The sequence below is a fragment of the Equus quagga genome, chromosome 7 (genome assembly GCF_021613505.1).
Source record: "Equus quagga isolate Etosha38 chromosome 7, UCLA_HA_Equagga_1.0, whole genome shotgun sequence".
In the NCBI taxonomy this organism is placed as follows: Eukaryota; Metazoa; Chordata; class Mammalia; order Perissodactyla; family Equidae; genus Equus; species Equus quagga.
This window is the reverse complement of record NC_060273.1, coordinates 126,719,499-126,986,471: the sequence shown is the minus strand read 5'-3', so window position 1 is coordinate 126,986,471 and position 266,973 is coordinate 126,719,499. Positions and strand designations below refer to the sequence as shown.

The following is a 266,973-nucleotide window of genomic DNA, read 5'->3' as shown; positions in this document are numbered from 1 at the left end:
GCGAGGCGCGCACCTCGCCAGACGCCGGCGGCGCCGCGCTGCGGCCGCGAGTGACGCGCGGGCTCGGGCTCGGGCTCGGGCTGCGCGGCGGGGGCGGCGGGGCCGAGGTCTGCCCTCGAGGCTCGGCCTCCCGTCCCTGCACGTGCGCCCCCGCCCCAGCCCGGCCGCTGCGCTCGGCCCGGGCGGCTCGGCCCGGAGCAGGGGCCGCAGGGTCTTCCAGCTGCGGGGCGCCGACCGCTGCTGCATCTCGGGCCCCGGTTCCCCCGTCCGTCTCTGCGTCCCTCCCCCGGTTCACATCCTCCCGGCTGCTCCCTGTCTGTCCCCCGCGGGTCCCTCTTTCCCTTTCGGGTCCCTGAACCTACTTTAGGAACGGCCGGAGTTTCACTTCAGCTTGGGGGGGGGTGGGGGGTGGGAGCAACCCTTCTTGTTTTTGTTGTTATGAGTTTATAACTTTATTACAGTATTATTACAACATCAGTGTAACACCTTAACAAAACGCCTCATAATGTATCGTATGTGTTAAACTCCAGTGCGGGATAAAGGGAGACGAAATTAAGAAGCAGCAATGATCTTAACTCTTCATTTATGGTCAAGTGGAGAAAAGACCATGACCATTTGTTGTTGTTCAGATAAGGTCAACGAAAACCACTCTGTAGTTTTGGGTCCCCAAAGGGGGAAAGTAGACTTACCTCTGGGCAGGCTTCCTTTATTTAGGGAAATAATCCGCTGAAATGGGCCCTTAGTGGATCTATGAAAGCAAGTTCACAGGACATGTTAACCCAGAGTTGGGCTCTAGGGACCTGGAACCCTGAATCTGGGTTGCCCTGTGCCCAGGCCACTTGTTGGGGGAGACTGGAGGTGCCCAGGGAGGGACTGGGCAAATTTGCATGAAGGCACAGATCCTGTTTCCCCCATTCAAAAAAAAAAGTTTTATTAACCTATAGTACATATTAAAAGGTGCACATTTCACAAGTTCAATGAGTTCACAGAAACTGAAGCATCGTTAAGATCAAGGGACAGAAGGGGCCGGCCTGGTGGCCTAGCGGTCGTTTGTGGGCTCTGCTTCATAGACCATGGTTCGGGCCCACAGCATGGGGGCCACCACTTATGAAGCCATGCTGTGGTGGTGTCCCACATACAAAACAGAGGAAGATTGGCACAGAAGTTAGCTCAGGGCCAATCTTCCTCACCAAAAAAAAAAAAGAGAGAGAGAGGGAGTGAGAGACAGACAGAAGACTGACAGCTCCCCAGAAGACTCCCTCATATCTCCCTTTGCGCTGACAGGGTAGTGGCTTCAACCAGCACAGATTACTTCTCTTGTGTTTGTACTTTATAGCAATCGAACCATACAGGATATGCTCTGTTGTCTGGCTTCTTTCACTCGACATTATGTTTAAGAGATGCTACTGTCTGTGGTCATAGTTTGTCCATTGTTTTTGCTGTGTAGTATTCCACTGTGTGAATGCACCTCAATTTATTCATTTTACTACTGGTAGACATCTGGGTAATTCTCAGCTTTGGGACATTATGAATAATAGCATGGCTGTAGTAACATCAGAGTAGACGTCTTTGGTGAACACGTACACACATTTCCAGTGGGGACAGACCTGGGAGTGGAAGTGTGAGTCATTAACAGGCATATGCTCAGCTCCTGGAGATATTGCCAAACAGTTTCTCAAAGTAGATGATCTAATTTTCACTTCTATTCTTTAGTTCCCTATTGCTGCTTATAACAAATTACCACAAACTTGGTGATTTAAAACAACACAAATTTATTCTCTTATGGTTCTGGAAGTCAGATGTCCAAATGGGGTTTCACACACCTAAGTTAGGTAAGGGCAGGGCCGCGCTCTTTCTGGAGGCTCCAGGGAGAATCCGTTTTCTTGCCTTTTCCAGCTTCTCGAGGCTGCTGCATTCCTTGGCTGGTGGCCCCTTCCTCTGTCTTTGAATCTCAATTTCTCACACTCTCAACTCTGCTTCTGTTGTCACACGTCTTTCTCTCCTGCTCCCTTCTCTCCCTCTGGGGGAGATTGTGATTATTCTGGGCCCACTCTGATAATGCAGAATAATTTCCCGTCTCAAGATCCTTAATTTATTACATCTGTAAAGTTCCTTTTGTCATGTAAGGTGACGTATTCATAGATTCCCAGGATTAGGACGTGAACCTCTTTGGGGTCCCATTATTCAGCCTGCTACAGCCTACTACCACAGCGGAGTACGGGAACATGCAGATGGAGAGAGATGGAAAAAAAACCGACAATGAAGCCGTAAGGTACAATTCAGCTGGAGAACTGGCACTGTTGACCTGGGTGCCGTGCCAGGGCTGGTAGGCAGGAGAAAAAGGCTGTTGCTAGAACATCACCTCTGGCCACCATCCCCCTGGCACCACCACCATGTCTAGGGCAAGGGGCTTTCATACAGAGAATGAGTGTCCAGGTCCCTGTGTACCTGGGCACCCTGCTGAGTGAAACGTTAGGGAAGGCATACCCTCCTTTGTCTGAGTTGGTAACAGCAAGAAAACAATGGGAACACATCACATTTTGCGCGGCAGGCACGGCCCTGTGTCAGTGGACAGTGCCTCCACCCGGTGTCATGTCCCTGTCCACTCATCCCCCAGGCTCTGGAGACTCATCTGTTTCAGGGTTGATGTGGAACTGTTGATGGTGGTAAGTGAGGGTGGGGTGGGGTGGCAGAGCCTGCTAACCTGGGCAGGTGTGCCCGGGCCTTCATTGTAACTTGAATGCTGAAGGGAGATGACTTAACATTCAAGGCTTGAGGATGAGGACACAGTTTCTACCTACTTCTGGTCTCATTTCAGTGCAGCAACCACACCCTTGAAGACGACAGGACTGGTATTATTATCCCCTTCTTACCAGTGAGATGCCAGGGCTCCAAGAGGCTTTCTGGTTTACACAAGGAGCCTCAGGAATGCAACCAAGAACAGAATGAGGCCTGCAGCTCTTCCTGCTGTCCTGGGTGCTGCTCTGCTGCCTAGTGTGTGAGAGTCACTGAGACCCGAGGTGATGGGAGCTGAGAGGCAGAAGCGACCCAAGGTGTGTAAGCCAGATGGACACATCGTACTCTGTGGGTGATAAAGTGGGATTACCTGGAATATGAGACTTCCTGTCCTCTTGCTTTTATGCCATTAAAAATATGTCTTGGTGGGGGTTTAGGAACAAGTTAAAGTAGATGCCTGTGTTTGATAAACGTTTGATCAGAAATCCCTACATCTACTTTCTGCCTTCCAGAAAGAAGCTGAACACTTGCGTCTACTGACGGAACCTCTCCAGTTCTCTTCAACATTGTGGTTTATACCACAATTTATTCGCTATCTTTTTAACTCGGATCTCAGGACAGAGAGGAGATGTGTGGTTAGTCTGCAGGTTTGAATTAACAATCTCATTGTCATCATCATCATTAATAACTTCTTTCCTTTCTTGAACAGATTTTTTTCCCCATGGACTTTTGGTCTTCCCTTCCACTACCCCCCACTTAAGTTTCTCTGCCTTGATTGCTTGCTTAGATTGTTCCAAATTCCCAGGAATAGTGTCAGACCTTTGGAATCTCCTTTCACCTCCTCTAGTTCAAGTTTTGATTGACTGCTTCCTGGGAACGCTGCTGTGCCGTCCCCCTGAGACCTTGCTCTGTGCTTCTCCTGGATGGACCCTGATCTATGGATCCTCTGTCTGCCTCTTTCTTAATTCACTTCCTCACTTTGTTGGTACATATCTCCAGTGACTTCCTAGAAAGGGTACATGGAAGGTAAATTTTTGAGTCCTTGCATATCTGAAAAAGTCTGACCCTAACGCTTCTTTGATCATTTTCCCGGGTTTAAAGTTCTAAGTTGAAAATAATTGTCCTTCAGAAATCTGAAGGCATTCGTCCCCTGTCTTCTAGTTCCCAGAGGTATTGAGGGAAAATCTGAAGCCATTCTGATTCCTGATCTGTTATGTGGGACATGTACTCCCTCTCTTCTTTGGAAACATGTAGGATTTACTCTTTTTCTACAGCGGTCTAAAATTTCACTATATTTGCCTTGATCTGGGTCTATTCTTATGTAATATTTTAGGCACTTGGGAAGCCCGTTACATCGGAAGCTCATGGTGTTCAGTTCCGGGGATCTTGTTGGAAAGCGGTCTTCCAACAGTGCAGCGAACAATGCACAGACGCTCAGAGCGGTAGAAAAACTTACTTGATTTTTAACTTTGAAGACCGAGTGCAGAAGACAATTATAATTGCAGGAGAGAATAACCTTTTATCAACCTCAGTGATATAAAAATAAAAGTACAGATGACAGAGCAGGGAGTTAGGAGAAAGGAAGGGAGGGAGTGGAAGGTGGGGTCTCTGAGAGCCTCGCTTACCAAGCAGGCGTGGGGGTGCAGAGACCCTGTCTACATGGGACCGAATAAGAAATGGCGGCTATGAGGGCTGGAGACGCTGGAGACGCTGGAGCAGTGATACGGCTCTCGTGCCACGCCGAGGGCTGGTGACGCTTTAACACTAGAGCGAATCAGGTTTTGGGGAGGGGGAGTATTCTGTGCCTGGGATGGGTGGGGGAGTCAGTCTTTAAACAGGCAACCCTCCTGGACAACTTTCGCTGCCTTTCTTTCACATGCTTTTCCTAATATCTTTTTTTATTTATTTATTCGTTTTGGTGAGGAAGATGATTGTCTCTGAGCTAACATCAGTGCCAATCCTCCTCTATTTTGTATGTGGGGCGTCGCCACAGCATGGCCAGACAAGCACTGTGTAGGTCCACGCCTGGGATCTGAACCTCCAAACCCCGAGCCCTGGAAGCAGAGTGTGCAAACACAACCACTGTGCCACCAAGCAGGCCCCCTAATATCTTTCTTCAAGAAGTTTCCTTATTGAGGTAAAATTTCCAGAACACAAAATTAACCATTTTAAAGCGAACAATTCAGAAGTTTCAGAGACAGTTTTTGAAAGTTTTAAGTGGTGTGTCCCAGAGCAGCCATGGCACACAAGGGATGGCAGGCGACACCGTGTGGCCAGTTGGGGAGATGCTGGCGTGAGGGGGTCTGCGGGGCCTGGCCGGCAGCACCGAGTTCTCCCCTCCTTGCCTGACATCCATGCCCCTGAGCTTCCCATCAGTACAGGAAAATATTTAGTTTCAGCTCTTGAGATGCAAAAGAATTTCTCTTGGCCTTTTTCATTTAAGAAAATATTCAAATACAGTGACTATCTTCTTTTGGGGGCAGGTTCTCTGTAGGACAGGAAAGGCTGTGGGAGAACGTTGAACACTGGCTGCTGGTCACACTGAGCCACACCGAGTGCCTTCTGCCCCTGAATTCATCATTTTCTTTACCTGGCTCCTGTCTTCATTTCTCCCTCTTTCTCAGCACTGTCCTCATAGGGGGCCCCCCTGGCTGAGCCTGTTCCCAACATTTTCTAAACCTTCACAGCTCAGAGTGGGGTGGGCTGCTATTTCCAAGCCACCAGCAATTTTCTGATTCATCTTTGGGAGAAGATTGCTTTCCTGTTCTGAGGAGGAAAAAAAAAATGCTTCTGATGTGCTAGAAAGATCAGAAGAGGGGGCTGACACCTCCAACTGCAAGTCCCTGCTTAAAATCCGTGAGCCTCAGACTGAGGTGTGCCAGCCTCCCCAAACCCAGGCTGTCCACAGACAGGTCCCACACACCACGCCCTTCCTGACAGGAGGAGAGAAAAGTTGCCAGGAAAGAACAGCTTCATAACAACCTTTGAAGGTTACAGATCGCAAGAAAATATGTTTTATGCCCAATCTTTGGTCTGTAGGCCACAATCCTCAGGCCAGGCCATCTCTTCTTAGGGTGGGAGCTGGGCCTCTGTACCTGTTCTGTATCTGAGCAGATGAATATCTAATATGGCTTTTTTGGATTGAAGACTGAGTCCTTTAGAGTCGAGAGGCCCATTTTTTGGCTTCTGTGATATTATGAAAAGGCTGGGATCTTCCAAAATTTAGAAGATGTCTATGATTCTTTCCTTGGACTTTGTAAATGGCTTAGCAAGTATAACTGCATGGGACAGCAGTGAAAAGGGGTTGCCCAGTTTCGGGATTGCTTCCTCAGAATCTAAGTAGGTAGATCTAAAATCCTAGTCTGGAATTCAGAAGTTCAAGACCACGAGGAGCTAGACTGCTGTGCACTGTGACTGGAAAGGTTGACTTCACTGGGGGTAAAGTTGTCGTTAGGGGCTGATGCAGAGAGAGTGCATATTGGACTCAGAAGAGGACACAGGGCAAGCCTAATCAAGGAGAGGCCAGTAGGGGCACCCCTACAAAGGGATAATTGATTTACGGACTTTGGAGCAGTCAGGACCAGGATTTAGATATAAATATCAGCAAAGATAGCTTTGGGCCCAATTCTAGTGTCTTAACCAAATGGGACTACATATATATATATATATATATATATATTTCACATAAGAAAGAAGTCCAGGGCTGATGTAGCCAGTTCCTTCTGTGTTTCTAGTCAACCATCCTCAGTTTTCATCTCACGGTCACAAAATGGCTGCTTAACTTCCAGGCATCATGTCCACATTCCAGACCAGAAGAAGGGTAAGGGTCAAAAGGCAAAAGATGTATGCCATCTGTATCTCTCCTGTTATTTTTCAGTAGAACAATAGTTTTCCTTGGTGCCTGACCCAGTGATTTCCATTTACATTCATTGTCCTGAACTGGGTCACATGGCTACCTCTATCTTTTAAGAGAAGCAAGAATTTTTTTACTGAGTTCGCTGAAATTAAAATAAAATCAGGGTTCTGTTGGCTAAAAAGAAAAAAAAGGCAGACTAGCATAGATTTCTAGCTGTGACCATGGACAATTACTTGACCTTTCTGTTTCCAGTTTCCTCATCTGTGAACTGGGCACTGGACCATGACTGTGCCTCTCTCAGAGGGTTGTTATGAGGACTAAATGAGATAATTTGTATAAAGCACATAGCAGTAGAAAAGTGTTTGTTAAATACGTCAATAAAGGGCAGCGTATGTACTGGTGGGTGGTTAGGTGGGCCTACCATTAAGCATGGCCATTCTGCACAGCAGTTCTCTTTTGCATAACAGTCTGTTGAACATTACAACCTATGTCAGCTGTACTTCAGGTGATTAAGGGAAGGGCTGCTGCCCTCACTTGGCAGCAGCCTGGAAAAGTCTTGTAAGGTGAGGGTGGGCCAGGGGCTCAGCTCCACAAAGTAACAAGGCACAGCCACAGGAGCTGTAGCTGAGCTGTAGCTGCATATAGCAGCATTTCCCAGCTTCCCTTGCAGCTAGTGAGGCCATGTGACTAAGCTTTTGCCAATGGAGAGAGAGCAGAGGAGAAGTGTGCATGAGGGAAACCCCTGGCCGGTTGCCTGTGGCTCCTTCCCCCAGCCAGTGGCAGGAGTGGCAGTGACTGGAGCTGCTTTGTGCAGATGGAAAGTTACCAGGAAGTCTGGATCCCTGAGTGAGTGTGTGGAACAGAGCCACCCGCTGGCCTGGGACAGCTACCCTGGACTGTATATGGGAAAAAGGAAATTTCTGTTTTGTCTGAGCCATTACATTTTTGGACATCTTCATTCTATCCTTTTACCTCAACAAATACAATTACTTTCATAATTTAAAGTAGCATCTTTGAAAAAACATTTGCTTATCATATGCATAAAATACTTCTGGAAGGATCTCTAGGAAATGATATAATAACATAGGCTCCCTGTAGAAAGGGGAACTAAGAGGTTAGGGAGGGTGGTGGAAGGGAGTTCTGTTTTGCTTTGTTTTGACTCCATGTCTATTTGTAATTGTTGAAATTTGAACCATATAAATGTAACACTTATTCAATTAAATTAAAATAAAAATTAATTAATTAGACGTGTTGCTATTGCACCACTGTAGTTTGTGCAAATTCCTCGCTGATTGGCATTCAACCTGCACTTGAGTCCATTATCCGCTAATCCTATGACCCAGGAAAGGAGGAAGGTGATGGATAAAGCTGGCAGAGAGGAGCAGCCAGGTGAGCGGCTGGATGGGAGGCAGAGCTCAGCCGTCTCCCTGAGCCTCCGCCCAGGACAGCTCCTCCGCACGCCAGCAATCGGACTCCTCATCTCCCACGAGGCTGTGCGTCAGCATGCAGGAGGTGATCCATGCCTGCAGATTAACATCACTTCCATTTCCTGAGCAGCCTCTGTCCCAAGATGGTATCTTTTAATAGGAGGCCTTCCAAGAAACACATCCTGAATTTTTGATTGGATGAGCAACGTGACATGTTAAACCAATTGAAGGAGAGTTCAGTTTCCCTCCTTGTAACTTGAGTAGATTTTTCCTGCCTCCCATATTTTATGTTGGCGTGAAAGGGTGATTTATTATTTCCCTATTGATGGTTTCCAACAAGACTCCCATGTCAAAGCCAAAAGAAAAGGGGCAGTACAATATTGAGTAATTTTCTCCTCAGGGACAAAACGAGGGTTTCCTATTTAACATGGAGCAAGGGAGGGCGTTGTGTGAGTGATTGTTCAGAGTTTTCCCAAAACTGAATGAATATTTGAAATCATCATTTTCTTCTTGCTTTGTGTTTTCTTTTACCATACGATGGCTCCTCTCATCAACGCTGGCCCTTGGGAATCGCTGGCCCTCTTTGCTGGAGTGTACAGGTGGCATTTTCCCCTCCTAGGCTTCCTTGAACTCAGTGCATTCTTCCCAGGAGAATTTGTCAGGTGAAATAGTTAGCAAGTTAGTAACAGAAAAAGGATTCAAACAGCTTCAGAAACCACTTTTTTAATAGCTTGAAAGTTAGAACATTAAAAAACTGATACAGTATTGGTACTAGTTTAATCATCCACATTGGGTCTTTGTTGCCCAGCAGGCTAAGCTTGTTACTGGCCCCCACCGTCCCCCGCACAGCCCTACTACCCGGGGTTCCCTCTGGGATTCATCCGGGGCCCCAGGCAGATTCAGTGCTGCTGGGTCCTGGGGGCACCTGGCCCAAGACTCACCTCTCTGATGCCACCTCATCGTGAAGTCCTTCCCTTCTCAACCAAAGGCCACAGCCGCACTTTGTGTATTCTCTAGGACACTCACTACTGCCAGGCTCATATGACATTAATTTGGGTCCATGTCGCATGGCCTTGGTGGCAGAGAACAGGTCTTAACCATCTTGCCTCTCAGCAGCCTCTGGCCCAGTGCTGGGCGCCTACCACGTGAATAGCACTGAACATGTAGAGGGGCTAAAGAGATGAGCCAAAGTTGGAGATTCTTCTCAGTCAAAAATATCTCTCTGACGGGTTGGCAAACCACAGCTTGTTGGCCAGTCCCGCCGCTTCCTGTTTTGCAAGCTCGTGAGCTAAGAATGCTTTCATAGTTTTAAATGGTTGAAAACAATCAAAACAAGCAGACTATTTCATGACCTGAAAAGGATATGAAATTCAAATTTCAGTGTTCATAAATAAAGTTTTATTGGAACCCAGCCACGCCCACTGGTTTCTGTATTATCTGTCACTTCTTTCCCGCTCCCACCGCAGAGCTGGGTAGGCACAGCGGTGATCACGTGGCCCGCGAAGCCTATGATATTTCTGCCACTTTTCAGGAAAAGTTTGCTGACCCCAGCTCTGTAAGTTAAGGTCTTTCAAATGGAAATATTTGCTCTCGCTGTCTTCCAAATCTGCAGTTGTGCTGGGGGCATAAATGGTGACTGTCTCACTGTTTTGATTTTTACTCCATTTACTGTTTTGAAATCTTCTGAGCAGCAGTCCTGTGTGTGATAAACCAGCAGTATTCAATTCCTGCCACCCTCGAGAACATTCGACAAAGGTGCATTCGGTACGTCAACTAAGCACGTATGGTGTGCAGGTGGGAGGGAGCTCTGCGGAGAGGCGGTGATGAGCAAGGTAAACACAGCCCCCACCCTTGTGTTGCTAATTCTAATGTGGGGAAAAAAGTAAACGACCCAGAACGCCAAGTAGGATGGTTTTGCTAGACAAGTTAGAAGGTGCTCAGAGAACAGAGAGAGAGAATACCTTAGCTTGTGTAGGTGGCATCAGGGAAAGCTTCTCAGAGGAGGGGACATTTCCAGTGAGACCTGAGGGACAAGTAGGATCATATCAGTGAAGAGTAGGGGGACTTTTACGTGGAGAGATACAACTTCTAACTTACTTAAGCAGTTGTTATTTGAGGGCCTCTGTTACAAGCATCCAAACCTATCTCATCACGAATACATTCTTTGTACCAGAGGAGATGCATCCTCAAGCAGCTGGCTGCACCTGCTTCTCCTGTGGGACTGGGAGTCAGAGCCACTGGGTGCGCGGGTGCAGGGAGAAGCTCTGGGTTCCAGGACAGAGGACTGTGGGTTTCTGGTTGCTTATTTCTCTTTGGGGAACTTTTCATGGTTGGCTCCTGAATGTCTTAAAAATGTAACAAAAACAAAAGGCCTCTTACACGCCGAGACCCCCGCAGTTCCTCAGACGAGCTCTTCTCTGTGAGTTCACTGCGGATTCTGGAAGGCGTCTCAGTCTTTGAGCTCCTTGACAAAACTCCCTTCTATTACCTTTGTCTTGGGAGGGGTCCCACCTAAAGGTGGCAATCCCATGGGAGCCTCTCTCCTTTGGTTTTCAGGGTGGAAGAATTGTTTCTAGGGCTTGGTGGATTTGTTCTGGAAAGAGGCTGAGAGGACTAGCTCTAGTTTCTTCTGACATTTGTCACCTAAATTCCAGGGAACTCAGACATCCCAAATGATCCATAAAACCAGGACAATGCAACATCTAAGGGAAGTTAACATTAGCTCTGTGAAGAACTTTGGACCAGGAGTAAACACCAGATATTGTTTTTACTTTAAAAATCAATGACAGTGTGTGCTCAGAATGAAGATGCATTTTTACTTCTGGTGATTCATTATTCATCCCAAATACTCATTTTGTCATGCAGAGGAGTCATGTAAATATGAAAAGCCAGCCCAATGAATTAGTCAGGATACTGATGAATATGTTTTCATTAACTGGACCAACTACTGATTCATGTAAATCAATGAAGAGAAGGAGTCCCTGTGGAATAACTGATTAGATGTGAACCTCTCCATAACATGATTAACCTCTCGCGTATGCCTCCAGGATGTGTTAAATTTGTAATTGTAAGTGAGAAAAGTGTGTAGTGAACACTTGTCATTTTTGGTTGTCCAGCATCCAAACATCCGTTCTATTTTGGCGAATGCAGCATAAGTGGAGACTAGGATCAGGCTTCCCGCTCTCGAAGCTGGAGAGAAGCGGATAAACCCTCTTTGGACTCCTTAGACCTGTGTGTGAACATTTGACCAGGGCTCAGCCAATCAGAGGCTCTTTCCCGAGACTTTGGATCCTCAGGGAGTAATAACAAGGCCAGAGACAGTCAGAGATCATCCAGAGTGGCTGGATGGAACTGAGACTTCAGTGGACAGGTCGAGTGTCCAGGGCCGATGATGCCAGGGCCGGCACGCTACACTGACTGAACCTCTGGGGGGATCTTGACTGTGCCATGCACCCCTGAGTTCCTGTTTCCAAGGCGAATTCTCTAGTCTTCCTGAAATTCTTTGAGACACTGGTATCTTTCCAATAAATTTCTTTTCTGTAGGAGCTAGCGGGTGTTGGTTTTATTATTTGCAAAAACACTGGCTGTTTCATGCTCCATGTGAGAATAAGACACATGGTATTATTCTGTACTTGGTCCAATTCTAGACCAGGAAGAATCGACTTTAAAAACTATAGTTACTTTAAGGGTCCAACTGACAGGAAAGCGTATATTTTACAAAGAATGTTGTGCTGTAACAGGTCTGTTCAGTGTACTTAATTGCTACCCAGCCTTTCAATGGACAAAGCACTGTCAGGGACAGGCCACAGTTGCCAAGAGGCTGACGGAGAAGCAGTGGTATTTTAGAATTCAAAGAGACCTTTGAAATGATCTCAGCCAAACCCTTCATTTTACACATAAGACAACTGAGGTTCAGGTTAGCTAAATGATTTACCCCAAACTGCATAGCCAATTAGTGGAAGAGCAGGGATTGTAATCAGACACCACTCCTGCAGAATTGTGTTATTTGGCAGGAAAGTCAGGCAGGGTGGGGGAGGAGTGGCAGAGACAGGTATCTAGTTTGCAGAACTGAGATCAAAAATTGTCTATTTGGTTCCAAGGCCAGGGCAGTCACAGAATCAGGTCAGGAGGTCAGAGCATCACCCCATGGAAAGGTGGCTAAGTGTTGACATGCTGCTGAAATGCACGGTTGGCTAAGAAGACCATAGTCTCAGAGCCAAACCTGAATTTCTCCTCTTGTCCCCCGCACGTGCAGACAAGGAGCTTTAGATTTAAACACTTTTTTTTAAACCCCGTAGGAACTTGTCACATTTCTAAAACTCTCGTGAATCCAGCTATAATTTTTGGAGCTTTAGTCCCTTCTTTCTTTGGTCTGGATATTGACATGCCTAGTGGATTCGCATTGCAAGTGGACTTGTCACCAGGTGGTGACACTATCCAATCGTTAGGTAGAATGATTCCTTCCGCTTGAGGTGTTTGCCCATACAACATGTTGGGCAGATATTAGTTATATGGGCACCCCCCAAAATAACTACTAAATCATTTGGAAGGATGGAATTTGACTCATTTAAGCTTGAAAGATAGATATTTAAAATAAAACTGCATCCTCGGTCATCACTACCATGCAGCGTGCTCTCATGTTACATGTTGACAGACGGGACGCGTGGAAAGCACTGACGTGCTTCAGGGTAACTCACCTCATCTGCACGCATTTGCCGTTTACAGTTGCTTTTGTTTATCATTTGATTTATGCCCAATATAGATCTTCTTAGTATTTTTAACGTATGATGCTGGATGAGCAAAGGATCTGCAGGGAAAACAAAACTGTCTCAAACGAGGCCGATAACCATGTAGGGAATAGGGTGTCCCAAGACAGAGAAGACTAGAGAATCCAGGCAGAACTGGGACAGACCTTAGTGGGAAAAGTCCAGTACATGTTACCAGGAAAAAGGAGCGTTCAAACAAGAACCATTCCTACAAGGCTGACGCTGTAGCTCCTACTTAACAAACACGTAGAAGGAAGAAAGAAGATGAAGATGTGATCACCTGGTTAAGATATGATATTAAAAACATATATTTTTAAAACATTGAAAATATTTGGTGAGTGTTTTTACATAGTAGTGTGATGAAAATAACTAATTGTGTATTAAAGTAATGTTTAGGTGATGATAACTAATCATTGTATAATAGGATAGTTTGATGGTTTATGGATGTAAGTTGAGGTGTTCTATTTATTAAAGAATGGGGAGGTTAAGAAATAGGAAATTAACCAAGAATTAATATCACTTCCAGTTTTGCTTCCAACTCAAAGGAAATCATTTTAAGCATGAAATATTAAAATGGATTATGAGGGCTTCATTAAATGTAATATAGTCCATGTCTCTAAGTTTTGGAATGCGATCCTGGAAATATATCTCTGTGTCAAGGCTTCTGGGAAAAGAAAACCACCTTTTTTTGGTTTAGAACCCTTTCTTTTGGCCAAATTTTAAGTGTTCCTTGATCTTGATTAAGACTGATTATGCTTGCGACCAGGTGAGAGAGGTCACCCAGGATATTACCAAAGCCATAATCTGTGCAGACAGCTTTCAAAATCTTATGCAAGGTAAGGCAACGCCTGAATTGTGGTTTGAACAGAACAGGAAGATGTTTCCAATATCCTATTAGACTCTGGTTTACCATCCTGACCAGTATTCAGTAGGGAGTTAATCAGTGTGGATGGTGTCATTGTCGCCACTCGTCATTTCTTGGAAATGGACTAGATATTTTCTATCTTCTGATCCTTTGCTTGCTCATTTTGTCCTTTCCTGCCCCATTCTCTCCTCTCTGCTTTTCTAAACCTCATACTTCCTTGGAAAGCCAGCTCACCTCCTCCATGGAGTCTTTGCTGTCCATCCCAACCACTGTGGCCTGTCCCTGTTGTGAACTGCCGCAATACTGACACGGGAACAGTCATCTGGTCCTTAGTTTGTATGTAGGCTATTCTTTATGTGCCTTGCTTTCTTAGCAAAATTCCAAGTTCTTTAAGGTCCAAGGTCATGCCTTTGATCTCTGGATTGCTGACAGTGCCACCTCCATACAGGCAATGAGCACTGGGGGACTGATCGACAGCCCCACTCAGCATGATGGCTCATTTTAAACTCTACAGAGAGCAGAAACCAGCAAGCAGAGAAGAGGGCCACCTTCAGATTTCCAAGTCCAGACTCAGCCTGAGATTCCTGAGATCTCCCCATAGCCTCATAATAAACACCCCTAAGCTTAAGCTAACATGAGATGCTTCTGTTACTTGCTACAAAGACCCATGGACCAGACAAAATGAAATGCGATCCTGGAATGAAGTTGTAAAAGGAAACATGTAACTTCTCAGATGATCTTTGACAACATCACCGACGGGAGCAGGAAGCAAGGAGTGCCACTGGAAGGGACAAAATGACTCAAAGCTTTTACTGAGAGTCTTCTGAGTTAGGGCACAATTCTAGGTGTGTGAGTAGAGCAGGTGCTTTCGGGGCCCCATGTCACATCCCTTTGGAGCACCTCTAATTTCAGCCAGGCTCCCATCACCTAACACTGACCCTGAGAACAGGGTCAGAATTCTTTAAAGACCTTTCCTGCTTTATTCTCTCATCTCTGCTTCCTAGGATCTCATCCCAAATAAACTATCTGTTCCTAGACCTTATCTAGGTTCTGCTTTGGGGGAAATTTGAAGTTAGACAGAGAGATATATACGATATGGTATTTGCCTGGAGGAGTCTTATACGTTTAGATGGAGTATTTGGACACACATCTTGGAAAACAATAAAATGGAAATAAAAGGCAAATTTCAATTAAGTGACACACAAATAGTATGGATTCTAGCCCATTATGGTTGATATAGATTTTATTAAATTTTAGTAATAATTCTTTCAGCTCTGATAGCTCTGACTAGGAAGATTTGGTTCTTCCAGAATTATTATTTCTTTTGATAATTTATTAATCTCATATCTCATGGAAGCACTCTGTTCTCAGCTAAGTATGAAGAGGTGGGATTGGGTACATTTTGTACCATATCCTTAGCGATCTGTAATTATAGCCTGTCATTCAAATGCTATTCTTTTCAACTTTACAGAGCTTAAACATCACTTAACATTTTACCTCTCCTAATGCTAAATGGAACACTTAGGGCTACACAAAACTGTCTTGGAACATGTCATGAAAGTAAACAAAATGAATTAAAGCTGTTATTTTGTACTTGGGGCCCATTATTTTAAAGGAAAAAGAAAAGGAACTTCATTTTTAAATTGCAAAACTAATATAATAATATTAAGAAAAATTTCGAGTGAATGAAAACATCATCAATAGAAACATACTATCAAAACATTTTAATTTTGTAGATTTTTATGACTGTCTATATTATAGATTTTTTTTACACAATTGTGGCATTGGTAAAATTTTGTAATCAGTCCTTAATAAAGTGAATTTTGGAGCTTTAAGAAGCATTTTGAGGACTTTGCTAGTCACGTGTAGTATTCTGGGATTATATGCCACTCACGGACGCGAGTTCTAGGGGAAGACGGTTTTCCTGGTTCCTTTTCTCTAGTCGCCCACTTTGTCTTCTAGACTCCTTTAGATCAGGGAATCTATAGAATTCCTTAAAATATCCAGCTTTTAAAACGTTATTATCTCTTTTAGCTTTGTTGAAGAGAAATGTGTGCACGTGGCCCTCCGTATCCGCTGCTCAGCATCCGTGGCTTCAACAAACCGCGGATGGAAAAGCCTACCATGGTTGTGCCTGTGCTGAACATGCGTAGACTTTTTCTCTTGTCATTATTCCCTAAACAATATAGTATAACAACTATTCACATGGCGTTTACATTGTATTCGTTAGTATAAGGAATCTAGAGATGATTTAAAGCATACGGGAGGATGTGCTGTAGGCTATATGCAAATACTACGCCATTTTATGTAAGAGACTTAAGCATCCTCGGATTTGGGTGTCCACAGGGGTCCTGGAACCAATCCTCTGTGGAAACCAAGGGATGACTGTGTTATAAAAGCAAGGCATTGTTGGGATTTGCATTTCAGAGTCTGGGCAAGACTCTTCTTTACTGCTAGATTTTGACTTCTACTTTCTTCTAAGCCCTCGGATAATAAGAATTATCTTCTGAGCCGGTGATGATGTGCCTTACTGTGGGTCTTTTCAGTTTATTTTGGCTGTGCTTTCAGTGGTAGGATCTGTTACTAGGAACAGTCCTGTTCTTCAATTCTAGGAGCTTTTCTTATTTCTTCGACAATTTATTTGTCTCCATTTTCTCTATTCTATTTTTATGGGTCTCTTATTTACAGCATGTTAATCCTCTTGGATTAGTTATATATATAATTTCTCCCCTATTATTCATCTCTTTGTCTTTTTGTTCTACTTTTGGTAAGATTTCCTCAAATTTATCCTGCAACTTCATAATTGATTTCTTCATTACTAACATCATATTTTAAATTTTTATTTATTTTTGACAACTGATATTTCTTAGTTGTCAGCAGAATCTAGGCAGCTCAGTAGTATAATAAAGGTGGTTTATTAAGCAGCCTATTGAATGGAGTGTGCTGCTCAGGATACTTGAGCATGGCCACTGTACATTGATCATTGATTTTTTTTGGTGAGAACCAACATTGTATTTTTTAATTTCCAAGAACTCAATCTTGGTATCTGAATATTCTTTTGCTATAGCATCATTCTCTCATTTCACAGATATATTATCTTTTTTACTCTCTCTAAGGCTATTAGTACAATCATTTTGAAATTTTCTTCTCTTCTTTTTATCATCTCTAAATTCATATTTTCCACATCACATTCTCATAATTTTAAATCTAGTGGAAGAGCGTCTTCAAAAATGTAAGCAAAAATCCCAGAGTTTAATCTCATTGGCTCTGATTGGGTTCTTGCTCATTCTTGAACCTGTCACTGTGTAGGGAGGTCACAGCTGTCCAGTTTGTTGGGAGTAGATCAATGTTCTTGCCCTAGAGCTAGACAGAGAGTCAGCTCCAGCAGAACTGAGAGTGGGAGAAAAGTGGGCCTTCAAAAAAACTAGGGAGCTGTTGCTAGGAAAAGAGCAAAGTGACATGGGACAGGCAAAAAATAACAAATATGCTTAATATAGCACCTGATACAGAAGTTTCCTCTGCAGCAAGCTGGCCTAGAGGCCGTCAAACCCATGTCTGAATTTCTGCAGAGACCAGGTACTCACAATTTTAAGGCAACCCAGTCTGTCCCCAGACAAAACTCCTTTTTAGGAAAGTCTTACATTATGCCAAAGCCTAGCTTCCTTTAGCTGTCCTTTGCCCTAATTCTGCCCTTGGGTGTGCCCTTGAATTACGGGAAGGCAGCTCTCACGTTCCCAGGTCTTTCTTTTCACACTCAAATCACCCGTTGCTGTAGGTGTTCCTAATCCGACAGCATTTTGAATCCTTTCTCCATCTTAGACTCTCTCTCTTTTCCTCTAGGTTTATGCATTTTGGTATAGCATGAGCAGCCTAGATTGTAGGGTGCCATCATATAGTGCTTTCAAGTTGATTCAAATTAGTTTCTGAATGTCATCTAAGAATATGTAAAGTTCGTTTAATCACTCAATATGTATTGAACTTCTAATACAATAATTCTTCAACCTTTGTTGCACATTAGAATCACTAGGGAAACTTACAAGTTCTGACGCCAGGCCATGCCTGGGCTTTCTGGGCTGGGGGATGGAAACTCAGGTGCTAGTAGATTTTCAAGCTCTGCAGGTGAGTCTAATGTGCAGCCAGAGCAAAGAACCACTGCTCTACTATGTGACAAACCTCCTTAAAAATATGATCTTGATGGTTATAGGTTTCCTTAAGGTATGTTTTTCAGAAAATGAATTTGGGGGGTGTCTCCATGGTTTGCCTCTGGCTAATGTCGACGAAAATAATCCATAACCAATCTATAAGTGAAAATTTGGGAGAGTTTATTCTGAGCTGAAATCTGAGGACCATGGCCCATGGCCTTTCTTCCCGAAGAAAGAAATGGCACCAAGGAAGTGAGGTATACAGAGTGGTTACATACCCCCATACAGGACCTTTCACATATGATTGAAATGTCCCTCCCACAATAGTCACAAGATTGCCCTGTCGGCACAGCACTTGATGGACACAGCAGGTAGTGGGTCTGCTTTCTTGGTGGGCGTAGCAGGAGGCAAGTCTATTGTCTCAGAGCTGGGTGGTCACAGGTGAGCGCAGCAATCAGTTTCTAGCCTAAGGAAAGATGTTTAATCCTTAAGGAGACGCCAACGTTGGGAGGGGGAGGGAAGTTGCACCTTTATCTCAAGGGCCTTTTGCTCTTGCCATAGGGAATCTCTAAAGCAGATATACAATGCATGCTCAACGGCCTCGGTCAGGCCCTTTTGAAAAGACAAGGTCAGGCCGAATTAGGTTTACACAAAATGGCTTCCTCATATTCTCCAATATATCCTACTGCTTGCCATTTTTATTTGTCACTAACCTAGTTCACTTTCCTATAGGATTATCCATCAAGTCACATCAGAGACAGCAGCCTGGGGCAAAACAGCTCTCTGGCCATGTGTAATTACTGAGGTTTCTGAAAAAAGTGGCTGTATTAATACTAGGTAAAACTTTGCTTTTATGTAATTTTCTCAGTTTGGTTGATAACTCCTGGAGGACAGTGTCTGAGTTTGTTTAACTGACCTCAGGCAGCATCAAGAGGAGCATTATGTTCTGCCGGGAACTTAAGAAGAGCTTTTGAAATTATTTTCAACCAAAAAAATGTAGTCTTGTCTTTTATGACCGTGAATTAGAGGCCATCTGTGAAGCTGCTGCGTTTTACAGAAAAGCGTTCATTCAGACTGACATTTATCTCATAATGTGGCAGTAGAAAAATTCTGAAACATTTGCAGAACAAAGGTTAAGGCCAAACTTTCTCAGTGTAATGTTTATAGAACATAAATCTGCACAAAAAAGGGGTAGGTTTATTATTTATGTTCAACTACAGTGCCTATTGTGTATTTTAAAATCTCATATTAAATAAAGTAGATTCACTGAGGAAAAAAGTGAATGGAGGGAGTTGAGAACAAGGGAGGGAGAAAGTCCAGTGAATCTGCATAAGAACCTTCTTTGAACTGTCTCCTGACACTTCCTGACTTCAGATCATTTTCCCCAATTTTAGTTTTGAATATGTTCAAACATGTAGAAAAGTTGAAAGAATAGTGTAATGACATCTCCATATGCTTATGTATTCTGAAGGCCTGAGAACCAGGAGAGAACCATGGTGTAGTTCTTGTTCAAAGGCTGACATGCTTGAGATCCAGGAGGAACTGATGCTTCAGTTGGAGTCTGAAGGCAGAAAAAGATTTGCTGTCCTAGTTCAAAGGCAGTCAGGCAGGAAGAATTTTCTCTCACTTGGGGAAAGGTCAGCCTTTTGTTCTATTCAGGCCTTCAACTGATTGGATGAGGCTCATCCTCGTCAGGGAGGGCAATCTGCTTTGCTCAGTCTACCTATTTAAATGTTAATCTCATTGTAAAGAAACCCCCACAGAAACATCCAGAATAATGTTTAACCAAATATCTGAGCACTCTGTGGCCCAGTTAAGTTGACACATAAAATTAACCATTGTACCTTGTGTTAGTTTTCTATTGCTGCACAAAAATATTATCACAAACTTAGAAGCTTGAAACCACACATATTTATAATCTCACTGTTTAGGTGAGTCAGGATCCTGAGGATGGCTTAGCTGGGTCCTATTCTTAGGGTCTCACAAAGCTGTACAAGGTGTTGGCCAGGGCTGCGATCTCATTTGAGGCTCGACTGGGAAAGGATCCACTTCTAAACTCACTTAGTGTTGCCAGAATTCAGTCCTTTGGGGGCTTCAGGTCCTTGCTGGCTGTCAGCTGGAAGCCATCCTTACCTCCTGGAGGCCACTATAGTTACTTGCCATGTTGGGTTCCCCAACGTTGTCACTTGCTTCCTCAAAGCTAGCAAGTGAGACAGAGACTCCAATAAGACAGAAGCTACAGTCTTATGTAGCTTGATCACATAATGTTGTACATATTGTCACCTTTGCCATATTTTATTGTCTAAAAGTAAGTCAGTCCTGCTCACACTGAGGGATAGGGGGTCGCATAAGAGCATGAACACTAGGAGGTGGGGATCATGGGAGCCGCTGTAAGCTTATACACAATTCTTTACTTAGATTCAAGAATTGTTAACATTTTGCCACATCAACTTTCTCTCTCTGCATACATACATACAAACACACATGCACACATTTTCGTTGAACTATTTAGAAGTACTTGTTGTGATTAACATTTCCCTCTAAATACACAAACATTCGTCTCCTAAGAATAGGACATTGCTATGAAACGGCAATACTATTATTAAGCTATTTTCAAGAAAAATAACAATTCCATTCGATCATTTAATATTCAGATCATGTTCAAATTTCCACCTGTAAAAACATGCCTTTTATAACTTTTTTAAAACCAAGATTCAATCAAGTTTCATGCATTCAATTTGGTTATGCCATTTTAGTCTCTTAGTCTAGCTCAGTTATGTCACTAAATTAAAAAAATTTTCAAACTATATTGTACATACAGAAAAGTACAAAAATCATTGGAGGCTGCAGCCAGCATTATAAGCAAGAAAAAGAAATAATAGGTCTAAAAATTTGAAAGGAAGAAAGAAAACTGTCTCTCTATTTACAAATGGCACAGTTGAAAACAAAGAAAACCCAAAAGAATTTATGAACTATTAGAATAAACAAATTCAGCAAGGTCTCTTGATATAAGGTCATTATGCAAAGATCATTTCTATATACTAGCAACAAAAAATGAAAATGAAAGGTAAAAAATATCAATTATAATATCATCAAAAGGTACCACATTCCCACAAACAACCCTAACAAGAGATTGTAAGACCTCTTCTCTCCACTGAAAATCATATAATGTGGATGAGAGAAATTAAAGAAGACTTAAATAAATGGAAAGATATTAACTCTCAAAAATTAATCTTTAGATTCATAATAATTCTAATCAAAATCCCAGCAGGTATTTTTGTGGAAATTGACAAGGTGATTCTAAAATTTATGTGGAACTGCAAAGCATCTAGAAGAGGCAAGGCAATGTAGAAGAAGAAAAACAAATTTGGAGGATTTATATAAGATTTACTATAAGATTTCAAGACATCATAAAGCTAGAATAATCAAGATAGTGTGGTATTAGCTCAAGAAAAGACAAATAGATCAATGGAATAAAACAGAGTCCAGAAATTTAGGCAAACATATGTTGTCACTTGATATATGATGGAAGTGCCACTGCAATCCAATGGGGGAAAGGATAGCCTCTTCAACAGATGGCCTTGGAGCAGGGACCCCCATCTCACACCATATGCAAAAATTATTGTTTCACTTCACACCTCTAGGGTTATGATCCACCTTAAATTAAAATTTCTAAAGGAGAACAGAGGAGGGCCGGCCCCGCGATGTAGTGGTTCAGTTCCATGCTCCACTGTGGCGGCCCAGGGTTCTCGGGTTCAGATCCCTGGCGCAAACCTGCACCATTCTTCAGCCTTGCTATGGCGGCAACCCACATACAAAGTAGAGGAAGGTTGGCACAGATGTTAGCTCAGGGCCAATCTTCTTGAACAACAACAACAACAATAAGACAGAGGAAAAATTCTTCCTGACCTTAGGGAGGCAAATATTTCAGAGTAAACGAAAAGCATTAACCATAAAAGAAAGAAAAAAAGTGATAAATCGGACTTCATTAAAATAAAGAATGTCTGTTCATCAGAAGACACAATTAAGAAAGTAAAAAGAAAACCACAGAATGAGAAGATAGTTTCAGTGCTTATGTTTGACAGAGTTCTCAGATATCCAGAACTACTACAAATCACTAAAAAAAAAAACCAAAAAACAACTCAAGCATCAAAAATATGAGCAAAAGAATTACCGAGTACTTTACAAAAAAAGATATTCAAATGACTAATGAAAATATGAAAAGGTGTTCAACATCATTAGTCATAAGAGAAATACAAATTAAAATCACAATGAAATACCATTACATACTCATTAAAATGGCTAAAATTAAAAAGAACAAATCCAAGAGTTGATGAAGTTATGGAAATATCAGAACTCTCAAATACCTCTGCTAAGAGTCAAGTGGGTACAGCCACTTGGAAAATCGTCTGGCCGTATCTATTACAGCTAAACATATGCCTGCCCAGTGACTCAGCAAGTTCATGCTTAGGTTTATAACCAGAGAGAAATGAGAGCCTGTGTCCACCAAGGACATGCACAGGAATTGTTCATAATTCAAAACTGGAAACAACCCAAATGTCCACCCACAGGAGAACAGATAAACATAATGTGCTATATTCGTACAATGGACTATAACAATTTTTTAAGAAAACTATTGATACCTGCAACAATAAGGATGAATCTCACAGGCATTATGCTGAGCAAAAAAAGTCATACACCAAAATAGACACAGAAGTTGGATAAAGTTCAGCACAGGAAAACCTAATCACATGTAATAGAAGTCAGAATAGTGGTTATATGTGTGGGGGGGTTGGGGGGGGTGTTAGAAACTGGGAAGAGGTATCATGGAACTTTCTGGGGTGCTGGAAATGTTTTATATCTTGCTCTGGATTTTGGTTACAAGGTGCATATAAATATGAAAATCCATCAAACTGTATACATTGATTATTGCACTTTATGCACTTCACTGTGTGCGTTACAGCACAATAAAGAAAAGTTTTTAAAGAAAGAAAAGAAATATGCACAAATCCTAAGTTTGTAATTCTGAATTTTCCCAATTTGAACAGCCCCTGCTCTCTTCTCCTCACTATCCCCCAAGGGTGACCATGACCTTGACTTACACCAGGATAGTTTGCCTGCTTATGAACTTTATGTGAATTGAACTGGAGAATGTGAATTCTCTCTTCTGTTTCTCTTACTTAATATTATTTGTCAAATTTATCTGTTCTGCTGTGTGTAGCTGAAGTCCATTCGTTCTTGCTGTATAGCATTTATTGTGTGACTGTACCAAAACTTATTTATCACGGCCACTGCTGATGGGCATTTGGGTCATTTCTAGTTTATGGCATTGACATTTTTTAGAGTCCAGTCTAGTTTCTTTAAAAATGTCCAATATTCTGGTTTTATGATGGTGCAATTTGACTTGTTCCTTTATCCCCTGTATTTCCAACAGACTGGAATTTGGGTCTAGAGACTTGATTCAATTCACATTAAATTTTTGGCAAAAAGACTACATAGGTACTTCATAGTTCTTCATAGTGTACTTCATCTTGCCAAATTTTCCTCCATACGGGTTGTACCAGAGTATGCTGTCAAGCTTTTCAGTTTTACGGTGCAGTTTTAATTGGTATTTCTCTTATGTATTAGAGATATTGAACAGCTTTTTATATGTTTAAAGGCCATTTTTATCTTTTCTGTCACCTTTCTTTTGATATCTTTTGCCCAATTTTCTATCAGCTTTTTGCTCTTTTTCATCTCTATTCTTTTCATGTCTATTCTAAAGAAACTTTTAAAAAAATGTACTTGCTTGCCCAAACGTCAAATCCCTGTGTTTTCTCTTAGTATTCTCTATAAATTATTCTGGATTTATCAAAGGAGAAATGATGACTTTCCCTGGATCCCTTTCTGCTGAAAAACTGGAATATATGAAATGCCCACTTTCATCCCCAGATAAACTTTGACAAAAACTATATACACTTTCCTGTAAACATGGATCAGCTTGTTCTTTATATATCTATGGTCTGGGCTATCTCTCAGTGCTGCCCATTCTGGAACCCACATTGCATGAGCACGCACTCCCTCTCCTCAGAAAGCCTTGCTCCGTCTCCCTGTATTCACAGCGATTTAAGCTCCGCGTGTGAACCATCTCCCCTTCCGCATGGGACTGCCTTTCCCCTCCCCCACCCAGTGAGCTGGGCCACCCTCCTGACTCCTTTCTCCTTCTTGCCTCCTCTCCAAGACCACCCCTTCACCTCTGCTCTGGAGCCATCAGGGGCATTCTCCATCTTCATCCCTTGCCTCTCTTGCTTCTGTCTATCTTCAATCTCTGCTTCATTAATCTCCTTAGTTTCAGCTAACCTGGAGGTACACGACTTCCTCATCTTAAATCTTTCTCTAGAACAAATGTTTCCCAGCGCAGTTTCTTGTGTCCACAACGGGGATAGCCAAGTGTATTACCAGGCAGGGCAGTGAGAGTTCTGGACTGGGCCAGAGCCTCATGGAGCACAAAAAAGACAGCCCCTTACTGAGCTGTCAGAGAGCATCTCCCCCTAAGGCCACACACACACACACACACACACACGCGCGCGCACGCACTGGTCTTCGTCAGGGAATAACGATTTCTTCCGTCTCTGTCCAGAGCATACTCCTAAGTGGCAGGGTGGGAGTGAGCAGCTGGTCTTAGGGAAGGCGGGCTTTTCTTCCCATGGCAGCGAGTCTCCCTTCACTGTCCTCGCTCCTGCAGCAGGTGTCCGCCCGTGGCCCCCCACGGGGCTTCTACCCCCACGCTGCACCTTCTCTTGACCCACAGTCTCAAACGCTCCCACGGTTTGACGCCTCCACATCCAGACCTGCATCCCAGCCTCCTGTGTTGAGCAGCAGGCCTGTAAACCCGGTTGCAGAGTCACTCAACATCTCTGCACGTTCCAGAGGCACTTTCAACCCCACCTGTCCACACGGCAGTTGGCCGCCTGCCTGCTTCCTTCCTGACCGGCCTCTCTGGGGTTCAGCACCTCTCTCCCCGCTCGTCTCTCAGGTCTGAGAGTCATCTTCTCATCCTTTCTCTTCCCCACTTCCAAAACAATCACCAAAGTCTGTGAATTCTACCTTCCAGAACTCTCTGGAGAAGCTCACCTCCTCTCCCACCCACTGTTGCCTCATCAGTTCAAGTCCCCATAATCTCTCCTTGAGACTCTTAGAGCTGTCTCTTTGCCGCCTCTCTGCCTCTCTTCCTGCCCCTCTCCAATCTGGCCTTGCTCTGTCCCCCAGGATGCTCACTGTAAAAGTAAACCTGAGATAATTCAGATTAATTACTGAGATTAATCCACTACTCTAAATTCTTTCATGACTCCCGATAGGGCATGGGATAAAATTTAAAATACTTAGCAAGGCATTCAAGGTTCAATTTGGCCTCTGCTACTTTTCTAGCTTCATTTTTTGCCACACTTCTTAAACTTCATGTTCCAGCAATCCTCGAGCATTTCTATTTCTTGGAAGTCTCCATAATCTCTACAACTTCTATGCTTTGCATGTTATTTTCTTTGCTTGGAATGTCCATAGCCCTTTCTCATTCCCCTTTCCCCCCACCCCCTCTGCTGCTTGAACACCTGACAGACTCCTCCTCATCCTTTAAATCTCAGATCAGGTGTCACCTCCTCTGGGAAGCTTCCTTTGACTTCCTCAGCCAAGCTGAAGTTTCCCTTTTCATATCTCATTCTCTACCTGCTAACTCATGCTTTTGCCTCATCACTATTTGCTTGTGTGTCTGTTTCTCAAATAGACCATGAGCTCCTTGAGATCAGAAACCATGTATTATTTATCTTTGCATCTAGTTTTTTTTTGCATTTACCTAGTGCCTATATGACTCACAGTAGGTGTTCAAGAAATCCTTGATGAATGAAAGAATGAATGCGGGTAGGCCTAGTGGTGTAGTGGTTGGGTTTGTCCACTCCACCTGGGAGGCCTGGGGTTCGCAGGTTTGGATCCCAGGCACAGACCTGGCACCACTCGTCAAGCCACACTGCGGCAGCATCCCACATAAAATAGAGGAAGCTTGACTGGGCCAATCTTCCTCACAAAGAAAGAAAGAGAGAAAGAAAGAAAGATAGAAGCTTAACGTTGGGTCTGCAGTGGGGCTGCAGGTGGGAGGGTGGGTCTGAGTTTTCATAGATAAGATCTTGTTCGATCTGGACTGTCAACTCCAAGGGTGGATATGCATCAGTTTTGTTCACCCCTGTATCCCCATTGCTGAGCACAGTGCCTGGGAACAGAGGCTCATAAATGCTTCTTGAGTGCATGAGTGATAGCTCTGTGGGCAGGGGTGGGGTGCTACCGTCGTAATATAGTTGAAGACGCCGGGTCTGGGGGTGGTTAAGGGGCCTGGCCGAGTGTTTTGGACATGCCGAGGCTGCGAACGCCACTGTAGAGAGGGAAGTAGGCTGCTCAAGGCTTCTCTGGACCAGGGGAAGGCCCTTGCCCCACAAACAGCCAGTCCTTACCGGGCTGTTACAAAGCCTGACTTTAAAAGACGAGCTGGCACAATCGTATTATCACTCGAGAATCTGAATTAAGAAAGAGAAAATGACTTAGTGGTGGGATCCTAACCAAAAGCCTTTGGGGGAGGTAGGCTGGAGTGACAACGGGGCACACAGAGGACGTGAGACCCAGCAGGAAAGAGACGCACGTGACAGCCAGCCATGCGCCCTTCACATTCGGATGGCCTTCGCATTCCCCTTTCAGTTGTGTGGGCGTCTTTAGGTCAACACCCTGTCACACCCAATCACAGGGGGTGACTGTAGTGAGGGCTCGTTCCTCGCAAGTGAGGATTTTAATGAACATTTCCAGGTGGACCCAGGATTGAAACCCAGCCTTCTCTCTCTGCGCCCCGGGCTCTTTGCATTATTTCAGGGCTAGCGACATCGTCTTTGCGCAGATTTTAGCAGAGGGCCATGCAAAAACGGTCCATAGTAAATGTATTTTAACGACAATGAACAAAGCTGTAATCGTGAATATGAGTGGGAAGAAACAGCCAGCGAGGCAAACCAAATCCCCTCTCAATTTAAGCTGGACCGGTAGGAGGGTCCCAAGAAACCGAAAATAGGCTCCGAGCGAGCGGAGGGCTGCTTTGCGCCAGGCGCCCGCCTGCTCAGCTTGCCTCCCACCCACACCCTGGGGGGGGCGGCCGCCCCCCACAGCCTCCGCCTGCGCCCCGGAGCGCCCGGGCACGTGGGCTCCGGCCCTGCGAGGCTCAAGGCTGCAGAGCGCAAGGAATGCCAAGAACACGGTTTCTATCCACGTGTGGCCTTTTCACACACAAGCCCTGGAATGAATATGTTCCAGGGACAAACCGTTCTGTCCCACGAGCCGTGTCTGCTGGTCTCCAGCGAGACAATTACCCGGTTCCACTTAGAGCGAGTCAAGGGCGTATCTGACGGCTGGCTCGCGTTGAAGCCTGCCTGTTTTCCTGCCCTCTTCTCCAGCTTTAGAATTTGCGTTGAAAAGTTAGAATACAGAACGCTGCAGCCCCCCAGGGCGCCCCCGCAGCCGCCCGCCCGTGCGGGCCACTGGCTCCACCGCCCCCCGCGGGCGCTCGGCGCTGCTTTGCGGGCGGTGACGAGCAGGTTCCCGACCCCGGCGGGCGGCGACAGTGGCGGCCCAGAGGGGTTCGCTCACCCCCTCGTTTCTCTGAAAAGATGCCTCTGCTTGAAACCGAATGAATAGAGCTTATCTTATAATCAACATTTCCCAGAAATCACTCTCAAGCCACAGGCTATGAAAAGAAACAGATTTTGACAAACTGCGTTCAGTGTACATTATTGTGAAAAGTTTGCAGAGCCGAAGGCCAGCCCTTTGAGTGTTTCCAGATTTGCTTTTCCAAAGGAATGCTTTTTGAAGCTGCAAATACCTGGAGTCACGGAGAAAATGTACAAATGAGGCGCCCTGTTGGAGCTGGATTTTCAGGGGGCATAGGGGAGTCAATCTTAAAAGTTGGACTTCCCTTTTCATTTTTAATCTAAGCTTGAAAAATCACTGAACTATGGAGAAGGAGGTGACAATTCAGATCCAATCGTAATTCAAAAACCTCCAGTGTGGTTGACATTCTGTTTAGACCGAACTACAAACCCTTTAAGAAAAACTATCCCAATAGACCAACAAATGTGACATTAGTGCTTAAGAGAGTGTTGTGTTTTTTCCCAAAAAGCTTTCTAATGTGAAAAGGAAATTAACTCCAAAACAGCATGTAGCATAATCACATTTTTTCTTACTCTGAGTACTGCATAGTTTTCTGTTAACTTGGCCAGGCTATAGTACTTGGTGATATAATTAAACATGAATCTGGGTGTTGCTATGAAGGTATTTTGCAGTTGTAGTTAACACTCAGAATCAATTGACCTTAAGTAAAGGAGATGACCTTCAACAACGTGGGTGGGCCTAAGCTAATCAGTTGAAGGCCTTAAGAGCAGCAAACAGGTTTTCTGGAGAAGAAATTCTATCTCAAGATTTCAACATCAACTCCTGGTTGAATTTCTAGCCTGTTGACCTGCTCTATAGATTTCAGACTTGCTAGCCTTCACAATTGCATAAGTCAATTCCTTAAAATAAGTCTCTTAATACATATATATCTTATTGGTTCTGTGTCTGTGGAAAACGCTGACTGATATGATCACATTTATGTCCCTGACTAATAGCTAAAGTTTTTAAGATGGAAACTCAGACCTGTTCAGTCTACTTGAGCCTGCTTTCTGCCCCGCTGTGAGTTTGTACTAAGTGAACTGACAACATTCTTAGTCTCATCCCAAGGGCCACAAGTGCTGTAGAGGTGGGAGAAAGATGTTGAGGTTGTCAGGCTGCCTGGGGAGGTCGGCAGGAGAGCTCTGGGTCGGGAGAGGACCAGCGAGGAGCAATTACCGACTGAGGGCCCACCGGGTTCAGACCTCCTTCCCACTCGCAATCTGGACCAAAGACCTTCCAGGAGTAAGTTTTGGTGACAGAATGTGGGAAAGTATATGCTACTAATGGGCTATTGGGGAAGGGCAGGCTTCCTAGTCCAGATGGAAAAGCCAAACAAGAATATATATGCCCTGACAGACGGGGACTTTTTACCAAATATAAAGACTTGGGCAATGAGAATACAGGTAATATAGAACTAACACCCAAGCCCAATGTGTAGTGTTAAAAAAAAAAAGCTCTATATGATAAAATTATTTCCACGTGCAAAGAAAGTTATTACTCCTTCCATTCTTTACAAGAGAAAATCCAACATCTAGTCTCTGTCCATGAATGAGTCACTTTCCTAAAATATGGAGTTCTTTTCCAAGAAGACCTGAACTCTGCTTATATTTCTCACAACCATCAAAGAACAGCTAGCATTAACTCCTTTTAGTCTTCTGATTTAAACATCTCAAGGACCCTCACTAGAAGCAGGATGCATTTCCAGTTCATCCACCCAAATCTCTTAATCCCAGAATAAAGATTCGAAACAACAGAAAAATGGGGGGAAGCAGAAGCCAAGTTGTAAGCCAGGTGTCTGTCTCTTTCCCTTTGCGGGTGTGGCAGAGCCTCATTCACCAAACCTCTCTCCTCTTGCTCCTGGTCTGTAGCCAGACTGTTTCCCAGCCTCTGTGCAGTTGGGTGTGGTTATGTGACAAAGTTTTGGCTGGTGGAATGTGGGGGAAAGTGGTGTGTGCCTCTTCCCAGCCGGCCCTACCCCCCAGATCTCCCACATGTGCTCTTCCATGTCCTTTCCTTTTTGACAACAACCTTGGAAATTCCTGGTTGAAGATAGAAGCCACAAGCCTGGATCCCTGAATCACTACCTGGAGAGCTGCCTGCTGATCAGAAACACCTGTGTTGGACTTCATTCGAGCAAGAAATAAACTTCCATTGTGTTCAGTCATTGAGATTTGGGGTTTATCTGCCAAGGCAGCTAGTGGATCTCTACCCAGCACAGTGGGTGAACAGCATTGCATTCCACTTTTATTGTACTGCAGGGAAAGTGCACATCAAGTTTGTTTTAATCTGTATATTGGAAATGTAATTTATAGCAATGTGGCTAATATAGTAAAGTGCCAAATCAACCCCCAGTGTGGATGCCACATAGAATTTATTACAATGAGATTGAATGTATGGTAGAAATTAAACATGACACTTCAGTCCTAGATTCCAGGATTCCCCTACCGCCGCCCCACAAGCATGGTGTTGGTATGTTATGAGCTTACACATGTCACATGGTCTGAAGATTTCTTATCAGCTGTAGAGAGTGGAGTCACTGGTAACCCAGCAGGAGAGTGGATGCAGGGGGCTGGGGACCATGGGAAGCTGGTTTTTCCTTCTAGGTCCTTCACCTACCTGGATTTTCACTTAGGACACGGAGCCACCAGAGACGCAGTGAGTGAGAGATAAGTTAGCATGGTTTTCTATTCAGTTCTCATTGAATAAAATCAACTAAAGAAAACTTCATTAAAGGACCTAAGTATTGATCGTCTCCAGCTAATGATTTTTTTTTTCAATAGTTCATTTGTAAATCGGATATTAAACGTGAAGCTTGTTTTCCTAAAGAATATTATACAGGTTAGGAGGTTCCACTGATGATGTGCAAAATTCTATTTAACTCATTTTGTTTATCTATCTACTATCTAGTTATCTGTCTATCTATCAATCAATCATCTCGGTGTTGGGAAGGGCAGTCTCAAATGTGCTTTTCAACCCAAACAGCTGTATGGCACATATCTTAACCCCCTTTTGGGCACACAAGAATGAGCCTTGGGCCTGGAACACTTCCTTACCAAGAGGTAAAGAGCCCACACAGCCTGGGCTGGGCTTATCACCTAGTGTGGGAATATCTTTTCTTGTTTCAAGCTCATGGTGTGCTCTTTTGTTCTGCTTCGGCGTGGGCATCAATGACCTCAGGAGCGCCCCCTACCTTCAGTATTTCAGCTCCACCGGGGAGGGGTCGGGGTCCTTCTACTGCAGCATAAGAGGGGTGCATGTAGGCCAATTGCCCTGCGTCGGCTAGCCATGTGGGACCACGCACCCTATTGGAGCTGATCTTGCTCTGTCTCTTCTCTATGTGAGTAGAAGTGTCCCATCCAGGGCTTGACTGTGTTGTGTTTTCCTTGGGGACTCTGATACCAAGATGCAGTGGGTAGAGTGTTTGTATTTCTATTCATTGTGACGATCTTTGCTATCGTCCATGTAGTTGGAGTCCTCCCAGGCATTGGCAACTGGGGCACTATGCTCTGCCTGCCTATCTATCTATCTATTTATCTATCTATCTATCTATCATCAACAGTTTTGAGATGCTAGACATCTTGAGGGGAGATAAAGGTGAGTAAGATATAGTTCCTACCTTGAAACAGCTGGCAGTCTGGCAGAGTTGATGTAGCAAAAACCGTTAATTGCATTCCCATATGCTTCCCCTTTCTCCCTTGCCAAGAGACCTGATTTTGGGGTGGAGGGAAGGGAGGCATATGCCAGCCCCAGATGACAGATCAAGATTAGTTGTAAGCCAGTGATCCTCAATTCTGATGTGCATTAATTAGAGTTAATCTCGAGTGCTAGGAGGATTCGGGACAAGTTTTGCTTTCCCGATAAAAGGGAAACCTGTGCCTGACACTCCTCTCTTTCTCTCTTCCTCCTGCTGTGAACATGGACTTGGTTTCTGACTCAGTAGTAGTCATCTTGCAACCTCGAAGTTTGAAAAACCGAGAGAATCACAGAGTCAGCAAATCCCAATTTGTTCAAGCCATTGTCAGTAGGATTTTCTGATACTTGCAGCTAAAGACATCCCTAAGTGATAAAGGACAGGAGGTGAGAAAACAGCTGGGAGGCCAACCACATTTAAGGGCTCTAGTAGAGACGGGTGGTGCCGGGTGATTGGAGGAAGGAGAGAAGGAAGGCTTCGTGAAACAGGTAACATTTTGGGTGTGTGCACGGCTCTGAGGAACAGGTAGGGTCCAGACTGGAGGATACAGGGAGGAGGAATTGTAGGCAGAGAGAACGGCATAAGGAAGGGCGTGCGTGTGGCAAGCTTGGGTCTATTTGGGGATTTGTGAGGAGCGGAGGGTGGCTTGTGTATACAACACGCAGGAGCGGAAGTGGTAGATACTGAGTCTGGAGAGGTTCATCAATGCCGTCTGTAGAGGACCTTAAATGCCCAGGTGGAGTTTGGCCTTAGCTGGGTGAGCACTGAGGTGAGACAGTAACATAATCAGAGTGCAGTGGGAAAAGTTTGTCTTGGGGGTCATGTTTATGGTAGAAAGTTGGGGAGGGAGATCAGAGACTGAAACACCACCAGTTTCAAGCGAGAGAAAATAAATAAAGACCTGAGCCAGATGTGGTTACGAAAAAGAGAGCAGACTGAGAGATGCCACAAAGGTGGAGTGGGCCCTGGCACCTGATGGAGATGGGGCTTGATAACACCTACCCTGCCTTGGCAAGGTCTTGTCCTGGGTCTTGTAATTAGGGAATGAAGTTTCTTCGTGGCTTTTCCTCTGCCTGGAGCGTATATCTGTCTTCCTCTTGACCCTCAGCCACCACCTCTCTAGATCCTTCAACAGTGGGCTCAAATCCCACTTTGCAAGAGCCCACATATCCATCAAAGAGGGACTGGATAAGGAAACTGTGGTACAGCCATACAACAGAATACTAATCAGTTATGACAAGGAAAAGCCGCTGATACATGTAACAACATGGGTGAATTTCAAATAAATTATGCTGAGTGAAATAAGCCAGTCCAAAAGAGTACATCCTGCATGATTCCATTCATATAAGTTCAGGAACAGGCAAAAATAATCTATACTGAGGAAAAAACCTGGAATAGCAACTGCCTTTATGGATGCAAGATTGACTGGGAAAGGGGATAAGGGAGTTCTCTGAGGTGACGGATAGAGGTTTGGGTCCCATGGGCACCTGCTTTTGTCAAAACCTATAGAATGCTACACTTAGGATTTGCATTTCACTTACAATTTGTAAATTCTACCAAAAAAAAGTAAACTATTGAACCATAGTTAATGATAAGCAAGCCGAGGAATCTAGGGATGAAGCATACTGATACCTACAATGTACTTGGAAATGCATCCAAATGTAAGATGGCTAGATGGATGGATGGCTAAACATGTGATAAAGCAGAGACAGCCAAGTGTTAACAGTGACACAATCTAGTTAATGGGTAAATGGGTGTTTAACGTTGAATTCTTTTAACTTTTCTGTGTGCCTGCAATAGTTCATAATAAAACGCTGGGGGGAAAATCCTGAGTTTAAGTTTTGCTAATTCACCTGTGGAAGGAGACTGGCAGTAGAAACCAACCCGCAGGCCAACTTTGGTCCTTTGAAGGGGCTACAACAGGGGCTGAAAAAGGGGGCATCTCATGCAGCGTCCCTTTCCCAAAAGACAGTGGTTGGTAGGCACAGTGGAAAATCTCTTCTCCCCTCCCTTTTCCTGAGTTCATCATCATCAAGTCTTCTTGCAGACTAACTGTTCCTTCGGGGTTTGTCTCGTGCGTCCTGTGGCCCTGGGGCAAAGAACTAGAGACCAACTGAAATTTGCCTTCCAATTAATAAATTTCACATTTACTTTGATTATGGACTGCAAAGTTATTTGAAATACCACACAACAATGTAATTTATTCTCTTTCTTTTTTGTTCCAAGAATACAGAAGCTTAACAGAAACGTCAGTGCACTGCCAGAAAACCTTCCTGGTCCACCTAAGGTCTCCTGAGGGACAGAAAGGGCAGAAGCAGATAATTAGAAATGGTCACTCATGCAGCTTCCCCTTAGTCACAGGACTAGCACAACTTCATGTGGATTGAAGGGGTCTTTCTGCTGTGTTTGGCTAGAGGCTCTATCCCCTTTGTGAGCAATGTCTTTTCATTATGGAGTCTCTAATTCTATGCCTGGTACTCAATTAATCATGGATTTCTTTTTTTTTCTCCCAGTCAGAACATCCTTGATCACAGGGTTCAATCTTTCAAAGGTAATTATTTTTCAGAACTCTTTCAGCAGCTGGCCAGCCAAACTGTCCCTCACAAAGACAAGGTGCTTCCTCGCTGACGGCTGTCTTCTCACAGTAACCTTGAATGAGGAAGGGGCAAGGGAGCTCCCTAGGGCCTCTCATAAAGACACTAAATCCTCTCCATGAGGGCTCCGTCCTCATGACCTAATCACCTACCAATGGCCACCTCCAATTACCATTACTTTGGGGGTTAGGATTTCAACATGTGAATTTGGGGGGGGGGGGGGCACACAAACAGTCAGACCATAGCAAGGGTTAAGCAGTCATCACATCTTTATGACTTTATGTACCCTATAACTCATTGTTGAGAAAAACAGCACATTATGCTTCTACTTCCTTTCTTGTACAACTTTTTTTTTCTTTTTCCTGGAATTAATGATTACCTAACCCACTGTCCTTTTTTTTCTTACATTTTCTCTAGCTTCAATGAACTTACCTCTTTCCAAATGCTCCAGATCTGTCAACAACCTATTTATATTTTTGTTTGCTTTGTAAGCCAGCTGCATAGCTGGAATATTACCTGTGTTGGATCCTATTTCCTGGATGCTATACATTCCTTTCTTGGTTTATTTGCTTCTTCATTTTGCTGGGGCATTTCGTCCAATAGCTTTACAGGAAAGGATACATGGAGATAACACTGAGTCTTTGTTTGTCTAAAAATGTCTTTATTTTACCCTCACCCCTGATTATTTGGCTGAGTATAATTATTTGAAAATAATGTCTCAGAATTTTGAAGGCATGGTTCTGTTGTTTTCAGTTTGTTTTTCTTTTACTCCCTTTCTTTCCTTCCTTCAAGGAATCTCAAATTCAGTGGGTCGTAAACCAAAATCAAACTCGATCAGAAAATCTTGTTACCTCCAACTTTAAAATATATCCTGAATTCACAATTTTTTCACTATGCCCAACCCTCTGGTCTAAATTACCATCATTCCTCACCTGAACTTCTAATTGGTCTTCCTGATTTTGTATATTTTTAAATTGTAAAATATTTCAAACAAACCATGCGTGGCTTTATACTTTTTACTACATAAAAAAGTATGAAGACCTCACATGCATAATCATAAACATATGGAATTGCTTTAAGTATTTAGCAGTCACTGTTCCTGTGCGTGCCAACAGCTTCTTTCTGCAAACACCTGGGACCCTCTACCCAGCGCTGGATTGTGTTCAGCCCACATACAGGGAACATCCCCCAACCAGAGTGAGGGATAAATACTCCAGCTTTCTTCTCCTCTGCTTCCTAGATATCTCAGCAATATTGAGCTTGTTACCCTACCCAATGAACTGACTTTCTTACCTTCCCTGTTTCAACTTTTCCACACACCAATTACTGGTTTCTGCCTATTACACATCACCTGCCAAATAAACTGCTTTCACTTAAATTTTAGTCTGGGGATCTGCTTTGGGGGAAACCTAGTCTAAGACAGTAATGGAGCTGTTTTCCTGTCAATGAGCTTCCAGGTTATTTTCAGTTTTTCACTACAAACAAGGCTGTAACATTCTACAAACCTCTGGATACAGACACGGGAGGTTTTCTCTCGGTAACTCATCCACGAATGGAACTGCTGGGTCCAAGATTACGTGCACCTTTATCCTTAATAAATATCACCAACATTTAACAAGTCTGACAAGGTCAGTATTGGCGGGAATGACACGTCTGATGCGTGTGGAATGGTTCGTCACCGCAGTTTAATTGGGGTTTCCCAGTTACTAGTGGGAATGTTTTATCTTTCCATGTATCTTTGGCTATTTGAGTCTCCTCTTCTCTAAATGCCTTGGTTCTTTTTCTTATCAATATCTGAGTTCTATGGATACTAATAGTTCTCCAGTTGTATTCCTTGCAGAGAGTCCAGTGTTTTCTCGTGATTTGTGAGTCTTACGCAGTGTCGTTTCCTATTCCTCTGTGTGATCTTTTTTCCCCCCTTTATGGAAGATTTTAGGAAATTCCTTTTGACTCCTCGCATTCACGAAAATAAGCACATAGTGTTTCAAAAAATCTAATCACAATAGACACACCCAATGCAGAAAATAACGCTCTCACCTCTGATATAACAGCAGTTTGCAGCATACTGTTTCTTACACATATGGATATTTATTAAAAACGCTGAGGCCCACGCCCAGGCCCGCGAGGTGGGGGCGGCCGGGAAGCCCCCTCGGGTCCGCGCAGCCCCGCGTGGAGCACCCGAGCGTCGGGGACCGAGGGCGGGGCGGGCAGCCACGGTTCGGTTCGGAGGGGTGAGGCGGGCCGGCGCGGGATGTGGGAACGGGGGCGATGGTCAAACGCGGCGCACCGCGTCCCGGGGATCGGGCAGAAGCCGGCCCGCCGGGGCACGGCCTCCAGTGGGGAGCGACTCAGGACCCGCTTCGTGCCCCCGCGCCGAACCCCGCAGCACGGCGCCCGCAGGGGCGCGGGGTCCCTTTGCGATTGTCATCCTGGGAGAAGACGCCTTGAGGCGAGGCAAATACCCTGCCGTTACTCAGACTTTCACCCGCTGGTTTTCGTTGGTGTTTCTTGCCTAAATGAATGATTACCGTACTGTTTTTCTCCATTTCCATCATCCCTTCTCCACGGACTAGCTGCGTAGCCTGGGGAGGACGGTGCGTTCGTTAGCGTGCGGATCCGTGGATCCTTATTTTACTGAGTTCCAGTCCATCACTGTTTACTTAGATGCTCAAACAGCGGCACGTTTAGCCAGTGGGAGCTCCTCCAGGCTGCCTCCGTGTCCTTTCAACAGGTCATAATTTTTTTAGCACTTCCTTACTTTCTAGCACCAGTTGCTCCCGGATCATCTAATACTCTGTATCCCAGACCTGGAATCAGCCATTTCTCCATGGAGCCCTGATTCCTTTTAGTGGTTTGGGTGTTTCATTTGCATGAAGGGAATGTCTCATAATTTTACTTGTGAAATTAAAAAATCATTCTTAAGGCGTTCAACCACAGTAGGAGTAGGATGCCCAACCAGCCTAGTTTGCCTGGGACTGTCCTGGTTTTAGCACTGAAAATCCCAAGTCCTGGGAAACCCTCAGGCCTGGGCACACCCTTCAGCCTAAGTGGGAGAGATTCCACTGACAAGAAGGGAGAAGGAACAATATTGGCTATTCAGGGTCCCTTGAGATTCCATATGAGTTTTAAGAGGGGTTTTTCTATTTCTGCAAAGAATGCTGTCGGGAGTTTGATAGGCATTGCATTGAATCTGTAGAATGTTTTAAGTAGTATTGTCATCTTCCAGTCCATTTACAGATTGTCTTTCCATATTTGTCTTTAATTTCCTTCAGCAGCGTTTTGCAATTTCCCTATACAAGTCTTTCGCCTTGAAGGTTAAGTTAATTCCTATTTTTTTCCAAGCTATTGTAAATGGAATTGTTTCCTTAATTTCCTTTTCAGATTCATCATTAGTGTATAGAAATGCAACTGATTTTTGTGTTGATTTTGTATCCTGTGACTTTGTGGGATAAAGTGTTTGTTAGCGCTAATATTGTTTTTTTGGTGTTAAATCTTTAGGGTTTTCTACATAAAAAATTATGTCATCTATGGACAAAGGTAATTTTACTTTCCAATTTGGATGACTTTTCTTTCTTTTTCTTGCCCAATTGCTCTGGCTAGGACTTTCAATACTGTGTTGAATAGAAGTGGCAAAAATGGGCATCCTTGTCTTGTTCCTGATCTTAGAGGAAAAGTTTTCAGTCTTTCACCATTGAGTATTGTGGGGGACTGGAATTGGTCACCCCAAGAAACGTCTCTTTGGCATGAGGATTATTTTGGGCTGGTTATTTTTAAAAACTGCATATAGAAAAGAAACTCTGAAAAGCAGAATTTACTTACCCTTTGTTAAGAGACATTTATATTTGTAAGGGAAATCTCCATCTGTAAAGGTGTCTCCCTCTCTATACCAGGAAGAAGGGGGGATGACCTTATCTCTAGAAACTCTTAATCACGCAGAAGGCAAGGACTTAAATCTGCATAATAATCTTACTCTTGTTTACTGTACTTGTCTGGTAACCTCTTGTAACTGACTCCCCCCACACCCAACATCCTCCTTTGTCTTTAGCTGAAGAGGATATTTAAAGTGGTGGCTTCAGCCATTTTGGCGAGTTGTTCAGTTTGCCTGAGCTTCTCCCATGTATACATGGTATAAAGCTTTGTTTAATTTTCTCCTGTTATTCTCTCTCATGTGAATTTAATTCATTCTCCAGCCAGAAGGACCCAGAGCAGGTAGAGGAAATGTCTTCCTCCCCTACAGAATGATGTTCACTGTGGAGTTTTCATGTATGGCCTTTATCATGTTGAGGAAGCTCCCTTCTATTCCTAGTTTGTTGAGTGTTTTTTTTTTTTTTTTTTTTTTTTTTTTTTAAGGAAGGGTTTTTAATTTTTTTCAAATTTTTTTTTTATTCATTTGGGATTTTTTTTTGTCTCCTCCCCCCCCCCCCCCCCCCCGACCACCCGCTGCTTCATTCTGTTAATGTGGTGTATTACATTGGTTGATTTACACATGTTGAACTGTTCTTGCATTCTGGGAATAAATCCTATTTGGTCATGATGTATAATCCTTTTAATGTGCAGCGGAATTTGGTTGGCTATTATTTTGTTGGATTTTTGCATCAATATTCATAAGGGGGTAAGTGGCCTATAAGGAAGATATTTTTAAAGGTATACGAAACTCATCCAACTCCCCTGGTTCAGATGATGGGGCTACTTAGAAATGAACATGACACAATGTTAAGAGGAGGAGGGAATAGAAGGGAGAGTCCCTGTGCTTGTGACTCTGGACAGGGCCTTGCACGCTGCTGCAGAACTGGGAGAGGAGGGTGCGATCACTGTGGTTTGAATGGTGGTGGGGGTGTGAGGAATTGTTCCTCCTTGAACGTTTTTTAATAAAGGAATTATTGTTAAAAATTTTTTTGAGTATTATATACAATTTGCTTCTTTCACTTAGCAATTTTAGGTATTTTTCTATAAGTACTTCATTCTTTTTAACTGCTGCAGAACATTAAATTTTATAGACATTGGTTAGTTATTTCTTCATTGACAGACATTTAGGCCGTTTCCAAGTTTTTAAAAAGTGGTTCAACAAATATTCTTGAGTCTATCTCTGTGTTCAGAATTAATTTCTACAAGTGGAAGTTCTGAGTCCAAACCCAGAAAATTTTGAATTGTAACTAATGCTAACTTAATGCTAACTTGCATCCTAAAAAGTTGTACCAATTTACAGGACAGAAAATGCTACTTCTTCGGATACCTAATAATCTAAACCTTTGCTAACATGATGGGTAAAATGTTTTAATTTTCATTTTTTAAAAGTCTGTTAAGTTTAGTTTCTCTAACTTACTAATTTTGGTTTCTAGCAGTATCCATTCTCAATTCATTATCTCTTTGAATTTTTTATTTTAGCCATATGCTTGTTATCAGATTACTTTTTTTGGGTAAAGAACAGCTTATTTTTATCATTCTAACATCCCAAGGAATCTCAATGAAGATCAGAAAAAGTTTTTAAAGGTCTCAGAACTTCTCTTTTAACCATCAGAAAGGTAATCTACCTGCCTCTTTACTATCCCTAAGGACTATACTAGAGTTCTCAACTGACTGATTCCCTGTGCAGGTGAAGAGAAGTTTTCCAGAAGTGTGATATGCATAGAGTAATTCATAGTCCCTATTTTGATCAAATTTTCTTTTACTATCTGAGTTCCAGCTCTTCTGTTTATAACCCACTTCTGGCTAATCTGTCTGGCTCCTATCTCTACAGGCCCCAGTTTCACTCATGCTACCAGGGGACTCTCCTGCTTTGGGTTGTCTTGGTAGACATGCCACCCCAGGCAGGTGCTGGGGACCTAGTCCTGTCCCGGACAGGCATTCAGACAGCTACAGCACAAAATATTTCACCAACGGTATCTGATACAGTCTAGTCAAGATTAACGGGGAATAAAAACACATTGCTTAGAAATAATTACCCACAGATCTAAAGTCAACAAAAGTATTTTTTTCTTTTTTTTTTCTGCTTTATCTCCCCCAAACCCCCCTGGTCCATAGTTGTATATCTTAGTTGCAAGTCCTTCTAGTTGTGGCGTGTGGGACGCCACCTCAGTGTGGCCTGATGAGCAGTGCCATGTCAGCACCCAGGATCTGAACCGGCGAAACCCTGGGCCACCGCAGCGGAGCATGCAAACTTAACCACTTGGCCACAGGGCCGGCCCCAAAATAATTTTTTTCTAATATTAACATACATAATTTTGGGGCCAACCCTGTGGCCGAGTGTTTAGTTCGAGTGCTCCACTTTGGCGGCCTGGGGTTTCGCCGGTTCAGATCCTGGGCGCAGACGTGGCTCGTCAGGCCACGTTGAGGCAGCGTCCCACATACCACAACTAGAAGGACACACAACTAAGGCATACAACTATGTACTGGGGGGCTTTGGGGAGAAAAAAAAAAGAAGATGGGCAACAGTTGTTAGCTCAGGTGCCAATCTTTCAAAAAAAAAAAGATACATAATTTTTTGGATGGGAGGAGGAACAACTTGAAATAATCAGAAAACATCTTCACATTAATCATTCTTTTCATATACTTCAAATTTGTACTTAATGCCTTTTTCCTCCTGGATATCAGAAAGAACACCTGGGTATCTGTAAAAGAAACATATATATAATTAAACAATGTATCAATTAAAAATACAGCTTCCCTGACTCTCAGTGAAAAGGCATCAAGAATGCACAAGGTGAATAAAAGTCTTCCTTCCTTCTTTCTTCACAATGGTAAGCCCCTGTTAAGTTGGGTGAATATTCTGCAAATACACTACATATGCAAATGCAAAGAAAAATTTCAAACTGTATAGAAAATTAGAAGACAAAAAGCATAATTTCTTCTCCTCTTTTCCTTCTGACTCCTAATTTTTCCCCAAACTAACCACTGTTAGCAGTTTCTCTTGTATCTTTCCACTCTATCACCCAGCTAATATGAAATTTCCTAAGAACTTTTTGCAAGTTTTACACTAGGTATCAAATTTCTTGTGTGAGCAAAAGAAAAAAATACAATCTTTAGCTGTTTAGAGCAGAACTGAAGTTATATGTGGTGCATGGTTAGAGACTCCTGATTTCTGCTTAATCAATGGATATCACAATGCTCCATTCCTAATGAGTGGCTTGTTGCAATTCCTTTCCTAGAATCACTGTTTATCTGATCTTCCTACTCCCTAACTCTCACTTTGGTCTGTGTTCCCTCCAGCTTCCAATTGAGCCCAGGGCCTCCTTTGGGTACACACCAGGAAGTGGGATTGCTGGATCACATGGTAATTCTATTTTAAATTTTTTGAGGAACCACCATATTGTTTTCCACAGTGGATGAACCCATTTACATTCTCACCAACAGTGCACAAGAGTTCAAATTTCTCCATATCCTCACCAACTCTTGTTATCTCTAGTTTCTCTCTCTTTTTTTGATAACTCATATTGGGATTTTGAAGAGATATCTGTACTCCCATGTTCACTGCAGCATTATTCACAGTAGCCAAGATGTGGAAACAACTTAAATATTCATTGACAGATGAATGGGTAAAGAAACTGATATGATGTCAATAAAATAATTTAAGGGGCTGGCCCCATGGCAGAGTGGTTAAGTTTGTGCACTCCACTTTGGCAGCCCAGGGTTTTCACTGGTTCGGATCCTAGGTGCAGACATGGCACCACTTGTTAGGCCACGCTGAGGTGGTGTCCCACAAGCCACAACTAGAAGGACCCACAACTAAAATATACAACTATGTACTGGGGGGATTTGGGGAGAAAAAAAGCAGGAAAAAAAGTTAAAAAAATAAAAAAAGTTTGAAAATGTGAAAAAAAACCAAATTGCTATATACAATGGAATATTAGTCAGCCTTAAAAAAGAAGGAAATCCTGCCATATGCCACAACATGGATGAACTTGGAGGACATGTTAAGTGAAATAAGCAAGTCACAGAAGGACAAATATTGCATGATTCTACTTATATGAGGGATCTAAAATAGTCAAACTCATAGAAACAGAGAGTAGAAGGGTGGTTGACAGGGGTTGGGGGAAAGGAAAAACAGGGAGTTGCTGTTCAAAGGGTATGAAGATTCAGTTGTGCAAGAGGATTAAGCTCTAGAGATCTGCCGTGCAACACTGTGCTTGGAGTTAACAATACTGTATTGTATATTTAAACATTTGTCGAGAGTAGATCTCATGCTGTGTTCTTGCCACAACAAAAACAACTTTTTCCTCTGAACCCACCACCAACAAAAAAAACAAACTCCAGTTCCTCCACTGTAGGCTGCTCTGACCGCTACAAACAACAACCCAAACCTTGGTGCATGTCCTCAGTATTGTGTGGGCAGCACCCCAGTGTGCTCCGGGGTGGGGGTCAGGAACACTTGCTTTAATCAGACTTGTGTTTCATTCTGATTCTGCTGTGCGACACTCGGCTATCAAAAAAAGAGCTCCTTCTCACACAGAATTTAGCCTTGTGAGTTCATGATATGAAGTGCTCTACAGATGTTACCCATTACTGTTATTAGTCTGTTTGTCCCCTTAACTATTTCCTAAACTCACTGTAGGGCAGGGATAATGCAGGAAAAAATTGAAATCTTTTATGATAGCCAGCACACTGATGAGTAATAATAGGTGTTAACATTTTGTTGACCAATTAGAGATTATGCCATTTTGATAAAAAATATAATTGGAGACATAAAGTAACAATAGCATAATAATGTGTAAGGAAAAGAATAATTTATATTTCAGGGGAAGAAACTATGCTTCTATTTACTAACCATTTTCTAAGCTGCTTCTATTCCACTGTTTTAGAAGCAGTATAGCTTTCTTCTTTTTTTAAAGAAATGATTTTACTAGGCCAACTATAAACCATAATTTTAGTTTCTTTGGAATGAGTCATCAAAACGCAACATTTACAGTTTTGTGTGTGTAAAATTCTCAAGAGTATCAAGATTGTCAGTTAATAAGATAAAAGCAAAGTATCAAAGTTATTTCTAAAACTATAAATAATAATAAGTTAGAAATAACTATGCTTATTGGCTGGTATGATCACTAGCCATAGTATTAGTGTTAATCTTCTCCGTGAAACTAAAATTTAATTCTGCTTAAGATTGATTTTACTTTCCACAATATTCACATAGTCAGTCTGTTTTAATAATGATTATAACTACCTCATAATCCTAATTCCAATTTTTCTGAAGAGAAAACTGTCTAAGAGCCACATTTGAACTCTGAGTTTAAGACTAACAGGATTTGGAAATACCACCTATTTTGTTATGAACCATCCAGAAAGAGACTCCCTTCTAGAACTTTCAAGTATTACGGAAGCCAATGAATATGAATAAACATGAGATCTAACTGACAAAGGATCAGGAGAATAATACAGAGATGATTTGATGGGAGGTCTAAGAAAGAGGTAAGCAGAATTCTTGAACACGTATCCATAAGGAGCAAACCACAACCAAAATAAAATGAAGACTACAGGAAGCACAGGCTCAGGAGGAGAGGGGTGTACAAGCAGTGTGGACCACTACGCCAGGATCCTGTCAGACGGATGCTAAACACAGACCTCACAGAGTGAACTAGGACTACCCTCCAGATTTCAGTAAATTCACTAAAACCTGAACATTCCCAAGTCTGTTAAAGCAGACTTCAAAAAGTTTCTATAGTGTTTATCTATAAAACACATTACTACCCTGAATTCAATCTGAAGAGACATATTCTTTTCTATAATTCCTAAGAAGGAAATCCAAAAGTGCTTCAGACTAATTAATAACATTTTACTTACTCTGGGAGAAGTTTATATTTTTCAAAATCAATTTCTGGAAAAAATGTGTCACTTTCAAATTCCTGCATGATCCTTGTCACAAACAGTCTAAGATGGCCTGGCTTGTTCATGGCTTCCTTTGAAATGAAACAAAAGGCATCAGTTTCCTTATTCATTGGTGTCAAAAGACATAGAAATTCTAAGATTTTTATTTGTTTTAATTACATAGCCAAGTTTGTACTAGGTATTAAAAACATGCTATATAACTCATTACCTCCAAAGTATGCTATTTAAACATCCTACTCTTCAGTTTGGGGCCCTGCAAAGCATGACTCAAGTTATGTTGAGAATGGCATTAATCATTATCAATAATTATGAGAGGAAGTTTAAACATATTCTGGTGCCTAGTATGCTTATGTGAACTCTTTTGTCATTTAAGCATTGTTTTGTCTTTTTTTCTTTGGTTACTGTTTTAAGAATTAAGAACTCCAAATTATCTAGTCACTCTCCATAAAAAAATTTACATATGTAGATATGGATAAGATAGTATCATTTCACAAGACCTTAACTACTGAAAATCCCAAGGGCATACTTAGTACATTTACATAAAATTTAATAATGCTTCCATTTCTCAGGAGATAGTTACCATGCTAGGAGGTAATTTACTCTGCCTTGTGTTGCTAATGATTGTATTTGGCCTTATACTGTTAATGACTTTTCTAACTACTGCCTCCAGCACTGTTGATGGTTTGTACAGAAAACACTGCCCTGGAACGAATATCTTAGATTCTAATACAAAGTCATGACTCTTAGTTGCAGCTCCAAGAAAGCAATAACTCTTGATCTTCAGATAGCATCTCTCTCTCTCTCTCCCCGTTATATATATTTATATTTACAAATGTAACTTAAGGTGTTTGTTATCCTTAAAATTCTAGATAAGGGCATAGAACAAATTTTACTTTTTATTTTCAATACTACAGCTTATATTAAATCATTTATTTTCTTGTCCCAACGAAATAAATATTCTACCAATTCTTACTGTACCAAAAATTAGAAAAATTGAATAGGACTAACCACAGCAACATCTGAAGGTCTGTATCAAAGTTAATGATATATGGCAAATCTTTTCTGTAAAGGGTTGGATGATAAATATTTTAGGCTTTGCGGGCCATATGGTTTCTTACCTTTCTAGGCAAATGCAGGCATAGACAATAAACCAACGGGCCTGGCTGTGTTCCAGTGCAACTTTATTTACAAAAGCAGACTGGCAGGCCCGATTTGGCTCGTGGGAAGATAAACGTAAATGTTCAACAAGCTATTGTGCTGTGAGGTAGATGGATAATGTAAAATTATCACCCGGAGTTTCTACTTCCTTATTATTTACATACCTATAGATACATCAAATGATATATATATTTAGTTTTAAGCCCTTATGTTGTTTAAAGAATACATTTTTAAGTGAATATGATATTGAATCATTCAAAATGAATACTAAACAAAATAAAGAAATGACTTGTTTTCTTAGAAATTCATACTTGGCTGAAAGATCAAAGGAAAATGTCCATCTTCCCCTACCAGACAAGGAGAAAATAAAAGGAACCTAAGAAATAGAGTTTTTATCATCCCATCTAGGATCCTTGTCTACCTCTTCTTTCTAAAATAATTCAGTGTACACATGTTACCACAAGCCACCAAAGGGTAGGGATGGATTATTTTCCTCCTCATAAATGTTAATCTTTCATTAGTGTTTTAAAAGAGTGAAAGAGTTCTATTTACTGTCCTCAAAATATTTTAAAGCTGGAAGTCATTTGGCATCAAGAAAAAGGAATAAGTTCTCTTTTATGTAGTATTTCCCCTTATGATGTGAAATCCTATAACACTTTTCCCATGCCCTCACATTCCATGAAAATTGTTGAGGGAGAGTTTTCTGCTCTTAACAAATTCAGATACAGCTAGTCAGTGTCTATCAACTGAGAGCTCAGACTCTTTCTCAGTAGGAGACACACTTCTCCTTGAAGGAAAGGGGATGACTCAGCACACCTCGGGCACAGCCAGCAAGTAAACAGTGCAGGCAAGGACAGCCTCACAGAAGGATTTAGAATGTTCTTAAAACTGGAAACATCAACTATTTTGAATTGAAAACAGACCTAAAAACTTACTTTTACATTTTCATTTAGTTTGTATGATAGTATCAAAAACCAAACAATTCAAATTGACAATATATCTAACTTACAGTAGGAATAATGAGCTTCTTCTGCTCAGGGCTTAATTTTTTAAAGTTCAGATGGCAGGGAAGCTGAAGGATAGTGGGGTGGATTATTTCTTTATATTTGCAGACAACTTTACTTACCTTATAAACAGAACTGCCTCCCACTATCCAAACCATGTCCACTTTATTTGCTAATTCTGGTTGCTCAAGAAGTGATAAGGCATCATCCAAACTTTTGGCAAGAAAATGAGCTCCTTGTGGAGGTTCCCTGAGGTTAAAAGAAAGGATTACACATAATTTCAATAAAACCCTAGTCAAAATACTAGTCAAATAATCTGAATAGGAAGCAGTAATTATAAAACTAAAATCATCATAAATATGAATCCTTTCAACAAAAAGCATGATCCATGGCCAATAATTCAACCCACATTTGTATGTGTGGTCTACAATGAATCAAAAGGCAGAAGCACCTGTGGTATCACCTATTTATGGTGGAAAAGGATCAGAACAGTAGTTGTCTCTGGAGGGATGGAGTAAAGTTTCACAGGAAAGGGCATGATGGAATTTTATGGGGGGGGTGGTGATGTTCTGTATCTTTGATATGGAGTTACATAGGTGCATACGTCTATCAAAACTTAGTAAATGTAGACTTGTTGGAGGTGACGTCAGCAACGTGGCTGCGTGAGCTCACCCAGGACTCTCTCCCCTCCAAATTACAACCAAAAAGAGCAACTGCTTTCCAACCAAAAAGAAAAAATCCTAATAACAGAAATCGTCAGAGACCCACAGCAGCCAAATGACGGTAGTCAGAGAGGCTGGAGCTGCCCTCAGAGGAGCTGGAACAGGGTAGGAGAGAACTTCGCTCCCTCCCCTACAGACTGGGATCACTGTCGCAGGTGAGGGGCCGTGCATCTGGGGATCATCCAGGACTCCCACCTACCATGCAGCAGAAACCCTCTAACAGGGGAAAGCTTTCACGTGGGGGAACCCCAGCAAGCCAGGGCCCCGGGAGACGAGAAAGCGAGAGCTGATCCAATCCAGGTCACCGTGAGTAAAAGTGCCCCTCCTCCCCCAACCCATGCTGGGCACTGCCATTGCAGCTGAAGGCAGAGGGCTTAGAATGCAAGGCTCTCAACCCCCATCTAGTGGCAACAGGCTGTAACTGCAACCCAATACTAGCATCATGTGCAAAAACCACTCCTCTACCATCCAGCAATTTATAAAAGTTCCAGTCCAAAAGGAAAACAATAAAAATACAGAAGTAGGTCCTGAGGGCTTGGAAATAGGTAAAGTAAGTGAAGAGGAGTTCAAAATAGCTATCATCAAAATATTCAATGAGGTAAAGAGAAATATAGAGAAACAAGTCAATGAGTTCTGGAGTTACTTCACAAAAAAGATGGAAATTATAAAGATCAATTAGAAATACTAGAGATGAAAAATACAATGGATCAGATAAAACAGAATACGGATTCCCTGAATGCCCATGTAGACACCATAGAGGAGCAAATTAGCATAATCGAAGATAGACAGGCTGAATGGCTCCAGACAGAGGAAGAAAGAGAACTAAGAATTAAAAAAACAGAAGAAAATCTCAGAGAAATAGCTGACTCAATGAGAAAATGCAACTTAAGAATCATCGGAATTCCTGAGGGTGTGGAAAAGGAAAATGGAGCAGAAACTTCCCAAATCTAGGGATTGATAGAGAAATGCGTGTGGAGGAAGCTTTCAGATCTCCTAGATTTGTCAATGTAAAAAGACCTAATGCAAGGCATATAGTAGTAAAAATGGCAATAATGAATGATGAAGAAAGAATACTCAGGGCAGCAAGGCAGAAGAAAATAACCTACAAAGGAACCCCCATCAGACTTTCAGCAGATTTCTCTACAGAAACCTTACAAGCTAGGAGAGATTGGAGTGACATATTCAAAACTTTAAAGGATAAAAATCTTCTGCCAAGAATACTCTATCCAGCAAAAATATCCTTCAGATATGAGGGAGAAATTAAATCTTTTCCAGACAAATAAAAGCTAAGGGACTTTGTAGTCACAAGACCTCCACTACAAGAAATCCTCAAGAAGGGTTTCATACCTGAAAAAAGAAAAAAGGGAGAAAGGGGTCACAAAACACAGAGCAGGGAGACTAGATAGAATCTGAATAGGATAGCAAATATTCAACTATAGCATTAGGATAAAAGGAAGGAAATCACCAAAGCAAAGACAATCTTATCACTCTAACCACAAACTCACAACACAAGTTGGAATAAGAGATGAAAATAATAATTCAGGAGGGGAGGAGGAAAGGGACTGAAACAGTCTAGGCTAAGGAATTAAGAGACCACCCGAAAATGGACTATGTTATACACGAGATTCTGAATACAAACTTCAGGGTAGCCACTAAACTAAAAAACAGAACAGAGACACAAAACATAAATAAGGAAAAACCTAAGAAACCCAGCATAAGAAATTGCAGAAGTCAATGGGTAGGCTAAAACACACAGGACGAGAAACAAAGGAAACGCAGGAAAACCAGAAAACGAGCAACAGAATGACAGCATTAAGCCCTCATGCACCAACAGAATGACAGCAGTAAGCTCTCATGCATCAATACTCACCCTCAATGTAAACGGATTGAACTCTCCAATAAAAAGACACTGAGTGGCAAAATGGATTAAAGAACAAGATCCAACAATTTGTTGCCTCCAGGAAGCACACCTCACCTCCAAGGACAAACACAGGCTCAGAGTGAAGGGGTGGAAAACAATACTCCAAGCTAATAGCAAACAAAAGAAAGCAGGTGTCACAATACTTATATCAGACAAAACAGACTTCAAGATAAGGCAGGTCAAGAGAGACATAGAGGGACAATATATAATGATCAAAGGGACACTTCATCAAGAAGAAATAATGCTTATAAATATCTATGCACCCAACACAGGAGCACCAAAGTTCATAAAGCAACTAGTAACAAACCTAAAAGAAGATGCCAAAAATAACACAATAATAGTAGGGGACCTCAACACCCCACTCACATCAAAGGACAGATTATCCAGACAGAAAATGAACAAAGAAACAGTGGAGCTAAATGAAAAGCTAAAACAGTTGGACTTAATAGACATATACAGAACACTCCATCCAAAAACAGCAGAATACACATTCTTCTCAAGCGTGCATGGAACCTTCTCAAGGATAGACCACATGTTGGGAAACAAGGCAAGCCTCTACAAATTTAAAAAAATGGAAATAGTAACAAGCAGCTTCTCTGATCATAATGCTATAAAGCTAGAAATTAATTACAAGAAAAAAGCTGAGAAAGGCACAAGGATTTGGAGACTAAACAATATGCTACTGAACAAGAAATAAATCATTGAAGAAATTAAAGAAGAAATAAAAAAATACCTGGAGACAAATGAAAATGATAACACGCCATACCAACTCATATGGGACGCAGCAAAAGCTGTATTAAGAAGAAAATTCATCGCAATTCAGGCACATTTTAACAAACAAGAAAAATCCCAAATCAGCAATCTTAAACTACACCTAACCGAATTAGAGAAAGAAGAACAAACAAAGCCCAAAGTCAGCAGAAGGAGAGAAATAATGAAAATCAGAGCAGAAATAAATGCTAATGAAACAAAAAAGGCAGTAGAAAGGATCAATGAAAAAAAGAGCTGGTTCTTTGAGAAGATAAATAAAATTGACAAACCCCAGCCAGACTTACAAAGAAAAAAAGAGAGAAAGCGCAAATAAACAAAATCAGAAATGAAAGAGGAGTAATAACAACAGACTCCGCAGAAATACAACGGGTTATAAGAGAATACTACCAAAAAGAATATGCCAACAAAATGGATAACCTAGAGGAAAGGGATAAATTCTTGGACGCCTACAATCTCCCAAAGCTCAGTCAAGACGAAGCAGACAATTTGAACAGACCAATCACAAGGAAAGAGATTGAAACAGCAATCAAAAGCATCCCAAAGACTAAAACCCCAGGACCAGATGGCTTTCCTGGGGAATTCTACCAAACTTTCACAGAGGATTTAATACTTATCCTTTTCAAGCTATTCCAAAAAATTGGGGAGGATGGAACACTTCCTAACACATTCTACAAGGCCAACATCACGCTGATACCAAAACCTGACAAGGACAGCACGAAAAAAGAGAACTACAGGCCAATATCACTGATGAACATACATGCAAAAATTCTCAACAAAATTTTAGCAACCCGAATTCAGCCATTCATCAAAAGGCTCATACATCATGATCAAGTGGGATTCATACCAGGGACACAGGGATGGTTCAACATCTGCAAATCAATGTGATACACCACATCAACAAACTGAGGAATAAAAACCACATGATCATCTCAATAGATGCAGAGAAAGCATTTGACAAGATCCAACAGCCATTTATGATAAAAACTCTGAACAAAATGGGGATAGAAGGGAACTCCCTCAACATAATAAAGGCCATACATGACAAACCCACAGCCAACATCACACTCAATGAGCAAAAACTGAGCGCCATCCCCCTGAAAACAGGAATGAGACAAGGATGCCATCTATCACCACTCTTATTCAACATAGTACTGGAGGTTTTTGCCAGAGCAATTAGACAAGAAAAAGGAATAAAAGGAATCCAAATAGGGAGGGAAGAAGTGAAACTCTTGCTGTTTGCAGACGACATGATCTTATATATAGAAAACCCCAAAGAATACATTGGAAAACTTTTAGAAGTAATCAACAACTACAGCAAAGTTGCAGGGTATAAAATCAATTTACATAAACCAGTAGCATTTCTATACTCTATTAATGAACTAACAGAAAAAGAGCTCAAGAACACAATACCATTCACAATCGCAACAAAAAGAATAAAATACCTCAGGGTGAATTTAACTAAGGAAGTGAAAGACCTATACAATGAAAATTACAAGGCTTTTCTGAAAGAAATGGATGACGACATAAAGACATGGAAAGACATTCCATGCACATAGATTGGAAGAATAAACATAGTCAAAATGTCCATTCTACCTAAAGCAATCTACAGATTCAACACCATCCCAATCAGAATCCCAATGACATTCTTTACAGAAATAGAACAAAGAATCCTAAAATTCATATGGGGCAACAAAAGATCCCAAATTGGTAAAGCAATCCTGAGAAAAAAGAACACAGCTGGAGGCATCACAATCCCTGAGTTCAAAACATACTACAAAGCTACAGTAATCAAAACAGCATGGTACTGGTACAAAAACAGGTGCACAGATCAATGGAACAGAATTGAAAGCCCAGAAATAAAACCACACATCTATGGAGAGCTAATCTTTGGCAAAGGAGCTGAGGGTCAACAATGGAGAAAAGAAAGTCTTTTCAACAAATGGTGCTGGAAAAACTAGAAAGCCACATGTAAAAGAATGAAAATTGACCATTCTTTCTCACCATTCACCAAAATAAACTCAAAATGGATCAAAGACCTAAAGCTGAGACCTGAAACCATAAGGCTTCATGAAGAAAATGTAGGCAGTACACTCTTTGACATCAGTTTTAAAAGGATCTTTTTGGACACCATGTCTTCTCAGAAAAGGGAAACAATAGAAAGAATAAACAAATGGGACTTCATCAGACTAAAGAGCTTCTGCAAGGCAAGGGAAAACAGGATTGAAACAAAAAAACAACCCACTAACTAGGAAAAAATATTTGCAAGTAATACATCTGACAAAGGCTTAATATCCATAATATATAAAGAACTCACACAACTCAACAACAAAAAATTAAACAACCCAATCAAAAAATGGGCAGGAGACATGAACAGACATCTCCAAAGAAGATATATGGATGGCCAATAGGCACATGAAAAGATGTTCATCATCACTGATCATCAAGGAAATGCAAATCAAAACTACACTAAGATATCACCTTACACCCATTAAAATGACAAAAATAACTAAAACAAATAGTAACAAATGTTGGAGAGGTTGTGGAGAAAGAGGAACCCTCATACACTGCTGATGGGAATGCAAACTGGTGCACCCACTGTGGAAAACAGTATGGAGATTCCTCAAAAAATTAAAAATAGAACTACCATACGATGCAGCTATCCCACTATTGCGTATCTATCCAAAGAGCTTGAAGTCAGTGATTCCAAAAGTCCCATGCACCCCAATGTTCACTGAAGCATTATTTACAATAGCCAAGACGTGGAAGCAACCTAAGTGCCCATCAACAGATGATTAGATAAAAAAGGTGTGGTACATATATACAATGGAATACTACTCAGCCGTAAAAAAGAACAAAATCATCCCATTTGCAACAACTTGGATGGACCTTGAGGGAATTATGTTAAGTGAAATAAGCCAGATAGAGAAGGACAATCTCTGTATGACTCCACACATATGAGGAATTTAAACATGTGGACAAAGAGAACAGACTAGTGGCTACCAGGGGAAAGGGGGCATGGGGGGTGGGCACAAAGGGTGAAGGGGTGCACCTACAACACACATGACAGACAATAATGTACAACTGAAATGTCACAAGATTGCAACCTATCATTAACTCAATAAAAAGTTTAAAAAAAAAACAGTAAATGTACACTTAAGACTTGTACATTTCATTGTACATAATATATATCTCAAAAGAAAAAACAGTAGCGTAATATTGAACTCTACTTAATGAGATGTATGCTGAAGTATTTAGGAAAAAATATACTAATGCCTGCAATTTACTTAGAAATGCATAAAAAGAACAAGACGGATGGGTGGATGGATGATAAAACAAGCATAGTAAAATGTTAATGGTAGAATCTACGTGGTGGGTATATGGGTGTTTACTGTAAGTTCTTTCTCTATGTTTGAACGTTTTCAGATAAAATGTTGGAAAAAAGGTGATATGTTTGAATGACTGTGGTTTGGAATAATATTCAAATTGTTAATATGTGGTTACCTTTGGGGAGTGGGAAAAGGACTTTCGTGTTTCAAACAATATAGAAATTGATGAAGTATTAAAAAATGAGCATGTTATTACTTTTGTAATTAAAAATCCCAAAGGGGAAAATTTAATTCATTTCAGCGTTTACATTGACTAGTTCTATCTCTCCCAACCTCTACAACTGTTTTTTTGCGGAAGAGGGTTTGCAATTCCCTTTATAAAGGAAGAAACACGCAGAATTAGACTTTCACAATAATTAGGAACAGAAATTACAATTCAGTGTCAAGCTCTTAGAAAAAAAAATTATGCAATTGCCTTTGAATGAGTAGTTATAACAGCGATTAATCAAGAACTAACGGAGACTGTTCATTCTCCTGGCTGCCTTCTCCCTCACCTCCTTGATATACATTTTACTTGTTTCGCTCTTTGTCATCTCTAAAGGAGTTAAGATAGCACAAAGAATATATGTTGACTAAAGGCTGGAAAAAGACACGGAGGCCAGGGTGAGGCTACAGGAGCCGAGGGATCCCCTAAGGCATGAGCACAGATGCAGCGACGAGGCTGGACTAGGCTGCTCAAGACGAGAACTGAATCTCGAAGAAACAGATCTAGAGCTGGGGGAGGAGACAGTCAGGTTAATAAACAGTCTAGAATGACTGAAGCAGAGTCAAGGTGGTTTTAGTGACCGAGGATGTTGAAGTCAGGACCAGACAGGAGATAGGGCAGAATGGAAATGGTGATTTAGGAACCGACATATGAAGAAAACTGAAGAGCTGTCCTGGAAGTTGGTGGATTACAGCAAATGATTCAGAAGGCGCTATAAATGGTTGGTGTGCACTTCAAAGAAAGGGAGCAGTGCTTTTGTGAAGATTGTGCACTGATGGCTTGAGAAAGATTCAAGGGATTAAGGTGAAGACTACTTCTTTGCCCTTTTGTAGTGAGTCTGGAAAAGGAAAACAAAGAATGGATTAAGGATTTGTTTCAGATTTTAGTTATAACAAAGACATGGAGGAAATGCTTCTGCAAAATGTGCTATTTGGCAGTTCAGAAGTAAGTTTCACAGGAAACACTGCACCCCTAGAAAAGAATAAGCAGAAAGATGAGCCAATTTTGTGTTCATCGTCCTCTTCAAACACAAATCCTGGAAACTAACTCAGTAAATAGCATATAGCAAGCACTCAATATCGTGACTTATTTTTGCTAAATTTCCTTCCTGTAAAATCTCAAACCAACCCAGATTGGATCTCCTCAGAAAGGAGAGTTGGTGTGTGGTAGTGTACATATTCTGCGTCAAGAAGCATCTGGCCACGCTTGATACCTTGTTTGTAAGTCAGAATCTTGAATTCCCTCAGAGGGCTGGCATGAGGATTAAGAGATCACACATACAGGAGGCACTCTGGTGATACTTCCACCCCTTTTCCTTAAAAGCCCCATTCAAGGGAGGCTGCTTTTTACCTGATGGACAGTTGTATTAGAAAGAAAGTATCTAACATTATCGAGTGCCGACTTGCTCTACCAAGTAGCAGAGTCAGGCAGTGCTTTATATGCATCATAGCAGCGGCCTTATGTAGGTACTATTATTCCTTGTCATAGGTGAGGAGATTGAGGCTGAGGGGTTGAGTGACCAGTGGGCACACGGCTGGGAACTGGTGACCCGGGATTGGAATTCCAGTGGCCTGACTCTGCAGCTTCAGTTGCAGCTTCTTACAGAGACAACAGCGAGAACTGGTGGCCATGGACGACAAAGGTGTCAGATTCTGATCCCCTCTGACATGGTGTGGCCAGGTTCAGGCAAAGCCTTCAAACCAGTGTCCCCTGGCCTTGAGCATCCTCCTCTGATCACCCCAGGGTGTGATATAAACATTGTCCTTTTCCAGGGTGTCTGATATGAAAGAGGATGACATGGCAGATGGAATTCTGGCCTAATTTCCCTGATGACTGTTGGGAAAACAAACCAAAAACCCTAGCCTAGAATCACAGCTTAACCAGAACTCAGAAATATGTTCAATTTAAGATCTCTCATACTCAGTCTTTAAAAATGTGATTTCCAACTACTAAAAATCAGTTCAACTATGCTCCAGCCTCATAAATGAATAAATGCAGCCACTAAAAATATTTAAAGAAATTCATCTTTTAATATATCAAATGAGGAAAAAAGGCAGGTTACAAAGTGATATTATGTGGGATGATCCCATTTTCATCAATCACCTATGGACTGTTCATTCCGTGAAAATTTCTGCATCTCTACTTTACTAGAGATATGCCAGATGCTGGGAATAGAGATTTAAAAAAAATACACTCCCTGTACCAAAAAGATGGTGATGGCAGGCAGAGGAATATGCAACAGTGGCTGTAAAGTGAAAAGGATCCCAGTGGGGATGTGTGGAGGGTGCCAGGTGGGCACAGCGGATGTGCACCGTCTGGGTGGGTGTGCGGGACAACACTCCTTGGAGCACAACGCCTTAGCTGAGTCTCAAAGGAGATAAAAACATGTGCAAAACACAAATGTGACAGACATTAGTAAGGCTTATGCTAAAGTTACGGAAGTTGTTTAATATAAGAAAGCTCCAAGAAAGTTGAGGATAGAGAAAAGTAATCTGTGGTGAGGTTTAAAATACTTAAGGGTAGGACAAGAGAGCACGGACTTGAGGACAGAAAAAAATGGAGTCGAGAATAAAGTGGTGGGGATTTTGATGGGAGGGGATTATTTGTCTCAGGACGGAGGGAAGGACGCACAAGGCAATATGTTAAGATGAAAAGGAGATCACAAGCCTGTTCTTTGCGATTTCGTTATTAATATTTTCTGTAAGCTCAAAGGTGAAGTGATTTTGCTAAAGTAGTAGGGATGGGGGAGCAGGACTTGATATCTGCAGGGTATCTTCCGTGTGCCAAAAATTTAACTTACAAAACCCCTGAAATTACCCTACGAAGTTGTTGTTATTAATCCCATTTACTAGGTAAGGAAATCGAGGTTCCGCAAGGCTTTCCTGTAACCAGTGTGAATCCACAAAGTTAACAGGGGCCAGGGCTGGCGTTAGGAGCCAGGTCGGTAAGTCTTCACTGTACTAAGCGTGTGAGCGGTGGGGAGAGAAGTGCCGCTCTAAGACGAGAACGTTTTAATCACCCTTGGAGAAAACGACCACGAGACCATAAAAAATTCTGATACCATGAAATGTTAGATAACTTTTACGGATTGAACACAATTTACAACATCTGATACCATGGAGGCAATTTTGGGTTTTCTAAAGATGCTGTCAAAGTTACAGCATTGCAGTAAAATTTCTGTGTTTAATTTTTGGTTCTGAAGACTTTAAAAAAATGCTTTATTTAGATATAAATCACATACCATACAAGCTACCCTTTTAACATGCAGAATACAGTAACTTTTTACTATATCCACAGAGTTGTGCAACTATCACCACCATCAACTTTTAGAAAATTTCCATCAACCCGAAAAGAAACTCTGTATCTATTATCAGTCATTCCCCACCAACCTCCCTCTCGCCGCAACTAATAATCTACTTTCTGGTTCTATGGATTAGCCTATTGTGGACATTTCACATAAATGGAATCATACGGTCTTTCGTGTCTGGCTTTTTTCACTCAGCATACTGTTTTCAAAGTTCATCCATATAGTAGCACATATCAGTGCTTCATCCCTTTTTATTATGAAATAATATTCCATTGTATGGATGTAACATTCTATCCATTCATCAGTTGATGGACATTTGGGATGTTTCCACTTTTTGGCTATTATGAACGATGCTGCTATGAACATTTGTGTACAAGTTTTCGTGTGGTCAAGTTTTCATTTCTCTCAGGTATATACCAAGGAGTGGAATTGCTGGGTCATATGATAACTCTATGTTTAACATTTTAGGAAAATGCCAATCTCTTTTCCAAATGTGGCTGCTTAACATTTCTTTTAAAGCTGCAACTTGATTGTCTAGAAAGCTTTGGAAAAGGACTTTTTCCCTTATACCTCATTAAGGAAATAGTTACCCCATAACTAGGATCTGGCACCAAATTTTGGGGTTACTTTGAGGATTCCGTTTCTTCCTCCATTCGGGGTGGTGGTGAAAAACTGAGCATCTCTAAAAGCTTGCATGAGCAATAGTGCTTTACATGTGCAAATTCTTCCCCTTTCATTCAGGACCTGGCAGTGCCTGACATACAGCAGGTGCTCAGGATCCCTGCGGAACTCACCAGCAAGTATGGAAGCCGAAGGAAGGACAAAAAAAAACAAAAACAAAAAAACACTAAAATTTTTTCCTAACTGGTATCCCTATTTCCTGGCATGCTTCATAATAAAGACTTTCAATTTTCTCTCTGACTTAAAAAAAAAGCAAAATACACCAACAAATGTTATGTATAAATGCATAAGAAACAACCAAACTCAATTACATACACCACAGGGGGGTCATAAAGAAGAAATTAGACTCATCATTTGAGGAGATTTGCTGGCTCAACTAAACATCTCCCCCACTGAGGTATCTGTTTGTTTTAGCTGAAGCTAGTCATAAATAAATGAGTCATATTCAAGAATATGTTATTAAACAGTCTCTGGGAATGGCAATACAGTCTGTGAATCTGGATTCTACCGAGTAAAGAGATAATCGGAATATCCCAGCAACGAGGAGAAAGAGAATAGGATGAAGATTGAGGCAGTCGGCAAGATGCACATCAACATGTTCCCCAACACCCAAAGGCACTCAGTGCAAATATTCTGGTCTACTTTCGCCCAGGTTTTTACCTATGCCATTCTTAGGAGGGACTTGGGAGAAAATCGACATAAACCTGAATCCCCTTAGCCTACAGTTGTGTAATGTTTTTTCCTTCCCTTGGTGTGATGGTCTTTGACGTGTTCACTTGGCTACGCTATAATCCTTGGTTATTCAGACACTAATCTAGGTGTTGCTGTGAAGGTATTTTGTAAATGAGATTAAAGGAGATGAATAGATGACATTAATCAGGGGGGGCCTGATGTAATAAGTTGAAAGACTTTAGGAGCAGATCTGAGGCCTCCCTGAAGAAGCAATTTCCCAAGGACAGTAGCTTCAGCCCCTGCTGGAGAGTTCCAGACTGTCCTTCCTGATGGCTTGCCCTACAGATTTTTGGACTTTCCTAGCCAGCCTCCACAATTGTGTAAATCTATATAAATGCTATTAAGAAAATATATAGGGGCTGGCCCCATGGCCAAGTGGTTAAGTTTGCACTACACTTCAGCGCCCAGGGTTTCCCTGGTTCAGATCCTGGGCGTGGACATGGCACAGCTCTTCAGGCCACGCTGAGGCAGCATCCCACATGCCACAACTAGAAGGACCCACAACTAAAATATACAACTATGTACTGGGGGATTTGGGGAGAAAAAGCAGAAAAAAAAAAAAAGAAGATTGGCAACAGTTGTTAGCTCAGGTGTCCATCTTTAAGAAAAAAAAAAGAAGAGGTATATATATATATCTTCTACTGGTGCTGCTTCCCTGGTTGAACCCTGAATAATACACATGGAAAAGGAATATGAGGACCATGGTTCTCAAATGAGTATTGCCGTAGGATGCTGCATTCTTTTTTTGTGATTACATTATTAGTTAGAGGAAACCAATCCCAAACTTTCTCTTAAAGTCTAATTCAGGTCACCCTCCCACCCCTCAAAAACCCCTGTGCTCAGTTAGTTATTTCAGTGGGTTCAGACCAATGTAAACAGTAACAACAAAAAGAAACAAGAGAAATCAGGATACATTACACGTGGAGTAAATGACATGCAAACTGTGGTGAAGGTCAAACCACTGGTGTTGTCTTTGAGGGCAGTCTTAATGCTATTAACTACACCCAGCCCCTCACCCCGCAGGGCCCCAGAGCATTTCCAGGCATCAGGAACTATCTACTCCAACGTTAGACTGGAGGACAGGAAAATTCCTAGCATAGGCCAACTGGAGACACTCCCTTCTCTCCAGGATCCCTAGGACCACTTCAATACTTTGAAATTTTTTATCTTCAGACGCTGGGTAAAGAATACAAGTACAAAATATCATTTGGGTGTTGAGGTTAACTAGGAATAACAGATCACAAGATTATGATTTTAAGATTAAGATTTTCAGCCCATCTTAAAATTTACATCATATTGTTTTTTTTTCTTGTTTTGGTGAGGAAGATTGGTCCTGAGCTAATATCTGTTGCCAATCTTCCTCTTTATTTTTCTTTCTCTCCCCAAAGCCCCAGTACATAGTTGTATATCCTACTTGTAGGTCCTTCTAGTTCTTCTGTGTGGGATGCTGCCATAGCTTGGCTTTTTTTTTTTTTCCTGCTTTTATCTCCCCAAATCCCCCCAGCACATAGTTGTATATCTTAGCTGCAGGTCCTTCTAGTTGTGGCATATGGGATGCCACCTCAATGTGGCCTGACAACTGGTCCCATGTCCGTGCCCAGGATCTGAACTGGTGAAACCCTGGGCCGCCGCAGCGGAGTGCACGAACTTAACCACTCGGCCACGGGGGCCAGCCCCTGCCATAACATGGCTTGATGAGTGGTGTGTAGATCTGCGCCTAGCATCTGAACCAGCAAACCCTGGGCCGCCAAAGTGGAGTGCAAGAATTTAACCATGACACCACCAGCTGCCCCTACATCTTATTGTTTTCAGGACAGGTATGTATGTTTTGGCAAGTCTCAAAACATACATTTTGATTTTATGTGAAACTAGAGAAAAGTTATTAATTATACTGTATAAATGAGATTTGAGCCTACTAAATAATGGTTCAAGGAAACTGGCAAATCTGTCAGCACAGTGAGATTTAATGTAACTTTTCATGGTGATGAAACTAATCACTTAAGGAGCAGAGTAAGTCATTGTCCTGTGACATAAACAACTGCTTATTCATTTTCTGTAATCATGCTTAGGATACTGAGCAGCTTTATCAGCAGACCTACATTCACACTATTGTATTTGTCATACACTGGCCTTCATCATAAGAAATATGACATGATTTTCTTGTGGTGAATTTATGTCATAGTACTTACTTGAGTTCTCTACTGAGAACTAAATTAATTCTGTCCTTTAACGGCCGATTCTTCTCAGGGATGGAGAACCAGGTCTTCCTACCCATAATCACCAAATTCTGCTTACCTATAAAATCACATAGAAAGAATAAGCATATTTTGGGAATATACATATATATTTCCACATATTCATATAAATATAGAGATCGTTGTCATAGTGACATCTAGTGGATATGCTTTAAAATAACTAAAATTTACAACAGCTTTACCCAAATTTACATATATCACCCATTATCCAAATAGAGTAACTATTTTCCCCTTTGGCTTTACCCAATATTTAGTTTTAATCAACTGCAATCATGTATACTATACAGTCATACGTCACTTAACGACGGGGATATTTTCTGAGTAATGTGTCGTTAGGTGACATCGTCGTCATGCAAACATCATAGAGTGCACTTACACAAACCTAGACGGTACAGCCTGCTGACTACCTAGGCTCTCTGGTACTAATCGTATGGGCCCACCATCATATATGCTGTCCATCCTTGACCAAATGTTGTTATGTGGGATATGACTGTAGTTGTTAAGAGCAAAGAGTCTGGGTCAAAGTTCTTGAGTTGAATGTATTCTGCCACCTACTGGGCAAGTCATGTTAACCTTCGGAGCCTTACTTTCCTCACCTATAAAATGGAGATAACCATAGTTCCTACTTACAGAGTTGCTGTGGGGATTGAAGACTTAGAATGACGTCCAGAATCTAACAAGCTCTGTTCTAACAGTGTGATACAACAGCATTCATATCTGTGTACTTTGCAGAGCTACACTAACAGTCAGACTTTTAAAGACAGCTGCTTAATATTCCATTCAGCTTGAAACCCTTTCCATTGTGCCTTTCTTCTTCTCTTTCAAGTATAATGCTTCTATAAAAATTTTATACATACACCTTCCATTTTTGGTTTAATAACTTAGGAGAAAAGACCTTGAGAGTCAGATATCTGGATCAAAGAAACATACACACTTTTATGATTCTTGATATATTCTGATAGACTAAAGGAGTGCATATGTCTATTTTCTTAAGGAATCATTATTAGTTTGATTTTCTTTAAACAAAAGCACTAGCATTTACAAACTATAAATAGTAAGACTAAGCATATTTCCATATTTTGCTTCACTACTCATAACCAAATATTACTCCAAATGTTGGTAAAAATTTTTTCCTCCAAGAATTAAAGAATTTACAGTACCCCTATACAATATTCACAGCACTTTCAAGGACAGACCTTTAGGTGAGCAATAAGGAGACGCAACTATTAAAAAGAATGTCAACAGGTGAGGAATTCTGATGAGAGAATGGTACAGACCTGGCCTAACAGCTAAGGTGGAGATTATGAGGGAAGAACATAGACAGACACTAAAAAAAAAAGCCAAGAATCCCTTGGTACCCTTTCATTCATTCACCCAAGAAATACTGTACAGTAGTCCCCCATTATCTGCGGTTTCAGTTACTGGAGGTCAAGTGTGGTACAAAAATATTAAATGGAAAATTCCAGAAATAAACAATTCAAAAATTCTAAATCATACCCCCTTCTGACTAGTGTATGAAATCTTGAGCACTCCTGCGCCATCCTGCAGGAGACATCAATCATCCTTTTGTCCACCGGATCCACACTGTGTCCACTACCCTCTGGTTAGTCACTTGGTAGCTGTCTGGGTTATTAGATTGAGTGTCGCAGTATCGCAGTGCTTGTGTTCAAGGAACCCTTGTTTTACTTAATTATGGCCCCAAAGCACAAGAGTAGTGAAGCTGGCAATTCACATATGCTGAAGAGAAGCTGTAAAAGTCTTCCTTTAAGTGAAAAGGTGACAGTTCTTGACTTAATGAGGAAAGAAAAGAAAATTATGCTGAGGTTGCTAAGATCTATGGTAACTTCTACTACAATAGATTGTTATAATTGTTCTATTTTATTATTAGTTATTGCTGTTAATCTCTTACTATACCTAATTTATAAATTAAACTTTATCACAGGTATGTATGTATAGGAAAAAACATAGTACATATAGGGTTCAGGTGTCCACTGGGGGTCTTAGAACATACACCCCATGGATAAGTGGAGACTATTGTAGTTACTGAAAACCAGCAAACGGGCCAAGCATCGGATGTTCTTCCTATTACCAGACCATATTTAGGATTCCTGAGAGTGGTTCACATCGATTCTTTAGCTTCAAGCTCTTGCCATCTTATCTTTGGCACCAGTGACCTAAGCACCAAATCCAAGGACCTGGCATCTGACCTGTTAAAGTTACGCAGCACCTGCTCCTTCCTGACTTATTATTTCCCTGTTCACTGGGCTATTCTTTCTCCTGTGATCAAACACATATGTCTCTTAGGTTTTAAATGGGGTACTCCCACCCCCATATTCTTTTCTTTGGTTATCCTCTTCTGTCCAGTGGATCAATTCACCTGGTTCCCTGTGTCTGAAATTATCCTGGATATCCTACAGGTACCTCAAAACTGTCATCATTACAACGGCACACTATTCTCCACATGTCACCCAGGCTCTCACACTGAAATCTGGGAGTTCATCCTTGATGCCTTCCTGCGTCTCCTTGAAACTCCTGGTCTCCAAACCCAGGATCACATAACCGTTTTTGGACTTGTATGCCCTCCTCACTTCCAGCAGCTACTCCTAAGGCCTCCTCCACGGAAGCCTCTCACTAGCTGCCAATTTTGCCCAATACCTAAATTGTACACGTACCCACATAAAATTTCAAAGGACTTAAAAAAAAAAAAAGAACATCAGCATCACGGCTGAGTGAACTTGCCTGGGATTCTCTCCCCTCCAACATACAATGAACAGGGACATCCATACTCCAACAGAGGACATCCAAACACAACACAGAAATGGAGAGACATGCAGCCATACGACAGAGGGTGGAGAGGCTGGAGCCCTGCTTGGAGGAGCTGGAATGGGGTAAGAGAGAACTTCACTCCTTCCCCTAAAGACTGTTATTGCTGCCATGGGAGGCTCCATAAGGGAAGGAACACGGGAGGGGACGGTCGTTTGCGGGAACTTCAAGGACCCATGAGGGCTCATGCAGCCTAAAGGGAAGATCTCTACTGGGGCAAGAGCTTTGTGGGGGGTGACCTCATCAAGCCAACACCTCAGGAGAGCACATAACGAGAGCAGAGGGGGAGAGCCTGGAGAGCATGCAGGAGAAAGTGCCCTTCCCCCACCCGCCCCATGAATGCTCCACTGTCTGTGGGCTCAGAATATGCAGCTCTTGACCCCCACCCAATGGCGATAGGTGATAACTGCAACCAAATAATATCAGGATGTGTAACATCTGAGCCACCTCCTCTAGCAATATCAAAAATTATATCAAATCTTCAGAACAGAGAGAAAATGACAAGTACCCAGAATTCAGTCCTGAGGACACAGAAATATGTAGTCTAAATGACAGTGAATTCAAAATAGCCATGATCAAAAAACTCAATGAGGTAAAAGAGAATGTAGAGAAACAATTCAACAAGTTCAGGAGCTACTTCACAAAAGAGATTGAAACTATAAAGAAGAATCAATCAGAAATACTAGACATGAAAAACACAATGGAAGAGATGAAACAAAATATGGATTCCCTGAACGCTCAAGTGGACATCATAGAGGAGTGTATCAGCATAATCGAATATAGACATGTTGAAGTGCTCCAGACAGAGGAGGAGAGAGAATTAAGACTAAAAAGAATGAAGAAGGTCTCTGAGAAATATCCTACTCAATTAGGAAATACAACATAAGAATTATAGGTATTCTAGAAGGAGAAAAGAAGAATGGAGCAGAAAGCATGTTCAAAGAAATAGCAGAGAACTTCCCAAACCTAGGGAAAGAGAGGGAAATCCGAGTGGAAGAAGCTTCCAGATCTCTTAGATATGTCAATGTAAAAAGACCTACTGCAAGGCATATAGTAGTAAAACTGGCAAAAATGAATGACAAAGGAAGAATACTAAGGGCGGCAAGTCAGAAGAAAATAACCCACAAAGAAACCCCTATCAGGCTTTCGGCAGATTTCTCTGCAGAAACATTGCAAGCTAGGAGAGAATGGAACGACATATTCAAATCTTTAAAAGACAAAAATTTTCAGCCAAGAAAACTATCCAGCAAAAATGTCCTTCAGATACGATGGAGAAATAAAAACTTTCCCACACAAACAAAAGCTAAGGGAGTTCACAGCCATGTGACACCTCCCCCCTCAAAGAAATCCTCAAGAAAGCCCTCATATCTGAAAAAAAAAAAGGGGGAGAAAGGGGTCACAAATCATGGAACAAGGAGATAAATAGGTAGACAGAATGAGAACAGCACAGCAAATACTCAAGTAAAGCATTAAAGATAAAGGGAAGAAAAACACCATAAACAGAGACAATCTTGTCATTTTAACCACAAACTCACACACAAGATGGAATAAGATGTGAGAAAAACAACTTAGGAGGGGAGGAGGCAGGGACTGAATTGGTTTAGACTAAGGAAATACAAGGCCACGAGAAAATGGACTCTCTTATACACAAGATTCTGAATACAAACCTCATGGTAAACACTAAACAAAAAAGTAGAACAGAGACACAAATAATAAATAAGGAGAGGGGGCCAGCCCAGTGGTGCAGCGGTTAAGTGTGCACGTTTCGTTTCTCGGCGGCCTGAGGTTTGCCGGTTCCGATCCTGGGTGTGGACATGGCACCGCTTGGCAAAAGCCATGCTGTGGTAGGCATCCCACATATAAGGTAGAGGAAGACGGGCATGAATGTTAGCTCAGGGCCAGTCTTCCTCAGCAAAAAGAGGAGGATTGGCAGTAGTTAGCTAAGGGCTAATCTTCCTCAAAAAAAAAAAAAAAAGATTAAACAAATAATAATAATAAATAAGGAGAAAACAAAGAAACACATCATAAAAAAACCACATAATTCAATGGGTAGATCAAAACACATAGGAAAAATAAAGGAAACGTAGGAGAACCAGAAAATGAGTGATAAAATGACAGTGTTACGCCCTCATACATCAATAATCACCCTAAACATAAATGGATTGAATTCTCCAATAAAGAGACACAGAGTGGTGAGATGGATTAAAGAACAAGACCCAACAATATGCTGCCTCCAGGAAACACACCTCACCTCCAATGACAAACACAGGCTCAGAGTGAAGGGATGGAAGACAACAATCCAAGCTAACGGTGAACAAAAGAAAGCAGGTGCTGGAACACTTATATCAGACAAAGTAGACTTCAAGATAAGACAGGTAAAGAGAGACAAAGACGGGCAGTATATAATGATCAAAGGGACACTCCATCAAGAAGACACACTTATAAATATCTATGCACCCAACACAGGAGCACCAAAGTTCATAAAGCAACTATTAACAAACCTAAAAGAATATATTAATAATAACACAATAATAGTAGGGGACCTCAACACTCCACTCACATCAATGGATAGATCATCCAGACAGAAAATCAACAAGGAACAGGGGAATTAAATGAAAAGCTAAACCAGTTGGACTTAATAGACATAACATACAACACTCCATCCAAAAACAGCAGAATACACATTCTTCTCAAGTGTGCATGGAACATTCTCAAGGATAGACCACATGTTGGGAAACGAGGCAAGCCTCAATAAATTTAAGAAAATTGAAATAATAACAAGCATCTTTTCTGATCACAATGCTATAAAGCTAGAAATTAATTACAAGAAAAAAACTGAGAAAGGGACAAAGATGTGGAGACTAAAGAACAAACTATTGAACAAGCCATGGATTACTGAAGAAAGCATGGGATGCAGCAAAAGCCGTATCACGAGGGAAATTTCATCACAATACAGGCACATCTTAACAAACAAGAAAAATCTCAAATAACCAATCTCAAATTACAACTAAGTGAATTAGAAAAAGAAGAACAAACAAAGCCCAAAGACAGCAGAAGGAGAGAAATAATAAAAATCAGAGCAGAAATAAATACTATTGAAACAAAAAAGGTAGTAGAAAGGATGAATGAAACAAAGAGCTGGTTCTTTGAGAAGATAAATAAAATTGACAAATCTCTATGCAGACTCACAAAGAAAAAAAGAGAGAAAGCTCAGATAAACAAAATCAGAAATGAAAGAGGAGAAACAACAGACACCACAGAAATACAATGGATTATAGGAGAATACTACCAAAAACTATATGCCAACTAAATGGATAATCTAGAGGAAATGGATAAATTCTTAGACTCTTACAACCTCCCAAAGCTGAATCAAGAAGAAACAGATAATCTGAATAGACCAATCACAAGGCAAGAGATTCAAACAGTAATCAAAAGCATTGCAAAGAATAAAAGCTCAGGACCAGATGGCTTCCCTGGGGAATTCTACCAAACTTTCAGACAGGTTTTAACACCTCTCCTTCTCAAGCTATTCCAAAATATTAGGGAATATGGAATACTACTTAACATATTCTAGGAGGCCAACATCACTCTGATACCAAAGCCTGATAAGGACAACACAAAAAAGGACAACTACAGGCCAATATTGCTGATAAACACAGAGGCAAAAATCCTCACCAAAATCTTGGCAACCCGAATTCAGCAATTCATCAAAAGGTTCATACATCATGATCAAGTGGGATTTATACCAGGACACAGGGATGGTTCACCATCTGCAAATCAATAAATGTGATACACCACATCAACAAATTGAGGAATAAAAACCACATGATCATCTCAATAGATGCAGTGAAAGCATTTGACAAGATCCAATAGCCATTTACGACAAAAACTCTTAACAACATGGGGATAGAAGGAAATTACCTCAACATAATAAAGGCCACATATGACAAACCCACAGCTAACATCATACTCAATGGGCAAAAACTGAACGCCACCCCCCTGAGAACAGGAAGAAGACAAGGATTTCCACTACCACCTCTCTTATTCAACATAGTACAGGAGGTTTTGGCCAGAGCAATTAGGCAAGAGAAAGGAATAAAAGGAATCCAAATTGGGAGTGAAGAAATAAAACTCTTGCTGTTTGCAGACGACATGATCTTATATACAGAAAACTGCAAAGAATCCATGGAAAAACTAACAGAAATAATTAACAACTACAGTAAAGTTGCAGGGTACAAAATCAACTTACAAAAATCAGTTGCTTTTCTATACTCCAATAACGAACTTACAGAAAGAGAACTGAAGAATACAATTCCATTTACAATCACAACAAAAAGAATAAAGTACCTAGGAATAAATTTAACCAAGGAGGTGAAGGACTTATACAATGAAAACTATAAGACATGACTGAATGAAATTGATAATGACATAAAGAGATGGAAAGAGATTCCATGCACATGGATTGGAAGAATAAACATAGTTAAAATGTCCATACTACCCAAAGCAATCTACAGATTCAGTGCAATTCCAATCAGAATCCCAATGACATTCTTCATGGCAATAGAACAAAGAATCCTAAAATTCATATGGGGTGACCAAAGACCTTGAATTGCTAAGGCAATCCTGAGAAAAACGAACAAAGCTGGAGGAATCACAATCCGTGACTTCAAAATGTACTACAAGGTCATAGTGATCAAAACAGCATGGTACTGGTACAAAAACAGGCACACAGATCAATGGAACAGAACTGAAAGTCTAGAAATAAAACCGCAGAACTACAGACAAATAATCTTCGACAAAGGTGCCAAGAACTTACAATGGAGAAAAGATAGTCTCTTCAATAAATGGTGTTGGGAAAACTGGACAGCCCACATGCAAAAGAATGAAAGTAGACTATTATCTCATGCCATACACAAAGATAAACTCAAAATGGATCAAAGACTTGAAGATAAGTCCTGAAACCATAAAACTCCTGGAAGATAATATAGGTACTACACTCTTTGACATTGAACTAAAAAGGATCTTTTCGAATACCATGTTTTCTCAGACAAGGGAAACAAAAGGAAAAATAAACAAGTGGGAGTTCATCAGACTACAGAGCATATGCAAGGAAAAGAAACTAGGATCAAAACAAAGAGACAACCCATCAACTGGGTGAAAATATTTGCAAATCATATTTCTGACAAGGGGTTAATCTCCATAATATGTAAGGAACTCACACAACTGAACAACAAAAAAACGAAGCCCGACCAAAAAATGGGCAGAGGATATGAACAGACATTTTTCCAAAGAACATATACAGATGGCCAGTAAATACACGAGAAGATGTTCAACCTCACTAATCATCAGGGAAATGCAAATCAAAACTCAACTAAAATACCACCTTACACCTGTTAAATGGCTATAATCACTAAGACAAAAATAGCAAATGTTGGAGAGGTTGTGGAGAAAAGGGAACTCTCATTCACTGCTGGTGGGAATGCAAACTGGTGCAGCCACTATGGAAAACAGTATGGAGATTTCTCAAAAAATTAAAAACAGAAATACTATATGATCCAGCTGTCCCACTACTTGGGTATTTATCCAAAGAACTTGAAATCAACAATCCAAAGAGTCCTGTGCACCCCTATGTTCATTGCAGCACTTTTCACATTAGCCAAGACATGGTAACAATCCAACTGCCCATCCACTGATGACTGGATAAAGAAGATGTGGCATATATACAACGGAATACCACTCAGACATAACAAAAGACAAAATCATCCCATTTACAACAACATGGAAGGACCTGGAGGGCATCATGCTAAGCAAAATAAGCCAGACTGAGAAAGACAAACACCATATGATTTTACTCATATGTGGAATATAAACAAACACATGGACAAAGAAAACAGTCAGTGGTTACCAGGGGAAGGAGGGTGGGGGGTGGGCATAGGGGTGAAGGGGAGCCCTTATGCGGTGACAGTCAAGAAATAATGTAAACTATTATGAACTCAATAAAGAAAAAGAAAGGAAGTGTTCAGGATAAGGTACTATTAGTAAAATTCAAAAACAACTAAAAACGTAGAGACTGAAAAAAAAAAAAAGATGTTTAATGAACCTTGGGAACTGCATACAGATCGATGGTAAGAGAAACGGTCCCAGATTAACAGGGAAGACTTTTGATTTAAGTAAAATTTGCACTGGTAAGCTTACTCCAGCAAGACTGTTGGCGAACCTCTATCACTTAAAAATCCCATATTACCTTCTACTGAAGAGGCTGTGGTCATTCTTTGGAAATACTTGAATTCATTCCTACAAGTTAGAGAAACACAGCGTTACTCAGAACGGTACCCACGCCGGACACATGGTGCCCGGGGTGGGGGTGGCTTCTCCAGGACCGGGACTTTGCTCTGGGGCGGGCGCGAGGGGAAAGGCCTCGCAGGGCAGCAGGAGCGGGACGGAAATCAGTAACTTGGCCTCTCGGTTCCTGACACAGAAGGAGGCCCAGGCCCGGTGAGTTCATGTCGCAAGCCCGGCCCCATCCTCCCGCTGCCAGTCGGCCCGGCGCGGCCCCGCCCGGGCACCCGGGTCAAGGGCATCTTGCGCCAGCTTCGAACCCCGCACACCCAACCCTCCCCGGCCCAGCAGGTACCTGAGTGGGGGCCACGGCAGGTCCCCATTCTTGCCGATGCCCATATTCTGCGACACGGCGACGATGCAATTTAGCGGACGAACCATGACAGCGGCAGCAAACACTTTCGAGCTCGCTCGCTACACCTGGATTCCCGGTCAAGTGTGGCGCCAAATAGCGGCCACCACGCCCCTCGGCCCGATTTGTGCAGGCGAGATCCCGCCCCCGCCCCGCCTCCTGCCCCGGCGCACCGCAGGGTCGCGACGTGCTCGCGCCCGCAGACGCCCGGGACCTGCGGCCGCGGGTTCGCGCTCCCGGCTCGGGCCTGCCCCTGGGCTGTCACTCCTGGCCCCGCGATGTCGCGCCGGAAGCCTGCCGCTGGCGGCGCCGCTGCTGCCGGCCCAGCCCCGGCAAGGCAGGCGGTTTTGAGCAGATTCTTCCAGTCTGCGGGAAGCCTGAAGTCCACCTCCTCTCCCCCGGGGGCTGCCGAGAAGGCGGACCCTGACTCCGATGCCGCAGCGCCCCTAGCGTCCTCTTTCCCGCCTCCGTTGCCGCCACAGTTGGTGAGTTTGGTCCAGGTCGGGGCGGGGCCATCGGGGCGAGGGGGCGGGGCTTGTGAGTGGAGCGGGAGGAGGCGGAGAGTGTTCGCGAGAATCGGCGAGAGGACGCGGCCAGATGAGAAAGGGGCGGGGCTCGGGAAGGAGAAGGAGGGAAAAGCCTGGGCGGCTGAATATTGTAATTCCAAGACTTTAGTTTCCATTTGGGGTAAAAGACTTGAGGCTAAGATCATACAGGTTCTTAATGGCAGACCTGAGACGGAAACTCAGGTCTCCTGACTCTCATTGTGATGAGGATAGGGGCTTGTGGGCAAAGGATGCGTCTTGTAACCTCTGTTCTCCCTCCTCTTTTTTTTTTTTCTGGATTGAGGGTTCAAGAGGAGCTTTACATGTGTTTGGTTGGGTGACTAGAAAACTGCCGTTAAATCTCTAGTCTTTAAGGCTGCAACAGCAGCTTGCTGAATATTCCAAGCGACTATGGGTAAAAGCAGTCATGTTGTGAGCTCCCCAGTGATTACACCCTCACACTTCAGATCATAAAGTCTAATACACAGTTTGGGTGGGTAAAGTTTCTTAAGATGGTACAGATGTGATGCTTGGTCATTGGATCCTTCCTGTTGCTTGCCACCCTTCAACTGAGTAAAATAAGTGGTTTTTTTTGTTTGTTTTCTTCTTACCAGAGACATTGCCACGGGGGAAAGTCTAAGGGTGCTCCCTCTCTGGACTCCGTGGTGCAGAATTTCTCAGAATGAGGCTGTGGAAGGGGCTGGCAGACTGGCTTTTAGCCACCCTGCCAAGTTTTAATGTGGCTCACAGCTTGGCTGCTTCAAAATCTTGTTCCCTTCGTTTACATTTCTTCCATGCAGTGATTGCTCCTCTCTTGTCTTTTTTTTTTTTGACGATAGTTTGCATTTTCATGAATTCACCAAGATTTTATTTTACACCCACCATTTAGAGGATATTTGCTGAAGGATTTTTGACAGATTTCCTGCCAACAGGTGGTTCATAATCTTGTGGCATCTTCAGTGGTGAACATAGAGATAAATTACAATTAACATTTGAGAAATGATTCTGTTCTTTTATTATCTAATTTTATCTTTTCTAAATAAATATTAGTTTTTTTCTTAAAGGTATTTTATTTAACATATGTAAGTAGGGTAATTCAAGTTCTATAGTATGAGACTTGGTGAAGGCTGATTTTTCTTTTTGTTGAGGAAGATTAGCCCTGAGCTAACATCTGACGCCAATTCTCCTCTTTTTGCCCAGAAAGACTGGCCCTGCGCTAACATCCGTGCCCATCTTTTTTTTTTTTTTTTTTTTAATTAATGTTATGATAGATTACAACCTTGTGAGATTTCAGTTGTACATTTTTGTTAGTTATGTTGTGGGTACACCACTTCCCCCTCCGTACCCTCCCCCCACCCCCCCTTTTCCCTGGTAACCACCGATCAGATCTCCTTCTCAATATACTAATTTCCACCTATGAGTGGAGTCATATAGAGTTCGTCTTTCTCTGACTGACTTATTTCGCTTAACATAATGCCCTCGAGGTCCATCCACGTTGTTGTGAATGGGCCAATTTCGTCTTTTTTTATGGCTGAGTAGTATTCCATTGTGTATATATACCACATCTTCTTTATCCACGTGCCCATCTTCCTCTACTTTATATGTGAGATGCCTGCCACAGCATGGCTTGATAAGCAGTGCATAGCTCCACACCCAGGCTCCGGACTGGCGAACCCCAGGCCACCAAAGTGGAATGTGTGAACTTAACCGCTGTGCACCTGGCCAGCCCCGTGAAGGCTGATTGGGTATAGAAAGGGAGGAGTGTTGGTTCTCGTTAATTCTAGCAGGGGTTGAGGTGCTGGGGCTAATGACCTGCCAGTCTCCACCTTGTCTTTAATGATGGTAAAAACAGTTCACCCATATGTCTTCCCAGAGCTCAATGTGGATGATTCTATGAAGGGTGCATAGCAAGGCCCTGGTTGTCATTCAGAAATAAGGTTTAAGTTATTTTGCATACATCAGGTTTTGAGATTAGAGATAACACATCATTTTCTAACCTTCCTGATATAGGTTGCAGAAACTGACAGAAGTAAAAAGAGACCACTGGAGAATGATGGGCCTGTTAAAAAGAAAGCAAAGAAAGTTCAAGAGAAGGAAGGAGAGAGTGATTTAGTCAAGTCTGGAAATCCTGGTGAGTTCTGTGGCCGCGGTTCTTCATTCTCACCAGTCAGGGCTCTGATATCCTTTCATTCTCCAGAAGCAGAGGAGGCTGTTGGAGAGTTGTGCCTCTTTTCCTTTGTAGAGAGAGGTCCCCATTGTGCTTGGGTAGAGGGCCTCTCCATAAGTGGTGGTGTGGGTAGGAGGTCGGGGGGGTGGAGGTAAGAGCTGGAGTTGTGCCAGTTTCTCTTTTAGTCTCTCTAGCTAATTTTTGTCCAGATTATAAAAGTAAAACATTCTTGTTAGAAAAATTTCAAGCAATACGGAAATGTAGAAGGTACACAGTGAAAGACCTCATAATCCCTCCCTTTCAGGCAAGCCTACTGCTGATTTTTGGGGCTATTGTATATTCTTCCGGGTTTTCTATTTATATACATATATATGTACGCAATAGACCCACGAATTAGTTAACTAAAAATAATATAAATTGCATTGTGTTACATTTACTGCTTTGCAGCTCTCCTTTCCCACTTAGCAGAGCATTTTGAACGATGTTCAGTGTTAGGCCATGCAGATCTTCCTGTCCTCTTTCGTCACGGAGCTGCTCTTTCTGCTAGAAGGCTTTGGCTAAGCCACCATTCCTGAGCCCTGGCCTGCTAGAGGTGGGTGGATGCGGATGGCTGAGCAGATTTTCTTCTAGTTTTTGGTCTCGGAGAATTTGTGATAAGGGAAGACAGAAAATGCTTCTTTCTTTATTAGCCCCGGGAAATTAGATAAAGAGAATGAGACAAAAACAAAAAACAAAAAAGCCAATCTGGTTCATTGGATCAAGTATGTAGAATATCTCTCCTTCCTCAAAACGTAAAATTTGGATTTAGGGTCAACAGGAAAGCCTTAGTATGAAATAACTATAGAAATGGAGATGCATGGCTAAAGAGAAAGATAAAGCTGAAAATACCCTTTCCCTCCTCCTTTCTGAAGGAGGCATGACTTGACAGAATTATTTACCGTGTATTAATGTTACATTTTCTGGGGCTGTTTAGCTTTTTAAATTCAGTACTCTACATAGACCTGATCTGTTCAGTTTTTCAGTCAATTCTCCAAGCAGTTATTGGGCACCCACTGTATGCCTGCCATTGTTCTTGAGGCTTTCGTAGCTCATTTATTCTCCCCAACAACCTTGTCCTCCTGTGGAGGAAGAGGTGGGTGATAGATGAGGAGAATTGAGGGTTACCACAGTTAAGTAACTTACCCGAGGCCACACAAGAGAGCTGAGGTGAGAGTTGTGGAAATATGGCAACAGACTTGGAATGTTTTGAAATAAAACCTTTGTTACTTGTTAAAAATGACACTCAGTAACAAGGGAGAGGAGCATCCATGAGTCAGGAGCTGGTGACTTGCTCCACCTCAGTTTTTTTTTTAATAGCAGAATTATTAAGATATAATTCACATACCATACAATTCACCCATTTAGCAGGTACAATTCAATGACTTTTAGTATGTTCACTGATTTGTGCAACCATTGTTATTAAAGTCAATTTCAGAACATTTTCATCATCCCAAAAATAAACCTTGTACCCATTCACAGTCACTTCCCCTATTTCCCCCGGCACGCCCCCAGCCCTAGGCAACCACAAACCTACTTCGTGTCTATAGATTTGCCTATTCTGAACATTTCATATAAATAGAATCACACAATATGTGGCCTTTTTTTCTGGTTTCTTTCACTTGGTGTAATGTTTCCAAGGTTCGTCCATGTTGCAGCATGTATCAGTACCTCCTTCCTTTTTTAAAAAAATTTGGGTTGATTTTTTTTTATTGTGGTAAAATACACATAATGTAAAATTTACCGTCTTAAGCATTTTTAAGGGTATGTTCTGTGGTATTAAGAACATTCATTTTGTTGTGCAGCCGTCACCACCATCCGTCTCTCGAGCTCTTTTCATCTTGCAAAGCTGAAGCTCTGCACTCATTACAATAACTCCCATTCCACCTCTTCAACCCCTGGCAGCCACCGTTCTACTTTCTGTCCGTGGTTTTGACTATTCTGAAGTACTTCATTCCTTTTTATTGCTGAATAGTATCCCATTGTATGGCTCCACCTCAGGTCTTGACTCTTCAATTTACAAGTTCTTTTTTATACCTGGGATCCACAGAGGAAGGAAGCTTTTATATTCACAAGGAAACTATGCATCTGAAAAGCGATTTAAGTATGTGTTTGAATATTAAAGGGAATGATAATAAACAAGGTAAAACATACATTTGAAAAGAGATTCAAAGATGCATTTCTAGAATAAGAGAAGTTGCAGTAACCTAGGTAAAGCACACGTTGGAAAAGTCATATATTTGAGGAGAAAGGGAGTCACAGTATTCCTTCAAATGTTCTTAATCTTTAGCATATGTGTCATCAGGTGTTTTTTTTTGTGTTTTTAAATTATAGGATGTTGATTTCCCTAATATATCTTTTTTGCCTTTGCTTTTAAGATTTTCTTTTTATCACTGGATTGCACACATTTGGTTTTGATGGGCCTTAGTCTAGTATTTTAAAAATTTTTTCTTTCTTTTTTAAAATTTTGTTCGGAGTTCATTTAAAGCTTCTTGGGTCCATGGGTTTATAATTTTCATCAAATCTGGAAAATTTTTGGGGGGTGTTATTTCCTCAAATATCTTTTCTGTCTCCTCCCTCCCTCTTCTGCTGGGAGTTTATTAACAGGGATCCCAGGTTACTTGACATTATGCCTCAAATCACTGAAGCTCTTTTCATTTGTTTTCCAGTCTTATTTCTCCTTGTACTTCATTTTCCATCCATTCTCCTGCTACGTTTTCAAGTTCAGTGATTTCTTTTTTTTCTGTAATGTCTAATTTGCCATAAATCTCATTCAGTGAAATATTCCTTTCAGATATTGTATTTTCATCTCTAGAGGTTGTATTTTGTTCTTTTTAAAAATCTCCAATTTCCCTATGTGAATTATATCTCAGTAAAGCTGTTACCGAAAAAAAAAAATCTTTGATTTTTCTCCTCTTTGTGTTCGTGTTCTCCTTTACATTCTTGATTTTGTGGAGCATATTTATAGTATCTGTTTTCTTGTCCTTATGTGATAATTCTGTCATCTCTGTCTTTTCTGGGTCTGTATCCCTTGACTCATTTTTCCTACTTTTTGCATGTGTAGTAGTTAACTTTTTGGATCATAGATATTTTGAATTCTGTGTTGTTGTTTGCTCAGTTTTGTGTATTTTTAAAGAATGTTGGACTTCATTCTGAAAAGCAATTAAAATCCTCGTGGATCGGTGTGATCTTTGTAAGGATTGTTTTTAAACTTTGGAAAAGAAGGTCTAGAGTAGCTCTAATCCTGAGGCTTGACTTTTCTAGAGTTGGGAAGGGCCGCATAATAGCAGTAGCTCCATTATATGGTATTTCCACCATATACAGACAATACACATTAATAACCTTTGGAACATAGATAATAGTAAAATGTGGGAAAAGTTTTAGGAAGTGATTAGGTTTGAGTATTTATTACCTTTATTTTTAGTATAATTAATTGTAAGTTTACATTAGCTAATTTTTAACAATGGCTGTTTTTGACAACTGGTTCACAAAATTCTCGAGGATTTAACAGTTGCCTCCCAAGAGCCAATATGAGTTGGCTCCAGCACACCACTGGTCTCTCTGTGTGGGCTAGTTTGAGCTTCCTCATGACATGGTGGCTGGGTGCCAAGGATGAGCACCCTGAGAGAGAGCCAGACAGATGCTGTGTTGCCTTTTATGATCTAGTTTTGGAAGTCACATAGTGTCTCCTCTGTCATACTCTGTTGGTCGGGTTAGTTACAAAGGCCTGCCTAGGCTCAAGAGCCACCTCTCCATACAGGAGTGTCAGCATCACATTGTAGAAAGAGCGTATCGGATGGGATGTATATAGGTTTGGCTGTCTTAGTTCACAAGGTCAAAAGTCAGACCTGACGTGTTATTAATATTCTTATTTTAATTACAAAGTAACATATTAGAACTCTATCTAGAAGCATTTTGATAAGTGCAGATATCCATTATCTTAATGCTGTATATATTCAGGCTTTCCAAAGTCAATAAGGATTTGTAAAATATAGCCAGAGTATATAAAAATAAAGCACAATTTTAAAAAAACCTGGGAAAATGTATTGCATATTGTACCTTTAAACCATACCCAAAAAGTTCACATGGAAATTTGCCTTAAATTCATATGGTTTCCAGTTTTTTGTCCTCCTAGGACCGTTTTATAGACAACACCAGTCAGTATTTATAATTAGTACACACTGCAGTTCATATCCTAAAGCTAAAGGCTCCTTCATTTTAGTGAAGAAATCAGATTCATTCATGGAATCAAATATGCCATTCTCCATATTCCCAATTTGTATTCTCCAATGACTGTGCTTATTAAACAGGGTGAAACACAAAATTTTATCCCATGAATTTTCCATTTTCATTTTATACTTTTAAGAAAAAAATTACCTTTTGCAGTTCAAAACAACATGCCCAAATTTGGAATGAATCTTTAAAAATAAGGACAATGAGATTAAAAAATAAGTCTCTTACTAAAGAAGAGGGAAGTTCTGTGCCTTCCTTGGGTTTCTGCAATTAGGCAAGATTTGAAACTGCCTCTTATATTTGTTTTTCATTTTAAGACCCTGACCTCTTTGGCTAGTATCTTATTCTTATCTGCCTAAGTTTAAATGTCTTCTTTTGAACTGAAACTCTCAAAAACATCTGCTGGAGGTTCTCTTTCCAAACAGGCAATTCTTGAGACTCTGAGATTGAGGAAAATTGATTTGTTGTTGTTGTTTTTAATTCTTTACTGATGTTTAACATATATAGAGAATCATAAGCTTGATAAATTTTCACAAACTGAATTCACCTGTGTAACCATCACTTCGATCAAGAAACCATGTTACTAGGACCCCCGAAACTTCTCTATCCCCCCTCCCACTCACAACCTCCCCCCGACCCCAGGGATTACCACTATCCTGACTTCTAACAACGGAGATTAGTTTTGCCTGAACAGTGTATTTAATGCAACAGACTTATCTTTGTAACGCTTCAAGGATTTTTCTTCTTTCGCTTTTTTAAGATGGCGAATTGTTGTAACTATAAAACACATTGCTTTACAAATTAAAATAAATCTGTTTATAGTGACACATATTTGCATTTTAGCATCTACTCCATGCCTCCTTCTAAAAGATTCTTGATTAAAAATATGATAATTCTTCTTCCTCATTGATCCTTCATACCCTAGGCTTATTCTGGAGAGAGAAAGTAGCTATGATGTATTTCCATTTACGGGACACAAAAAATGAAGGCTTAAACAGTGAGGGACTTAATTTTGGTGAAATATTCCTAGGGAGGAGTTTTGGGTCCATGTAATGTCATTGGGACAGCAACCAGTGGCCTTATTTCTATGGTGTGTCCTCCTAAGGGCTCAGAGACTTTAGTGATGATGCTGCCAAGGCATAACATCGTATTGTGGCAGTTTGATAGTCCATTTCACGGCACCTTCAGAGATGCAGATTTGAAGCTGGTACGTGGTACAAGTGAGGCTTTAAGCCCAGGAGCAGAAGATGGAGGTTTGTAAGGTGTGTTTGGGCGCTCAGTTTTCCGAGAGCCAGGTTTTCACAGTGGTTACAAGTTCCTTCTTAAGGCCCAATGGAGGGACTGGGGCCCATGCTTATATCTCTCCTCAGGTATAAGGGTTTTGTAGCTCTTGGGCTTTTTCACTTGAGTAGGCTTCCTCCCACCCCCCACCCCCCGGGCCTTTTGAGGTTTTAAAACCTCTCTTAGGTATCTGTGAGGGAAGAAATGAAAGATTTTGTCTTTGTGTTGTAAGCTTTGTCCTTCCCACAGATAACATGCTCATGTTTCCCCAATTTTCTTTTTGATTCAAAATATGATGGTCCTTGGAGCATTAAGAGAAAACTAATTTTGGGTCCTTTCCTGTGTACCAGTTAGTTCTTTCTCTTACTATGTTTTATAGTTCAGGAATCATAATGGCTTTAACATAAACGAACAAGGTGGGACACCTCCCTTCCTGACTCTTGAGCTGAGAAGCGCACATAGAAAGTCAGTCTATCCTAAGGATGAAAGTTGGGCACACAGAAAAAGGAAAACAAAATTTTAAGAAGTGTGGGAGGGTTGCAGGGAGGTTAGACAGACATGGGCTCCATCCAGGATCAGACCTGAACTGATGTAAGCCTTTCTGAATTGACAGCAGCTCCAGGATGGAGCTCTGTGGTAGAAACCTCCTTGGCTGTGGTGGGAGTGGGGAGGAGGTGGGGAAGGGTGGTAAGGAGGGCATGAAAGTAAGCTGTCAAGGGGCCTTACCACACACACTCTAAGTCTCGTCCCCAGATCCACAGTGCTCCAGATCTGGCCAAGTGAACCCCGAAGTTTGTGGAAATGAGGCCATAGACATGGAAGTTTTTGAAATACGAACTTTACTGCTTACTTAAAAGAATAGATGATGAGAAGAAAGGAGAGGAGTGTCCTCTAGGCAGAAGAGTCGCTGGCTGCTTCACCTCAGCTTTTAACACTTTGGTTTTAGATATTCTTTTTCAACATGAGTACAACCCCCAGGTTTGCACTCACCCCCATCCCGGGGAAGTGTTTTTAATATTCATAGGAGGGACATCTTCGTATAATATACAAACTTATACTTCTGAAGAGTGATTCAGGTATGCATTTGAAAAGGGGAGAGTAATATTAAATAAGGTGAATATATACATGTGAAAAGAGATTCAAATATACATTTTTCTAGCTATCAGTTTAACAGGAGAAAAGATAGAAGTATATATCTGAAAAGTTTTAAACTTTTAGAAATGAACAAAACACAACTCTTGCCCTGAGTGTTTTTGCTTGAAAACGGATGGTGAGGATGATAAAGGCAGTCCCAGTTTCCTTATGTTTACTACTAGCTAGTTAATGGTATTGCTTTAAAGGGTGAAATAATGTATTCTGGCATCCAGTAGATATCCAGTAAAGGATAGTTTTCCTTCTTTTATGGATTGATTGCTTATGAATAACTGCTAATTGGCAGGCTGTGATAAGTGCTATAGAGAGATATGATCTTGTTATAGGAACACAGAGAAAGAAAAGATGATTTTAAGCTGGAGGAATTAGCGGAGAATTTCATGAGAAAAATAGCTTTGAGATGGGTCTTGATGAGTGAGTACAATTTTGACGTGTCGAAATTGAAGTCCAGGACATTCCAGGGAGACAGCACAGCATCAGCAAAGTTGTGGAGGTAGGAAAGCAGGTGTGTCTGGGCTGGCCATCTGATTTCCTCGGTGAACCCCTGGTGTCAGTATCTTTAGGTCTTTCCCATTGAGCTGGTCAGTTTCCCCAATCTGGGGTCTTCCCAGCTCCTGCCTGGAAGGGAGAGCTTTGGCTGCCGGTGTTCTGAGCTTGTGACAAGAGGCTGGTTCTCAGCATACAGTAAGCCTGCATTCCCATTGTTCTGGCTTAGGCACGGTGCTGCATCTCAACTGTGCCTTTTTGCCTTTTCCAGAGAAATCTCCAGTCCTCTGCTGAGGTGGAGGAAGGACAGCTGCCCGGGAGCTTGGAGTGGGGTAGGGGTCTAGGAATTAAATCGCTTTGAACCAATCCTCTTTATTTTAGAACCTCCCTTTATTCCATTTCTACGGGGACCGGTGCCCTAATTTCTAAGCCTTTTAAGCATTTTGTGTTGTAAACAGATTGCTTCTTGGTTTTCTTAGGATTTAGCTTTCAGATTTGCTAAATTGGTTATTGCTCATTCTTTTTTCTTTCTAGCTTCAGCTATTTCATTTGCAGTTGTCATCTCTACTTTTCTCTCTGTCTTCGTGGGCTTGTACCAAAAGAAAAAAAAAGAAAAAGCAAAACCCTACTATAGTTTTAATGGGGTTTCAGGACCAAGTGAAATTAGATGTATGTTTCAGTGTGCCATCTTTACCCTGAAACCAATGTTCTTTATTTCCTTAGCACATTATAGTTAGATTCATTGCTTTTGTGAGAAGCTCCCTCTTTAACAGTCCTATGCTGGTTATGAATCGACATAATAAGACAAAATACTATTGTTATATTTTCTTCTGATTTGCTAACAAAGAGCCAAAGAAATGTCTGAGGACCAGGATTGTTTTAAAGTCTCTGGAGAAATTGAAAGAATTCTGCTGCGATTCTGCCCCTCCTCAAAACAGAGTCCAGACAGAGCCTCTTAAGGAGAGATTTGCAGTTCTGCCAAAATGTACTGATTTTGACGATATCGATCTTCTACGTGCAAAGAATGCAGTTTCTTCTGAAGATTACAAATCTCAAACTAGTCAAAAGGTATGTAACAGTCATATAGATGAATATCCAACTGCCCAGAATAGTAGGCTCTGGAGTGCCACTGGTTCTGTGGGTTCACTCAGGGCAGTGGTTCCCAAACTTGGCTGGTCATCTGAATTAGTTGAGAGAGCTTTTGCTTTCTATTTTATTTTATTTTCAGATCCCTAAAGATTGTGATTTACTGTGTCTTGAGGAGGGATGAATGGGTTTGTATTAAAACAAAACAAAGCAAAAGCCTCTCACATGATTCTCATGTTCAGCCCAGATTAGGAGCCGTTAACTTGGGGATATTCTTTATTGGTTATTATGACAAGCACAGTTTCTTATAGTCCTCCTTATAGTTTCCGTGATTAGTCTGGACGGTTGTGATGGACAACTTGTATGGATGTTTTGAGGTTTTCAGTTGAAAGCTTGGCTGACATAAAGTAAATTCAGAGGTAAACCAAGTGAATATGGCTCTTTACTTCTACTGTTTTGTGATTTGTTAATGTTTTTCATCATTGAAAAATCAGGGCATTTAACTCTTGCTCCATCATTGAAATCTACAATTCAGAATAGTGGTTCTCAGCCCAGCTTTAAATTAGAATCACCTGGAGAAGTTTAAAAGCCTACCCATAGCAAGAACCTTTGCTCTGAATCACATTTAATTGGTGTTCAGTAAGAACTGGGCATGGATATTATTTAAAAGCTCTCATTTTAGTGTGTAGTCATGATTGCGAACTGCTGAATTAGGGAAATAGTCTTAACACTTTTTTTGTCATTTAAATTTGATGAAAGCTGCAGACTCTTTCCTCAGAAAAATACTCAGACCAAGAACAATTTGTATCTAATTTTCAGAAGTTCATACTCCTTCTACAAAGTCCCGATCCATGAACAACTCCTCAGCTAGGCTCGGATACATTTACTTACCTTAGGGCATCAGGGGAAAAAAGTGTTTTTGTTCTTATTTTTAATCTCTTTTATTACTTAGAAGCAGTTCACCTGAGTATAGTGGTCATAAAGTACAGAGGTCAAAAAGTGTGTCTTATTGAAGCTCGCTTTATTATTCAGAGAATTTACCCCAGGGCCTCATGAGAGCTTATTTGCCATTGCTTTACACATAGAATGACCAAGTTGGCATTTCTGATTCACAGCAAATTAGAAGTAACTAGTTAGAAGGGACACCTAGAAGTAGTGCATGGGTATCACTACAAGTGATAGCTATGTGACGGCATGGAGGGAAAGATGAATGAACTTAAATGCCCAGTGGTCTGGGACCATTAGTGTGGGGGCTAAGAACTCCAAAAGTCTTGATTGGTCCTGAAATTCCAATTTTATTATTCTGATCACCCTGAATTTTGAATACAAAGTTATATTGAGTTCAGAATGCTGACTCTGGGAATATGCAAAAGAGTATACTATATCTGAGAAGTATTTCCACCCAAATGGTGGGGAAAAAAACTTGCTTACTACTCAAGTATTCAGATTGACTTATTTATTAGTATCCCATTTGGATAAACCTTTTTTCTGGATGCCTACTCTCATTCCATATGAGAAAAAAAGTACAAACTTTTTTTCCTCGGAAATATATTTTTTAAAATGTTAAGTTTCTCAATATGTAGTATTCAGGGATTTTACATAAAAGTTGTGGAAACAAAGTAGAAAATCTCCATCAAAATTAAAAGCAAATACATTTTCCACTCTGATATATTGACCCACTTTTCTTTCTACACCTCTCCACACCTCACTGTCTTGTTATTGTTGATCTTCGGAGGGTTGCTGGGTTACACCATTCAGATAAATTGCATCTCTACCTGCTGTCCTAGCTAGGCTGAATTTTTTAAACATTTGGCAACTGTAAAGTACATGTTTCTTGGCTTTCTCTAGGCCTGGGGTTCCCCTCTCTGGGCCATATAGGACTTTTCTTTTTTTCTCTTTTCTTCCCCTGTTGGTCACTAGTTTTTTAGACCATATTTTTAATTCCAGGAGTAGCTGGTAAATTTTTAGATGTTGGCAGTGACACAGTGACAATTAATTAGAAGTTGAATTTATCCTAAAAATCTGTCTCATTTTACTTTTCGTGTAAATAAGTCTCATAAGCAAGAAATTTGCTCTAAGCTGTGAATTGGAATTAATTATGGTTTCATACAGGAAAGTAAGGATAGCAGGAATACTAATGTTGAAAATGTAACTTTGTGCTTTATGCATTCCAGAAACTCTAATCATGGTTTTTTCTTGAAATAAAGATTTATGGACTATACTGTCTTTTAGACTGTGCTTGGAAATGTAAATAATTGCAGCTTTAGCTGCTAGCGTGATTGTTGGAAGTGATTCTGCCCTACTGCAGAGAGAGAGACAGATTGATGCCTGCTGACTTTGTGCCTTACATACCTGGAAGTAAATAATGAAAAGAAAAATGTTAATTACAATAGGTTTAAGGAAGTCAAATTTAAAAAGAAGCATAAAAAACATTAAAATGTTTATGCTTTCAAAATTTGCTTAAATAATTATATGCTAGTTTAGTTTGGTTCATAGTTTTTTTAGTCTTTTACTTTGAAAAAATTTCAAACCACATAAAAGTTTCTCTGAATATACTATGTACTCCTGTAAACCTTTCACTTAGATTCACCAATTGTTAGTTTTGTGCCAAATTTGCATTCTCTCTCTCTCTCTGGGAACTCTTATTATGGTTAGTACTTTTTTAAACTGTAAAAATATTTTGTTTGCCAGGATAAGACAGTTTTTGATGTCAGTTGTTCTGGATTATCATCACTTGGGGGTTGTGAAAACTTACAGAAAACTTGCGATTCTAAGCCGTCTAACAAACGGACCAAAAGCATCTACACACCATTAGAATTACAATACATTGAAATGAAGCAGCAGCAGAAAGATGCCATTTTGTGTGTGGAATGTGGATATAAGTATAGATTCTTCGGGGAAGATGCAGAGGTAAGTTGTTTTTTTTCAGACACTGTTTCATGTTTTTCTTGTCCAGGCCTAAATATTTTCCAGTATTTTTGTTTCATTTTCTGACCTTGTGAAAAGGCTACTGTGATCAATTACCCTTTAAAAATGATGTCATTTAAAGTGAAAACTAAAAATAAACACAAGCAAACTTGGTGGGTGCTGGACTTGTGGGGAAGGAGGTGAGAGGTCCCTATTGTAATGCCACTGGTTATTCTCCATGGTACCTTCATCCATTGACAGTTGACCGGATGAATCATTTAAAGAATAATCATGTAAATATCTATGTTTCCGAATGAAGACTTAAGCAAGAAAAAAATTTTGAGATGTATGGAAGTTCCTCCGTTTACTCTTAATTTATGAACTTTCATAGCCAGGAACATAGTTAAGTCTCAGTGGAAGAGCACATTAACTCTGCCAGCCACCAGCAGAAGGTGTTTGAAGTCTTACAGGTCTCTCTGTACATATCAGTCATCTCGCTGTCGTAGTCTGAGTTGGGTTTGTGTTTAATTTCGGGTACTTGCTGTAGACCCAAGGTAAGAAAGTTAGAAGTGATTTTGAGCATTTAAGGCAAGCTTAGGAAAGTATTACTGATGATACTTAGTTGGAGTCATGGATGATTGTGAAGATTCCATAGTTTTAGGCCTGGGTGGATCCTGCGTCATCAGAGAGTAATGAGGTGGCACGTGTGCTGCTGCATGGATGGGAAGTGAAGACTTGGTCAGCTTTTTTTCTTCCAGTTTCCTAAATGCTATTGTGGCAGGAGAGTGGCATTCTCTAGTTCAATGGCATCATGCTGTGTTCTGTGTTATGAAATTAGACTTTGAAACAGGGTGAGCGTATTTCCTGAGGACAGGGACACATAGGTAGTTGGCATCCTGTAGGAGAGGGCATGATAGCAAATGCTGTTGTCTGCGCTTCTCTCCAGGTCAAGTGATCAGCTCAGTCTTGACCACAGGAAAGGCTGATGTTTGCCTGCCTTGCAGTGATGAACTAACTCAGTTCAGAGATGGGTCGAGTAGGGGGAGGGGTGAAAGTGTTGGCATGAGGGTTCCATGGGTCCAATGGGCAGTATCTGAGCCATGGTGCCTTCTAGAAGAAGCAGCGAGTCTGGTGGTGCAGCCTGGTTCTGCACTCCTAGCACGCGTGCACCATTCATTAGCTAACCAAACCAGAGGGTTCTCTTCTCACAGCCTCAGAGATGCCCCCTGTCCAAGTAGGTTCGTACTATTAGAATTAGATATCAGTATCTATCAGTATTAGATAGTAATACTCTGAGGTATCTCCAAATTTTCATTTATTTGCATGTGCTATGTAGCAAATTATTTCATTACAGTCTCATGCTCTCTGTGTTGAATAGTCCTTGTGCAGGGAAGGCTCAGCTCTTTAAGGTTTGATAGATCTAAGGACATAGAAGAAGGCCTGTCTGTTTTTCCGAGTCGTTTATAGATACAGATGTTGGCCCTGAGGGTAGGCCATGGGAACTGCCAAAAGTAGATGAAACTGTAGGCTTCTACACTGGCAATGTCTTTTAAACTTTTTATTGGTATATACATAGATAGAGAAGTGTACAGATCTTTGATGGATTTTTAACAAAGTGAATAAGCACCATATAGGGAATCTTGAAACCGAAATTTATTGATAATCTCCTTTTTTTAATTTTTCAGATTGCAGCCCGGGAGCTCAATATTTATTGCCACTTAGATCACAACTTTATGACGGCAAGCATACCTACCCACAGACTGTTTGTTCACGTCCGCCGCCTTGTGGCAAAGGGGTATAAGGTCAGCTTTGGCTTCAGCTTGTGGGAGAAGGGAATTGGATTCTCCACAGAGTGAGAACATGTTTTCTAAGGTGGTGGGCTGTAATTAGTTTTGGAATTGGGCATTTTGAAGAATTGAAAGTGTCAATTATTAGCATTCTATCTTCATCAGTTTTTAACATATTAGGTAGTATCTAGGCTAAAATTTTTTTAACTCTGTGGTAGTGTTTCTTAGTGATTGATCCACACAGGCTCCTTCTGGTGTGCATCTTACTTAAGCCCTGCATCTGGACGTCGTGGCCTAATATGTCTGCTTTAAATGTTTCAAATTTAACTTTTTAAAATCTCATAAAATGTTTTCTTAAAAAAATTTCCATCATATTTAATAGTCAGTATTTCTTTTTTAAATTTTTTTATTTTTCCTTTTTCTCCCCAAAGCCCCCAGTACATAGTTGTATATTTTAGTTGTGGGGCCTTCTAGTTGTGGCACATGGGATGCTGCCTCAGCATGGCCTGCTGAGCGGTGCCATGTCTGCACCGAGGATTCGAACCGGCGAAACCCTGGGCCACTGAAGCGGAGCATGCGAACTTAACCACTTGGCCACAGGGCCGGCCCCTGCTCAATATTTCTTATTTCTGTTGAAGGTGGGAGTTGTGAAGCAAACTGAAACAGCAGCGTTAAAGGCCATCGGGGACAACAAAAGTTCTCTCTTTTCCCGGAAACTGACTGCTCTTTATACGAAATCTACGCTTATTGGAGAAGATATCCTTTTGAATAGGAATTTTTCTCTTAAATGTTACAAGGGTTTGGTTTTAAATAACAAAGTTTTATTTTAAAAAAACTATCCTCTAACAGGTATCTTTTTGGTGAGACGAGGCGGCATAGTTCCCTTGGCCTTTGGTCGATGCACTCCTGAAGAGGGAGGGGTTGGTGATGGCTGGAAACAAGCGTTTTTCAAATGCCATGGTGAAAGGGAAGCTCCTCATACTTTGAGAGCGAGAAGAAAGAGAGCCTGATGACAGGTGATGGCAGGCCAGCACTGGTCTGAAGTCGCGTTCTCCCTGGACTGTGCGGGCGGGGGTTAGGTACCTGGGGCCTGTGAGCTCCTCCAGACCTTCCTAAGACAAGACCTAAAAAATGACTTACTGAGTTCAAAATGAGAAAAGAAAACTCCAAAGTTAGCACACAGTGAACTGCTTATAAAAACTAATGATAGGCCATCTTCATTAATTGCTAGCTTCATAAAAATTTTAATCCTTTTGAAAATGGATTGTAAGCTTTCTCACTTTGCAGACACCCTCTGTTTACACAGTGATTGGCCCCAAATTTGTGGTCATTCATAAATTCAGTGAGTTCCTTGAAGCAAAATGATTTCCGTAGCAAAGTCATAAAATTCTGTCAATTTTTTAAAAACCAAATAATTATATAGAAAGTGAGATAAGCATGCATTTTAAAATATTTACCATGGGATAGGGTCAGGTCTCAGAATAAAAAATGTAGGGATAAGGTCTTAAATAATTCTGTGAAAGTAATATTTCTGTTATGGTTTAATACAAATCTGCTTATTTAGAGTCCTGCTCAGCTTCTACACACATTCTGGAGACTGTTTTGTTCCATTAATACCATGAATAGGGAATGGCCGTCACTCAGAGCGGACCTCAAACTGTAAACAGCTCTGTGTTGTTCTAAGATGCTCAGGCTGTAAGAACCTGGTAATTTTATTATTCTTTCTTTTGCCTGAACTCAAGTTTCTTGTTTGAAGGCTGCTTCTCAAATAGTACCCCTGCCTGCCTCTCTTTTGCTGATGCCATAGCTCGTATCTGCTGGTGCTCAAGTCGGATGTTCCCAGGCTGACTTCATCCAAAATCAGCTTTTGTCCCTGAGAATTTAATTAATGGGCTCACTACACACACACACACACACACGCACGCACGCACGCACACGCACGCGCTCTCGCGCTCTCTCTCTGTCTATCTCTCTGGCTCTCTCTCTCTCTCTCATGTTTCTTGTTTCTTTGGTTTTCGTTTCTCATGTCTTTTAAAAATTCTCTTCCTGTCTCTGGGAGCTCCTGGGCACTAGGAGGGAGGAAAGGAGTTTACAGTCCTTCTAGTGTATTCATGCTTTGATTTGTGGAATTAAAAACATTACGGGATTGTTAAGAATTCAAGTAACAGCACCATGCAAGTAAAGAAGAGGGTGAATGTTTGGGCTTCCACAGGCTCAGAGGTACCTCCTAGGCCCTTTGAAAGCGAGAAGATAAGAGTTGTCTGTTCTAATGAGCCTTATATCTTAGGGAAGATAAGACATGTCACTAAGATCAGAGTAAATCAGAAGAATGAGTGTTGTATGGAAGGTTTTTGCACAGAGCAAAAATGTCCTGGAAAACGAACCATTATTTCAAAGGAGAAAACAGTTAATATTAATGGAAATGTAGTATATGTTTTTCTTTAATAATTTTTACATGTGAATCCTTTAGTCAAGCTGGATGATGCTGTAAATGTCGATGAGATAATAACGGATACTTCTACGAGCTATCTTCTCTGTATTTGTGAGAATAAGGAAAACGTTAAAGACAAAAAAAAGGGGAACATTTTCATTGGACTCGTGGTAAGTACTTTGCAGGTGAAGAACGAATGATACATGTTTACAATCTCTCTAAATATGAGTAATCATGTGTGGTTTATAATGAAGATTTCATAAATTGTGCCCTCAAGTAATTGGACTAGAAAAACCTTTTCCTCATAATTTTATGTTAAATCTCTAGTTCTAATTTTGTTCTCATCTGGCTACTTGGCAGTCTGTGCTATGGAGAGATGCAGATCGTTTCTGTCCATGTGCTCTAGGAGTTTAGGGATGAAGATGGATACAGTGACAGGCGTGCATGTGGACACTGTACAGATGGCAGAAGAAAACAGGAAGCCAACATGTGCATGGATAGCAAAGGGTTTTCCCACTTTCCTCTAGGGATTTGAAATGAAGCACAAATGATTATGGGATTCTGATATGTAGATTTGGAGGAAAGCATAGATAAGGGAAAATGATAGTTGGCCAATCCTAAACTCCATGTTTAATTAATACTAGGGATATTTACGAGTCTTCCAGATAAATATAATTTGTGAATCACAGTTTTATTGATCTTCCCTTCTGTCAATTTGTGAGTAGATTTGCCCATTTACAGACCTGGACTGTGCTCAAAATCTTAGATTTTTCAGGGCCCTTCACTAGGACTCCTTGCCTAAGTAATAACTAATTCTCTTTGTTTTTTCTGACTTTTGCAATCAGCTACAGTATCGACAAAAATTCTTACTACTTAAATGTCTCTAAAGTACCTTTTTTTTTTTTTGCTGAGGAAGATTCACCCTGAGCTAACACCTGTGCCAGTCTTCCTCTATTTTGTCTGTGGGATGCTACCACAGCATGGCCACTGACAAGCAGTGTAGGTCCGTGCCCTGGAACTGAACCCAGGCTGCTGAAGTGGAGTGTGCTGAACTTAACCACCAGGCCATGGGGCTAGCCCCTCCAAAGTACCTTTTAATACCTTATTCTGGCTGCATAACTCTGTGCTAACTTGACATTTTCTTAAGCAGGAAGCTTTTCTCTCAGGGAGTTAACATTGCTGTTGGATGGCTCTAAGTAATTTTTTTGTCCTTGAGAAGCATGTTTTATCTAACCACAGGCAGTTGGGCCTACCTACAAATAGTAAGGGTATTTGCTTTTAATCTTTAACATGTGTCGTATGCTATTTTATATTTACCTGAAACTCAGTCCGAAGAACAGAGTTGACAGTACGTAACTCCTCCGTAGTGCTTTTAGGACCCTCTGCCCTACTGCCAAAGCTAACCAAAGTGTGTGAACTGGGATGCGAAAAAAGTGAGAAATGATAGTTTGCCTCTCCAGCATTTTCTTGGGACCTGTCCTTGACCTCAGCAACCACTTTTGGGCTGATGACATCCAGAACTCTGGGTCCAGGCTGTCCGTTTCTCCTGAGCTTGAGGCTCCTGCTTCCAACTCTGTATTGGACAGGGCACTCTGAATTTGACTCGACTTCTCAAACTCAGTGTGGCTGAAATGGACCTCATCTTTCTTTACCCTCAATGCTGTTCTTGCTGGGTTTTCCCTGTTGTGATGAGTGTCACACATTCCCTGGCTGCTTCCTAGGAGTCATCTTTTGGGCATTGGGAGGTAGTCTGAAATCAGAGGCTTTCTTGTTGTAGTACCATTGCCGTCAGGCCCTCCCTCCGGTCTTGGCAGCGTGCAGTTTTGTACAGACTGACTTTGGGTTTCTCAGTGTCACACATCACATGGAGTAATAGCTGTTGCAAGTATTACAATGTAGACCATTTCTCTCATTTAAAAAGTTCCAGGGGAATTTGACTGATAAATTTATTTGAACTTCTGTAAATGTTTGGTTTGTAGATTGGGAGATAAGCTTATATATGTATACTAATGTATTTATAGTCCAGCTATCCGAACATGAGGGAAGGCTTCTGGGCTAGAATTAAGGAAGTTCCTTGAGCCAAAAATGAGAGATTTAAAAAAATTATAAAATAGTCAAGAGAAAAAATGTGTCAAACAGAAATTTACAGTGTAATGCGAGAGAACCACCCAGGTCAGGAAATATAACACTGCTCAGAGAAGGGCCCTCCCGTCCAGGAGGAACCATAATCCAGACTTTTATGATGATGATTTCCTTGCTTTTAGTTCCAGTTTTACCACCTTAAACTATATACAAATGTATTGGATATTATATTATAATGTATATAATATCTACTATATAAGATATTAAATATATTATTATATGCATAGTGTATAGTTTGTATAAACTATGTACAAACATGTTGTATGTGTCCTTTTGGTCTTGCTGCCTTTGTTTGTGGATGTGTATGTGAGATTTATGTACATGTTACTGTAATAGTTCTTTCCTTATTATGGCTACATTGTATTTCATTTTATGTTCTACAGTTTATTCATTCTTCTGTTGATGGACCTGTGGGTTCTTTCCAGTTCTTGGTTGTACAAAGAATGCTGCTATAAACCTTTTTGTTCATGTCTTCTCATAAACATGTACCTGAGTTTCTCAAGAGTGCATACCTAGGGGAGGAATCGCTAAGTTATAGGGTATGGATGTTTTCAACTTTCTTAGAAAATACCAGGCTGTCTCCTGAAGAGACTGTGTCGTTTGACTTTCCATTAGCAGCATAGGAGTGTAGGGACTGGTGGTATTTCCTCCTGTCAGCTAATGCAGCCTGTAACTAGCCCCACGCGTTTCTTAAGCGTCGGTACTGGATCAGAGTGTGGCCTGTGGAGTTAGACTACGTGAATCTTGGCTCCGCTGCTTTATCATCTTGCAAGCTTGGGTAAATTACTTAACTTTTTTTTACCTCTTCCAAACATGATCTTTTCCACTTTATCTCTGCTATTATTGGCTTGGGGTAATGAAGGTGTCTTTTAGTTTCATGGTGGTTTCCCTGGATAGACTGTCTGCATGGGGTTCATTCAGGTTTGTTATATTTGATTTTTTTTTTTGGCAAAAGTTATAGTTTCTATTTATTAATTTTATGTAATGAAATAGTAATTCATTACTACTCTGGTGGCCAGGTTACTAGGAGCATATCACTTGTGACTTTTAGTGATGATGACTACTGTTTGTACAGTGCTTTATAGTTTACAAGTATTCACGTTTTTTTTTTAAGTAATTTATTAATTATGATAGATAAACTAGTTTGCAAGGACTGGCTTTTTTTTTTTTTTTTTTTGCAGGGAAGGATTCACCCTAAGCTAACATCTGTTCCCAGTCTTCCCCTTTTTTTTTCTCTCTGCAAAGCCCCCCAGTGCATGGTTGTATATCCTAGTTATCAGTCCTTCTCGTTCTTCTGTGTGAGCTGCCGCCACAGCATGGCAACTGACAGATGGGCGGTGTGGTTCCGCGACCGAGAAGTGAACCTGGGCTGCTGAAGCAGAGCTCCAGACTGACCCACTAGGCCATCAGGGCTGGCTCCACATTTGTTTTGATTTGACCCTTACCTTAACCCTGTGAGGGAAGTAGGCTGTTTTATTCCTACTTACAGAGGAAGAAAACGAGGCCCAGTAGGATTTGGTGACTTGTCACCGTCACTCTGTCAGGTGTGTTAGATCCAGGACCTGGGCTCAGGGTGCCTCTCTAAAATCCTATCTAGCCTCTGGTGACTCTGACTGACTTCTTCAGGAAGAGTCTTGGAAAGCTGACAGGTTTTCAGACGCTTTAGAAATGGAGTACATACAAGTGAGTGTGTCATCTTCACTATTTCCGTGTTTGTTCATGCTGTGTTGTAGCTTTAATTGGGAAGATATATATTTTCTGTGACATTCCATTTTTGTTTGTTTTTAGGGGGTGCAGCCCGCCACAGGTGAGGTTGTGTTTGATAGTTTCCAGGACTCTGCTTCCCGTTCCGAGCTGGAAACTCGGATATTGAGCCTGCAGCCCGTGGAGCTGCTGCTGCCGTCAACCTTGTCGGAGCAAACAGAGCTGCTCATCCGCAGAGCCACGGCTGTGAGGTGAGTCCGGAGCAAACAGAGCCGCTCATGCACAGAGCCATGGCTGTGAGGTGAGGCGGCGCGAAGAGAGCCACTCATCCGCAGAGCCATGGCCGTGAGGTGAGGTGAGGCGGCGCAGACAGAGCCACTCAGCTGCAGGGCCACGGCCGTGAGGTGAGGCGGCGCGTCGCTGGAGAGCAATGTTGATCCTGAAACTTGGATTTACTCCAGAACTGATGCTTATTAAAGTTGTTAAAAATAGTCTTTACTTATAAAAATATTTCAACAATAGTAGTAGAAATTTCAAAAAGGATAAACAACATTACCTGTGATATCACCTTCATGTAGGACTTAAGAAGTTGATCTTTTTAAAGGGATTTATGATATTATTTTATAATATTATTTTGTAATTAAAGAGTTTTTGATATTAATGATATTATTTGGTAATTAATCTCAAGAGGACTTATTTTGTCCCCAGTCCTCTTCTGACAGTGTTCAAACTTGAATAATTAAGTCAGACAGTAGACCTATAGGGGATGCTGCTCTTGGAGAGCTAAAAAATTAGTAAAATCTCTAAAAAATTTTAAGATGGTCTTCTAAAACTTTATTTCCAATATTTTGTCTTTAATTTTCTGAATTTTTCTTCATAACTGAGTGTATATTTGATTAATTTAGATGTAATTGAAACTAAAGTTGATCAAGTGAATCAACACTTTTTTTTTATTTCCACTGATTTTTATAAAACAATAAAGGCAAAATTCAGTAAATATCAAAACATTCCACAAAGACATTGCCGAAACTGAATTTTTGGCTGGCAGGCAGCATTGCCTTGGGATATTCCTAAATGTTTATTCATCAAATGAGAGTCAAAAGCCATTTGACATACCAAAGATAGTTTGGGTGCCATATGTGGATTTTACCAAATTTGATGACTGCCTTTGTCTTGTTTTAATTTATATTTCTCTGGTTGGCATTGGGAGTATGTAATTTTTCCTGTGTTTATTTTTTAAATTTTATTCACATAATAGACGGTGTCAAAAGTTAATCCACATTTCTGTGGAGTATCTAAAGCTAATTTATATCTAGTGACAGAATGGAGTAGGAGAGATTCGAAAGTCAAATGATCAGACAGTGTGACTCTTGTGACATAGGGTTTGGGTTGGAAAATTGGCTTTCCCCATAGTGACTTTGGGTAAATTGCTCAATTGTGTTGTCCTTCAGTTTCCTTTTTTTAGAAAATAGGAATAGTAAGAGTGCTTACCTCATAGGATTGTTGTGAGGATGAAATAAATTAGTGTAAAGGTAAAGCACTTGAAACAGTGCCCCGAGGCGTGGAAAGCTCTCTGTGGGTGGGAGCCCTTCTTCTTTTTATCATTCCTCTCAGCCTTCTCTCTTTTAATGCGGCCTCTCCCCACTCCTCTTCTGGAACTCCTGTCAGAAGTGTGCGGCTCTGCGTGGCCCTTGATGGTGTCGTCTCCCCCCTGTAGCTGTGTTTCTCATATTGCTCTTGGCCCTTGGGGGTTTCCTCTTTTTTTTGACTTTCTTGAGAAAGCATGTTTGATTATATTTTAATTCACTGTTGTGGTTGTTTTTAGTAGACTGCCTGGGCCAGTTAAGTCCCCCCTGCTTTTGTTGCATTCCATTATTTTTATAGTTAGAAAGATCTCTCCTCATTCTGAAAACACTTAAATAATCATCTGTATTTTATTTTAGTCAACTTATTTTTCTTTTTCAATTAATTTTTAGCTTTGAACTTTTTTTTTTTTTTTAAAGATTTTATTTTTTCCTTTTTCTCCCCAAAGCCCCCCAGTACATAGTTGTATATTCTTCGTTGTGGGTCCTTCTAGTTGTGGCATGTGGGACGCTGCCTCAGCGTGGTTTGATGAGCAGTGCCATGTCCGCGCCCAGGATTCGAACCAACGAAACACTGGGCCGCTTGCAGCGGAGCGCGCGAACTTAACCACTCGGCCACGGGGCCAGCCCCTAGCTTTGAACTTTTAATTCACTTTTTAAAAATTTTGCTTTACTGTGTGAGGTGTGGTCCTACCTTAATTTCCCCCCTAAATGCTAGTGGGTCCATTTTGACATCTATAAAACTTACCTTTATCAACCTGAGATGTAACTCCCAGCCATACTTTAAAAAAGAAAAGAAAAAGTTAGCAATGGGGATAGAGAATGCTTTTAATTAGGTGTGAAGAACATAGCTTGCCAATTCTGTTCCATGTTTACTACCAGTAAACAGCATAGCATTGAATTTTCAAAGAGAAAAGTTGTGTTGTCGTGTCTTTGGTGGTCTCCTCTTGTCGGTTTTAAGTAGTGATAGGTAGCTTCTTGTGTCTCAGACTCAGGATCCCTTCTTTTTCTTCCACTGTCAACCTGAAAGTAAAACAGCTGTTGTGTTGCCAGTTAGTGGTTGATATTTTATTAATAATGAAGAAATAAGAAAGCTGTGTGAGAAAAAGCGGAAGAATGGCTTAGAATTATAGAATATCCATTTTAAAGTACTAGGGTTTTTTTGTGTTCTTAACTTCAACCACAAGAGGTCTCCAAAGGATTTTATATTTTGTGAAGTACAATTTAAAGACTACTAAAATCTTCACATTTATTTTTATATCTCTAGGTACAGACTTATTTACTTTGTATCATAGGGCAATTTAGAATAACTATTAGTCAAAGATGGTACAAAGTTAAAATTATTATTTCTAAATAATGATAAACTATCAATTTTTCTTAGGTTAATTATCTCTATGTAAAATGTGTTTTTAAGATTTCAGTTTGCATCTTAGGAAATCAGTCTTACTATCTTAATTTTTACCTTTTCCATTTGTTGTAAGACTGTGGAGAGAAACAAAGGGAAAGCAGTGATTTTAAGCGCTGTATCAACTGCAGTTGAGATCTCTTTAGCTTAGAGATGTTATATGTTTGTAAAACTGGTCAAGTGGAAAGCCATAGAAAGCAATAAACAAATACTAGTTAATATTTACTAGTTCTCAAAGAAACTGATTTTTAAGGCAAGTCAGGTGAACAGAGCAGAGGATGCTCAATTTTGAGTTCAGAGGAGGACAGCTTCCTGGGTCCTGGCATAGCCAAGGAAGGCTTGGTGGAGGAGCTGGGCTGGGCTGGGGACCTTTGCAGGCTGGGAGGCTTTGACTTGGTAGTGAGGAGGAGGGAAGGGTGTATTGTGTATGGAACCGATATGAGCTCTGAGGCACATGATCTGGGGGTATTAGAGGAGGTGTGAAGACAAAGGGGACTCTTTTCTGATTAGAGGGGAGCTTTCATGTTGAGAGTTGGGAAAGAAAGGGTTGAGGACCAGAAAACTCAGCAAAGGGGTATAGGCTCCTCATGAAAGGCAGTAAGGTTTCTGGGCAAAGGAAAGGCATGACAGAAGAGAAAAGGTGAGTCTGCTGCCTAGAGGGGAGAGTCGAATTTAAGAAAGAAGAACAGTTTCCATAAGGGAAAAAAATATACAGAGAAAAGAATAAGACCAGGGAGTTTGGAGAATGTCAGTAATTGGGAGTAGGAGAAAGAATAGAAAGAAAAAGAAAGGACAGGGAGCTAGCTAGAGAACCGGATAAAGCAGGAATATGTGCTTATAATCTATCTGTTGCAAATGAGGTGGTCAATTGTATGTGTTAGTTTTTTGCAATATTGACTCTGTTAAAATTTTCTGAAGCTGCCTGACATTCAGAAAGATACTTGATTAGAAACTAAACCTAACTGGTTCATGTCACTGATGAGCAGGGAAGGCTAGGCTCCGCCCTCGGCCTTCCCTAGCCTGGGGGTGGGGGGTGGGCGATTGGACCCCAGTTCTTTCTGTGGCTTTGTGCTAGAGTAGAGTGGTTATTGTCTGAAAGGTTTCTGTCTTGCTTCGCTGTACCCTTCCTGGGGTTTGTCTAGGAGGAGCAGGCTTGTGGGGCCTTTTCTGCTCTTTTTCTGCTCCTGTCGGCCTTTCCTTATTGTCAGCGTCTTTAGCTCCCAGTCTGGGATATCTGTGGCAAAAAGTAAACCTAGTGAACTCAGCCTGTCGTTCCTCAGGTCTTGAGGTCCCTAGCCAGTCTGCTTTCTGTGCCCCTTTCAGAAAGTCTTATGTTTATTTTGTGTGTAATGTCCAGGGGTTTGTGCTCAGCAGGAGAAACGGAAACATACGGTTACTCCTCTGTCCCAGAAGCAGAAGTGCTTCTAGTCAAGATCCGATTTTCGGGATTGCTCTGAATATGAATGACTTTGCTTCCTTGATATGATTTTAATTTTGATTAAAATAAAATTTAAAAAGCCCTTGGATTATATTGATAATGCCAATGTACCTTTACTCTAGTAAAACTGAGTTTTGTACATGGGTGAATCTGATTAAGGGAAAAAGAAAACTCCCTTTTCACATTTTTTATAATTTAAATGGCTTTTTACTTTTGCAGTGTCACCTAAAGTTTAAGCATATTAGAATATTTTTAAGAGCACAGCCAACGGGGAAAGCCCTTCTTCCGTTCCTTGGTGAATTGACAATCTAAGCATACAGAAAATAACAGTGAAGTTTGACGAGTCCTCCGTCAGCATGCTGTCATGATGATGAAGTCTTATTACCTTTTTATAAAGCTCTCCGTTGTTGCTTATTACAAAAAAAATTAAGTATTTAAGTTAAAAATGAACAGTATAAAGGAAACTCAATGCCAGGTGAATTCACAGAGCCCAGAGAAGGGTGTAAATCGTGTGCAGAGTCCTGGGTGGGGAGAAGAGTGGCCCGGGGAGGAGGGTCAGGAGATGGGTAGGACAGCACGTGGGCCACCACGGGTAGCGTGGGGAGATGGGTAGGACAGCACGTGGGCCACCACGGGTAGCGTGGGGTGCACCTGGTGTACTCAACCTGGTAGAATTCTAAGTCATTCACAAATAAACATTCTTTACTTTCATAGTTAAATATTTACTTAAGGTCTATTAAAAACGTGTAATCAGTGAATCAAACCTGTCATTTCATAAATTTTTATGCTGCAGAAAGATTCTTAATTTGGTATTTTAAGTTTAAAAAATGTGGATTGACGGGCCAGCCCCATGGCCGAGTGGTTAAAGTTCTGCACGCTCTGGTTTGATGGCATGGGTTCTGGGTTTGAATCTTGGGTGTGGACCTACACCACTCATCAACTATGCTGTGACAGCATCCCACATACAAAATAGAGGAAGATTGGTAACAGATGTTAGCTCAGGGTGAATCTTCCTCAGCAAAAAAAGAAGAAGAAGAAGAAGAAGAGGGTTGATTTAAAAAAAAAACTCAAAAACTATTGGGCTGTAGTGGTGATGCGCTTGTAGATGTGATGGTGTTCCCAAAAGTGGAGGGGGAATGACAAGGTGGGGTAACGTGCTGGGGCACATTGTGGGGCAATACACGCCACATGCATCTGCTTCTTGTCATGTAGGTGCTGTATGCGTGTTTTAGCCAGATCCAGTGTAAGTGGAACCATTGCTTGATTGAGAAACAAATCCAAACCAGAGTTTTAGAGAAATACAGATGATGAATTTGAGGCCCCAAAAGGGCATTTAAGCTCCCTGAAGACAGGCTCCTTTCCGTTTTTCATGGTAGTTCACCTTTCTAATTGAGGCACTTTTTTCTGCCTTCAAGTTTATTTTATTAATGTAGATAGCAGTAAATGCTGATTGATTATTTTCTTATTCCTAAAAAATATCTGTATTGATAGATATTTCCAGTGGATTCTTACCTTACTGATATATTCTCTGAGTTGCACATTATTATGGATTCATTCATTTTTAAAATGTTTATTAGGTGCTTGCTGTCTGCCAAGTTCATTTCTAGATGGCAAAGATAGAGAATGAATAAGATCCCTGTCTTCCAGATTCTTATAGACCACAGAGTGGTAGTCATGGAAATGAACAATTGTAGTGAAAGTGGGGCTTGTTAAGGTCTGTAGAGTCATTGGTAGCATAAGAATATTGAGCTGTGCCTGAAGGAGTTAGGAGAGGCTTCCCAGAAGAATATACCAGAATTGAGACTTGAAGAGTGACAGCCAGGCAGGTGGAGGTGTGAGAGGCGTGGTTTTCTTGGGGAGCAGAAACTAGTTTGGTTGGCTGCCCTGCCAGGGTGAGGATGGCAGCCTGAAGCAGGACAGATGTGGGGTTTGGAGAGAAGGGTTGTGTCAAGTGAAAATGGAAGAGAATCGGGGTGAAGCAGTGGGGAGAAGGCAATATTGAGGAGGGGCTGGATAAAGAGTTTCCTGTGAAAGAGACTGAGAAGGGGTGGCTGGTGGCCGACACCGTATCGTAGTGATCTTCTGTGTCCCCAGCACCTATCATAGTAGCTCGCATATAGTAGGTACTTAATAAATGCTTTATGAATGAATGATTAAACACATGACTTTTGGAATAAGGAAAATAATGGATATTTTTTGTTTTTCTTAGGAAAAATGATATGGGTTTTATAAACATAGAGGGATTGTTGTAGTAGCTGGAAATTCATATATGTAACATGATGATAAACGTGTGTTTAAATGTCATGGATATAGCCAACTCATTTTGAGAAGACCATGTTAATTTCCTATCATTTTTTTTCCCCATCGTTTTTAATTTTCAGAAAATTTTAAAAAAATAGTATCACTTTAAATTAGTTTCTTTAAGCATCCTGACATTTCCATGGACATTCTCGTACAGTAAATATTAGTGGAATCTACCTGGCTAAGTTATCCTGGGCAAGGAGTTCAGTAACTATTTTAAAGATTGGTATTGATGATAAGATTCCAACCTCATCTCTGGCACTTGAAATCTTTTCTATTGTGGTGCCCATAGGAAATCTTCTTTTTTTTTTTTCCTCTTTCTATTGTCTTTCTCATCTTCCTCGTTCCTTTCTAGAGTAGAAGATAAATATAAACTTGACTCCTTTGTCATTGTTTCATTATGTTTATTATATAATAATTTCACTTTACTAGTGAGAAAATTCAGAATTAGAAAATTGATTATAGTACTAGAGATGGTGGATTAAGTAGCAGAAATAAATCTCCCACACAGTAAGAAAATGTCTCTAGGAAAATATTTAAAGAATAGGCCTTCTTAGTAATAAAAATCTGTTTTATACTGATTTCCTTTTAAAAATTATATTAATTTCTTGCCTAGTAGAAATGTCATTATATTTTTAGTAGCTTTCTTGGTACTGCTAGTTTTTACATATCTAGCTAGCGCTTTTAATGGGTGTGCTTAACTCATATATATGAGAGTCCAGATTTTAAAATGCGATAAATTAATGGGTGATCGTTAGTCTACAAGAGTGTGTGCTGTACGGTTTAAATAATGAGTTTCTTTGTGCATTTTCATTGGGTGTAACTCTTCAGGAATCTCTCCGCTTGAAAACAATGGGATGTATGCGCACTGGTTTTACTGCAGTAGTCGAATAGGAAGAAACAGCATGTGAGGAGTCTGGAGGAATGATCTTACTGGTCACATAGAGAACTCCCAAGGTGGGGCCAGACCTTGAGCACAAAGTTGCAAAGCAATTGTGCGAGAGGCGCAGAATCGTTTTACTACTTCTACTTGAGTTTGTAAATACACCTGTTAATTTGGGGTTAAAGATTTCATTGCATAACGTCCCCTAATTAACTAAAGCATTTTATTTGGAAGTTGCAAGATCACCAAGGTAGTAAGTGGCAAATAGGTTCCCCAGTCCTATTTGATGCTGGTAAGTTCACCTTCTACTGTCGTTAAAGTATAACCTGATAGCAACATAAAATACAAAAATCTCCTTAATTGAGCTCTTAATACAAGTAGCCATCAGTCCTTAGGATGTCTTCAATTATTTTTTCCTTCCCTTTCCCTCTTCATAGTTCAGAGAGAGTTTCCTTTCATTTTTCTTCCCTTCTAGAAAAGCTGCCTTTCACTCTCTGCCTTCAATCAGAAACTTGAGGCTGGCCTGGGTCGGAGCCCTCGGGCCTGCTCATCTCCGAGCCTGTGTGGACTTAGATTTACGCATCATCTTTTTAGTGACTGCCTCCTGTCAAACCTCCCTGCCGAAGGGAGATTTCTTAGTAATAGCCATTATTTTTCTTGATTACTCTGAGTTTATTCTCTTATCTCTTGTTTTCAGGCCAGGAATTTCTTCCCCCTCCCGTCCTCTTTTTGTGAGTTCATTTTAGCCACTAGCCCAAGTCTTGATCCCTAGAGCAATAAAAGTCTGTGAGGTCCTGGGATGTTCTTTCACCTCTACTATTTTTCCTCTCTACCTCCCTCCCTCTTTTGCCCCTCCTCCCCCCACCTTCTTTAAGAAAAATACCTGTCTGGTATTTGATTTAATATATAATTCGATTTAATATACATAATACTGAGGTTGATGACATTTCCCCAGGTTTTCTTGGGAGCTCCCCACACCTAGCAGTTCAGAAAACTCTGACAAGTTCCCAGGACTCTTTTCTTCAGTGCCATCCTGAACTCTGTCTTACTTTGTACTTTCGGCTGTGAGCAACTCTTCTTGGCCAGGCTGAGTTGGGCTCTGTATCTCATGGGAGCGGACATGGAACCTGAACACACCATGTGGGTGTATTAGATTGCCCCCAACATGAATAAACAGGCTGGTAGAGAGAAGAATGCATGATAAGTGGATCTGCATGCCTTCCCCGCTGGCCGTGTTGGACCATGACCACACCGCAGGGTCAGTCGTTACGTGGTGGGGCCATGGAGATCAGGGGAGTGCTAAGTATCACGTGACATCTTTAAGATGGTTTGTGTCGAGCCAGGAAGGGTCTGCACCTGACCCATCAAGGCAGTGCTTTTTGAACTGTGGTCACAAGTCATTAGTGGATTATGGAAAGAGTTTTATGGGTTGCAATTACCACTTAAAAATATGGGTAGAGTAGTATACAATTGAAGATAGATGAGTGCATTGTATGTAATAAGCTAAGTATTATTTTATGAAACTTTATTTTTCTATTTGCTGTACGTCCTAATCTTGTCTTTAACCCAAGAAAAAGTTGCCTTAAAGAGTGACAAATTGACTTCTGAGCGTTCCTGTTAACAGTAAATCAAATGATGTATAAAAATAACACATTAGCTGAATAATGTTTTCCTTTGCATTCAGCTTCACAGACATTTATTGTACAATTGCTGTGGATCTTACTGAGATTAAAAGATCCTTGGCCTTTGCCCATTAAGGGCTACCAGTCCACAGTCACAAATTGCTTAATGCCGGGGATATGTTCTGAGAAATGCATTGTGAAGTGATTTTATAATTGTGCAAACATCATGTGTGTACTTCACAAACCTAGATGGTATAGCCTACTACACACCTAGGCTATTTGGCACTAATCTTATGGGGCTACCGTCGTATATGTGGTCCGTCGTTGACTGAAATGTCATTATGTGGTGCAGGCCTATATTTGGAGAGCCAGCACATTTACACATTGCTCCAATACAAAGCAGACTGATAGAGTGTGTGATCGGAAGGCAAACTGAATACACAGAGAGTACCTGAGGGGGAGAGAATCATTCTGTCTAGAGCAGCACCACTTAGTGGAAATATAACAGGATCCGCAAACATGAGTCACATATGTAATTTTAAATATTCTGGTAGACACATTAAAAAGTCAAAAGAAACAGATGAAATTAATTTCAATAATACATCTTATTTCAAAATATCCAACATATCCAAATGCTATTCAACATATATCCAAAATATCATTTCAACGTGTAATTCTTTTGTATTCTTTTTTTATGTACTAATTCTTTGCATTCTTTTTTACATACTAAGTTTTCAAAATCCAGTGTGTATTTTACACTTACAGTGCAACTCAGTTCTGACTAGCCACATTTCAAGTGTCTGTTGCTCGTGTGGTTAGTAGCTACTGTATTAGACAATGCAGCTTCTTAGAACATAGGGAAGCTTCATGCAAGAGAGGCCGAGAAGGATAGGTAACACTTAACTAAACAGCTGTTGGGAAAACACATTCCATAATGAGAGAAAGTTTAAACAAAGATGAAATGAGAATTTGTAAAACATTTAATGAAGCTATTACTATAAACTAGGTATATTTCATGACCGTTACTCATATTAACCCATCTAGTCTTCACAACAACCCTTTGAAGTTGTTCTATTATTATATAGTAACTACTATACAGTATAGTAATCTAGTAACTACTATAGTATTTATGTTATTCCTTTTTATAAATGAGGAAACAGGCATAGGTGGTCAAGTAGCATGTATATGTGTGTGTGTGTATGTATCTGTATATGTCTATCTATCTGTGGTAGGCGGAATGGTGGCCCTCCAGATATATCCACGTCCCAGTCCCTGGAACCTGTGAACATGTTAGTTTAAATGGCAAAGGGGAATTAAGGTTGCAGGTAGAATTAAGATTGCTACTCAACTGACTTGAAGACAGGGAGATTACCCTGGATTATCCAGGTGGGCCCCATTAATCATGAAGGAGGAAGAAGAGGTCAGAGTGGTGTAATGTGAGTGTTTAACCCCCCGACACTGGCTTTGGAGATTGAGGAAGAGGCCATGAGCCCGGGGTTGTAGACTGCCCCGAGAAACTGGAAAAGGCAGGGACCTAGACTCTCCCCTGAGCCTCCAGGAAGGAGCACAGCCCTGCCAACCCCCGGGTCTCAGCCCAGTGAGACCAGTGTTGCAATCTGACCTCAGAACTGTGAGATAATAATTACGTGTTGTTTTAAGCCACTGTCTGTAGTAGTTTGTTACAGTAGCCGCAGTGCGTGTGGGTACTGGTAATGACGTAAAATGTTTTTCTTAATGTGGATTGCGGCTTTAAAGAACTTTTTGTGCATCGGTGGCTACTCTGGAGTCAAATCAGCCTACGGCCTCTCTTCCTTGGATGCCCAGTTTCTTCTGCCTCATTTTTCAAACTAGCTGAAAAATGTCAGGTGTTTAATACTAAGTAGCTATAACTTTTCTTGCAAATAGGAATGTAAGAACTAGTTGTGATTCTGACTGAAATATTGAGAGTTTGAAAGTACTTGATAAAGTGGTTACTGCCGTTTTTAAGCCTGAGCAATTTCTAGTTGCTAAGTCAGGGTATCACTTATGTATGAATTACCTTATAGGTAAGTATACTTTACAGCCTTTTATGTAACTCTTAACTGTCAACCCCCAGATCTCACAGAGTTTACTTGTGGGTGATTAAATTGAGTAAGACAAGAGATTGCCCACCCATACAGAATAAAATCCGGTCTCTCCTACCAGCCAGAGAACAGTGGGAACAGCCTGGCCTGCAGGTTGATTGTCATATTCTGCCTCCGTCCCACCTACCTTCTGCTACAGAGAGTCATGGAGCTTAGCCTCTCATCACATTCTGTCGTTTTCCTGGGGCTGCAGAGGAAAGGGCTTTCTTAGGTTAGTTCCCGGGCCCTATGCACACTGAATAGATGCTTCTAGAAAGAGAGAAGCTTACATCTTGCTTCCTGCTTGCATATTTCGTTCCACTTTATCTTTCCTTCTGTGCTAATGATGCAAAGATTTTACTTCAGGGATGTGTGTTTCCCTCACTCCTGCCATTATCCTATATGCTGAAACACTGCCTTTGTCAAAATGCTGATATATTACTCTGCAAACATGTAGATTTAAAAAAAAAAATACAATTCCAGTTAAATGCTGGCTGAATGTGGAAAACAGTGCTGGAATTCAGCAGTCCCTGGGGCCGTGGTGATGTGAAGTGTTTGTGGGGTTCTTTCTTCTGTCCTCAAAAGTGGGAAAATGCCTTTCCTGCTTAGTGCTGCCTGTGCTCCAGGTGCGTAGTGGGTGCAGCCTCATCTTCCAGAATTCTCTTTGTGGCCTGGGCTTCTGTGTGATTTTCCTGCTTTTGTTCTCAGAGGCTCTAGGCCATGCTGATTGCTCCTAAGTGATTACAGCTGCTTTTTGCCTGGTAAGCAGTCCTTGTATATAAAAATCAGGATTTAGAAACAAGGAGGAGGTGATTTTGTTTTACAGAGAGATTTTCACTTGCAGACTTTTAGATATTTTCAAATTCTAATTTGATTTGATGCATTAAATAACAACTTACGCAAAAAGGTTTAAAATGATTCATTTTACAAAAGTTTGATTTGCAAACCCATTGCTTGTGTAAAATAACATACATGGGGCCAGAAGTATGGTACACTTCCTCCCTCTTGGTCCCTTGTCCCTCAGACTGGGCCCTAGCTACACCAGGCTAATTGCCATGCTCTACACGTGTCCTGCACAGTGAGAGATGGCACAGAGCAGTGGTCTGAGTGCAGTATGGGGCCAGACAACCTGAGTTTGAATCGTAGTGTTCTCGCTGATTAGCTGTGGGTCTTAACCTCTCTGTGGCTCAGTGCCTTTATTCACAAGCAGGCCTGTAATAATCGAACTGTGTCCTAGAGTTGTAGTGAAGGCATGTCATGGCTTAGACCAGTGCCTGGAACATAGTAAGAGCTCAGTAGAGGTGAACTCTTTATCTTTCATTCATCATGTATTTTTCTACCCTTCTTGAGTCATTCCTACATTGTGCAGTGTGTTTTCTCCACATCCAAAATGTTCTATATCCTAACAGTCTTATTGCTTCAATGAAGCTGCCCTGCAGTTTTTGTGGTTCTAACCTCGGCTGTGCATTGGAATCACCTGTGGATGTTAGATACCGATGCCTGTGTTTTGGGTCTGTCCTAGAGCTGGCTTGTAGTGGTTTTTGAGAACAGATTGTTAAATTTCCAGGAATTTTCTACCAGATTGTTATAGCATTGGTAGTTTAAAATCTGCCATGATGGGAATGTTTACACTCTTGAAATGAGCAGATACTACCCCAGCATTCTTCTCAATTTACTTGGTGTACTAGTGATTTGTTTATAAGCATTTCTAAATAGATGTTGAGCCTTTTGGTATGGTGTATTAGTTTGCTAGGGCTGCGGTAACCCAGGACCACAGATGGAGTGGCTTAAAAAACAGAAATTTGTTGTTTCACAGTTCTGAACGCTGGAAGTCCAAAATTAAGGTCTCAGCAGAGTCGGTTCCTTCTAAGGGCTGTGAGGCAAGGATCTGTCCCGCGCCTCTCTCCTTGGCTTGCAGACAGCCGTCTTCTTCCATGTCTCTTTATGTTGTCTTCCTTCTATGGTGTCTGTGTCCAAATTTCACCTTTTGATAAGGACGCCAGTCTTATTGGACTAGGGTCCACCCTAATGACTTCGCTCTAACTTGATTACCTCTGGAATAACCCTTTCTCCAAATATGGTCACGTTTTGAGCTACTAGGGGTTAGGACTTCCGCTGTGAATTTTAATGGACACAATTCAATCCATTTCAACACAATTCAGCACAGGGTGAAGACCTTCTTTATTCTTTTTCTCTTTATCCCCGTAGTACTTGCACAGTGGAGATTTGTTGACCTGAGAAGGAAGCACCGTTTAGCTGGTGTGTCATTTGTGTGTAATTTTTTATTCATTGTACTGTGAATTCCAGATAATCAATTTGTTGATGTTTTTTTTTGAAGCAGCCCTTTCTTGGCATAATAGCAGAATTAGTAGTTATAGAGAAAAACATTAGGAAGATTAGTTTTTTTAGATTGTCTGAGGCAGACATGAGCTTGTTAATGAACTCAAAAGGCATACGATCTGAGTGAAATGGTCTTGATTTTCTGTCTCTTGCTGAGACAATGTCTTAATCATGCACGAAGAAAATGTTTTAGATGCGTTTCCACTGATCTGAGAGTGTTTTAATGCTGACTGTTCTCTTCGGGATTGCGTAAGACTATAGCGTTCTCAGAAAAGTAGGGTTTCTTTTGCTTTTTCTCAAAGGCAAATATGTCAGGTAATAATTTTGTGGTTTTGCGATTGAAAAATTTTTTTAACCACAGGAAGCATAATCGCCTAATCACCCCTTTCGCCCTGCTCCCTCTCCCCTTCCCCTCCGGCAATCACCAATCTAATCTCTGTATCTATGTGTTTATTTGTTGTTGTTTTTATCTTCTATTTATGAGTGAGATCATATGGTACTTGATTTTCTCCCTCTAACTTATTTCTGCTAGCATAATACCTTCAAGGTCCATCCATGTTATTGCAAATGGCAAGATTTCATCTTTTTTTTTATGGCTAAGTAGTATTCTACTGTGTATACATACCGCATCTTCCTCATCCATTTGTCCCTTGATGGGCACCTCGCTTGCTTCCAAGTCTTGGCTTTGTGACCAATGCGACAGTGAACATAGGGGTGCATATATCTTTATGCATTCGTGTTTTCATGTTCTTTGGATAAATACCCAGCAGTGGAATAGCTGGATCATATGATAGTTCTGTTCTTAATTTTTTGAGGAATCTCCATACTGTTTTCCTTTTTTTTTTTGGTTTTAAAGGTTATTTACCACGTTGGAAACATAGGGTGGGATGGGAGCTCTAGAAATCTACCATGCCAACTTCTCCCTATTAGACCCAGTTAGAGATGAATGTAAAATAGATGACTCTGTATGTGCGAGTGTGTGTGTGTGTGTCTGTGTACGTGAGAGAGAGAGAAAAATTAAGCCAAGGAATTTATGGAACATTTAGGAAAACAAATATTGCACAATTGGTATAATCTTAAATGATCAGTTTTAGGGTTCAGCTCCTTTTGTTGTTAACTTTTCTAATGTTTAACTTTAAAATAACCTTAGTATAGATAAGCTCTTCTATACTTTTTGTTTTCTTATCTTTGAAGACTGCTATTTAAGTGACCTTCAAGTAACTACTTTTGTTTCTGCTTGTGAAATGAAAATGCTTTGTGTCTATTTAAAGGCCTTTCAAGCAGCAGAGTTAGGTAAGGTGGTATTTGGGGGAAGGTCAGTGGTTTCTGAAATCACACGTTAGCTTTTTCTCGCCTTCGTCCTCTGTTACCCTGGAGTGAAAAAGTTTTCATTGGAGACAAATCTGGTAGCTACTGAGAATATTCCTTACTGCTGACGTGTTCTTTACTTTGTGCCTGTCCTGCGCAATTACATCCAGTCTAAAGCTCTCTGCCTTCTTCCCTTTTCCTTTGAGCACATGACTACTCCTGTCTCTCATTCTTAAGTAGCAGTAACATTATGAATAGTACGGTAGTCCTGACTCCTTAGCTCCAGTTCCACTTTCTGTGATTTCCGTCACCCATGGTCAACTGTGGTCTGGAAGCAGATGGTGCTCCTTCTAAAGTATTGTCAGAAGGTCAAGAGTAGCCTGACGATACAGCACCTACATCATTCACCTCATTTCATCACATCACGCAGGCATTTTATCATCTCACGTCATCACGAGAAGATGAGTACAGTGCAATAAGATATTTTGAGAGAGAGAGAGAGAGAGACCACGTTCACCTGACTTCTATTACAGTATATTATTGTGATTGTCCTATTTTATTATTATTGTTAATCTCTTACTGTGCCTAATGTATAAATTAAACTTAATCATAGATATGTATGAATAGGAAAAAGCACAGTATGTATAGGGTTCGGTGCTCTCCATGGTTTCAGGCATCCACTGGGGGTCTTGGAATGTATCCCCGTGGGTAAGGGGAGACCACTGTAATAGCAATAGTTAACACTGTGTATTATGCACTAGTCTAAGGGCTTTATATTTATTGACTGATTTCATCTCACAAACACCCTGTGAGGGATCTACTGTGCTTTTAATACAGATTTTATAGATGAGGAAACTGAGGCAGAGGGATGTGAAGTCTAGGGTTAGACAACTGGTGAGTGGCGGAACTCGGATTTGATCCAGACTCCTGGCTCTGAAGCATATGCTCTTAACCACCACGTTATTCGGCCTCGCAGGACAAACACACCAGGGAGCAAGCATTCCTTTCCTTCACCTCTGCTTCTGGACTTCAAAAGGGCTTATGTTTTATAGCGCAGTTGACATTCTTTTGGTTACTGTTTCATGAGATATTCATTCCTTTATAATGCATATTTCAGTTTGTATTTCTAGCTCTGCCAGTGAAGTTTCTGACAAAAAGCATGTGTGCTTAGAACAAAGTAGCTTTATTTCTAAAGGTATTACTTTACAAACCACAGTCCCATGTGTCCAGTAGAAAGCACAGGCTGTCCTAGCATGTGGTTATTCTTCTGGGAAAGCGTCTTAGAGGAGGTGAGTTTTGGCCCACTTGTTAAATAAGAATGTGCGCACAGGGCTGGAGGGTATGGTATGTGGAGATGGGTGGTAAAAAAAACCCCAGGATTGTGATGGGCTGAAATGTTAAGAAAGGTTTTAAAATCTTGTTACAAAGGACTTCGTCCTTAGAGAAGATTTCCAGGGTCAGGGAAGAAACTGGGATGTCACAACTCCATGCAGAGATGAGTGGCTTCTCTCTCTGAAACTGGGATGTCACAACTCCATGCAGAGATGAGTGACTCTCCCCTTGGGCTTCCTGCCTCCCTTCTCTCCCCTTCTCATTTCCCCTTCCCCTTGGTTCCCAAGTTCAAGCGCTCTGCTCTTAGTTTTTCTGAGCTCATTGCAGATAGAAGTACTTTCCTGTCAGGTTTACCAAGATAGATTAGAAATGTTTTGATGTTTTACTAAGAATCACTATAAAAGAAGGAAAAGTGAAAACAGAACTTTAGAAAAAGCCAGAGAAAGGTGTAGAAGGACATGAATTTACCTAGTACAGACTTCCTACCTTAACATAGTATCTCCCATCTCTCTTAGTCTTTTGAGCAGCCAGCTGCCGTGCATGCTGGCCTCGATTACTTCCTGGGCCTTAGGCCTCTGAGACCCCATGGAGGTTGCACCATGAGTGTAGAATTCTCCATCCTCCCTCTTGCTCCCCAACAGGCCTGTCCTCTGCCAGTTGGTCCTGGTGTGTTTCTTTATCTCAGCTCTTTCTAATCCTGCAGGGGCCCTGGCCGTGAACCTGCTTATAATTACTCTCCCTACTGGTAACTTGGCTAAGGTTCCTTCACCTCTGCTTGGTGGGGAGGCGTGGGTGAGGGGTCCTCCTGGTCTCCAGAATCTCTGACTTGTACTGTGTGCCTGTTGGTTTGATCTGAAGCAGACTCACCAGTTGAAATCAAACTTTGGGTCTTTCTCTGCTCGGTTCACTGTTGGCCGTGTCGTCTTCAGGAGAGGTTGCCATCTTTCTAAGAAGCTGTCGGTGTGATTATACCACTGCCTTCTCTGGACAACAAAAGACTCCTTTTTTTCTTTTTGAACACCTACACTTTCTAGTCACTTCTTACTGAATTTGTTTTAAAGTTGAAAATGAACATGTTGGCTCATGTAAGGGAAAAGCTGGAAGGTCGGCTAGAAGGCATGGCTGGATTTGGGGCTCTTTCTTTCTCTCTTCCCTCTGTTCACCTTCCTCTCATGTTCCACAAGGTGGCAGGGTGGCTCCAGTCGCTCTGTTCCCAGACTCGCAGCCTCCTAGGTTCAAGTCCAGGGAAGCAGACAAACGTCTGCATCTGGGAACTCCTGCATAAATCCTGTAATCCATTCTTTCCTTTTCTTTCTCTTGCTCTTTTTAAATTAATAAGTTAATTTATGAATAAGTGGTATATTCCAATGGTTCAAAAATCTAAAAATATTTTAAGGATATGGGGTGAAAAGTTTTTCTTCCATCCTGTCATTTTTATCATTATAAAGTAACTTTCTTTGTCTTATTTAATGCTTTTTGTCCTGAATTATATTTTGGCTGGTAATAAAATCTTGTCCCATGCTTTCTTTTTGTTTGCATTTGTCTAGTATATCCATCTAGGCAATTTTTTTCCAGCCATCCTTTTATTTTTTTGAGGAGGATTAGCTCTGAGCTAACATCTGCTGCCAATCCTCCTCTTTTTGCTGAGGAAGACTGGCTCTGAGCTAACATCCATGCCCATCTTCCTCTACTTTATATGTGGGACGCCTGCCACAGCATGGTTTGCCAAGCGGTGTGATGTCAGCACCCGGGATCCGAACCGGTGAACCCCAGCTGCCAAAACGGAACGTGCGCACTTAACCGCTGCACCACCGGGCTGGCCCCCATCCTTTTATTTTTAACCTTTCTGAACTACTTTGTTTTAAGTTTTGCTCTTGTTTGTGGCATAGAGGTTTTTTTTCCCTTTGTAATGCAATCTGAGATTAATTTTCCTTTAATAGCTGTTAATATGGCAGATACATTTGATATTTGTCCATATTACTCTATTTTCTGTTTTCATATCTTTTGAAGAATCTTTCGCTATGTAGTCTGTTTTCCTTGCTGTTTTTTATAGGGTTATCCTGATATTTTTCTAGTGGTTGTCTTGATAATTATAGTTTCACATAATGCCCTTAGTCTTCTAAGAAAGTAGTGATAGTTTCCTACTCTAAGCAGTGATAAAATTAATGCATTTGATACTAATTCTAATGCAGAGACACTGGAATATGTTACATGGTCTCTTTTATTTAGTCTAGCCCTCTATGGCCTTCTGTCCTCGAAGGGAATTCATCACTCAGCCAGGAAGCTGGAGGCTCGATCACTGTTACTGTTAGCAGTAAGTGCGCTGTCGGAGAGGCCTTGTGAGTTTTCCTAGAGGAGGTTGTCAGCCTTTAACAAGGCTCTTTTTGTCTATAAAAATTATAGTTTCTAACGTCAACCTAGATCATAAAATTGGTAATCTGACATTTGGTCACGATTGAACGTTAGTTCAAAATCTTTGTAGGTGTTCTGTTATTCGACACCAAAGAGTCACCAACTTTATGTCCAACTTGACATTGAAAGATATTACTGGGTCTGAGGTTCCCTGTGTTTTTAGTGTGGGCTCCACACTTGAGAGTTTTATCACCATTTAATTTTTCAAAAACAATAATGTTTGGCAACATTACATATGAAAAGGATTTTTTTTTAGAATTAGAAGTCTTAGTTTAAAACAGTCCAGCTTGTTGTACCCCATGAAGTGACTGAGCCTCATATTCTGACGGTGGTGGTCCCATCCAGCACAGAAGGGGACTCACCACCCTACGCCCAGGTAGGAGCACAGCCTCTGTTCTGCCTCCTCTCCCTTCAACCTCTGTAGAAGCTGGGAAAGAGAAGGTGTTTTTATAATTTTTAGACCCAGGTCAATTATATGATCATAGTTGACTGCCTTAATTTTTTTAGTGAAAAGGTGTTTACTGTCCTCCTCTAAATAGGACAGCTGAAATATAGACTATCGCGGGAGAAGATTTACGTTTCCACTTTGTACTCCAGTCCTATGATGGCGGCCGGTTTTGCTGGTGTAGACTAGTGTTTTTAGTCTACAGTTTGCCTACGAATCACCCCAAAAACCTTGTTGAAAATGAGAATACCCCCTCTCCCCTAACTTCCTGCTGAGTTCAGATTGAACACACTTGGGGTGTGGAATCTGTGCTTTTAATGTGTATTGCAGGTGATTCTAAGGTAGGTATTCCACAGACTACAGTTTGAGGAAATCAAGATTGACAGGTCTGTGTTTAATGCAAGATTTTACTAAAATCTATTTGACAAAATTCTGGTTGTGTTTACTCATTATGTATACAGTGTTTCAAGTAGACTTTATTTCAGAGATAAAGTGATTTGAATATATCAACTTTCTTCAATTAAGAAATCTAGGAAAACACAGATATGAGATTTTATATCTCCAATCAGGTTGTGAAAAAAATGTTTGCATGAGGATGTTTAATATACAAATTGCAGAATGATGAATTTGACACTCTTGTAGTGATGCCACGAAAGCCTCAAGGATAACTGACAGGTCCAGTTTTATCACATTTAATGGGTTTCTAAATCCTTATCTGCTTGTCAAACAAAACATTAATTAGAACAGTAATTGAGTAACCAGATGCCTCTTGTGTTCACTCTAGGAACTTGTATAGCAACATCGTGGAGCCCATGTAAGGTCATTCATTGCTTTTTGAGTTGCTAAATAATAACTTTGGTGCAGGCTTCTGAAAGTCCAGGTATTAAGGAAGTCTACAGGAAGATAAAAATTGATAAGAGATGTGCAATAGTTAGTCTGATATTCTCTCTCCAGTGGATTAAGGTGGAAAAATCTTTTTTCAGTGTCACAGATGGGAGAGAATCCTCCCTTGTAGGTTTCTTCCTGAATCAGCTTGTGCTTCCTAGTCTTGTAGCAGAACAGAAAGAGCCTTTGGAGCCAGGTATGCTGGCACAGATTTCCTGGAAGAAAAAATAAAACATTAAGAAATCAAGTTTATAACTTTATTTAAGCAACACAGAACATCACGACAGGAATGATATATCCCAGGAATGCAGGTGCCATTCAGCATCAGAAAATAGGAGTAAAATATTAAGAAATTAAGTGACAGAAACCATGTGATCATTTTTTACTTCTTTCTTTCTTTTTTTATTTTTTATTTTTTTTCCTTTTTCTCCCCAAAGCCCCCCGGTACATAGTTGCATATTCTTCATTGTGGGTCCTTCTCGTTGTGGCATGTGGGACACTGCCTCAGCGTGGTTTGTTGAGCAGTGCCATGTCCGCGCCCAGGATTCGAACCAACGAAACACTGGGCCGCCTGTAGCAGAGTGCGTGAACTTAACCACTCGGCCACGGGGCCAGCCCCCATGTGATCATTTTAATACACGTAGAAAGAGCATTAGGTGAGATTCAATAATTTTTATGACTAAAATAATTTTTTGCAAAAACTAGGGAAGTTACTAAACCTTAGGCTTATAAGTCATTTCTTCAAAAACCTACAGCAAACATCATACCTAAGAGTTGAAACTTTGGAAGCATCGCCATTAGTGTCAGTGAGAAGATAAAGATGTCTGTTAGCATTACCTTTGTTCAATACAGCCCTGAAGGTCTGTGCCAGTAGTATAATGAGAGAGGAAAAACAAATGAAGAATAGAAATTGTAAAGGAGAAAGAAAACCATAAATTTTTTTTTTTTTTACAGATGATAGTGCATGAATAGACAATACAAGAAAATCAATTGGGAGGGTGTTCGGCACAGTTGCTACATATAAAAATAGGTTCACGTACACCAGTGATAACCCTTTACTAAATGTAATAGAAGAAAAATTCCCTTCACAGTAGTATTAATCTATAATATATCTAAGAGGGAGCACAACCACAGATATGTAAAACATGGAGAAAATTACAGAAAGTTATTGTTAGATATAAAAGCCCTGAATAAATAAAGATATTATACCATCTTTAACAATGAGATATCTCGATTTGTTAAGATATCGTTTTCCTCTAAATTGTTGCATACCTAGTCAAAATCCCAATAGGATTTTTGTGAAATTTGACAAGATGAACCTAAAATTTATCAAGAAAAATCAAAGGCCCAGGAAGAGCTGATACAATCTGAAAGCAAGATAGGGCCTTGCCACAGATACAGATACCAAGCCATGGACATTAAGATACTGTGGTCCTGGGGCTGGCCGAGTAGTTAAGTTCACACGCTCCACTTCGGCGGCTCAGGGTTTCGCCAGTTTGGATCCTGGGCGTGGACATGGCACTGTTCATCAGGCCATGCTGAGGTGGTGTCCCATATAGCACAACCAGAGGCAGTCACAACTAGAATATATAACTATGTACTGGGGGGCTTTGGGGAGAATAATAATAATAATAAAAAAAAAGAAACTGTGGTCCTGATACAGAGGTAGACCAAAAGGATAGAGAAACCAGAAATAGGGCCACACATACGCAGAAGTGTGACGTGCGTTGGAGGTAGCATTATAAATCCAGGAGGGCTGGCCCTGTGGCCAGGTGGTTAAGTTAGTGCACTCTGCTGCAGGCGGCCCAGTGTTTCGTTGGTTCGAATCCTGGGTGTGGACATGGCACTGCTCATCAAACCACGCTGAGGCAGCGTCCCACATGCCACAACTAGAAGGACCCACAACGAAGAATATGCAACTATGTACCGGGGGGCTTTGGGGAGAAAAAGGAAAAAAATAAAATCTTTAAATCTGTAGGAAAAGATGGAATGTTCTATAAATGGTGCTTTGATCATTAATTGATAATTGTGTAGAAAATCAAATTGTATTTCTGACTTCACACCATCCCCAATATAAATTCAGGTGATTGAATTAAATTTGAAAAGCAAATTTTAAAAATTTACTAGAAAATATAAGAAATAATGGAATACTTAGCAGTTAAAAATTTAAAAAGAAGTACATCTGTCTTCATGTATAAATCTTAGGAATATAATACTTAGTACAAAAGCAAGTTGTAGGAGGATAGATATAATAAAGTACCACTTAGATAAAATTTAAGACATGAGATAATACAGTATATTGTGTGAAATGCTAAAATATATTGTAAAGTGTAAAAATACACATGGTAATAGTATATACCAAATTAAAGATAGTGTTTACTTCTGAAGACAGAGAGATGAATGGCTGAGGAGGCATGTGTGCAGGCTACAACTGTATCTGTAGTGGTTGATTACGTTTTAGATAAAAATGTTCTAAAGCTACATGTGACTACATGATGACACCAAGTGAATATCTAGTAATAAAGAAATGGTTGAATAAGTTATGGCTTTTACATACTATGAAATATTTTTCAGCCATTAAAAAGAATGAGTTGTAGCTAGGTCCCTTTATATGGAGAGATTTCCAAGAGTTACTGCTCAGTGAAGAAAACCAGATGCCCAAAAGTGTGTATAAAGTCATCCCACTTTTATAAAACAATGACGTGTATGAATGTGTGTGTATGTGTGTGATATAATCTTGTGTGATCATATGAACATGAAAAAAGTAAGGAAGGATTCCTCCTAGGCTGTTGACATGGGTTGGGGGAGAGGTGAGAGAAGGAAAGGAGAGGAGAAGGAGGGCGAATGGGGAGCCAAGCAAGAAAAAAGTGGAAAAGAAAGTGTGCTACCCAGCCTGGAGGATAGGATTTTGTGTATTGACATAATCATGTATAGAGAGAGAGACATACATATATATATATACACGTATTTTAAGAAGGCTATAGAGCCACTTTAAATAAAGAGTGAGAGCCGACGTAAGGGGAATTCGTTATATTTCACTGGAGGCTGTGGTAGAAGTGGACTTAGCAAAAAGCCAACCAGACAAAAATGCCACTTCAGAGGATTCGTTGATGGTGTGTTCTGTTGTTGAGTGTTTAAACAAAAGATGCCATTAAATTAAAATGACGCTTTTCCATTTTTCTCCCATTTGTATATCTTCAAATAATTGACCTTAATTTCAATGAGTTCTTGATAATAATATATATAAAGTACTTACACTGTGCTAGGTGATATAAAATACCAGTAGTAAAAGTAATAATCATGTTTCATGAAATGAGGTCTTTTGACAGGAAAACTTTAGATCTTTCTCTCTTTTTCTTCAACTTGGGAGAGAAGAGGAACGAGTCTTTATTTTTTTTGGCCAGGCCAAGTTCTGTATACAGATAGTTTAAGAATATGGATAATTATCTTTGAAATTTTCGGTTTTTTCTTTCAGTGTGCGGGATGACAGAATTCGAGTAGAAAGGATGGATAACATGTATTTTGAATACAGTCATGCTTTCCAGATGGTTACAGAGTTTTATGCAAAAGATGTAGTTGACGTCAAAGGTAAGTATTTTGTACATGTTAGCCATATGTCTTCAATGTAACTGAGTTGAGCTTTGGATAAAGGTGCAAGTTTGGCTTTCAATTTAATGGAAACTAAATAATTACCAATAAATGACTGGAAGAAGTAGAGAGAAGAGTTCACTGTTCTTGTGTTCATCAAAAATACCACTGCAGCTTCTTCTTTCTAGTTATGACCATTTAGTAACTGGATATTTTTGACATATTCATTGGAGTCTAAGGAGTTAGTTATTGAACAACCTTCCTTTTTGCTTCTCTTAAAAGATGGCTCATTATTTTCCTTGAAATTTTATAGACTGTTTGGATAAATTTCCTGATAAAGGCTGGCATTTCCAAAGTGATTGCCAGAATTAAAATACTAGAACATTAGTGACGGGATCTTAATATGTTAGGTAATCATTATTTATCTAATTCACATTTCCTCAGGCAGCTACCTGTGTTTGATTTGGTTGTATCCCTCATTTCTGCCAGTCCAGCTTATGTTAAGCCTCATTTTTATCCCTTATCACAAGCTGCAGAGCTTTCACCACTAGACCATAGGTAGATCAGCCTCCCCCAGCTCCCTCCCAGGCATCAGTGTCTTGTTAGCGTTTCTTTCTCCATCCCTTTTAATCTCATGGTGCCTTAGCCAAATTGAATTGAGTGGCAGAGAGTGTAACCCACTTACGACGCCAGTCTACGTTGTCACCAAGGGATCATCGGCTTATGCTCAACTAAAGATGAGACTGAGTCACAAGACTACCATAAGCCACTCTTGGAGTCAGATTTACTTAGAAGGATGTAGGACAGAAAACCTAGCTTACCGACAGGTTCCTCTTAGTGGGAGTACTCCTCAGCAGTTTTTACAGCAGCCCACAGAGCCATTGGGCACTTCTGTCTCATCCCATTGTCTGGTCACCCCCCTACCCCCAACCCGCCCCAAGATAGCTCAGGTGCAAAGAAAGGAGATTCGCATCAGATGGGTGCAGGATCTGCCCTGGCTTAGAAGCCCCATGCCCTACAGGAACCCATATCTCTTGCTGGAATTTCTACAAGAGACATGTCAGGTGCAAAGAGTCAGTGTACTCTGAGAAGGCCAAATCCTGGAATCAGGTATTTCTAATTCCTCCTAATCCAGTTGCAGTTTACTGATTTCAGGTCATTTTTATCATATACAAAGCTGCCAGATAACACATTAACACTTCATCTTTATGAGGTTTCTTGGGGAACAGAGCTAGAAAGTTAAAAGATGAAGTTCTCACTAGAAGGATTTTGTTAACTCTTTATTTACAACTTGGTATTATAAAAAGCTATAGTTGAAATTAATAAGATATTTTGTATTACTGATTTGTAGAGGATATTTTGTAATTTTTTTTATTTCTAAAAGTAATAAATGCCTATTGCAAAAAAAAAATCAAAACATAGTGTATAAAGAAAAAAGTAGAAGTCTCTTCTCTCAAATCCTTAAGAATTTTTTATGTACAAATCCACACATACATACATACATATATAAATTCTGTATTTGTTTAATATAACTTGGGTTTATTCTTACAACTAATTTTTATTGAATGCCTATTATGGGCATTGTGTGTACAGTAAGGAATAAAACAGACATAAATTCCTGCCCTTCTGGAGTTTACATTCTAATGGGGGAAATATACAATAAAATAAGTTAGTGTGTTTGAGGGTGATAAGTGCTATGAGGAAAATAAGGCAGGGAAGAGGGTGAACTTTGAAATAGGGTGGTGAAGGAAGGCCTCACTTGAATGAAGATTTGAACAAAGATTGAAAGATTAAGGGGAAGTCATATGGACACGTGAAAGAACAGTGTGTCAGACAGAGACAGCGTATCTTAAGTGCCTGGGATCTTTAAGGAATAGCAAGGAGCCTGGGTGCTGGAACAGAGTAACTCCTGGGGAGAAGATTAGGAGGTGAGCGCAGAGATAAAGAGGAGAGTGAAGGCAGGCAGTGCAGGGCCTTATACACCACTGTAAGGGCTTGAGCTGCTGCTCTCGGTGAGTTGAGGGATGTTGGAGGATTTTTAAGCAGAGTATTTTAATGATGTGGTGTACCTGTTTAAAAGGATTCCTTTAGGGACCAGCCCTGGGCCCGAGTGGTTAAGTTTGTGTGCTCCACTTCAGCGGCCCGGGGTTTGCAGGTTCAGATCCTGGGTGCGGACATACACACCACTCATGAAGTCACACTGTGGTGGCATCCCATATAGAACTAGAATGATTTACAACTAGGATTAAAAAGAAAAGGATTCCTTTGGCTGCTCTGTTAGGAATACCCTATAGGGCACAGTGGTGAAGGGGAGATCAGATGGGAAGCTGTTGCAGTATTCCTGCTGAGCGATGAGAATGGTCATACAACTTTTTCCCCTCACTCAGCAATATATTGTGAATGGTTTTCCCTATCCGTACAGGGAGCTGTAAGTCGTTCCTGTCAGTAGGTGCGTAGCAATCTGGACTGACCAAAAGATACTTCACTGTTACCCTGTTGATGTTCAGTGAGGTTGTCTCTAGTTTTACTATTACAGAGATTTTTCAACTCCCCTCCTTGTATACACATTTTTGACAAGCATTTTGGAGTATTCCTGGGTCAAAGGGGATGAGCATTTTACATTTTGAAAAACTTGGTGTATTGCTTTCCATAAAAGCTTCGTTCCTCCATCAGAAAATGCCCTTTTTTCCGTGCCCTAGGTATTCATAACCTTCTACATTGTTCCAAAGGGCAATTTTAGGAGGTATTGTCTGAATTATTATTTCAATAACCATAAACTACATTTTATTTAACTTAAGGTTTGTTTTTAATAATGGTGAATAATAATTTTAATGAAGGTGTATGTTCTCTTTTTTAGGTTCTCAAAGTTTCTCTGGCATCATTAACTTGGAGAAGCCTGTGATTTGCTCCTTGGCTGCCATAATAAGATACCTCAAAGATTTTAACTTGGAAAAGGTGCTTTCCAAACCCAAGTAAGTGATTTCTCAAAAAAAAAAAAAAAAAAGGTGTGGGGTTACATTAAAAACATTTCTTAAATTGAATTTGGTAAGTACTGTACTCAGAGAAGTTTACCTGCTGTTGAATACTGTATTTGGGGACAAGGATGAACTGTGTGGTGTTGCTGAAGAATACTAAAATTATTAATTGATATAAAAATATTGATAGAATCCTTAAGAATTCTGTTAATTTGTATTCATGATAGCTATTTAATGTATTATAGTTTTAACTACAAAACTGTGCTTTCTACTAAAGCACAGTTAACTGACAAGTAGTATTAAGAAGTGGGATTAAGTGGTATTAAAGAGCATTCATAAAACTTCACTGCCTTTCTTCTTCTTGGTTTCAGTTCTTATTTCATAGACCATAAATTTGGAGATAAAGAGGAAAGAGGACAGCTACTAATGTAGACAGCTTTTTAAAAGAGTGATTAACTTGGTAGATTTCAGAGATTTAAAAGCTGGTAATTGACATTCTAAGAAAATACTAGTTTAAAAACCAGTGGAATAAAAAAACGTGGTGGGATAATTTTCTTGCCTTTCTATATTCCACCTTCACCAGTCCCTTGTCTTTGGCTCTGTGAAGAATTACCCTTCATCATACTGATCCTGGATAAGTAAGCTACTTCGTGTTTTGCAGAGGTGGGTGGACAGATAGGAGCTAGCCAGTAAAATGGCCAAATATGAATTGGGAATCAGAGAGGTGGTGCTGGTTTGAGGTTGTTGGGGAGGGTGGAAGAAAGGCAGGTCCCTTGGGAATCTTTTCCTAATGTCTTTTTTGGTGTGTGTTTTCTGTGTGGTATTCAGGATAGAACAGAATGTTATTTCTCTGGAAGCAGGTTTGTCCTGTTTAAAAGCAATCTAAATGTCCATCAACAGGAGAGTAGATTCATGTGTTACATTCAAGCAATATAAATACAGCAATAAAAATGAATGGAATGGAGTTACATGTATCAATATTTAAAAAATTTCATTAACATTATCTTGAGCCAAAAATCAAATCGCTGAAGAACACACAGTATATACCGTTATATGAAGTTAGAAACATGTGAAACAATAGTGTTTGTTGCTCAGGAATATATGCATATATGGGGAAGGTATAAAGACATGTGTGGGAATGATGAACAAGTTCAGAAGAGTGGTTTCTTCCAGTGGGGAAGAAGGGCAAACCGTAAAGGTTGGTGGGGAAAATGGCACAGGGAAGTTCTAATTGATGTTTGTTTTTTAACCTGGGTACTATATTAATCTATATATGTTTAATATGGCTGAAACATTTTGTTAGAAAAAGTGGCAGCCTGGAGGCTGGCCTGGTGGAGTAGTGGTTGAGTTCGTGCCCACTGCTTTGGTGGCCCGAGATTGGCAGGTTTGGATCCTGGGTGTAGACCTGTACACTGCTCATCACGCCATGCTGTGGCGACATCCCGTATACAAAATACAGAAAGGTCAGTACTGGTGTTAGCTCAGGGCTAATCTTCTTCAGCAAAAAGAGGAAGATTGGCAATGGATGTTAGCTCAGGGCCAGTCTTACACACACACACACACACACACACACACACACGCACACATGTAGCAGCCTGGCCTGGTACCTCATTGAATTCCACTTTAAGCTCCAATAATGGGAGACTTACTTTAGAGATTGACCTATATGGCTGATTGTGTTGGATCCCCATAAGGAAAGGATGACAAGCTACCTACCCTTTGACTTGTTCATGATAGGAAGGCACTGACTAAGTGAGGTGGGATTAGTGACTAATAGCTTGCTCTTTAAGATTTGTTTTTTGTTCCTACATCACCAAGCAATGAAGTATTAATATTGGGATAAGCAAACTGACTTTTGTTTTTTTTAAATCAGGCTCTCATGTGTTTAGCAGTAGACGAATTTGTGTCTGAAAACATTGTTATGTTCTCCTCATATTTAATTCAAAGTAAAAATAATACTAAACAGTAAGACGTAAAATGTTTATTTGTACTAAAATTAAAATAGCTTATTTTTAAATTACCCCACCTGATAAATTGAATGAAGCTGAACTTTCCTCGTCTCACGTTTGGTGATGGTGTTGGAGGGGGGTCAGGGAACTGGACCTGCTTGTGGGTTAGTAAGTATCTATTCTGCCTTTTGGGTAAGCCTTCCTCTCATTTCCACAGAACCAAAGACGAAAAAGATATAAAGAGGTCCAAAGTGTTAGGCCCGCACATGGTGTATCACTTAGCATATGTAAGTACCTGGTAGGCAGTCAGTAAATATAGGATTAAGGAAAAAGAAGGAAGGAAGGAATTCTTCATCCTGTAAGTGGATTTGATTTTGGAAATTGCCAAAATGTCATTGGGAGCCAAGATTAATTAATAAAGATTGTGATCAAACTGGTACTATTGTTTTTGATTAAAAATGAAATGTGAGTGATGATGTTTTATAGGTGGCATGTGATTCAACTGGGAGGATAATTCCAAAGGAGTAATTCCATAGTTCTTATATTTTGGAAAAAGAATATTGCTTCTCAAGATGATTACTTTGGAAAACGTGAATGTTCTCCTTGTATATTTAAATTTCAGTTGTGTTACTTTAAAAATTCAGCAGTATAAGGTGTGGTTAAACTTACTTCAAGAGCTAGGATTTGGGGGAAAATTTAGTTGCCTTGTTTTACAAATGCTTTCACAAAAATTGCTGCATGTTTCATAAAAATCTTGATGTTCATTTATGTAAAGGTCTCTGTGCCTTTACAATAGAATTTGAGGTTGTTTGAGGAAAATATAGTATTTCAGGAATTGTTCTTAAAGATGGATTAGGTGAAGTTTTATTATTTATTAGGTAAGGCAAATTTTGAGGTTCCGAGTTTGAGAGTTTAAGTAGGTTTGTTTCAGAGCAAAGTAGTAGAATAAATAGAACGTGAAGAATATTAGATAGTTGTTATGACACAATTAGCCTGATTCCTAAATTTATGAAGTTTTAAAGGAATTAACTTTTTTTAATTTTTGGAAATGAGTGCTTTTGTCATTTCAGATGAGTTTTATTAAGATTGATGTGGTCAGAACGTCAAATAGGTTTTGGAAATTTAGGAAGGAATGAGAAAATCTACCCAAGGTGAACTGCAAATACTTTTTCTTAGAAAACTTCTTAAAACAGAATGATAACGTAGAGTCTTTACTTTCATTAGTAAAACTAATGACATCTGATGGGTAGAGATCAGAGATACTGCTAAATATCTTAAAATGTACAGGGCATCCCCCTACAAAAAATTATTGAGCTCTTGCTTTCCTCTGGACTTTACCTTATGTACTTTCTCCCTTTTCTGATTTTGCTGTGTATCCTTTCACTGTAATCAATCATAGCTGTGAGTACGACCATGTGCTGAGTCCTCCCAGTGAATCACTGAACCAGGCAGTGGTCTTGGGGACCTGTTATACACCTTTCTTAGTATTTTCTTCTCTAAGGTATTTATTGGCAGCATTTGTGAATGCAAAGATAGTTTTTTTGTTTAATTACAACTCAAGTAGAAGTGAACTACAATAAAACTGAAATTTTATAATATAATTTATAGTCATAAATAAAATTAACCACTGAAAGCTTAGGCAAATGGTGAAAGTATGAACTTTGGAAACTGCACGTAAAGAACTGTGTCCCACTATAGAGTTCATATGTAATGGGGTAGTTTTTTTTCTTTGTTTCCATTTTCAAATAATAATATTTAAATAAGATCTTTGTAAGGGGTTGATTTTTCATATAACATTTGTAGCTTTACTGCTTTTGTCTGAATCAGAAGATTGGTTTTCTTTTTTTTAAAGTTGTGTAGGAATGATATAGAGTCTTAAATTTCTCTGACAAGTTTTCAGCCAGAACATTTCTTCCCATTATAAAAGTTGAGGAAAAAGAAAGCATCCTTTGTATTTTTGTTGTCTGAAATATTAATGAAGTATTTTCCCATGTTACTTATGAGATTTCTATCCCGGTTCACACAGCATGAACTTTAGCCAGGCATTCTGTATGAGATTGATTTCAAAGCGCATAAAATTTGGCTTCTTCCAAAAGGATAAATAATTTAGGATTGAGTGTTTCAGATCAGTGATCGTATACCGTTGAATTGCTAAGGGTGCTGGCAGATAACAACTCTTAGTTCAAAAATGTATATAATTCCTAATGGAAATAGGCACTGACAGAAGGAAATTTCTTTTGTATTTGGAAGGAAGAGTCCCAACTCCAGAATACATTATCAGCCAAACATGTGGGAAACCCAAAAGCGTAGTTAGTTCTTCTTACAGTTGCTTGATAATTAGTGTTCCATAGGAATAAGTCTGATTTAATATTGCCTAGTGGTTGATCTCCTTTATTAAAATCAATGTAGATGTCAGTTTGTAGAAACTCTTTATTTCTCACTGCATCTACTTTGAGATTTAGATGACTTCTTCAGTAACAGCAAAAACAATAAAATAAAAAAACCATATGCACATCTCATCAATACTACTAATTAAGAAAAGAACCTATACTTTTTCTCTCTGAAGATCTGGTGTTGTGAGCTAACTTAAGCCTATTTGGTTGTTCATGGTTATTGGGTACTTTTTGATACTGTAGATATTGGGACTTCCGGTGATTATATGTAGGTAAGGGCTCCAAGCTTCCTCTCCAGCTGTCTCTCTGCCAAGCGTATGTGAGTCCAAACCAAAGGCTGCCACACGTAGACATTTTAGCAAGCAGGCACAAGAGCAGTCACATAAACTCTTCTGTAAGCTCCATGAAATTCCAGTTCTCCATCTTGATGTCCTGACAGTGCCTTGCTTCACAGGTTCACTTGAGGCATGATAGGAGCACTTTTAGTTGGAATTAGGTGATAAAACCCTCAGATAATTGGTGGAGTGGAGGATGCTTCCAGAATCTTAAACCTAAGACACCATTCCTTGGGGTATGGACTGTTGGGTATACAATTTCTTGTGAGGGTGAAGGCAGCTGAGCAGTATTTCCGGACAGCTTACACATCTTAAATGCCGCTTATTTATCTTGCACCTCTGGCGTTCATGGGAAATAAAGGCAGCTAGCTGAGATGTTTTTAGGAAAGGCTACTGGATTATGGGGTTTTGATGGTTCTTGATTATGGGTCTTTCTCACAAGCCAGCTAAGAATCCCCCCAGAGTTCATGTCTGATTAAGGTACTCAAGAATTAATTGTGTAGGTTAAACCTAACTGTGAGGAACAGGAGAATTAAATGACTTATATTTAAACGCATGACAGTTGGTTAGATTGCAACTTATAGTCCAGGCTATCGGCTCTTCCAGCTTGGATCTTTGGCCATGAAGCTGTTAAACACCTGTTACCTACACAACCAATCACTACCTGATTGTTTCTTCTTGAAAATAATGTCTTATATCTTATTACTGTCCCTGCGTGTTTCACAGATGTTTCTGAGCTTGGTGTCTCAAAGGAGACAAACAAACCCAAACTGGCTTTCCCATAGGAAGATGGCAGACATTTGCTGAGCATCTACCTTCTGTTAGGCTCTGCAGGTGCTGCAAAAGGTCTAAGACATAAATAACCCTTCCCTTCAAGGAGCTTCAGTCTATTAATGAGGGTAACAGAAGAGCATAAATTGCTGTAATGCAAGGCAAATTAACTGCTACAAGGAGACAAAGGGCCACATACACCTTCTATCAGTCAGTGTTGGAGTTGCTTCCCTTTGAAAATCATCGATAAGTTATCCTCCTTTGGAAGCTAGGTCAAACTTGTCACAGATAAATTACACTGCCACAGGACAGCATTCAGTTGCTAGGCAACATTCCGAGTATGCAGTAAGTTCTTTCTGTTTCAGGGCTCTGGAGCTTTAGATGCAGGAGTCATCTAGACGTGAAGGCATCTCTCAGTGAGCACTGGCTCTGATTTTAGGCTCTAGATTCTTGGATGAAGCTTGTTTCCATAACTGGCTAGGGAAACTGGATTGTATTTAAATCCCATTACAGCCGTAATAAGTGTGGTTAGATTTATAATGCAAGCATTCATGCTTTCTCTCCAAATGGTTTAGCGACTTGCGTTATTTTTCTTGCCTTTCAAAATAAGCCAGTAAGTCTGTAAGAGCTGTTGATAGAAATGTCAAGGGAATGGCTTCTAAAGGAAATTGAATTACTGTATTAGTAATGCATTGATGAATATATTTTTAACATGAAAGACTAATAAGGACAAAATTGGAATTGTGCATAAATTTATTAATCATATGGCAACTCAATACTCAAGTCTATTTGAAATTTATTGAACTTTTAATCTTGTTTGGGATAGTTACAAGGACACAAGGAAAATGTAAATTCCTTGAGCTTAAAGAAATAATTTCTGCCACTTTTCAGTTTCATACTCTATAAAACATTAGTAACACTAATGTGTGTTGTTAATTACAGGGTAAATAACGTTTGTTGTACAGATCAAACTTGATTAAAAGCTGTTAAAGAGTTTATCAAGATGATCACATGCTAAAGAATAAGGAGGAGAACTTTTTTAAGTGTCTTGACATATTTTTCTAGTTAATTTGCATAGCTTTTCCTAAAGATATTACCACTTGCTCCACCAATAATAAAAGATTATGTTTGGGTTTATTCCTGGAAATGTAAAGAAAAAACAGAAAAATGGTGGTACCATTGACTTCCCTTCCTTGTCCTTATTTTGGTGTGAGAGCAGCTGTCCTTCTTTTGCATCATTCTTTTTAACGGCACCAGCATCAATAGCTGACAATATTCAAAAGGTGAATATTCTTTTTACTCCTTTTGGTTTGATTTCCTATCAGAGCTAACTTTTCTCCTAAGGTTACCAGAATATTTTCAGTGCCTAAATTAGTTTTAAAAATTTCTTTACTTACATCATGGCTCATATTTCATTCTTTTATAGGAATTTTAAACAGTTCTCGGGTGAAATGGAATTTATGACAATTAATGGAACGACATTGAGGAATCTTGAAATTCTGCAGAATCAGGTTAGATAAACAAAAGACTCATTGGTTCAAAATGGTTTTGAAAAAAAATTGGAATAAGGTGTCCATCTGTTCATAGGAGTGCAGGTGAAAATAACAATATTGTCTTCAGCTGACTGTTCTGCCTGTCATCTGTTTATTAACTGATAACTGCAGTGCTCAATTTTTGGAGAATCAAATACATTAGGTACTTCCCTAGTTACTGTGGGAGCTGTGGAGCTTTTTTAATGATTGAAATGGCATGCTCATCCTGATAATTTCTGTATCAAATATTTCTTTAGAAGGACATCATCTTTGAAAATTAATATGAAGTGGATTGTTTTGGTCCGCTGGTTATATTTTTTCTACATACCTTTAACTTTTTATTGAAATGTCTGCAGTCTTATTTCATTATCCAGCATATAAAACAAGTTACTGTGATACTCAGACTGTAAGATGCATAGTATTTCGCTTCACAAACTTTCATCATTGTTTGCATTTTGATGAATTAGGAAGATAATGGAGACGTTAAAATTATTGCTTTCATTTATTATCAATTGGAAATGTGAGATATTACATTTTAAAACTAATGTTATTATAAGATAAAATCATAGAAGTAAAAGCAGTTCCAAGTCATTTGAGTAAGTAGTGGAGAAGCTGGACCATCTGACTCAAATGATTTAAAGCTCTTCAAAAATATTTATTAGTTCTGTGAATTAAAGTAAATGCTGAATTTATTCTCCTGACTCCTGGATTTATTACTAACTAGTTTCTTTCACTTAGTTTCTTCTTACTCCCAGCTATCTTTGTCTACTAGAGTCAGCCTTACTTTTATTCAATAACATTTTTATCTTGTCATTCCATTTATCCAGAAGTTGAGAGTCTTTCCTGCAAGTCTTGCTCATCAGCTGTACATTCATGCACTACACAACGACGTTTATCAGTGATGAACAGCATATATGATGATAGTCCCATAAGATTAGTACCATAGAGCCTAGGTGTGTAGTAGGCTATACCATCTAGGTTTGTATAACGCTATGATGTTTGCACAATGATGACATCACCTAACAACACATTTCTCAGAACGTATCCCTGTCGTTAATTGACACGACTGTATATACATCCGCATGATAGGAAACAAGTAGTAGGAATAAAAGGACATTTCTTGGCTGAAGAAGAGCTCACTGTCAAAGCCTGCAGACACAATGCTGGCATTTGAAGCTTTCCTTCCTTCTGCTACATCCTCCCTGTTCAAATCCTACTACAGTGGAATCAGTTCTGAAATCAAATTCCTAAGGCAAAAATCAACTGTAATCGAAATACCCTTTAAAATCTCTTTCATTATTGGGATGTGAGCCCTTGTAGAAACAGAAGCTGAGAATTAGCATCTTCTGCCTATCTTTGCACTTCAATTTTGGCCTCTGTACCATAAAGCAGTGGAAAAGGGTGATGGGCAGGGGGCTGGGTGTCAGGGAGAGCGAAGGTGTAACAAGACTTGTGTCTCTCCCATCTTCCCCTCTCTGGTCTGAGCCTGCTTCTCCAGGGATGCCAGGTAACTGGAGAATGATTCCCCTCCACCGTCCTCTTCAGGGGACGCTGTGCTGTGGTCAGGTCACTGGGGCTCCTGTGTCAGAGGGATGGTGCAGCTGCTGATCTGGACTGCCCTTGTAGGCCAGCTCTGCCTGCTTAGCTCATACTCCAGGGAGCCCTCCGTGACCACTGTAGCTTCTGTGTGTGCTCTGCTTTAAATTCCTAAGACCTGGGGAACTTACGTCGGGACTTTTCCAGTTGGTTTCTGCCAGGTGGCATTATGCCCTAATTATGTCTCCTTATAATTTTCTTTTATTCTTGGATGTAAGTGCCCTGAGGAAGGGCCATGTCTTACTATACCTTACCAGTCGTACTACTGAGCACATAGGAAGGGTTCTCTAAGTACCTGCTTGTTGATTTGAAGGAAAAGGAAAAGTTAAAAAAAAAACCATTCAATTGAAAACCACAATTTTATGTTCCAAATAAGATTCAAACCTATTAATAGACTTTTAGTAATATGATAAAAGCTTGGTTAAAATTAACTACCATCTCTAGTTAATCGTAATTTTTTTTATGGCTTCACTTTCAAGTGACAAAGCATAGATAGATAAACCTTTATAAGGATTTAATAAAACAGACTAAAATGAGGCCCTTCCAGGGTAAATTCCAAGAGTGCAGTGCAGGCTCCCTTCTTTCCCCAGCATTTGTTCAGTATTGTCTTGAGAGCATCGAGCGTTACAATGGTAAGACTTAGGAAACAGAATATACTGAATGGCCAAAGGAGAATTAAATTATTTTCACTCTCCTTCCCAAGACAGGAAAGTATACAGTTATATTTTTAAGATGCTGAGGACAAACATGTTTCATAAGAGGCTTCTCAGTAATTTATTCTTACTTAACTAAAAACTACACATAGCCTTTACCAAAAGCTACATGCTAACTATCCCTTTTCTGTACTAAATATCAATACTTTATATCTTGTGTGCGTATAGATATATATGTGTGTTTGTGCATGTATATAGTCATTCATCAAATATAGAATGAACACTTGTTATGAGCTGTACTTTGTGCTAGGTATGTGTATTTAAATGTGTATTAAGTATGGGCATTTAAAATTGGGGTTTATGGAATAATTATGGCACATGAACAACTAGCACAATTGTGTAATTAATAAAACTTGTTTTCTGGACTTTCTTAGACTGATATGAAAACCAAAGGAAGTTTACTTTGGGTTTTAGACCATACTAAAACTGCATTTGGGAGACGGAAGTTAAAGAAGTGGGTGACCCAGCCACTCCTTAAAATAAGGTAAAAGGAATTTTTTTGTGTGTTTAATCTGAAATTATATAAAATTGTGAAATTAAAGGTATGTTAGCCTCCCTAAAACCAAGGTTACCATGGTTTATAGGAACACTGTTTTATAATTGAGGAAGAAGCTATTTTGTATTTGGCAGTAGACCATGTAATATTGTGAGGATGCTTTTCTTTGTCCGTAAGAATGAGCCTGCTTGTGGATTGGAAGACAAGGGGTGTGTCTGGGGAAAGTGAGTTGTTTGGTTAGTTGGGGTCATCAGTAGCATAAGGGGTAGAGGGAGAGGGGCTGGAGGGATGGGGTGCTGCCTTTTGTAGGGGGCTCTGAAGGCTAGGCTGAGGAGTTGGTAGCCAGAGGAAGTTAATTTGGTGATCCTAAGCATGGGATGGATAGGATCAGAGCTAGGCTTGTGTGTAGGACCGACAAAGTGTTGGTGCTAGGGGGACAGACAAGTGAGCAAGTTCTTGGAGAGGCTCTGAGACCCGAGCTAAAGCAGTCACAGTGGGAATCCAAAAGAGAAGCCAAGTGTGAGATGTTTAGGAAAGCAGAATGAGTGCACCCGGAGCTCCTGCAGGAAAGGAGCTGAGTCTGGTCCCTGGAACACGGTGGTTTCTGAGCTTGTCTGCACTTTGGATCACCTGGCAGGCTTTACAGATACTCATGCCTGTGTCCAGACCCCAGGGGTTGTGATTTGATTGGTCTTCGGTGTGGCCTGGGAGTTGGAATTTTTAAAAGCTCCCCAGATGATTCCTGATATGTACATAAATTTGGGGACTCTGACTAGAACAGCGCCTGTCACTTAGTAGGAGCCTGGTAAATGTTTACTGAATGAATGAATGCATGCATGCTATTATGTATTGCCCTCTGACAGTGTACCAGCATTTAAGACTCAAAATCATCCTCTGAGGTAAGTCCTTGAGATGAGTAAACCAATTCAGAGAGCTTCAATACTTGCTGAATGTTTCATAGCTGGTAGAGTCCAGGTTTAAAACCAGCACTGACTCCCAGCCCGAGTGGGACTTCACCATCTTCCTGAACAGCTTCCCTTGTGGGTAGAGCAGCGTATGGTGTGGTAGTGAAGAGAGCTGCTGCGTGTGGGCTCTGTCAGCTGAATGAGTCAATCCCACTAAGCCCCCACCCACAGTGTCACCTTTGAAATGGTGAACTCCCTCCTCCCAGGGTTGCTGTAAGGAGTACAGTGAGACAGGAATCCCAACTACCATTTTTGAGCTCTTTGTTTCATGCCAAGCACTATGCCAGGGGCTTTATTTGCATTGTCTCTTTTAACCTGCACAGCGGCCCCGTGTTGTCTTCATATTCCTCTGTGCTTAGTAGTCATCTTCCATAAAGGACAGCAGATGTTGTTAGTGGTAGTAATGAACTTTAAGACGTTGTTTTGATGATGATGGTTATGAAATTGCTTTGGCTTTTAGTGGATCCCTCCAGTCGTTCTTCTTGACCATAATGACCTTTGGACAGGAGAAACTGACTAGATAAGGAAGAAATTCTTAAAGTGGGCTTATCTACTTTGGTTCAATATTCAAATGAGATTAGGATACCTCATGGAGCAAAAGCAGACGAGATGGCTTCCTGCAGGCAGTCTGTGTACAGCAATGTAAGAGATGTGGCATTCTGGCTGATGGAAAGACATCTACCTAAGCATCCACAGCAGGTCTTACTATTTTATTTGCTTGGTGAAAATATTCAGCAGAAACAAAGTCACTAGCAGAGTTTTTCATGTAAATTAAAATTTTTATTTCTATTGTTAACTTTGGTTTTTATAACCAGGATTAATTTGAGATAAGTTCAGTAAACCATGTTGTAGGTTTTTAAGGGCTGAAACTGTATCTCTTGGGATCCTACCTTCTCAGAAAGGCTGAGAAAATATGTCATGCATCGAACGCTGATTCTTTCTGAGTGTGAACTTTAGACCTGCCTAACACTTATATAGCTGGAAACAAACACACAAATCTTTTTAGTTTGCCCTTTTTATTTTAGGTCATAGTTTTCAAACTTTTATCTTCCTAATCCATTAAAATCCACTTCAAAAGAATTCCAGTTAAATCTTATTGGCACTTGCAACCTATTCCAAACCTTGAGAAAATCTTCAGCTGATTGGTCAGTGGTTCAACTGTATCTTTATTGTTGTTGTTTTTATGCTAATATAAGTGCCATGCTGATTACGTCAGTGGTTCATTTAGGCTAATAATTTGTCTCTGACATTGGCAGCCAATGATTAGTTTAGGGCCTAGTTTTCTTCTACAATGAGATAATAAAACAAATAACTGGTGACAAGGGAATTTTGCAAGATAAGGCAGATCTCCCAAGTTCTCTAAGAGCACATTATTTGTCAGTCATCCATGAGTTCCCTTAAATCCCTTAAGATCTTCTTTATATTTTTAGCCTATTTTAGCTCTCAGGGCAATCACACGGTTTGTAAATCCAGGACCAAGTGTTTCAAGTTTCAGAGGATTTTCTACCCCCACCACATTTTATTCTATAAAATGGCCTCTTTGGTGCAGAATTTTATTAGTAACTTTTACAGAGTATAAATGGCTTTTACCCTACACTTATTGACTGATTCAGAGAAGTTACTTAGATTATTGAGACTGGATTTTACTTTACTGAAACTACATTGGCTTGTGCTTAGGTTATGCTTTTTTATGTATTGTGGCCTGTACTTTTTATCAGTTCTGCTAATTTTAGGCAAGAAGATTCTTCAGTGTAGTTCTGTCTTCTCCTTGTCTATGAATGTCACATTGGCAAGCCGTTAGTCCTAAGACCTTTTAAAATTAAATTATATTGAATTCGTTTTCTTGAGGCTCCATCTTTGAATTTCTTGTGCTTGTTTGAGTTGATATTGTCAGTCTTTATACTATATACACCGTGTGTACTTTATTGGTTCTTGTCAAAAAGCCCAAAAATACAAATTCTGCTTGTAAATATTGATAGATGGGGGAAAAAGAAAACCTTGAAAAGTATGGGATGAGTCTCTAAATGATGTTTTAGTGAAATAATTTCCAAGGCATATTTGATCATCTTAGAAGAAATATTCAAGGTTCAGTAACTCACTCTCTGTTTAAAGATATTAAACAAAAATAACTTAGGAGTTTCTTGGTGGATGCCTCTTCTTCTACTTCCACCGTTGGCTCTGGGACCTCTTCTCACTTTCACCACTACTTAAGATCCTGTCTGTGGCCATGACTTCTCCTGTAACTCATATGCTCATGACTTGTCACCCTTCTCTCCAGCAGCTCCAGACCCGCATGTCTGCTAGGACGTCTCTGCCTCAGGAAATGTTCAATTTGAGTGCACATACAGATTGGAAACAAAGCATTTCCTTCAGTGAGATAGTGGTTTCTTGGAAACACAGCTGTATGTATGTGTGTGTGTGTGTGTGCGCACACGCACACATACAGCACAGCAGATTATTAACCACAAAGCAAAATCTGGGAAATCAGTTCCTCCCCGTCTCGTGGATGAATTGTTCTGATTAACAGTGAAAACGTTGACTCTCTGGCAAGAAGTAGTAGTATATCATCTTGCCTTTTTGTAAAATCACTTTTTATAAAAGGCAGTCAGATGAAAGCCTTTTCATGAAAGGCTTTTTGTTTATTATGGAAACTAAGCATCTCCGTGCCTCTGGTCTTGCCTTTCTCTATTTTTACTCTGCACTTCCATAGATTATTTTTTTTCACTGTATATCTGATTATGTTGCTCCCTACTATTCACAGTTCTCACCAGAAGCTGAGGTGTAATTTATTTCTCGACCTTTGTACAGTCTGTTCCCTTTTTATGAAGTGGAAACTTGTACTAATTTTTGTTTCCCTTCTAGTGTGCTGGCTGCTTCTTCAGTTTCCTTTGCTAGGTGTTCATCCTCTGTGTATCCTTTAAATGTTGGAGTTGCTCAGAACTGAACCTTAGGAGCTCAGCCTGCTTCCTTCCCTTACCCTCCCCTCCCCTCCTCTTCTCACCCTCTCCACCTGACCCCTGTGAACATATCTATTCTCATGACTGTAAATACCAAAATGTCAGTCATTCCCAAATTTGTATGTCTGATCCTGACTCTCTTCTATTCTCCAGGCTTATATATTCAACTTAGATTCATAAACACATAGGTGTATCACAGACATCTGAAACTTAATATGTTCAGCCGTGTTCTTCCTCCTGGTTTCCCCACTCTAGGAACCAGCACCTTCATCTAACGAGTTGGTTAGGCCGGAAACCTGGGAATCATTCTAGACATTTCCTTTTTAACAACCACATCCAGTCTAATACTAAATCCTGTTTTTTTACCTTGAAAATATGTCCAGAGTCTGTGCATGTCTTGCCATCACGACTGCCATCGCTCTGGTCTAAACTACCATCAGCTGTCGCTTGGACTGCTGCAGTGTCCTAACTAATGTCTTTTTCAAAATAAAGACTGAGTCTGGTCACCCTCCTGCCTTAGACTCTTCATTGGCTTCCCATTGGGCTTCAAATAAAAGACCAATTCTTTAACATGGCTCTTCTATCTGACTCTTCCCTGCATTCACGCTTTTATTGTCTTCTGGTCACTCCGGCCTTCCTTTGGTTCTCAAGCATCCCAAAGCTTTTTCTCATCTCATGGTCTCACATTGCTGGTCTCTCTACCTGGAATGTTCTTCCCTTTCTCTTCAATCCTTACATAGCCAACTCCTTATCCTTTAGGACTCACCTTAAAGTGTTACTTCTTCAGAGAGGTTTTCTCTGACCTCCTAATCTAAATTATGTTCCTTGTATCATTCTTTGATACCATATAGGACTTATCAGGATTGATATTTGTTTGTTTAATATCTATCTCTCACTAAACTATGTCTTTCATTTATAATAACTAACCTAACTCTGATAAATCCTCCTTTTTCTCCTTCCTCCCTCTGTAGAAAGTTAACTCCTCTCAATTTTGTCCAGCTTGTTTCCCCTCCACCCGCAACACACATACAGAATGCATCGCGGGCTCATAGTGCTTTGAATATAATAGATGATCAGAAAGTATGAACAAATGAATCCATTTGAAAATCTTAGGGTTCTAAGTAGGCTTTGAAAATAAAGGCACATGTATGGAAGGGAAATTTATTTTTCTAAGAAAAACTCCTTAATTTTAAAAGAACCTAAGAAGCAGTTTTCCTTTATGTGATTCCTTGTTTTAGTTTCTCAGAATTGGTTCTGAGAAATCATTTTTACCCTTTTATGGAATAATTGCTTGGTCAAGTCTGAAAACATTGTACTTAACACTGGAAGCAATGGTTTGGCAACATCTTGCATTCTTGTCAAACCCCTAGTGGAGTTAGAGTAGATAGAAGTTATTCAGAGCAATCGTGTGCCTGAGTGAGGAAGCCAGGCTGGGTGATAGAAAGGGGCTGTCTTCACCTCAGGCACAGCTAGTTTTAAGTATCATGTAAAAGGTCTGACTCTTAACTCTAAACACATCTGAGTCACAATTTATTTGCTTAGAAATATTTGGGCACACTCTGCTTTTCTATGGCTCCTTAAGGTCATACTTGTAGAATTTGAATTCCGTAATGAGTGATTTAAATAGTGTATTAGTTTGCCAGGGGTAACAAAGTACCACAGACTGGGTTGCTTAAGCAACATACATTTGTCTCACAGTTCCGGAGGCTGTAAGTCCGGGATCAAGCTGTCAGTAGGATTGTTTGTTCCTGAGGCTTGTGGGGGAGAATCTGGTCCACGCCTCTCTCCTAGCTTCTGGTGGTTTGTTGGCAATCTTTGGTGTTGCTTGACTTGTAGGTGCCTCTCTTTTATCCTTGCCTTCACATTCGCGTGGTGTTCTCCCTGTGTGCATATCTCTTCACATGGCGTTCTTTTAATAAGGATGTAGTCATACTGCATTAAGGGCCTACCTTATTCCAGTATGACCTCATTTTAACTAATTACGTCTATAATAACCCTATTTCCAAGTAAGTTCATGTTCTGAGGCACTGGGGGTTAGGTCTTCAACATGTATTTTTGGGGGACTCAATTCAACCCATAACAGATAGACTCAATTATTTCATATCTTTCCTCCTCTTGGCACAAGTAGATGGAATGTACTCATCTCTTGAATGGAAACAAGTGTTTTGATTATCATTTGCACTTACTGTACATTTATCTAACATCTGAAGTAACGTCGTAAAAAACCATTGAATTTCATAAATTGCAAACCTGCAATTTTATGCCCATAGTACAGTACTCTGAAAAATCATCCGTCTTTTCTTTGAAAAACATTCTGGACTGTATGCTGTCCAGGTGAAGGTGTTTATGCAAAATATTAGATTGATTTTAGGGATGAAAAAGAAACTTTTATGTTAAAAAGTAAAGTAAGGGAAATGTTGAGTAGAAAGGAGCAGAGGTCTATATCTAGGAGCTGAGGACAGAAAAGTAGCCAAGGGCGGGAGGGAGCTGGCTGAGGCTGAAGAGGCGAGATCTGTTACTATGTGAGTGCGTCTGTATGAGAGAAGCAGGGGACTAAAGCTCGAGGGATCAAGTGAATGGAAAGAAAATGGCAGGGTGGGGAGTCAGTGTCTAACTGTGCTGCTTTTTTTAAAAAATATGTATTATAAGTGTTAATTCTTTCAACCATTGCCAGAGATGGTGATTGCTTCATTTTATAGATAAGAAAAACTAAGACTCAGGTTAATTATCCATGATCATCTCACCAAGCACATAGGGGACCGTCTGAAAGCACAGTTTTGGAGTCACTGAGACTCCAGCTGGACTTCTGATTCCCTCACTCAGTGTGTCACTTTGGACAAGTCATGAACTTTTATGCACCTCAGTTTCTTCATCTGTAAAATGGAAATGACAATACCTACCTCCTAGTGTTGTGAGGACCAAATGAAACAGTATGTATAAAGGATTAGTGTGGTTCCTAGCATCAATTATGTGGTCAAGAAGATAGCTGTGTCCTTTATAGTACCAAAAAATTGGAAACAACCTAGTTATGAGGAGAGGAATGGAAAAATAAACTATGTAGTCATGCATTAGAGTATTACACAGCAGTTAAAATGAATGACCTGCGTCTGCATGTATCAATATGGGTAAGTCTCCAAAAAAACAGTGTTGTAAACGAATGCAGAGTGTGATACCATTTATTTAAATTTTATAACAATAACCTGTTTTGCTTGGAGATTCAGACATAAATGGTAGAAATACAAAAACGGGAAGTAAAAAGGATATTTACTAACATCAGGAAAATGATTTCTTCTGGGAGGAGGAAAGGGAAAGGAATACAGGTGGGGTAGTGTTTATGTGTGTTTGCAGTGTTTTATTTTTTAAAAAGTAAATAATTGTGTAGAAAATATGGTACATACACCCATCCATATGTGATTTTTTAATTTTAATTTTAATTTTTTTTTGAGGAAGATTAGCTCTGAGCTAACTGCTACCAATCCTCCTCTTTTTACTGAGGAAGACTGGCCCTGAGCTAACATCCGTGCCCATCTTCCTCTACTTTATATGTGGGACGCCTACTACAGCATGGCTTGCCAAGCGGTGCCATGTCCGCACCTGGGATCCAAACTGGCGAACCCTGGGCCACCAAAGTGGAATGTGCGCACTTAACCACTCTGCCACCAGGCCAGCCCCAATATGTGATTTTTTTAAATGGTGCTGCTACCACACCTTCACCACCATCGTAATCAGGTAAAAGTGAGACTCAAACCCGAGCCCATCCGTCCGGAAAGCCCATGTTAGACTCAAGAGCATGTTTCCCAGCACATCTTATTTTAGAAAGATGGGAAGATGGTCATCAGGTGACCTGGCTGGAGGCTTCCAGTGATGACAGGGAGGAAAGAAACCTCCGTTTCAGTTGTCCAGAATCTGTCCTGGCCAGTTCTTCTCTTCCACCTGACGCTTGTCTGTGTTTCCTCTTTCGCCTGCAGCTATAGTCGGGTTGCGAGGAGAGTTTGCAAGGACTGCCGCTATGAGTAGGCAGAGTCTTTGTGTGCCCTCCCAGAGTGGCACAGCCGTGAGTAACGGAACACTGTCATCTTATGTGGTGGGTTGGGGTCACAACCTTTCTCTTTTATTTAATGCTCTAAACTTGACTGAGTCCTGGGAACTTAGGAAGGTCAACTTCATGTTCTGATTGACTAACACACATTAACATATTTGTTAACACTAAAGATAGTGCATTGGTTGGGGAAAATTGCTAGCAAAAAGACTCCCAAAAGTTTAATGGCTCTAATAGAGTAGAAATTGATTTCCCCTTTTTCTTCTTTGCATGAACAATTCAGGACCTTTCCAGATGGAGAGTAGGCTGGGACTCTCATCACATAGCATTTAGGAACTCCAGAGACTCTTCAGTCTTAAACATGTGACTTCCAAGGTCATCCTGGGCCTTGACTCCCAGCCAATGCAGCACGGAGGATATATGTTTTTGGTTTTTATAAGTCTGATCTTGCAGTGGCAAATGCCACTTCTGCCCACATCTCATTGGCTAGAACTCATTCTGATGATCTCACCTAACTGCAAGGGAGGCTAACAAATGTTTGTCAAGGACAAAGAAGAAATATTTAGTGAATACCTAGCAATCTATTGCTGGAGATGGCTATTTTTTCTTTACTTTTGTGTTGTTGTTTCAACTCTGTTGTATTTTTTTTTTGAGCATTTGAAAAATTAACTTACTTAAATTTCTGAGCAGGCAATACGTTCATGTAGTTCCAGAGTTTAAAACTGAAAAGATGTACAGTGAAATGTTTGCCTCTCATCCCTGCCCCACATCTGCCCAGTTCCTACTGGATAATCATGGTTATCATTTTCTTGTGTATCCTCCCAGAGACTTTTTGTTTTAAAAAGCAAACAAGCAAATATGAATCTATCCTTTCCTCTCTTTTTACATAGACGGGGGCATAATATACACAGTGCTCCATACTTTGCTTCTTTCCCTTAGTAGTGTAAGATAGAGGGGACAAAGAAGTATTTCCATCTTGGCCTAGTCTTATCAGGGGGAAGAGTTTCCAAGAATTCTCAACCGCGGGCCCACTCTCACTCAGGTTTGTTAGTCCAATCTGTACTATCTGTGTGGTCTGGCAATTTCCAAGTTGTGAAGTTTATTAAAATGGTCCCATTGTGCCTCAGGGTCCCTAGCAGAAGCAAATGCGAATCCTCCCCAAAGCAGGACATTCTCTGTCTAGGCCTCCTGGGCATCTCAAAGAGAAAGCTCTGCCACAGGCTCACAAACCATGATTACAGAAGACATGGGGAAACAAGTAACCATGAGTGTGAGTCAGCAGAAACTATGCGCAGTAGAATTAGAATCCCAAGACCTTCAGATAATGGGTTATAAAGGTAAATGTCAAACCACCAAGTTAAAAGAAATACAAAGAGCACAGAACAAAAATACTATCAAAAGAGATCAGGTCGATTTTTAAAAAGAGCCACATACAACTTTTAGAAACAGTGGATGGGTTAAACAGGAATAGATGCAATAGCTGCAATGCAGGATCATCTGAAGAGATTACCTGGAGTGTAGCACCAGGAGACAATGTGACAAGTGACAAAATTGAGAATTAGGAAGTCTGACATAATCCTCATAAGATTTCCAGTAGAAGAAAATTAGACTACGGAGAGAGACAATATTCAAAGGGATAATAAAGGATGAGAATTTCTCATATTTCATGAAAGATGTGAATCTTTAGATTTAGAAAGCACTTGAATCCAAAGTGCAATTGAAAACAAACAAGAAATCCATATTTTGGTAAATCTTAGTGAAACTGTATGACACTAAATCAGAGATAAAAATCTGACAAAGAGCAAGAGAGCAAAGAAAGAGCACCTATAAAGCAATGAGAATTTACATGACTGATTTGATTTCTGATGCCCCCTCCTGTTCTGTGCTTCATATGCTTTCTTTTGGCAATTTCTAGTGGATGTATTGAGTATTTTTTTTATCATTTAGTACCCCTCCTCCCCTCCAAAGTTTGGTAGTTTGTGTGTCTATTCTTATTGTCTGTTGTTTCTATTCATTCTTACTCATCTGGTTTCTTTTTATGCTTATCTTTTGTGTGTACTGGTTACATAATCTGGAAATTTATTTTTAAGAATAATGTGAGAGCCAGGGTGAAGGTGCCTTCTCCCAGAGAGGATTTTTGTTTGCTTCTGCCAGATTCTTGGTGGCACTCGGACCATCTTAATTCCAGTTCAATGTCTGACTTGTTTTAGTCCATCCAACTGATGCTAACCTAGACTGCAAGTTCACCCTTATTATGAGGGCAGCTCATTTTTAGAGCAGATTCTTCTGGCGTATCTCTTCAGTGCAAAAGTGGCTTTGATTGCTGGGTTATTACTCTGGGTTCTTGCTTTCTTTTAGATTTTGGTGTAGTTATTCCTTACTATTTTGTCCTTTGATGCTTTCGTGAACATGATTTTTGTTTCGTTTGACTTTTTAAATTGTCCTCAGTAGGAGGGATGGTCTGAAAGTACCCACCCCACTATTACCAAAAGGAGAAGTCATATTCATGCTCTTTTCAAAAACTCCGGTTTGTGGCCTAAACTGATAATGGAAGGTAGCTGTCAGAAAATTGTTCTGTTTAATATTTTGAGTTGTTGTCTATTGGTAAAATGATGCTTCATTGGAACACAAGTAATAAAAATCCTTAAAAGCTTGTTGGGCGATTTACAATTTGCAGCAAGATAAATAGTCAGAGTAGCTCTTTAGAATGTAATTTCATAAATAAAATAAAGCCTTTCTTTTGTGACCTGTAAAGTTTTGAGCATGGTATTTGTGGATGGCCTCACAGTGGATCTCCCAAGTTCCTCCTCCTTCTCTCTCCTTCCCTCCTTTATCTAATCAATCACAGCTCCTGTTAATTTTACCTCCTTCATAGCTCTTGAAACTGTGTGCTCTTGCCATTTCTATATCGTCCACCCAAGCTCCCATCATCAGCGTCACCCCCTGGGTTACTGAAACAGTCTTCTCACCAGTCTTCCTGCCACTGTTCTTATGTACTTTCACCCGTTAGCCATTGGCCCCCATTGCGCTCAGGATAAAGTCAGAGCTCCCGTGTGGTCTGCATTACCCACACGACTGGGTCCCTGCTTACCTTTCTAGCTCCTGCTGTCACACTTTCACCCTCCATCTTCTACTGCTTCTACATTTGGTACTTTGTAAGCACTCAGTGATTGTTCATTGAATGGATGAATGAACGGTGTGTGTGAAAGGCAGAGCTGGGTAGATCCAAGTAATGATGCGTAGGCCCTAGGAGGAGGCCTAAGATTCATGTTTACACAAAGCTGTTTAGGTAGCTGGTTTAGACATATCACATGACCAATGCATTAATGTCTGAATTTAATACACTCATTTTACATCATCTGTCTTTAGAGGAAAGCTTTCAGTAACAAATCAGAACAAACAAAAAACAACCTCTTCCCAGCAGTTTGTATTTTAGCTTTTCCCTCACAGATAACCTTATGTTAGACTTATAGAGCCATCTCCACAAATAGCAACCAGCTGGTACAGACTTATCACATGTCCTTACAATGGCAGTGGCTGTAGGTCGCTCATTGTGTTTCTGAGTGACAGCCACAAGCAACAGATACTACCGTCATCATCCAATTCGTCTTGAAATGTGAAGGACTCCAGTGACACCCACATTTAGTCCTTGGGTCTTTGGTAAAGAAGAATCATTGTCATCCCGAGGACCTCAGGTCCATTGTTTTTTGTCATATGGAATGAAATGAGTCGGGTGTCATCTTTTCATTAGTTTAGAATGTATCATGTTGTAAGATCAACTGTAGGATACTATCGGGTATCTTGGAATAATAGCTTTATCATCATCTAATTGACAGTGCTACTTCCTGTTTTGATAACTGTCGCAATCACCAAATCTCTCTAATGGATTGCATCGAAATAATTGTTCTGTATTCTGGTGCTCTGACATATTATTTTATTACAGTTATTTGGAAAATCTTCTTACTCTTGCTAATTAAAGAACAGTTCTAAGGTACGCAAACTATTTTGTTTAAAGAACTTGACTAGAAGTCATTTTTATTAATTTCCCTGCCCTTGTCAGACATCTGTAATTGGTTTTGGCATTCTTTCTCAACCAGTCTCAACACAGTAGTTCGAGTCACCACTGCCGGTCCGAGTTAGCAGTTGAGATCCCAGGACTAGCTTTCCTTGTGTGATCCTTCCTTGTTCACTTTGTACAAAATACCTGTTTGCATTATCTATGCTTTAGGCTTTCTACACATAGTTAATTCCAAGCTTATATTTTGGGTACTGTTTCTTCCTCCCCGTGCTGTTCTTTGTGGTATCCACCAACCAAATTGCATAAGCAAATAAAGATCATCATAATAGCAACATGGTGACGCCTAACGTGTATTGGGTAGTTACTATGTATGAGGCACTGCGCTAAGTGCTTAACATGTCTTTTTTCATTGAATTCTCATAACAACTCTCTGAGTTAGGGACCATTATTATCCCCATTTTATAGATGGAGAGACTAGGGCAAGCCTAAATAACTGGTAAATGGTAGAGCCTGGATTTCAACTGGGGTCACCTGCCTTCTCAGCTCAAATTCTTTCCCTCTGAGCTGTTACCTCCCTGCCACGTGAAGGCTGGGTTCAAACCAAAATGATTCATAGGGAGCATGCTTTTGCCTGTGCTGTCACTAGGCTAAAATAAAACCCACTACCTTTGTATTTTCCCAGATTGCAAATCAATTTAGTACAACCTTTTCAGTCTGTTTTTAAAAAATCTTTTGGAAGACTTCGTAAATATGATTTAGGTTTTTATTAACCTCTTTTGCTTTTATCTTTCCATATCTCAGGCAACCTTTTTAATTTGGGGGAAAGTAGCTATCTTTGTAGGCTGTTTTATATGATCACAGATGGCATCATTTTATCTGTCCTCATACCATCTGTAGCATCAACTTAGTGTATTCCAATTGGTGTCATCTTTCATTTATGTGAGAGTGAGTTATTAAAATAAATCTTTATATTTGTATAGAATTTTGGGTAAACGTTAGGGTAAAACATTGATTTATTTTATCGCAACAGTAGTATGTAAAGAAAATTTATGTTTTTTCACCTCATCTTGATTTACTTTAGTCTTTGAAATTGAATTGAATTGAACTGAATGGCTACTTGTTGAGCGCGTATTGTGATCTTGGAACTGTGCGAATGAAGAGATGATCCCTGTTCTCACTGAGCTTACGATCTAGCAGAAAAGACTGTGAAGAAGTAAATGGAAAGAAAATAGAAGGTGGTATGGAAAAGGATGGTAAAGGATTAAATCCGGTCTAGTGAATCTAGAAAGCCCTTTTGGGGGAAGGGTGAGTAGGAGTTTGCCAGAGAAAGTGGAGCTGTTAGGCGGGAGGAAAGAAGAAAAGAGTCTTCTAGGCAGAGTGAACGGCAAATGAGAAAGCCCTGATGTCAGAGAACTTGGAGTGACCAAGATGCTGGAACACGTTCATTATGGCTGAAACTTAAAGTGAGAGGAAGAGAGTGACAGGTGATCTGGGGTAAGACTTGAGGAGTAAACAGGGATCAGTTGTCTTATAGATCTGTTAGGGATTCTGGATTTGAATCTAAGGTTAATGGCAAGTCAATGATGAGCTTAAAGCAGAGAGATGATATGAACAGATTTGTGTTCTAGGAAGACTGCTCAGGCTACAGTGTGGAGAATGGATTGAAAAAAGGGACAGAAGTGGGTGTGGGAGGAAAGTGAGGAGGCTGTTTTATTAGTCTTTGTGAGAAATGGTTTTTACTTAGACTAGTGTAATGGCGGGAGAGGTGGAGAGAAGTGGATGGCTTCCTCTGAGAATGGAGGAACCAGTCTGTGTGTCTTCAAAGCTCTGGCTTGTTTTACTGTGTCATGACAAACCAAATGCCTCTTCTACACAACAGAGCGTAAGCCAGAGAAAAATGGAACAAAAATGAGATTGAAGTTAGTATCCGTATCATGAATACGCATGACCTTACAGAGTAGTTTAAAGGGTAGCAAGGATAAAAGTACTCAATTAATTACAAAGTACTCAATTTAATAGTAATCTAGGCAGGATTCTGCTGTAAGGTTTGCCCTTCACCTCAGTGTGTGTGATATCAACAGAACTTTGATAGATAAATGTGTGCTCACTAGCTGATGTCTCCTCCCACCCCCCAATGTCAGTTCATTCATTCCTTTGCTTTGTTCATTCATTCATGCAAAAAAACAATTACTGAGGGCCCACATCCACTAGATATGTTTACTTATCTCAGTCTTTAGTGTCATGTATGGCCATTATACCTAGTGTAGGCCTTTGATGTTTATAGGTACTAGATAGGCCATGTCTCATTTAGGACACGTTTAGTCAGTCAGGTTTCCATTTTAAGTTGACAGTACCTCACCATTTTTTCCCAAGTGGCCCATCGCTTAGGGAATAGCCACTGATAAACTCCTGCAGCCCTGGTCTCCCATGTCTCTTGATGTTATGTCCTCTGTACTTTTTTGCTGCTCCCAGCCTTTGCTCAGGCTCAGTATGTCAAATCCCGTTTCAGTCAAATAGTTGATCACTTCAACCACCACTATCAAGTCTTCTATCAGATAGTTGGTTAACTGAATGAATTGGTTTTTGACCGAGATGATCAGTCATTTCAGTCAGAGTAGAAAATCAGTTGCCCATTGTAGACCTATTATCTTAGCCGAGGTAACGCAAGCAGGTGTAGCAAATAAATCCTCAATCTCAGTGGTTTAAATGCAATAAAAGTTTATTTCTTGCTAATGTAAAGTCCAGTTGGTAGCAATGAGGGAGTGGAAGGTTTTCTGCTCCACTTACAGACCAGGCTGATGAGTCAACGGGAGCCTCACAGGATTGCCCTGGGCTCAACATCTAGCTGGCAAAGGAGGAAAGACTGAATGTGAAGATCCACAGGAAATTTTTATGGGCCAGGACTGGAAGTGGCTTGATCATTCCTACCCACATTTCATTGGCTAGAACTTGGGTATGGGTCCATGACCATACCTAACTGCAGGGGAACCTGGGAAATGTAGTCTCTGCGTTTGCCGGGGGGGGGGGGGGGGGGGGGGGGGAAGAAAACCTAATGAGCCAGTCCTGCCCCACCTAGCTAATGACTTTCCTTGTATGGTATCTGCTCTTTGATTCAAATGATAAGGGGCAGGGAAGGTCCAGAGATATGGAGGAGCAGTCTCCTTTTTGCTGTTCTAAGTGACCACAGTTACAGTGCTGGGCATTAGAGAGGGAACTGTCTACAATGTGAATTCTTAACATATCTGAAAACTGCTATTACTCTCTTCTCACAGGGAAATAAATGCTCGACTTGATGCTGTATCTGAGGTTCTCTATTCAGAATCCAGTGTCTTTGGTCAGATAGAAAATCATCTACGTAAATTGCCCGATATAGAGAGAGGACTCTGTAGCATTTACCACAAAAAGGTAAGTGTGATAGAAATCAAATCTGTTAAACCTGATTATGTTCTTCAGCATGAGGATACCAGATATTAAAGGAAAATGTCTTGGAGCTTTATTGCTGTTTTATTTTGTAAAATCTTGCAGATAACATAAGAGAATCCTCAGAAGTTTTAATCGCACAAATTAAGGTTATTCCAATTTTTGCATTGTGAAAAGTAAAATTTCCTGCTTCTGTTAACTATAGAAACACATAGAGGCCCTTCTGCTGTAATACAGGATATCCTCATGTTTCATCTTCAAAGTGTGGACCACCATCAAAATAGGAAATTTACTTTAGACTAGTTACTTTTTAAAAGAGATGCCATATTTCTTTTGACCTCAGAACAGCTTTTTACTGGATTCAACCAAAGGAAAAATCTGCCAGTAGAATATTTATGGTGGTATTAATATGCAAACAAGTTTGGATATTGTAGGTAGGTAGAAAGCATTATTTTGTTTTTTGTCACTTAAGGTGTGCAGTGTAAGTCATAACAATCACAAGAGAAGTTTTCCACACTTAGGAAATAATTTACTTTATCTTCAAAATATGCCTAAAATTTAAAAAAATGATCAATTAGTTATATTTATAATTGTTAATAAACTTTTTATAGTGTTTTACCAATTACAGAAACCATTCACGTATATTAGACCCTTTGTTCCTTGTACAAACTTTATGAGTTGAGAAGATACTGTGTTCATCACCTTCTTACTGATGGGAAATTGTGTGAACTGCTTTCTGTATGGATGTAATGTTACAACAGCTTGCATTGTCTTGGCTAAAATGATGATGCTGGTTAGTAACTTGCTAGTAAGTAACAGAATTAGTATTTAAACAAAGATCCTTCACTGGGTTTTTAGTGGCTCCACTTTTGCACACTACCATTTTTGTGATAGTAGTTTTGATTACCATTGCATTTTTTTCCTGGTAGTCCCTACATAAGCACATTTTTTCCCCCAAATGTAAATCCTTGCCAATTTAATAATTCTATTATAGAACAATTTTTATTTGCTCAAATTCTGGTTGTGACCAATTTTTCATTTGTCTTAACTTTTTAAAGGCCTTTTCCCCCACAAAGTTTTACTAGAACGATAAGTACTGCTTCTGAGAATACTTGCAGTGCCCAAGAGGACTTACGTAACTGTTCCATATGCTTAGCTAAATTTGAAAACAAAGAACAAGCCAGAATTGGGAAACAGTGATCCCCAGGAAAAAAATGCATGAGTTGCTTATGGGGTCAGTGGAGTCTGTTGTACCATGATTTGATGCACTGTGTTGTTTTGCTGGCAATAGCAGAGGCTGTCCTGAGAGTTGGAAGTTTGATGGTTGACTTTTTTGAGGCTGCAGAGTGGATGTCAGACCATTTGTTACTTTGCATCCTTGGCCCACTGCCTAGCAATCAGTGCATCTGACCCTTCAGATCTCAACAACAGACCTCAAGCGCCTCGCCTTCTTCCCTTGAAAGGATTCCTTGACACAAAATAGAGATTTTTGTTTTTCTCAAGAGAAGATAGGAGCGAAGCTGAAAAAATTATCAATCGCTAATCAGAAGAGCTGAGTCACAACATCCAGGCGTCAAGATGGCAGCATCATTCCATGCTGCTGTGATTTGTATTTGGCCTTGCTGCCTCTCTTTAAACTTAACTTTGATGTTTGCATTTCATACAGTTTGTGTATTGTAAAAGTTTAAAAACTCTGGTAAAAGTCAGAATCTAATTTTTTTATTGAGATATAATTGACGTATGACATCATATTAGTTTCAGGCATACGACCTAATGATTTGATATGTATATATTGCAAAATGATCACCACAGTAAGTCTGGTTAGCATCCATCACTACACATAGTTGCAAAGTGTTTTTTTTTGTGATGAGAACTTTTAAGATCTACCTTAACAACTTTCAAATATACGATACAGCATTGCTAACTGTAGTCCCTATGCTCTGCATTACACCTGCAGGACTTATTTATTTTATACACAACTGGAAATTTGCACCTTTTGACCACCTTCACCCATTTCACCCACCCCTTCCCTGCCCCGCCTCTGGCGACCACCAGTCTGTTCTCTGTGTCTGTGAGTTTGGTTTTTGTTAGATTCCACATATAAGTGAGATCATACAGTATAGAATCTAAATTATTTTAACAGTGACCAATAAGCAGAGCAAGAATTACTTTTATTTTAGAGTTTCAAACTACACTAAAGGAACTTATGACTCACTCAGAAGCTGTTCCTTGTTGCTGTTTTAATGTTTACACAAGAATGTGCCTAAAGATTGATGTGAAAAGTGAAGATTAGAAATGATTTGGTAACAAACCAACTTTAGGAAGTCTAAATGCCTTAAACCAAGTTTTTATAGATTAGTTAGCTGGCTCTTGGAACACACCATCAAACACACGTCTGTTCTTTATTATTAGATTACTCTAAATAAGCTTCTGCTGTATGCACCAAATGGTGAGTGATATCCTGGGTGCAGGCTGTGCCAATTATGTGAAAGTCGTAAAATGGTAAGGAGCACTGTTGGGATATTGTGGAAGTGGTAAGCCTAGGCCATATGGCTGTGTGGAAAGTGCCATGGAATAGGCACAAATAGGTATTTTTATGATGATAATAATAGAGGATACCAAGTGGGCCAACTCTGAAATAAAATAAACACTTCTTTTGATAGTAAAACTTTAAATTTAAATCTTACAGGATAGTGCTAGGCATAGGACCTCGTATTAACTTTGCTCAAGAACTCTTTTGTAAGGAAGTGATACATAACTGCTGAGGTTGGTGAGTACATTTAAAGGATTATAGCACTTAGTAAATGTTGAAAGGAGAGTGTTTCCAGAATTTTGTAGGCAAGAGTAGTTTCTTAGCCAGACTGGTATAAGCCCAAAGCCACGTTTTCTGTATGGAGCTTAGGCTGGAGTTCTTCCAGTCCTGTGCTGGCCTGCCTCTGCACTTGTGGGTTTTGCTGCCCAAAATGGGGTTGAACATGAGTGACTCCAGGAGCAGCTCCCTTATCCTTATCCTCAGTTTTCCTGTGGCTCCGTTGAGTTGTTTAGCTGAGGAACTTGAGAACAACCTGCCTTGAGCACTTAGGACTGGATTGCCGTGCACTCCTGGTTTTCACTTAGCTGCTGTTGCTGACTTAAACTTTCTCATGTCTGAGTGTGAAAAATCAAACCCCTTCTTGCCTCTCAAATTACAGTAATCACAAGAGATTATTATTCAAAAATTATACTGAGAATGTTTATTTTTCCTTCTTCACTCTTGTTAGAATGTATCATTAAGTGACTCTTGGCCAAAAAGCTTCTAGGCTCCACATTTATCCAAACAGTCCAGCTTCCTATATGTCTCTTTCCCAGCAAACAGTGGCCTTTCTGGAGAAGAGGTGCTTTATGATGCACTTTGAACTCAGCTTTTGTTCAGTTGGACCTAATTTCTTATTTTTCTCATAATTTACTTCATTCCTTATAGTTAATAATTGTCTTTCTAAATGTGTTCTTAGCATTCGTCCATTTTATAAATACTGCTTATTATGTGTACTTATCGTTACATAACCATAAATTGCCCTCTCATCTCAAGATATTTATTTTCACCAAATATTCTGTTAATTTCATTTCCTTGAGCCTTCTGACCTGACTCAATCTGGACTGGTTGCCCCCATACCTGTTATATAGCTATGTTCTTAGATTCCCTTTATTTCCCTTGAATTGAATTTCCTGTTTTCTGTATTCCATGACTTCCTCTTGGTTTATTCCTTCATTTTGGTGGAGTGCATCCTGTAGAAGCATCCTGAGAAGGGATATTGGAAGTAAACGTTTTGAAACATGGATGTCTGAAAATGCCTTTTTTCTACTCTCACATTTGATTGGTAGTTTGACTGGGTATAAAATTCTAGGCTGTGAATTATTTTCCTTTAGAATTTTGTGTTACTCTGTTGTCTTCTAGCTTCTTGTATTATTGTTGAACAGTCTGGAATTATTCTAATTCCTGATTCTTTGTGTGGCTTTTTTTTCTCCCCTTCTAGAAGTTGGGAGACTTTCTCTTTGTCCCCAGTGTTCTAAAATTTCATAGTGATTTGCCATGATTTGGTTCTGTTTTCATCTATTGTATTGGGACCTTTCAATCTGGCAACAAAGTTCTTGGAAATTTCCCTGAATTGTTTTTTTGATGATTTCTTTCTTTCTGCAACTCTAGGATTTGAATTGATTGTCTAACTTTCTTCTATATTTTCTATCTCTTTATACTTTTGCTTTACCTTCTTGGAAATTTTATCACCTGGATCTGCTACCTCTTCTGTTGAATTTTTCATTTCTACCATCATAGTTTAATTTCCAAGAATTTTTGAATTTTTGGTTTTTTTTGTTTTCTGAATGTTCCTTTTTTTTTTTTAAATGGCATCCCATTCTTTCATGATTGCAATATTCTCTGTTTAACTGAGGATATTATTAATAGCATTCTTTTAGAAGTTTTATTTTACTTGTATAGGCTCTGTTCCCACTGGTATTTGTTGGTTAATTGATTGTTTTGGTTTTTGCATTTAATGTTAGGATTTTTTATCTCATGTCTGATCATTTTTAAAGAGTGGAGGACTAAAATGCTGACAGGAAGGTCTTGTAGTTGATGTGGCTTACAAAATATGAGGTGAGTTGTAGAGTGAACCAGCTGGTCCATTTCTTGGGAGAACTCCTGCTGTAAGAGCTTCAGGGTTTTCCTCTGGGGGTTGTGAGATTCCTCCAGGGACTCTGCCAGCCTCCTGACTGGCTAACAGTGTTCTGGGAGCTAGGTGGGGACAATTGGGAATCTCAGCATTCAGTTTGTGACCATTCCCTTACTCCCTTGCTTTTGGTGGTACTCTCATCCTTCACTGTGCCTGAAACTGGTTCAGACCCCATGTTTTATCTTCTCCAGAGGATAAAATTAGTCTCCTGCAGCGTAGGAGAATGGTGGTTGCAGAGGGACCTGGAGGGAAATAGAAGATCAAGGGATTGAATTGCTTCCTAATTCACTTTCAGCCAATCGTTTTCTCCCCCATCCTCAATGTCCACTTCCAAAGATAATTTGTGCCACCAGTTCTGAGTTTTTTAGGATTCTTGGTGTAACTTGAGTCCTAGTTTTCCTCACAACCAGCTTAACATTCAAATACCTTGAGTCTTCTAAGTCAGTTACCGCTTGTTCATTTACTTTATAGCTGCTAAGATGTTGTTGCTATTATCTTTTACTCCTAGTTGTTCTTGAGGTTTTATGCCTTTTTAAACAATCTTGGACTTTAGTTTCAAGACAGAGTGAAACTAGATGCACTGGTTCAGCCCACTCTCTTTATCAGAAACTCCAAAAGTAAAAATTATTTATGTTCATGTTAAAAAATTACAACAGTATCCAAAGGTATAAAATAAAGAATGAAAACTCTGCGTCTATCATCCCCCACATACCCACTACCCAGAGGTCACTAAAGTCAGTTACATGTATTCCTTTCCAGACATTTTTATTTATATTTTTATTTCTATAGGATAATGCATATAATTTAAAGAATCACAGATGAAATTTTACTGTGTAAATACATATATGGTATATAGTGTAAACATATACTATGTATATTTAATATATGTTGAAATTATGGAGTTCCATATTGATCTGTACACAGTATGTACAGATGTCTTAATTTTTTTTAACTATTTCGTACTATTACATTGTATGAATTTTTCCTCATAAGACCTTAGTTGCTGGATACTTGCTTCTTTATTCATCCATTTAATATTATTACCAACAGTGTTACTATAAATACTCAGATACACACGTATTTTTTTTTATTATTTGTTAAAATATATTTTTAGTTAAATTCTTAAAAAGTGGAATTGTTTAGTCAAAGGGTATATGTACTTTTTTATTATGAAGTTATGACAAATTGCTCTTCAAAAAGATTGTGCTTCTACTAAGAGTATATAAAAGTATCCGTTTTATACCCGCTGTGACTTAGCTGTTATCAAGCTTTTAAATCTTTGACATTCTGATAAGTGAGAAATTTTGTCATTTTAATTTGCATGCCCTAATTGTGTGTGAAGTTGATGTGCTTATTGGATATTCTTTTTCTATGAGCTGCATATTCCATTCGTTTAGCCATTATTCTTTGGATTGTTCATCTTTTCCATGTCGATTTGTAAGAGCTCATTATATCTGGAAGAATTTTGCCCTCTATCTCTCATACGTCCTGCAGATATTTCCCCAGAAATGTCTTTTTTATTTTTACCATTGTTTGCTGTATTTTTGCTATATGGTCAATATATTTTAAAATGAAAAAACACGGAACAAGTATTTGCTTTACTATCCCTGGCTCAAATAATTTTGTTTTCAACTTTAACATTATATTCTAAAGTGTTTAAACTACTAATTTAACATTTAGAAGGTATCAACAATACTTTATTCAGTTAACTAATTTAAACAATAAATTTAAATTTTCTTTTATTCTGATTCTGACTTTAAAAAGACCACTAATTAAGCTTCATTTTCGTGTATCTTATGCTATTTAGGTAAAAAATATTTCTGTTTTCAGTGTTCTACCCAAGAGTTCTTCTTGATTGTCAAAACCCTGCATCACCTGAAGTCGGAATTTCAAGCATTGGTACCTGCTGTGAATTCCCATGTTCAGTCAGACTTGCTCCGGACATTTATTTTAGAAATTCCTGAACTCCTCAGTCCAGTAGAGCGTTACTTAAAGATACTTAATGAACAAGCTGCCAAGTAAGTAGCAGACCCTTAGTTCTTGCTTTCCAGCAGTGAAATTAAAATAATGTGCTTGCCATTTGATGCGTCAATTCTTAAGCTTCTCTAGAAGTAATGATAGAAGTTGCATGTGAAATTAAAAATGTTTTTGGATGCTAACGGCTCTATATTACAGCTGGAAGTAACACTTTGCTGTCTAAAATTTAGACAGTTCATCATCTGGGGCAGATGTAATACTTCTCCAGGTATCAGATGATGAAAAGATAAAGTCCAGGCAGAGCGAGTAGCCGCAGTTTATTAATCCAGAAATGGATGTCAGATGGCTTCTGGTACTCATTTGCTAGATACCCAGGGATGGTCCGTCTCATATTTAGAAACTACAGAAGCAAAGTTATCCTTGAAGAGGTGGTCATTTTACAATTCATCCCACAAAGAACTCTATATAAAAGAAAAATGATTTTACGTTTGTCTTTATTTTATGAATAGTCAAACAACGAATATTTAATTTTATCTCTTGGTTTCACCATGGGAATCATGACCTTGCAAAATGAAAATGATGTTAGACTAATTTTGTTTGTCTTTAAAGAAATTAAGAAATCCATAAATATTTAGTGGCAGAGCTGGAATTAGAACGTTGTTTTCCTGACTTTCAACCTTTGGTCTTTTATTATTCTATGAAAAATAATTAATAATTGGTATAAGTAATATGCTTTAATATATGTATTTGCATTTTTTTGTTTTTTTAGAATTGGGGATAAAACTGAATTATTCAAAGACCTTTCTGATTTCCCTTTAATAAAAAAGAGGAAGGATGAAATTCAAGAAGTTACTCACAGGATCCAAATACATTTGCAAGAAATACGAAAAATAATAAAAAATCCTTCTGCACAATATGTGGCAGTATCAGGACAGGAGGTAACATCAAACGTACTTTTATTTTGCATTAGTTTTCCTCAAGTAGAAAAGCTATTTTAAAATATAAATAAAAATCTGAGCATAGGATGAAAGTATTCTTTTTTTTTCCAGATTTTCTGTTTTGTTCCTTGGAGATATGTTGTAATACCTTCTTTTGATAAGAATTATTTTAATAACAGTATTTTGTTTGTTTACTCTAGTGTCTTCATAAAATCATGCAACTTGATGTTACATGTATTTTAATATTATCTGTTGAAATTATATTTTAGAAAACCTTGACAATTGTAAATAATAGCTTACAGAATTCATTTACCCTAAGTCCGGGAGAGAGAAGTTAGTCTTTGCTCTCTGGCCTGCCGATGATAAAGTGATAACAAGTGAACCATCTACGTTGATTGGCTCACACAACGATTAAATGGCAGGGCTCCCCTCTGAAGTTCGGAGTATAGCTGCTGAAAAAACAAAAAGCAAAACTGCAGTGAAAACCTGCATTTAGTGAGTCTCCCATAACATTATGGTGCTGTTTAGAATGTGTTTTTTGGTATGTGTACTTCTGCTTAAAGTTTGCTGTTCATATCTGAATGAGAATTGGGAAGAGGTGTGCTTCTTAAATGCATTGTGCCTTTCAGTCCTGCTCGGAGTCTTGAGGCAAGCCACTTCTACATCCTGTGTCTAATAAAATATGAAGATCCCAGCCGAGGGAGTTTGAGAAGTTCTACCTCGTTAAAAAAGCAAATTAGTGGATAATTTCTATAGGATGAACGTTTTATTAAGGATTTTAGAAAATAGATATTTTTCTAGGGGAGAAGCTTAATTTCAAGTCAAATTTTAAATATTTGCATTGCTTTATATATTTAGCAAAAAGATTGTTGATTTGTATGATTATTTGAAATACACTCTTGAATAAATATTATAATTTACTATAATGTTTATTAATGTTGTGCCACTTAATAGACCGTTGATTAAGTCTGCCTGTCTTCTGGACTAAAGTTAAGATGTGTATCCTCGGGCAGACATTTCACAATGCCTTCCGCATAGAGCTCTATGTAACAGAAAAACGATTTGACAATGTTTATACTTAGTCCCCCACCCCCACCCCCGCTCCAAACAGGCGAATTTCAGATATTTAATTGTTTCCCTTGGTTTCACTGTGCTTTGACCTTGCAAAGCAACAAGTGACCTTAGCACCACTATTCTGGGCTGTATGTTGAAAATGAGATGATCAAAACTGCTTAGTCACGTTAATAAAAGATAGGTAGTAGAAACGTGGTTGCCTGGTATTACGGGGGGAAAGCTGAGTGTAGGTGCCAGCTCTACCGCTTACATGCCAGTGACCGTGAAAGAGTCACATCTGTTGTGGTGAGACTGCTGTGAAGACCAGTTGAGTTAAAAATGCATGAAAGGGCTTTGTAATAATAGAGCACCGTGCAGTGTTCTTCAGAGGATAATCATGGTAGTAATTACCATTTACCAGGCACCTGTTAAAGTTCAGAATGGTGCGAATTGCCTAACAGATATTATTTAATCCTTGTAACAACACAAAAGGGGGTTGGTTGTTCCCATTTTTCAGGAAGGAAAACTGAGGCTTACTGTAGTTAGGTGAGTTACCCAGGTCAGAAGCCCAGTTCCAGCCCAGGTGTGCCCAACTCCAGTTTGTTTACCATGTCGTTATTTCACTGTACTCACAAATATTAACGCGAGGGATTGTCAACAGCATGGATTTTATTTGATAAAATCCAGACATTTTAGAGCTCATACTATTCAAACCAAAATAAAGCTTAAGTCTTGGGAAGACAGTACTGGATTCAGTTGGCAGTTTTAAAGTAAAATTGGGGAAAACTGATGAGGAATTCATAAGGGATACTAGATTAGTTCTTCTTTATCAGTGTAACACTGAAGTTTAAGAAAAAACACAGCTTGGAGATCAAGTAATTGGATTACAAATGATTAGGGAGGAAGATAAATTATCTTATTCTTTGCTTAGCCTTCACTAGGTTAAGGTGGTGAGTTTGAGGCAAAACATTTCTTAGTCACTAACAGTAGTCTGGATGCTTGCTAGATTTTAAAACCCTTTAGAACTTTAGTACTATGTCAATACAGAATCACTTTTACAACATTTTTGGAGAATTAATACCTCTACTCATTCAAACACCAAATGAATTCTGTATATTCAGCAGTTATCAAATTCTGTTTAAAAAAATTCAACTAAAGCCATCAGCAAATTATTTGGAGATACTTAAAGGACTAAGAACAGACTTTGTCAAATATTACCTCTGATAGGTGAGGAAAGAAGCAAGAAAAACCCTTATTTTATATATAGATGGGCTTCTTATTTTAAACTTTCTGAAATTTTATTTCCGTATATATAATTTTTCTAATAATTCTTTAAAAACCTGTGAAAGCAGCCCACATGGTACATGGATCTTGTTATTATTAGTAAAAATAGAGAAATAGATAGACTGTCAGGCCAGTGTTACTTCTGACAACATTCATGTTTCACCTCTGTTCACAATTTTTAGGTGCAGGCATACCTCGGAGCTGTTGTGGGTTCGGTTCCACACCACTGCAATAAAACAAATATTGCCGTAAAGCAAATCACATGAACTTTTTGGTTTCCAAGTGCATAGAAAAGTTATGTTTACACTATACTGTCGCCTGTTAAGTGTGCAATAGCATTATGTCTGAAAAATCAATGAACATAACTTAATTTAAAAGTACTTTATTGCTAAAAAATGCTAGCCATCATCTAAGCCTTCAGTGAGTCATAATCTTTTTGCTGGTGGAGGGTCTTGTGAAAAAGGGTATTGTGCTGCGAAGCAGAGTAAAGCGAAACACAGTAAAACGAAGTAAGCCTGGACTGTTAGAATATGAAGCCTTATTGACTATGGTGCATTACTGTCTCTGACTCTGACTATATTGGTTTATGAGAAAATCATGAGAGTAGAAGCTTACATAGCTTTACATAATTAGTTCACCGTTTCTGTGACGGTCTTTCTCATATTTTATGAATGTAGAGTATTGTCTCAATCTTGAATCAAATATGGAATGAATATGGGGTGATATTTAGATTTGGGGCAGTATTGATAAGTAATAGCATTCTTAAGGAAAAGGAAAGAAATATTGGGGGGAAATATTTACAAAAAATTTCATTAATTCACAACATGTATCGTATCCAAATATCTGCTTAATATGTTTAAGATGTGGAAAGCATTCTCTAAGTCTTACTTGTAAATAAAAAATATTTGAAAATTCTTCAGAGAGTGAGAAAGAAAAGGAGGGAGAGTAGGAATGGGTTAAGTGTGGTGTTGGAGGAAACAGGCAGCAGTTTCTGGAATGAGTTAAGAATTTTAGCAAACTTAGCAGTGATGTCAGCCCAATGATACCACAGGCTGTAGTTTGAGTAACAACATCTGACATTTAACCAAGACAGTGTTGGATCTCCGGAGAAGAATATGAGGGATTGTTAGAACGAATCAAGACAGACTTCTCACGTCAGCACCTGAGAAACGAAGTCAGGAGCTATAGAGCAGAGAAAGTTGCTGTGAGAACGCTCTAAGGTTTCTGAAATATATGTTAACTTCCAATTTTAGTTAGGTTCCTTTTCTTTAGCGATAGGATCCTTAAACCAAAGGCTTATCTGCTCATTCTTAGAGCTTTGTAAAAGGAAATAGAGAGAAAATTTCCTATTCCATAGCCAGTGTAGAAGAGAGAAAAACTGCTAGTTGATGACGATGCTGAGGAGAAACATGGGCTGAAAAGAAGAGGACACACAGGACCAGCTCCTGTCTGAGGAAGTGACCCCAGCGGTTTAACAAGCAGGAGGTCCACATAGCTTTCGTGGTCCTCACTGTGTGTATTCTGCATCCTGTGTGGGCTCTGTATCTGGCTTGCTTGAGTTGCTGTGGTCCTTAGAGTAGACCTTTGATACGTACAGATTGAACAGCTGTCTGTGACCGTGACCAGTAGCAATTTGTAATGTGTATAAGGTACAGATTTGAATCCAGCACTGCGATGCTGTGGTGTTATGGCAAATTACTTAAGTAAGCCAGCCTAGCTGGCTGCCCAGTGACCTCGTTGAGGCAGTTTTTAGCTTCTTTTAAAACTTTCCATCATCTTTTAGGCAGTAGCTCCTGTGGACCTCTGTGTTAGTCATTATGGATCTCGGTTTGTCCTTCCCAGGTACTAGCGATCTGCTGTGGTCCTGAATCTTGCTGTTTGCCTTTGGCACAGTTCTTCCCAGAATTACTTTATAAAAAGATCAATATGTCTTCTCATAGACATTTTAAAATAATATTTAAGCAGAATTTTTTAGCATACTCTTAAAGTGATTTTATCTTTCCCATCAACGGTATTTATTTTGTGGGTTTTTTCCTCAGTTACTTTTTGTAGCCAAAGGGGATTTTAGACTCTTGACTCTTAACTGCTTAACTGGGTGTGGCAGATTTGGAATTGTATTAATTCCTTTCTATGCAAGAGGACATCATTAGTTCCAAAATTTTTGTTAAGGATGAAAATTCTTAAAATTAACCATTACTTCCTATTAAAATTAATAAAAGCTATAGTGTTTCTATTAATACAAAAGTGAACTCAAGAGCTAGGCTGATACTATTAATAATTTGCACTTTATAAATACCTGAAATGTTATAAAACTGATATATGTGAAAAAATTCCTGTAGCCGTCTCAAAACTAGTGGGAGCCACAGAGCTTCTGGGTTCCATCCTGTACAAAATAGATGAATGTGTTTGTTTATTTAAATAAAACATTGAATTTCATTGCAGTAATGCAGGAAAGGGAGCAGGAAGAAGGCAGATATATAACCAATGCTAAAAATGAAGGGTGTGATAGAAGAAGTTGATTTCACTTGCTTCCTGGCTGATTTCAGAAAAGCTTGCTTGCAGAGCACAGTTGGAGCTATAAAGATGTAGTTCTTATATGTGAATACTTAAAGAAAACACTCATGGGAAGAAATATCTGCCTCCCTTGATAGTTGAGGAAGTCAGTGCTTTTTTATGAGCATACTTTTTAAATTTTTTTTGAGGAATATTAGCCCTGAGCTATCATGTGCTGCCAATCCTCCTCTTTTTGCTGAGGAAGACTGGCCCTGAGCTAACATCCGTGCCCATCTTCCTCTACTTTATATGTGGGACACCTACCATAGCATGGCTTGCCAAGCGGTGCCATGTCTGTACACAGGATCCGAACCAGCGAACCCTGGGCCGCCGAGAAGTGGAATGTGTGCACTTAACTGCTGTGCCACTGGGCCGGGCTGTAATGAGCATACTTTTAGAGGACTTAGGTCCCCTGGATAAAAACTATTATAATAAATCCTCTTCTGTTCAGAATAGGGGATGGGACTATATCTCAAACTAGTATAACATCTAATGATTGAATATTTTAAAATTTTATGTACTTCCAAATTCAGTCTTATCACTGAGTAATAGAATTCTTAAGATAAGTGGGTACTGATAAATGAAAGAGGTCATTTAAGAAGAGTCACTATTTGTAGCATGCACATAATGTTATAAACGTTAAAGCACCAAGTTATATCCTTTATTACAGACTTTTTGCTCAAAACAAATTATACTTTATTCCAAGTATTAAAACCCTAATTAATAATATTTGATTGTACAGACATATACATGAACTCTCCCAATAGCAATACTGGATTTACTTTGAATGTTTAGAATATTATTTACTAAACTTGTTTAGCACAGTTTTGAGGAAGCTTTAAAAATATAATGATTAATCATTTAAATATCTAACTTTTATTTATATTTATTTTAGTTTTTGATTGAAGTAAAGAATTCTGCTGTATCTTGTATACCAACTGATTGGGTTAAGATTGGAAGGTAGGTTTAAAAATACATTTTTTTCTTATTAATGTGAATTATAATGACATCTGTGTACCTGTATACTACTGGTTTGATAATCACCACATCTCTGACATTAAAGGCAATTCTTCCCCTTTGATTTTCTTATGGTGCTTTTAACCAAGAAATAATTATTTTAAACTTCTTTCATCCTTGATTTTAAAACGTTTTTTCCAAAGTGTACCTTACTTGTATATATTTGTTTTCTTGTTTTGTAAATGACTGTTTTATTCTTATACCTCAGAGTACTCTTTAAACACATGACAAAAAGAGAGTTGAGGAGCCTTCAATTGTAAGATTAATTTGGTTGCTTGGACTTCTTGATGAATGCTATACCTGACATTTCTTTTAAGAAGCTGAAATTTCGTTTTCTGCCTCACTGAGCTCCACATTTCTTTATTCTTAATGCTTTCCATGGCACATAGTTATAATAGTTCTTTACATCTTCTTTTTGGTAAGTTGTATCATGAATTGATGAAAATAAATTAATTTAAAAAAGTTAGAGAAGCACATTGAGACTCCTGTGGTTAGACATTTATCCCCAGGAGGGGACTCACTGAAAGAGGTGGCATCAGATGTGTATACTCCTGTGAGCAGTGTCCTTTGTGGAGTGCTTATTGCTGCTGTCATTAGTGTGTTTGCATGAACTCGAGATGGAAATGTTACATTTGCCTGAGAGATGATACGTAGCAGGTGATGGTAGGAAGGAACTCTGCATTAGGGATGGAAGAAAGTTTTGACATGATGTGTGAATGATTGTTAATTTATTATTTTAATTCAAAAAGAGAACTATTTGTTCTCTATTGCTGCTATCAAAGGATCCTGGAGGCACAGTCAGGGGTTCCTTAAGCTCTAATACCATCCTTTTTTCCCTGTGTTACGGACAGCTGTAATTGAGATTTGAGAATTGTTGATTGTAGGGGATATTTTCTCTCTTTGCAGGCCTTCTTTCCATGATCTGCTTTTGTCCTACACTACAGCTAATGAATGGAAATGTGCTTTGTGAAGAAAAATTAGTAAAAATCGTGTTAATCTAGCTAGAACAATAACTGAAATGTTTCACTAAATGTTTTGTCAGAAGAGAAAGCTATGATAAATATGTTTGCACAGAAATCTAGATGACATACCTTCAAAGTAACAAGCAGGCTTGAATCACTGCCAGCATCTTTTGAACATTCAATGATGTAAATTGAATGAATGAATAAGATGATTTATAGAAGGTTCATTGCTATTTTTTATCTTTGTTTGACCATCAGAACCTTGACAGGGGTAGGTTAGAATATCATGAGCCAGAATTCAGATGTGAAAGGCTCACCCCCAGTCCAGTAACTTGCCAAATTAAAGATAATGGTGACGGTGTATTATGGGAGTTGGGGAGCAAACAAAGATCAGAGTACATTCTGTCATCACCTGGCCGTGACTCAGCCCTGACCTTGTCTTCTAAAAGGTCCCGTCATAGTAATAAATCAACAGCAGTAACAGCCACCACCACCACCACCACGGGTGTGACAGCTCCTCAACCTTGAGTACCGCTGAGATAGGTACTCTGCTAAGCACTATCTGTTTGATCCTCTCAAAAGTCCCTATGAGGTAGATACTGTCATTATCCCCATTTTATAGCTGAGGAAAGTGATGTTCAGAGAAGGTCGCTTATATTTGCCCAAAGTCACACAGCTAGCAAGTCAGTGGCAGGCTTGGAGCCTTGGTCTGGATTCTCTGACCGGGAACGCATGACATCCCCCATTGTGCTCTCCAGCTTCTTGATGAAGAAGCAGAGCTTATGCACAAGCCTGGAAGAGGAGCATATGGTCTTTCTGCCCATCCAGAACCACTGTGAATCTACAGTTGCATCATGAAGGACCTCTCTTCTTTGACTGCCTCCTGAATTAATGCCTTGCTGTTCTTTGCAATGCTTTATCTTTTTCTTTTTTCATTGGAATACTTCAGTCCTGCAGAAAACTATACAATATAAAGAATAATATGACCCTCACCAGTGTATCCACCTCCCAGCTTTGTCAGGACTTATTTTACCCTATTTGCTTCTGATCTTTCTTTTAAAAGCAAGCATTTTCAGTTAGTATAATTTAAAGAAAAGAAACTTTGTGCTTATGAAATAGAAATTCTAAACTTTGACCTCACCATATGGATATAGTTTGAAATGTATTCTAAAAGCTTCCTGAACAAAGTCCTGTGAACTGTAGTACTTTATTTACAACAAAGATCTTTGGAATCAGTAGAGTTCAGGACCATAATTAAAGAATGTTCTCTGTTTACAGCTATTTACTTTCAAGGTTCATCATAGAATAATAAATAACTGCTTTAGTTTTCTGAAGTGATGGCATTACTGATTTCTGAGTAACCTTGATTTCCTATTTATATTTTTCCCCCACTTCTAGCACAAAAGCTGTGAGCCGCTTTCATTCTCCTTTTGTTGTAGAAAATTACAGACATCTGAATCAGCTCCGGGAGCAGCTAGTCCTTGACTGCAGTGCGGAATGGCTTGAGTTTCTAGAGTGAGTTTACAGTGAAAAATATAATCTGACTTTTTGCTATGAGAAATAGACCGGAAAATCTTTCCATCAAAAAGAAAAGTAGAGATTACTGCTTGTGACCTGCCATAAAATAGTTGAGTACATGTGTTCTCTGATTTTACTTTTTATCCATTGAAATGTAGCTCATCTTAGTGAGAGACCAGATATACTTTATTGTTAGTATACTCACATTTTGTTGCTAAAGATGTTTAGTGGAGTCACTTTTTGAAATTCCACCTTGAACTTTGTTTGCTTTTCTTATATAAAGGCTTAACATTTCCAGAGTTGGACAAGTATGGGTTAGTTTTGTTTTTATTATCTCCATTTAATTTTTTTTCTTATTTTTTTTACATCCCTGTTTGTTTTCCCCCTAACTTTTTATTTTGAACAATTTAAAATCTGTGGGAAACTTGAAATGAGCACATATATACTCTTCACCTAGATTTATCAAGTGTTAACATTTTGCCACATTTGTTTTATATTTCTCTTGTATACTCTTTTTTCCTGAACCATTTGAAAGTAAATTTTAGACATTATAACATTTCGCCCCCTAAATACTTAAGTATACATCTTTTAAAAATAAGGACATTTTGCTATATAATCTTAACAGCATTAATCACACCTAAGAAAAATTAATATTAATTTAATAAATATTGAGTTCCCTCGGTTTCCCCCACCTCAGATCTTTAAATGAAAGATCTAATCAACTTTCACATGTTGCATTTGGTTATTTATGTTTCTTTAGTCTATTTGACTCTAGAATAATCCCCCATCTTTTTTTTCTCTTTGCCCTTTTCTTTTTTTTATGCTTTTTGGTAAGGAAAATTGGCCATGAGGTAACATCTGTTGCCAATCTTCCTTTTTTCTCCCAAAGCCCCAGTACATAGTTGTATATGCTAGTTGTAAGTCGTTCTAGTTCTTGCACGTGGGATGCCGCCACAGCACGGCTTGATGAGTGGTGTGCAGGTCCACGCCCAGGATCCAAACCAGCGAACCCCAGGCCACCACAGTGGAGGGCACAAACTTAACCCCTCGGCCGTGGGGCTGGCCCTTTTTTGTTTTTTATAATATGAATTTTTTTTGAGGAGTCCTTACTGTTGTCCCAAAGAAAGCCTCATATTCTGGATTTATTAGTAATAACTTAATATTGTGTGTTCATATTGACAGGTTTAAGTCAGTGGAGTGCTGGTTAGTGGTTAACAGCCAGATCTCTGGAAGAGTAGTCGTGTCTGTGGTGTTTGCTGGTTTCTGTAGTGTAAATACTCCCACCATGACTGATTTCAAGCTATTGCTGGACTGGACGTGGGAAGAGATGTGCACAATTGACTTTCTTGAGTCCTTAGGAGCCAGCTCTGGACCACCACTCATCTACGAACGTTATGTATATTAGCTCATTATTCCTCACAAGGGCACTATGAGTGAAATATCATCATCTCCAATTTACAGATGAATAAAGTAAGATGCAGAAATAAGAAGTAAGTTGCCCACAGTAAGGGGCAGGATTGGAGCCTGGATTCAACCCAGGGTGTCTGCTGGTAGGAGGTGTGCCCTTTACCGTCAGGCTGGAGAGCCAGCCCATGATGAATGCATAGTTACCACTCTAACAGAAATCTTTCTGTTAGTCCTTTTCTTTAAAAACTGAAACAGCAAATATTCAGCGAGGTCCTTCAGGGAGCTTTATTCCATTTAAAGTAACCCATCTGACAAGTGAAATAAAAGAACAAAAAAGATATTATGTGACAGTTTTTAAAAGATAGTAAGTTGGCACCATCTCCTTTTGCCCAGGGGAATCTTGAATTATAGGATCAAAAAGAGATTCCAATTTACTTATCCTGAATCTTTTGAGGTTATCTTTTGAATCCAGGGATGGAAATTTGGTCTAGTTAGTTCCTTTTCCAATTTACTTTCACTTTCCCATTTTAAGGGTTTTCAGAGCCCTTGAATCTCTCAGTTCTCCTGGCTTTTCCCTTAGTGGTATCACTAAGAACATGCAAAATAGGACTAAAATTACTCCTTTCAAACTTCAAAGGCCGCGTTCCAGGGTCCTGGGATTTGGTAAGGTAATTCATATTCATTCTGTTTAGGGTATACGTGAATTTATAGAGCTGACTTATGTTCTCCCTGTCATTATTCTAGGTTAAAGAAAGTTCAGGTCTCCTGGGATAAAATCTTTGGCATTATCATTGATTGTTTCTTTCTTTTTGTCCCTTTTTTTGTTATCAGTTTCCTGTTTGTCTTTTTTCCCTTTGAGATGTCTCTTTGATTTGCCTCTTCTCCTGTTCTTTTCTAGTACCCCACTGTCACCTCATACCGCTCTTACTGTATCAGCCCTCTGCCGGGCCCTTCTACCAAATTAACCCAGGAGAATTCTGCTTTCATCATAATCACACCTTTGCTGTAGTTGAGAGTTGCTAAGAGTGAGCTAACACTAAATACAATATCACAGAAGAATCTGATATATTGCTCATGATATATTGCTAAGTGAAGAAAAGGATGCAAAATATTTGTGTTAAAGTATGATACAATTCTGTATGTGTAGATTCACATTTGTACACAGCATGCAAATCTTCGTATTTTTAAAGATTAAGTATATATATTCTTATTGTTATATTATTAATATGCTTATGGCCATTTATACATCTTCTTTGGAGAGAAGTCTACTCATATATGTAGTCTCTAATATTAACTGATTAGTTCTGGATATTGAGGTTCCTGGAGATTTTTTTTCTTTTGAGGAAGATTAGCCCTGCGCTAACATCTGCCACCAATCTTCCTTTTTGGCTGAGGAAGACTGGCCCTGAGCTAACATCCATGCCCATCTTCCTCTACTTTATGTGTGGGACACCTGCCACAGCATGGCTTGACAAGCCATGTGTAGGTCTGCACCTGGGATTGCAACCAGCGAATCCCGGGCCGCCAAAGTGGAATATGTGAACTTAACCGATGTGCTACCAGGCCAGCCCCCCCTGGAGATTTTAATTTACTTTGCACATACATAATTTCAAAAGTTTCTATAATGTACATATATTACTTTCAAAATAAGAAGAACATATTAAAATTTTTATCTACAAAAAGAATATTGGCTGAAATTTAGCTAGAGCATTTGCAGCTAGAGCCCCCACTTGAGAACAGCATTGATTGTTATGCACACTGTTTATTGAGGTGCCAGATGGTGTGAATATGATGTCATTCAAAAAATTAACCTCAATGATCCTGACATCAGAGGATTGAATACCAGTTATACAAATGTATTTTGTCTCTTACTGAGATGCTAACTGTTATGCATTAGTCATATTACTTTTGATCCAAATATTGGAAGAAATCAAGGCTGTGAGAAACTGTGAATGGAACCCTCTCTCTAAAAACATGCCTCTTCTTTTGTGTTCCAGAAAGTGGGCTGTGGGTATTGAATAATCTTCTTAACTGCAAATTTTTTAAAAAATGAATTCTCTCTCTCATACAGTAGTTGAAATATTTTAGAAATGCATTTGCAAATAGCAGATAAAATGTTTTCCATTTTTATTAGCTTCACATATCATTGAGTAACATCTGGTGGTAGACTTTTCTGGCTGTCATAACAGCTTTAGAACCCAAGTGTCTCAATCTGCTTCCCAGGCACCCAGCAGTATCTTTTGGCCAGAGATTAAATCATAGTGCTTTGGCTTCCTCCTGAAGGTGGTTGGCAGCTTAGTGACGAAGTTGCATGCTGTTACGTTATAAACCCTCTCTATTGGATTGTCACCTGAATTGCCCATTTTTCAAAGTATGGATAATCTCTCTGAAATTTGGCAAAGTATAGCAAATGGACAAAGACCAAGAAATCAAGCAAGGCTTTGTAAGAGATATGATGATGATATTTAAGGCTTACGATAGTTTTTCATTTTATTCATGTCTTATCTCTGTAATTGACATGAGAAAGAACATCGTTGTCCATATCAAAGTAATTACCTTATCATTTCCTTTTTTTTTTTTTAAACTGAAATGGTACCCACTGAGAGCCATGTCACTCGTTTTAATCCTGGAAATGAGAAGATCATTAGGGACAGTTAGCTTCAACCTAAGGCTGCTGGGTAGTAGCAAATTAGAGTCTTGGTAGCCTGGACAGGGCCTGAGAAAGAAGGAGTGAAAGAAAAAATTGACTTTTTTTTTTTAGTGTCAAAGGTACTTGACACTCATCTCCAGAGATGCAAGAGCAGAAACATCAAATGTGGCTGCACTCTGGTGAAAGACTGGTCAATAATTAGAACAGAGACAGAATAGGCCACAGTCCAAAGGGTAAATGAGTGGTCAGATCTAAAATTGAAGCTAGACCAGGAAGGCCAAGGCATGATCACTGGGCAGCCACTCAGGAGTTTTGGGTCCGTGTAGCGTGTGGCATCTTCAGAACTCAGAGGCATTTTTAAGGTGGCAGTTGAGTGCTGCCTGTGTGATGCCAGGGGCCAATCCCCTTGTGTTTGGGCTTTGCACAGACTCTTAACACTATTAATGGGGTTCATACTGTTTGTTTTGGTGAATTTTAATTCAGTGAGAAATAGATAAATTATATTCATTATGCTCTGTCTACTCAAAGCAGTATAAAATATGCCATAAATATATTTTTAATATATTAATAGTAGACATCTTTGTATAGAAGCTCTTTTAAATATATATAATTCTATCCAAATGAAACAAAAGGAAGCCTGAGTAATCAAGTTATTAAACAGAAGAGTAGTTTAATGTAGTTTCCATCTCTCTTAACTGCTAGATATGCCTGGTTATTTTGTTTATGCTCCTCTTAGCTAATAAAATGATTACTTACCATACAGCTTTTATAGGTCTAAAAAATCGATTTGCTCACCTTTTTGTTGTTGTTGCTTCTGCAGGAATTTCAGTGAACATTATCACTCCTTGTGTAAAGCAGTGCATCACCTAGCAACTGTTGACTGCATTTTCTCCCTGGCCAAGGTCGCTAAGCAAGGAGACTACTGCAGGTAATATATTTTTTTATTTCTCCCCCTTTTCAGTGCTTTAGATCAGATGACATTATTCAGTTAATTTTATTGTTTTTATTACAAAATATTGAAATTACTCAAATATGTTGGACTCTTGGTAAAGCTGAATGTCATACACATATGGCTTGATATAAAATTAACAAATTCCTTTTCTTGCTTGCCCTATCACGGAGTACAATGAAAACAGATGTTCACTATAATTCTAGAGGTAAATGTTATATATTTCAATTTTTAAGTTTATGTGGGTGACATTTTTATAAAGGAGAAATCCTTTCATTTGTTAGCTTTGACTTGAACACTTTATACTATGTTTAACTTTATAATTATAAAAGTCTCATTTAAGTATCATTTAAATCAGATATGAGTGAGACTCAAGGGATGATTCATTCTAAGGCAAATTGCTCTCTGTTGCTCTCAAATTGCCCTTCTAAGAAGTCTAAAATCTTAACCTTGAGCCGAATCTTCATCTCAATGCTTTGTCCTCCAGACCCACTGGAGTGGGCATCCTGTCTTGCAGACCCACTGGGGCTATAGTCCTATTCCCTTAGCTTTGCTGGGCAAAGAGCTCCAGGCCACCCTGCCCCCATGGTGGCTCTGTGCTTGGGCCATGCCTCTGAGGTGGTTCTCTGTGGTAGCCTCACTTCCCCTTGGTGCTGTGTGCCCAAGCTTGCTCCTGCAGGTCCCCCAGCCAGGAATTGCTGCTGGTGGCTGTTTGTGGCTTAAGAGGGCGTTGCCCCATTGGGCGCTCTCTGGGGTCTCTTGTAAGAGCACATGCCCTTTCATGAGGGTTCTGCCCTTGTGACCTAATCACCTCCCGAAGGTCCCCCCTCCTAATACCATCACATTAGGTATTAAATTTCAACATATGATTTGGAGGGGGACACAAATATTCAGTCTGTAGCACAGAGCCCAGATTTTTCATATACTTAAGGAAACTAAGAGAATATTTAACTCACTGGCTTATTGTGAGGACTAAAAAGAAAATGTAGAGGAGAGACTGCCCATGAGTGCTTGTGCACACCGACTTCCTGAGTAGACATGCTGCGCTTTTGTACTTCCTTTGTAGCTTGATTTCCTCTCTAATTTGTGCTGAATACCTTTTTTAAAATTTAAATATCCCCTGTACCTAGTGTAGTACCCATAGTGGATGTTAAAAAACAGTTTGTTTAATGTAAAGCATTTATTTATTTTTGGGAGGAGAGTTGGAGGAATTGGCTACACCAGTTGTAGACCCAAAATGTACTGTTTGCTGATTTGTTTCATTTGGTTTTGTTGTCTGTGTGTGGAGTGTAGCCACAGTGTCGGGCACAATAGTTTTGCTTAATACCGGTTCTTTGCATTTTCATTATTGCCCAATTTTTGGTCACATCTGACCAATTCAAACATACAGATTTGCCTAGTTAGTTAACTGTAGGCGTTATAGAGCTGAAACTTTACAGTGCAGTAAGTGGGGAAAAATTATATCCTATTTATCGTCTATGAAAAATGAGTTATGTGAATTTACCACAGTTGAATCTCGTTCTGGGAGAATAAGAGTCTGCCTGCATTTGACTTGATTTCTTCCTTATGTATTGCGATCTTAGTAGGAGTTCTTTCTCAGTACACAAGGCACGTGAAGCAGAGTTTTCCTAATGGAATCTGTGTCTGAATCAAGCAGAGGATTGGCTACAACCTGTTCACTTAGTGTGTGTTCAGAGAAAGTTTCTTCCCGTTGAAAAATAGTTAGCCTGGTTTATCCCTTCTTCTCCTTCTTCAAGTGGCCTTTTGCCATTTGCTACTGATGCTGCTGCTGCAGCTCGAGAAAAAAGAAGGGCCTGTGTATGATATGTGGTTTACTCCATTCACCGAACTGAAATGTTCAGATCTTTATATGTGTGTGCATATTTATATGTACACATAATGTAGAATTTAAAATATACATAATTTGCTGTGTGATGTGGTAACCAGAATCTACCTTTGATGTCAGAGCCTGGTTCTAGCCCACTGCTGTCACTAACTAGCCATACACTGTACTCTTATTTAAATCTCAGGTATCCATATATCAAATTGTAAGCTGTAAAGTTAGGAATTAGTAAATGGGATAAATCTTAAAGTTGTAGGAATCCTTTACAGAGATGTAGTTTTGGCAGACACTCTGAGGAGTAAAAATGTATCCCTTATTATATTACCGTAAAACTATATGATTATTTCCTAGACTCATCAGAGATTTAACAAACACTTTTAGAGTATCTACTGTATGCAAGTTTGGTGCCAGATTTTTCAGTTTGGTGCTTCTTGTTCTGATGGCACCTTCCCGTATATATTGAGAGATTCCTTGATTTGCATAAGTAAAATCTGAATCTCTCTTTTAGGCATGTCCTTCAGAGTATAGGCTGTGGATCAGACAGGTGTGGGTTTGAATACTAGCTTCATTATTTAACAGCTGACCTTAAGCAAGTTACTTAACTTCTCTGATCCTCAGTTTCTGCATCGACAAAATAACACCTACCTCTCAGACGTGTTGTGCAGATTAAATGAATTAAGATAGATGAAACGTCTAAGCAGGATCAGGGAGATAATAAACATTTAGTAGGGCTGGCCCCGTGGCCGAGTGGTTAAGTTCGCGCGCTCCGCTGCAGGCGGCCCAGTGTTTCGTCGGTTCGAATCCTGGGCGCGGACATGGCACTGCTCGTCAGACCACGCTGAGGCAGCGTCCCACATGCCACAACTAGAGGAACCCACAATGAAGAATACACAACTATGTACCGGGGGGCTTTGGGGAGAAAAAGGAAAAAATAAAATCTTTAAAAAAAAAAAAAAAAAATTTAGTAAATGACAGTTATTACAGATGTTTATTCAAAATCAGAAAGAAGTATTATAAAATTCTGTCTTTAATAAAAAAATCTGAACTTAAGGGTTGTTAGTATCTTTCATACCTGTAATAATTGGTTTTTTAAAAATCATTTTTAGTTCTCTGTCAATTCTTAATCTTGTCTGTCTCCTTGAACACAGTAAGCATAGTTATCTTAGAGTCTGTATCTGATCATTCAAATATCTGGAGTCCTTGTGGATCTGTTTCTATTGTCTGTTATTTCTCTTGTTTTCATTCATGTATCTCCTTGAATGCCTGGTTATTTTGATTATCTTCTGTGTATTTTGCATTGTATCTGCAAAATCATTTTTAGAAATAATTTGATGTTATATTCCTTCTGAAGGAGTCACATTTGCTTCTACCAGATGTCTTAAGACACTCCTAACAGTCTAGCATCACTTAATCCGTATCGGGGCTTGAATGATTCAGAAATTCAAAGGCTGCACTTCTTACCTCAGATGCACCCTTTATACCTGATGTGCAGGCCCTTGATGTCTGAGTCCAGAGCAGAGCTGTCCATAGTGCTCAGCCTCAGCTGTTGCTGTCTCTCAGAAACCAGCAACCCCCTCCCTGGGCCTCTGTCCTGCCCCAGCTCCTGGCCTGGGAATCCCTGCTATCTTGTTAGTTATCAGGTGTCTTCAAGTACCTGTTTATACTTTATCCCACTTTTTGTTTGTCCTCAGTAGAGGTTGTTCCAATCCACCTATTCTATCACTCAGACAATTTCAGGAAATGTTTCACGTGCTAAAATACTTTCCAAATTGGACATTGTATATTTTACATTAAGAAAAAGCCATCTGAAAAAATTTAAATAAAAAATTATGCCATAACCTTTAAGTAATGCAATCTCTTTTAGCAGCCGTAAAATTGAGTGTAAATAGCCATGAAATACAAAACTTTTATCCAAAATGCATTTTAAGCTACTATTTAAGTATCTGAAATGTATACTTTTTTTCTTAGATACCCAGCTTATTTAGAGATTTTAGTGTGTTTGAGCTATTGCAGTAAGTCAAATTGATTATTTGGCTTCATAATTGCAGTCTTTTCTTTCTAAATGCTATTACAACGTTTTATTCACTGTAGTCTAACATCAGGCAAAAATTTATATGTTAGGTCCTTCTAGCCAATTTATATTCTGGATATTAAATTCTTTTGCTAATATAGATTATGTTCTGTTTGTCTGGGGCATTTAAAGAAGAAAGATGTGATTTTAAAAATAGAAAATAAGATAAATTTATTCAAGTTCAGTGTTTCATTCTTTCTAGGTAACATCCAGATTTCCTCGGTTCTTTTTCCATCAGTGCCATAGAAATCATCAACATGACTTTCGTATCTTTCTTGCTATAACTATCCTGACCTAGTGTATCATCTCAGCTCTCTGAATTATCATTTTCTTCTTACTGTATCAGGAAGTATTTTGTAATTATATAATTTGATAGCAACAAACAGAATAAGTCAGTGTAGATTTTAGAGCAGAACAAATCGCTCAAAATTTTATTCTAAACTGAAAACCTTCCCAGGAAATCGTAGCAATGTCATGAATATGATTTATTGATTTCACTTGGCAGAGAACCTAGAATTTTATTTTAAAACTCATATCACTTACAGAAGGTTTCATTTTTCCTTTACAGTAAATTCATAACCCATTTAGATAAAAATCCTATCTTTAGAATTATACTCTAAAATCCAAGAACTGTTCTTTACTGTAATTTTAAATATTTCTTTCCAAAAAATGATTTCAAATTGTTTACTCAGAAGGTACATCGGTCACTTTCTTTAAGAAATGGGAGTGTACATTCTTGAGGTTTTGCTAGCCAGATATATTTAAGAAGAAGAATTCAAGTATTTAGGAAGGTAGTATCTTTTGGTGTTATGAGTAGGTTCAGAAATGTGCTTATATGTGCAAGTTCTGAGTCAAAGAACTTGATGGGGTCATTGATAGGATATTATGATGAAAAAGACCAACAAATGGCCAAGAAATTGATGAAAAGATGTTCAACCTTAGTAATCAATGAGTGCAAATTAAACAATGAGATAGCACTGTTCACTTAGCGCATTGTTAAAAATTAGAAAGTGTGGCAGCCGGCTCTGTGGCTGAGTGGTTAAGTTTGGTGTGCTCCGCTTCGGTGGTCTGGGTTGGTGGGTGCAGATCCTGGTAGTGGACCTATACCACTTGTCAGCCATGCTGCGGCAGTGACCCACTTATGAAGTGGAGGACGATTGGCACAGATGTTAGCTCAGGGCTAATCTTCCTCAAGCAAAAAAAAAGAGCGAGATTGGCAGCAGATGTTAGTTCAGGGCTGATTTTCCTCAGCCAAAAAAAACAATACCAACTTTAGGTGAGGGCAAGAAAAAACAAGTCAACTTTCATATCCTGCTGGTGGGAAGGTAAATTGATATAGCTACTCTTATTTATTAAAAAATATGTGTAACCCATGACTTAGAAATTTCACTTCAAGAATTTCCTCTAGGTTAGAGAAACACTTGGACATATGCACATGGACATGTGTATAGGCTTGTTCATTGCAGCATTGTTTTTAACAGTGAAAATCTAGAAAATCTAAATGTTCAACAGCAGAGAACAGCTAACTCATCCATGCATCAGCTTCCAAAGAATGCTGAAGATCTGACAAGAAATGATCCTTAATCTTCAGTATACCATACCATCAAAGTCCATTGGACTTACTTTCAGTTTTTAGTGTCTTAAAGGCCTTCCAAAGAACAAAGAGAAAATTTACTTTTTTAAGAATAAAACTCATTCTGTCTTGCATTTACCATGTGGGTCCATTGGACCCTTTTGTAAATCTAAGATGCATTTTGGGATCTTTAATGATTTTATGTTTCCTATGTCTGAAACATTTTACTATTTCATCATCCTAGGAATTATTTCATCATTGTTTATCATTTATTCCCACTATGCTATGAAAGTCTAAAATAAGAAGAAAACTGGAGAATGATGATGCAAAACAGAGAGAAATCACTATCACGTCACTCTTCAGTTTTCTCACTGTGTTGCCTGAAGTGTTACGTCATCTTTCAAGAAGATACAAAAGAAGACTGGAGACTGGTGTAGTCTGCTTCGAACTTTCAATGAACAGAGTTGAGAATTAAGAATTTTTCATCATAATCACAGAGAAAAAAATTGACATAAGACATTTCAGTTATTAATTAATCAAAAGATGGATATGAAGAGAAAGGTGGCAGTGCTCTAGATAGTAATGATGATGGTGGAATTTCTTGTGTAAACAAAATCTCAGATTATGAGCGTTCAGATAACAATATCCTAGATGAATTGTCTCAAACTCAAGAATCAGTGTGTGAATAATTTATTTGTAAAGGCAAAATGAAATGTAGTATTCTCATCCAGTTAGTTCTTCCATAGGAAGCACACCTCCTGCAATATTTGGTGACAAGAATCTGGACCATCCTGTTTTGTAAAAGGACGTACGGCTGTGTTCTTGTATCTATTATGATGTTTCTGCACTAAAATTTATTTGATACTGTTTGTAGGTGGACAGGTGTGGAAGGCAGAAGATTGAAAGAAAATAGATAATGAGAAATAAGAATATTCATTTGGTTGATTATTCTCATTGTATTTATAAATATAAAAATGAGCATGTTTTGCAATTATGAAGCAGAGAAGATGGCTGTCTTCTCATCAACAAAATTATGAGCTTTGAAACATTTCAAAGAACTCTTATTGCTTTTTGTCAATGCAAGAGAAGAGCCAGAAATAGTAAGCTAGAACCTATTAGAAAGATATTGAAATCTAGAATTAGTATTTATAAATGAGTATGGTCCAGGTGTGTGAATGACAGCTGATGAGCAGTTAATGACATTCAGAGTATGTTGCCCATTTCAGGTATATATGCCTTCAAAACCAGGAAAATATGGAATAAAAATTTGAGATTTTCTCTGTTTAAATTCTTACTAAAATTTGTCATGAGGTCCTTTTTTTCTTTACTACCTCTTTATTCTTACTTCTGCCAGTTATTTGTAAAATGACTTAGAAATACTTAAAAAAAATAAAAGAGTTTGTTGGACCCATCTGGTAAGTGGTGAAATATATTTTTTATGTATACTGAGAGTTAAAAAAATAATTGTGGAATAATATATTACAGTATGATTCTGTTTTTTTTTTTTTTTTTTTAAGAAATCACAACTGATGTGATGGGTGTATGTAAACCTAAATGCATAGAAGAAGCTTGGGAAGGGCAGACACCAAACTGGTCCCGTGGTAACCACTGGGGAGGAGCCCGAGAGTAGGACAGCGCTGTGGGAGCTTTGATCAGTGGGTAACGGTGTAGATAAAAACAGAAGGATGAAAGCTTAAAAAACAAGACCAGCAAGGCAAGAAAAATTTTTATGTCAAAAAAAGTGGAAGACACTAAAGCCCATAGAAAGATGTTTTAATTAAACAGAATATAAAAAATTTTAGCTCGTTTTGTCCCCAAGTCCAATATAATGTATATTAATGTAATAATTAAACCTAGAAATAATTTTACATTATTTCCTTTATTATGCTTATTACTGAAACTGGTTTAAGTGGCAATAATTTGAATGTTAATTTTTATTAATGAAAATACCTTAGAGAACAGTAGAAAAATAAGAAATAAAAAGGGTCTTATAAAGGCAGGTCTCAGTAGTGGAGCCATAGTAAGACTCTGCTGAAGTGTGTGCTCAGAGCACTATCATTATAATAACTGTCTTCCCAATTCTTGTTTTATAGTTAAATTTAACTTTTATACTCGAAGCCTTATTCTGAACATATGTTCTTAAAGTCGATGTTTAAGGTTTTGTTGTCTGACAGACTGGCCACAGAAATTTTTCATGTTATCTTAGAGATTTTTTTAAAGGCTATTTCCATGCCTAGTAAATTGAAAAATGCTTCTTTTTGCAGACCAACTCTACAAGAAGAAAGGAAAATCCTAATAAAAAATGGCCGGCATCCTGTGATTGACGTGTTGCTGGGAGAACAGGATCAGTACGTCCCCAATAGTACAAATTTATCAGTAAGTACTGCATTATGGCAAAAAATAAGTAAGAGATGGTGACATCGATCCCAAACTTTTAAATACCAAGTAGTGTTTTTAAAATTTACGCAAGTTTTAACTTTGGCTTTAAATGGACTAATCCTTGGCTATAGTTTTATGTTCACCACCAAATATGGAATTGGTGCTATATCTAACGAGAGATTATCCATAGAGGGAAAGATTTAGCAGCTAAAGGATGAGTCTTAATTAATTAGTCTAGGGAACCCAGTAAAAATACTTTGTATTTATAAATGCCAGAAAATGCTGGTGGCGTGGAATCATACGATGGCTTTGCAAATTCCTGTGAGGGTGTAGTGTGATATGCTTTGTCTTGTGTTCTCCTATTTTCAGATGTTCTGTGAAAGAATGAGAGATGCTTCAGCTGATTTCAGATGAGAATTTTTGTCGTGTGGGCTAAAGTTCTCTAAATGATCTTAAATATTTCTTCATTTAACACGTACTTATTGAGTGCCTGTTTAGCCCTTGGTCGTGAAGCATGTATTAGGACAGAGAGTGGTAAGCAAAACAGAAATATTCCTGCCCTCAGGCAGGGAAGATAAGTTATTACAATACAGCTTGAGAAGTGCTGCAATACAGGAAACAAGGGCGTCTCGGGAGCATGGAGCAGGTCAACCTAACCCAGGGTAGGGGGAGCCTTTGGGGAGGTTTTTCCAGGGATGAGGTACTGACTGAAGAGGGAGTCACCGCAGGCTGGGGAAATGGAGAGGGGTGTTCAGGTTGAGGAACCAGCATGGCAGAGGCTGGGCGTGAGGCAGAGCAGGGTGAATTCAGGGAACAGAAGATGCTGAATAAGGGTTGGAGCATAGAGTGTAAAACAAAAAGTATTCAGAAATAAGGAAGCCAGTTTGCTTATATGCCATATTAAGGAATTTACATTATTTCCCCAAAAGATTGAGAATACAGCAAGAGAGTGATTGAAGCTGGGGGAAAAAGTGAGTGTGTGGGAGGGGAGGGTGTGTGTGTGTGTGTCTGTGTGTCATATACAGTTACATTGTCAAAGATAAAGCCCTACACCAATTAAAGCAGTAAGGGTAGTTTTATTCAGTATTGCAATAGGGTAAAGAGTCCAGTGTGAACCAAACTCAGCTTCAGTTTGTGCAGAGTGACTGCGTGTTTTAAAGGGAGAATGAGAGAATACAGAGGAGGAACAGGGATAAGAAAGCGTCTTGAGCAGATTCAGGCAAGTGGAAATTTACAAAAAGGGGAAAGGGGATTGGTTACTGTGAAACCATCTGGGTTTACTAACTGGCAACTGGTGTTTATCCCCACCCACAGGGACTGGGAAGGAGGGAGAGTTACCTCCTGGAATGTTTGCATTTCAAAGAGATGACTCTCAAGTCCTCAGAACACAGTTCTGGGTGGTAAAAGATTTACATCTCACAGTGGCAGAGAAAGAATTTATAATTGCGAACTTTCTGAAGTAAATGCTCTAAGAGGAGGTTCAGGAGCCCATCTGCCCATCACCAGATTTTGCCTGGAACAAACAGTAAATTCTCCTGGCAGTGTTGTACTTTCTCAGGCAGGCATTTTAAGAGGGACTGGGGTCGTCCTAAGGATGAGGCCTTGAGCTGTTAGAAACTCTGCTAGTGTTTGTTCTGATCTCTTGGTCGGGGGGTGGGCAGGGGATGGTAAATGAAATCATTTGTACTGAGAGGGTGCAGTTTTTATAGGCCCAGGTTGAGGTCTCATCAAGAAGAGAGCTTAGAGGATCCTGAGTAGAGTTTGGTCAAGGAGAAAGTCTTCGTCAACATAGAGTAAAATAGTCTGGTAATGAGACGAAAGAATGAATATTTAGGGAGGAGTTAAGAGAGAGAGGTTGTGTCAGAGAATGAGGTGCCTGATTTTAAGATTTCAGAGATAATGTTCTTCTGGGTGTTGGCAAGATCCTCGTTATGGCCATGGAAGGTGGATAGCAGAAGTGGAGAAGATCCTTGGAGATGAGGAGGTCAAAGAACAGAGTTTGGGAAAAAGTCATCCATGGGAATGTTGAAATCATCTAAGATAACAGCAAGATTTGTAGGGGGAGATGAAGGTAGCCCAGGTGTCAGAGATTCCAAGGGATGGAAACTGGTGACCTGGAGGTTTATAGATGCCTGCAGTGAGGACAAGTAGAGGTGGTGAAGCCCTAAAGAAGCAAGTAAGAAAGAACTCTGGACCCTGAGATACGTATGGTAGGATGTGGCGAAAAGCTCAGCCCCCAAATGAAGGGCTGCAGAGGAACAACAGCCGGGCTTCACTTTAAGCCAGTTTAGGAGGGAGATGTTAAGCAAGGAGGTTAGAAACGTGGAAGGACTGGGAAATTTTTCAGAGGACAGTGGGAGAATTCAAATGTAGGGGAGCAACTGGAAATTAGGTCAGAGAAGGGAGTGCAGAATAGCAAGGGACTTGGGACTATAATGGTATTCCATTTGGGGCTGTGAGAAAGGATGGCAAAGGTGTGGCAAGGAGAATTTGGCTGGCCACAGGGTGGTAAGTGAAAGGAAATGCTTTGAATTACGTCTAGTTTAATGTTACATTTTGATATCATACAGAGACTTTTTGGTATAACTTGATCCCCAAAGTCTATAAACTTGCTCATTCTAATTAGGGAATTTACAAATTACTTAATTTATCAAACCAAGTTAATAAGTACTAAGGCTTTTATTGTCGTTTAAAAGAAGACTATGTGAACATAGAATTTCTTTTTCAGTTCCCATACTACCAGTAGGATATAGCTTTTCCTGAGAAAGTGATATAGTTATAACATTTAGTACGTTGATTTATATTTTACTTATAAATCACTTAAACACCATTACCTGTCACTGCTCCCATCTCCCATCATGCCAACCAACCTGATCCCAAGTATGTTATCCTTAACGTTGATTTTTTTGTTTTTTATTTCCTTTTTCATTTTTTTTCCTCTTTCCCTCTTTCTTTTACAAGATATGCTATAATATTTAATAAGGCAAGATTTGAGAAACTAAAATAGCCTTCTACTTAATTACAAGAATGTTTTAAAGAAACATTGAACTCTTATATTTAGATTTCTGCAAAATAAGTGGAGTGATTTATTCCAGCAGGCATCTCAGAATATTCCAGAATATTCGTTTCTTTTACATATGCCTTTTCTAACTTGAGTAGGAGTTGATATAGAACTGTTGCTATGGTGAAGCGCATTCTGTTTTGCAGGGTATAAATTTATATGTAGGGATAGTGTTGAAAAAGAACTTACTATGTAAAACTCAATTTAAAATATTTTATAAGTATTAATTATAAAATATAGTCTGAAAATAATTTCCTGAAAGTTGGTGGCATTGTTGCTTTTGGTAATCATGTAATTTTAAGAAACGGTCTTTCGTACATGTAATTATAAGTGTATTTTTCTGGATTCTGTATTATATGAACTTATTATAGTGCTTCTGAACAAGCGAACTTTCTGCGTACTTTTCCTTTCCTGGTTTTAAGAATAGTCCTTTTTTCCCCTTATATTTCATCATCTTGCATTTATTTGTGAATTTTTTATGAGCAGTATTTTATGAATGTTCTTATGGATTTTGACGCACTGTATCTTAGTATTGTGCTTGATGTCAGACTTACAAAGAAGGGAGACATAATACCTCCCTAATCTGGTGGGGGGATATACCCAATTAAATTAACAGCAATAGAATATGTACTTACAAAGGCTATAAGGGAACTAACAGATTACCTGGTAGAGAAATTGGCAACTGACTTGAACAGGCATTTCAGAGTAGAAGATATCCAAATGGTCAATAAACAAACTAACATTTTGGGGGGGCCTGCTGTGCTAGGTTTTCTGGCAGAAATATAGGAAAGACTCAAGTAGAGAGGAACTGTGCTCTGAGGTGCTTCTGGGACGTTGGGTGGAGAGCCGCGGCAACTGTGAATATACAGGCTAGGAGAGAGGTCTGAGCTGGAGTGACGGAGTTTAGCGTGGTCCTGTGTGCACAGGGAGTTTTGGTCGGGGTCTGTCACGCAGGGAGAGTGTGTGAAACGTAAAGAAGGGTGAAGGCAGAGCCTCTCCGGCACTAGCACAGAAGGAGCAGGGTCGCTGAAAGCAGGTTCACGTGAAGAGACTTCTGAAGCATCTTTTAAACATGTTTTCTTGACCTTTTCATCAGAATTTGGGGGTCTAGTTTAATCTGAGCATCAAAAAAATAAAAACACAATGGTAACAAGATGCTGTTGTATATTCCTTACCAGCCTCTGAGACCCAGCTCTGTCTCAGCTTCTAGGAAACCTCGTTTGACTTCTCCAAGCAGAACTGAAAGGAATACTCTTTTAAACTCTTTTTTTGTTCCGTTGCCTGACTCACTGCATAATATGAGTAGATTTAGCAGCCGCTGGATCTTCCCACCCCCGTCTTGCCCCGCTCCAGTTCATTCTCCACGCTGCAGCCACAGGGCTTTTCCGAACCTGTCACATCACTCTCTTATTTGAATTAATGCTTACAATCCAGCCGTGTAGTTCCCAAGTCACCAGGTCTCTGGGTCTTGGCAGGTGGTATTCCCTCTGCCTAGAATGCCGTCTTTCCACACATCGTCCACTGCCGCCTCACACCCCCAGCCCCCACCCCACTGCTCTGCAGCTCCTGCTTTTTGAGTCTTATCTTAAATGTTACCTCTTGCACTAAGCCTTTCCTAAGTGGGTACCCCTGTCACAAACCCACTACGCTCCGTGTCTCCCCACTTTGGTACTTATTTCACTATATTATAACTGCCCTCTTTAGTTGGCTTGTGGTTCCCGGGGGACTAAGCTTGACGAGAACAGGGAATGGGCTCCTGGTCTAGGTGTAATCCTGCTGTCAGTCACAGCTGTCTGGCACACAGCAGGCACCCGATCAGATTTGTCAAATTAACAAGAATTAGCTACAAGCTTTGAGCGCTTTCCAAGTCTCACTTTCAATTTTTGCCTTTTTTCTGCACAAAATGTTATTTTTTGGGCTATTCTATGGAGATTTCACAGCTCTAGGAACAAGTATACTGTAGAACTAGAAGGGAAATTAGGGATCATTTAGAGTAGCCCCCTCTTCCTACCTGTGAGTGAACGAAGGCCCACTGGAGGGAATTGACCTGCTCCAGGTTGCCCGCGTCGCGCAGTCTTGGACTGGTTCCCAAACTTAGAAGTACTCTAAGGTGAGCCAGTGCTCTCCACCCTTTTTCAGGTCACAGCACACGTAGAAAATGGTAATACTTTGATGGTACCTTGGAATAAAAGGAGAAGGAAAAGGTTGCCCAGAGTGAAACACTTGCCCAGGCTGTTGCAGCCCCACTCACCACCTTGAAGGTCAGGCGGTCGGCACTTGGCACCCCTGCACCCTGTGAGGTAGGTCTGTGAGGCAGCCCAGGGCGTGACGTGCCAAGGTGTGCTTGGGAGATGCCGCTGTGATCCACTGCAGTCTCAGGATTGTTTGCTTATTAACCTGAATGGCTTTCTAATGGACGGATTTCCGACAGCAGTTAAAGTTGGGGTTTCTAGTTTGCTTGTGGGTTTTTGTTTTTGTTTTTAATATAAATAATGCAAATTCACCTTACTGGGAGAGAGAAGGGGAGAAGTGTGGTTGACGGTTTCTCATTTTGTGGGAGGGAAGAGAATGAGTCAAATGTGCGAAGCTGGAAGATTGCTAGGAAGTGACCAAACCCTGTGGCTCTCTGTAGCCCAAAGGAAACCCACAGCCCCGGTGTTCTAGAGTGGGACTGGGTGGGCACTGGAATCCTGGTTACAGTCCCTTCCCCTGAGACCAAGAAGGGGCCTGGGGTGCCTCAATCCCTGGCACTGTGTGTGGCACAACGTAGGTGCTCGCATATTTGTTGCATGAATGATGTTGAAACTGGTGAAGATGAGGGAGTGCAGGAGGGGACCAAGGACCACAAACTTCCTGTTTCCTCCCTTCTCCCAGGACACGTATTAATAGCTGCTCAGACGAGGCTTGCTTTGGTTGTACAAAAGTTAAAAGTAAGGCTGATTACAATGCTGCTCATAAGCTATTGACTCTTTGTACCTAATTACAAGAAAACAACAACGCATACCATAAAATATGTCTGCATTTTAAGCTTAATTTAATTCCACAGCTGGATTATTCTTATAGATTTTGCTGTAAAGGTGTTTTTCACGTAGCACCGTCATTGGATCACATGGTTAAAAATTAGAGGAAATATTAATGGCATTTGAACATTGTTTTCTGTCACTCCTTTCCGCTGGTGTCCCTTTCTTCCTGCTTCTGAAACAGTGAGATCAGGTTATCATTGGGTACTTTTTAAAGTGTCCTGACCTGTGCTGCTCCCTCTGCCCAGAATGTTACTCTTCTCTCTTCCTGTCCCTTACCCATTGCCACTGATTGAACTCCTACTCATCCTTCAAGACCCAAAAGATATTACTGCCTCCTCAGAGCCTTCATCATCACTCTGGCCCAAGATAATCTCTTTCTATTCTAGGACTTTCTGTGTTCTGTTTTTTTAAATTCTTACCATGTACTCCTTTTTGGTGTACAGGTATAGTGGAAAAGTGCCTAACAGTGATAGGAGATATAAATTCAAATCCTGATCAGCTATTATTTTACTGTCATCTTGGACAGGCCACCATACTCGCTGGGCCTCAGTTTCTTCATTTAGAAAATGAGAGATTTGGCCTGAGTGACAGCTAGTTCTCAGTGGAATGTAAATTGGGCAGCATCCTGACGTCAGGAGGATTTGGACCCTTACCCCAGCATCTCAACACACAGCCTGTGCTCCTTCCAGCCTCACTGTCGCCGTCTTTGTGTTTGTCATTCACCTTAGGTTAAAAGTGTGAGGATTTCGCTGAGAGCTAGTCTAGAGGAGCCTTCGCTAGAGTAACATTTTCAGGGAATAGAACACTTGGAAACTGCCAAATTTTTTTAGCTGCAGCTATTATAAAAATGGTTCTACTATGATTCTTTTTTAAAGATAGGTGTCAATATCTGTACCTGTCAAGGAAGAAAGTGTTTTTTGCAGAAAATGAGCTGATGCACAAGTCTTGGGAATTAACATGTGACAATTTTAGTTGTTTTATTTTTTTCTGCTGTGCATCTTGTGACTTAGGGGTTATTCTGACTGATCATCATTGCAATGTGCCCAGCGATGGACCCAAGGATGCTGGCCGTGGGTCCAGCTAGGGCAGCTCTTCTCTTACTTAGAAGTGACTGATTCCCTGTCATTGAGCAAGGATCCCCTTTGAGACATCTGTCAGAGGATGATCTTCGCTTAGCATCCCAGTTCTGCGGCTCAGTAGCTGTGCGTTACTGGGCAAGATTCTTAGCTTCTCCAAGCCTTTGTTTCCTCACCTGTGACGTGGGAATACAGAAATACTAGTATTACCCCGTGAGACTGTTGTGAGAACTAAATGAGATGATGCGCATAAAATCATTAACACAATGTCTGGCACTTGTTATCTGTGATTTTCTTATGATACCTTAAAATGTACCTTTTAATTTTTCATCTTTACTTCTCTTTTTTTCCCAAAGAAGATGGTAGATGTGGAAGTTGATTAGTTATCTCAAAAGTTGCTGGTTTACCCAGGACCGGATGGCTTTCCTGGGGAATTCTACCAAACTTTCAGAGAGGATTTAATACCTATCCTTTTCAAGCTATTCCAAAACATTAGGGAAGATGGAACACTTCCTAACACATTCTATGAGGCCAACATCACGCTGATACCAAAACCTGACAAGGACGCCATGAAAAAAGAGAACTACAGGCCAATACCACTGATGAACATAGATGCAAAAATTCTAAACAAAATTTGGGCAACCAGAATTCAGCAATTCATCAAAAGAATCATACATCAGGATCAGGTGGGATTCATACCAGGGACACAGGGATGGTTCAACATCTGCAAATCAATCAACGTGATACACCACATCAACAAACTGAGGAATAAAAACCACATGATCATCTCAATAGATGCAGAGAAGGCATTTGACAAGATCCAACAGCCATTTATGATAAAAACTCTGAACAAAATGGGCATAGAAGGAAACTACCTCAACATAATAAAGGTCATATATGACAAACCCATAGCCAACATCATACTCAATGGGCAAAAACTGAACCCCATCTCCCTGAAAACAGGAACAAGACAAGGATGCCCTCTATCACCACTCTTATTTAACATAGTACTGGAGGTCCTGGCCAGAGCAATCAGGCAAGAAAAAGGAATAAAAGGGATCCAAATAGGGAGCGAAGAAGTGAAACTCTCGCTGTTTGCACACGACATGATCTTATATATAGAAAACCCCAAAGAATCCATTGGAAAACTGTTAGAAGTAATCAACAACTACAGCAAAGTTGCAGGGTATAAAATCAATTTGCATAAATCAGTAGCATTTCTATACTCCAGTAATGAACCAACAGAAAAAGAACTCAAGAATACAATACCATTCACAATTGCAACAAAAAGAATAAAATACCTTGGGGTGAATTTAACTAAGGAAGTGAAGGACCTATATAATGAAAATTACAAGGCCTTTCTGAGAGAATTGGATGATGACATAAGGAGATGGAAAGACATTCCATGTACATGGATTGGAAGAATAAACATAGTTAAAATGTCCATTCTACCTAAAGCAATCTACAGATTCAACGCCATCCCAATCAGAATCCCAATGACATTCTTTACAGAATTAGAACAAAGAATCCTAAAATTCATATGGGGCAACAAAAGACCCCGAATTGCTAAAGCAATCCTGAGAAAAAAGAACAAAACGGGAGGCATCACAATCCCTGACTTCAAAACATACTACAAAGCTACAGTAATCAAAACAGCATGGTACTGGTACAAAAACAGATGCACAGATCAATGGAACAAAATTGAAAGCCCAGAAATAAAACCACACATCTATGGACAGCTTATCTTTGACAAAGGAGCTGAGGGCCTACAATGGAGAAAAGAAAGTCTTTTCAACAAATGGTGCTGGGAAAACTGGAAAGCCACATGTAAAAGAATGAAAATTGACCATTCTTTTTCACCATTCACCAAAATAAACTCAAAATGGATTAAAGACCTAAAGGTGAGACCTGAAACCATAAGGCTTCTGGAAGAAAACGTAGGCAGTACACTCTTTGACATCAGTATTAAAAGGATCTTTTCGGACACCATGCCTTCTCAGAGAAGGGAAACAATAGAAAGAATAAACAAATGGGACTTCATCAGATTAAAGAGCTTTTTCAAGGCAAATGAAAACAGGATTGAAACAAAAAAACAACCCACTAACTGGGAAAAAATATTTGCAAGTCATATATCTGACAAAGGCTTAATATCCTTAATATATAAAGAACTCTCGCAACTCAATCACAAAACATCAAACAACCCAATCAAAAAATGGGCTGGAGACATGAACAGACATTTCTCCAAAGAAGATATACAGATGGCCAATAGGCACATGAAAAGATGCTCATCATCGCTGATCATCAGGGAAATGCAAATCAAAACTACACTAAGATATCACCTTACACCCGTTAGAATATCAAAAATATCTAAAACTAATAGCAACAAATGTTGGAGAGGTTGCGGAGAAAAAGGAACCCTCATACACTGCTGGTGGGAATGCAAACTGGTGCAGCCACTATGGAAAATAGTATGGAGATTCCTCAAAAAACTAAAAATAGAACTACCATACGATCCAGCCATCCCACTACTGGGTATTTATCCAAAGAGCCTGAAGTCAGCAATCCCAAAAGTCCTGTGCACCCCGGTGTTTATTGCAGCACTGTTTACAATAGCCAAGACGTGGAAGCAACCTAAGTGCCCATCAACAGACGAATGGATAAAGAAGATGTGGTACATATATACAATGGAATACTACTCAGCTGCAAAACAGAACAAAATCATTCCATTTGCAATAACATGGATGGACCTTGAGAGAATTATGTTAAGTGAAATAAGCCAGCGAGAGAAAGATAATCTGTGTATGACTCCACTCATATGAGGAATTTAAAACTATGGACCAAGAACAGTTTAGTGGATGCCAGGGGAAAGGTGGGGTGGGGGGTGGGCACAAAGGGTGAAGTGGTGCACCTACAACATGACTGACAAACATTAATGTACAATTGAAATTTCACAAGATTGTAACCTATCAATAACTCAATAAAAAAAAAATTTGCTGGTTTAGATTCCATGTGTTCTTTTTCTTTCTTTTTTTTTTTTTTTTTTTGCTGAGGAAGATTTGCCCTGAGCTAACATCCGTGGCAGTCCTCCTCTTTTCTTGCTTGAGAAAGATCGCCCCTGAGCTAACATCCATGCCAATCCTCCTCTATTTTTTTGTATCTGGGACACCTCCACAGCATGGCTGGTGAGTGGAGTCAGTCTGCACCTGGGGTCTGAACGTGTGAACCCAGGCTGCTGAAGCAGAGTGCACAGAACTTTAACCACTCGGCCGCAGGGCCAGGCCCTAGATTCAATATTTTGACTCTCCATACACAATACTAATATCTTACTGACTGATGCTATCCAGACAGACATTGCTAATACTAAGGAAAAACTTTGAAGAATGAACTACTAGCCTCGCCAAAGGTTTATCAAGGCAGTAGGTGCCATCCAGAAACATAGTCCCTTTAGTGCAGTACTTAGCTTTTGTTTACTGTCACTCATTCATCCATCCATCTGTGGTTTCTCAAGAACTCGCCCTGTGCGTGCCATCATGCTCAGTGCCTAGCACAGGTCTGGCCACTGTCTAGGCCAGTCCAGTCTGATGCATTCCCAGTAACTGCAGTAGGCTCCAGAGTCAGTAAAGAGGTAGTTTTTGCCAACTTTGAGCTTTGGCTACTCTGTTGCTTACTCGTCCTAACTGGTCTTCCAAATGGATTCAATGTGTTTCTCATATCTGAGACCTTTTGACGTGTGGTGCCTCAAATACGTATGATCCTGGCTAAAAGATAGATAAGCACATTAGATATGTGAAATTTCTTGATCATTTCTATCTTTACTTTGTCATCTTTGGTACTATAGAGGAAAGGGAGTCATATATCCCTGCCTAGTTTTTATAGAGAATGTGAATGACTTTTTGAAATGTCAGGATGGTGAGTAACCCTGTTGGGATGCCTTTCACATATTAAAGTCATCTATTTGGTCAATATTTATTGTATTTTTAATTTATTTTTTATTGGCTTATGTTGATTATAAACCAATATAAACATTGCTTTATAACATTATATAAAATTTCAGGTGTACGTCATCGTATTTTGATTTCTGTATCGACTACATTGTGTTCATCACCAAAAGTCTAGCGGCCATCCGTCACCGTGCACACGTGCCCTTTTGCCCTCCCCCTACTCCCAGTCCCCCCAGTAACCATCAGTGTTTTCTCTGTATCTGTGTGTTTGTTTGTTGTTGTTTTATCTTCTACATATGAGTGAAATCATATGGTATTTGTCTTTCTCCAGACAGGTATTTTTCTGTCTGACTTATTTCGCTTAGCATAACACCCTCGAGGTCCATCCGTGTTGTGGCACATGGCAAGATTTCATCTTTTTATGGCTGAGTAGTATTCCATTGGGTGTATGTGTGTGTGTACACATATATGTGTATGTCAATGTATATGTATACCACATCTTCTTTCTCCATTCATCCGTTGATGGACACTTGGGTTATTTCCATGATTTTGCTATTGTGAATAATGCTACAGTGAACATAGGGGTGCAAATATCTTTTCAAATTAATGTTTTTGAGTTCTTTGGATAGATACCCAGAAGTGGAATAGCTGGATCATATGGTATTTCCATTTCTGATTTTTTGAGGCGTCTCCATACTGTTTTGCATAGCGGCTGCACCAGTTTACATTTAGAAAGTTCAGCAGTTGTATGAGGGTTCCCTTTTCTTCTCATCCTCTCCAGTACTTGTTATTTCTTGTCTTTTTAATGATAATCATTCTAATGGGTGGGAAGTGGTATCTCATTGTGGTTTTGATTTGCGTTTCCCTAATAATTAGTGATATTGAACGTCTTTTTGTTTGCCTATTTGCCATCTGTATGTCTTCTTTGTAAAAATGTCTGTTCGGATCCTCTACCCATTTTTAAATTGAGTTGTTTGTTTTTTTGTTGTTGAGTTGTTTGAGTTCTTTGTATATTTTGGATATTAACCCCTTATTGGATATATGATTTGCAAATATCTTCTCCCAGTTGTTAGGTTGTCTTTTCGTTTTGTTGATGGTTTCCTTGCTGTGCAGAAGCTTTTTAGTTTGATGTGGTCCCATTTGTCTTTTATTTTGTTTCCCTTACCTAAGGGGACATACTCAAAAAGATACTGCCAAGATTGATGTCAAAGAGCCTACTGCCTATGTTTTCTTCTAGGCGTTTCATGGTTTCAGGTCTTAGATTCAAGTGTTTAATCCATTTTGAGTTAATTTGTGTGTATGGTGTAAGATACTGGTCTACTTTCATTCTTTTGCATGTGTCTGTCCAGTTTTCTAAGCAGCGTTTATTGAAGGAACTTTCCTTTCTCCTTAAGTGCCTTCTTTATGCTAGGCCTTGTTCTAGTCAGTGGGAATGAACAAGATGACATAGTCCCTGCTCTCATGGGAACTTACGTTCTAGCAGAATAAACAAGTAAGCAAGAAAATTAAGGACGTTTCAGAGAGGGATAAAAAGTAGAGAGAAAATAAAATGGGCTGACATGATGGAGAATGCCAGGGCAGAGGGGCTCGAGTAGATTGGGTGGTCAGGAAAAGTCTTTCCTGGGACTTGATGTTTGAGCTTAGACTTGCATGGCAGAAAGGATCCAGTCTCAGGGAAGAGCATCCCACAGGGAGGGAACAGCTGTGGAAAGGCCTTAGGGCAGGAATGAGCTTGGCGTCTTCTGGCAGGCGGAAGAAGAACAGAAATCGAGTCTGGCTGGCGCTGAGAGAGCCTGTGGAGGGTGGGAGGAGGTTAGGCCTGCGAGGCAGGCATGGCCTTCAGACCATGGTGAGGAGTTGGGGCATTATTGTAAGTGCTGTGGGGAGCTATATGAAGGCTTTTAGGAGGAGACAAGTTCTGTTTTACTTTTCAAGACAAGCAGCCTGGCTGCAGAGTGGAGAATGGACTGTGGGCAGAGAAGCCAGAAGACCAGCATTTTCTGTCACAGTGGTCCCCCAGCACGCTAGCAGGAGAGATGGAGACAGGTAGTGTTTAGGCATCTCAAAAATACCTCCTGATTCTTCACATCTCCTGTTTTTTTTCCTGTTAATATTTAGAGTGCCCAGTATACAATTTATCTCCCATCGGAGGTCTAAATATTAGGGCTTATTAGGAAAGCAACCATTTTGTCACCTACAAATAGTTGAGTTTAGTGAGTTGAAAATATTTCACTCCTTAGAGGCTCAAAGTTAGTTCTTATCTGAAATCTTCAAATCAGGAGAGGCCTGGAAAACCTACTTCCATGATAGTGGCCGTAAGTCTGACCAGGTTCACGGGGCACCCCTTTTTCCCAAGGTCCTCATGCAACTGAATTCCATGCCTTCCCTTCTTCCAAACAAATCTGAGCAAAGCTCTGGTGCTAATTTAGTTTCTGCCCTTTGATTCCACGCAGGGCCACATATCCGTGTAATATGTCTGAACTTGGACATGTTATTTCTCAGCGAATCATAGAATTCGAGGGTGAGAGATCATTTAATTCAACTTCCTTGTTCTGGAAGGAGGGGAACTAAGGCCTAGAGAATTGTATTGACTCACCCAAACTCTGGACTAGAAACTACCTTTCCTGACTTTTGGACCAGTTCTTTATTAATTTCTCCCCTCTGTCATTTTTCTCAAGGTTCTCATAGAAATTAACACTACGGTGAAAATTACTGGATGTTAGTACCCCTCATTGCTGCAGATCCCATTTATAGATAAATTATGGATTGAGATTTGGGATATAAAGAAAGGGAGAAGGAAGGGGAGAAAATTGCTCCTTAATCCCAAAGGCAACCAATGTTAACGTTTTGGCAGATTTCCTTTGTCTTTTCGTTGCGTTTTTTAAAATATGGCCATGATTTTTTCGTATAAATGTCTTCTTTATATCCTGATTTTTGTTCATAATACAAAATAAATATTTTCCTATATTATTAGAAAGTCTTTCCTCAGATAATTTTTAATGGCTTCATGATATTCAATAGTATGGATCTACCATAATTTTTTTAGAAATTCCTCTTTTGTATTCACTTTTTTGGTATTAAAAATAATTCTGCAATGGTACCTCACAGAATTGATTCCTGGAAGTGGAATTGGTAGCTAGTTCAAAATGCTCATGGTAGAAAACTTGGAAAACTAGAAAACTAGAGAAACCAAAAGTCATCTATAATTGCATAATCTAGAGGTAACTGTCGATAATTTGGGTTTTTCCTTTTCAGTCATTAAGTGGCTTGTTCAATGAGTAAATAACTTTTCCTAAAATCATTTCTTGCTGTGTCATGTTGAATTAGACCAAATGTTTAATAAGGTCGCAGATCATGTTGGTTAAAAGCGTAAGTTCTCCTCTCTCATTTAAGTTTTAAATAATTTTTCTGGGTCATACAACTTTTAAACCCTAAAGAATCTAATATTTTAGTGTTGAAAGAGACAACTTAGAATAATTTTGGTCTTTTCACCTTCAGTATGATGCCTTTTGATAACCAAAAAGTCTCAATTTTAATGAAGTTGAATGTGTCGATCTTTCCTTTTATAAAGGGTGAGTGTTTTTGTGCCTTACGAAATTCTTCTCCATTCCCAAGATCACAAAGCCATTCACCTATAATTTCATATAAATATTTTAAAGTTTTACTTTTCAGATTTAGGTCTTTAATGAATCAACCTAAAATTTATTTTTATATATGGTGTGAGGTAGGATTCCAATCTAATATCTTTCTATGTAGGTAATCAGTTGTCCTGCACTGATTTTCAAATAATCCATCCTTTCCCCATCAACCTCGAGAAGTGTAAGTTTCCATATTTTCATGGAACTGTGTTGGACTCTATTATTTTTCACTGGTCAGTTTTTTTGGTCCTTAAGCCAAAATCACACAGTCTCGTTTATTATAGCATTATAATAATTCTTTACATCTGGTAGGGAAAATGCCCTCCACCTATTCTGCTAATAGAATGTCTGGAGTTTTCTTTAGCGTTTGCTTCTCTCTTTCATTTTAGAGTCAACCTATCCAGTTCTTTGGGGGAAAAAAAATTGAGATTTTTTATTGGAATTACATTGACCCTATAGATGGATTTGGGGGAAAGTTGACATCTTTATGATATAGCTATGACGTATAAATTTGTCCCCCATGAATGTAGTATATACTTATTTTGGTTTTTAAGTCCTCTCAATAAAACTTTAAAATTTCTTCCATAAAGGTTTTTTACATCTTTTATCATATTTATTACTAAGTATTCTTTTTTGCTATGTTGGTCATATCTTTTTTTACAATTGCATTTCCTAATTACTCGTTGCTCTTACAAAAAATGCAGCTGATTTTTACATTTTGATCTTAAATCTAGCCACCTTGCTAGACTCTCCTATTAATTACAATAATTTGTCTGGGACAGTCTTTTTGGTTTTCTTTGTAGGTCATCATGTGTCTGTGAGTAATGACAGTTCTGACCTTTCTAGTCCTTTTACCTTTTCTTTCTTTTATTGTCATGTTATACTGCCTGGAACCTGCAGGGTACGGTTGAATAAAAGCAGTAATGGTGGACACCCTGTCTTGATTGATCTAAAGCAAATGCTTCTAACACGTCACCATTAAGTCTGGTGTTTGGCAGACACCCTCTACCTGGTTAAAGATCTCTAGGGTCATTTTGTTGTATCAGTCAATCATCACCTACGGATATATAGTGTCAGGGACAGACCTGTTTCCCAGCGAAATAAACAGTGTTTAAATATTAGAGCTCTGAAGTCTAAGTTTTTATATAATGTTGTCTACATGTACAAAGAATTGATTTTTGTGTATCAGTCGGCTCCTAAAGTTCAAATAGACTAAAAACTTCATTATTCTGTATAAAATGGAGGAGAGACGAAGTACTCAAGGAGCTTGTACTTGATCGCATGGTTCTAAAAGCCAGCAGTCTCTGTGTAGCTCCATATAAAATGTCATTCCTTTTGAAAATATTGGGAAGTGTCAGACTAGCTTATTCACTTTTCACCAACTTATATGTAATTTAAATTCAAAAGACAGTAACGTTTCTATTCATGTAAGTGCCATACTCATGTTTACTTATACTCTTCAAATTAGTTTCACATTTGACTTTTACATTAAGCCTAAGCCAAGTTTATTTTCATTTTCTGTAGTTCATTTTTTCTTTTTCAGTTAGTCTGTAGAGCATCGGAACTTTCTCTTCATGTGGCTACTTTAGGCATCTTCTAGTTTTAAGAAACAATGATTTATAAATTGTTGCAGTATTTGTAATTTCAAAGGAATTTCACATATATTTTCTTACTTATTTTAAACTTCACAAAATTCGTGAAAGGCCAGGATTTCTGTTAGTCTTACAGATGAGGAAATGAGGCATCCCTAGTTAATGGCAAGGCCGGAACCTGAACCCAGTCTTCTAACTCCAACTGCCTTATCATTACAAACTTATTTATTAAAATATTTTGTTTATTAAATTAAGATTAAAAAAATACCCTGTCAAATTAGTGATTCTCATTGGATGGAAAAGCTGAATCAAACAGTAAGTAAAAATACTCTTGTCTTTCAAGGCATTAGAAGCAATAGATGTCTACAAGATAAAAAGTGTACATTTTTTTCCTCAGAGCTTTCCTAAATTACTGATTAAAGGAAATTCTCTTCCTGCGTTTCCGTCAGCCACCCGCGTGAGCCGTTGAGCTGGTAATTCCGCTGCAGCCAGCTCTGGAAACAGCACCGCCACATTCAGGGCCTCGGCATGGCAGCATCACCTCCTCTGGGTTATTCTCTCTTTCCCCTACCATCATGTGCTTTTCTCTGTTAATTTATTTCTGTGTAATATGCTGGAAGTCCAAGTAACAAAATGTCATTTGAAAGTTATGTGAACTTTTCCTAAATTATGTAAATACATTTGTAAAGAGTTGTTTGATTTGTTCATGATTATCTGTGAAATAAATCATTAAATCTTAAGATAATCCATTTAAGTAATTTTTAACTGCCTAATATTTCACACAAATGAAAAAGTGTAGAAAACAGTATAACAGACACCCATTTACCCTTCACTCAAATATCATAGAGATTCACATTTTGTAATATTTACTTTAGGTTTTTTTAAAGAGAATAAAATGTTACCGATATGGCTGAGGTCATAGTAAATGACTGCCTTACCTTTCCCCCTCTTCACCTCCTAGCCTCATTGGTAACCTTTATCCTGACTTTATTTATTTTCCTTATGAGTGGTTTTTATTCTTTTGATATATGTGTATCTTAATGTTCAATTATGTTTTGTGTACTTTTAAAATGTACATAAATATGTCACACTAAGTCTATCTTATCATATTCTATATTGTAAATAATTGTTTTAATAATTGTACAAAGTAGATCTATTCATTTTCCTAATGATAGATTGTTTCTATTTTTTTTCTATTCTGAATACAAACAGTACTGTAGTGAACACTTTTATAAATACCTTTTTGAGCACTTGTGTGTTTTTCTAGGGTGGATCCCTAAAAGAGGAGTTGCTGGGTCACATAGATCAGTATGTGGAATCCTCAGCTTTACTAGATGTTTCCAAGTGGCTCTCCACGTCTGTGCCAACATGCTACGTAAACAGACTTTTAAACCTTTTCATAATCTGATGAATGTTATAAGTTATCTCTTAAAAATGTTCCTTCAAAACTTTTCACTGTTCGTATTTCTTTATTCTTTCAAATGCATGTTCAGAACAGCTTGTAGGCCCCTTGAAAAACACTGCTGGTTTCATTTTCCTTTCCCTGATTAATAACAGGTTTTTGGCCTTTCATGTTTCTTTTTCTATAAATATCCTATTCATGTCCTTTGCCCGTTTTTCCATTGTTTTGGTGTTATTAATATGTAGGAGTAGTGCGTCTTTGTTATATGCCTTTTTATTTTGTGTTTGATGACTTCTTTCAACAGAGTTTCTAAAAAGTTTAAGCGTGTCTTTTCCTTTATGATTTATATTTTTTGTGTTGCTTTTCCTATCTTGTTCAATAAATCATTCATTAGCTTCATGTCAGTAAGCTATTCTCCCATATTTTCTTCTAAAAGTTAAAGGTTTGCTTTTCATATTTAATTCTTTCATCCATCTAGATTTGATTTAGGGACTCTGTGAGATTCAGGCCTAATCTATCTTTTATCATATGAATACCCAATTGTCCCACTGTTGTTTATTGAATATGGCATCTTTTTTGCTTATTTGTAATCCTACCTCTCACATATACCAGATGCCATGTATAGGTTTGTCTCTGTCACTGCTCTGCGTACCTATTAAAGCAGTACCACACTTTTAATTACCATAGCTTTACAATAAAGTCTCCCCTCCCAGTTGTGGTTCTTCAAAATTGTATTGACTTTATTTTTTACTCTATCAAATAAATTTCAAAATTAACTGCCAGAATTGTATTGCTTGGTGGATTTGTGAGAGTAAATTTCCTTTTGAAAATAACCTTTACTGAAATACAGCGTACATGCAGAAACATGCACAGATCATAAGTGTATAGCTTAGTATATTTCCACAAAGTGTACCCACTGCCGTATCCAACACCCAGATCAAGATAGAACAATAGAGTGGAAATAGAGCACATTCTAAAAGCTCCCCTCGTAGAGTAAGGGAGGTCCTCCCGGTAGCTACCTACCCCCAAAAAGATAATCACTATCCTAATTTCTTTTACCATACATTATAGTTTGGCTTGTTTTGAGCTTTATATAAATAGAGACATACAATATATATTGTGTCTGTCATCTTCCATATTTTTTGCTTGTCGTTTATTTCCGTTGTCATAGAGAATTTCATTGTATGAATATATCACAATTTATCTGTTCTACTACTGATGAACATTGAAGTTACTTCCAATTTAGGGCTGTTATGCAAAGTACTGCCATGAGCATTCTTTTCCATGTTTTTGGAATACATCCTATACGTTTCTGTTGGACATAGACCTGGGAGCAGAATTGTTCAGATATATCTATTTTCAGCTTTAGTAGATTGTGCCAAACAGTTTTCCAAAATAGTGTACAATGTACACCCCCACAGCAGTGTGTAAGAACTCTAGTTTTTCTACATCTTTGCCAAAGCTTAATATTGACAGGCTTTTTTTCTTTTTTTAACTTTAGCTGTTGTGTACATGCGAAGTGATGTTGTCTCTTTATGATTTGATTGCATTTTCCTAATGATTTGAAGTGGAACATCTTTTTGCGTGCTTTTTGGCCCATTTGTGTATTTTCTTCTGTCGTATTCCTTTTAAATTTTCTTGACCATTTTTCTTGGGGCTGCCTTTTGATTTGTAGGAATTCTTTATGTATACTGGATTCAAGTCTTTGGGAAATGCATAATACACATATCTTCTGTTCTGTAGTTTTTCATTCTCTTAATAGCCTGTTTTGATGAATAGAGGTTCTTAATTTTAATCTACTCCAATTTTTCAATCTTTTCCTTTATAATTAATTGTGATTTGTGATCTGTTTGAGAAATCTTTGTCTACTCCAAGGTCATATGTTACCATCCAATAACTTTATTGTTTTCCCCTTTCAAATCTGTAATCCACTAGGAATTGATTTTTGTTTATGATGTAAGTTAGGAAATCAAGATTTTTATTTTTCTACATGGATGTCCTTTCAATTCAGCACCAGTTATTGGAAAGACTGTCCTTTGTCCACTGTGCTGCGGTGTCACCTTTGTCATAAATCCAGAGACTGTATACACGTCAGTCTGTTTCTGCACTCTTTTCTGTTCCACTGGTCTTTTTGTATATCTTTGTGCCAGAATCAAACTAGTTTAATTATTGTAGCGTTGCAATATTGAGCCTTCCAGTCTGTGAACATGGTGTCTTCCTTCATTTAATTAAGTATTCCTCAATTCCTTTCAGTAGTCTTTTGTAGTTTTCTGTATAGGGTACTTGCTGATTTTGTTAGATTTATTTGTAGGTATTTGATTTCTTTGGATGCTGTGGTAAATTATGTTATCAAATTTTTTTTAATTTTTATTTACTTGTTACTAAAATGTAGAAATAAAGTTGACTTTTGTATACTGAATTTATACCCAAAGATCTTGCTAAATTCACTTATTGATTGCAATAATTTTTGTAGATTTCTTTAGACTCTCTGGGAACACAATCATGACATATAGGAATAATGACAGTTTCATTATTTTCTTTGCAATCGTTATATCTTTTGTTCCCTTTTCCTGCCCTTTTTTTTGAGGAAGATTAGCCCTGAGCTAACATCCATGCCTATCTTCCACTACTTTATATGTGGGATGCCTGCCACAGCATGGCTTCATAAGTGATGTATAGATCTGCGCCCCAGATCTGAACCGGGAACCCTGAGCCACCAAAGCAGAGCATGCGAACTTACCTGCCATGCCACCGTGCCGGCCCCTACTTTTTTTTTTTTTAATACATGGGTATTGAATTTTATCAAATGCTTTCTCTGTGTCATTGGAGATCATTATATGAGTTCTCTTCCTTATTCTGTTAATGTGATGAATTACATTGATTTGCTTTTGAATATTAAACCAACCTTGTATTCTTCAAAAACTCTAAATGATTAATATATCCCTGGATTGGCTTATTAATATTTTATGAAGGAGTTTTGCATTTGTACTTTTGGAAGAAATTGGCCTGTAATTTTTCTTTCTTGTAGTGTTCTTGTCAAGTTTTGGTATCAAGATTATGGATTATGTTGACCTTCTACAGTGATTTGGGAAGAGTTTCTTCTCCTTCTGTTCTCTAGAAGAGTTTTTATAAGATTAGTGCTATTTCTTTCTTAAATGTTTGGAAGTATTCAGTGGGGAAGTTCTCTGGGTTTGGAGTTTTTCTTGTGGAAGGGCTTTAAATTACAGATTTAATTTCTTAGTAAATATAGGATTATTCAGATTTTCTTCTCATTTTTGCCAGTTTTAAAAAAGAAATCTGTTCCTTTTGTTTAAATTTGCAAAATATTTGGCTATGCCAAATATTTGCTTGTTTATAGTAGGCTTATTATTTTTCATCTCTGTAGGGGAGTTTATTTTATTTTATTTATTTATTTATTGAGGAAGATTAGCCCTGAGCTAATATTCGTCGCCAATCCTCCTCCTTTTGCTGAGGAAGATTGGCCTTGAGCTAACGTCCTTGCCCATCTTCCTCTATTTTATTTGTGGGATGCCTACCACAGCATAGCTTGATGAGTAGTGTGTAGGTCTGTGCCCGGGATCCCAACCAGTTAACCCCAGGCCACCAAAGTGGGATGTGCGAACTTAACCACTACCCCACTGGGCTGGCCTTGGAATTCATTTTATTTTAATCCGCTAGTTTTATCATTCTGCTTGTACCAAGCTTCTTTCCTTGTTCTTACTCTGCCAAGAAACAAAGATTCAGTCAAATTCCTGTAAGTGTGGATATTCAGGAGGCTCGTTATTAAGCCACGTGTAACCGTAAGAGAAAGAAATCACACAGGACGAACAGGCTCTCTAGCACAGCTTGGCTTTGGGGAGGCTGGAAATGTCTGGTTAATTACATCAGACCGCTGTAGAGATGGAGCAGGTTTTCTTTTTATCTCCTCAACAATAAGACTTTATAATGTTTTACTTTGATACCCCATTGTTTGCATGAGGTTTCTCAACTCCCCTTGGCTCTTTCTTTCTTTTTTCTTCCCCATCATTACTGACTGCCCTCTTTACCCCCTGCTCTAGAATAACTTTTGTTTCTTTATCATTTCTTGCTCATGGTCCCCTATGAGTGCCTTATGGCCTCATTCTGTGTTCTTTTTCAACCTCTGCTCCAGTTACTGCTGATTGGACCTCGCCCCGGTTCTCAGTTTAAACTCCCAAGAGATTATTGGTTGGCCCAGTTTTGGAAGAGCTTTTATGTGAGGCCGCCTCTTAGGTTGTTGGTCAGTTACAGGTGGGCTCTTCTTGACCAGGCAGGTATTGCCAAGGGTGGTGGGTTCACATAGCACAGCACCTGGATGCCTTGAGCTAACTCCTCTGCAAAGGGCTGCAGTGGGACAATTTCCCTTAGGATGAGACTGTACATAGCAAGTACTGTAATTGGCTAATATAGGCAAGTTCTAGAAATTAAATCATTGCATGTGTTTCAGCTTTTCTGCCTCTTTCACATGCTCTGGTGAAATGCCAGTGAATAATTAAATGCTGATAAAACCAACATCTAGAATTTGATATTATCAATCTCTTTAGCAGTCATCTGTCTGTAAGTGGAAAAATTCACGTGCTGTCAGCCCAAATCAGAGCTTTGGGCAATTAGATATATAATGCCTGTAGCTTTAACATGGGCAAACGGAAATGGATAGATTTTAAATGCAAGTCATATGCAAAACACACACATAGGCAGGTTAATGAATATTTAATGAGAAAGCCATGGTAGTCTCATTTAGGTTGCTTCTTGTTATTTCCTTTTTTATACCCAGAAACAACCTTGTATGCTGCTAAGAATTCCCTGTTCTACAATAGCACGGTTCAAGTTGAAGACAAAGAGGTTCTCTTTCCCTTTGTGATACTTAATTGGTGACATATTTAAGTACCACAAAGCCATATTTTGCCTAGTGCATTCCCATGGAATAATGTGTAGATATTATATAAAAGCTCTCTGGTACTATGAGTGAAATTGCTTTTTAATTTTCCAGGGGGACTCAGAGAGAGTGATGATAATTACTGGACCAAACATGGGTGGAAAGAGCTCCTACATAAAACAAGTGGCATTGATTACTGTCATGGCTCAGATTGGCTCCTATGTTCCTGCAGAGGAAGCAACAATTGGAATTGTGGATGGCATTTTCACAAGGTAAAAACATTAGTTCCATTTAAATGTATTTCTGAAAATAAATCAAGCCCACACTGTCACATGAATTTTATTTTTATGTTCATATTTAGATGAATAGATTTCCTCTTAAAATATTTAGAGCTCAGGAGCTTGAAGAAATCATTTCATCATGAATATTAATACCAGAAGAGACCTTGGAGATCATTTTGTCCAGTAGTTTTCAAGTTATTTTTAGTTACTGGGTTCTTACTTTAAAGAAATTCTTATGTAGAAGATCAGTATTTGGACAGATAGAAGCAGGTCTGCTCTCCCTTAATCAGAGATGGGAGCTCGGAGGCTTGGCTGTGGCCTGTAGGGCAGCCTGAAAACCGGCCCACCCTCCTTGCTTTATAGGTGGGGAGCTGAGAGCAGAGTGAAAGAGGCACTGGCCCAAGATAAGTTAATTCTTATTCTTTTTTACTCTAAGAACGTTACATACAACTGACTAGGTCTTACCCTCAACATGTAAACATAAATTGCATGCCACATTGGGAATATGGGTAAAATAACTAGATGTAAAATAGCTCACTAACGAGAATTCATTGTTTAATCTATTTATTTAGATTTATCAGTTCTTAAATTTCCATTTATACTTCTTATATGTACATTTTTAGAAAATGTAGTCTATAGTATATGGTCAAGCTGTGTGTGTAAAGTATCTGATCTGTTATCCACTTCGTATTTATTTAATATTTGACTCTGAAATAACATCAGAATTTGTCACATGCCAACACTGACGTGCCTGAATAGCTGGAAAATGCTTCAAAGCTTGGTTTTTAACCTGAGAGTGAACAAAACAAAGCAACCTAAATTCCGTTTGATGCCGTATCACCAAACAGATGTTATTTTGATCTCAATATATTTGTAAATTAACTCAATATAAGAAATCTAAAGAAGCTTTCTTTAGTTTTTAAAGTTGTAATTAATCTTCTATTTTGCAAGAAAAATATGCTAGGTATTTTATTTTGGTTACATTTTATTAAGAAGAGTGATAGAAGTTTAATAAAGAGAAAAAAGATAAAAAGAAAAAGAAAGAAAGGAAAAACATCTTGGGCAATGTAAGGTGATTTATCTGGAAGAGAATCTTGTTAGTGAGCAGAATATCAATTAGGAATATTTTTAGATACAAGTAATAGAAAAGAAAATAAGAATTTACTTTCTCATATAACAAGAAGGCTTGAGGTAGGCAGCTGCTTCTGATATTTCAGGGGCTCTGCAATTCATTGGCCTTTACCTCATAGTTGCAAGATGGTTGCTGTGACTCCAGACATCATATTCGTATTCACATAAGGGAAAAAGGAGAAGGAATGCCAAAGCTTCCCCATTTTTTTCAGGAGATCAGTACCTTTTCAGAGGCTTCCCAGAAAACTTCCACTTATATTTCACTAACGAGGATTGTGTCTTATGGGCATAATTGCGAGGGAAAAGAAAGTAAGAATTTGGTTTTGTCCAGTTTTTATAATGGAATTAGACAAGGGACACAGTGTTTGGGAATGGATTCAGAGGCAACCAGAAAACAGTTTCTGCTATAAGGAATGACTTCAGTGATAATAATAACAGCTAACTTTTATGATGACCACGTATTTATAATAGTAGTATAATAACGTTCTTATCAATGCATAAGCACATTCTGTGCCCTTTATATAGAATACTTTCTATTAAGTACATTCAGTGAGAGCAAGTATAAGTCTTCTGAAAAAGGACAAACCACACTAATTTCAAGAAATTTGGGTGTTTATCCATTCATTTTCATTTGTTCATTTGTCCAGTATATACTAACTTAGCGTCTAACATATGAGAAGCACTGGGAATACAAAACAACCATAGTTTCTGTTTTCATGAAGCTTACCTGACGGAGAAGATGAGCATTAACCAAAAAATTGTACAAAGAAATGTAAAATTGCAACTGTGACACATCTAGAAAGGCTGCATACAAGATGCTGTGACAGCCTGTGATACGGGGTGTGATCTCGTCAGGAAGGTCAGTGGAAGGCTTCCCTTAGCAAGTGACTCTTGAGCACCTATCTGAAGCACGAGTTAACTATCGAAGGAAGGAAGAGCATTTCAGACAGACGGAGCAGCATGTGCAAAGGTCCTTTCACATTAAAAAAGACACCGTGAGACAAGGGACTGAGGGGTGGCCCTCTAGAGGAGCAAGATTCTAGATGAAGCTGAAGAATAGGAAAGGGCAAGTTACCCAGGGTGTTTATCCTAGGAGCCTGGGGAATCACTGCAGGCTTTGAAGCAGGGCTTGGCCTGATCGTGTCCACACTGCTGCAGTGCAGAGAGTATTCGGAGAAAGGACACGGCAGATCAGAGTACCCTGCTCAGTAGGCTCTTGCAGTGGCCTTGGTGAGAGGTATCAGTAGTTTGGACTAGGTTTGTAGCGTTAGTTTAAGTGGAAAGGAGTCATATTTGAAAGGTGTTCAGGAAATAATCAGCAGCACTTGGTGCTAGATGGGTTCTGTGGCTGAGATAGATGGCGTTGTCGGACATGACAGTGGTTGGTGCCTCTGGGTGGAGGATGCTAGCATTTACTGGAAGATGGTGATTTTTTTCATGGATCCTGATTTTATCTTTGTGCATAGTAAGTAGAAATGCTCTGAGACGTTCAAGGGGAGCCGTCATGTAGGCAGTTGGATATAAAGTTTAGACTTCAGAGGGAGAGATAAAAGGTAATGCTGTAAATTTGTTGTAAGCAGTCTTTGTACAAGTGGTGAGTGAAGTCCTGGCTGTGGATGAGCTCATCCTGGCAGAGAGGATCATGGAGAAGATAATGTTCCCAGACTGAGCTTTAGAACTGCCAACGTTGCAGAGCTGAGTAAGAAGCTTGAAAAACCCACAGAGGAGGAGTAGCCAGAGAGGTGGGACACACCCTGGCCTCAGTGTCATGGGAGCAAGGGGAAGAGTGCTTCCAGGAGGAAGGAAGTGGCCAGCAGCGCCTAAAGGTCCGGGGAGATGAAACCTGAAAAGTCAACTTGGGTCTTAGCAAAATGGATGTCACTAGTGACCCTAGCAAGAGCTGTTTGGTGGAGGGTGGGGCCACACTCCAGTTAACGAGGGTTAAGGAGCAAGTGAGAGGTCAGGAAATGGCGAATGTTAGTACAGGTGACATGGAGACAGATTGGCTGGGAAGAGGAGGTGAGAGATCTGATAGGGGACTTGTTTTGTTTTTGAGTGGTTGACTTGAACATGTTTAAGGGGGATATAGTTATATACATGAATTTATGATTCTAAAAAGAAATGCATCGATCACCTGGGAGGATATTAGACTGAATTCAGAGTAATACTTAAAACGAAAAATCATTAGTCACTTTGGGGAATGAAAATTGAAAAATAAAGGGGAAGAATCAAGCAGCTATCCTGCCTTTCCAAATAGGTAATGAGAGGAATTTTCTCTTTATAGAAGTGTGTTCCAGCTATTAAATAAAGAAGGAATGATAAAGTTAGATTATCACCCTTTTTTTGCAATCTCTAATGTAAAAATAGATCTAGGCAATAATTAGAAATGGCTGCTAATGTTATCAAAAGAGAGACAACCAGACATTCAGGAAGAGTTTGTAACTCAACCTGTGAAGTCTGGCACACAGTCAAATCTATTCAGACCTTTAGGTCTGTCTGCCAATTTATGAGGGAAAAAAGGTAGAGGAACAGAAACAACACCTTTGGGATGCCATCAGTAAAATCTAGACTGTGGGAAAGCGCGGGACAAATGACTGGCTCCTTCAACAAATAAATAGCAAGGGCAAAAAAAGTAGGGGGAGAGAGAAGATATTCAAAGATGGCTTTTTCCAGCACTTAGGGTGCAGGCTTGAAATAGGCAGTCAGCTTAGTACAGGGTGGAGTTCTTCCAGACAAGTGAGTGAAAAAGCAGAAGGAGCTCAGGAATCTGCAAGTGTGTGTGGACTGTGGACCTTAAACAAGGAGAGGGCTGACAGAACAGGGGACAGTAGATGGTAGGTGGGCCAGAGTCCTGTGAGCCTTGAACAAGCATGGTGGAAGTGTTGAATGAGCTGGAAGGACAGGAGGTTGTTGGAACGGCTGCTTTTGAGGTAAAACAGTTCAGGCCTATGATCAAGTCCAAGACGTGACCTTGGTGTTGGATGGCTGGGGTTGAGTAGAGGAGAAGGAGACTGGCGAAGAGGAAATCTAGGATTGATCTAGATAGTGGCTGGTTTAGCCATATGGACATTAAGTCTACCAAAATTATGGCAGGGCTCTTGGGGTTCGGAGGAAGATGTACGCCAGGTACTAACATCTGGGTGAATGAATGATTTGAAGTTGAGTAGCTGACAACATGAAAAGAGGGAGGATGTTATGGTCAAATGGCACAACCTCAAAGGAGCAGTTTTTATTATAAGAAGGTAGAACCTAAAAGTGAGAGTGATGAGCAGGAGACCCCTGAGGTGTCACATGGTCTAAGGAAATGAATGGTGATTTCTTGAGAGGGCTGCAGGGGAAGGACTGGAGAGGGAAGTGAGGGAGTGCCCTTGAGGAGAAGAGACTGAGGATATAGCGGAGTTTCTGGTTACTTGGCAGCTCTTCCAAGGCGCCCAATACCTGGTTTAGGAGGTGAGTGAGGTGGAGAGTTGGATAAAGCCTAAGAAGTGTCGGGCAATACAGACTTGATGTTGGATCCAGGAACCACAGAGGAGGACACACACCTAGGGTTCTGACTGATGAAAACATGGAAAGGAGACGTGGTGTATTCTGTCTCCTAGGCTGCCTTGAGAAGAGTGAGGCCTGGACAAAGTGTCTTGGGGGCGAGTCTCACCTGGCTTGGACAGAGGTGGATCCAGGGCTGTAGGTGCCACACACTGCAGCCTAATTGGGCTGGCTGATGGTAGCCCTGAAACTCCAGACCTGTACTGTGTCACCTGGATTGAGAAGCTCTTCCATCAAGCAGGAAAGAAATGGATGAAATATGTGTGAGAATCTGATTGTGGTGTCCCCAACAGACATGATTGAGCACCTACTTTGTCTAGTCGTCATTCAGTTTTCACTGCTTCAGGTGTGACTCCGGCATCCATTACTTAGTACACACCATTGCAGGAACTCTCACTGCTCGCTCAGCCTTCATTTTCTCCTCTCTCCAGTCAGTTTTCATGTCTCTGTTAGGTGCCTGTCAGGGCACGGCTATGATCGGATCATTCTCCTGCTCCGAAACCTCTAATGGGCCCCATTATAGTAAATACAGATCTCTGGGTGTGTCATACAAGACCCACCAGATAACCACCAATCTTTCCAGTCTTCTGTTTCTTTCCCTCACCTACTTAAGTGTCAACCAAACAGTTCTTTCTGAATTCTAGAAAGCTATTATGTGCTTTCCCATTTGTCGTCTTCAGCTTATACTATTTCCTGTGCCAGAAATACCCCTCCTGCTATTTTTTTTCTGTTAAAATCCCATGTGGTGTTCAAGATCTAGCTCAGATGCCTACTCCTTCATGAAGTCTTCCTTGATTTCCATAGCCAGAAGTAATCTAATCGCTCTCAATTCTTTACTTCAATCATGCATGTATCCTCCTCTTTTAAAGCTCTTACCACTTTTGGTTTCATAGTTGTTTGTGTACATGTCCACCTCTACTATTGTGTTGTCCATTCTTGGAAGATGAGTTTCTTGTTTTGTGCATTTCTCTTTCCCCTCCCTTAACCTACAACTTTGCTTTGTACATACATAAGAGACACTCAAGAACAGGGCTGTTGAATGAGTTGACCCTTAAGTCACGATCAGGCAAGTGGAAACTAGTCCCATAGACAGTGGAGAGTCCTTGAAGACTTGTGGGTAGGCAAGTGATGTGATCAGAGCTCAGTTTAGGTTCCAGGGAGATTAGTCTGGCAGCACTGTGAGGGATGGACTCTGAAGGGATGATGTAGTGTAGTCGTTCTTGGGGAGATCCTGAGCATCTTAATTAGACTGGTGGAAGTGGACAGAGGACAGAGGAGAGATGTTGTAGGGTTAGAATTGACAGGCCTTGGCAACTACAATGGATGAAGAAAGAAAGATGAAGAGCTAGAGACAAAGATTAAAGCATCAAGCCTAAGTGACCAAGAGAAGAGAATGGTGGTGCTTATTAGTAACACTGAGAAACTGAGGAGGAGGATCTGATTTCAGAAATAATCTTAACTTGTAAACTTGTAGCGTGTGGCACAATAGTGAGGCTACATGGTAAGACGGCCATGACATTTCCAGGTCATGAGTAGAAACTGTAGAGCTGTTAGCAGGACTTTAGCTTTGGCCCAATAATGAGATCAGAATTCTGTTGTATTAAACACATATTTTTATTAAAATATTACAGTGCGTCAGAGTTTTATGCTAAACATTAGGAATACAAAGCTGAGTAAGACAGTTTTACCTGCCCTTGGGGACCTCAAGTGTAGTAAGGGAGATGGAGAAACAAATCACTACGATGCAGTAAGATTGTATGTTGCTGGAGAAGTGTTTGTGCATGTGTGCTTATTTCCTTGCTCATTCATTTGTTCATATTTATCCTGCCGTCTTCCCAAAAGGAATTAGGGCAGCTTACAGGAAATCCAGAACAGCGCAAGTCAAAATAAGGATGAAGGTTTAATGTTGAGCCCGGAATGAGGCTTAGAATATATATCACTTAATGACCAGCACTACTGTGGATTAGCCGCAAGTTTGTCCCCAAGGTTTCCACAAAGATAAACTTGTTCAGTTAGAATAGTCCACAGTACCCAGAAAGCCAAACAAATTACTTAAGAGAACAACTTTTAAAAAAAACTGTTTACTGTGTTAGACAACAATTTTTATAATAAGACTACCCAGATGTATGTATTGGGTAATATCATTCAGACTAGTTTTTCTTGGGTCCATTCAGTTAGAGTTCATGAAACAAATGCTTGATTATGTTATTCTTGAGCCACAAGCTCCACTGAGACAGAAATTGTGCTTGTTCTGAACATGTTTGTGTCTCTTATGCCTGGTGCATAGTAGGTGTGCAGTAAATATTTGTGGGAAAACTGACAATAAGAATTTTAATGTGAATAAGAGAATAAGTAATATATTGACAAAAGTATGTTCCTTAGTCCAGATTTCTGAAATCCTGCCAAAACATCCCCTGGGATTCAAATACCATATAAAATAGTACATTGGAGCTTGACTAGGTTTTTCCACAGGACTCAGTAAGTCATCAGATTTCTATGTTATATTTGGTCTTATAAAGAAAACGTTTAAGTGTAGGTACAGGCAGGATAAATTATCATTTATACACAGGTAAAGAGTGAAAGGTTAGTTTTCTGGTGCCATGAACATAAGTGTGTCCTGGCCACCCTCAGGAGCACCTCCTCCATGATGCTGAGTAAGAGGAGATTAGGACTTCTTGAACATCCACATTAAGCTTCACTGCTCAGTCTGTGGTGAATCTGGCCTCCCAATCATGAGGTGGGAAGGCTCAGGCAAATTTTAGTATCAGACCCCGCTGGCGAGTAGATTCTCTGAGCTTCAGTTTCTTTCTCTGTAGAATGGGGATACTCGTGATACTTATATCCTAGGGTTATTGTGTAGTTTAAATTAAATGATGCACATAAAACACTTAACCTAGGACCTGCCATGTAATTGTTGCTCAGTAAATGTTAGTTATTATTTTAAATTGCGTATCCATGAAGCTTACCTTGATCATTTCATCCCACCATAACTTGTTTACTCTGAATTCTCAAAGTACTACTTTTTTGGACGCTGAGTTATTTCAGTATCTAAGTTCATAGCTGGTTATCCCATGCCATCATGATATTGTATATTATTTGATGAAAAGAACTCCACTCCATTTTGTGTCCCGTACTCACTCAGGATGGTAGTAGGTGTAGCTATTAATAATATAAGGTAAAGTTAATTAGAAATGAAACTATTTTCACCTTGTTCTGGAAGTTTTCATTAATGTAAAACACACAGATATTGACCTCCCATACTGCAAGATTGATCACAACTTTAAAACATTCATTAATTAGCAAAGGATCATTTGAGTCAGTTAAAAAGGAAATAAGTGGATTATGAAGATTTAAACGCTGAAATATGGGCCATTCTCCTACGCTTTGCCATTTGAGTAGCTGTTGTTGTGTGAACCTTAAGATCATGTTTATAGAAGCAGTCTGCATGGGCCCTGAGTGTCCATGCATGTCCCTATGCCTATGCCAGGAAAGCCCCTGATTGCTCTCTGCCTGCACCATTTCCCATTTTTCAGGGTTGTGCTTGCAGCAAGCAACCTTGAGGGAAGAGGTGACATCTCCCCTCAAAGAGGAACCTTGCCTTTGTTTGTCACACAAGCGGTGAATCCCCCGAGCTCAGTCTTCCTGTCTTATAGTGCAAAGCCCCTGCGTGCACAGCATCCATGCTGAGCCCTCCGCATTGCCCCTGTGGGACTTGACAGCTGATGCAAACCAACATGGGTAATAAATTCCTTTGTCTCTGGCCCAGGGTTTTCATGTCTTCTGCCAGCATCCATGAAACAGTGTTGGGTTAACTTGATGTAAATAGGGTAAAATCCCAGACTTTGCACTGTTCTGGGTGGGTCAATAGGATTCTCTATTCTCTTGCTAATATTAAGTGCCCCCAAACTGTGAGTAGATAGGCTATATGTGGGAAGACCTGGAGGCTTTAGGGCAGAAAACTCAGGTTTCAATACAAGTTCACCAGTTTCCTTTCCATGAACTGGTTACTTCATCCTCCCCAGGCCTTGAAAGAAGTATGGTGCCATGATAAAAAAACAATCAGACGTATTATACTTGGGTATAAATCCCGCTTTTGCCACTTAACAATTATTTGCCAAATTCTTCTCACTGTCTCAGTTTTTTCACCTATAAAATGGAGATAATACTGCTTAAATCATAGATTGTTGTGAGAATTAAATAAAATTAAGTACGTAGAGTGCCTAGCACATGGTAGGTACTCAGTAAATTTTAGTTTTCTTCCTTCTAGAGTCTGTGTCATTAGTATTTTGGATTTAAAAGTCTGTCTTCATATATATATGTTAGTATAGTTCTCCCTTTTCTAAACTTAGCCTCAGTTTTTGCATCTGCAAAATCGAAAGTTTGATGATGCTAACTTCACAGGTTTTGAAATGCTCCTCAGGAAGTGGCTGACATGGAACAGTGCTCATGTGGAGCACGATTTCCTGCTCCATGCGGATGCCATGATGACATGCCTTTATCTCACGAATCAGGAGCAGCCTGAAGGAGCTGGATCGATTACCAGTCATTGTGTGAAAGAACAACTAAGCTTTAAACCTTACCAACACCAGATTCATTGTTTCGGTATAGTAGTACTCATTCTGAATTAACTCTTTCAGACCCATCAGTTTATTCAGCTACTTGTGGGGGATACATTTTGCAGTTGCCTAGTCTTGGTGGGCCCATCCAGAGGTTACAGTATTCCATGAAAGAATAGTCTTATTACAATACGTGAAAAAAGAGCTAGTTACAAAGCCTGGCATTCGGTATGACCCCACTTTTGTTTGAAAAATTGTGTATGTAAATATGTGGAGAGAAAACCGCTTAAATAGAAGGCTATATTTCAAAATACTATGAGGGATATGGGATTACGGTGATTTTTTTTCCTTTCTTTATGAATATTTTTTAAATTCTGAAATAAACATATAACAAAAGTACAACCTCCCCGCCTCCCCCCAGAAAAATAAAAAGTCAGTCAAAATGAGATGTTTTATAGGAGTCTAGTGAAATGCTCATATGGCATTTTTTTCCAGGGCAAATTTCTCTTCACTGCTCAGGAGCATGGAATTTGGCATTCTAAGCTTTAAATCTTCCCGAGTACTTCAACATATCAGACCTTGCTTTTCCAAAAAGTTTTCAGCCCAGCCTATCAAGAACCCTAGCTCTTCCTCCTTTAGGAATTGATGGCTCTCCGTCTGGATCAGTATACAAGATTGGTGTCTTTAATTTTCAAGACAGAAACATTGCCATTTGCACATCTAACATCTAAGACAATGATTTTTAACCCATGATGCACATTGGATTTTTTTTAATGATGATCTTAAAAAATACTGATACCTGGACCCTCCCCTCAGAGGTTCTAAGTTGGCCTGGGGCGGGGTCCAAAAGTTGAATTTTACAAGTGTCCAGGTGGTTTTGAAGTACAGCCAGGGTTGAGAAGCATTTCTCCAAGCCCTTGCTGGAGAGCTCAGTTGTTTAGTTATAAAAGTAGTAAATGCTTATTATGAAATCTATTTAACAGTATAATAGCGTATAAAGTGCAACTTACCTTCGCCCCAGGTCAACAACTATTAATGGTTCTTACAAATTCCCACAAATTTAAGTATACATAAATCTTCTCTTTTTTTTCCCCCTCCTTCTTCTCCCCAAAGCCCCCCAGTACATGGTTGTATATTCTAGTTGTGGGTCCTCCTGGTTGTGCGATGTGGGACACTGCCTCAGGATGGTTTGATGAGCAGTGCCATGTCCACGCCCAGGATCCGAACTGACAAAACCCTGGGCCGCTGAAGCGGAACATGCGAACTTAACCACTCGGCCATGGTCTGGCCCCAAATCTTCTCTTTTTTTAAATGGTATTATACTAAGCGTTATTATTATCTGGCTTGCTTTTATTTCCCAATATGTGGGGGACGAATTTCTCTATCAGTTTATACAGATTAGTCTCGTACTTTTTAGTGGCCGCAGTGTATCTTCTCTGCAGAATTTCACTGGTCTTTTTAACCTCAGAGAGCTCCATCTGGAATGCACTGCCTAGTATAAGGACCCTGTTCCCTGTCCATTCCCCCATCCTTGCCCTCCTTCCTGTTGTCATTGGAAAGGGTTCTGTGTGGACCACATTCAGTTATGTCCCTAGGATCTTTACTAGGATATAGTTCAATGTTAATCATTTTTCTTTATTTATTATGAAATAATTCAGACATATAATAATCCCCCATGGAGCTACCACCCTACTAAAGAAAGTGTTGCCAAGACAGCTGGACCCATAATCCTCGCTGATCCTCTTCCCTCTACCCTGTCCAGAGTCACTGCCTTCTTGACTCTGGTTTCCATCTTATGCATTTCTCTATATTTTTACCACATAGGTATGTTTTTTGAAAGGATAAATAGAATTATTTGACATGCTTTTAAACTTAGTATGTACCATATCACACTATGTGTTCTTCTGCAAGTGGCTTTTTTCACCCTCAGTGCTATATTTATGAAATTCATCCATATGGATACGTATAATTCTAGTTGACTCGTTTTTGTCTAGTTATGATATTCCATTGTATGCATATACTGCAGTTTATCCATTTTCCTTCAGTGATGTTTTACATGATTCCAATTTGTTGCAAATGCAAACAGTACTGTTACTTGTCTTACACATGTCTCCTGTGCACATGAATCACTTATTTTGAGTCTAGGCTTTATCTAGGAGGGGGACTGTACAGTGTGAGGAATGTGTGTCTTTCCTGTTCTTGAAGGAGGCTGGACCAGTTTGGAATCCCGCCAGCAGAGTGTAAAAGTTGGTCCTTATGCTTTAAAATTAAGTTAGAGTAAAAAATACTCGTTTGATAATGTTTCTGTATATTCTCCAAAATTGCTCATAAGGTTATTTGCATTTCTATTACTTAATATCTTTTACATGAAGTGCCATCTGATAAATCACTTTTTGTTTAATGCTAAGGAATTTCTTTTCCCCATGTGCATGCTGTACCTAACAGAAAGGTTGAAGTGAGTTACTGTCCTTCCCTGACAAACTGCCAGGCCTCTTGTTATCAGCCAGTGGCTGCTTCCTCTTTCATTCCTTTTGTCTTGGCTGCCAAGAAGGCAAGAGCTCAATTCAAGGCTCAGATGTAGGAACAAATTGGGTTTAGTTTTTCCCTTCTCTTCTCCATGGGTGTATTTCTCTAGCATGATTTTTAGAACAGTGGCATCAGAATCATAGAGTTGCTTGTTAAAAATGCTGCTCTCAGGTCGACTCAATGGCATAGTGGGTAAGTTCATACCTTCCGCTTCAGTGGCCCAGGGTTGGTGGGTTCAGATCCCAGGCACGGACCTACACACCGCTCATCAAGCCATGCTGTGGTGGCATCCCACATACAAAGTAGAGGAAGACTACGCAGATGTTAGCTCAGCGACAGTCTTCCTTCAGTAAAAAGAGGAAGATTGGTAACAGATGGTAGCTCAGGGCCAATCTTCTCACACACACACACAAATGCTGCTCTCTGAGGCCTGTTGAGACCTGTTAAATTGGAATTTCCAGGGTGAGACCCCAGAATTAGCATTTTAGAAGCTTGTGCTAAATTTGCTGTCTCAAATTTGAGAATCTACTCTATGGCTTGTAATCTTAGTTTCATATTTATTGTAATTCTTTCGTGATAATGTGTTGCTATTCTAAATAACTTAAAATCCTTTTTGTACTCAGTGGAAAAAATGTTGAAATCTAACTTTTATATGCATAAAATTTGGCTCCAAACTTGCTCTTAAAATTGGTTATTTTTGTATTATGAATTGGACATTTGCAATAGGAGGTTTAAAGTCATGCCTGCCGTCAGTACTCATTGAGTGCCTGCGCTGTGCTGTGCACTGTGCCGTGAGAAGCATAAATAAACGTGTGGGAAGCTGTGAACAGACAAGAGGCTCTGGGAGGCTGCTTTCTGAATGGTATAACCTCGTATGAACCTTTTCCTGAATAAGAAGCTTTTTTTATTTTCAAAGTAGAATTTTGGCAAACATATACATTTGGCTCTATTTACTATATTTATATCAGTGTAATGTGATATATGCACTCATCAGTGAAATATTTCTAGACACCTGTTTCCGACGATCATTAACATCTTTGAGTGCTTCACTGAAACAAGGTCTGTTGTTTATTATCCTGATAAATGCAAACTTAAACCTCATTCAACTCTTCAGACCCAGTAAGTTTTAGAAAAGCAATGAATTATTGTCTGGTTTAAAAAAAGCAAAACAATTGGCTTCTCTCAGCATAATTTATTTCTATTTATGTCAAATGTTGGTAGAAAGGAGTGTTTACATTATGTTGTCCCTGGTTAATAATTTTTATGCCGTGCTACCCACATAAACTCTTAGGGCACCCGCTACAGGACTGCTGTGTATTCAAATGACACTAGTGTGTTTATTTTGAGAGAGAATTGGAAGGTAGTACACATTTAGGTGCTTAAGTTATTTTAAATGTTTGCTTTGACTGTGTGGATGATAACTGATTTGTTTGCCCACTTTAGTTTAATGCATCAAACATTGATGGAGCACCTACTGTGGAGTATTTGTACTCTATTATATGTATATATATATATAGGACAGAAAGCAAACTTCTTGAATCAGTGCACATCGTCTACTTGGTAGTAAATACCAACACTAACAACCACATGAGAAGTGATATTTTACTAAATGAGCCAGCTGTTAGGAATTTTATTGGCATCAGAAATGTTGCCTTCCGAATGTCTCTATGGTTTATTTAGCTCCTTTTGCTGTGTCTAGCAAACAGGAGATCTCTCACTTTGTCTTTTTGATGGAAAGTGGTTGTATGAGTTTAATGCTTCCAAGTTACCTGTGGATTTGGTTTGAAGTGCAGGTCCTGGGCACATCCCTTGAATGCAGGTCCCCTGGAGGTAGGGTTGTAATTGGTATGATGATGGAGACTCTTGGACTCTATGTTTAACAACCTCTGCAGGTGACTCTGAAACATATCCAGATTTAGGAACCATTGTTCAATTTCAACTCTTGACATTTTACAGAAGGAAAAACAGAATCAGAGAGATTGTGATTGGCCTGAGGTCATAATGTGTGTTCAGTTATAAGGATGCATCCTCTGGTTGTGTTGGGTTTCCCTCTATTAGTCTTATTAATTAATCTTACCCCTGATGACTGATTAATTTTATCCTTCCTTTGATGACCTTAATTACTTATAGTTTTCACAGATATAGTTAAGGTTGGGAAAGAGCATTTGCTGTAATTATTTTCCTTTGAAATTCTTGGAACTTTCCCGCAGAGCGGACTGGTAGATGTGTTAGAGAGTGATTTGCCCAGACAGCACATCTTGGGTTTCCTTTGATAGGAAAACACACCCGTGTCCTTTTTAAGTGGCCTGCATATACTGTGTAGATGGTTCCAGTGAACATGGTTTCATGTGAGTCAGTACAAATTTGGCATTTTCCTGGATTGCTGTCTTGATTCTTAGCAATGTTTCCATTGACATTGAAAGATTGTTACAGTGGTTTTTGCTTGGTTATATTTGCAGTTCAGTGTTACAGTTTTTATAAACTGACTTTAAATACTGTAGTGTGATCTGATTGCAGCTGTTAGTAGAAACAATCATGCTAGAGAAAGAAATGTTTTTTGTCTATTATAATAACTTCATTGCTGCTAATAAAGTATTTTTGATATTGCTAGAAGAACACTGGTCATTTAACCTGGTGATTACCATCATTTTGCCTTGTCTTAATGTAATATACAATAGAGTATAAAGTGTTCTTAAATGTATCATTTGTGATTTTTAAAAATAACATTTGTCTTTCTAATTACATTGTAATGCTTGTTCACTGTGCAAAATTTGAAACTGTAGAAAAGCTCAAAGAGATAAAACATTTTAATCACCTGTAATTCCACCGCCTGGAAATCACTGTTGTTTAGGTATATGGCCTTCCAGGCTTTTTTTTTTTAAAGATTTTTTTTTTTCCTTTTTCTCCCCAAAGCCCCCCAGTACGTAGTTGTATATTCTTCGTTGTGGATCCTTCTAGTTGTGGCATGTGGGACGCTGCCTCAGCGTGGTCTGATGAGCAGTGCCATGTCCGCGCCCAGGATTCGAACTAACGAAACACTGGGCCGCCTGCAGCGGAGCGTGCAAACTTAACCACTCCGCCACGGGGCCAGCCCCCTTCCAGGCTTTTTTTAAGGGCGCACATGTAGTGGTAAATCATTTGTGATTTCATTCCATTTCTGGATTAATATTTATGTTTAAGTGCAATACAGATCTACTACACATTTTTTATACCTTTTAAATACCATGTGGTATCTACACATCTTTTAATAATTGGTATTTGCAGCTTTTTCCTCTTCTTGGACTTGAATTTTTTGGTTTTTTCCCTCATTCCTTACACCATCCTTCTCAAAAATTAGAGTACTTTGTTATTTAGGAGATTATTCTCCTTTTGTAAGATTTACATAAAATACAAAAAACCAAGAAGATTAGATACCCGTGCTGGATAGAATTATGCAAAGTTTTTTAGCAAAGTGAAATGACTAGAACTTCTTCAATTTCAAAAAGAAGGCAAAATAAGCTAACATAAAAACCTTCCTACACGAAGCACTTAGAGGACAAACAGAGTCTGATTCCACTTACATGAAGAGCCTAGAATAGGCAAATTCCTAGAGATGGAAAGTAGAATAGAGGTTCCTGGGGGCTGGAGGAGAATGGGGAGTTAGTGTTTAATGGATACAGAGTTTCTATTCGGGATGATGAAAGAGTTCTGCTAATGGACACTGGTGATGGCTGTACAACATTGTGAATGTGCTTTAATACCACTGAACTATACACCTAAAAGTGTTAAAATGGTGAAATTTAGTTATATATATATATTTTACCATAATTTTTTAAAGGCACTTAAAATATGTCAAAACATCCTGATGCAATGCAAATAGTCGTTGCCTCTGTTTACCAATTTTGATGTTTAAACTCCAATTACTTATCATTCAATATGAAAAATCCTTTTTTCCCCCTCTGTTAATTGTAGTATTTCTCCCTCATGCTAGCATTTTCCTTGCGTAAGGCCCAGCAATTGTAATTTGAAGAGACAGAGGCCCACCCTGTTTGCTATAATTTAGAAACATCTAGAATGTTATCTTAAAATGTCAAGATCTCATAAAAACAAACTCTTGTTCAAATTTTCATGAAAGTGTTCTTGATTTTAGAAACTGATTCTAGAAAGTAATAAACTCTTTTCTCCATTATGCTTTATTAAGCTTTGCTGACCTATATGAGGGTTAGAGGCGAGGAGGCAGGAGGAGATTAGAACGATCAGGCAGCCGCCAATCCTAAAAATAGCACTGATTTTTTTTTCTTAATCACATAACTGTAACCTGTCTCCTCACTCTAAGATGAAACCTAAAGAATGCATTTTACGTTTTTCACTACATTTGAATATAAATACAGACAGAATGATGCTAATGACATATGTTCTGGAATTCCTTAAATCTCCCTATTTTAACATTTGAAAAGTTTCAGAATCATTGTCCAGTAGTATGTCTTCTAAATGCTTGATGAGTTAATAAAAAATTATAAACCTTTTGTTAATTAATTTATACCCTGCCTCACTCCAAAACTTATTTTAGGCAGTTTGCTGGGATGTCTACAATAGAGAAAGATAGTTAGAGGGTAAAATGGTATCCAAAGACATTGGATCAAAGAGGAAAAAGGATAAAAAATAAAGTCAGGGTTGCTATTTGTTATTATAAGGTGTTGTTCAGTTGTTTGCTAGTAACCAAGATGAAAAGGAAAATGTCTTTAAATGATAAAATTCTGTGTTCATCAGAATCATATAAAGTCATTATATTGCTGAAATTTATTGGAAAAATAAACTATATGTCTTAAGAGAAGTTAACGGAAACGATCAATGAACAGTTCCCACAGTTACAAATGCACGCTTCCCCAGTGGCCTCAGTGACTGGTCAGTGAGCCAGCATTTCCTCAGGGTCTGCTGAGCGGCACTGCTACCTTATCAGGTGCTATGGAAAAATGAAATTGTGATAGAAAATGCACTGGCTCCTAATGCACCAGCTTTCAAACTGTCCTGCAGGGTGTTAAGAGTCCCACAGAGCCTCCGCTGGATGGGAAAAGGGGCTTAATGGTGCTGGATTCTTGGCCGAATCAGCCTTCCTTTTATCTCATCTGCAGAGTGAGCGCTTTGTAAAATTTGCTTTGAACAAAGGATTTAACAGCTAAAAGGATATTTGAAAACCACTGCCCAGTAGTAGAGTTGGGACCATTGTTTAATAAAAATGCATCCAAGATCCCCTGAAGTCTGGCCTTGCCTCCTTAAGGACAGAAACCTTGTAATACCATGAGGCACATCACTACTGCGTGATTTTGGTGCCACGTATATAAAGCCATCCACCCACCTGTCCTGAGATTAAATTTTGTCTCTACTGCTTGGTATGTTTATGGTTTCTATTTTTACGTTAGACTTTAACTCCATGTAAATATATTTTGGAATATGGTTTGAATAGGGACACATCTTTATTTTTTTCTGAAATAACCAATTAGCTAGCATCTTTTTTTTTTGATTGGCACCTGCGCTAACATCTGTTGCCAATCTTCTTTTTTTCCTTCTCCTTCTTCTCCCAAAAGCCCCCCAGCACGTAGTTGTGTTTTCTAGTTGTAGGTCCTTCTGGTTGTGCTATGTGGGATGCCACCTCAGCATGGCCTGATGAGCCGTGCCGTGTCCACACCCAGGATCCAAACCAGCAACACCCTGGGCCACCGAAGCGGAGCGCGCGAACTTAACCACTTGGCCACGGGGTAGCCCTAGCTAGCATCTTTTTTATTGATTGGTCATTCATCTTTTCCCCCTGATTTGAAATCTCACCTTTGAATATCTTTCCCAAGAGCATTCTACAAATCCTGAGATTCCTAATGAGACCCACTCTATTACTGTAGTGTTTCTAGAAAGCACTTAAGTATAATATATAAACTGTTGCATTAAGATCATATCCATTAAGAGCTTATTTTATTCTAAATCTTGAGAATCAAAGACCCCCAAAATATTTGCCGTATCAGAGTATTTTATTATCAACCAAAGATTCATTATTTTTGTCAGCTCACAACCTGTCAGGAATAAAAGCAAACAATGTTCACTGGGGTCAAACTTTGTGATTCTAGAGAATTCAGAGTGGTTGCAGAGGTAGGAAAGTTTAATCTTCTCACTTTGTGGTAGGGGAAATATTAGCAAAGCAAACATTGAAAATCGAGATAAATAACAGCATTTGAACTTTGAAAAAGTAGCCAGAATGCTACTGAGTTAGCAACATTTCAGACATTATGTTCTGTAGTTACTGATTTTAAGATGGATAAAATTGACAGCACTTTGAGTAAAACCATATCAGCTCCATCATAGCTGTAGTGAATTGCAGTTTCTAAATGCCACTGATGACCGGAGCAGTCCTCCTGGGCTCCCCGATCTGTGGGGAAAACATTACACTCCATCTCCCCTGCCCAGGACGGGGCTCCAGCCACAGGACGGGTAAGGCTCGATTTCACCAGGAGCTTCTCCAGAAGTCAAAGGTCCATTATGCCACTGTAGGTCACGTGTGAACTGTTGTAGCAAAACTAAATTGATGAAGGTATTTTGCTGAGAAAACAGTTACCAGAATTTACAAAGCTGACTAATACGTCGAAAACCTGGATTTTAGGTTTTGCTATTAACTGCATGACCTTGAGTGAGTATTACCTGATTATTCCTTTTTTTTTCTTTCCAGTTTCCTTTTGTGCTAAACAGGCGTTTTCCTGAATGTGTTCTGTAGACCATTATTATCACAAGGTGCTCCGGGAGAAATTTTGGGGGTCCATGGTTAAACGAGTTAGAGAAGTGCTGTATACCAGATCCCTCTCTAGGAAATGCACTGTGTGCAGTAGAATAGTAAAACCTCTGAGAAGTCTCACAGAGAAGAAACCCTGACATTTCTTAGACCGGTTTCTTGACATCTCTAAGAACTATGTTCCATGAAGTCTACTTTAGGAACCTGTATTAAGTATCTGAGGTTACTAAACCTCTATAAATGTAGTTTTAGTAAAAAGTTTTATCTTCTGTAAATGAATTTTTTCAGCGTGGTGCTCTAGTTCATAATATCAGTGTGGAATCTTCTTAAGGAAACAGTGGGGAAAGCCTTTAATTGTACAGTATCCTAGTGTTTGTGGATTTTAAACAGAGCGATACACAGAAGTGTTATTTTCCCCTGTGAGTACCAAAACTTTGGTTTGAAATGTTGGTCAGAAAAAGGCAGAGTCAGAGATTTCTGTACTTTTCAGGAGCTCTGTCCAATGCCTCAGATTCTATCCAGAGTGTTTCTACGGGGTGAAATTTGATGTTAGGCACTCTTTATATCCAACATATGTTTTCTTTTGTTTAATATAATTTCAGCTGTTATTGGCTCAAAGTGTATAGACTCTTAGGAATCTTTTATATTTGTTGTTCATAAAATAATGCCTGGCTTCCTAATAATAAAGTTAAGAGAAAAATCAAGGTGTCTTCATCTTGTTTGTAGGATGGGTGCTGCAGATAACATATACAAAGGACGGAGTACATTTATGGAAGAACTGACTGACACAGCAGAAATTATAAGGAAAGCAACATCACAGTCCTTGGTCATCTTGGATGAGTTGGGAAGAGGGACAAGCACGCATGATGGAATCGCCATTGCTTATGCCACACTTGAGCATTTTATTAGAGATGTAAGTACCTTGCATACCTTTGTGAGCATGAATGGTACATACTGTACAAACTGTATTCCTGACCTCAGTTTCTAAATATTCAGAATTATCTTATCTTTTCTTTATTTTTGTAAGGAAGATTGGCCCTGAGCTAACATCTGTTACCAATTCTTCCTCTTTTTGAAGGTTGTCCCTGAGCTAACGTCTGTGTCAGTCTTCCTCTATTTTGTATGTGGGACACTGCCACAGCATGGCTTGATGAGCAGTGTGCAGGTCCACACCCAGGATCTGAACCCATGAACCCTGGGCTACCAAAGCAGAGCACGAAAACTTAACCACTACGCTACCAGGCCGGCCCCTCAAAATTATCTTTAATTGTTATAATTGATCCTATTCCTGCATTTGATCATTCCAGTACTATCCATTGAACTCAGAGAGATGGTCCTAAATAATTTCATGGTTCTTTGATGTGTCTTCCTTTCTCTTGCTGAAGCAAAATAAACCTGGTCTGGTCAGTAGGAGAAGGGCCTCCCTGGAGATATTTCCACCCAGAACTGTATTTTATTATCCTTGGCAAACTCGAAATCAAGAGCAGGGACCATTCTTCTACAACCAGTCCTTGAGAAAAGGACAAAAAGGAGAGAGTGCCATGTCTCCCCATGAAATACTTTTCTCAGCAGTATCCCACAAGATCTCAGTGTAAGGCCTCTGATCTGGTCTCTCCTTCAGTGCAGATCCCTTTTTTCAGAATGTATTTCTAAGCATCTCAATGTGGAGCTTCATTTGGGTCAAACTTTCCATCCCTGTCGTCTCGGTCAAGCTCTCCGCTTCAGTCGCTCTCTCTCTCTCTCTTTGTTTGGGTCTCCCCTTTTCTTTCTCTCCTTCTCATCACCTGCTCCTGAACCTTCCTTCTTCAGTTTTCCTTTTTCTGTTTTGTTCTCCACCTTTTTTACTCTTTTCTTTGTCCCTGTGTCTTCCTCCCATTTTCATTTCTTTTATTCCCATTTCATTTTCATTTCTTCCTCAAACAGCCAATGAAAGCATATTTTTACTTGTATTTCTTTGAAAAAGCATAGTGCAAAAATAAAATCCCTTTTTCTTTAAACTTTTGGGGCCCTCAGTTTTTTGTTTTCACAGTTAGATTACATAGCTAATAATGACATGTTTCCTAGTTTGAAGTAAATTTGATTTTCTTTAAAAAGAAATTAGTTGCTAAAAGATAGCTCAGGAACTTTTCTTTAATCGTTGTAGAAACTGCCTATCACAGGTTCAGTACAGTCCTGTCACTCCCTCCAAAACACATTGTAAACATTCATTTAAGAGCCTTAGGAACAAATTATGGCAGCACTGAATTGGCCACCTTTGGGTTTGATTTCATTGTAGCTACTCTAGAGCAGTGCATCAGTTACTATGCCTGCATAACAAATTACCCCAAAACTTAGTGGCTTAAAACGACAAAAATCATTTATTATCTCTCACAGTGTCTGGAGGTGAGGAATTTGGGAGCAGCTTAGCTGGGTGGTTTTGGCTCAAGGCCTCTCCTGAGGTTACAGTCAAGTTGTCAGCCAGGACTGCAGTCGTCCAAAGGCTTGACTGGGGCTGGCGGGCGCTCGTCCAGTGTGGTTCACTCACAGGGCTGGCAGGGTGGTGCTGGTGGTGGGCCAGGGCCCTCAGCTCCTTCCCTGTGGGCCTCTCCGCAGGGCTGCTTGAGGACCCTTACAGAGTGGGGCCTGGCTTCCCTGAGGACAATCCAAGAGGCCAAGTTAGAAGCAGCAGCGTGTTTTATGACCTCACCTCAGAAGCCAGCCACACACTGTCACTGCCATCATGTTCTCCTGACCACCCAGGGCCAGCCCTGATTGAGTGTGGGAAGAGGCTACTTAAGAGCGTGAACACTGGGAGGTGAAGATCTTTGGGGCTGTGTTGGAGGCTGGCTACCAAAAGCAGTTTGGCAATATTTCAAAGATTCATTTAAGAACCTTCAGGAAGAAATTATGTCAGAATTGAATTTGTCACTTCTGTTTTCATTGCTTCTATAGCAGTTTTTGGATTTTTTAAATGTTAATGAAGAAAGTATGATTTTTAGATAAAATTTACCTTAGAGGTAGATCCTTGAAGAGGATTCTTCAGGAGCAGGAGCTAGAGTCCCTAACCCTTTTATGGAGGAAAATGTTTGTTTTCCTGGTGTCTTATGATTGCTGGGATGGGGAGGAGGGGAGGGTGCTGTGTGTTGTGGCTGCAAGCTGAAAACGGCCTGGAGGAGAGCAGTGTTGGAACCCAAACCCTTCAGTCTTCTGGCTGGAAATGCCCATCAGCTTAGGAAGGGGCACCATGAAGACAGCTCGTCCGAAGATCCTTCAGCTTTCTGCAGATTTTAAGAGCAGCTTATCAAAGAAACCTTGCCTTCATAGGTTTATTTGGAATTGTTACAAGAGAAAAGGCACATGTTGTGACTTTTAATATGATGAATGGCTGATGAATCAAAACTGGAGTTCTTTGATTTAATTACCCTCTCCAGCTAATCTTGAGACCAATATTTGGTGTTAACTTCCTTAAGATAGGGACTTATGGAATACATAGTAATATGTGCTTTAAAATAATGCTTATTAAAGAATCCACGAATCCATACCGATACTAACAAAACAAAAATAAATTTTTAAATGGTGGGGGTACGGTGTGGACAAGGGAAAGCTCTTCTTTATAGAATGCTGGCTAATAAATAGAGAATTTTTTTTTAAAAAATCAGTATTTACTAACCACCATAATAATAACTGATTTCAGGCAATGATGATCAATAGCTGGCAAAACTTTTGGAATTGAAAGATTGTTGAAGAAAAGGATATTTACACAGTCTCAAAATATTGCCCCACAAGTTATTTATTAATTACAAAGGAGAAAGGCGTCAGGGAAGAAATCTTCTGGGCACCCACTTAATCAAATAGTCAAATTTAGCATCCCGATAATGGGTCAAATTGACATCATGTGCCTCCTGATATGATATACTGAAAAGGGTCTGTCACCTCCATATGTATGTAATATTTCTGATAATAAGGTCTAATCTGAATCTAATCAGGAGGAAGTTCAGCCAAATCCAAATAGAGGGACGTTATGCAAAACAGCTGTCCTGAATATTTCAAAAATATTAATGTTGTAAAACACCAAAAAGAAAAGGCTAGGGAACCCTTCTGGATTAGTGGAAAGTAAAGAGACATGGCTAAGTCTAAGACTAAAACATGATGCTTGATTGTTGTGAGAGTTTTTTGGGTGGTTTGTTTTTTGTTTTTTGTTTTTTGTTTTTGGTGAGGAAGATTGGCCCTGAGTGGACGTCTCTGCCAGTCTTCCTCTATTTTGTATGTGGGACACTGCTGCAGCATGGCTTGATGAACAGTGTGTAGGTCCATGCCCACAAACCCACAAACCCTGGGCCACCGAAGTGGATTGCATGAACTTAACCACTGTGTCACTGGGCCAGCCCCTGATCCTTGATTAAAAAAAATAAAAATAGAAAACATTTATAAAGAACGTTATGGGACATTCTTTATAAATTCAGTGAAATTTATAGGCTATCTGTTAAATAATAGTAATATATCCATGTTAAATTTCTTGAGTGTAACAATTTTATTCTGATTGTGTAGGAGAGTGTTTTTGTTCTTAGAAGAGAAAATATTAAGTATATAGGGATGAAGTGTCATGTCTGCAATTAATTCTCAAATGGTTAAGGAAAGGAAGGGATGTGTGTGTGTGTGTGTGTGTGCGTGCGTGCAGGTGGGGAGGGAGAGAAGAAGGGGAAATATGGCAAAATATGAAGAATTGGCTATCTAGATAAAGAGCGTATGGATGTTCATCATACTTTTCTTGCAAGTTTTATGAAGGTTTGAAAATTTTAATTTCAAAAAGTTTTGAAAAGTTTTAATTAAAATAAAATTAAAAAATAAAATAACATTTATCATGTGTCTTATTGTTTTAGGTGAAATCCTTAACCCTGTTTGTCACCCATTATCCTCCAGTTTGTGAATTAGAAAGAAGTTACTCACAGCAGGTGGGGAATTACCACATGGGATTCTTGGTCAATGAGGATGACAGCAAACCGGATCCAGGTAGGAAACATTCCTGCAGTGGGTACAACTAGAATGCTTGAGAACTCGAAGTTTGTAGGAACATGAACTTATTGCTTGTTCATAATAAAAGCTGTGAATGTTGATTGTGAATAACATTTGTCCAAATTAATTTTCTCTAAACTTTGGGTCAAATAAAGTTTGCATTTATTCTTGCCATCTCAGTCCTTTTCTAGTATTCCTTATCTTTCTACTAGAAGAGAGTGGGGTTACGGGGATGTTTAGGTTTTCCTCTCAGATTCATCTCAGGATGCCCTAACAGTCAAGTGCAGAATATTATTAGTCATCTCTAAAATGCCCAATATATTTCCAAAAATATCACTTAACATTAATTACTAAGAGCCATATGCTATACTGGATGTGTTTTCTCTTTATTTGACAGGGGACTGAATCTCAGACAGGTAAAGGGGCTTGCCCATATCAGCTGCCTGATTTGGGGCTGAACTGAGCCTAGAATCCATGTCCTTTGCTTGCAGGTCCCCTCTCTTCTACTCTGCCAGAACTGCTATGTGGGATCTACAGTATTTTTCCTACTAGCCTTTCCACTTACACTAGTGCACTAAGGCCACAGAAAGGAGAGAGTTCATGAAAAAGAACACCATTAGTCAATGGAAATAGATTCAAGTGCTATAGGTAATGTAGTAGACTTTAGCATAGTTTCTTTCCTGCTCAGGAGTAACTTTTTTTAAGCTACCAGCCTGTGGGCCAGTGATGGTTTATGCAGTTGGTGTGCCACACTGGAAAATCCAATATGCAAGGCACTCCAAAGTCCAAATTTTATTTTGGAAAAGTAATAAAGATGGACCTGAAAAAGAAATCAGGCAACTGGCCCAAATGAAACAAAGCACTGGACCTAAGATAAAGGTGATGTTAGGCAATCCTTGCCTTTCACCACCATGCAGTCTTGAAAACACATCATAAATTCTCTCTTGGAAGCGGTTTCATGTCTATTAATCTGCATCCAAAGTGACAGGAGGAGCTTATAAGCTTAAACCCACCAAGATAAACAAAATTGAGTTCACCCCCGCGGAAGGGTCAAGATGAGCATTTGGTGCGAGCTGACTGCTAACCCAGAACCTCGCATCTCAAGTGTTTTGGCATTTTATTTTGTTAATTTAGGTTTTTACTCATGAATGTAATTTAAAACATTAAATGATGCTAAAAGGCTTATGCTAACAGGCAACTGTCCCTTGCTTCTGTCCCTTCACTCCACACCCCCTCCCCATCCCAGTCCCAAGGCAACTGTTTCCAACTCTTTCACCGTTTCTTCCGTATCTCTGAATAATGTGCTTATTTTCCCAGCTCTTGTTTCATCAACTTGACACGTACTGATTGACTTCTCATTGTGTTGGACGGAGGTCTTCAGCCTTCCCTCCCTCTCTCCTCCCAGTGTAGTCATTTCACATTTTTTCTGTTTCTCTCATATTCATTGTTTTCACTATTATTGCCTGTAAGTCTTGCTCACTCCTGAGCCACAGATGGAGACAAGTACATTTCCTTTCTTTTACAGCTTTTTTTTTCTGAAGATAATGATTACCTTGTTTTTATTTTTTCATTTCATTGTTTTATTTGAATCTATAGCTGAATCTTCCTATACCCTCCAAAAGCCTTGGAAAACGCATCTCGAGACATTTTTCCACGTGATCAACTTGTTAGTTCCACTTTTCCTCACTGGGAGCCCTTTGTCCTCTTGCTCGTCTGAATTGATTGCTCCCTGAGCCCGCTGCCCAGCTGGTGTCCTGAGACCTGCCTTTACTGTCATCCTAGGAATTCTCTTACCCTGTCTTCTGTGTGTTTGATTGCAAGTATCAGAACACTTGAACTCACACTGGCTCACACAATAAGGATACATACAATCTCCCATTACAGGAACCTCAGAGGAGAGTGGGCTGCAGCCTCTCTTCCTTGCACTTCTCCAGGCTCTATCTTCCTGCTCTGCCGGCTTCATCATCAGGCTAGTGGCAAGGTGGCTGCAGCTCTTTCAGGCATCACATCCGGAATTGACCTTGTCCAAAGGAAGAAAAGGGACCAGCATTTCCTGTGACTCTTTCTTAGGAGCAAGGGAACTTTTCTCAGATGCCCACCGGCATCTCATTGTTGTCTCATCTCATTTTCAGAATTAATCATATGCTTATTCTTAAACCAATTCCTAGAAGTGAGAATGGCAGGGATGACTTTGATCAGCCTACAGTAAGAAAGATCAACTTTTGGAGCTGGATATATGGACACTGTCCCCTGAGTTGAATGGTCAGAGAGTCAATTCCTTGTAAAACAGGGTTTTCTTAGGGTTGGAATAGATTTTGGATAGGCTACTAATAATATCAACTAAGGGAGGTAATATTTTTAAGACTTTGCATGAATGAAAATGTCTTCATTATACCTTCATACTTGATTTATAATTTAGCGAGGGCTAGAATTTTACTTTGAAAATAATTTTCACTCAGAATTTTGCAGCATTGCTCCATTGCCTGCTCATTTCTAGTATCATTCCTGACTATATCTGTGCTTCGTCTCTTACCTCTGACCTGACTCCTCTTGTGTCTACATCAGAGGCCATTATGTAGGGCATTCGGAAAATGCCCCAAAGCCCTTTTGGGTGGCTTCTGAGATACTATGCTTCTCTATGTCCCGTGGCGTGGGACATAAAGCATGGACCAGCAGTAAGAAACCATGTTTTAGTCTACTCCAGTCTATAAAATCTTGGACAAGTACCTCATCTACCTCTAAAATTTTATGAATCTATCCTAAAAGTGACCTCAGAAACTGTTTGATGAGGATACATGTCTTCAATAACTGCCTAGATAAGTTTGGCTTTAAGACAAATTTTGCTAAGTTCCCCTGTAACAAGCAGATCATTAATTATTACTTCCACTGACTCTAAGCAGTGTCCGATAAACTTGTCAACAATATCCATTTAAGAAATAGTCATAGCTTTAAGTAAAGTCCTCACCAAGGTCTGTTATTGTGCGGCTGTAAAGAAGTGAGTTGTTTTTACCATATTCTTGCCCCCCGGCTCTCTGCCTCCACGTTTCCATCACACACACTCCGTCCTTCTCCCCGTCTGCTGTCCTTTCTCCTCTGTCTCCTGCGCCTCTCCATCACATACGTGCGCTCTCCCCTCTCCTCGCAAAGAGGGCTGAAGGACAGTCTTGAGGTAGAACATAACTATAGAAAAAGCTCCCTCAGGTGATTATGGAAGAGTGGTCACGTTATTTACCTTGATGGTCTGAGAACTACCGTAATTAGTACTGAAGTGGAGACTAGCATGTGATGATAAATTCAGCAACTGTTGTACTTAGGTATCTTAACAAGTTATTCAGAGCAATATAATATATAATTTCACTATATTTTGTGGCTATATTATATAGAAAAAGCATTTTATAGCTATATATTGTATATATATATTTACAATATATAGTATATATGTGTGTATATGTGTATATGCACATACATGTATATATATGAAGCAAAATTTTCAAGGAGTTTTTGCGGCATTTAGTAGGCTTTCAGAAAAGGATGGGCGGGGTGGGTGGGTGGATAGATGGATAATGAACGGACAGATGGACAGACAGATGAATGAACCTTTTTTTTTTTTTAGAAAGACCAGCATGGAGGCTAGATTATAGAGGAGAGGCTGGAAGGAGGGACGTCAGTTAGGACTAAGCCAGTTGAAGTGATAAAGACTATTTTTCTGTCTTAAAGATGAGAAGAGTTTGCTTTTTAGATTGCCTTCTACTGTTTACTTCACTTTTGGTCTTGGGAGCATCAAAAACTAACAGAAAATTACCCAGGTCAGCAGGCTCTGATTTCTGCATGCTTCTTTCCCAGTCTGTGCCCACCCACTGCCTCACCTGTTCTTTGTGCTCCTTAATTTTTATTTGGAGGCAAAAGGTATTCTTAGTGCTTTGTAATGTCGGTTTTAGTCTCTGTATTCTTGAGAGTGTCAGCATTCTTTTCACCTCCTACTTCCAGCACCCACCCTTCGAAAGATATTATGTGTCTGAGTTCTTAGAGGAGGTTACAGAAAATTCCATTATTCTTTTTCTCTGTTGTGTTCAGTCTTTTGCCTTTATAGTTTTTAGCTGATAAAAGAATGAAGTGTACACATTCTCAAGTGAAATAATGTATGAGAACAGCTCTTGTTAAACTTAAAATAAGTGTAGCAGGGTCTCAGAAATTGGGAATCTGGTCCATCTTGGACATTTTTGGAGCACAGTGCAGTGATACTGAATTTCATGATAAAAGCTGCATCATCCTGGGGTGCTTTAGGTTTATCGACGATTAAGCTCTGTGCAGCAGTGTCTTTGTATTACTGTGCTTCATCCGATCCCAATTCTTTACAAGTTTTGAGTCCACATGTACGTGTGTGTGCGGAGGACCGGGTTCCCCGGGAGGCAGATTCTCAGATTTGCGTGCCAAGTTTATCAGGGAGCGTTTTCGTGATCGACACCTGAGGGCAGGAGTGGGCTGGGCTGCAGTCATAAGGCCTCATCCAGCCCTGCAGAGAGCTCTGACACTGGCATGGTCCTTCAGAGATACCTCAGCTGGGGGTGAGGGAGACAGGAACCTATTGCCACATGACAAATTACCCCAAAACATAGCAGCTTAAAACAACAAACAATTATTATCTCATAATTTCCGTGGGTCAGGAATTCAGGGGTTCCTCACTGAACACCCGAACGGAACACCGTGAGAGCTCTAGAGCTGACCACCTCTACCTCACAGTGTCTCACCAGGCTCTGGTCAAGATATTGGCCGAGGCAGCAGTCGCTTCAAGGCTTGACCGGGTCAGCCCACTTCCTAGCCCATTCACATGGCTGTTGGCAGGCCTCAGAATCTCTGCTTCCAAGCTCACTCACGTGGCTGTTGGCAGGCCTCCAGGCCCTCACTGACTGTTGGCCAGAGACATCTGTTTCTTTCTGTTTGGGCCTCTCCATAAGGCAGGCTGCAACATGGCAACTGGGCTCCCTCAGAGCAAGCAAGAGAAAGTGCCCACGACAGAGGCCACAGTCTTTTGTAATCTAATCTCAGCAGTGACATCCCATCATTTTTGCCATATTCTGTTTGTCAGGAGTAAGTCACTGGGTCCAGCCCACACTCAAGGAGAAGGAATGACACAAGGGCATGAACAGGGGAAGGCAGGGGTCTCTGGTGGACATGTCAGAGGCTGCCTGCCAACCCCACAGCAACCAGTCACTGGATGCAGGCTGCCCACGACGGGACGTGACCTTGGGTGAGGCAGCTCTCTGCAGCTGAGCCGGTTCCCAAGGAGAGCACTCCGCCAAGGCTTGTGGCTAACACCTTCCTCACAGCCGGGCAGTGAACCCTGCAGGCCTAAGTGGGGTCTGGGTAATACTGAACAGCATCCACTTCAGTATGTATAACTCTTAGTTAGCTAGCCTACTTTATAAACCAGAATTTCTCAATCTTATTTAAACTGCACAACATGTAATATTTCCTTATCTGTTTTTGTTGTTTTGTTTCCAGCACTGTTAGAAACATCATTTATATATGTTACTTTACAGAGTGTATTACATACAAGACTGTTTGGCTCTTCTTTCACTGGAATAAGGCTTTTTTAAAAATCTGTTTTAAAAGGAGAAATTGTATTGTACCATGTATCAAAATCACTCTCTTTGATATAGAAGTTCAGTTCAAATTTTTAAGTGAGGAGCATAAAACTAAATACTTCTTAGCTTATAATGAATCATGGTTAAAAACCAATTTAAGTGAACTAAAAGATAGAACCTAAATGTAAAAACATTTTCAAAATAGTATTTACCCTTTTTCTAGATATGTAAAATTGATAAAAGGAGCTAACAGGTGATTAGGAACTGTGGGTTTCTTTTTCAGAATGTAAATTTTAAGAAAGTTGTAAAAATTTATATTGCTTCTTTAATCCTCTAATTTCTTTGAACCTTCAGGCATGGTTTCCTTTATCTCCTTTTTTCTTTTAACTGATTTTATAGGCGAAGAAGAACAAGTCCCTGATTTTGTCACTTTTCTTTATCAAATAACCAAAGGAATTGCAGCAAGGAGTTATGGACTAAATGTGGCTAAACTAGCAGATGTTCCTGGAGAAATTTTAAAGAAAGCAGCTAGCAAGTCAAAAGAGCTGGAAGGATTAGTCAACATGAAAAGGTCAGAATGATTGTGCTGCATTTTTTGATTTATAAAGAAACCTTCTGAGTTGTCCAAGGAAGAGGATTGTCCTGTAAATGAACATCAGATCTGTCTTTAAACACCTCTTCAAATTTTCCGAAACATTAATTACAATAAAATGAAAACATTTCTTCCCAGAGCTCATGTGAATTCAGCCTGTCTTCTTAGCTAGCTCCTTATCTAGTAAGTTGCTAAATTGGTTTCTCAGTCATTTTTCTAAAGAATTAAATTAACTCCTTAATGTGTACCAACACAGTTGCTTAAAAAGTTCATTTATACAAGAAATTACTAAAAGAAACTTCAATATATAAAAGCTCAGAGTACTTCTTTTATTCATATGTTGCATTCAGATATGCAGTGGTTGCATTCAGAAATTAAGAATTGTGTCGGGACATGACTGAAAATAATAGCATTACGTAACTAGATAATTGTAGTCGTTGTCCACATGTCACTTATTTTGTGGATTTGTTTGTGACAAGTTCTTCATTCTAAACTGACTTTCCTGTCACCTAGGATGCTTATGTGAACACATTCTACCTTTTACCCTTGATATCCAGCCAGGAGGTAGTCAGTATATAAACAAATCTTAATGTAAACCTGAGATATACTTTGGAAGGAAGATATTCCTAAGAAAATGTCGTATTAATAAATAACAAATTATAGCCTTTGTTTCCCAAATATAAGGTTATGTTATAAAACAACAGAAACTCCTCATTCACCTCCTGTCCTGTCCCTGCCCTGCCTGGAGAGTCTGATCTGCCTGGGGCAGGACATCACTACCCTGGTCTAGAATCATATGACCGTGAGTGAAGAGATTGTTGGTCAAATAGAAAATCTTTGCTGGCCAGCATATTTTTCACTTGTGGATATCGTTACCAAATTTAAATATTGAAATATTAATACCTAATATTAGTTGAAGCCAGCCCTGGTGGTCTAGTGGTTATAATTCTACACTCCCACCACCGTAGCCGGGTTCATTTTCAGTCAGGGAACCACACGACCTGCCTGTCGGTTGTCATACTGTGGCAGCTGCGTGTTGCTGTAATGCTGAAAGCTGTGCCACCTGTATTTCAAATACCAGCCGGGTCACCTATCATGCACAGATTTAACTGGAGCTTCCAGAATATGACAGACTAGGAAGAGGGACCTGGCCACCCACTTCCAAAAAAATTGGCCATGAAAACCCTGTGAATAGCAGCGGAGCATTGTCTAATAGCGTGCCAGAAGGTGAGAGGATGGCACAAAAAAGACTGGGCAGTGTTCCACTCTGCTGTACACAGGGTCTCTAGGAGTCAGAATCCACTCGACACTGATAGTAACAGCAAATATTAGTTAAAGAAACAATTGCCAACTTGTATGTTGAAGTACAGTTTTGCAACCAACTTCTTTTTCCTCTTCCTTCCTCTCGTGCTTCTGCCTTGTGCTGCACACCTTGCAGTGGTAAATGGTGATTGACTGGGTCCAAAGTGCTGGAATATTAGAAGTGACTTGCACCTTCCTCTGCTGACATTCTCTTCTGGATCATTTCTGCAATACCAAATTAGAAGCAAATGATGTCATCAGTGACAGCCTATTTCTAATTATTTGTTACAAAGTAGATTAATATAAAATTTTTCCAGAGTGAAAAGTAATCATCTATGAGAGTTTAAAAATAAGCTTAACCCTTAGTTCTTTGCAAAGTCCAAAGACAAATTTAATTCTTTTGTTGTCTTATTATTTTTCTTTTTCCCTAAAGAAACTAGAATAAAACTTTGCCTCAAAAGATTTATCTGCCAGATGGCAGTAAAATACAATAGTTTATATTTGTTACTGCTATATAGCCTATAAAGCAAGAACAATAAGATTCACAGATTATTTATAAATATTTTAACTCTTCCCACTAGTATGTGACATTTTGAATTCTAGGAAGTTATCTTGACAAGACAGAGAACTGTAGGAAGAGATTGCATTGCGATGGGATTCTGTTGATTTATCAGGACACTATACTTGTCATTTTACATTTTCACTAAAAGTGCTTATACATCAATTCCATTGGCCAGATCAAAGAAACCAAACCAAATCTTGTGCATCACATGTGTTTGTTATAATAGCTAATATTTATTGAACACTTACTGCGCACAGAAACAAATCTGAGCAGTCATTTGCAGTAGCCTAGACACTGTGTGCCAGCTACAGTTCTTACTGCTGTATATACATTAACTCACTTAATCCTCAGGACAACCTTTTGAGGTAAGTATTGTTGTTAGCCCCATGTTATAGTTGGGGAAAACGAGGCCAAGCGAGACTAGGAAAACAGGGTCAACAGAGCTAGTTAGAGGGGGAGCAGTAATTGGAACTCAGATACTCCTGCTCCAGACCCTAAACACTTAACTGGGTTGCTCTTCTGCAGAAACAAGTTGGTCTATATTATGTTGGCATTTTACTCCTTCCTTAGCTAGCTTTATTTTATTAAATCCATTTTACTTTTCATCCTGGGGGCAGACACAGCCTCTGGCTGAGTGAGAAGAGGGAGGAGGCTGGGCTGTCCCTTCGCTGGAGGCAGGAGTGCTGAGCGCAGCCCCGCCGCCTTGCTTACAGCAGCGGCACTGAAAGCTCCTTTCCCCAGAGGCGGATGCTGACCAGCTTCCCCGCCGCAGAGCCCTGCCTCGTGTTCCAATGTCGTAGACTCTTCGTAGCTTTCCGTGAGATGTTCTGTCCCCGCCACAATTTCATTTATAAAATAAATAATATTTTATTTTCTCTCCAGGAAAAGGCTAAAGTGTTTTGCAAAGTTATGGACGATAAATGATGCAGAAGACCTGCGAAAGAGGACAGACGAGTTTGAAATGGAAGAAATTACAGAGTTCTCTTCCTGATTAAAATGAAGACTACACTTTTGAACGAAAACTAGAGAATTAAAAATATCAATTGTACGAAACAACTCTCCAGTAACAGCCCCTCTTTGGGTGACGTGAGGGTAAACTGTGACTGTGGTAATGCCTGTTAGAAACAGAGAAGCCTCTGTGTAGAAAGTCTGTTGCAGGTTCCTGTCATCCTGACTTTTAAAACTATAAACACTTGAATACTAAGACTTCTCTTATGTAATCAGAAATTTCGTGGGCAGTAAGCTTCACATTAAAATGAAAAACTTCTAAATAAAGCCTAAACTGGTAGAATACAGTTCATGAAGTTTTAGAGAATGATATAAAAACTTAATTCATATTTTTATTTGTTTCAGTTCAGATAATTTGGAACTGGGTGAAGTGTCTGGCAGGAATATACCTTTTAATTTGAACTAAAATAATTTTATAATATCACCAGTTTATTCACTATGAGCATGAGAATTTTTGATAAGAAATAGAATTACCAAGCTTTTAGAAACTAGAGCACAGGAAGAATGAGATCATATGAAATCTGAAAAGTTAAATATTGTCATAGTTTTAAGCAACTTAAAGATTGTTGGATGAAATTGTCATTCATTCAAGTAATAAACATTTAATGAATATTTGCTATAAATTATTATTTTTCCTGTTCAATATTGGGATTTTCAGCTATCTGGCAATTGTTACTTTTTAGTAACAATTTTAATTATGGAACCAAGATTGCTGCTTCTACTAAATACATGGAACTGAGCTTATTCATTTTGGACCTTTCTGTTAGCCAATATAGCGAGTGTGCGATCTCCCCACTATTGAACCTTATAGATTTGTGGACTCTTAACAGTGCTCCCTCCCTGCGTGTTTAGGGTGACGCATGCTCAACCATGTCCCTGAGTTTTTTACAGCCTGGCTTCTCAATTTTGTGTGCTTTTTCTTTCTAAATACATGATCTTGCATGGAGGCTCTCCATCCTATTTCCCAACCATTTGTTATTCCTGCTCAGTTAAATGTCTTCCCCACATTTGATGGACGTATTTCTAATTCCTTCTGTAGATTATTCCCTGCAGTGGCCCTCACAGTGACCACTGGGCACAGGAGTCAACGTAGTCTCCCCATGTTGATGCAGAGTGGCTGGGCACTTCACTTTGGAGTCACTCACACGTTGGCTGATTCCACCATCCCTCCAAGAATATTAACATGTAGTGAAATTCTCAAACTTGTCTCAAAATAGAGTTAGTTGGAATTTGCTCTTTAAGTTTTAAAAAGAACAATACTTTTTAAACAATGTTTCAATAGTCTGTATGACTGTAAATGTTTTATATTCTTTCTAACAAGATTTCAAAGGTAGTGCCTTAACCTTACTGGCAGGCCAGCAAGAAAAGGGAATGAATCCAGGAATGTCTTCCCCATGCCTGAGGGAGCTGCAGGGACCAGCAATCACTGGTAACCTCCAAGTGGACATCTCTGGCTTGCCCAGGCCCGCAACAACATTCAAGCAGGCGAGGGTTCCAGGAGCAGTGTGTCCAGGAAGTGGCAGTACACAGTGTCTGGCAAGTGACGGTGCAGAACATTACAAGGTAGATTCTCTAACCTGGAGGAGGATGTCAGCCAGCCAGCCAGTGTGCAGGAGGTCAGGCCTGCTCCAAGTTTGGGAGAAGACCAGCACTGCTAAACTACATTGCTAAGTGAGGCTCATTCTCAGCCAGGTCCCTGAGGTGTTGAAGGGAAAATGGTGGTGGGGTCCCAGTCGTGAAGATGGCACAAATGCAATGGAAATTGGGAAAGATGCAATTGATTGGGTACATACTCCAGATGCCAAACTTAAGGCTGCAATTATAACGTTAGATGTTAACGTCTTCGAGATATTGACTTCCTTTCCTTGGATACGTACCTAGAAGTAGGATAGCTGGATCATATGGTAGCTCCCTCAAATAATTCCAATGTGCAGTCAGGTTTGTGAGCCACTGATCTCAGTGATTACAAATAACTGAGCAATATTTTTCATTGAATTGACAGTCATTTGGTCTGTCTCTCCTCTGCTTCATCTATTAGGACAAAGCATGGCCTGCTGTAGACCCCTAATAAGTATTTGTTGAAATAGAAAAGAAAAAGCAAACTCTTTCAGATTAGAAACCCAATGAAAAGACTCCTTTTTTCATAATCAAGACACGATTTCACTAGGGGTTAAAAATCTATGCAGACGTATACTATATCTTAAGAAGAAAGTAAAAATTTCTTCTGACATTTTGTCCAAGTTTGAGCCTGTTGTCGTGGTAGTAGTGGTAATGGGGCTGGTGAAACAGTGCCCACTGCATGAATTCTAGGTAAAGACCGGGTTGAATCCAGTGTGGTCCACAAATTAATGCAGACCTTGACTAAGTTCCACGTTCACTATTAATTACCGCTGTGCTGTGTGGTTATAAAAGTGCTATTTGTTACTCCACACCAAGGATATGGATGGAGAGAGACGGGAGCTTGAGTTAATACCATCTGCGGGTTCTGACTCTGTAATTGCGTCAGTGCCTCCCTGGAATGTCGTGGTTAGTGTACGCGATCGTTGTTGGGTTTATTAATGTCCAGAGAAGTGTCTCTGCTGGGGGTATCAATTCTGGTTTGCTTGGGACAGTCCTGTTCTCCACCTGTTTTCCTGGCATATTTATTAAAAGCCTCTTTCACTCAAAAGTGTCCTGTTCTGGATAATAAATTATGTGTTTACCCCAGTTATAGGTGCTGTTTCATGGGCACACTCACCTACTTGGTAGATTTTGAATGTCATCTTAAAAAATCAATTTTTTCTTACCCATTGTATGAGCTAATTTTTATCCCAAAGACCTGCCAGTTGTTTTTGCCCGTTGATAATAAATGCTTCATATTGTAGCATTTAGAAACTACAACTCTCTGCTAATTGGCATGTCAGAACTTTCCTACATAATCTGTCTTTGAGACAATCCCCAAAGATACCTTGGTATCTGCCTTGTTTCCTTGAAGCCGTGGTGAAGACTGTGCACCTGCGTGACTTCTGAGACGCTAGCAGGGATACAGGGCTGTTGTCTTACAGAAATAATTACTGTGCTCTGGAGGAAGAATCCTTTTCTCTAGTTGTTCTCTCCTTTGCTCAAATCCTCCCTTCATAGCCTTTGACTATATCCTCTTTTTTTTTTTTTACATTCAGAATGGGCTGTTATTTCTAAATCAGAAATATTGTATGCTCTTTTAACTTCTTTTCAGCTTCAAGCTCCTATTTTTAAACCTCACTTCCATGAAGCTCCCTCATTGGATGTAGGGATGTCCCTCCCTCTATCAGAATCACCTAAGGAGGTTTTGGTTTGTGTTTTTTTTTTTTGAGGAAGATTATCCCTGAGCTAACTACTGCCAATCCTCCTCTTTTTGCTGAGAAAGACTGGCCCTGAGCCAACATCCATACCCATCTTCCTCTACTTTATGTATAGGATTCCTACCACAGCATGGCTTTTGCCAAGTGGTGCCATGTCTGCATCTGGCATCCGAACCGGCGAACCCCAGGCTGCCAAGAAGCAGAATGTGCAAACTTAACTGCTGCGCCACCAGGCCGGCCCCACCTAAGAAGTTTTTTTAATGCATGTCTCTGGGCCCTGCTCTGGGTCTACTGAATCTGAATCTCTGAGGTTGGTACACAGGAGTATCAGTCAGTGTTAATTTCCACCCTCATCTCTTCTTTCCCATTTTCTCTCTCCTTTCTCTTTCTCACCTTTCTTACATGGTTAGTGATCTTGAAATTTGCCAAGAATCATATTCCTTGGATCATAAGCCCTCTCCAAGATTTGTCTGATTCAGTAGATCTGGCATGGGGCCCAGGGGACTTTATTATTCATTTAAATAGACTTTATTTTTTAGAGTGGTTTTAGGTTCATAGCAAAATTGAGCAGAAGGTAGAGTTCCCATGTGCCTTTTGTCCACACAAGCATCGCCTCCCCAACTATCAGCATCTCCCATCAGGGTGGTATGGTTGCACTCGGTGACCCTACGTTGGCGCATCATTATCACTCAAAACCCATAATATATACATTGGGGTTCGCTCTTGGTGGTGTACATTCTATATGGGTTTGGACAAATGTATAATGACATGTATCCACCATTGTCATGTCACACACAGTAGTTTCACTGCCCTGAAAATCCTCTCTGCTCTGCCTGTTCATCCCTCCCTCTTCTCTAACCCCTGGCACAACCACTGATCTTTTTACTGTTTCATAGTTCTGCCTTTTCGGAATGTCATACAGTTGGGATCATACAGTATGTAGCCTTTTAAGAGTGGCTTTTCTCACTTAGTGATACGCATTTAGGGTTCATCCATATCTTTTCATGGCTTGATAGCTCATTTGTTTTAGCACTGACTAATATTCCATTGTCTGGACATACCACAGTTTATATATTCACCTGCTGAAGGATATTGTAATTGCTTTCAAATTTTGGCAATTATGAATAAAGGTACTATAAGTATCCTTCCGCGGGTATTTGTGCAGACATAAGTTTTCAATTCATTTGGGTAAATACCAAGGAGCATGATTGATGGTTTGTATTCTAGGAGTACATTTAATTTTTTAAGAAACTGCCAAATTGTCTTCCAAAATGAGAATTTTGCATTCCTCCCAGCAATGAATGACAGTTCCTGTTGCTCCACATCCTTACCAGCATTTGGTGTCAGTATTTTGGATTTTGGTTGGTCTATTGATGTATAGTATCTCATTGTTTTAATTTGCAATTGCCTAATGACATATGATGCTGAGCATTCTTTTCATATTCTTTTCATATGCTTATTTGCCATGTGTATATCTTCTTTGGTGAGGTGTCTGTTCAGGTCTTCTGCCCATTTTTTAAATCGGGTTATTTATCTGCTTATTAAGAGTTCTTTGTATGTCTTGGATAACTATCCTTTATCAGATGTGTCTTTTGCAAATATTTTCTCCCAGTCTGTGGCTTGTCTTCTCAGTCTCTTGACAGTGTCCCTAGAGTGACTCCAGGGTCCTCATGTTTAACAACTACGCTTGTGAGTAAACATTTTTAAAGCTATGAATTTTCCTCTAAATACAGTTTTGGGTGTAATCCCATAAATTGTGATATTTTCATTGTAGTTAATTTCCAAACACGACACAATTGCAGTTTTGATTTCTTCTTTGATCTAAATTGAAGCAATTTTAAAGTCATCAAGTAGCTGGGATTGTTTTGGCCAAGTTCTTAGTTACAAGCAGCACCTTCCCTTTCCTATTCACAAAGATAATGACTAGACACCAGATGTTCCACTACAGCTGCTGCAGAGAAACCAAATTCCAAGATGGTACCTGCCTGGGAGCCATGTGGTCTTCACCTTACAAAGTTCAATTCTGCCTTCCACAGCTCACACAGATATGTCTTCTTGGTGAAAGGCAGTCCCATATAGAACCTTTGCTTAAAGGGAATGGAAGAAATGCAGACTTGGGCCTTTCAGCTCTTGTCTGCGGGAGAAAATGCTACAAATGAGTTGGAGTCATGTTGGTTGAGCCATTTTACAGTATCTGCCACATAGTTATTTATATGGTCTGCAAAGCCTAAAATATTTACTATTTAGTTGACCCCTGTATTGAAACCTGTATAAATTGATTGATTATATTAATAACATTCTCTATATCCTATTTTATAATTATTATTTAATCAATTATACTTTGCAGATTCTCTGTAATTTTCCTCTCAAATTTGTTTGATTTGTGTAGAACTGAGAAGCATGTTAAATCTGCTATTTCTTTGTTATTTATGAAGTTTTCATTTTATGTACTTTGATGCTATGTTGTCACATAAAGGTTTATGACTGTTGTATATCTTCATTGTGGATTACACCCTTCATCATTCTAAAGTAACTCACATTGTTCCATTTAATGCTTTTTGCTTTGAATTCAACTTTGCCTGATATTAACCTGATGAGACCCACTTCCTTTCGGTTTGTGTTTGCCTGGAATATCTGTACCACTCCTTTTATTTTGTGAGTCTTGGTGATTTAGGTATGTCTCTCGAAGACAAGATAGTTGTTTGATTCTTAGACCTATTATTATTTTGGTAATAGGTGAATTTATCTCATACATTAACTGTTGTATTTGATCTTCTGGAAACTTATTGTTTTTCTTTTTTTTACATATCTTTATGGATTTTTTCTTTTCCTGTTCCCCTTTGCTTTGTCCATCACCCTGTTCCCATTGGTAACTTGTTTTTAGTTCTGTTGAGATTGTCTTTATAACTGAAAATAATATGTTTAAATTTTTATTTCTCAATATAATACTACAGAAAAAAATAGTATATGATGCCAGTTCTCTTCACTACCTCCCCCTTCCCTCCATTGCCTCGTTTTCTTTGTGGGTGTATTTTGGAATTTTCTCAAAGTCGATTATCATTAAATTATTTTTTAAAAAATTATTTAGCTTTTCTTCAAAAAATTATAACAATTATAGTCTTAGTATCTGTATTCACATATAGTTGTATTTATTTCTATGTTTAAGTGGAAATGATGCTTTTCTCAAGCTTTTTCATACCAGTACTTTCCTATGAGTTCTGCATTGTGATGGAGCAGCTTACTTAGATTATATTTTCAACGATATTTTTTAGAATGGATTCATGTTTGCTGTATTTCCTGAGTTCTTTCATTTATGAACATAGGTGTCTTTTGCATGTACATGTGAATGGAAGCTTGGCTTTATAGGGTCTTGTTGTTTCATTCAAGCACCGCAAGTTTTGCTTCATCATCTCTTGGTTTCTAAAGTTGCTGAATAAAAGTATGAGGTCAGTCTGATTTATTTTCCTTTTGGATGACATTTTTCCTATGCATAGATACTTGCAGGATTCTTTCTTTATCCTTGAAGTTCAGCAGTATAGCCAGAATTTGTTTCTTTATTGGCCGTATTCTGTTTGTTTTTCCTGAGACATGGTGAGCCTTTTCATTCTGCATATTCTAGCTTTCCTTTCATGGAGAAAAACTTTCTTCTGCTATGTATTTGAGCATATTTTTTTTCTGTTCCATGTTCTGTTCTCTTCTTTAGAAAACTCAGTTTCCATCTGTTGATTCTTTATTGTTTGAACTCTGTATGGTTATGTTTTTAGTAATACCTGTCATCTCAGTATCTTCACCTGTTATACTCTTATCTTTCAGTGCTGTCCCCTTCTCTTTCCATTTCTTCTTTTCAGATCCTAAGATAGCATAGGGCACATTTTTCCCTAAAAGTTTCTTAAATTTTTAGGAGGAATTCTTCAAATGTATATCTTGCATTTATCTTTTCATGTTATAGCCCTTTTATTAATTATAAAAAACATTTTTGCATAGGTCATATACAGTTGTTTTCTTATCTTTGAATGGGGGCAGTTCTACATAGACCTGCCATTTGCCCAGTGCGGTGAAAGAAAGTATTAATTGACCTGCCTTTTTCGTTATATTTTCATCATGATCTTTATGCAATCATTTGGTTACTTTCAGAAGAGGTAGACAGGGAGCAGTGATGTTGGACAGCAGGAAGTCAGGCAACCAACTTCATGGATGCTCTCTGCAAACACATAGCCACCATAGCTATTGCATCGTCCATCACTGGGGTATATCTAGTTTGGCATAAGGGGGAGAGGAGTGAACAACCCCAGATTCCTCATGCCCACCTCACCTTGGAGTGCAGGACGGTGTCAGGTGTTGTGGCTCACAGGCCTTTTGTTTAGAAGGTGCAGTCGTGTTCATTTCTGTTCAGTCATCTTTGCTCTGCAGCTGTAGAACTGGTTTCCTCATCTCCTGGCCTCCCTCCCTGGTTAGGAAACCTGATAAGGAGGATAAAAATGGCATGGCGGACAGACATAACCATATGTATTGGATGGCTCCGTATGTATCAAGTACAAAAAGAAGCAAAACCGATTTATGCTATTGGGAAGGCTTCCTTGGTAAAGGACAAGGTGGGGGGGCCTCTGTGGTGATGCTAATGTTCTGTTTCTTGAGATGATGCTAGTTTTATGGGTGTGTCTACTTAATGCATTTTGTGTGTGTACTGTACTTCAATAAGATTTTCTTTTTTATAATAACATGCTGAAAGGCCATCTTTCAAACCTGCTTCACCTATAGGCTAGGTGTCAAAGTGGGTGCTCACCACCCCTGCTGTATTTTTCCATGCCCCTGTCTAACCATATCCAATGTAAATATTATTGAGGGGGCTCTCAATACTCCCCCTCCCTCCCTACCCCTGTATCCTGCTTGAGATAAGGCTAGATGTGTGTTAAATCTCAGCATGCTCCTTCAGTTTTTGGGTCCCAATTCTATTTTATTGGACATATGTTCTTCAGAGTCTATTCAATGGGATTGTGGCTGCCCTGATTTCGTCATAGATATTTCCTTCTCAGTGTTTGACCCTGTTTATTACTTCTGGGTTTTGGAGGGGGAGAAGTAGAGTGATGGAGTTTATGTCCCTCCCATGTTTCCCGGGAGACTAGTCTTTCCTCTTTTTAAAATGATGAATGTTAGGCATAATTTTGACCCTAAACCTAATCTTAGCCATCCTTCTTAGGATCAGCTTGATTTTTAGAAATGAACAGTCAATCACTATTCCTGCTAGTGAATTCTTTAAATATGCATCTAATCCACATAGTTTCTGAAGGCCGTTAGGTGTGTTTTGAGAAGGCCTTTGTTGCATTCCTCTGCTCCTCTCTGTGGTGCACCTTGCCCTGGTGAAGCAGCACGTACAACTCTTTCTTTGTGTAAAACCTGCGGCTAATTACTGTAGTCTTAAGCATTTTAGTGATTTGCTTTGTACTCAAGCTGTGAGGTATACTTGTTGTGAAGATTGTAATGTTAAGAGTCAAAAATGAAGTAGAGGTGTAGCAGTTTCCAATGACCAGAACCAAAGAAGACACTTCAGTGATGAGGGAAATGACGAGAAAATCCAATGATGAGGAAATCTGTCTTAGGAGCTCACGGTGTATACGGGCTGTGACTGATTTTCCTGGGCTTTATGGTACTGATAATTATTTCAGCAATGTCTAAGACTATCTGTATTAAATCAGCAATATTGAATATTACTTATAATGTTAATATGAGCAGTAGTAAGACAGATTATAAAAAGCATCTAATTACTCTCCTGCTTATTTTCCCAAGTGTTCCATTCCCTGATTGAGGACTAGGGTCAAGTCACTTAAATAAAATACAAAATGAGAGGAAGGCGGACACAGATGTTAGCTCAGGGCCAGTCTTCCTCAGCAAAAAGAAGAGGATTGGCGGCAGATGTTAGCTCAGGGCTAATCTTTCTCAAAAAAAAAAAAAAAATACAAAATGAGTGCAGACTTTGATTTCCAGCTAAGGTGAAGTAAGTGTACTCTACTTTATCTTACCCACAAATACAACAAAAAACTCTTGAAAGAATACATGAAGCAACTAGGAGTCTGAACAGTTAATAATAGCAGGCAGATTGGTGAGGGAAGTAAAAACTCAAGGTGTGGTGGATACTGGTGATTTCCTGTTGTTTTTCTTTCCTTACTCCTATGTCTCATGGCCTAGACTAAAAGGCAGAACCGCACACTGAGTGTAGACAGAAAAGGCTGCAAACAAAACCCTCTGGTCACAGGACACAGAAGGGAGACCCCCTGTGGGTGGATGTAGTTGGGGAGATCCTCTGGCGTTTTTTCTCTCACTCCTGCCCCGAGTCAAACTCTAGTCCTACAGCTTCACTCCTGCAGTGGCAGCAGCAGCAGCAGATGCATGGGCACCTAAGACTCTGAGGAAACATTGCTTCTCTCAACACGTTATGCCAGAGGTGGGCTCAGCCCCAAGAAACACATTATAGTACGGGGGGGAAAAAACCTTGGGTTTCTAGTTTTCCAGCCAGATGACCAGGAAGAGAGGCTCCTAGCAGCAGGAGAGAAATCTCCCAGTGTGGGAGAAATCATGGAAAAGAGGGAGCTTCAGGAAAAGGTCTTTATAAAGCTGTGTATAAAGTCCTAGGCTCAACTCTAAGCTGCTTATGAGTGGAGCTGACCTAAAACAACATACTAAAGGCTCTGAGAACTAGCTACGATGTCAACCACCAAGTGGTCCAAGACCAACCACCTGAATGATGCATGTGTGAGATCCCAATAGCACTGCAAAGGCTTTGAAATTGAAGTGATAAAACCACAGCCTACTGATGGCAGGTCAGAATGTGTGTCCTGAACCAACCAAGTTGATCAAGCAAAAACAAAATAGACGCTGACCAAGGATTTGAACAGGACCCAGAGAATTATGACATAATATGCAAAACACTTAGGAATAATCCGAAATTGCTCAGTTTATAAAGAACCAGGAAAATCTCAATGACTTGCAAGAAAAACCAACCTCAAGATGGCTCACATGTTGGACTTATCAGACAATGACTTTAAAGCAGGTATTATAGCCAAGCTCAAGAAGTAAGAGCACTCAAAATGAATGGAAAGACAGGAATTCTCTGCAGAAAAATAGAAGTTATAAGAGAGAACCATGGGGGGAGTGGGGAGTTGTTGAATGAGTATAAAGTTTCAGATTTGAAAGATGAAGAGTTCAGAACATTGGTTGCACAAAAATGTGAATGTAATTAACACTACTGAACCATAGACTTAAAATGTTTATGACAGTAAGTTTTATGTGTACTTTACCACAATTTTTTTAAAAAGGAATAAAGTAAATTGATATGTACTTACCTGGGAATATATCTATAATATATTTCTAAGTAAAAATAAAGTATGTTTCAAGGAGGGGGGGCGGAGAAGAACCAAATGGATATGTACTAACTGAAAACTGCAATAATTGCAATAAAAAGTTCACTAGATGGGCTCAATTATAGAATGGAGATGAAGGAGGAAAGCGTCCGTGAACTTAAGATCAGTATCTAGATCAATGTATATTATCCAATCTGAATAACAGAAAAAAACTGAAAGAAACTTAGCAGAGCCTGGTGTACCTATGGGCCAATATCAAAAGGTGGAACATACATGTCTGTGGAGTCCCAGAAAGAGATTAGTGCAGCTAAATATTGAGAGAAATAAAGGATGAATTGGTGAAAGACATGACTAAAAGGATTCAAGAGACTTAGCAAATCCCAAACAAGATAAACTAAAATACACGAACTGTCCAGATGCATCATGACCAAACTGCTGAAAATTAAAAAATTTTGAAGGAGTCAGAGAAAAATGGCACAATATATATAGAGGCAGAATGATTCAAATGATTGTAGATTTCTCATCAGAAATCATGGAGGCCAGAAAGCAGTGGAACATTTTCTAAATACTGAAAGAAAAGAAATATCAACCACAATTCTGTAGTCCGTGAACATATCCTTCAGGAATGAAGGCAAAAATAGAGGCATTCTTAGATGAAGGGAAAGTAAGAGAATTTGTTGCCAATACACCTGTTCTAAAAGAAATGCTAAATGGAAATGGAAATGAGACCAGAGGAAAACTTGAAACTTCAGGAATGAAGGAAGAGCAACAGAAACAGCAAATATATGAGTAAATATAATACTTTTTACTCCTCTTGAGTCCTTTAAAATATGCACAGTGGCTACAAGCAAATAATATAACATTGAATGGTAGGATTTTTAGTATATTTAGATGTAATTCACATGATAACTACAACATAAATGGTGGAATGTAAAGGGACCTATATGATTGAAAGTGTCCTACATTTTAGGATAAAATATTAATAAGTAGACTATAAAAGTTATGTATATTGTAATCCTTAGAGCAATCATAAAAAATATTATACAAAGTATAGTTTAAAAAGCTGAGAAATCAAAATAGAAAAGCAAAAGATATTCAAATAATTCAAAAGAAACCAGAAAAGGAGAAACAGAGGAATGAAAAAGAGGGGATAAACTGGAAACAAATAATAAAATGATAGATCCAACCATATCAACAATTACATTAAATGTATATATTTGAGAAACACCAATTAAAAGTTTGTCATTTGAGTTAAAAATACAAGAGCTAACTATGTGCTATCTGTAAGAGATCCACTTAACATAAGTAGGTAAAAAGTAGGAGGATGGAAAAAGATACATCATGAAAGACTAAACAAAAGAAATCTGGAGTGGCTATATTAATCAGACAAAGAATTCAGAAAAAGGAAAATTAACAAGTATAAAGAAGTAAATTACATAATAATAAAATGGTCAGTTCACCAGGAAGACATGACAATCCTGAATACCTATGCAGCTAACAACAGAACTTCAAAATACGTAAAACAAGAACAGATGGAACTGAAAGGAGAAAATAGATAAATCCACAATTATAGATGGAAACTCCAACCCTCTTCTCAGTAATCACTAGAACATGTAGACAGAAAATCAGCAAAAATATGGAAGGCTTGAATGAGACCATCATCCAACTTGATCTAACTGCCTTTTTAGAACATTCCACCCCAAAACAATAGAATGCACGTTTTGTTCAAGTGCACATGTAATATTGACCATGATAGACCCTTGGTCATAGAACAAACCATAAAAAACTTAAAAGAATAATACAAAATATGTTTTCTCACTAAAATTTAGGAATTGAAATCAATAACATATCTGGAAATTCTCCCAAATGCATGGATATTAAATAACACACTTCTAAATAATCCATGGGCAGAAGAGAAAGTCTTAGGAAAAATTAGAAAAAGTTTTGAAGTGAATGCAAATGAAAATACAAAATGTTAAAATTTGTGGGATCAGCTAAAGCAGTACCTCTAGGAAAATTTATAGCATTAAATGCTTATGTTAGAAAAGAAGAAATGTCTCAAATCAATAGTCTAAGCTTTCGTTTTAGGAAACTGGAATAAAGGTGAGCAAAATAAACCCGAAGCAAGCAGAAGGAAGGAAACAATTAAGAAGACTGTTGAAACCAAAAGCTAGTTCTATGAAAAGATCAATAAAACTGATAAGCCTCCAACCAGACTGACCAAGAAAGAAAAAAGACACAAAATAACAATATTAGGAATGAGAGATGCAAAAACACTACCACATGGATAATAAAGAAATACTACGAGCAGGTCTATGCACCTAAGTTCAACAACTTAGATTAAGTGGGCCATTTCCTTGAAAAGATGTAAATCATCAAAGCTCACACAAGAAGAAATAGATAATCTGTATAGTTCTGTATCCATTAAAGGAATTAACCTTGTAGTTTGAAACCTTCCAACAAAGATAATTTCAGGCCCATATTTTAGGAAGAAATAATACCAATTCTGCACAATCTTTTCCAGAAAATGGAAGAGGAATGAATATTTCCTAAGTCATTTTGAGAGCCAGGATTACCCCAGTACCAAAATCCGAGAAAGACAATTCAAAGTGAAGACCAGCATCTTGAACGTAAATGCAGAAATTCTCAACAATGTATTGAGTTCAACAAACTGAGTTCAACAATATATAAATAGAAAAATTCATCAAGACCGAGTGAGGTCCAGAAATACAAGGCTGGTATCACATTCAAAAATCAATTGATGTAATCCATCATATTAACAGACAAGTATAAAAACCACATGATCATATCAAAGGTAGAGAAAATGCACTTGACAAAATTCAACATCTATTCTTGATTTTAAAAAAAACCGCAGCAAACTGAGAATATGAGAACTTCCTTAAATTGATAAAGGACAGCTACAAAAAACTGATCACTAGCATCACTGTTAATGGTGAGGACCCGAATGCTTTCCCCTAAGATTGGGAAAAGGTCAAAAATGTCTGCTTTCAGCATTTCTATTTAACGTCGTAAGTTCTGACCAGTATAATATAGCAAGAAATAGGAATAAGAGGCATACGAGTTGGAAAGGAGAAAACAAAACTTTCTCTATTCGCAAACAATATGACTGTCTATGTAGAAAATCCAAATGAATCTACAGAAAAGCTGCTAGAACTAATTAGTCAGTTTGGCATGATGGTTGGCATGCAGGATACACAGTTAACATACAAAAGTCGATCACAGGGCTGGCCCTGTAGCCAAGTGGCTAAGTTTGCACACTCTGCTTCAGCAGCCCAGGGTTTCGCTGGTTCAGATCCTGGGTGCAGACTTGGCACCACTTATTAGGCCACACTGAGGTGGCATCCCACATGCCACAGCTAGAAGGACCTGCAACTAAAATATACAACTATGTACTGGGGGCACTTAGGGAGAAAAAGCAGAAAAAAAAAAAAAAAGATTGGCAACAGTTGTTAGCTCAGGTGCCAATCTTAAAAAAAATAATAATCACATTGCTATATACTAGCAATGAGCAATTGAAAGTCAAAATTTAAAAAGTACCATTTACATAGTTCCCCCAAAAATGAAATACTTTGGTTTAAATCTAACAAAATATCTGCAGAATATATATGTTGAAAACTAGAAACACTGATTACAGAAAAAAAAAAAACTAAGGCCTGGCCCTGTGGCCAAGTGGTTAAATTTCCTCACACTCCACTTTGTCAGCCCAAGTTCACAGGTTCAGATCCTGGGTGCAGACCTACTCCACTCACCAGCCACCCTACGAAGGTGTCCCCCATACAAAATAGAGGAGGACTGGCACAGATGTTGGTTCAGGGCTAATCTCCCTCCAGCAAAAAAAGAGAAGGATTGGCAGCAGATGTTCGCTCAGTGCTAATCTTCCTCAGGGAAGAAAAAGAAACCTAAATAAATGAAGAGATACTATTCATGGATTAGAAGACTCAATATAATTAAGATGTCAGTTATCCCAAATTGCTGTTTAGTTTTAATGAATTCCAACCCAAATCCGAGCAGGATTATTTTGTAGATGTAGACATGATTGTTTTAAAATTTATATGAAAAGGTAGAACAACTTTGGAAAAGAAAAATCAAGTTGGAAGACTCATCTTACTAGATTTTAAGAGTTACTCTAAAGGTATAGTAATCAAAACAGTGTGACATTGACAAAAAGATAACTACATAGATCAATGGAATAGAATAGAGAGTCCAGAAATAAACCCACACAAATATGGTCAATTGATTTTTGACAAAGGAGAAAGGCAATTCTTTAGAGAAAAGAGAGTCTTTTCAACAAATCGTGTTGGAACAACTGGACACCCACATGCAAAAAAGTGAACCTGACCTCTCCCTTACTCCTTGTACAAAAAATTAACTCAAAATTGACTACAGACCTAAATGTAAAACGTAAAACTATAAAATTACTAGAAGAAGACAGGAGAAAATCTTATTGACCTTGGATTGGGTAAATGGATCTTCATCAAAATTAAAAATACTTTTGACCTGCAAAATGCACTGTTAACAGAATGAAATCAGCTAGAGACTGGGAAAAAAATATTTGCAAATCACACATCCAACAAAGAACTCATAGCCATAACAGATGAAGAACTCTCAGAACCCAGCAATAAAGAAACAATAAAAGAATAGGCAACAAATTTGAACAGACATTGCCAAAGAAGATATATGAATGGCAAATAAGCACAAAAATGATGCGCAAGATCCTTAGTTAGAGAAATGCAAATTAAAGCCACAATGAGATGCCACTGCACATCCATTAGAATGTCTTAAAACACACACACACGGACACAAATAACTGTCTGAACCAAATGCTGGTGAGAATGTGGAGAACCTGGAATTCTTATCCATTGCTCGTGGAAGTGCAGAATAAACAGCCACTTTGGAAAGCCATTTGGCAGTTTCTATTAAAGTTAAATACACAGTTGCCATATGATTTAGCATTCACACTCTTAGCTGTTTACCTTAGAGAAACAAAAACAAGTTCACAAAAACTTGTACATGAATGTTTATAATAGCATTATTCATAATGCTCCATTACTGGAAACATCCCAAATGTCTTTCAACTAGTGACTGGAAAAACCAACTGGGATAGCTCCTCACAATGGAACACTTTTCAGCAATGAAAAGGAACTAACTATTGATACACAGGACGACATGGGTCAACCTCTCCTGTATTATACTGAGTGAAAGAAGCCAGTCACAAAAGATCACATATTCTGTGATTCCACTTGTAAGACACTCTGGAAAAGGCAAACTATGGGGAGAGAACAGATCAGCGATTGCCTGGGGTTAGGGCTGGAGGGAGCAGGATGTGACGGGAGAACTCTTGGGGTTTCTGTATCCTGACTGTGTTGGTGAGCGCATGAACCTGTGTGTGTTCTGAATCTCGTAGAACTCTACATCCAAAAAAGTGAATCTATGTAAATTAAAAAGGAAAACAAAACATTTAAAAACATTGCAGGTCATTTTGAAACACATTATCATTTATGTCAGTTTAAAAGTTAGTAGACTCAAAAAGGCAGGAAGTTCTGACACATGCTACAACATGGATGAACCTTGAAAACATTATGCTTAGTGGAAAAAGCAGTCACAAGAAGACAAGCTGTATGATTCCACTTCTGTGAGGCACCGAGAGTGATCAGATTCACAGAGACAAAGCAGAAAGGTGATTTGGGGTGTGGAGTAATGAGTTAGAGTTTAATGGGTGCAGAGCTGTTTGGGATGATGAAAAAGTTCTGAAGATGGATAGTGGTAACGGTTGCACAGTGTGAACGTACTTAGTGCTACTGAACTGTCCACTTGACAATGTTTAAAATGATAAATTTTGTGTATATTTAACACCATAAGAAAAGTTAATAGATCGCATATTACTTTTATGGGGGTCTTGATTTAGAAATACTGTGGGAAAGAAGTCTTCTGTATGCCCTATTCAAGTTTGTTTTGGGTTCTTAAAGAACAAAGAAGTTAATCTATTAACTGTTTCAAAAAACTCTTATGATTTTTGTATAATGTGTTGCCATAGAACTTTGTTAATCACAAAATAAGTTAAAATAAGCTCTAAGAGCAAAAAAGCTTGCTTTAAATGTTTCTGCAAAGCCCTAGGCAACAAGAAAAGCAATGTTTCCTCCCATAATTAATTGTGGAGAAATCAGATAGTTACATAATTGCCCCATTCTCATCCTCAGGATGCAGGAGCCAAATGTGAAGGGGAGAATGCTCCAGCAGGGAGCAAGGGCTTTATCAGGCTCGGCCCTGGGAGGACTAGAATAGAACTTTAGAGGTGTGGGTTTTGCCCGCATTATAAATGAGCTTTGACAATAAAACATTATGCTTTTTCCAAGTAGACCTTGTCTGAATTGTGAAATATTAGGCTCTTGTGGCTGTATCAGAACTATACCTTGATCCAGCCTAATTCTGGATCAAAAAGAACATGAGACGTTAGGAGAACCGTTGAAAATCCTTTCTGCCCTCAGATTGCTTAGAGCTGATGAGGGAAGAGAGGAGATGGAGCTCAGGAAATTGGATTTTTTATGCTGTTATAAATTATTTTTAATATGGTTGCATTGTTTCTGCTTTTAAAAAATTAACCTAAGAAAACAACAAATGCTGGTGTACATTTACTTGGTTCTTGCGTGGCTTATCATTTGTAGAATAAATGGTGAGGTCTGGCTGCTGTGCTTTTAATAGCAACAGAAAAACTCAAGCAAGACTGTGGTTTTACAAAAGCTTACTGCTGAGTCACAAATGTGCATGACCATAATGAAGGAAATAATGGCTAAATGACACAGCCATCTTTTGGTAGATTGCATTATCATTCCAAGTATTTGTTGCTCCTCCCTGAGCTCACCTTCCTGCAGGAGGATTACACTCCCTGGCTGTTGAACTCAGGCATGGCCCAGTGACTGACTTTGGGCAATAAATTGTGAGTAGAAGTGGCTTTCGAGCAGAAACATTAAGAACCAGCATCTGGTTTGCCATGTCTTTTATTCCTCTGCTACAAACCCAGCCACATCCCATCTAAGGGCTGCTCTGTGAGCCTGGGGCTCTGAGCTGAGCAGAGTTGCAGCAGACCCATGATAGACATGTAACATGAGTGGGAAATGAAGCTCTGTTTACTGGGGCTTGTTTGTTCCTGCAGCTTTGCTGAGCCTGTCCTGACTGTTGCATGTTTCCATCCACACCACAGCAGAGTCATAAACATTTACATTTTCTTAGGCTTCTTATTTACCTATTTACCCTTTCCAAAAGGCCAGATTTACACAATTTCCTCTTCTTTCCTTGTTAGCAGAATCCCAACTTCATTCTAGCTGCAATGTGCCCGGCTAATAGTTTGATTAGTCTCAGCCATTCATAGCCACTCAGTTCCTGCTTGAGAGTAATTGGTCTAGGGATGAGCATGTGACCCAGTTCTGAATAATGAGATTTCAGGGGAACGTGGGAGAGAGTTCAGGAGAGATTTTTCCTTTCTGATAAGAGCAGCATGCGAAGAGAAAGTTGTTTTTGTTCACTTGCAGCTTTGAAAGCCATAAGAACGTGATGCCTGGAACTGTGACTGTGAAGATTAACCCCAATGTGCTAAGAGCAGTGGAGTCAAGGATAGAAAGAGCTGGAGGCCTTGATGACATAACTGAACCACTAAATTAACCTTAGGACTGCCGTCCTGGACTTCTTAGTGAACTAATAGTGTCCTTATAGTTTAAGCCATAAGTCTGATTTTTTCTGTTGCTTGCTGCCGGAAGCGTCCTACCTGATACAATACGTGTAGACAAATCATTGTTCACTTGGCCTGTTTCACGGGGGATTCATCTTTATGACTGCCCTAGATAGGCCCTAGCTTTACCACTTGTTTTAAAAAAGTACGATGGAAGTCAAAGGAATTTCAGGATTTTACTTAATTTGGCCACCTTAATTGTAGCTCTAACCTTGATGAAGTCTCTTTGGTGTATGCACTGAAGGAAGCTCTCAGCTCCCTCTGGCCATTTAGTGTAGGGTCCTGTAGCTCTGGGTAGTCCTGGAAGCTTCCTGGGCCTAGGGTTCTTCCCCCAATGGGGAAATAGATTTTCCAACCAGCAAACCTCAGTACGAGATTTCTCCAACAAAAGATAGTCAAGCCAGTCAGTGCCAGCACCCTTGTCTTGAGCTCCCTGTGTTATGTCATGTCCTTAAGCTACAACATAAATGAGTGGAGAGGGACCTTCCTGGGTTAAGCCTCCAGGAATGCTCAGGTGTCACTCTTCTGAAGCAAGGCTATTCCCCAATCCAGTCGCTGTCCTGAGCAGCAGGCACCACCACTGGGCGGATCACGGATTTAGGTGAGTTAGACCTGCATCGAAATGCTCAACATATGTTTGGTCTTTTCATAGTTTCTTGGAACAACCTCCATTTTGGCATTCAGTTATCATCCATTATTTCCAGATGTTCCTTGTTTTTATTCTAGTTTTCTATTTCACAAAACCATGTTTTGTTAGTTTTAATCTTTTTCTTATGTCTGTGTTTGTGGATCCTAGGAAATGTCCCAGAAATGTGATCATTCTTTAATTTTTCTAGGTATCTCTTTTCTTTGTTGTCACAGCTGAGTGTGGCTTCTGGGCATCACATAGGAGCATTACTTTAATTTCAGTTTTTTGGAAACACATAACAAATATCTCAATTGTTCTAGCACTGCTTTCTTTTTATCTCCATTTTCCGTATATTTCGTTTTTGCCGAATATGTTGTTTTGATACTTGGTGTCCTTTTTTATTGTCTGTGCTACCATGTACTTCTTTTCACCTTGTAAATAAGAGAGAAATATACCAACTTTGTCTTGTGTAGTTATTTAAATCACTCCTGGAAACTGTTTTGAAAAATTCCACTTTTTAAGAACAGTTAAGTTGCTAAGCTAATACGGTTTTTTTTCCTGAATGATACAAATTCATACTAATCAAAGTAACTTCCTATTTTTACTTTGTATGTTCCTATTTTAATTTGCTTAGTCGACATTCGGTAGTAACTGAATTACTATATTGCAGTTTTCCTCCACTTTTCAACCCCTCTAGTTTATAGTTAGACTGCTTGTAGGTCAAGTTTTGTTGCTACTCAGCACCTGTGAGTTCTTAGCATTCTTTCTTAGATTTATGCCTTGAATCAGAAAAGCTTTACAAAAAATCTATTTCTGCACATAGTCCCATAAAATTTTCTTTGGATGGACTAACGCATCCAGCTCCTAAGGAGTTTAATGGCTATTTCACCTTAATGATTTATTGTGTTTTTTTGTTGGTTGTTGGAGCATTTCCATTCTTCCATCAGCTCACAGAAACCCTGAAACCTCTGTGTTTAGGAGAACGATGGTCACATGGAAGTGAAAAGCACATTTAACTGCTTTTTGCTCTGTATCGTGTGGCAAATAAAAGTCAGAGGCCTGTGACGTCGCAGCCAGCCAATGGTGTGCAAACGGCTTGTGTTCTAACAGTCTGCATATCAGCTGGTTATTTGAAATGCATTTCCCCATGGAAACAAGGTTAAAAGGGGCACTGAGGTTTCTAGGTCAGTTCACAAAAGCCTGTTTCGCCCAGAATATAACTAAAATTCTGTATGTTGCAATGAATGAGAGTAGAATATTGTTGTAATACTGAGAACTCTTAAGTAGCCAGAACAGCAATGCAATTGAATAAGAAGGAAGCTTTAAAAAACATATGTTGAACACTGACTGTCAAGGGAAAACAAATTTAACTAGATGGGGTTGTAGAGGAATACTCTTGTGACATTTCCAACAGGGACAGTGGAAGGACAGATGGCACTAGTTTTCTTTATTGTATCTGTTTCCCTTTAAAACAAATAGCTTGGGGGCCGGCCCCGTGGCACAGCGGTTAAACGCGCACGTTCCGCCTCGGTGGCCTGGGTTTGCTGGTTCGGATCCTGGGTGCGGACATGGCACCGCTTGGCACACCATGCTGTGGTAGCTATCCCACGTATAAAGTAGAGGAAGATGGGCACGGATGTTAGCTCATGGGCTAGGCTTCCTCAGCAAAAAGAGGAGGATTGGCAGCAGATGTTAGCTCAGGTCTAATCTTCCTCAAAAAAACCCAGCTTGATAAAGTTTCAAATATTCTTTAATAAGCATTTTTTTAATAATCAGATGAAAAGATGCTAAATTTTAATTTAATCAGAAATGAAAAACATCATGGTTTTCTTCTTGCTGGAGATAGTTGTGTGAAAGACACTTTGGTTTAATGGAGCAGCCATGACTCCAGTCACCTTCAGTCCTTCCATCAGTTGAACAGATGAGTACTGATTGTCCACTGAGTGTCAGGTGCTGCTCTGAGGACGCAAGAGAGACAACAGCCTCATTTATGGAGAGGATGAAGAGCATCTATGTGAGAGGTTTTCCTGCGGAATGGGGCAAGGAAGGAAAAGGGGCAGGAGGCAGGGAACATCTGAAGGCGTGGGTGGGAGACAGGGATTTCCTGAGAAGGAGTGACTTCACCCAGGAACAGGAGAGGGCTGGAGGGAGAGGGTAACCCCAGAATGTTGGATTCACTGGGGAGAAGAAGAGAAAACAGAGAGCAGAGAACTTGGACCAGACAATGATCAACCCAAGTCAAGGGGTGACCCATCCACCCCAAGACAACTGAGTGACATAAGGTGAGAAGAGTGAGATGAGGCGGGGAGCCGAGTTCAGCCTGAGCAGAGGGAAGGGGCCATTTTGCAAGATGGGTGTTAGAAATTATAGAAAGTGAAGCCTGGGAAAAGAGTAGACTGATTTGGCAGAGATTTCGCGCATATAAATTGCATGGTTTCAAAGAGGAAATTATAAGGGATAATCTGAGAAATGTCTAGAAGTTTCGATTCAGATCTATTTTTTCACAACAAAATGCTATTTTATATTCGTTACAAAGTGATAATGTGTGATTACAAATTGTCCGTATATTGGAGGGACGGAGCAGGAGAGGGCTAGCTAAGGAACTTGGACCCCAGGAACTGGGAGTGAATGCAGAAGTGGCTCCCCATGCAGGGTGGGGAGGAGCCAGCTCACAGACTGACAACTTGCAGCCCCTTCCAGCTTCCTTGAATTGCATTTCTTTGTATTGATATAACCTCATTTTCACTTTAAGGAGTCATTGACGTTTGTTTTCAATGTATTTAAAGTAATGCAGATTCACCTGGTTCCCACAACCCTAGAAAGATGGCCCTACCACACACAAAGCCCTCAGAGGGTCGGAGGAGCACCAGGGTTAACAGCATAGACTCTGGAGTCAGAACATTGGGATTTGAATGCTGACTCAAAGGACACGGTCATTTCCTGGCTGTGTTGTGTGACCTTAGGCAAGTTATTTAACTTCTCTGGGCCTCAATTCTTCTTATGTAAAGTGGCATAAAAATAGCACCTAGATCATTGGGTACTTTGAAAACTGAATGGGTTAATGTATCTGAAGCTCTTAGAAAAATGCCTGACTCCGAGTAGTATCAGCTTTAAAAAGCAAAACAAAACTAAAAAATTCCTGCACCAGTTACTTGTATTAACAAAAACAATAGCAAATGTTGCTGCATGCATATTGATTTGCCTCCAGAAACATCCTAGTAAATGCTTGCAATCACGTAAATGGTTAGAAGCTGGCTCAGCTCCTGGGGCTCAGCCCGCCCGCAGCACCCACCGTCAGAGGAGCTCTAAGTCTGTGGCATCTGAACCTGGTTCACTTCAGGTCCTTGCCTGGGCCGAATTTGCTGGTTGCGCTTTGCTATAGCAATGTAAGGAACTGCATGCATAAGTGCTCTCCGTCCTCCTACTCAAACTTGGTGATGATTTTTATCCGTGTGTGGATGTAGCTGAATTTCTTTTAAGTAGGCCCATGGAGGGGGGAAAACTCAAAACTTTCCCCTTCTTCTTTGGATGCCTTCCTTCTAGCAGAATTTATCTGGAACAGAAAACTCTCTCTCTAGCCATGTCTGGCTCCACATGAGCCAGTGATGCAACCAAAGTTCATCCTTGAGGCATTTCCCACCTAGGCCTTAACCTTCAGTCAGAGCCCTGTTGCCACACACACCCCATAACACCCTCATCTTCAGCTCTGTCTTAAGGAAAATCTATATTCGAATTTATTTTAAACAGGTAAACGTTAGCCAAACATTTGGGGAGTACAACTCCCCGCCTCAGAGAAGCCTATCTCTTGCTCTTCTCCCATGGAAGGCCTCCCCTACTTCCTCTGTCTCTGCATTTAGATAAAATATGCCCCCAATTCCAAAGGGAGTTTTGGGGGAGGGCTACCAACAAGGAAGTGGATATCAGATGAGATTCTTTTCATCATGGTTGGGGAAGGAGAAAAAGGTGGAAAAAATCAGGAACAACAAAATAGTGGGGAACCAAAGCAGAACCAGTATTAGAGAAAGAACAGGAGTGATCGGGAATAGAGAAGAGACTACTTTTGTGGTTGGTGTCATGAGAAGCAAGTTGAACGGGGTAGGATTCAGGAAAGAAGGGTCCGCTGGCCAATTTAGGAAGTCAGGTAGGGAGAGTTACTAGAAAGCCTTTGTCATCAGCACCCTGAGGGGCAGCATGCTCAGTCAGACTGCAGTCCTAACAGAGACGTTAAGTCAATAGAGGACATGGCCCAAAATGTTGGTCAGGCGGGCTCTGGCCACTTAAACCAATTGGGCAAAGGTCAGCACCATGGATAGTCCCAAAGGATGAGTCCTGCATTGACTCTGGAGAGAAGCAGAATGAACCCTAGGTATTTGGAGCTAGATGGAAGTTTATTTTACTTTTTAGCTTTGCCCTTGAGACAAAGTCTTCTTGTTCTGTCTCTATTAAAAAACAACAAAACTATTTGTTGAGCACCTACTCTGTGCCAGGCACACTTACTAGTGCTGGAGAATTACAAAGGAATGAAATAAAGCTCTCTGCCCTCAAGAAGCTTACCATCCCTGGATAAACTAGAAATTTAAAAAACAACAATAATGATAGCTAATCAATTACTATGTGCCAAACACATAATATTAATTGCTATAGATAATTATTTAATTCAAAAACATTATGCAAGAGGTATTATCATTGTATTATACGTGAGGAAGCTGAGGCACACAGAATTTTAAGAAACTTTAAGCTTATCCAAAATAAAGCCAGAATTTAAACCCAGACATTCTGATTCCAGTGCCCATACTTTTAATTACCACATTATATCGTCTACATGTCATAGCAGTACCATGTAATGATGCCACCTATGGCAGAGATATACATAAAGGCCAGGAGGACATATGGGAGATGGAATCAAAACTGTGATTGGGAACAGGGGAGAACTTCAAGGGAGTCGTCTAGCAGACGTGGCATCTGACTTGAGTGTTGAAGAACAAGGAGAAGTCAGTCATGGAGGATGCACAGCAGAACGCGCAGCACGCTTAATCTTACAGGCCCAGGTCTGTTGGAGGTCTGAGGAGCCAATCAGCTCTCCCCTCCATTTCTCAGATTTTAAACGCCACCGTTTCATATAAGTAATATGTTGGTCGGGTTATAGTTGCAGTCAGCCAGTAGCATAAGGAAAAAGCACGTCCACTTGACCGTTTTTTTCCTTCTTAGACCCTTAATATTCAACAGCAGTCAGTTGTCTCTATAAAAAATAAAACCTCTCTTTTCTTGGAGAACAGGACGACTTCCCTGGGGTTAGGAGGATAGTGTTTTCCACCTTGCACTCATGTTGAGAGTTATTCTGCTTGCCCCATGGTGAGCTCCTTAAAATAATGGACTCAAGGAACTAAATGAGGACCAAAGTGTGAGGTTTGTCTAATGCCTTCCAAAGTACAGGACTCCCTGGAGGAGGTTTGGAAAATACAGATAGAACGGAGAGAATGGGAGATAGGCCACATTGCCTTTGCATTCCTGTACCTCAGTCAGAAAAGAACTGAGATTTCAGTATAGTTTCTAGATATAAGGTCAATATTCAATAAGAAATACCTTTTATACTAAAAACTCATCAACAAAATATTAACAAAATAAATTGTGTAATATATAGGAAGGAAAATTCATCATGACCTATGGGGGTAAGGAAGCAATGATGCTGAGTATCTTTTTAGGTGCTTATTGGTCATTTGTATAACTTCTTTGGAAAAATGTCTATTCAAGTCCTTTGCCCACTTTTTTTTTTAAACATTTTATTTTTTTCCTTTTTCTCCCAAAAGCCCCCCAGTACATAGTTGTATATTCTTAGTTTTGGGTCCTTCTAGTTGTGGCACGTGGGACGCCGCCTCAGCGTGGTTTGATGAGCAGTGCCATGTCCGAGCCCAGGATTCGAACCAACGAAACACTGGGCCGCCTGCAGCGGAGCGCGCGAACTTAACCAGTAGGCCACGGGGTCAGCCCTCTTTGCCCACTTTTTAATTGGGTTGTCGTTTTGTTGTTCAGTTGTAAGTGTTCTGTATATACTCTGGATATTAGACCCTTATCAGATACATAATTTTGTATAATAAATAATTGGTCTGGCCTTTGTCCCTAGCTCCTAAGAGGTGCTAATGAGGTGACTCACGGTGAGCTCCTTCAAATAAACTGAATCCCTTTGATAGGAACCATTGGATCAGACCTGTCTGTTATTGGCTTAAAGGGATTATATTCCTTTTTCCAGTTACACATTCAAGTTTAGAGACCTTAGAAATTACATTTAAATAATGATGGTGTGTGATTAGTAAGCATACTAGGTACATACGGATTACAGGTGCAGTCAGCCAGTAGCATAAGGAGAAAGCACGTACACTTGCCTTTTTTTTTGCTTCTTAGACCCTTAATATTCGACAGCAGCCAGTTGTCTCTATAAAAATAAAGCCTCTCTCGGGGCTGGCCCCGTGGCTGAGTGGTTAAGTTTGTGCGCTCTGCTGCAGGCTGCCCAGTGTTTCGTTGGTTCGAATCCTGGGCACGGACATGGCACTGCTCATCAAACCACGCTGAGGCAGCGTCCCACATACCACAACTAGAAGGACTCACAATGAAGAATATACAACTATGTACTGGGGGGCTTTGGGGAGGAAAAAGGAAAAAAATAAAATCTTTAAAACAAAAATTTAAAGAAAAAAAATAAAGCCTCTCTTTACATGGAGAACAGGATGACTTCCCTGGGGCAGGAGGACAGCATTTCCCCCTTGCACTGACCTGACGTTGAGAGTTGTCCTCCTTGCCGGAAGTGTCCCGTTCCTGTTGGTCACCTGATCGACACAAGGATGGTGTTTTGAACAAGGGCTCTTTAGGGACAGAGGGAGGAACTGCCAGTTTCGCACATAGCAGTTTAGACTGAAGATTGCAGTGGGTTTGGGTGAATTTGCCAATAGTTTGACTTCTTTCCCCTCAAAGATGAATGAAACTAACATAGTACAGCAAGAAACTGGCCAAAAGGAAAGTCAGCCGTTTATGGTTAACATTTCTGAGGGGTCACTGTAGAATTATGAGAATGGAGAGGAATTTAAATTTGTTAAAGAACCCGTTATTATTAACCAATTATTCCTAGATAGAAGACGATTACTCATGATTTTTATTCTGTTCATTATATTTGTGGTACTATCTATTTTTGTTTGTTTTTATAATGAACATCTACTTTTTTGGTGTTTTTTTATTGTGGTAAAATACACTGAACATCTACTTTTATAATTAGAAAAATTAAGCTGTTTCTATTTTAGAATAATTGAGACCTATATCAGCTGAGGAATCTTTGCTAGGAGTCGCATTGAGACCAGTTCACGTGAGATATAATGAAGTAAACATACACATACCCCTGATGACATGATTCAGTTGCTGTACTTTAAAAAAAAATGGTATGAAATAGTGTTTTGAGTCCCTGCTACATGGCCATATGCCCTCTCTCACCCCCTTCTTGTGTTATCCTGGGTTAGTCATCTCTGTGGGTGTCAGCTCCCGAGTCTGTAAAATGGAACAATCCTTACTTTCTTATGAGGTTTACAGCACTCAGCAGGGTGCCTGACATATGGTAGATACTCCAAAAAGTGGAGCTATTGCAGAGCTGGCCTGGTGGCATGGTGATTAGGTTTGCACACTCTGCTTCGGCGGCCCTGGGTTTGCAGGTTCAGATCCCGGGCGCAGATTTAGCACCACTGGTCAAGCCATGCTGTGGCAGCATCCCATAGAAAAATAGAGGAAGATGGGTGCAGATGTTAGCTTAGGGCCAATCTTCTTCACAAAACAAACAAACAAAAAATGGAGCTATTTCATTCTGACTGGGAAAGACCAAATGTCTTGTTCATTTACTTATCTGGCCTAATATAGAATTTTGTCAACATTTTGGTTCTGGATACTATGTCTTCCCACAATTAATGTTTCCTAGTGGTCAGAACCTTCAGGTTTCCTGGACAACATCTTTTTTTTTCAAGAGGTTCTTGACAACTGTGTTGTAAAGAAAAGAAGTTAAGATGTAACTCTGAAGACATCAAGCTGTTTATTCAACAAAGATTTACACTGACATATCTAGGTTGTGCGTTGGTCCAGTCTGCATGGAGGCAATATCAAGTTCCCAAATGATGGCTTGTCCGTCACAGGGCTGCCCAGTGCCTGGGTTTTCCCACTCCTGACAGAGGCTGGAAGGTCTGAGCATCATGAGACCGAGAACTGGAGGAGGCCTGGGCGGGGTGCTCAGGCCACTCTGCTAGAAAGTGAACAAGGTGAGGGGAGACTATTGACTTCCTTGGAAAGAGGCGATGAATAACCACAGAGTAAAAGGTCAACCCACACACATTAATTGTATGGGAGGTACTGGTGCTGGCTGCTTCGGGAACTACAAAAGGAAAAGAAAGAGAATTTCTTTATTTCTTCAGGGAACTTATCAAGATGGGCATCAAGGATCAGGCACATGAATTAAATGGAGGCCAGAGTTAAGTATCAACACTGAAGATCCCAGTAGGCAGCCTGCGAATACAGTTGATTGACAGCGACGCTGTAGGGTGACTCAGGGAAAGAGAGAGAGCTGTGGGCTGGAGGGATCAGCAAAGGCCTTAAGGAGGATGGAACTGGATGGAGGGTAGAATTCATGCATCCAGAGGAGAGGGATGGTGTGAGAGCAGGCGTGTCAGAGAGTGTTTGCGTAAAGACGGCAGAAGCTCTGTGAGAAGAAGCACTGAGGTATGAGGCCACAGAGATGTGGCTTTGTTTGTCTAAGTCATGGGACCTCAGTTTCCTCATCTTCCTCTGAGGATGGAGCATATGCTCCTCATACTCCTCGTATTCCTTACAGTTCTGACCTTTTACCATCCTGAGCACTGGCCTGAAGATAACAACTTGCTCGACGACAAAAAGGGCATCTATTGGCTCATGTACCCGAGAAGGACGAGAGTGGATCTGGGGAGGCCTTGTTACAGCTACTCTGCCACTGTCCCTCCCCTTTGAAAGACAGGTATGAGGCAGCAGCTAAGACGGTGGGCTTCTCCCACTCTGCCAGGGTTCACTCTGAACTCTTCCTGTTTCTAGCTGTGCCTCAGTGTTATCCTCCAACAAACAAGGATGGCAATAACAGCTCCTCCCTCCCAGGGTTCCTGTGTGGAAGTGCTTAGCATGGTGCCTGGTGCATAGTGGGGACTTACTTAATAACTGTTAGCCATTAGTCTCACCTCTGCTTGGCCGCCTCCCTAGGCTCCAACTACATGAGGCTTCTGCTATACAGAGGAGTGGCTGCTGGTCCCACACCCCAACTTTGTGATCCAGCCTTACAGTTAGGAGGTGGGGACACTATGATTGGCTGCCCAAGAGTCAGTCACGTGCTGGGACCCTGAGAGGAGCCTGGGGTGGGTCAAAATAGAGTACTAGGTAAACAAAGAGTGATTTACTACAAGTACATCTGACCTCACAACCAAGTCCGAGGAGAAGCATAGCACATACTGCACACGTTTGGGTGAGGAAACAAAGAGACCAGAACCTTCAGGGGTTCATGGGAAAGTGCGCGAGCCAGGAATCCACCCAGGCCCGTCACTCCACATCTCTTTTCACTCCATTTCACCGTTATAACCAAATCTCAAAATACTTTGTTACCATAAAATGAAGACTGCCTTCTATTTCCCCCGGAGATGTTTTTACTGTGAATAGAGGTTGCTTCATAGTGAACACAACAAACATTCTTTGAGCACCTACTGCATGCAAAGTGCCAAGCACTGTCAGGGAGATCAGAGCAGAAAGCTGAGTGAAGCACAGCGCCTGTGTATGCGAGCTTCTTGAATACGGCAGAGGAGACAGCACGCCCAAATGTGCTGGGATACAGTGCAGCTTGGGAAAAAAATAGATCAGGAGATCCAAAGGCTTTTTTTTTAAATGGAGGTTGGAGAGTAGAAGACGACTTGGGTTGTCAATTCTTTATTTTACTAAGGATGTTTTTTAAAAACCTACTGTCAATAATCACTATCATTTTATATAAAAAGGATATTTTAATTCCTAAAATAGGAAGGGTAAAATTTTCGGAATAAGGGACAGGCTTTTACATTTTAATAAACGCAGTTGTATTACAATTTTGCCACATTGTCCTTGTTTTTCTTATTTCACGGAAGACCAGTGAAACTTTTTATAAACCAGTGTTTTGAGAACCACGGTCTAAATGACTTCCTAAATGCCCTCCCTGCAAGACGACCTATGGGCACATTTTGGTATTTTTGAAATAAAAGCCTGCTGCACATACAAGGAAGTGCTGTCATTTCACTCCATCACCCGTGCGGGGCCCCAGCGATTACTCTAATGGGAACATTCCAGTGGTCCAGACTCAGGTTGCAATGGCCCTTCAGGATGAGCTTAGAATGGTGCCACTGATGGAACCGCATGTGGCCCAGGAGGGGTTTAGCTACTTCCTGTGGGGCCAGGCCAAAGTTAACCAGAGAAGTGCCTTTGATAAAGGACTTTGAAAAATAATGTTTCTGTCTTTTTCTTGACCATGGTGACAATTTAGAATGGAAAATACTCAAAGGATAATGTTACTATGTCTTATAGTAAAATTAGTGATAGTTCCAAGGGGATCTCAATGATTGGAAATCCAGAATTTTCCAACATCTCAACACCTGTTCAACTGTGCCAATCCTAACCAGCAAGACTCTTTCTCCGTGGGGGCCGGCTGGTGGTGCAGTGGTTAAGTGCCACGTTCCTCTTTGGCTTCTCAGGGTTCGCCAGTTCAGATCCCGGGTGCAGACATGGCACCGCTTGGCACGCCATGCTGTGGCAGGCGTCTCACATATAAAGTAGAGGACGATGAGCATGGATGTTAGCTTAGGGTCAGTCTTCCTCAGCAAAAAGGGGAGGATTGGCAGCAGTTAGCTCAGGGCTAATCTTCCTAAAAAAAAAAAAAAAGGACTCTCTTTCTAGGGACACAACTCCACCCTGAGTGAGCCTCACAAGCATTATTTTCCCACGTCTTAATTTCAAAGCAATTTTAATATTAACTTTTATTCTTAAAAAAAGTTCCTCACCAGTAAGACAGTTGAATACATTTTAAAAGTTCTCATGATCTTTCAAGTTTATTCCTGCAGTAATTTGACAAGCTACAGTAAAGACACAGGAAATAAAATGAAGAGGCTAGGAGCTGAAATTCAGCTCTTTAACTCCAAAAATGTCATCTTCAAAGTCAGGGTGAGGGTTGTCATCAGAATTGGGGCAATTTCTCAGTTTTCCTCAGCTGCTATTAAAAAATAAGGTTTCAAGTATCCTCAGGATATTTTGTCCTCCATAAAGGCAATCTATAATCCAGCTTCCTTGTCCTCTTCTGCAATTACACGGCTTGCCAATTTGTATTTGAGATCAAAATAACAGAAACATGGATGTACTCTGGGAGTGAAAACCTGCTCCACTTACCAAGTGGAGCTAATTTTGTCATAAATAATGATCGCAGTGGTAGACATCAGCAACAACAACCCCATAAGACTCATATAAAACAAACTCATTGACAGTTAACTTCACAGAACTCATGCAAACAAAGGCAAATAAAAGCAAATGAAGATTCGCATGCAACACAGTGTAAACGCTCTCAGACTTCAGTCTTCTGAGGTTATTTCTCTCGCCAGCCCAGGGCACTGGGATTTCTGAGGTTTCCTTTCTAATCTCTCTGGTTCACATTGCCTCCTTAATAGAAACATCAGAGGATTTATGGACTGGGTCAAGACCAAGTGATGGCTGCCACACAGAGACCACAATTTTATGAAATAAATGTGCATTTCAGACCTAATTTTTACATTTGATTCCAGCATTAAAGGAGAGCAGAACTGTAAGTTGGATAAAATATGACTATTGAATCCTGCAAAATAAAATGAAACACACTCCCATGCCAACCGCCAGGCAATGCTTCTGGCTCCAAAGTACAGCCTGGGGCCATGCCAGATGGTCCTTCCCAGGAAATTGAGCTTGTCCCCAGCATAGGAAATCTGAATGACTTGATCCCACAGGAAATGCTTTATTGTCCATTACCATAAAATTTATGAGAAATGAAAGAATGAGGGTGGCAATGGCTGAAGATTGATCAAGGAAACAGGCTGTTAAATAATTGAGACTTTTGCTGATTTCCTGGCTTTCTGGCTAAGACCGGGGATTGTGGTAGAATTATTATGTGGGTAGAATAATGAATAATGATAGCTAACTAATGAATATCTACCATGTCCCCAGCCCTGTGCTAAAAATTTACCTACATTAATCCTTGCAACAGCCCTGTGAAGTCAGTGTCCTTATTATCATTGTCATCCCTACTTACAGACATGGAAACCAGTGGACACACTTCCACAGGACTCAGAGGTGCTAGCTCATGGAGCAGCCTTACTTTTGACAACTGGCACAGCCAGGATTTGAACCCTGATCTGCCTGACTTTAGAGTCTGAGATCAGTGCTATGCGTAACATTGTCCCTTCCCGTGCCCTCAGCATTTATATGAAACAATACTGCCTCAGACATGCCATCTCTCCATTGTCAGGACGCTCCATCGTGCTTTGCCTCACTCAGATAACATTCATTGAGAAGCTTCTCTCTCTTGCTTTTTGCTCCCCAGAACCTCACTGAGGTGTCTCATCCAGGCTTGTCCTCTTCAGTTTAGATTACACATGCTCTGGTCTCTGCTAACAGCAGGATTATGTCCACGGATCATCTTTAAAAATGGCTTCAGTGGGGCCGGCCTGGTGATGCAGCAGTTAAGTTCGCACGTTCCACTTTGGCAGCCCGGGGTTTGCCGGTTCGGATCCCGGGTGCGGACATGGCACTGCTTGGCACACCATGCTGTGGTAGGCATCCCACATATAAAGTAGAGGAAGATGGGCACAGATGTTAGCTCAGGGCCAGTCTTCCTCAGCTAAAAGAGGAAGATTGGCAGCAGTTAGCTCAGGGTTAATCATCTTCTTCTTCTTCAAAAAAGGCTTCAGTGGTGACATTTCTCCTCTGCTGAAAGAGCCTTTTAATTTTCATGCTGCTATTGATGGGCCATAGCTAAGCATGGAAAAAATCAAAACCTAAAGTAAGCCAAACCCTAAGAATTCTAATATTATTTGGACAATTGAATTCCTGCATAAATTCTGAAAGGTGATATGTAGGGTCAGATTTATGATATTGCTCAACGCAGGGCCTGGAGCCCACAGGAGAGATGTGAACATGGATTCATTGAAGACACCTCTGCTCCCCTCGAACCTTCCCCTAGCAAAGCTCCTCCTAAGTCAGGCATCTTATCTTCTTTATGTTCTGAGACCTGTGGCTCCTGGTGAACTTTTAAAAGTGCTCTAGAGTTAAAAACAAGAACGGAAAGATAGGGGCCAGCCTGGTGGCGTAGTGATTAAGTTCCCACACTCTGCTTCAGTGGTCCAGGTTCGCGGATTCCGATCCCAGGTGTGGACTTATACACCGCTTATCAGACTATGCTGTGGCAGGCATCCCACATATAAAGTAGAGGAAGATGGGCACGGATGTTAGCTCAGGGCCAGTCTTCCTCAGCAAAAAGAGGAGGATTGGCAGTAGATGTTAGCTCAGGGCTAATCTTCCTCAAAAAAAAAAAAAAAGAAAGAAAGAAAAACAAGAGTGAAAAGATGTTATTAATTATGGCTAACATGCTTGGTGCACTCAGTATGCAAGGCTAAGCATGCGTAAGTTATCATGAACTACACTTTCAAGGAAGTCCCATGATCCTGAGCGGTTGAATAACTCCCTCAAGTCACAGCCAGCCAGGGGCAGAGGTGGGAGTTGAACTTTGGACCTTGTCTCCCTGGGCCAGGCCCTGTGCACCACCTTGCAAGGAGAGTAGATCTGTCAGCTAGGTGCGCCCTTGACAAACTCCACCATCTGCCTAGTGAGATAAAATATAAACACAAGAAAGTTCTTGGCCACAAAAAAAGCTACATTTCAAGAGATGTTGCTTGGAATACAAAATTGGTTGTCCAGTACATCTTGCTAACCCTAACTGCATTGGGAGTTCAGGAGGCTGAGGGGGTCTCAGGTTCGGGGGAGAGCCTCAGGACAGAGGTAGGGTTTAGTCGGCCTACAAAATAGACTGAATTTCCCTGCGTTCCCAGGTGGTGGGGCTTTCCAGGTGAGAGCAGGCCAACCCCAGGGGTTAGGGCAGGCGAGTGCAGCCCTGGCTGGACATGGGTTGAGGCTGGACTGGAAAGACTCTTATAACACAGGTTAAAGAGCCTAGATATTATTCTCCAGTCTACAAGGAAGCGCTGAAGGTTTTGAGCAGGAGATAGACACAAACAAAATGATTCATTTGCTTAATCACTTAGCAGACAGGATGGCAACAGGACAATTGGTGATATTTATCATTTATGTAGAGCCCAGCATATATTTGTAAGTAAACTGTTATTGAAATGTAACATACATACAGAAAGGTGCACACATCATAAACATATGACTCTTTGAATTTTTATAAAGTGAAAAAAACTTGTAACCAGCACCCACGTCACAATTTAGGGAATTGCCAACACCCCAGAAGGCTCTCTCATCCCTCCCAGATCCCAATATTCTGATTTCTATCACTATATGTTAGTTTTGCCTGGTCTTTTTTTTTTTTTTTTTGAGGAAGATTAGCCCTAAGCTAACATCCACTGCCAATCCTCCTCTTTTTGCTGAGGAAGATTGGCCCTGAACTGACATCTGTGCCCATCTTCCTCTACTTTATATGTGGGACACCTGCCACAGCATGGCTTGATGAGTGGTGCATAGGTCTGCACCTTGGATCCGAACCGGCAACCCCCGGGCCACTGAAGCGGAGCATGCAAACTTAACCATGACACCACGGGGCCAGCCCCTTGTCTGGTCTTTAATTTTATATAAATGGAATCAAATCACATACTCCATACTCTTTAGTGTTGGGCTTTTTTTCTCAACATGATGTTTGTGAGATTCATCCATGCTGTTTCCAGTAGCCATACTTCCTTCATTTCATTGCTGTATATTATTCCACCTGCCATGCCACCACTATATGTGGCATGTCTCACTTCTAGGCATGGGAGGTCCCCAGCTATTGTTCCTGGCTCCATGCCTCAGACTTCAAAGCCTGATTCTCTAACCAGGTTTCTTTGAGCCCCTTTGTTAAATTCCTATTCTGCTTAAAGAACCTAGGGTGGGTTTTGTTAATCCTGAAGAGAAGGAGCCATTAGAACAAGACTAGACAAGCCTCATTTGACCAGTATGGGAACAGGAGATGTAATGTCCCTTTCAGAAATGTGGACAAATCCCACAGGGTGCTTAAAAGTATGGATTCCATAGCCAGGTTACCTGGGTTCAAATTCTCTCTCTGAGTCATGAGCTGCGAGCCCTTGGGTAAGTTACTCAACCTCTCTGTGCCTTAGTTTCTTCATTGTAAGACAGTGATAATAAAAGGCAGGTAAAAAGGTTTCTGTGAGTAGAAATGAGTTAATTTATGAAAATGACATGGCCCAACACTGGCACATAGTGAGTGTGATGTGTGTTTGCTGCTGTTACTATTATCTGTGACAACACCAGGCCCCTGGGCTTTTTCAGATGAGAATTTAGTCAGCAAGAAAATGCCAGTCAGGACGAAGTGACTCACTTGAATAGTGTTCTTTGCATAGTGAGAATCTCAGTGTTTTCAGTTCAAGGAAGTAGAGGGAGGACCCAGCAGTGGTCAGAGAGCCCGGGCAGAGCTGTCCTTGACTGAGGCTTGGGCGCCCACCTCCGGGGTGCTAAAGGCTCGCTCTGCCCTTCACCACTCCTTTCTCTACCTCTGCCCTCCTCAAACGCTCGTGTCTGTTTTCTCTACATGAAATGAAGAGTGTGTGTGTGTGTGTGTGTGTGTGCGCACGCATGTCCACCAGGCTCTGGGTCTTATGTTACAGTCTGGGGTCCCTGCTTTTCCAGTGCAGTCTCATTAATTTTTGGTAATTTATAAAGATACGGAGCGGAGGCCTGCACTGTGGGAAGTGGAGGTTTGCTCAGTAGATTTTTCCTCTGAGGCAGAGATGCCCTCATTTTGTAGGGTAGGTGGGGCTTCCAGTGAGAAAGGCCAGAGGTACTATGGGAGGCCCCTTCCTGAGAGCCAGGGCTCTCCACCACAAGGATTGGGACCAGCGGGCAAATCCTACCAAGTGGCAAATCTGAGCAGGGGTCCAGGCCTGCGATGGGGCGGGAGTGTGCACTCCCCTCTCCCAGTCCCTCCCTCGGGTGCAGTCCAATTGCTCTGAGCAGGTGAGTGATGAGCAAACCCCCGTGTGCCCAGGACTGTCCCTCCTTCAAACATTCCACTCTGTTTAACCCACTAGTAAACTCCGATTTCTCAGCCCAAGGGCCCTGATTTCTGCATTGGAAAATTTAGTCCGCACAGTGTGAGTTCTCAGTCTGAGAGGGCAGAAAGGAGGGAAGTCAGTTCCCCTGAGCCTGATCTGGGGGGTGCATGGCATTCTGTGCAGTGGAAGGGGTGGAGCGGGAGCCTGGAGAAAGCCCGGGGGTGGCCCCACGGCCAGCGCACCAGCAGGTCTTACCCTTAAGGCCAGATGCTCCTCCAACTCTACCAAACCTCTCTTCCCTGGGACCAGCTGTACGGGCCCCGGGGGGAGAGGTGAGTGCCGCTGAGGCCCTGTCCTGGGGGATTTACACTCTGAGGGAAGCAGTGGACAAGCACACAGAGAACCACAACTGAAGAAGAAAACAGGGGGAGAAGTAGCCATAAAGGGCTGGGCTGCCGTTGGACCTTCTCTTATTTATGCGTAAGAATCATGTGGTTTCTCCGATGCTGCCCGTCACTCTTTCCTGATTTTGTACTTAACTCTACAGACGCCAATCTTCTCCTAGTGTGTCACTCAAGCTCGTTATACCGCACAGGACAGAAAACCCCACTGAAAATGCAGACTTCAGTGCTCGTTTGATGCAGAGGTTGGACAATGGCATCAATCCGCCCACTCCCCCAGCCTTTTAAATCAGGTCTTTCCGTTCTGTCTTCCACAGCACTGCCCCGCCCTAAGGCCGGCTCTCCTCATGGTTACAAGGTGACTGCTGATGGTCCAGAGCCTCCTTGGGTCTCATCCACATCCAAAAGTACAGACAAAGCCCTAGTTTTTGCCCTAGAATTTCAAGCAGAGTCCTGCGATTCACTCTGATAGGACTGGCTTAGATCACATGCCCTCTCTGGAACCGGTCACTCCAACTGGGAGAGATGGAATGTGCTGGTTGGCTTGAGCAGATGAGAGCCCGCTCCTAGAAATACTCCTCCTTGTAGGGTATTGTTAGGAAAGAGAAACAAGAGAGGGGCTGGGGCAGCAAGCCCTACTGTTGGTGATGGCTAGGTTCAGTTCAGGAAGGCCTCTATGATGCCCAGGACTTGGACCTCTGCCAAGGCTCAGAAATGAATAAGACATGGTCCCTGGCCTCGAGGAGCTTACAGGCCAGTGTAGAGAGACAGACATGTAAACAGAGAATTCCCAAACAGTGTGTATATGCTAAACGAGAGAGAACGCAACTGGGGCACAGGGAGAGAAGACTAAATCCAGCTGGGAGTTGAGCGATGCCACATGGAGGAACAAGAACCAAGGCAGCTCCTGCAGGACATGCATGCATTTGCCAGGTGAAGACAGAGGAATACTCTTACAGAAACAGCCAAGCGAGAAACTAGCGGCCTGAAGCCTTCACTTACTCTCCAAGCACCGTTGAACAGAGCTAAAGCTGAGATCTCCCAGGAGTCTGGAGTTCCTGGAGATTAATATTTGAGATGCATGGAGATTAAAGTTTGAATTTTGAAGTTACTGGAGATTAATATTTGAGATTAATATTTGAAGTGGTAGGAGATGACGCAAATCTGGAATCAAGACCAGATCACAGAAGGCCCCCTGTGCCAGGTGAAGAAAGCTGGGCTTTGGGGCTGGCCCCATGGCCGAGTGGTTAAGTTTGTGTGCTCAGCTTCGGTGCCCCAGAGTTTCGCTGGTTCGGATCCTGGGCATGGACATGGCACCACTCATGAGGCCATGCTGAGGTGGCGTCCCACGTAGCACAACCAGAAGGAGCTGAAACTGGAAGATACAATCATGTACTGGGGGGTTTTGGGCACAAAAATAAGAAAAAAATTAATTGATTAAAAAAAAGATTGGCAACAGATGCTAGCTCAGGTGCCAATCTTTAAAAAAAAAAAGAAAGAAAGCTGGGCTTCATCCAGTGAGAGATGGAATTTGAATCCGGGAATTTGTCATGCGTTGATGCTAAAGAATTTCACCTCATCAGTGGCAGCAAGTCTCCCCTTTTCTCAGTCTTGTATCTCGCCAGCCTGAGTAATACTCACAAATTACAAACTATGATTTGGCATCAATTTCTTTTTGTTAATCATCCAGCTCAGTCACCTTGTTGTTATGGTGGCCGTAGGTAAAGCTCGTTTTGGCATTTTGTCTTGCCTTGCATTATAAACACTTGTGTATTTGCTTGCCCTCTTGTGTAAAATGGGGAACTCTTGGAGGCTCTTGTTTGTTTTCACCATAACTATAGGAATTCAATAAATGTTTGTTGAATTGACCTCTTAAGGGTCTGGGTCACACAAGCCATCAAGCTGGAAACACAAAAAACTTATTTCTAGTTTGGGAAAACAGGGGTTGGAGTTCAGAGAGTTGACTGCAAGGTTGTACGTTGTGAAGTCTAGGGCTGGGGTAGTCCAGAGCTGAGAACGGGCCACTGGGGAGGCAAAGCGATTCCTTGTCTGAGTCGTGAAGCAGGGAAATAGATATTTGTCTGGTGTCTGTCAGTCTTGGGCTCACTTGCTCTTGTATCCACTCCGTGTCGTCCCCTGCCCTGTGTCTGTCTCCCAGGCTCGGGCTGGGTTCAGCCAAGGACAGCCATCGGTGAGCGTGGAAGGCAGGAGGGAGCGTGGAGGCAGTTCGCTCCCTCTCTCCCGTCTCTGCCTTGACTGGTGTCCACAGCTGTGGCTGAGTCTCCTCCGTGGCTTCAGCTCCTGCCAGACAAGCCCACATGATTCCTGCTCCTGCCCGGTGACTCCAGGTGCCCAGGAGTTTGCCTTCTCCCTTTGTCTCTCCAGCCCAGAAGTTGTAGTGGATTCCTGCAGTTTCTAATCTCCTTTGGTCTTCCGTCCCTGAATTAAGTTCTTTCTCTTTTTTTTTTTGAAGATTGACCCTGAGCTCACATCTGTTGCCAATCTTCCTCAATTTTTTTTCTCCCCAAAGCCCCAGTACATAGTCGTACATTCTAGTTGTAGGTCCTTGTAGTTCCTCCATGTGGGATGCTGCCACAGCGTGGCTTGATGAGCGGAGTGTAGGTCCACGCCCAGGATCCAAACTGGAGGACCCTGGGCCACCAAAGTGGAGCATACCAACTTAACCACTCGGCCACAGGGCTGGCCCCACGTTCTCTCTATTTAAGGTATTTAAATTTTCCTTGCTGGATCCTGAATGATATAAGATCTCCCCATGTCCTTGCCACAATTCTTTTAACTATATATTTTTCCCAGAATTTGATATCTCACTCTACCTCCCTTTCCCCTTCCTCCCTCCAATCTTTCCTCCTTTCCATCCAGGGCTTTTGTGCTATTTCTCTTGTTAGGAAGGAATCTGAGCTGATAAAATGATTCACACAAAGATGTCTACCCCTACTGGGAGTATACACATTTTTAACAAATGCACAGGGACGCAGTTTTGATAAACTCCAAGTGATGATTCACAGATGGTGGAATTTCTCTTTCTTAGTGTCCTTCAGCGGCCTACCCTATTTGTGCCTGCTGCCACCTCTGGATTTTATGTCAATCAATGAGCATTGTTCTGCCCCTCACAGCACTCTCTGGTCCAGATGTCTATCCTTGGCCCCAAGTGGGGCTTGATGAAGGAATGTGGATGGACTACCAAATCCGTCTCTGGCCTTGGAAAATCAACTCAGATTACACGCTTTGCTACTGGTTGGTGAGTAACATATTTTTCAAATATAAAAGTACACATACATTGTTATTCTTTGTATATATTTTTTACAATTTGTACCAAATCCTGCACAAATAATAATAATCCACATTTTTAAATTGTCTTCCCATATTACTTGATTTTTTTTTTTTAAAGATTGGCACCTGGGCTAACAACTGTTGCTAATCTTTGTTTTTTTCCCCCTGCTTTATCTCCCCAAACCCCACCCTGTACACAGTTGTATATCTTAGTTGCCGGTCCTTCTAGTTGTGCCAAGTGGGACCCCGTCTCAACTTGGTCTGATGAGCAGTGCCACGTCCGCGCCCAGGATCCGAACCCTGGGCCTGCGCAGCGGAGCGCACGAACTTAACCACTCGGTCACAGAGCCCGCCCCTTCCCATATTACTTGAGACCTAAAACTAGCAGTTACAGAATCTCATTTTACTTGACTCAGGCAAACATGTGCCACTCTCGGTGTGTTTTTTACTGACATTTACTACCTCAGAACAGGACAATTTCACCATTTAAAATAAACTATGGAAATTTGACTGCATCAAGATTTGATAATAAGCTACAGCATGGTAAGCCTTAGGTCATCTGGTAACATGCCACGTC

The 266,973-nt window shown here is 40.0% G+C and overlaps 2 protein-coding genes across 3 annotated transcripts; one reads left to right on the top strand and one right to left on the bottom strand.

Moving 5' to 3' along the window:
* Window positions 1–40,141: 40,141 nt before the first annotated feature.
* DHFR (dihydrofolate reductase) lies at window positions 40,142–69,345 on the bottom strand. Of its 2 annotated transcripts, XM_046667723.1 has the most exons (6): window positions 69,204–69,345; window positions 68,814–68,863; window positions 59,681–59,786; window positions 45,889–46,015; window positions 43,560–43,675; window positions 40,142–40,396 (listed from the first exon to the last, which is right to left on the bottom strand). In XM_046667723.1, the coding sequence occupies exons 1-6, from the start codon at window positions 69,287–69,289 to the stop codon at window positions 40,318–40,320; spliced, it is 564 nt and encodes a 187-aa protein (XP_046523679.1). In that variant the 5' UTR covers window positions 69,290–69,345; the 3' UTR covers window positions 40,142–40,317. The 2 variants fall into 2 exon arrangements, with proteins under 2 accessions (XP_046523679.1, XP_046523680.1); XM_046667724.1 differs by lacking the exon at window positions 68,814–68,863 and having other exon boundaries at window positions 69,204–69,339.
* A 186-nt stretch (window positions 69,346–69,531) lies between these two features.
* Window positions 69,532–227,968, top strand: MSH3 (mutS homolog 3). Its single transcript, XM_046667722.1, has 24 exons — window positions 69,532–69,745; window positions 71,816–71,936; window positions 80,008–80,228; window positions 82,938–83,156; window positions 84,839–84,955; window positions 85,579–85,696; window positions 87,396–87,541; window positions 91,302–91,468; window positions 114,749–114,861; window positions 117,719–117,833; window positions 124,711–124,795; window positions 127,500–127,609; window positions 142,873–143,005; window positions 149,557–149,744; window positions 150,473–150,641; window positions 156,427–156,491; window positions 158,909–159,025; window positions 163,906–164,013; window positions 171,786–171,897; window positions 194,642–194,799; window positions 214,042–214,228; window positions 218,175–218,304; window positions 224,292–224,463; window positions 227,231–227,968. Exons 1-24 carry the CDS (start codon window positions 69,539–69,541, stop codon window positions 227,337–227,339), a joined length of 3,387 nt encoding a protein of 1,128 aa, XP_046523678.1. The 5' UTR covers window positions 69,532–69,538; the 3' UTR covers window positions 227,340–227,968.
* The last annotated feature ends 39,005 nt before the right edge of the window (window positions 227,969–266,973 follow it).

Bases quoted from the DNA above. Each gene is read 5' to 3' on its own strand.
- DHFR (XM_046667723.1), bottom strand. From the start codon at position 69,289: ATGGTTCGTCCGCTAAATTGCATCGTCGCCGTGTCGCAGAATATGGGC. The intron at 46,016-59,680 runs GTAAGTACTATG...TTTTAACCTCAG, and splicing joins GTTCTCAGTAGAGAACTCAA to GGAACCTCCACAAGGAGCTC. The intron at 43,676-45,888 runs GTAAGTAAAGTT...TTCATTTCAAAG, and splicing joins GAGGCAGTTCTGTTTATAAG to GAAGCCATGAACAAGCCAGG.
- MSH3 (XM_046667722.1), top strand. From the start codon at position 69,539: ATGTCGCGCCGGAAGCCTGCCGCTGGCGGCGCCGCTGCTGCCGGCCCA. The intron at 83,157-84,838 runs GTAAGTTGTTTT...TTAATTTTTCAG, and splicing joins TCTTCGGGGAAGATGCAGAG to ATTGCAGCCCGGGAGCTCAA. The intron at 91,469-114,748 runs GTGAGTCCGGAG...TTTTTCTTTCAG, and splicing joins CGCAGAGCCACGGCTGTGAG to TGTGCGGGATGACAGAATTC.